Genomic DNA, 282,896 nt, shown 5'->3' on the forward strand with positions numbered 1-282,896 from the left:
CCAGCCTGGGAAGGGCTGACAGGATCCAGCATTTTGTCCTAGGGTCAGCAAAGGGCAGAGGTTTGAAATTAGGCATTGCTGGGTTCTCAGCGGGACCACTAAGGCGCCCTCCTCCCACTTTACAGAGAAAAGAGGAGGTGGCTGAAGAGAGGAAGACACGAGATTGGTTCTCTGCTCCTCCCTCTCTCTCCCTGCTTCTCCCCACACCCATCCTCTCCCCCTCAGCAGCCGTCTCCCCCACAGAGACTGGGAAGAGGGAGGGGGTGGAGTTGGGGACTGAAGGATCAGCAGCCCCACGGTGCCCTGCATCTGAAGGAAGCTCTGGCCAGGGGCAGCCGTGTTGGTTCATGCTCCCCCCCTCCCACTGCATGATGCTGGGGATTCTGGGGCTTTGGGCACTGCTTCCCACAGCTGTGCAAGGTAAGTGTCTACAGGGAGGAGCAGGGTCCTTCCACCTATCCATTAAAGGAGGGGGCACTTAAAGCAGCAGCCACCCCTTTGAAAGAGTGGTGATGGGGTGGGCAAGTGAAGGTGATGGGTACAGCTATGGGTCCCCTTGGTGGGGGGGTCAGATTCCAGGCCTCTGCTGACCCTGTTTCCTCCTGTGGCTTTACCAGGCTGGCCCTGGGATATAAAACATGTTTTGTCTCTCTTTGGCTGCTGTTTTTGCCCCTGCATTCACTCTCATCTTGAACCCTCCCCTCTCCTTACCCTGGGCCGCAGCACCCCCGGGCAGGCGGACCTGTGTGTTCTTTGAGGCCCCTGGAGTGCGGGGAAGCACCAAGAATCTGGGGAAGCTGCTAGACGCAGGACCAGGGCCCCCCAGGGTTATCCGCTGCCTCTACAGCCGCTGCTGCTTTGGGATCTGGAACCTGACCCAAGACCAGGCACAGGTGGAGATGCAAGGTGAATATGGCACAGCACATGGCAGGCGATAGCCAGTGGGGGAGAGAGGCACATCCTGGGTGGGTGGGGTGGGGGGTGGCAGCTGAGGAGAGGAGTAGAAAGGGAATGTGTGGAGGGAAAGAAAAGCCCGTAAGAAATGGAAGGGACGCCTCTGATAGAGAAGGGACTCCCTCCGTGTTCCCAGACCCCGTTATGCTCACTCGTACACTCTTTCTCTCTCTCTCTCGCCCCCTTTCTCTCCTCTTCTCCCAATCCCATGCCATTAGGATGCCGAGACAGTGATGAGCCAGGCTGTGAGTCCCCCCACTGTGACCCGAGCCCCCGAGCCCATCCTAGTCCCAGCTTTACTCTCTTCACCTGCTCCTGTGGCACTGACTTCTGCAATGCCAATTACAGCCATCTGCCTCGTCTGGGGAGCCCTGGGACACCTGGTTCCCAGGGTCCCAAGGCCATCCCAGGTAGCCACCCAGGATGCTGGAGCCAGGTGGGGGCTGGAACCCAGGTTAGAATGAGAGGTAGAACCAGGGCCAATTCTCACTCTACCCCCCCCCCCCCCGCCCACCGCAACCCCGTCCCAAGCTTCCCTCCTCCTGGCCTTGAGAAGTTGGTTGCCCTGGTGACTGGGAGATAAGGGGGCTTGTGACCAGGGTGGGGGCGGGTGGAGAAGCAACTTCTCTGAGGAGCGGGAGAGGAGCAGAGAACATGATTTGGGACAGGGCTCATCCAGCCCGCGTTCTTGCCTTAACGTCCAGGCGAGTCCATCTGGACAGCACTGGTGCTGCTGGGGCTGCTGCTTCTCCTGCTGCTGCTGAGCAACATCGTCCTGGGTATTCATCTGCCCCACCCCTCCCTTGTGACCCCAACACACTGTCCCAGTGCTCTGACCCCTCTCCAGGCTCCCCTGACCCCCATCACTTCCCACAAAGCCCCCTTCCCAGTCTCTATACCCGGGCACCCCGGCCCTAAGGCTCTTCTCTGCCTCAGCCCTGCTACAACGGAAGGCCTGCCCAGTGCACAGTGGGCCAGAGCCAGGGCCAGAGCCGGAGCCGGAACCACACTCAGGCAGGGACTGGAGTGCCGAGCTGCCCGAGCTGCCCGAGCTGTGCTTCTCCCAGGTGCCCGGGGAGGGTGGGCGGCGGGCTCCTCTGGGCGCTCTCGGAGGGTGTGCTGGGGAGGAAGCCTGGCTCTGCTCCTAGCTGGGGCCCACACCCAGCACCATGTCCTCACCAGGTAATCCGGGAAGGAGGTCACGCAGTGGTGTGGGCCGGCCGGCTGCAAGGCAAGCTGGTAGCCATCAAGGCCTTCCCCCTGAGGGCTGTGGCCCAGTTCCAAGCTGAGAGAGCATTGTACGGGCTGCCGGGCCTACGGCATGACCACATTGTCCGCTTGATCACCGCCAGCAGGGGCAGCCCTGGTCCCCTGCCCTGTGGGCCCCTGCTGGTACTGGAACTACACCCCAAGGTGAGTGCTGAGGAACGCATATGTGTGTGTTTGCCTGTGTGTGGGAAGGCGTCGGGGCGGGGTGCTGGATGGCAGCGAGGCCCTGTCCACGCTTATTCTTTTGCTTTATTCTTATTCTTTAGATTTCCTTTTCTGTAGAACATTAGAAGTGACTTGTATTGTTTTTACCTTTTATTATTATAAGCAGTACTTGCTAACGTTTTTGACTTACATTGACAAGAAAAGGGAGAAATCAAAACAATTCATATTCCCAACCTCAAGGAAAACCATTGTTAAAGAATTACCTCCAGGCATTCAACTAATGTTTATGAACTATATGTCACACTTCCTGTGCTAGGAAAAACACACCCAGTCCCTGCCTTTCCAGATTTTATAGAGTAGTAGGGAAGCAGAAATGGATCAAGCAAACACAAAAAGAAGTGTAAAATGTCAAGCGTGTTAAGTGCTGAAAGAAAAGGTACTACAAGAGGGACTTCCCTGGTGGCACAGTGGGTAAGACTCTGTGCTCCCAATGCAGGGGGCCTGGGTTCGATCCCTGGCCAGGGAACTAGATCCCGCATGCGTGCTGCAAATAAGAGTTTTCATGCCACAAGTAAGAAGTCCCGTGCTGCAGCTAAGGAGCCCGCGAGATGCAACTAAAGGAGCCCACCTGCCGCAACTAAGACCCGGTGCAACCAAATAAATAAGTAATAAAAAAAGAAAGAAAAGAAAAGGTACTATAAAAAAAGAATAAGGAGGATCATGAGCAAAAAGGATGAAGAGGAATCGGTAGGCAGGGGCCAGACCACACTGGCCTTGTGGGCCTGCTAAGGACGTGGGACTTTATCAGTACCTGTAGTTCCTTCACCTCTGAAATCTTGAATTCTGCAAAGTCCCTTCTTTGACCAATGTACCTCACTGCCTAGCTCAAAAATCACTGCTTTTTTAGTTTTGTTTGTTTGTTTACCTTTCCTGGCACACTGAAAGTGCTCAATAATGTTTGCAGAATGAGGGACTCTATTGCTCCTTTCCCTCCAATTCCCAGTTGCTCCCTGCCAGCTGCTCTCCTACCCAATGGCTCTCCCCATCCGCGCTCTGCTACAAGGTGACACCTCAGGCCAGGTGGTTCGCGAGGGTGCCCCACCTAACCCGCTCTGCCTCTTCTGTTTCTGTCTGCACCCCAAGTCCTGTGAGGCAGTATGAGTTAGCTAAAGGTGAGTGATGCTGGAGTCAGACTGCTGAGGGTCAAGCTCTGCTACTCTCTTGCCCAGGGATTTCCAGCAAGCTCCTCATCTGTAAAACAGGAGTTCCTACCTCCCAGGGTTGTAGTGAGGGCTACAGGAGGCCTGGCACACAGTAAGTGCTTGGGACAGTTGAACTAGAGCTACTGTTTTTCCTGTCAATCCAACTGATGCACGTGCTCACTCCTCCACTGCCTGCTGCCTTGCCCTGGGTGTGTCGGTGTGTAAGTCTGCTGGGAGGTGCAGGGGGATCAATTGATCTCTGTTCCCTGGGGTGGATCAGCCCCCTCCAGCTTTGTGTGTCCCTCTCTTCTCTCTGCTTCTCCCCAGGGCTCCCTGTGCCACTACTTGGCCCAGCACACCAGTGACTGGGGAAGTTCCCTGCGGATGGCACTGTCCCTGGCGCAGGGCCTGGCGTTTCTCCATGAGGAACGCTGGCAGGATGGTGGGTGAGCTGGGGGCAGGAAGCCATGGGAGTCAGGAGCCACACCGCTGTTTCTGATTTTCCCTTAGCTTGGAGGGGAAGGATTGGGTCAAAAAGAGAAAGCAAGAAGATCCGTGTCCCTTCAACCTGGCTTCTCCCACAGGCCAATATAAACCAGGTATCGCCCACCGGGATCTGAGCAGCCAGAATGTGCTCATTCGGGACGATGGGTCATGCGCCATTGGAGACCTGGGCCTCGCCTTGGTGCTCCCTGGCCTCGCCCAGCCCCCAACCTGGGCTCCTACTCAACCCCGAGGCCCAGCTGCCATCATGGAGGTCAGTACTCTGGAGGAGGGTGAGGCCCAGGATGCTGATGGTGGTGCTGCTGAAGACGTGACAACAGTGCGGCATCTCCTGTAGCGCGTGGGATGTTGCTGAGTCTAGTTGGGGGGTGTTTGCATGGACCACTGTGTGGTGAGGATTGCCGTGGTGATGACTGTTGGCCCTCCATGCCTTGGTGTCTAGGCTGGCACCCAGAGGTACATGGCACCGGAGCTCTTGGACAAGACTCTAGACCTACAGGACTGGGGCACGGCCCTCCGGCGAGCTGATGTGTACTCTCTGGCTCTGCTCCTGTGGGAGATCATGAGCCGCTGCCCAGATTTGAGACCCGGTAAGGATGGGTGTGACAGTGGCCTCACTCCCCCCATGCCCCACCCACCCATTCCAGACCCACCTACCTCCTGACCCAGGAGGCTCTTCCCTTCTCCCTCTGGGCCATTCCGCAAGAAGTCACCCCCTCGGGCTAGCTGACACCTAGCCCCATGTGCCTTTTCCCAGACAGCAGAACACCACCCTTCCAACTGGCCTATGAGGCAGAACTGGGTAGCACCCCTACCACCTGTGAGCTGTGGACCTTGGCAGTGGAGGAGAGAAGGCGCCCTCACATCCCATCCACCTGGTGCTGCTTTGCCACAGTAAGAGGCCACAGGCTGGTGGGCTGGGGACCTGGAGAGGCCTGGCATGGGCTTCAAGGACTTGTCCACCAGGACCAGCCTACCTACTCCTAGCCCCTCTCATCTCCCACCCTCCTGGCTCATGGTCAGCTGGAGCTGGGCAAACTTGCTCTGAACCTCAGTTCATCCCTTTCCACCGTAAGTCTCACACAGCCCATTTCTGAGACACACACCTGCCTCTTGCTCAGTCTTGCCTTGTCCATCCCTCTTCTCTCCATCATCATTTTGTCCTGTCCCTCAGTTCCTTCCTCCAGGAAGCCCTCCTTGGCTTTGCTTCTGCCCTGAGCTCTGCCCCCAAGATGGCTCCTCTCCTAGTACACTGGAGCCCAACATTTAATCCAATAATTCCTCATGCTGTCCTACACATCTGTGTTTCTGCCATGACCCAATAAAAGCCAGAACTAAGTATGAAGGGTTAAAACAGTGGCCTAATAGTGAAATTTCAGGGTTTCGGAGGAAAATTGTTTCCTAACAGGAAGCCCATTCCTCTGCTACCTGATCTGAAGTTTCCACTGCACAAGTGTCTGTTGGGTTAGATAACAAAGGCCCAGGCATTGTTTGCAGAAGACCCTGATTGCCTGAGAGGAAGGAGAGTAATTTCCCATCAGCAGGGTAGGCCATTAATTAACCTGAATTAGCTCCTCAGAGGAAAAGGTGGACTCTTTGGAGAGAACCTGTCTCATGGGGAACAAGATGCAAAGGGCTGGATTTCAGTGAAGGGGAGGAAGAAGGCTCCAGGAAGGACCAGAACAAGAGTGTTGAGAACAGGGCCGTGATAGATACCTTTTAACCCTGGGAACACTCATGGGGCCACTCAGGGTCCTGGGGTAAAGCCTGCCTCCTGGTCATTCTTCCCAGGACCCTGGCGGCCTGAGAGAGCTCCTGGAGGACTGCTGGGATGCAGACCCAGAAGCACGGCTGACAGCTGAGTGTGTACAGCAGCGCCTGGCTTCCCTGGCCCGTCCTCAGGAGGCCCACCCCTTCCCACAGGGCTGTCCACGTGGCTGCCCACCTCTCTGCCCAGAAGACCGTCTCTCCACTCCTCCGCCCTGCCATTCTCCCTCGTAGGCCTCAGCTGAGTGTCTGCCACTTCAGTGTTCAGCAAGGCCCTTGTTCCAGAAATCCTCAACCTGCCAGTACCAGTTCTCATGTGTAAATATGCAGTTCATGTAGAGTCGGTGCACACAGAAACATAAATACGGTGATCAGGTGCCTGTCTGCTCTGCCTCGCCATGGCCCTTCCTACTTGCCAAATGCTTGGATGGATCCTTCCGTGGGTATCCAATCCACTGCTTCTGACCAGTGACTGGTGTGTGGGGGGGGGTATGCACAGGAAAGAGATAAAGTCAGCTTCCCCGACTCTATGTCCTGGTCCTGAGGCCTTCCTCCCTTCCAGAAATCCTGCACTCCTCCTGTCTCTCTCCTTTTCCTTCTCTTTCATAAGCCTTTATTTGGTGGAATCTCATACTGGCACTGGGAAAAGGGTGAGAGAGATGAAATTGCTGCTCTGAAACTACTCCGAGACCCACAGCTCATTTTGTTGGCCACCCATACAGTGTCCTGGGGCAGTATCCTCTCCTGAGGCTTGAGTGGGGAGGCCTCACAGAGCACAGGATGCTTGAGATGTGTCTTGAAGACCAGGAGTTTTCCAGGAGTGTTGGAGCAGTAGGGCATTCCTGGCCCAGTGAGCTGTACTGTCATGTGGTGCAGTAAGAAACTGCAAGGAGGACTTCCCTGGTGGCACAGGGGTTAAGAATCCACCTGCCAATGCAGGGGATAGGGGTTCAATCCCTGGTCCGGGAAGATCCCACATGCAGCAGAGCAAGAAAGCCCGTGCGCCACAACTACTGAACCTGCACTCTGGAGCCTGCGAGCCACAACTATTTAGCCTGTGCACCACAGCTACCGAAGCCCATGCGCCTAGAGCCCGTGCTCTGCAACAAAGATAAACCACCGCACCGCAACGAACAGTAGTCCCTGCTCGCCCCAACCAGAGAAAGCCCACGCGCAGCAACAAAGACCCAATGCAGCCAAAAAAAAAAAAAAAAAAGATCTTAAGGGAATTGAGGGAATGCAGGAACAAAGCAAAAGCTGTCAAGAAACAATAGTTCAGGGATAAAACAGAGTCCTAATTCCTCCTCAAGGGGTATACACAACAATCTGACAAGTTCTGCAGGCTCCCACCAAGGTGGAGAATGGAATGATGATGTTCACCTTTTCTGACATTCATGACTTCAATCAACTAAAGCTTGGACTCTGTCACCCTTTGCCCCACTTCTATGCTGAATTTTCCTCTGCTCAAGCCCCTTCGTGAATATGCATGTTACCCTTAGCTTAAAAATTCCCCAATTTTGCTGTTCAGGGAAACACTGCTTTGGGACAGATTCCCAGTGTTCTCCTTACTTGCTACAAGCAATAAATCCTTCCTTCTTCTTCCTTCTTCTTTGGCTTGGTTGTGTCTTTTAGCTTGACACCTACCAAGAGGTGAACCCAGTTTTCAGGTAACAAGAGGTCATTCTCTCAACCACTACACTGTACTAAGTGAACTGTCCTATCTAGGGTCAATGTCTCCTCATGTAAACTTGAACCCCTCTTTTCCTGGTCACAGGAATTTGCTCCTTCAGTTATCCCTTCTTTCTCCAGCAAAAGCATTTTTTCTCTCTACTGGATTATTCCTATCAGTTTACAAACATGATTTAAACTCTCCCATCTTAAAAAGCCCTTCCCAGACTGCCCATCCTCCCTTTTTTTTGCCCATTCTCTTATGATTACTGCTCCATTCCTCTGCTTCTTGTTTACCAACACTCCTTGGACGAATTGCTTTTATTTACTGCCTCCACCTCTCACGTTTCGTTCTCTTCTCAATTCGTTGCAGGCAAAATTTCAGCCCTAGAATGTAATTAAAACCACTCTTAAAAAGTTCACTATTCTTGGGACTTCCCTGGTGGTGCAGTGGTTAAGAATCCACCTGCCAATGCAGGGGACACGGGTTTGATCCCTGGTCCAGGAAGACCCCACATGCCGCAGAGCAACTAAGCCCGCGAGCCACAACTACTGAGCCCGCATGCCGCAGCTACTGAAACCCACACACCTAGAGCCCGTGCTCCACAACAGGAGAAGCCACCGCAGTGAGAAGCCCGTGCACTGCAACGAAGAGTAGGCCCTGATTGCGGCAACTAGAGAAAGCCCACGCACAACAATGAAGACCCAACACAGCCAAAATAAATAAATAAATAAATAAATAAATTTATTTTAAAAAGTTCACTATTCATGCAAAATCCAATGGCCAGTTCTCTGTCTGCATCCTACATAATGTATCAGCAGCATCTGAACATTTGATAGCTCCCTCCTTGAATCTTTCCTTCACACTTCCCTCTGATTTTCCACTTCCTCACTGAAGAAGGGGAAAATCTGTATCCTTTCTTATCCTTTGCTCATTCCTCTTCTCTTGCCAGTTTCTAAATATTGGCAGGCCTGAGGCCACGGGCTGGGCCCTCTTTTCTACTCTGGCTACCCCTGCTCCCTGGCTGAGCTTATCTGGCTCCGTGAATTTTTAAAAACTTTTGTTTGTTAAAAATATTTATTTATTTATTATTGGCTGTGTCAGGTCTTAGTTGTGGCACACGGGCTCTTTGTTGCGGTGCGAGGGCTTCCCTCTAGTTGTGGCATGTGGGCTCCAGAGTGCTTGGGCTCAGTAGTTGTGGCACATGGGCTCTCTAGTTGTGGTGCACAGGTTCTGTAGTTGTGGTGCATGGGCTCCAGAGTGCATGGGCTCCAGAGCATGCAGGCTGTCTAGTTGTGGCGCATGGGCTCAGTAGTTGTGGCACGCGGGCTTAGTTGCCCCACAGCATGTGGGTTCTTAGTTCCCCGACCAGGGATTGGACCTATGTCCCCTGCATTGGAAGGTGGATTCTTAACCACCGGACCACCAGGGAAGTCCCCATCTGGATCCTTTATTTGTTTATTTATTTATTTTATTGGAGTTTATTTATTTTTATTGGAGTATAATTGCTTTACAATGTTGTGTTGGTTTCTGCTGTACAATGAAGTGAATCAGCTTTATGTATACCTATATCCCCTCCCTCTTGGACCTCCCTCCCACACCCCCCCGTCCCACCCATCTAGGTCATCACAGAGCACTGAGCTGAGCTTCCTGTGCTTTATAGCATGTTCCCGCTAGCTATTTTACGCATGGTAGTGTATATATGTCAATCCTAATCTCCTAATTTGTCCCACCCTCTCCTTTCCCCCCACCACCCGCCGCCGTGTCCACATGTCCGTTCTCTATGTCTGCGTCTCTATTCCTGCCCTGCAAATAGGTTCATCTGTACCATTTTTCTAGATTCCATATATATGCATTAATATACGACATTTGTTTTTCTCTTTCTGGCTTACTGGTTCCTTTAGATACCTTGATAACTCTCGATTTTTTTTCTCTTCAGACAAGACCTCTCCCTGAGCGCCAGACTGCCAAATCCAACTGCCTTCTTAACACTTCCGCTTGGATATCTGATAACCATCCTAAACTTAACTTTGTCCAAAAGTACTCACATCTGCTCCTCCCCCATCTTATTTCAGTAAATGACACAATTATTTCCTAGTTGCTCAATATTCTTGGGTTCATCCTTGATTTCTCTGTTTCTTCCACCTCTACCTCCAGTCCAAATCTGCTAAGCTCTACCTTAAAAAAAAAAAAAAAAACCTGGTAGGGGCTTCCCTGGTGGCGCAGTGGTTGAGAGTCCGCCTGCTGATGCAGGGGACACCGGTTCGTGCCCCGGTCTGGGAAGATCCACATGCCGCGGAGTGGCTGGGCCGTGAGCCATGGCCACTGAGCCTGCGTGTCCGGAGCCTGTGCTCCACAATGGGAGAGGCCACAGCAGTGAGAGGCCCGTGTACCGCAAAAAAAAAAAAAAAAAAAACAAACAACCTGGTAAATCAACTATACTTCGATTAAAAAAAAAATACACAGAGTTTGACCCCTCCTGATCATCTCTACAACTTCCATCCAAGCCACCACCATTCCTTCTCTGGAGTACAGTAGTAGCCTCCTAACTGGGTTCTCTGCTTCCACTTTAACCGTTTCTCCCTATTTTGTTCTTTCACCACACAGTAGCCAGAATAATAACAATAATTACTATTATTATTATTTTACCATTTTAACCATTTTTTTAAAATTAATTAATTTATTGATTTATTTTTGGCTGTGTTGGGTCTTCGTTTCTCTGCGAGGGCTTTCTCTAGTTGCAGCAAGCGGGGGCCACTCTTCATCGCGGTGCGCGGGCGTCTCACTATCGCGGCCTCTCTTGTTGCGGAGCACAGGCTCCAGACGCGCAGGCTCAGTAGTTGTGGCTCATGGGCCTAGTTGCTCCACGGCATGTGGGATCTTCCCAGACCAGGGCTCGAACCCGTGTCTCCTGCATTAGCAGGCAGATTCTCAACCACTGCGCCACCAGGGAAGCCCCATTTTAACCATTTTTAAGCATACAGTACAGTGACATTAAGTACATTCACACTGTTGTGCAACTGTGATCGTTGTCCTCCAGAACTTTTTCATCTTTCTAAACTTAAATTCTGTGCCTATTAAACAATAAATCTCCATTCCCCACTGCCTCCAGTCCCTGCTAATTACTTTCTGTCTCTATGAATTTGACTACTCTAGGTACTTCATATAAGTGGAATCATACAGCATTTGTCTTTCTGTGCCTGGCTTAATTCACTCAGCATAATATCTTCAAGGTTCATCCATAGTGTAGCATGTGTCAGACTCTCCTTCCTTTTTAGGGCTGAATACTATTCCATTGTATGCATATACCACATTTTGTTTATCCATTCATCTGTTGATAGACATTTGGCTTGTTTCCATCTTTGGGCTGTTATGAATAATGCTTCTATGAACATTGGTTTACAGAATGACTTTTTAAAAATGAAAATCAGATCATGTCATTCCTCTGCTCATAACCCTCCAGAGGCTTCCATTCACACTTAGAATAATATCTAAACTCTTTCCCATGACTTACAAGGATCTGTAAATACTGGCACCACAGCTCCTCCCCTTATTTCAATTAATTTTTCTACATAGTACACATCACTATCTGACATTTTATTATATATTTATTTATATTCTGCCTCTCCCACCAAGTTATTACCTCGATGAAGGCAAGGATTTTTTCTCTGTGTTTTCACTCTATCCCTAGTGCTTAGAACAGTACCTGGATAGCTTGAGAAATATTTGTTGAATGAATGAATGACAGAAGCATGGTAAATCATTAATGATTTAATGAATCAGAGAAATGAGCTTTACAAGCATTATTTAAATGCTTTTTAAATAATCTGCGTTTAGGGAATTCCCTGGCGGTCAAGTGGTTAGGACTCTGTGCTTCCACAGCAGGGGTCACGGGTTCGATCCCTGGTCAGGGAACTAAGATCCCACAAGCTGCTTGGCGTGGGGAAAAAAAAAAAAATCTGAGTTTAAATCTGAGGAAGAATTTCCCAACTAGCAGGTAGGTGAAGAGAGGTATGGAGGATATTGGCAGCCTCTGAGGGTCCTGAAGGGAGGTTAAAATCATCCTAGTCTAACAGTAAAAGTTCGTAATATTAAGAATCATGATAGTAATACATGGTAGCATATAGTAAGTACTTATTATGTGACAGACACACGATTATCTCATCACAACCCTATGAGGTAGGTACCATTGCCACTGTTTTACAAATGAGGGAATTGAGGTTAAATAACTTATTCAAGGTCACACAATAAGTGTCAAAGTCAGGATTTGAATCCAGGTCTCTCTAACTCCAGAACCACCTTGCTCTATTCCTCTTTGTCCATTCATTCATTCATGTAGTTATTTATTTAACAGTGTATTCATTTATACCATCCTATGTACCAGGCACTGTGTAAACTGTTAAGTGTTCTTACTTTCAAGAAGCTTACAGTCTAATGTAGGAAGCTAACATAAGTAATTACTGATTCATGTATAATTATAAACTGAGATAGGTGTGCTAAAGGAAAGACAAGATTCTACTAGAGGCTACAACAAAGGAGTTTTACCTGACTAGGGTGTCAAGGAGGCTTCCCTGAAGAAGTGATCCTGGAGCTGAGAGCTGATGAATGAGCAGGATTTAATTAGGCAAAGTGGAGAGAGATGGGGAGGGCATTCCAGGCTGCAGGAGCAGCAAGTGCAAAGGCCCTCCTGCAAATGGGACCAAGATCTTCTGGAGGGATGAAAGAAGCCTAGGGGCTGAAGAGCAGAAAGCCAGGGGTGAGTAGTATGAGAGGAGACCAGCAAGGTAGCAGGGCCAGACCACTGCAGACATTGCAGTAATAAGATTTTGAGTATTTTTTTGTTGGACAAGTTGGAGGAAACAGACACCCATATATTTCTGGTGAGAATGTTAATAAATATAACCTCTATGGAGGGTAATTCATCAATACCTATAAAAAAGTAAAAATATGTAAAATGACATATTTGTCAGGTTATATGTTGCAGCATTGTTTTTAACAGCAGAAGATTGAAAATAACACAAATATCTATTGACTGGTTAAATTGATTATGGTACATCATACAAAAGAATCAAATAGGGTTGTGAAAAAGACTGAAGACACACTGTGCTGACTGGTATGGAAACATCTCCAAGATATATTAAGTGGGGGGAAAAGTTGCAAATTAAACTCTGCATAGTTTGCTGTTTGTATACTTAAAAGAGGGGATATAAATTTATATCAGTATTTGCTTGATTGTAATGAAGAAACTGTGGAAGTATATATAAGAACCAAGTTATGTGGTTGTGTGGGCTATGTGGGTTGGGGGAGGCTGGGTAAAGAGAACAAGAGTGGGAGGGAGACTTTTCACTTTCTACCTCTTGGTCCTTTTTGGTTTTCAAAGCATGTGAACATATTACCTATTCAACAAAAGTGAATATGTACATGAAAAAATAATTTCCACCTTTGTCTTAAGGATAATGCAAAGCCATTGAAGAATCTTAAGCAGTAGGGTGATGTCACAGTTGGCTTTAGGAGACAATTTCTGAGGTGGGAGAATGAATTAGAAGAGGGCCGGAGTGGATGCTGACCGGACATTTAATAAGACACCACTTCATACCCACTAGCATGGCTGTACTAATCAAGACAGACAGCAACAAGTGCTGGTGCAGACGTGGGGTAATTGGAACACTTATACATTGCTGGTGGGGATGTAAAATGGTGTGGCTATTTTGGAAAGTAGTCTGGCAGTTCCTCAAAAAAGTTAAGCATACAGTTACCGTATTACCTAGCAAGTCCTCTCTTAAGTAAATACCCAACAGAATTGAAAACATATGGTGGTTGCACGCGTCCCCACGCACCCTCACAGTCAGTGGATGAGCCGGGGCAGCAAGGCAGCCTCCTTACAGCTCTGTGGAGGGCCTCGGGCCTCCCTACTGGAGCCGCTGGCAGGGGCCAGCCTTGCAGTGGTGTGTTCTAGGTCAATGGCTTCTAAGATTCCAGCTGGATTCACTGGACTAGGCGAATGGGGCATCCAATGGCAAAAAAATCTCATGAAGCATGGCTATCGGCTTGATATTTATGATGTGTTCCCTGATGCATGCAAAGAATTTCTCGATGCAGGTATACAGGTAGTGTCCTCCCCAGCAGATGTAGCCAAAAAAGCTGACGGAATTATTACAATGTTGCCCACCAGTATCAGTGCAATAGAAGCTTATTCCGGAGCAAATGGAATTCCAAAAAAAGTGAAGAAAGGCTCACTATTAATAGACTCCAGTACTATTGATCCTACAGTTTCGAAAGAATTGGCCAAAGATGTTGAGAAAATGGAAGCAATTTTCATGGATGCCCCTGTTTCTGGTGGTGTGGGAGCTGCTCAGTCTGGGAACCTAATGTTTATGGTGGGAGGAGTCACAGATGAATTTGCTGCTGCCCAAGAGTTGCTGGGGTACAAGGGCTCCAATGTGGTGCATTGTGGAGCCCTTGGGACTGGGCAGGCTGGGAGGATCGGCTACAACACACTGTTGGTATGGTATGATTGGAACTGCTGATGCTATGAATCTGGGAATCAGGTTGGGGCTTGGCCCAAAACCATTGGCTAAAATCCTATATGTGAGCTCAGGACAGCTTTGGTCAAGTGATACTTGTAATCCCCTACCTGGCATGATTGATGGAGTTCCCTTGCCTAATAACTATCAGGGTGGATTCAGAACAACACTCATGACTAAGGATCTGGGATTAGCACAAGACTCTGAGGTTAGCACGAAGAGCCCAATCCTTCTACAGCCCATCAGATCTACAGGATGAGGTATGTGAAGGGCTACTCAGAGAAAGCTGCTCATCTGTGTTCCAGTTTCTATGGAGGAGGAGACATTCTGAGTTTGCCCTTTGGCGGTGGACACTGTTGGAAACCAGAGTCTATTTTGGAACCTCCTTATAGCTTGCTCCACAAGTAAATGGGTCTGTCTGCTTTTGATTTTCTTGGTCACAGTAAACCCTGGGATTTTTCACCCATTTTTAACGGCTTATTCTTTTTTTTTTAATCTATTTAGCAAACACATAATACCTGAAAAATTCTGTTAGCTACTGATGGTCCCTGCTAACTAGCTGACTGAACTTTTTCAAAAATTTGATCCCTGAGCATCTTTAACTAAATAGTTGCATATTTCAATCAGGATATTATTTACTCCAATTTACAAATAAAACTACATTTTTTTTAACAGGATAAAACATATTTTAGGGGAATGAAAAGAAACTGGTGTGAAGAAAGGACTTATAGAAAGGGGAAGTATAGTGAATTACTACCTGTGTCCCTCCGAAAGTTTGTCCTTTTAACCAAGTGGTGGTATTCTTGCATTACTGAGGTTACTAATTTATTTTCTAGGAGTTGATAAAGCAAGAGAACGCCTTGCTGCATGTTATATAATTTGGACTCTGTTACATTTATCTTGGTGTGTCCCTCTTGTAACAACTCCCAATACTCAGCAAACTTGTTTTTTATATTTTTGTTTCCTTGTACATTCTTTTTTTTAAAAATAATTTTATTTACTTATTTATTTTTGGCTGTGTTGGTTTTTCGTTGCTGCGCGGGCTTTCTCTAGTTGTGGTGAGTGGGAGCTACTCTTCATTGCGGCGCCTGGGCTTCTCATTGAGGTGGCTTCTCTTGTTGCGGAGCATGGGCTCTAGGTGCACAGGCTTCAGTAGTTGTGGCTTGTGGGCTCAGTAGTTGTGGCTCGCGGGCTCTAGAGCGCAGGCTCAGTAGTTGTGGTGCACGGCCTTAGTTGCTCTGCCGCATGTGGGATCTTCCCGGACCAGGGCTTGACGCTGTGTCCCCTAGCATTGGCCGGTGGATTCTTAACCACTGCACCACCAGGGCAGTCCTCCTTGTACATTCTTACTACATGTTTTTTGACTTCAAAAGAATGACATCTTTAGAACTGTTTCAGAGCCAAGGATGATATGTGTTTTAGATAATTATTACATTATTCTAAATATAACCATATAATTTTGAATTCAACCACATTTCTATGCTGATAATAAAAAAAACATATGGTCATGCACAAATTTGTACATGAATGTTCATAGCAGTGATATATATAATAGGCAAAACATAAAAACAATTCAAATGTCCATCAGCTGATGAATGGATAAACTAAATGTGGTATACCCAAACAGTGGCATATTATTCAGTATTTCCTTCATAAAAAAAGAATGAACTACTGATTCATACTGCAACATGGATGAACCTTGAAATATTATGCAAAGTGAAAGAAGCCAGTCACGATAGGCCACGTGTTGTACAAGTTTCCGTTTGTATAAAATGTTTAAAATAGGAGAATTTATAAATTGATTAGTGGTTGCTAAGGGCTTGGGCGGAATGGGGGGGAGGTAGGGAGAGGAATGAGGTATTCACTACTAATGGGGTGTGGAATTATTTTAAGGGGGACAAAAAATGTTCTAAAATTAAATAATGGCAATGGTTGCACAAGCTCAGAATATGCTAAAAACTATTGAACTGTACCCTTTAAATGGGTGAATTGTATGGTATATGAACTATATTTCAATAAAGCTGCTTTAAAAAAGAAATAGTTTTAAATATTTAAATTCTAAGAGGCATCATGCTCATATAGACACATCAATAATTTCTTTCACTCAATGATCTTACAAGGAAGAAATAACTCAGATATAAATTGCATTAAAAACAAAAACAAAAAAAGTGCCAGTCCCAATTCATCTCAAATATTTAGCACAAACCTGATATAAAAATATATCAATATGTACTATGGTTATGTAAAACATAATATTGTATGTCAACTGTATTTCAATAAAATATATATAACAAAAAAATTTTAATTAAAAAATTAAAAATTGGGACTTCTGGGCTTCCCTGGTGGCGCAGTGGTTGAGAATCCGCCTGCCGATGCAGGGCCTGGTCTGGGAAGATCCCACATGCCGCGGAGCAGCTGGGCCCGTGAGCCATGGCCGCTGAGCCTGCGCGGCTGGAGCCTGTGCTCCGCAACGGGAGAGGCCACAGCAGTGAGAGGCCCGCACACTGCAAAAAAAAAAGAAAAAAAAAAAAGAAAATTGGGACTTCCCTGGTGGTCCAGTGGTTGACTCTGCGCTCTCAATGCAGAGGGCCTGGGTTTGTTCCTTGGTCAGGAAACTAGATCCCACATATCTCAACTACGAGTCTACATGCTGCAGCTAAGAGTTCACATGCCGCAACTAAAGATCCCACATGCTTCAGCGAAGATCCCACACGTTGCAACTAAGACCCAGCGCAGCCAAATAAATAAATAAATATCTAAAAAATTAAAAATCTATCAAAAATTTTAGTTCAAGATGACAAACTCAGTATAAAATTTATCTTCAAATTTTTTTGTAACTCACAAATTTGTTTTCATTATGGTTTAGTTCAAAGTATTTAATTTCCATCATGTGTTATACTTTGACCCAGAGTTATTTGCAAGACTGTTTTTTTTTTAATTTCCAAATGTATGTTTGTGTTGCCAAATGCACACAAGCTCATGTGCCCGACGCACAGTGAAGCCACACCAGAACTTTGGAGTTTGGAGCAGAGAAAGGTTTATTGCAGGACCGAGCAAGGAGAACCAGTGGTTTGTGCTCAAAAAACCCAAAATTTTTTTTTTTTTTTTTGCAGTACACGGGCCTCTCACTGCTGTGGCCTCTCCTGTTGTGGAGCACAGGCTCCGGACGCGCAGGCTCAGCGGCCATGGCTCACGGGCCCAGCCACTCCGCGGCATGTGGGATCTTCCCGGACCGGGGCACGAACCCGTGTCCCCTGCATCGGCAGGCGGACTCTCAACCACTGTGCCACCAGGGAAGCCCAAAAAACCCAAAGTTTTTGATGGTTTTCGGGGAAGAGTTTTTATAGGCAAAATTTGGGGTGAGGCCTGCAGGACATGTGACTTTCTTCTAATGGGTTGGTGGTGAGGTAACTGAGATGGTATTCCAGGAATCTTGTGCTCAGCTGGAATTTACCATCCTCCAACTGGGTGGAGGTCTTAGTTTTCACAGAATAACTCAGAAATATATTGTTATGTATATCCCTTTGTTACAGATGAGGGTTCTTGGCCTCCCTAATCAATAGAAATTGATCAGAGGTCAGACAAGAAATTCAGGCAAGCCTTTACTGGGGCCCCTGCTACAGCAGGGGGGAGCAAGAATGCACAACAGGTTCCCTCGCTGGCTCGCTCCCTGAGGGTTGGGTGGTGAGCTCGTTCCTTATAAGAGGTGAGGGTAGGGATGTGTCCAGGGGTTGGGCTGGAGGGGTGGCTTAGGTGTTTTGCCCACCCCTTAGGTGGTGGTGTGTGCAGGGAGCATGTGCAGTACCCTGCTTTTGCTGCGGGCTCTTCAAAAGTGGCAGTTGGGTTTTTGGTCTCTTTGTATCTTTTGTCCAGAATTTGCCCCAACTGTGCATGCACATTATGTTTAGTCCCGTACAGTCTCTTTGTATTTTGTTGCTCGAGGAGAGGTGTGTCCAGATGCAAAAACTGCAGCACTGCAGCAAAGGGTCCCAGGTCCCAGCCTGTCTCACCTTCAGGAGAAACCAGGGCCCTGCTTTATTGATGCACTATTGTTTTTTGACTGTTCATCCTTTGTTTCTGCATTCCCTCCCTTCCCTAATTAGTAACTGTTTGAATCTGCCTTTTGGAATTCAGGGAAGGTCTAGGAGGCTAAACCCTTTTTCCTACAAACTAGAAAAGGGGACAGACACGGAAAGGCTTTTGTACCCCTGAGGGCCCCACAGGGTCCTGCTCAGTTTCATTTGTATTTATATTTTATGTTGCGGTCAAAGAATACAGTATGTAATACACAATTCTCTGAAATTTGAATTATATTAGTTGAGACCAAGTTTTTAAAATGTTTTATGTATGCTTAAGAAGGATAAGTATTTTTAAATTTTGGGTGTATAGTTCTATATATATTCATTAAATCAAACTTGTTAATTGTGTTATTAAAAAAATAGAGGCCATTGCTGCAATCCAGTTGAGAGATGATGGTAGGCTGGGAGCAGAGAAGATAGAGAGAAGTGTAGAGATTCTAGATTTATTTGGGAAACAAAACGGACCCTTCCTGAAGTTGGAAGGAGATGCAGGGGAAAGGTGAAGGAAAGAGAGAGCCGTCAGGATGAACTTCTTGGTTTCTGGTTTATGCAATTTGACAGATGGTGGACCTATGCAATTGAGATAGAGAATCCTAAGAGAGATTAGAAATCTCTGTATTTTCCCCAAGAATGTGTTCTTATTTCCTGTGGGGACTAAGAGGGAGGCGGCAATACTGAGGCTTGGGGTGAGATTTAGCAGCTCTCCGCCTTTCCTTAAGTGCTCCATATATATATATATATATATATTTATTTATTTAGATATGTCTGTATACCGCTTATCACAGTATATTCACATTACAAGGTGTGGCACCCTCTGGACTAAGGGCTCAGAGGTCAAGGGGTGAGTTTCCCCTAGGCACTCAAGGACTTCGCCCAGAAACGGGCCCCGCCCTATCCTAGCCCCGCCCCCAGGAATTTCCGGCCCGTCCGCTCCTCTGTACCGCCGCGTCCCGAAGCGCCTGGCTCCGCCCCTACCGCCACCGCTGCCTTCTAGCCTAGAGTGATTGACGACCATGTTCTCCAATCGTAACGCCGAATGACCACATAGTACCAATCAGGCAGTAGCAGAGGCGGATGCTGAAGCTTAAGATGGGAGGGTGACCAGGAAGTGAGAGTGGAGGCTGAAAAGAGGAGTCCGCCCAAGCAGTGGTGAAGGGGTGACGGGACGCCTGGATTCCTCAGTTTCCTTCTTTTTTCATTCCTGGGTGAGGGGGTCCCTTCGCAGCTGGGAGCCAGGATCTCTATTTGCCTTTTTCAATGTGGGAGGGGGTATGTCTAGCTATGTAAGCGTTTGAGAATCTTTCCTGAGCCGCCTACCTCCTTTCGCCTCAAGGCAGGTCCTTCTCTTAGCCTGGGGTGGGGGTCCTGTCCCCCGTCACTCTTCTCCGGGAGCGGTTAAGTTGTTTAAGAGCCCTTCGCAGCTTATGGGTGGCTAAAGTCTTCCGGACTCGGTCTCGGAAAGGCGGATGAGTGATGGGGATAGCGAGATTCGCGGAGTTTGCCCCTCTCCGGAGGACTTAGAAACTTCCAACCACGGCCAGAGCTAGTGAAAGGTGGAGGGGCCCTGGGAGCTAGGTTCCTGTGGTTAGGGAACTAGGAATAGAATAGGTGTTGGGGGCGACGGAACGGGTGGAAAGAAACATTTCTTCTGTGGAGGTCGTGGTAGTTCTCTGAGAGGCTGTTGCGGAGCGGGAGGCGTTGGAGTTGAGCTTGGTCTCTAAAACCCCTGCCCATTTCTGGGCCGTCAGCTTCTTGCCTTCATTTGTTTCTTCTCAGGCTGGAGGAAATAGCTGATCATGTGGAATCCCAATGCTGGTAGGTGTTTGGGGGGGGGGTCTCTTTTCTTGCTCCAACCCCTTTTCAGAAGGGCCACAACAGAAGGTTTCTGTGTCAGTTTCTCCTCCACCTCTCCCCTAACCCGCAAAAGCAAAGTCCTTAGTCCGTAGCTGACCGATGCTGTCATCTTTCCCTAGAATTCACTGTCTCCCTTTCTCCCCCGCCCTGCCAGGGACGTTACCTTTTCTCTCTCTTATGTAAGTTTGTCTTCCCTACCCTCCATTTTCTTTCCTCACCTTTCCGTTGAGTGAGAAACGAAATCCTCTTCTTTTTGTTGTTGTTTGTTATCAGAGATTCTGGACAGTTCTAATCTTAATTGATTCTTTGCTTCTTCCACCAGGGCAGCCAGGGCCATATCCACACCCCCCTAACGTCGGGTACCCTGGAGGCTGCAATCCTGCCTATCCACCACCTGCCACCCCTACCTTTCCTCCAGGCCCCTTTCCCACTCCCCCAGGAGCACCCCAGGGGAATCCAGCCTTTCCCCCTGGTGGGCCCTGTCACCCTGTGCCACAACCAGGGTATCCAGGATGCCAACCCTCAGGACCCTACCCCCCTCCATACCCACCACCTGCCCCTGGCATGTGTCCTGTGAATCCATTGGCTCCTGGCATGGTAGGACCAGGAATGGTGATTGACAAGAAGATGCAAAAGAAAATGAGAAAAGCTCACAAAAAGAAGCAGAAACACCACAAACATGGCAAGGTCAGTGCCCTCTGGATCCTGGCTAGTAAGGGGTGCCCCCTCAGAGGGACTAGAGAGGCAGTGGGCGGGCAAGGAAGGAGGATTCGAAGTCTGAGGACGTGGGGCAGCGATTGTGTAAAGGATTCCCACTGGGAAGAATCTGATAATCTTGATAATCTTGAGAAGAATTATTAGGCTAATTAGGCCTTCTATCTGGGAGGGGCTAGGCTGAGCCTTAAAATGGATATCAGAATCAAAAGCCTTTCTAATTTGCCTTTCTCTTCCCTGAACTCCACCCCTCCACACCCCATGTTTGTTTTAGCAGGTTGGACACACCCACTGAGGTGGTCAAATGTCAAGTAATAGAGTCAGTCCTTTGACAAAGCAAAATCTTATATAATAATTAACAGATAATAATCTGGCCCTAGTTCCTGGAGTTTCTTTCTCTCCTTCAGTATTCTCAGGGTGTTGTGTTAATTACATGGGCCTTATTGTCCTACTGTCTGGCAGGAAAACAGGACAAGAGCAGTCAGTGACTCTCAGCCTCAAATAAAACCCTGAGTTTCATGCTCAGCCCCAACGCGAAGTATCCTGTATGCTCACTGCTGAAGGAAATCCTTGCTTTTGCTGTTTAAGGGACAGTCTGGTTCAAGACTCCTGACCTTCTTAGAAAGCAAAGGGCACTTGGGTGGAGATGTAGGGCACCAAAGAATGTCCCATGGAGTGATCAAAGTTCATCTGGGTCTGATGATATCTCCTTTCCCCTTTCCCCCTGCAGCATTCCAGAGGAGTGTTAATTAGCAAGGGTAAAAGTAGCTCTCAGGACAACTCTGGAAGTGTTGAACCAACCTCGATCTTGAGGAGGCCTTAATTTACATTTTTCTGCCTAGTATTTATTTGCCTTATGGCTTTGGGTGTTAATCCTAGTTCTGGATCTTTGGTAGAAGTCTGAGGAGAAGGAAAGGTGAGATTGAATGGAGACTCAAAAATGTTTTTTATGACAGTTGTTGATGGGAGTATGCATGTAAAGAACCTTGACTAGGACTCTCCCAGCTTTCTCTCCCGCCTTCCTCACTTTCTCCCAGTTGGGACTTAGGAAGAAGTAGAGACAGATGCACACACAGCTGCTGATTCTACTCACTTTTCTTAGACTCATAGCCACTAGGAATGTCCATGCAGCTAATCATTATTATAAGGTAGCAGCTGTTTCCCTGTACTATACTATGCTTGTGCCTATAATTTATTCCTTGCCTAGGCATTGGCTTAGGTAAAGAAAATTGGAAATTTGCTCCAAATGCAGTAAATTCTGTACAGTGATTTAGGATGGTTTCATCCATTCCTGTATGCTCACTGCTGAAGGAAATCCTTGCTTTTGCTGTTTAAGGGACAGTCTGGTTCAAGACTCCTGACCTTCTTAGAAAGTAAAGGGCACTTGGGTGGAGGTGTAGGGCACCAAAGAATGTCCCACGGAGTGATCAAAGTTCATTTGGATCTGATGGTATCTCCTTTCCCCTTTCCCCTTGCAGCATTCCTCCTCCTCCTCCTCCTCTTCCAGCAGTGACTCTGACTGAATACAGGGCCTGGACCCTTCCCTCAAGTCTCTCCAGTTCTGCTCTCCCATCAAGCTTCAGATGCCATCTTGTACTGGGGGAAATTAGCCCTTGTGTCCCTCCCTCCTCCACCCCTGCAATCTAAGCCTCACTCTGCTGTTCAACCCTAACTGGCTAGGGAAAATGGGAAAAGAATTGCCATGGGCTAGCAAAGGCCATCTTCCCACTGCTTGGATAGAACTTTTAGCTGGTGACTTTTGCAGGAGAACTATTTTTTGAAGATGGTGAGATTTGAGCTAAATGCTGCAGACAAGTCTAAGATCTGTAAAATGTGATTTTTTTACTTTCTTCTGTAATACTCATGATTGGGGAGATGCTGTGGAAATTTAATTATGGAAAGGAAAAAATGACCTGTACCTTTCTTGTAATTGTGGCATGCTTGGATGATTTAGTGGCAAATAAACATTTCCCAGCAGGCCTTTTATTGATTGCACTCACTGCAAGGCTGCTGGGAAGTGGAGTCCATTTGGCTGATAAGCTCTGACTGCCATTTTGGAAACTGATCTCTACTCCTTAGCTCAGTATGCTATCTCAGGTCCTCCTCTCACTCTCCAGCTCTCAGTCCAAATAAAGCTGTTTCTCCTGTTCACCTGTGCCATTACCGTGGTTGCGTCTAGCACATTCTACTACTTTCGCCTTCCACAGACCCTTTAAAGTGCATCAGTTTTATGGTAAGGAACCAGCGTCATCAGGAAGACAGCATACTGTCCTTATATGTCTCTAGTGGGAGGATCCTTCAGAATTGGTTCAGGCTTAGTGGAATGAATCTTTACTGTCTTCCATTTGATGAATGGATATAGGTCTTTAGCATAAGTTTTCATATCTGCTACCAAGGTTCTCAACCCTGGCTGCCCATCAGCTATCAGAGAGTGATTTAGGGCTTTGCCTGAAAGACTGTTGATAAGGATGGGGCCCAGCAAATCAGGATTTTTAAAACACTGGGTGATTCTGATGTACAGCTAGAACTGAGGGCCACTGATGTACCAAATGCCATACATGGTGTTACACATCGGGTTCTCAAAGGTCTGTTGAGTAGAGGAAAAAGACATCTAAGAGAACTAATTAATATAGATGCTATAAAATGCCAGAGAGATATAAACCTAGAAATAACTGGGAAGTGAAGGAGGAGTCAAAGATGACTTCACAGGAAAAGTGACATTTTACCTCTAGGGCCATGAGTGGAGAAACGTGAGTACACAAAAAAGTGAAAGAATAGAGCTACCAAGTGGATGGCCTAGAAGGGCTGGGAAAGGCACGTGCTTAGGTACAGGGTCTAAAGCTCCATAGCATGTTTGGGAATCACAGGTATTCCAATGGAACTAGATTAATTCCCTGGAAAAGTATTATTGAGGAAATACTGTGTTGCGGGTGTTGAGGTACAAAGATGAATAAGACAGTCCCTGCTCTTCATGGCCTGCAAGAGCTAAGGGAGCAGATAGATATGTGAATAGGTTATTATAATACAGTAAAAGGGACCACAACAGAGACAGGGATCAAGCAGTGGGAGAGCAAAGGAAGGAGTGACAGTGCCAGTGGGAAATGAGTGAGGTCCTGGCTGGGCCTCAGGATGTGTAGGAGGTTCCTAGTTGGTAAATAACATAAGCTAACACCAAGCATTTATCATGTGCCAGGCACTAAGTGCTGTACATTTATAACTTGTGTTAATCTTCCCAGCAACTCTGTGAGGTAGGTACTCTGCTTCCATTTTGTGGAAGAAGAAAACTTCAGTCAGGATTCGAACTCAGGCAGTGTGGCTCCTGTGTCTATGCTTTTAACCCAGTAGATTTCAGGCAGAAGAAGCAGTTTTGCAGAGGCACAGAGTTGTAAAAAGGCGTGGGATGAAATTTCAGGAATTCCTGAGCCTGAGATACCATACAGGAGCCTGAAAGCAGGAAATGAGGCTCTAGATGGGTCTAGAGGAAGGAGTGGACTTGAGAGATTTTACTGAGGTGGAAACCACAGGTCTTAGGGATTGAGTGTGGGGCTTGAACAGGGGAGTGTTTTTAGTTGGCTGGATTGCATCTACCACTTGTCCCTGGGGCGAGTTATATGAAATAAATGCTTAAAATAAATATATTAGAGCTAGCTTCTAATTTTATTAGGAAATCCAAGACCAAGGCCTGTTTTCCAGTGTCCTGGATTTGGGGGCCATTCTAATGTTTTTTTCCCAATCATACTCCGTTTTCATTTACTCATCAGCTCTTCCTTTTCGAGGACGAGAGGGAGATGTGGGCACAGGGGGATTGTGAGGTGAAAGAGAAATAGATGTTGACAAGCAAACCACAAATTAAGGAGAGAGAATGAGGAGGGGCTCAAGGGGGAAAACACAAAGAGAAACAAAGAAATTAGGGAGAAAATTCACTGACCTCCTTCCCCAGTTTTAACCATGGACAGCCCATTTTCCCTTCCTGGCTTTTCTAAGTCACATGCACAGCACCTTGCTGTTCTGCTATTGTTGTTTCTCAAAAGTCTATTAACTTTTTGAAAGCTAAAAGTAATACATGTACTTGGGGGAAAATTGTAACATTTTTAATAGGATGTTCAGTGAAAAGTAACGTTCTCTTCTCATCGCAGATTTCCAGCTTCCTCCCCAAAGGCAACCACGACTACCAAATTCTTTTGTAAACTTCCAGAGCTATTCTGAACATAGTTAAATATCCCTTCCCTTTCTATTTCTACCTTACATTGTTCCTATTGTCCCTACCCCAACTTTATGTCAAATGGGAGCGTAGTACAGGCCCTCTTTTGGACCTAACATTTTCCCGTTTAATTATCTATTTTGGAGTTGATTCCATATCAGTATGTGTATGTGTGTGTGTGTATGTGTATAACATTGTTTTAACAGCATTTCATTCAACCAATCTTTTATTGCTGGAATTTTAGAATGTTTTCAACTTTGCTATACACTTAACTGCTGTGGGGAGCGTTTTGGGACATACATCTTTGCCAGAGGTTGAAAAATTGGATGCTTACAGCTATATCTGGCCATGGACTTGTTTTTTTTTTTTTGAGGGACCACTCTCTGTGTTAATTATCAGACATTTTCAATAAAGTTTCAGATTTCAAGCTGGAAACTCTAGCAATAGTGGGCCCACATTTCTGAAGACAAATTCTGGCCCCTGAGCAGTGGTCATTCCTTATAGGTGGACCCTGTACTCTCCAGTCTTCTTATCATCCTTTCAGCTTCCTGTTGCCTTTCTTTTTCTTTTTTTTTTTTTTTTGCGGTACGAGAGCCTCTCACTGTTGTGGCCTCTCCGGTTACTACAGAGCACAGGCTCCGAACGCGCAGGCCCAGCGGCCCTGGCTCATGGGCCCAGCTGCTCCGCGGCATGTGGGATCTTCCTGGACCGGGGCACGAACCCATGTCCCCTGCATCAGCAGGAGGACTCTCAACCACTGCACCACCAAGGAAGCCCCCTTGTTGCCTTTCTTTAGGCCAGTTACATTACTTACCTGGCTCCCGAGAGCACTAGGTTGGTGTGCCCTGTTTTTGCATCAGTATAAGACTCTAAAGATGGTGGTTCTCACATGTTTTTATCTTATGCCCAATGTCCATGAGAGGATCTGGGATTCTGCCATTCTTTTCTTACTAGGAACTAAGTATAGTAAGATTTCCACACAATTAATTGAAAATGGGAAAGGATAGGAAACCCATTAGGTTTAGGTCTATTAATAAAATCCAAATTGACACTGTAGCTTTGGGGACTGTTAAGTCATGGGATGAGTCTTCAGTTTGCTGTCTTTTTGGAATCATTTCCCTGTATCAGATTGTTTTGTAGCTGTAGGCAAGTTCACTCACTTGACTAATTTGGTTCCACTTCTGAGAAGAATTTATTGATTCATAAAATTATCAAGTGTTGCTGTTGGATGCATCTTTTTCAAAGCTGGCTGCAACTGTTGACCAGTCCCAACAGAAGCCATGTTATTGTTGGTAGAGTTATGTTGTGTTATTTTATCAACTTTTAATTTGATCTTTGTTTTGCCCCCATTATTAGAGATGATTTCACAGATAGCCACTCACTTTCACCCCAGCTCTTAGAGCCCCTGGGGTGTAAATGACCTAACTGCAAAATCTTGAGGTTAATCTGACCTTCAGCCCAGGCCTCACAGTAAGCCTGCTGCTTGGTTTGCTTTTTCCTGGGTGTCCTAACATTTTCCTACCTCCTTTCCTCTCTGTCAGTATTTGCTCTGCCCCTTGCCTTTGCCAAATAACAGACTTCTTTTTATTTCTATCTCACATTGTTCCTAATGCCCACCCATCATTTGGAGGGTGGGAGGAAAGGCATTGGAGACCCCAAGCCTTATTTTCCTCTTCAGAAAGCTATCTCTTTTCAGATAACTCCACTGAATTGGGGTTGCCCAATAATACTTGACTAATATTAAAGCCAGAACTGACACCTGAAGAACTCAAACAAGGGTAAATAATAACCCTGTAGTAGCTGTGTCTTTCAATATCCTTCTTTCTATTTTGTTTTATTCCCTTCCAGGGCTCTTCTCTTTTTTTTTTTTTTTTTTGCGGTACGTGGGCCTCTCCCTGTTGTGGCCTCTCCCGTTGTGGAGCACAGGCTCCGGACGCGCAGGCCCAGCGGCCATGGCTCACGGGCCCAGCTGCTCTGCGGCATGTGGGATCTTCCCTAACTGGGGCACGAACCTGTGTCCCCTGCATCGGCAGGCGGACTCTCAACCACTGCGCCACCAGGGAAGCCCTCTTCTCTATTTTTTAAACAAAAGTTTTAATGCGGAAATTTACAGATACATACAGGAGTAGAGAAAGCAGTTTTTTTTTTTTTTTTTTTTTTTTTTTAGTTTCTGCTTTATAACAAAGTGAATCAGTCATACATATACATCTGTTCCCACATCCCTACCCTCTTGCATCTCCCTCCCTCCCACCCTCCCTATCCCACCCCTCCAGGCGGTCACAAAGCACCAGCTAATCTCCCTGTGCTATGCGGCTGCTTCCCACTATCTACCTTACGTGAGAAAGCAGTTTCATGAACTCCTATTTCCCATAATCTAGCTTCAATAATTATCAACACTTTGCCAATCTTGTTCCATTCCACATCATATTTTTTCCAATTTTTATTATGAAAATTATTATTATTTGGGGGGGCACACCACGGGGCTTACAGGATCTTAGTTCCCCTACCAGGGATTGAACCCAGGCCACGGCAGTGAAAGTGCACAGACCTAACCACTGGACTGCCAGGGAATTCCCTGAAAATTATTTTTTTAAAGTTTGAAGAACAGTACAATGATCACCCATAAACCTACCACCTACACTCAACAACTGTTAACATTTTACCAAGTTTGCTTCATTTATATACCTATGTGAACCATTTGAAAGTCTGTTTCGTGAATCATGACCCTTTACCCTTAAATATTTCATCATGTACCCCTTAAAACAGCATTTCTCCTGCATAACCACAATTCCATTATCACACTTAAGAAAACTAACAACACCTCCTAATATTTGCTAATATTCAGTTCATGTTTGAATTTCCTCAGTTGTCTCCAAAATGTCTTATATAGCTGTTTTTCTTCTTAAAAAAAAAAACAGGATCCAAACAAGATCCACACATTACATTTGATTATCATTCTTTTAAATTTCTCCTCTTTTCCCTCCCCTTCCTTTTCCTCCTCTCTTTCTTTTCGAAGAGAACAGCCTAGTTGTCTTGTAGAATGTCCTAGATTCTGGATTTGCTGATTATCTCCTTGATGTGTTTAACTTTTTCCTTTATCCCTTGTAAATTTCCTGTAAATTGCAAATCGGGTCTGAAGGCTTGATTATATTAAGATTAAACACTTGACAAGAATACTTAATAGATGATGCTATGTACTTATTGCATCTCACCAAGGTCTATGTCAAAGTTGTACTATTAGTGATGCAAAGTTTGATCAGGGTAAGGTGGTGACTATATGATCTTTCGATTTAAAATTTTCGGGTTTCTTTCTTTTTTTCAAAAATTTTCGGGTTTCTTTCTCTTTTTTTTCAAATAGTCCATGTGATATCTGGCACCAGGATAACATCCTGTTCCCTAACAAACTTTCCCTTAGAGTTTTGATGATTGATGGCACTTGCTTGAATCAATTATTTCATTTTGGGTTGGAGAATGAATGGTGATTTTCTAACTTTTCTATTTCTCTACATTGATTATATGGAACTCTTGAAAAAAGTTTTCCCTTATTGACTAGGGATGAACTACAGTTCTTACTAAAAGAAAGGGTAAATGCTTAAATATTTCCTTTTAATTACCAATTTTCAGAGTAAGTTGGTGTAAAAGTGACCTCCAATGTGGCAAATTAGCTTTTTTTCTCTTTCTGAGTATCACTATAGACTACTGGGTTTTCCCGGCTCTTGTCAGTCTCTCCTCACACATCTCATTTTCCCCTGTCTCCTTTATCCATGGCGACTGCCAGCTCTCTCCGCACTTACGCCTGGGCTTTCAAACCCGCCCGCTAGGGGACACTAGTTTCCTCCCTGCCCCCCCACGCTGCCGCTCTATCATGAACTTCGCCGTCTGCTACCAGTTGTCTCGCTGGTGCCAGCGCTGTCCACGGAGCCGCTCTAGGCTATTGGGAGGCCGTCCGTATTGCGTGGGGAGAGTTTGGACGACGCAGTCGCCTCGCCGGCCCCCGGGGCGGTTAGCGCTTCCGGGGTCGGAGGGTGCGCGGGGTTGAAAGCGGGCCGCTCCGCCCCGTCCCCCTCCCAGACCAGCAGAGGCAGCAGCCGGAGCAGCCGCAGCCTGCGCCCTCTCCCGCCCGCCCGCCCTCCGCCCGCCCGCCCGCCCTCCGCCGCCCTCCACCCGCCCCGGGGTCTCTTTCCCCCTTCCTCCTCCTCCTCCTCCACCCCCCCCTTCCTCCTCCGCCCGCCCGCGGGGCCCCCCTCGCCTTCCCGCCCGCCCCTATTGTTCCGCCCCCGGCCTCCCGCCCTTCCCCTTCCCGCCCGCTCCCCTTTTCCCCTCAGTCGCCTCGCGCCTGCAGGTAAGCTTCAAGATTCTCCCTCCGCCCGCGGCTATAGCTCTATTTCTATTCTTGCCATCTTTCTTAGCGGGCTCCGGTCCTCGTCACGAGCCCCGACCTCGCGTAGTCCCGCGTGAGCGCCTACCTCCTCACTCTGCTTGGCCGGCCATTCACGCGAGGCCCTGGCTCCGGCGAGGCCTAGTAGGCCTCGCGAAAGGCCTTCCCCCTCCCCCCTCCCCCCCCGCTTTTTCCCGGTGGCGGCTGCGCAGGAGTCAAGGAGGGCGCGCGCGCGGTAGGGGGGGCGGCGGTGGATTTGTTCGTTGAGGCGGGTGAGGGGAGGCGATGGCCGGCTTGCTGGCCGGGCGGGTGAGCGCGGCTCCCCGCGGGGGTCAGGCGCTGGCGCAGCCACACGAGGAGGCGCTACTAGTCCGGCTCCTCCCCCTGGATCGCAGCGCCCCCCCCCGACCGAACCGTTTATTTTTTTTTCCCGTCTTTTCTAGTGGAGGGATAGGGGGGTGCATTTTTTGAGTGGAAAATGCTTGGATGACCAAGGGGAGGGGGGCTGTGGAGTTAAAGAAGGGGTAGACGGGCTCCCAGTTACCGAGTTATGCAGGACGTTCTCTCGGGTAACGAATTTTGAAATTACAAAATGTTTGCCGCTGTAGACCCAGATCGAGCTATTTATAGGAGAAGGGGTAATGGACTGCAGGATTAACAGCTGGATTTCTGGGATTGGGTACACTGACGTTGACCTAGTCAGGAGAGAAATATGACAGGGATTTCTTGGATGATTTGGAGTTGGAAATGCACCTTTGTTCCTTACCTCAAGAAATGGCTTCAAATAGGTTTTCAATTTTCTTGCCCTTTCGAACTTGCATTTATTGTGGTATTTGTAACGTGCTTCTTATTATGTGAGTGGGGATAAGGAATTAAACTGCCAAATTTTTACCATGTCTTACTGAAAAAAGAAAGTTTTCCGCACAGATTTAACTCTGTCTCCCCGTTCCCCCTCCCCCCACCCCCAGCACTATTGTTTTTCCTTGAGTGAAAAGTGTTGAATTCTGGGATTTTGCCAGCAATTAATTATATTCTGGAAATGGGGGAATGAAGTGCTTTGGGGATGCCTCAGTCACCTCAGTCACTCACTTGAGGTAGCTATAGGGCAGCTTGCCATATACAGAATGGTTTGGCAGCCACTTAAACACTTTAAATACTTAGGATATGGGCTTTGTGTTAGAGCAAAGTTAAAACGGTGGCTGGTTTTGTGAAGGAGGAAGACTGGCTGTAGGAGAGAGATCACTGATGTTGTTTTGAAGGGATGGATACTAAAAATGTCACTGGAGAAATTTCACAACTTTGGGGAGAACCACTCTTAGGGCCTAAAGAGGTGTTGTAGGCTAAGGTATATCCAAAAACATTCTTTCTACACGTAATCAATTATTCTAAAGCAGAAATGTTAGGAACATTGCTTTAGAGGATACGTGGGGAAAGGGCCTCAGTAGGAAAGGCTTGTTACTGCTGTTGTTTAAAACAACTACACAATAAATTTTTAGCAGTACCAGTTTTAATTTTGATTGTTTCCTTTGGAAGAAAATTTAAGATTTATTAGATTTGAATGAAGACTTGAGTGGTAACAGAGGTTAATACAGAAGCAAGGAAAATTTTCAGATCTTGAGTGACTATCAAGTTAGGTTGGGAAAAGAGGACTCAGGCTGCACTTAATGTATTGAGTCATTTCCCAAAGGGGAATATGGAACCCAGCTTGCAATAGAAGGCATTTCAGATGCCTTTTTCAATGAGGTTTTTGATTTAAATCTTTTAAAAATTATTTGTTGGCATCTGTTGACATTCAAAATTTTAATGTGAGATGCTTCTCAATTTCTTTACCTAGAAATTGCTGCCAGTAAGAACGTTTACATGTGTCCTCTCAAGCTTTCAACCCAAGCTGCTTCCTAACAGGGAAGCAAAAGGTCGTTGCCCTCAGTGTGGTTGGTTAGTTTGAGGTTTGCCCTCATGATTTCCAGGTGTTTCTGTATTCTCTTGAAGCTTATTCTGCTGAAGGACAACTGGTGCACGTTCAGCAGTTCCCTTAGAACCATTGCCAATTGAAGGAATCTTTCACATCCTGAGAGTCAGCGGAAACCATACCGTTATTGAGAGCAGACTGGAAAGTTGCCTTCCATACTTTGTAACAGAACCTGAGCTGTTAATGCAGTTGTGCTGGATGTATATAAGCCTGCCAACTGATAGACTGTCATTTAAGGAAAAGAGTTCATTAGAAAACATTGATAATGGTCAAAGTAACATTGGGAAATGCTTCTCTTGTTTTCCTACTGTGATTTTCGTCATGTTTTCATTTCAGTTTTTGGCTTTCACCCCCACCAGTGACCAAAGACTTGACCACTCAACGTCCAGCTCCTCAGAACACTGCTCGACATGGACACCGGTGTGATTGAAGGTGGATTAAATGTCACTCTCACCATCCGGCTACTTATGCATGGAAAGGTATGCACCAGCTTGGGAAATTGGGTCATAGTAACTGCTAGGGGAGGGCCCAGGAAGAGAAGGCATGGATCTCGGAGCTCATCAGATTAGCACTGTGGGGTGTCTGGCTTTAGCACTCTTCTCTAGCGGAGTAGATGAGAGTGTAGTGGGAAAACGGACAGACTTTACTAGGAAGCGCCACTGAGCAGGAAAGGCTTAGCCAGAGGCTAGAGCCAAAGACTGTCTCATACCTGGATGATAAGATTTTTGTCCTGGATGTTGCCATAGCTTGTGATAGGTAGATTTCCCCTGCCCAAACAATTTTGGGGTAACTTTAAGGTGGGGTGATATATTTGGTATTTTAAAAAAGGATATTAAACAAAGATAGCATTTAATTACTCCATTATTTCTTCACAGTTCTTTGATAGCTTTGCTTATATTTTGAGCAAAGAAAATAAGCCTGTCCATTCCCTTTCCCAATAAATTTTAGTTTTTCCATTGCTTTGGACTGTTAAAAATTACTTCTTGTGATAAGAACGCTTCAAATTTCCTCATATTTGACACTAGTTTTCTCCATTGCAGGAAGTTGGCAGTATCATCGGGAAGGTAAGACATCACTTCAACTCTAATTACTATTTAGTCAGTCTGCATTTAAATAGCAGTTGGAAGTCACTCTTGACTTTTCTTTTTACAGAAAGGAGAATCAGTTAAGAAGATGCGTGAGGAGGTGAGTTATTGCGGTTGGGGGGTGTTAAAGCACTGTTAACTTGGGAAGTAAAAAACCTTTAAAACAAAAGCAAAAAAAAATTTAATGAGAGATTAGAAGGGGGAATTTTTTTTTTTTTTGGCCGTGCGGCATGTGGGATCTTAGTTCCCGGACCGGAGATCGAACCTGCGCCCGCTGCAGTGACAGCGCAGAGTCTTAACCACTGGACCGCCAGGGAAGTCCCAGAAGGGAGGAGATCTTTTTCTCTCTCTCTCTTTTTTTTTAGATTTATTTATTTTTGGCTGCGTTGGGTCTTCGTTGCGACGAGCGGGGGCCACTCTGTTGCGGTGCCCGGGCCGCTTATTGCGGTGGCTTCTCTTGTTGCGGAGCACAGGCTCCAGGCAGGTGGGCCCCAGCAGCTGTGACACGCGGGCTCAGCAGTTCTGGCTCACGGGCTCCAGAGCCGCAGGCCCAGTAGTTGTGGCACACGGGCTCAGCTGCTCCACGGCATGTGGGATCCACCTGGACCAGGGCTCGAACCTGTGTCCCGTGCATTGGCAGGAGGATTCTTAACTACTGCGCCACCAGGGAAGCCCGAGGGGGAGATCTTAATAGGAGAAGCTGGTATTTTTCTGGCGCAGTTATTTGTAATGACAAATAGTATGCTGGGAAATGTAATTTTAGGAAGTCTCAGTTCATTCAAGACTTAAAGCAGCTTCTGTAGTTCATGTTTGAGGACAAATATGGAGCGATATTTGAAGTGATGTCGATACTGCCTTGTGTCAGGATCATGTATACAGGCAGCTTCTTGCCTATCTTATTTAGGAGGGATTATATATTTGTGTGTGTGTGTGTGTATGCTCAGATCTTTTTGTCTCTTTAACCTTTTGGCTCTGTTTCCTATCCAGAGTGGTGCACGTATCAACATCTCAGAAGGGAATTGTCCTGAGAGGATTATCACTTTGGCTGGACCCACTAATGCCATCTTCAAAGCCTTTGCTATGATCATTGACAAACTGGAAGAGGTTTGTTGTTCCCTGCCCCTCATTCTTTATTTTTAAGTGCTTCTAGATAGTTTAATGATTTCTAAGGGCTTTTAAAATTCAAGGACAGACTAGATCATAAAACTCTGTAAATGGGTTCTTTGCTCCCATTCATCATCCCCCAAATTGGACCATTTGTAATTAAAAAGAGATGTCACTTTAATCGGTAGAAAAATACAGTTGACCCTTGAACAACATGAGTTTGAAGTGTGCAGGTCTACTTGTTCTTGATTTTTTTTTCAATAAATATGTACTACACAATATGTAATGTAGAGTACACAATCAGAGGTTGGTTGAATCTGTGGATGCAGAACTGTGAATAAGTTAAGTTATACATGGACTTCTGACTGGGGTGGGATGTCGGCACCCCCAACCCCCAACTGTAGTTTGAGTGCTCACTTTGGCAGCACATAAACTACAATTGGAATGAGACAGAGAAGATTGGCGTGGCCTCTGTGTAAGGATGACATGCAAATTTGTGAAGCATTCCCTATTTTCCAGTTACAAAATAAGTAATGGGAGGTTAACTTTGTATGGTGGCAAACAGTTACTACACTTACTGTGGTGATCGTCTTGTAATGTATTTAAATGTCAAATCACTATGTTGTACATCTGAAACCTAAATAGTGTATATTGACTATACTTGAATAAAAAACCCCCAGAAAAACCCCCAAATAGTTTGACTATTATCAGGGACTCTGTAAAAAATGTGTGAAAACCCAGCATCTTTTATTTCTTAACCAGCAGTTTTGAAGGTATGCCACCACTGTGTTGGTAATTATGTCCCCTAATTCATAGTTGAGTGGACTAAATTAACATGCTTTCGTTAGGAGCCCTTCTGAACACTAATATACTCCATAAGTACAGGTATCTCCCAACCCTGGATGCAGTTATATATTTTTTAAAAAATCAATCTGGTAACTGTGTCAGAGCTATACTTGGAGGGAGGGAATGCGTTTTATCAGTGATCAGAAGCAAAATATCAATACCAGAGATTTTTTTTTTTTTTTTTTTTTTTTAGCTGTACGCGGGCCTCTCACCGCTGTGGCCTCTCCCGTTGCGGAGCACAGGCTCCGGACACACAGGCTCCGCGGCCATGGCTCGCGGGCCCAGCCGCTCCGCGGCATGCGGGATCCTCCGGGATCGGGGCACGAACCCGTGTCCCCTGCATCGGCAGGCGGACTCTCAACCACTGCGCCACCAGGGAAGCCCAATACCAGAGATTTTTTAACTGAAGGAAGTGTTTTGTTTTTTTTAATAACTGGTTTCAACCTTATAATGCTGAACAACCATTGCCCTAGGTCCAGCTTCCTCCCACTTCTGCAGTAATAGTGCTAATCATGCAATTGACATTGCAGGCAGAGGAGAGCTTCGGGGCTGCTGCTTGATGCCTTAATGGTGCCTGAAATCTTACCCTTGCCAAGATCAGAAATGTTATCCTTTGATCTGCAAGACCCTGCAAATCCAGAGCTTGTAGCTTTAAAAAAATTCAGAAACTCTAAGGACTTCCCTGGTGGTCCAGTGGCTAAGACTCTGAGCTCCCAGCGCCTGGGGCCTGGGTTCAATCCCTGATCAGGGAACTAGATCCCACATGCTGCACCAAAGAGCCTGTGTGCCACAACTAAGACCCGGTGCAGCCAAATAAATATATATTTTTTTAATTCAGAGAATCTATTCATACTTTTAACAAATAAGAAACATGCTCTTGACTTTAGGGGCTTATGTTTGAGGAGTTGCCAGGTCTAGCTACTACATAGAGATTAGGCTAAAACCATTTAATCCTCAGAAGGCTAAACTTAACTAGTTTAAAGCCATGACTTTCAGATGCAGCATATTGTAACGGGAAAGACTATGGGCTTTGGAACCAATACAGCCCTTTAGTTTAAAACCTACAGCTTTTTAGATGTGATTGGGGTAGGTACTCAGCCTCAATTTCATTATCTGTACAATGGTAATATTACCAAGAAATTAAGACAAGGATAAATGGAAGTACAGTATTTAATCTTTATGTAGTTTTCTAAGAGAACAGAATTGGTTACTTGAATGTGGATTGCATTGTTTTATCTCTTAATATTTAATTTTGTCTTCAACATTGTTTTACTTTACTGAGAAAACTTTAATTTTCAAAGTAAGTTTTCTCTCTACCAAGAACACTTCCCCCGGTGTGAAGGAAAATATATTTAGGGCCAAACCTGAGGACGTTTGTAGGCCTTTTTATCTTTTCAGAAATAGGGTTTTGGGGGGAGGCAATATTTGAACCTTTGTTGATGCAGATTGTGACATAATATGTCCCTTGTAAGGTTCTTTCATAGCAGTTATGGGTTCCCAGGGATCTGTTTAAACTTTTATATTCTTCTGATGTTTTGACTAATCTCTTGTAGGACATCAGCAGCTCTATGACCAATAGCACAGCTGCCAGTAGACCCCCAGTCACCCTGAGGCTGGTGGTCCCTGCTAGTCAGTGTGGCTCTCTCATTGGGAAAGGTGGTTGCAAGATCAAGGAAATACGTGAGGTTGGTAACTTGTGCTCATTTTCTTTTTGAAATGTAAATTATTCTAAATCTGCATCTTCTGTTAGCCTTTACTATGTCTAGGGAAAGTTTGTGTTTATTGAGATGAAGATTTTTATTAAAGTAATAGTCCTAGAAGACTAATTTGATATATGTGTATATATATATATATATATTTTTTTATATTTCATATATTTTAACAACAATAAATCAGAAAAGTTAACCAGAATTTCCACCTATTGCATATGACCCATTGGCAACTTTTCCATGAGACTACATTATCTTTTTTTATGTTTAAAGAGCTTAAAATTTGATCGATAATAATATCAAATATTTTTCTTGGCCAGATCCCTGAAGAGCAAGGGGAAAACGAAGGTGTATTGGGATGTAGTTGTAATTCTCCCTTTTAAATTATGGAAGTTACATGAAATTATGGAAGCTTTTAATTATATCTGGGAGTTATTATTATTTTATGTGGAAGTTATTGAACTGGATGTTGGAATGAAATTTGAATGGCTCCTAAAGGAAAACTAATTGTAGTTTTTGGGAACCTTTTGTACATGCCATGTGAGCAGGGATTTTGATTTTGTTCATTGATGTATTCCAAGTACCTGGGGTGGTACCTGGCACATATAGCATGGGCTTGATATAAACATTTGTTAAATAAGAGAATGAAAGGTGGGTGATATTTGTGGGTATTTTGTTTGATGGCCTACAGAGCTATCATTAGCTGAGAGTAAACTGTCTAGAGGGACCTTTTTCTTGAGAGCAGGTTAAATTTAGGCTGTTATTCAGCCTTATTTTCAGCTTTCAGAGGCTAATTTATAACTGTGATTAAACAGTCTTTTCTGGAATAAGGGAAGAGTGAGAAGGGAGGATAAAAAGGGTAAAATAGGAGATGGGATAAGTGTCTACTGAGTTTTAGACTCTTTAAGATTTCTGCTGGGAGATACTGAAGAGTATGAGCTGTTTTCTCTGATTTTTAAATTTTTTTACCCCCAAAGAGTACAGGGGCTCAGGTCCAGGTGGCAGGGGATATGCTCCCCAACTCAACTGAGCGGGCCATCACTATTGCTGGCATTCCGCAGTCCATCATTGAGTGTGTGAAACAGATCTGCGTGGTCATGTTGGAGGTAAGCCCTCAGGCTCATGCTGAGAATGGGGGGAGGGTGATTTAGGGAGACAGACTGATCTATATTTAGTAAGACTAGAATTAGGTGAGGCTGTTAGAAGCCTCCAGTGGGGGTGGGGAAGAGGTTCCCTGAGTTCATATTTTCCTTCCCCCAGCTTTGACTTTTCTTATAGTCCAAGCAAAAATAGAAACTAAGCAGTGGTGATCATTTGGTTTACAGCGATTTTAGCAGAGTTGATAGGGGAAGATTCACTACTAGGAATGAGTGGACAAAAGATGTATCTGGTTTCCTGAGAAGCTAAGTTAAATTGCCTTTCAGATTACAGTATTTTCGCTACATGCAACTTTGATATATTCTTTAAATTAATTTCTGTGTTACGAGGCAGGATTATATTCAGAATGGTATATATATATTAAAAAAAATCCATAATGGTGTTTCTGAATGACTTATGAGGTTCTAGTGGATGCTGTTCAATTAACAAGAATAGCAAAATTAAGGGGAATTAAACCTTTTTAGAATTGTCATAGGGAGTTGGTCCCATATTGGTGAGAAAGGAAAGTAGAATTTTCAAGTAGAGTTTAGGAAAATATTGATTGAGCCTTTGAACTATTTATGGACAGTTCTGTATTATCCTAGGTGCAACATTTGGGAGCTTTATTTCCTATTTTGGCTTTATTTCCTATTCAGGCCAAAATGTAGGATCTTAATTACCAACTCAAGCGTACATATGTACATATACAGGTTTTTCATGTTAATTAGACTTATTTGAACACATGGAAATAATGCCTAAATTATTATAGGGGAATCTGCCTTGATGAGAATTAGTATGAGCTGTGTAGTCCACGGACCATCTTACTGCTTTAAAGGCAAATAACTGCAGATGATTTGAGATTAGATCTAGCCAGAGACAACGTTGGTAGGTGAGGGAATGGAAATAATACAGTTTTTAATTTAACTGACCTGTGTGAGCTTAAGCCACACAGCTGAAGCAGCTTTGAAACCTTATCTCTTTTTGTTTTTTTCCCCTCTGACTCTCTCCCAGTCCCCCCCGAAGGGCGTGACCATCCCGTACCGGCCCAAGCCGTCCAGTTCTCCAGTCATCTTTGCAGGTGGTCAGGTAAGAAATTTTTTATTGGTGGGTTAAGGTGAACAAGGATTATGTTTGAAATGTCAACTTTGCCAGCAGCACACCAGGCCACTCTGCATGCTTGCTGAAACCTGTACTCTGGCCATAATTTGACCTGCTTTCAGTTTTATTTATTTTTTGTACTGGAGAAAGCTATGAATGCTATCTTATTTAATTTTTAGCAGGCAATGGGAGTTTTGTAGGCACTCGGAAGAGGTAATTTACTTAGTAATTTAAGGTGGGTTGGGTTAGAAGAAAGGATTAAATTGCCTTGGTGTCACTACTTCTTTCCCTACCCCACCCCATCCCATGTTTTTTCATGTGTGGGGTGTTCTTTAGAGGTCTGAATAAAGGTAGCAAAGAGTTGGACCTCTGAAAGAGATTCTTGGATGGTGGTCTCAAATTGGGGGTCCTGAAATTGAGTGTCCTACAAACTTCCCCTTCTCCCCACCTCACCTCCCCTACTCCTACCCCTTCACTCCCAAACTCCAGTGTGTTGTCCCCGGGCTCTTAACCTCATAAACACTGGTTTGAACCCACATGGCATAACAAATCAGCTGGGGTAAGGGTTCAGTGTCTAAGAATAGAAGGGGGAGAGCATGTTGGGCTGTGTGGGGCTGTGACCTTTGGTGTTAGAGTAAGAACACCAAAGCACCCCTTTGGCCTCTCCTCCTTCACCCACCTAAACTCTGGATCCTTGGCACGTGGTTTATACTGAATTTAGATTTCTAAGACACAGGGCACTGATTAGCACCATGGTTTTATGCTTTTTGGTTAGTATTTGAGGAGTAGGTAGGTTAGTTTTTAAAATCTTGAGGTTCAGGCTGAAATAGTGACTTTCATTTTGGTAGCTGCCTAAACAAGTATAGTGCTCAAAGTGCCTTTTCCTACATGGGGCTGACCTGTTACACGCACAGATATTCAACTAGTTCCATCTTATATTTGAACTGGAGAAGCACTTAAAGTCCATCTCATTCATATTCTATTGAGTTGTCATAAAACTGAACAAGTTTTGGGGGACTTAGTTTGTCTTGTAGTTCTGGAAGCTTTCACAAGAAATTAATAATATCACAGTTTAGTACCTTGCTTTTAACACTAGCCTTGTACAAACTGGTTTGGTCAAAGGGATCTCCATGAGTCTGGATAGTTAGGCAGGATAAACAGGCCCAGAGTCAGTGTAGCAGGGAGGTTTAGTTCTAGGAGTTTTCCCTTCTACCCTGGAACTACAAGTTCCTACTCTTCTGGATTCTTCCACTCCCACTTGGGATTATCTAGAGTCCATGCTGCACAGCAGCAGTCCTCTCCATTTACAAGTCTTCCTTCATTTCCCTTTCGTTCCCTCCCCTTCCTACCCACCCCTTCTTACCTCTTTGCTTTCCTTCCCTCCCTCCCCTTTATTCAATTGACCACCCTCTAAAAACTTGCAGCTTCTTCTTCCATGAGTGGCCCTGTCTTGGATTATTCCTATGGGCCTTTTTAAATGGACCAGTTCATGCAGTGTCCACAGATGGACCTGTGTCTTTTGTTCCTCTGTGACAAAGTGGGCTCTGTAGGGGTTCAGTTTAATCGCACACTGACCAGGAGCTGGCATCAGCTCTGTTGCCCCACCCCTTCATTCTGACTGAAAATAGCCCAATTGTGCAGTGTGAAATCTGCCACCATAGGTAACTTTTTTTTTTAATTCACTGATTGCAGCTCGTTTCAAATTGTGTTGTGAGCTCCTTTTTAAAGGAAAAGAAAAAATTAAACAACTTTTTTTGTGTGAATTTCATGCTGGTGACAAGGTGCCGGATTGACAGCCCTGGAGACTGAAATCCTCTATTTATCCACAGGACAGGTACAGCACAGGCAGCGACAGTGCGAGCTTTCCCCACACCACCCCGTCCATGTGCCTCAACCCTGACCTGGAGGGACCACCTCTAGAGGTGAGAGGGGATGTTCAGTCTCCAAGGCTCACTCAATCCTTCCGCCTCAGCCGAGACTGCCAACACGCGGGGGGCCAGTGGCGCTGGTGATTTTTGTGCTGTGGACACCACCTGTCCACGGGGACCTGGACTGACCCCCCCCACCTCATTTCACACAGGCTGCGTAGCCCACCAGATGGTAACACCAACTCTCTTTTTTTTTCCTTTTTTTTTCTTTTTTTGTTCAACCCCTTTTCCCTGTCTCCTACTCCTCCTACCCCATTTTCACCTTCCCACCCCAACCTGGGTGCACTTTTGGGGGTACTGGCCGCTGTGATGTGAGAAGCCTCACATCCTGTGAACCAGCTGCTCCTTCCTTCCCCTCCCTTCCTGATTCTCCTTGTCCCCCACCCCATTGCCCTGAAGACCCAGCTCCCTTTTTGGGAGGTTATGGTGTTGGGGGAGGAGGGTGTAGTGGGAGCTGCAAGTGCCTTTTATGGAGGGGAGGTGGGAGAAGGCAGGACTTAGAACACAGTGGTTTTTTTGTGTGTGTGTGTTCCTATGGTCAGCTCCCTAGTGCTAGGGACCCAACTAGCTTCCAGTGCACTTAAGGTCTTTAGGCAGATGTAGAGAAAAATAAGATAGGAAAAGGGAAATGTTTCAAAACATGCCATGTAGGTTTGTGCAGATAAAAATCATGTCACCATGATGGGTAGAAGGGTTGGGGTGGCTGAGGAAAGACCATTTTCCTTCTAGGCTATCTTGTACACAGGGAGAAGGAAGGGGGCTCGGGCAGTCGAGGCATTGTTTAATCCCACTTCCCACGTTTTCATTAAGAAACAGATGTGTTATTTTGTCTTTGATTGCAGGGAACATGGCTCCCTTTATAGGCATCCTGGAATAAGCCATCATATTAGGGTTTAAAGAAGGCCAACAGGTCTGACTGTATTTGTGAGATACCATCTACTGCCTCAACCCCTGGCCTCCCTATTCTCTAGTTCAACTCTGGCTTCCTGGCTAGTTGAAATCTGTCTTTTTCCCCCCACTGGGTGGCTGTCCGTGACTGGTTTTTAATAGGAACTGTTTTCCTCCTTTTGTAGGCCTATACCATTCAAGGACAGTATGCCATTCCACAGCCAGATGTAAGTTTTGTTTTCACTTCTTGTTTTGAAAAGTTCCTTCTCCCATCCAAAATTGTCTCTTTTCTCCACGTAGGCAGAAGTGAGTTGGGTCTTAAACATTTGCAGTATTGTTTTCCTCACAAGGTGAACTCCATATTTTGGCCCTTAAATAATTAATCAGGACATAGTAGCACCTTGTTTTTGCCATTTAATCCCTGGAAATTATAATCTGGCAGATTATTAGATTCTACTTTCTCCCATGTTCCAGATTACTCTAAAAGAGAAATGTTCCACGGTATACTGTCATTTGTTATCCCAGGGCACAGTTTAAATTGACAGTGGGCTGTGCATCTCTGCATGGAGTCCTTTCCATGGCAGAGGATGGGGGTTGGGAGGTTGCCTTTGCCCTTGTGTATGCCTCAGTCTGAGGTGACAATTTAAAAAGCATCTGGAGGGGTGGGGAAAAGGGGCTTATTTACATATCTGGAGGGATAGGAAGCTGAATATTTGGGAATTCAACTCAGTAAAACCTTCTTTGTCACTAAAAACTGCAACTTAAAAAGTGCTGGTATTTAGACTTTAAGGGCATTTCTTTCTGCACTTATTCTCTATCCTTACTAACTCTTTCAGGTGCTGAGCTTTAGATTTGGGAAGTTAAGATTGGCTCTTGGTTAGTGATAGCCCCCAGGAGGGGAAGTAGACTTGAAGAGGGATGGTTTTACAACAGCCAGGACAGTTTATATAGATGAAGGAAAGTAGCTGTAGAAATCATGGGGTGGGGGTGCGCAAAACCCAGTTTGGTTTCACCTTAATCTCTCTCCTCCTCGTAGTTTCCCTGCCCCCTCTTCTCCTTCCCTCCTCCCAGTACTGACAGAACCCTGCATGGTGTGTTTTCCCTAGCACCACTGCACAGTTTGTTTTCCTAGCCTGTCTGTGCTTGTCCCTGGGGCAACTGTTGCAATGGCCGCAAACACCTTCATTAAATAGCCCACAGGGGGATGGTTGTCAGGCGGGTGCTGCTGCTTGTCTTTTCACACACCCCAAATGCGCTCATTCTCTTTGTACTGATACCCTTTCTATTTCTAACCCATACCTTCTTGTTGTGCCCATCCCCAGGATGGTGATACCAGCCCCATATCTTACCCTCTGTCATAGTTTGAGTAGTAGCCAACTTTGGGGATCAGGAGCTCTGCATTTTCAAATTTGAATGTGCTTGAACCCTGACTGTTTTGCTCTTCTAATGCCAGCCTCTTGTGTTTCCTCCCTGCAGTTGACCAAGCTGCACCAGTTGGCAATGCAACAGTCTCATTTTCCCATGACGCATGGCAACACCGGATTCAGTGGTATGGATACCTCAGTGTTTATTTCTGTAAGGTGTAGTACAAGACAGAGGCCAGCCCCAAGGTCTCAGTTTGACATCTGTTTAAAACAAACTTCATTACCCAGCATCCTGCTGGTTTAAACTTGCCTGTTTTCTATGGCTAAACCGAAGGAGGTAATGTGTTTGTTAACTTGGTTTTCATTTGGGGTGAGTTATTCTAAAAGAGAAAAAAGGCCCTGGAAGGTTTGGGGTGAGGTCTGGGGATGCTTGTCAGGCAAAGGGTAGGCTGATATTTCTTCTAACCCATCCTCACTGCTGCCCCTTTGATCTGATTGGCACCCCCTTTCTCTCCACCAGCTATTCATAGACCTGGGTAGAAACAATCCATTTGTGCCAAATTGTGTAGTGGTTTTTGTTTTTGTTTTTGTTTTGTTTTGTTTTTTTGGGCTTTTTTTTTTAATATATATATATATATAAGGAATAACTTGTCCGATAGGGTTAGGATGAGACCACCAAACTCATTTTCACTTGTATCTTAACAGGCATTGAATCCAGCTCTCCAGAGGTGAAAGGCTATTGGGGTAATGATTAAAAAAAAAATCTGTAGTATTCTACTGTTATATTAATAAACTGGTGGGAGTCTTGTTTCACTGCCCATGACATACCAGCAGAACATGCACATGGCAGAAAGGAGCTGAGAGAGCAAAGCGGGGGTGGGCCTGGTACCCCTGAGGGTCCCTTGATGGATCTGGCCTACCCCCTTCTAAAAATGCTGAGTTTTAGCAGCCACAGCTGAGAGCAAGACTAGACTTGTGAGTTAGCCAGCTGGTCTGGTCTAGTCCAGGTGTCAGATGGGTATGGGTTGTTTGCTGATAGGAGTTTTTTTTCTTTTTCTTTGGAAAACAAAACCCAGAACAAATTGAGCAAAAGACAGGGAATAAATCTGGAGAAATGAACTTCCCACACCTTACTGCCATCTCATTCTCACTGACGTTCAAGTGTAGGTTAGGGGTAAGGGTGTGTTAGGAGGGTGTTAATCTGATATAGGTATATTTAAAGCAACTCTGCATGTGTGCCAAAAGTCCATGGTACCCAATAACAGGCATGATATAGGCGCTGGTGATAGCATCAGGTGAGATAAAATTGGAACACAACAGCAGGAAATCCAACCAGAAAAGGGGAGAAGTGCAGAAGTACTTGTTTAGATTTTGGTCCTGAGAATTGAGGATACCACATTCCCTTGCCCCTTGCTTCCATCCCCTTACACCGTAATAGGCTGGGCTTTGCAGGAAATGGCATGAAATCAGCCTCTTCTGTGTGTACAGAGGAACCTTTCCAGCATTATTTCTACACCCCTCTCCCCCTCTTTCCTCCTTGGAGGCTTCCAAGTTAGTGATGAATCCCAACAGCCAATGCTGGGTTTCCAGTTCGTTTTCCTTCTGTTAGGTTAATGTACAAATCAGTGGGAGTTTGTATGCTGTGCATTGAACTTCTTTGCTCTCTTCTGTCTTTTAGCAGGTTTGGATGCATCTGCTCAGACTACTTCTCATGAACTCACCATTCCAAACGATGTAGGTGTATGGTTGGGTTGCATGGGATGAAAATAAGAGAATTGGTTTTAAAGAAAGAGGTCTTTTCAACGACATTGTGCCACTCTTAAGAAAATGGGGTTGTAGACACCAAATTAAATTCTTAAAACTATATAAAATCTCAAGTAAAAATTGATGGAGGAAATTGATGAGCCAGAAAGAACCTTTTTGTCTCAAATAGAAATTCCCATTTGCCTTTGTTTCTTGTAGAACCTGAAGCCTTATCCCTAACGCAGTGGTCCTTAGATGTTCTGTCTGTACTATCCAACATGGTAGTCACTAACCACGTGTAGCTGTTGAGAATAATAAAATAATAAATTCAGTTTCTCAGTCTTACTGGCCACACTTCATGTGTTTAGTTATCACGTTATTAGTGTCTACAGTATTGGACAGTGCAAATGTTGACCAATTTTTTACTTTTTCCCAAGGCAAAAGCGTTAGAAATTAGCCAGAATTCTTGTCACTATAGTGAAGTAGGAATCATGGCAGAATGAGTTAAGGCATCTTTTTTGCCAAAAACAGAATATACTTTTATCTTTATCCCTATCTCTGGTAAACTAGGTTTATCATCATGTTTGCTCTGCTTTATTTTGTCTTTGGAGTTAGTACTCTGAGGAAATGAGCTAATGCTCCTAGGAGTCATTCAGCTTAGAGTTGGCTCTGACCTGTAGTGATCAGACAGAAGAATAGGGCAAGAGTTGAGATATAATCTATAACTCAATTTTTAAAATCAGGAGTATATGAGTAGAATGTGTAGGATGCAGATAGTAGTTTCTGTTGTCATGTTTGTGGACCCAAGCTATAGAAGCCTGAGGAGTGGGGTGGAATTCTTGGACTTAACCATGCAACTCTTAATTTGGTATGCCTTGTTGTTTTTCTCCCTTAAGTTGATTGGCTGCATAATCGGGCGTCAAGGCGCCAAAATCAATGAGATCCGTCAGATGTCTGGGGCGCAGATCAAAATTGCGAACCCAGTGGAAGGATCTACTGATAGGCAGGTTACCATCACTGGATCTGCTGCCAGCATTAGCCTGGCTCAATATCTAATCAATGTCAGGTAAGGGTTCCCTATCTTTTGTGTTATTCATGCCAGCACAAGTAATGTGTGTGTTGGGGGAAGTTACACTGTAAAGTGTGGGATTCTTTGGGGGATGGAAATGGGAAGGGTAGAGATGGCAAAAGAAAAAGTTAAAAGTCTAGCTCTACTTTTCACCCATCCTTAGTGTAGCAGAAAAAGAAACCAGTTTGTAATAAGGTTGCATGGGGTTGGGAGACAGGGAATAGATTGTTTGCATTTGACTTCTTGATGATTTTGGGAGTGGAAGGTATGGAGCATGTCTTCACCAGTAGGACTGCTCTGGCTGGAGCACCAACTTAAAACCAGATGTGGGTCTTGCTGTAGATGTCATATAGACTAATAGTTCACTGATGGGGTTTAGGCTCCAAAGCACCCTTAACTGAAATAAGGATAATGAAGTTATGTGACAGCAAGACAGTTTCTTGGAGGCAGTCATTACCATTTATTCTGAAAACATCCATTTTTCTCAAGTTGCCAGTGTGTTCCGTTGTTCAGAGCTTGTGGAAAAGGAGAGGTACAGGTATTGGATGTTTCAGAAATGCTTAGTATTTTCCTTTCCCCCACAATCTCATCTCATCTCTTAATGACTTTCTGAGATTTTACTTTTTTTATCCAAACGTAGCTAATGTTAATACACACAGTTGTAGCAGGACTATTCACAGTCCAGTGGGCATCCTACAAGGCATTTATATTACTTGCTTTCTCAGCACATGTGCTTAAGTCATGTTCTTCATTGCTTACTAACATCTTAAACCAGTGTTAGCAAGCAGCTCATTCCCCAAGGGACTTAGCTACCCCTTTTATATAGACTTTTACCTAGTTGTTATTTACCTCTGTCACAGTTCTTTGGTCTCTGTTGTGCATAAAAATTTTACGGGTTCCTGAATCTAGTGCAAGGGAAAGGAATTCGTAAGTATGGGATCTATTTTTTGCCATGCTTATGCAGATCATGTATTTATTCCATGGTCTTTTATCCCCTGGTTAAGAATTTATCAGTTCCCCAGTAGTGGTTCTGACTTTTGCCTGTGTCTTTTCATGCCTTGAGGTATTTTCTAGTCTTTATGTAGAAAAGACTTTTCTGTGTCTAGATCTGCTTTCTTCAGCTACCAAGATGTCAAATTCTTACTGTTCAGACTGAAATGGTAGTTACTAGTTTTGCACGGAGGCTGTTTGCAAAGGTTTGTTTCCTTGTTTCTAATGGGGGTGGTGGGTTGTTAAGAGGCAAGAATCATGTTCTTGGAAGCTGGAAACTAAGCGATTTTTCTTCTGCTTGGGTAGACCTGCCCTGAATGTTGTCAGATAGTGCTTCCACGTAACCTGCTTGCCTGACCCCTGTACTAGGTCAGTGGCTAAGTTGTAAGGAAGCAGAACTTGGTTCACCTTTGTTTCCTGATTTTAGTCACTCTTTTCAAGATCATCCTTTTTAATGAAACTGTCCAAGCTATGGATTTGGGTCAAAACTTTTTAAAGCTTCATTTAACACCAAGCAAGGACTATGTGTGCACAAGATAACTCTTCACTTTCTCATATTGGCCCAGTTTGAATGCAGAAAGCAAACTGGTTTTATTATGAATACTAGGCAAGAAAGAGTTCTCTGTTTTCAGTAATGGACCCTGAGCATTTCTACTGATTTTGGCACCTTTTTTATGGATTGCAACTGTCCTTGGATTTAGGAAAACAGAATGGAGTCTTGAGAGGAGTCTCCCTGCCTTTGAAGAGTTAATCTTGAGCCGTAGGATGTCCAACAGACTTCAGCAAATGCCTGCAGTTCTGCCATAGGCACGTGCAGGCATTTGGGAGCTACAGGTCATCACTGTGATTTAGAGCTTATTTTAGGAGTAGCAGTGGTAGCTTTACTTTATTATACTGAACTTTTCAGCAGTGCTTGAAGTTTGTCTTCCAGTTTTCTGAGGTCTATATGAGAAGTACGGTCAGTTTAAAAACAAAGAGTCTTTTTCTCTCCCACCCCATCACCAGAAATGAGGCTTTATTTTATTTTATATATGCTTCTGTTCTCAGCATTTTTCATTGAAAATGCTACAATCTTTGAAGTTTGAAATGAGTGACCTACTTAGGCTCTTGTCCCTTTCCATCCTGATATATTTGGTTAGTTTGCTGTGGCGGTAGAAGCAAACTTTAATATCAGTTACAGAAAAAACAATTAAAAATTCTGTGCATTAGTATCCCAAAGCTGCTCAAGTGATTGGTGGGTGAAACATTTGTTCTTGTTTGGAGGTGCATGGGTACTCTTTCATTTTCTGCTTGAAATCATTCTTCTCTGCGTTCTGGGTTGGATCAGTGTGTCAGGTAATATGGAAGTGTGTGATTTTTCTCAGTCTGTCAGCTTTTTCTTCACCATAGCAGTTTTAAATAGCATTGTGGAATAGAATTTGGCAAAGTATACATTTTTAGAGGGTGGGACACAGAATAAAAGACAGCTTGTCACAAGTTGATATTAAGTCTTCCTAATTGGCAACCAGAGGCACTTACTGATAACTGAAGCGGATTTTGTCCTGTACTTTTCCCTTTTGTGGTCTTCCCTTCCACCCACCCTTTTTTTTTTTGTTCCTTTTTTTCCTCTGTTACAGTTTAGAAAACGCTAAACCCTCCTCCCAGGCAGCCTCCGTCACGATCCCTGATCACCTCAGCATCAACCTCTCTCAACCCTCCACCCCTTCTTCTTCTTCTTCCTCCTCCACCACCACCCCCTCGCTCGCCACAGCGGGGACCTCCGACGCACCCTCCAGCCTCCCCAACCCTCTTCCGACCGCCCCTTGTGTCTCCAGTCTGCTTGGCATGAAACCCATCCCTCTCCTGGCTCTAAATGTTGTGTCTGCTGCTAAGGGTGCCGGGGCTTCAGCTACCACCACCACCACCTCTGCCGTGCCATGTGTAACTAACAAACTGAAAAGCGAGAAACAGAGATTCTCTCCCTACTGATTGCATATATCTTGGGGCACCCCCTCAAGTATTTGTTTTTGTTTTTGTTTTTGTTTTCCCTTTGTTAACATTGGTGAGAACCAAACTATTGTGAGCTTGTGACCGTTTCCTTTTTACTGTTTTGGGGGATAACAGGGTGGGGGCAGGGGCAATGGTAAACTGTTTAGGTTTAGGCCGTTTCTGCTTGAGTGCCTGTTTCAGAGTCTGACTTGTTGAATTCTTTATCTAGAGCCACAGTTCTTGCTCTTCTTTCTCTTTCTGTTACTTTTTTGTAGCTTTATTCTGCCTTGCAATATAACAATGTTTTAGGCTCTGTGTTAATGAATAAAAGCTTCTCCATTAACCCTTTTTTTTTTTTTTCATGGTTATCAGCCAGCCTTCTTGGCCAGATTTGTGTTTCTAGCTGTAATAAAGTTGCCACAGTAAGAACCTTAGTTGACTGTGCTGTGAAGGAAAGAAGTTATTTCTTTACCCAGAATGGGGAGGCAAGTTGGGAAAAGTCTAATAAAGTTTGCCGGCTTCTGTCTGCATTCCTCTGAACTAGTATATTACCCCTCTCCCTCTGACGTTGGATAAATCTTGAACAACCAATGGGGTGACATTGCCTCAAATTTGGCAGGATTCTGTCCAGTTATCCTAAGTCAACCCTGATTAACTCAACCAGGTCCCTTTACCCTTCTATTCCCCGCCTACCTTTATCTCCCCACCAACCCCGTCATAATTAGAGGATTAAAGACGTAGATTTGGAAGGGACCTTTAAGATCAACTGTAACTCATTGATTCACTTTATCAGATTAAAGAAATAGATGCTCTGGGAGAATTTAAATTTGCAGATCACATGAGTGAGTAGTCAGGACTAGCAATTTATGCTTTACATTTACTCAGTCTTCTAAGATTGTGCTTGATCTCCCTGAAGCCTCATTCTTTTTCGTATCCCAAGATCTCTCTCCATAAAAGAGTAGAAATGCCGTAGGTAAAACGGTGGAAGGGCTCTGATAGTTTCCACTCAGCCTGAATGCGTATTGCCAGGGTAATGAAAGTATGATGCTCTTCCCAGGACTTAGAAAACCAGTGTGGAGATTTCTTTCCTGGTGACCTTTTCCCATGTCCCCTTTGGCTTACATTGCTTAAAAAACAAAACAACAACAAAAAACCTAATTATATTGCAGTATATTAACTTCTGGTCTCGTGGTCCCTCAATCTCATATTGGGGCTGTGAATTAGTGTTACATGGCCCAAGTCTGCATGAAGGACTAGGGGGGCAAATTTCATTGTCCAGATAGGGTTTTTCTTGTTGGTTGCTAGATGCTCCTTTATCATGTGGTCCAGCTTTCCTTAGTAAGCTCTTTTTATATCTTGCTGATACCATCTCCCCCAGAAACCTGGTTTTTATTTTATCTAGTTCTTGATTTTAGAAGGCCTCTTTACCTAATGAATACTCCCTAAAGGATTGCTTGGAAGGAAGTCAGATGTTTTAAGGGCTGACCAAAATCACCACATCCAAAGGTACTTCTTGGTGCTCGATTTTTTAGTAGCTTACAGCTCCCCCATGTGGTCCTCCTTTTCTGGAGTCCTTAACACAGTATTTATTTCTGGTTGGGTTTTCCCTTCTCCTTGCCCCCTCTCCCTGCCACCCCCAATTCCTGCCCAGGCTGTGTATAAATTCTGGACTATTCTTTTTGAGTTCTTTTTGGTGCCAGAGTGCCACCACCTTCTTACGTGAACTTAGTTTTTTTAGGTCCTAGATCTAAACTGTTGGCAGCAGCTCTTTTCCTCAACCTGCAGTTCCCACTAAACTCTTTGATTCAGGGTCTGTTGTTTACGTTGCTCTAAATCATCCCATTTTGAGGTTGGCAAGAATCTACCCCTTTTAAGAACTATTTTCCTTTAGGCTGAGGTCACAATAGCATTTCTGACTTGAAACTAAATGCAGTTTGTAGTTGAAGGACCTATTTCCTGCCCTTCCCCCACCCCCTCTGCCCCTGCCTTCCTGGCCAGTTTTTGGATTTGTGTTATTCTGGAAGAGATGCACATGCTGTCTTGACATGAATACCAGTAAATTTAAAATCCTTATGAAATAAAGTTATAAACTCAGGGGCTTCCCTGCTGGTCCAGTGGTTAAAACTCCATGCTCCCACTGCAGGGGTGTGGGTTCGATCCCTGGTCAGGGAAGTTCTGCATGCCAACGAGGTAACGGCCAAAAAAAAAACGTTATAAACTGAGACTGGGTCTTACACACTTAGTTCTGTTCAAAATGGGAGCTAAGTGCTGCTGGCTACCTAATATCAGTGAAGCAGGCTGATCGCCGAAAAACTAAAGACCTTTCCTTCAAAGCCCCAAATTGGATACCAGGACCCCGAATAGTCTATTTGAAACAGGCATTGTAGCCAGGTATATTTGGATGGCGAATTTGGCTTAACAGGACCACAAATTGGGGAGCTTCTGGAGTGAGCTAGGGAGTTGCTGAAAACAAATTGTTTTGACTTCCACTTAAAATCTTGAAAACTAGGCCTAAAAACTATAGGTTGGTTATAATTCTTGACCCATACTTAACACTTGCTGCTCCCTCTTTAACATGCCTTAGTGTTTAAAACTCAAGCATCTCTTAATAGTAATAGTCTTCACATTGATGGAGAAACCTGGGACTGTTCTATCAGTAGCTTGGGAGAAGCTAAAATAAGCTGGGCAGTAAAGAAACAGTTTCTGTATATTGTGATCCTCTAAGGCTTTAGTGTGTGTGTGTGTGTGTGTGTGTGTGTGTGTGGTGTATTTTCAGAGAATGCTTAACATCTCCCACAAAGATTCTATAGGGCACAGTTTGAGGGATACCCACAATTAATAACCAAGGTCCTCAGTTTCCTTTGGTTGTGAGGTAATTTGCCTCAGGAAGCTTGGATTGCAGGGGTTATAGGACCATGGTACTGATTAATCCAAAAAGTCTTTAAAATGTCTCCCTTGATAACTGAAGCAGATTACGTACTACTTCACATCTCATCAGCCAGGCTAAAAGTTTTGGAGGTGAGGTACTGCTGGGCACTCAGAAAACTAACTTCGAGTTTTTTTTGTGTGTGTGTTACAGGCTTTCCTCGGAGACGGGTGGCATGGGGAGCAGCTAGAACAATGCAGATTCATCCATAATCCCTTTCTGCTGTTCACCACCACCCATGATCCATCTGTGTAGTTTCTGAACAGTCAGCGATTCCAGGTTTTAAATAGTTTGTAAATTTTCAGTTTCTACACACTTTATCATCCACTCGTGATTTTTTAATTAAAGCGTTTTAATTCCTTTCTCTGTTCAGCTGTTAATGCTGAGATCCATATTTAGTTTTATAAGCTTTTCCCTGTTTTTTTTTTGGTTTTTTTTTTTGGTTTTTTTTTGGCTCATGAAATTTTTTTGTTTGTCATGGAAATGTAAGAGTGGAATATTAATACATTTCAGTTTAGTTCTGTAATGTCAGGAATTTTTCAAAAAAATTAAAAGATGGACTGGAGCTTTTTCTTTGTGAATAGAAACTGGATGCCACAGTGATTTCATGTGGGTTTTGTTCCTGGTGTCTTGCTGTTATTTTTGCACCTTTTATCCGTCAAAGGACAAGGACCCTGCTTGGGTTTTGAATGTAAGCCTTTATTCCAGTGAAGATATTTTCTTCTGTTTTACCGCTCCCATCTTTTTCTGTAGCCCTTGAGCCTGCACTGCAGAGTGACCTTAATAGCTAAGCAAGCTGGCTGTGCCCTTGGTCCAAAAGATGGGGAGGTTATATTTTCCTAAGATTTGTCTGCGAAGTGTAAGCAAGCACTTCAGCTGGGTGGGTGGGGAAGGATGCACATGCATACACATGGAAGCAGCTGAATGTGTGTCTCACTGGGATTCAGGTTGCTGGGAATGCCTATACTCTTGTCCAGACTTAAAACTGTAGTCTCCTGTTTTTAAAAAGAATGGGTGTTTTATAGGTCCTACTAGAATCCTTCATACAGACAGACCTGTTCCCATTTTTTGATGTAGATTTTACAAGGTTGGGGCTGTAAGTGATGTTCAGTTTGTTAGTGAGAAAAGCATAAAAGGAGGAAGTCACTCAGAGTCCTCAGATAACATCTGGAGCCCAAGCTCCTACTTAGCCATGCAGGCTACCCCATTCAGTCACCAAGAAAACCCTCAACAGCTTGCCTGCATGGAGTGGTTATATTTCAAGGTTTTTTCACAGGGGTTACAATATGACAGTCCCCACCCCAATCAGGCACCAAGATAAAAGCAGGGACTTAAAACAACACCCCAGTTCTTCAGCCTGAGCCATCACATGCTTTCACAATCTCCTGGCCTCCCCCTAGTCCCTAAGCCAGCGCTTGGGCAGAGAGATGGAGGGACAAAGAAATTACATTGCCACCTGAGAAACCTCAGAGGGGAGGACCCAGCCTTAGCCTCCCTCCTCCCAAGTGCAAAATGTGTAAACAGAGTAAACGGAAAACAAAAAAGTGCAGTCTAAATGGCTCCCTTTCCTGCTCCTCAGGGTTTGGGCAGAAAGAATAGAGAGGAAACTAGGCAAGTTTGGCTTTTCTGTTGCCTCACCCCTTGCTGAACGTATTGGAGTGAAGCAGGAAGGGGCCAGTTTGCCCTTACCCATATCTCTAGGGCAGTACTTGTCTTTCATTTCCACAGCTGCCAGTGTCCCTAGAGTTTATCAGGTGACTTGGTCAGGGGTCAATCTCCCTTGAGCCAGACTTAGGCTGGGATAGCCCTGTCTTTGTTGATTATGTGGCGCATATATATTACTTATATAAATATTTCTCTATGTACAAGGATAAGAGTGGCTTTCATGGAGGGAGGGAGGCTGGGGGCCGCAAGGCTTCACCACTGTTGGCATTTTCCAGTTCAGTGCTGTCACAGTCTGAGTCCTCAAAGTTGGAAGGGCCCTGTGAAGAAGAGCAGAAAGGCAGTGATGTGCGGCTTAGCATCTCTTGGCAAATAGATTCCTTCAGGATCCTTCACTGCGGTCTTTGTAGTTGCAGGTTTAGTGGTTTTACTGTCTCCAGATTTCAGTTGCTCAGGCCATTCTCCAAGGCACCAGACTCCTAGTTTCAGGATTCCTCCCTGGCTGCAATTTATAGGTATCGTGTACGCAACCTTGCTAGGTACTCTAGACCTCCCAAATTCTACCATGTGGATATTTGCTCTTTAGTACGGGAGGAAACAGCTTCAGATACAGAGTGACACAGGGGCGAAGTATACCTATCTTTCTGGCCTCTGCATCTGTCTCCCCAGCAGCTCTCAAATGACTGGACATCCGCTCCCTGTCCAATACCTGGTTGCGACTCACCTGCTCCCCTCTGAGTAGGTTGTGGTGTGGGATGGGCAAGGAGCTGGGTTCCCGGCCAGTAACCACCTCTGAGGAAGGTGGGTCCAGTGGGATTTCTGAGCCCTGGGAGCACATGTCATCAGACCGCTCATCTGGCCGCTCATCAGTGTTCGTACTGCCCACTTCAGGTGTGCCACTGGGGGAAGGCTCACTAGCTGTGCCTTCCTCCCCATCTGATGGATTCTCTGAGCTGAAGGTAGATAGCGACTGGCGCATGTTCAGGCCCTGAGACCACCTGTATGTTGGGCAGACCAGGATTGTAGCTTGACTACACCTTGCAGTTCAGAAAGCAAAGAATGCCGTTATCTCCTGATTCCATCACTCACCTCTGGCTTGAGGTCAGCTCTACTTCACTGTCCACCTCTCCTTCCTCTTCCTCTGATGAGATGCCACGTTTCTGCAGGAGAGATGAGCCGACTGTGGTCAAAGGGGGAAGAGGTCATCAAGGACCCAGGATAAGGAAACATGGTTATAAAGGGTTAAGTCGGGAATGGCTTAAAAGATCAAGAATGTAACATGGGAGGTAAATTAAGGACCTGCACCGCACCCCATGGAGAAGGAAAGAGGAAGAGCTCAGGAACCATTCCATACTTTACCTGACTTCGGGTGACGGCAGCCCTGTACAGCAGTGCAGCTGGGGTCAAGTGCTGGGACCCAGCCCGGCTTCCTCCTCCCCGTCCCGCCGTCCCTTCCCTTCCAGTTCCCAGCAGCCCTACACCGTCACCAGGCCCTACTGGTGGAGGTGGCTCCCCTTTGGCTCCCCCTGGTGAATCCGGGCTGGTGGAGCCGGGTGCTGAGCCCTCACTTGGCGGGGTGTCGCCCCGGGCTGGAGGTGGTGAGCCAGGGTCCCCAGCTCCCCCTGTAGCCCCCCGGCCCCGGGCTCCCAATGCTGCTGACAGCAGGTCGGGGGACGATGAAGACATCTTTCGGAGCAGGAGGTCATGGTGGAGCCCACGGAGGGCTGGAGGGCAGGCTTCCCAGGCTGAGGGTCCTCCTAGCCCCACTGGGCTTCCTGGTCCCCCAGGTTCATGGGGTGGCACAACTGCACGAAGCCCAGGCAGGTCCCCGCAGCTGCCCTTGGCGCTGGCCTTGCGGTGACGGGTCTTGCCACGGCGACTCCGTCCTGGTGAGGGGGGGCCCTTAGCACACCCAGGAAGCCCCACCCCACTCAGGGCTGCATCTAGCTTGGGTAGCAAAGACTCAGTCTTGAGGATATCTGGCCTGGTGGGAGAGGGAAAGTGCAAGTTGGAGATTAACAAATTTATCACATGAAAGCACTCCCTAACCTCAGGCAGTGCAAGGCACCTCTCTCCCATCTCAGTATCCGTCTTCCTGGCATCCTTGAGCCCTACTCCTGCCTCTCCAGCATCCCCCTTGCCATTCACAAGCGATGGCACTTGTAAACTCTGGTGCTACCTTTTGCTGTGGGGTGACAGCTTCTGTGGGACATTCCTCTTCTTGATGAGCTTCTCCATTGTGTTCCCGTGCAGGAGGCCTCGGGAAGGGTGTGACTTCAGCAGACCTGGGCACCTCCGCTCTAAAGCTTGCTCCCTCCTAAAGACAAAACACGTTAGCTGGGCGTGGGACCAGGAATGGGGGCAGAGGCTCAGTAGGATCTCCAGGTCAGGCACAGCTCCAGGAAGACGGGATTTGTGTATGAGGGTGTGTGTGATTACTTGAGTAGCTCCCGTTCCTTCAGCTCCAGCTGCAACATGAGGGCATTAAGTTCCATGTACAGGTTGTTGGCTCTCTCCAGCTTCCGCTCATAGTGTTCCCTGATGTCCAAGGCGTGTCTGAAACGGGCAGAAGGGTCCCCGAGGTGAGCTGGCTTCACCTGGTGCCATAATTTATCCCAGTCTCTGGGAACTGGTCTGCAGGCCCTGCTATTGGTGAAATCACCTTCCCAAAACACACACCTGAGCTCCTCCCGCCTCCGCATCACCAGCTCTTCTTCTAGGCGGTGCAGACAGGTCCCTTCTGACTTAATTTTTTCGAAATGCAGCTTTACCTCTTCACGCCACTCTGCCTGGGGGTGGAGAGAAAATTAGGGGTGAGACCTGTAGAAAGCCTTCGCAGGTACCTGCACTGCTGCAGACTGTGTGTGTTGGAGCAGACAGGAGTGGGACACAGGATCAACCAAGACCAGGTCTCAGTCCTTCAAGAGCTAATCTATCCATACCCAGCCACCCTTCTTCCCAGCCCCCCCTCAAAGGACACCATTATCCCTGCAAAGAGAGGGAGCTAAGGTATTCGTTTTCCTCCCCACAGCACACCTGGGACTTAAAGTAAGTCTCCTGGGGTGTGGAGAGTACGTCGGCTGAGGCGATGTCCAGATGCAGCAGGATCTGTCGGAATGATGGACGATTTCGTGGTTTGCTGTTCCTGGAGGGAATGGAGTCGTGGGAGAGAGAGGAATTTCAGGGAGGTCCAGAAAGGAACTAGAGCATCCTTTCCCAAAGGGTGTCCTGGAGAATCCAACTCTAGAATGTATTCTGTGACAAAATTCCCTGGTCAACTATCTAGGAAATGTTACAGGCCATCTGTTAGCATATCAAAGTCCTGCAGTAAGGAAACCTATTTAATCCTATTTTCCAACTTGCTTGCCAAAACAAACCTTTTTGAGTAACTGCATTAAAAGAAACACATTTGGGGAAATGCTTAGCCAAAGATTAGAAATCTCCCACCTTCCTCCATGGTCTAGGATCCAAACAAGGGTCCAGGGCCTCCCGCGTTCTAAGACAGTCTACTTGAGGCTCAGCCAATCATGCTCAGCGGCTGTGCTGGTCCTTCACAGGTGCTTCATAGCCACCCTCTATAGCAGATATTGTTGTCCCCATTTTGCAGATAAGGAGACAGGTTCAGAGGGAACACTGCTTGCCCAAGGTCACACACGGTTTGTGCACCCCTGCAGACTATATTGGTCAGCCCAGTTTCTCTCAGTTCTTTATCCTAGTCCCCTTGACACACACTCTGAATCCTGGGGTCTTTCTTGGAGAGCCATATTTGGGAGCTCTGTCCCCCTTTCCCTGTTCAGGATTCTGGGCCTGGATGCCCGGGTCCTGGGTGCTGGCTAACTGTCAGCCACCTCCCTTGCTTCCAGCTTGGCCAGGTGGTCCTTACCAGCACTGGCGAAGCAGGATTTTGAAGCCGTCTGGGCAGCTGGAGGGCACAGGCAGATGGAGACTATTGCTTCCCACACCCCAGATGATGGCTGAGGAATCTACGTCTTTGTAGGGGATCTCACCAGTCAGCAGTTCCCACAGCACCACACCAAAGGACCTAGGGATAAGAGGGGACGTCACTTGGGGGGTCTTCCTCCAGAGGCCCTGCAGGTTACCACGGGCTTGTCTCACTTCTCACTTGTACTCAGGACCTGGAAGAACCCCCCACCCCGCCAGCTCTCATGCTGGCTGCCTGCTATTCTCAGTCCTCAGCCTGGCCCTCACCAGATGTCGACCTTCTCAGACACAGGCTCGTTGCGGATCACTTCAGGGGCCATCCAGGCTACTGTTCCTGCAAAGGACATCTTGGTGCTCTTGTCACTCAGCTCCTTGGAAGTGCCAAAATCGGAGATCTTCACCACATCGTCGTACGTGATTAGCATGCTGGTAAAGAGTGTAGTCAGCTGGGGTCCGGGCCCCTCCACGCACCTCATCTAGCTGCAGCCAACTCTACCTTTCTGTTTTAAGTCATTTAGGACACCCAGAAACGGGGGGCTTACCACAGCCCTCTTGAGATAGGACTGTCACTTGGGAGGGGTTTCTGAGATGGCCACATGGACTTTAGGACAGGGTCTGAAAGCAGGGAGATGGTCACACTGACCTGGGTGGGGACACCTACAGGAGTCCGTGCACAGTAGCTTCTCCCTGCTTGCTTGCTTACTCACTTGGGGGACTTGAGGTCTCGGTGGATAATCTTGTGCAGGTGCAGGTAGTTCATGCCGCCGGCAATGCCCATGGACCAGTCAACCAGCAAGGAGGGGGTGACAGGGCGGCCAGCCCGCAGCACCTCATACAGCTGACCCTGAGCGCAGAACTCCATAAGGATGCAGTAGCAGGGAGCCTGGGTACACACGCCCCTGGGAGCCAAACACAGTGGCATGAAGGGCTCAGCCAGCCCAGCATCCACTTGGTTCACACCTGGCACCCTCATTCCCACCCACGCCATTCTGGCACCCACTTCAGGAAGGGTGCGGTAGATCCCTGCCCTCAAAAGAGTACCCCGGCCCCTGCCCCAGACCTTACTTGAAGGTGATGATGTTAGGGTGCTTCAGCTTTCGCAGGTGCTTGATGTCAGTCTCCTTCAGGTCCCGTACCTTCTTCACAGCCACCTCCTCCCCATGGAAGCGCCCCAGGAAGACGGCGCCCTGGGCCCCTGAGCCCACCCACTGCAGGTCCAGGATTTCCTCAAAGGGGACCTCCCAAAGGTCTGTGGACAGGAGGCACAGTGCCACAGGCTCAGAGAGCCACGCCTGGGGCCTTGGGGTGGTCAGGCTCAGGGAAAAGCATTGGGTTGGCTGAAATGACTCAAGGAGGGTGAGGCAGAAAAGTAGCTAAAATGGGCTGAGAAGATGAGGGGACAGGAAGGAAATGAAGGGGTGGTCTAAAAAGAAACTGGGGGGACTTCCCTGGTGTCACGGTGGTTAAGAATCTGCCTGCCAATGCAGGGGACACAGTTCAAGCCCTGGTCCGGGAAGATCCCACATGCCGCGGAGCAACTAAGCCCGTGTGCCACAACTACTGAAGCCCGCGCGCCTAGAGCCCCTGCTCCGCAATGAGAAGCCACCGCAGTGAGAAGCCCGCTCGCCGCAACTAGAGAAAGCCCGCGCACAGCAACGAAGACCCAACACAACCCAAAATAAATTAATTAATTAAAAAAAAAAAAACTGGGGAGTCAGTGGCTGATGGACAAATAAGGGGCTGGGCTCTGGGGAGAGAAAAGGATCATCAGGCGACTTAGGAGGGGCTGTCCAAACGGATCTCAGGCTCAGGGAGATGGGGAGAGGGTCTCCTCGCGGACACAGCCTACCTTCCTGCTGCTGCTTGTGCTCCGTGGAATAGGCCTTCCCAATCATGGTCCAGACAGGGCGCAGGCAGCCGAAGAGGCCTTCCAGGAAGCCGCTGCCACTCTGGCACTGTAGCCGCACCTCATCTGCTCGAACTCTGGACGCCCGACTCTCAGGGGACCCAGTGGCTCCCCCTGGGCCCCCAGCATCCTGCTCGTGCAGCTGCAGGACACTGTTGGCAAAAGGCTCAGGGGGCGGCTCTCCACCTGGGGAGGGGCTGGGCCCGCCCCCGCCCTGCCCCCCGAGCGGCACTACATCTCGGAGTACACACTGGGTAGGCGTCAGGTCCTTCTCGGGGCTGCAGTCGGATGTGTCTGGGTCCAGCTTGCGCATGGACGCCTCGGTTAGGGTGGACACGAAACCCCCAAAGGAAGGGGAGGGTGTGCGGGTCTCATGGAGGCAGGCCATGGCCTCTGGGCCCTGGCGTAGTGGTGAGCGGTGGGCCCTGTGGGAAAAAGGAGGACGGGCCGTCAGAGCCGCAGGTGCCCCAGCTCAGGAGGCTCGCCCTAGAGGCAGAGGCATGGGGTGGGGAGCTGAGCTCACAAGAGCCTCCTGGAAGTAACACTTGAACCTCACCCTCAGGTACCTATCCCCCTCCAAGCTCCCCCTGGGATCCATCTTGGGAAACATAAGCTTCCTCTCAAGCATCTATTAGTGACACAAGTCTTCCTTAGGTATACAGGCAACATACCTAAGTACCATTCTCAGGTAAATACAGGTAACTGCCCTGCTCAGGTACATACTGGTAAGGTACGTCCCAAACTCAAGTACAGTAATAGACTAGTTCCCTTCTCCCTGTAAGATTACTGTAATACACCTCTGGAGCACATATTTCTTTCACTTGAGGCTCACATGCACACGTGTCATATAAGGGTCCTTCGGATGTACACATTTTGAGTGTCAACCTTAGGCACACAACAGTAACACTCCTAAGCCTCCCTCACATGGAAGCGCACACAGGTGACACTGCTAGGACTCAGTGCCGCTCAGGCACTCTCACATGACATTCCTGGGCCTCACACTCATGTACTTGATACATGACTCTGCTGAGAGTCTTATCCTAAGGCATATTCAGGGCTCACATCTGCATCTCCCTCTCGGGTGCTCACACGTACACACCTGGGCCTCTCCGAGGTAAGTGACAGCTGTAACCAATGAGCTCCATTATCTGCCCAGCACAGATGAGGGAAAAAGGCAGAACCGTCCAAGGAGGATGCAGAAACTGTCAGGGCAAGCTGTAGCCTACTGCTTCATCCCCCTTAGTCCTCCCATCAGTCCCACTGCTCCCCCAGGGTTCAGTTAGAGAAGGCCCCGTCTCCTTTCCTCTTTCTCCATTGCCCTCTCCCCCACTCCCCAAACCAAGATCCAGCTTTCCAAACAAAAGAGATTTGTCCCAGTTCATAGCTGGGTGCTATCTATAAAGCAACCATTAAAAAATCTGAATCCTAGCTTTGCCTCTGTCACTTACTGGCTGCGTGATCTCAGGCAAGCTGTAGTTGAGCCTCCATTTCTCCAACTGTACTAAGAGATAAACTAGCTATTACTCAGGCACAGCGAATTCTTCAACCTATACCAATCTTGTCCGAAGCCTGACACCAGAAGTCATCTGGTCTCCCATTTCCCTCCACATCTAGTCAGTTACCAGATCATCCTGAGGTGTAGGGGTTCTTGAGGTCAGCAGTCCTCTCTAACTATTCACCATAGTAGGGTCCCTCCTTAACCACCTGCATCGGAGCCTCTGAATCATGACTGGAGAGGGGTGGCAGGAATCTACAATAAAAAGGGCTCACTGGGTGGGGATGCACCTCTGATTGTCTCAGCTCTTGTAACTGTTGATTTCCAGGCCTCTCAAAGACCTTTTCAGTGGCTGGGTGTGGGGTTTGCCTGGGTGAGTGTTTAACAAGCACCCCAGTTGATCCTTATTATGCCTGGCACATTCGAAAAGCCCTGACCCAGGGCCTTTCTAGTCTCTCTTCTCTAGTTCCATGTTACTGCCTTAATTCAGGCCTCATTAGCTGTGTCACCTGGCCCAGGACAACGGCCCCTTAAATGGTCTCCAAGTTCTTCTAAGGCTCCCCCCACCCCGTTCTCCACCTAGCCTTTAGAAGGACCTTTCTAAAGCACAAATTGGCCAGCACCCCTCTTCCTCAAACCCTCTAGTAGCCTCCACTGGGTCCTGCAGCCTCACCTCCATGCTCTTGGCCCCTCCCCAGCCTCGTCTCCCACTGCTGTTGGTACCCAGGCCATAATGGACAGAGCCAGTCACCAAGCTACATCAGGCGTTTGGGCCAGGGCACCTAATGAGAATGGCTAACACTTATGGAAAGCTTACCATGCATGTTAGCCTCTGTTATAGGTGCATTAGCTTATTAAATCCTAAAAACTCTAAGTTAGGCATCCTTACGCCCATTTGACAGAAGTAGCAGAGGTCTTAAATAACCTGCCCAAGGTGCTGTTAGCTAGGAAGAGGCTCAAGCTCCGTGCTCAGCCTGGAAGGCGCTTCGCAAGCCCCATCTATTGTTTTCCAAGTCTCACTTCATCCTGGAAGTCTTCTTCCCTGTCCCTGCTGCTCTGAGTTACTGTCCCTTCTGGGCTGGCACAGCCCCCTGTGCTTCCTCCATCATGGCTCCCATTATCCTGGAGACACAGTGCGGTCGAGCGGGCGTCCGGCTCCTCGGAGAGCCTGCACTCCTGAGAGTGACGATGTCGCACGGGATCCCAGGGCTTCGAACAGCACCCAGCGAGCAGGAAGGTGTCCAGTAAGGTGCAACCACTGCCCTACACACCCGAGGATCGTCCTATGGACCAGACGTACACTACGCGTGCATTAGCTCCCTCACTCCTCAGAACCACCCAGGGAAGGAGGTATTATCATTGGTCCCTTTATATTCTTGAGAAAACTGAGGCTCAGAAAGCTGAAATCCCAGCCTCCGAATCCCCAACATATCCCGCGAGATAACGGCGGCTTCAAGAGGTGAGATGCACATAGTAAGGCAAATGACAGGCCAAGCAACGTGCCAATCCGCCGGAGAACGTCCGCGGGAAGACCCGAGGGCCTTCGTCTGCGCCCCTCACGCTGGGCGTCCCTTCCGGACCACTGAGAACGAAGGCCGGGGCTCCCGGCGCTCCGCCGGGTGGGCCTGCAGGGAGGGCTGGCGGGACTGGGGCGCTCACGGCTGCTAGAAGCCAGAGTGAGGGCCGTTAGAAGCGGAGAGGAAGGGGTTACGGCCCCAGCGCCCCTCCCGCTTCCCGACCTCCTTCCCGGTCGTCACGTGGCTGGGGGCTGGGGGCGGGGGCCCGGCGGCAGGAGGAGGGGGTCCGGGCGGGGAAGGGGAGGGGACGCAGCGGGTTGGGGGAAGCGCTGGGCGCTGCGGCGTAACCATGACGACTGGGCCCGAGGCGGCGCGTGAAGTCACCGGGACAAGATTAGCCCGGAGTCACGTGAGCGGCGATCGCGGGGGTGGGGCCCCGCCCGGGCCCCGCCCCTGACCCGGGCTGGCCCACGTGCTGGTTGCGGGCTGGCAGGCGGGGACCTCGGACCCCACCGGCGGACCGCCTCTGCGTCCCCTCTTCCCCATGCCGACCCCCGTCCCCGCGTGCATTGGACGGAGAGCCGGTGGTGGTGAAGAGAGGGGACTTGGGTTGACTTTGGGGGTGCGGTGCCACAGAGAAAGCAGGAAATGGTGAGACAGGGAGACTGGACACGCGAAAGGGCGACAGGCACAGCCAGAGAAGGAGGGCCTACCTAGTTGAGAGAAAGACCGAACAGCGTGAAGCACAGGGAGAGACACTCCTAAGAAGGATGGACTGAAAAACTGATTTTGAAAAGCAGAGGACACTGAGTAAAAGGAGCTGAAAGGGGATTGAAAAACAGATCATCTGTGCCCTCCCCGATTCTTTTCCTATTTAGAAGCTGAGCTCTGAGTAGGCACAACACCTGGATTTTTAAAGGAATTTTTCAGCCTTCACCTGGTGTTTGGCAACCTGGAGCCTTAGGCATAGAGAGGGTGACACGCTCCGAGACACTTGCAGCCAAGCCTCCCTCCAGTTCCCCTGGCCTCCCCAGGGGCCCCTCCAGTATCCAGGGCCAGCAGCTGGGGAGAGGGAGAGAAGCCATTTCACCTGTCTTTTCGGGCAGCGGAAGTAGCTGAAGAAATAGGAGATGGGACTGAAGGAAAGGGAGGGAACCCAGCCATGCTCAGTCCACCCCTCCCTGTTCTCAGGCTAATGACAGCTCTTCCAGATTGACCTGAAGGAGTGTGTGTGTATTGGGTGTGTGTGTGTGGGGGGGTGGTGGAGCTGAGGACCCAGGGGATTATAGTAAACTGGAGATTCCTCTTTCCCAACACACGCTCTCTCTCTGTGTCCTTTATCTCTGACCTGCCAGCTGTGTCCCACTGCCCCCCCACCTGGGCCTTGGCGCCAGGGCTTTGTGGGGGGTGGGCATCATGGCTAGGAACCCCTGCCCCAGACATTTGGTCACCCTGGGGGAGGGATGTCTCCCTGGCCATCAATTATGCAGAGCATGGGGGAAGGGCAGGGATGTGACAGGAGGGGCTGGATATCTCTCTGTCAGTCATTCTGTCAACCATATTTACCAAAAGGTCACTATGCAGAACTCGGCTCCAGATTGGGTGAGGGGAGAGAGTGGTCCCTAAACTATGCATCTTCCAGGGGAAGCCGCTCTTTGGACACCCCAGAAAGCCCCAATTCAGTTTCAGCTACCAGGTTCTCTGTTTGCTGGTGGTTCCCTCCAGGCGGCTGTAGGGGTGGAGTGTGGGCAGGGAGTACCCCACACCCCTTTCATTCCTCCTCCCAGGTTCTCCTGCCTGAGATGCTGGAGGCCTGTGGCAAAGCAACCCTTTAAATCGTTTCTCACTCCCTCCTGTTCTAACAGCAGAATCTCAATGCCAAGCTGCTTGTCTGGCTGTCTTGGGGGCTCAGTTGAGAGGCCAGGCCATCTGTTTAAGTCTTGGGCTCTCACACTGAGCACTCGCCACTGTCTTGGACCCTATTTTGCACTCAGGAAAGGAAGGTTCCTTTCCCTTCTCTCTTGACTGGGGGTGGAGGGGATGTCTTCACACAGAAAGGAGACCCAAGACTTGGGAATGGTAGTTCCACCAATCCAGGCTTTGAGATCCTGAGAGAGTAAAGGACTCTAACCCCTCCTGGCCAAGGCTCCTGGCCACTCAGCTGCAGCTTGTTTTTGTTTTGCTTTTTACAGGATCTGTGGTCCTGGCCCCAGGGTTGTTCTCAGATGGAAAGAACTACAGCTTTTCTGTTGCGCCCTCATAGGGGGGAATGCCTTCCCCTGAGAGCCTGGGCAAAACTGGAGATCACCTCTAACTCCAGGCCCCCAGCCTCACACAGGTCCAGCCCTGAGACCCCTAGCCGCCACCGCCTCTTCCTGCAGTAGTGTGGGAAGTGAAGGGGCTGGGAGGGAGGGGGCAGTACTGTTTAGGAAAAAAGAACCAGCTTTGGATTTGGAGAGATCAGAACTAAAACCTCACATTACCGTGAATTAGTTCAAGGAACGTAATCCCTTCGAGACACCCAACCCTACCTTATGGGACGGTGAGGGTTAAGTAAGACGATGTGGGGAATGCCATGAGCACAGTGCCGGGGCTCTGGCTTTGTCTTTCTGGTTGGCTGGACACCAGGTCTTTCTCTGTGGATTCTGGAGAGGCCATCTCTTCTGTCTGACCAGAAGGGAGACCAGAACCTTCTACTTCCCCAGGAAAAATCTTGATTTCATGTCCCAGGGGAACCAAGTCACAATGGCAGTGGTGTGCTAGAGGCCCCCATCCTTCCTTTGCAAATCCTTATGTCCCACCTCCTCTGGACTGAGGGGGAAGGCCTAATTCCCTGTACCCCGTCCTCACCCCCTGGCCATCGTGGCCCAGGATCACCCCGCAGCCCTACCCGTTAAGGTTTGAGGGGAAGGCGAGGGTAGGAGCAAGGTATGATGGGTCACAGGGGTCCCTGAGACTTAGGACCTCAGGTGCACCTGGAAGAAGTTCAGCGGATTTTAACAAATTGTTCCTGAGCCGGATGTGCATTTAAAAACATCTGTAAGGATACAAACCAATGTGTAACGACTTCTAAGTAGGTGGAATTGTGGGTATTTTTATTAAGAAATTTAAAAATCTATTTTAAACTGAAAAAGAAGAAATGAAAATTACAGAGTGCCTATATCCATTCCTGTCACCTAGCCTTGGACAGTGAGCTAGGGAGGGAGGGTGGATGGCCTGAGAAGCAGAGAGGCTTGCTTGAGGTCCTGTCTCTGCTCTTGAGCAGCTGGGCGACCTGGAGTACGAGACTTCTTAACAAACCTCAGTTTCTTCATCTCTAAATGGGGACAGTGGTCACTAATTCACACAGTGGCAATGCAGGATATTATGTGGGTAATAACATAAGCTCTGGGTCAGATACACCTGGGTTCAAATCCTAAACTCTTTTGCCACATACTGATGTTTTGATTTTGAACAGATTACTTAACTTCTTTAAGTTTCAGTTTCCTCATCCCTAAAATAGAAATGATGATCATTCTACCTCTCAGTATCGTTATAAGCAGTATTGAGATAATCCAAATAAAGTTCCTGGCCTGGGACCTGGCACACAGGTACATTAGCACATGGAAAGCGCCTAACGAGCAGTAGTAGATTTTTATAAACGTGTGTCCCTTCCCTTCTTTCCATGGTCTCCCTCCGAAAAGCAAGAGGCAGCAGAGATGGTATAGGTGGAAAGGGAGCTGGATAAACACAAGGGATAAAAAGGAGAGTGAAGAAAGAAGGAACCAAAGGGAAAGGGCTCTATCCTGGAGGATCCTTCTTCTCCTCTGGAATAACGCGCCCCTGCAGCCTCGTCACCTTTCCCCAACACAGCTGCCCCTAGTTCTCCTGGGAGCAAAGGAAGCAGACAGACTAGTGTCTGTAGCCAGCCCATCGTGAAGCCCCCATGTCCCCTGCTGGCGTCATCTCCACACTATCCTTGTTCTGCCTCAACAGGGACTCCTGAAGGGGTTGATTCCCTAATCCCTTCTTTCTCCCAGACCAGCAGGGCTAGGTGGGACTGCACGTGATAAGCCACTGGGCAAGTCCAGGGTGGTGGGTAGTAGAATTTAGGGTCCTCTTCCTGGCAAAGCCAGAGTCGCACGTCACCTCAGGGGGAAGGACCCAGAAACAGCAGTCAGTTTTTAGAGGGGTTTTGCCATCCTTAGCTGTAAGGACAACCAGAAAGTCCTGAGCCACTTCCTTACGTAAACTTCCTGCCTCCCCTGCCCATACTTGGGTTGAATTAGGGGATGGATATTTAGTGGTTCGTTTTCACATGTGCTGGGGTTAGTGTATCACACCATTGGTCTTCCCAGCATTGCCTCAGTCCCCACAGTGAGTGAGTAGATGGGTGGCAGGCTGGAGAGGGCAGAAGTTTTTTCCACCCTTAAGTGTGAGATAGGAGGGAGCAGGCCCTAAAGCTCAGAGGAACTTCAGTGCCTGGATGGGAAGACGCAGGGCATACTCGGGCCCTTTCCTTCCTGAATCTCTCCTACTTGCCTTCCCTAGATATGACCCTCTGGCTGAAAAATCAGAGCTCCCAGAGCCACGGAGTCCATTCTGTGAGTTGGAAGGGAAATTGTGTTTAGAGGGAGGCACTGACTGTGGCTTGAGATGATTCTGTGTTGGGGAGAGGCCTCGTGTGCACCCCTTCCTGGGTGAGGGCTGCTGACCCACTCTCCTCTCAAGAGGGAGCAGGTAAAGGAGCTAAAAGGTGGGACTCTTCCCTCAATTCTAAGGGATACCCCACTATTTCCTTCCACTGTCTATAGAGCCTCTGACCCTTTCCCTTCCCTCCCCTTAGCCAAGGCCATGGTTATAGGAGTTTTAACTCTGTGGAAAGGATTCCTGCTTATTTTTAAGCCAAGGAGTCTGAGGAGTGTGTAGGGAAAAGGGAGGAGGTTCATGAAAGGCCTGGGCTGGGGAAATGGGTTAGGGGAGCCAGAGGCGATGGAGAGATTGAGGAGGGAGAAAACCACGTAAGAATGGGGGAGGGGAGGATGACCATCACCTGGGCATCCAGGAACAGGTGCTCTTGCCTATAATCCTCAGGTGCAGCCTGCTAAGTGTGTGTGTGTATGGGGGGAGGGGAGTGAGGGGCACATGAGGCCTTGTCCTTCCTTTCCTGCCCTGAGGGGGCCCAAACTCTTCCTCCTCCTTCCTTCTCCCCCATCCTGAGGGTGAGTGGGAGGAGAGGAGGATGTTCCCTTGCCCCCTGTCCTTTACGTCCGTCCCCCAATCGTGCCCCCACCCCCACCCCACACACTCCTTTCCAGCTCTGGAGGCCCTTCGCCTCCAAGCTGGGCCGCGGCGTCCCTCCGCTCGGTTCCCCTCCTTCCCATCCCCACAGGCGTCGGGTCCAGGTCCCCAGTTCCTCCATCCCCACGGTCTCAGCATCCCCGCGCCACCCTCCCCGCACCCCGCCACATCTACCTCCCGACCTTCCCTCGGCACCCGGACCCCAGGACCCAGACCCATCCCTGCCCCCGACCCTCCACAACTCGGCCCGGCTCTCACCTCGGGGGCTCCGCGGCCGCAGCACAAAAGGCGGCGCTGCTGCAGCTCGGCTCCGGATGCTGCTCCCGCCTCCTCCTCCTTCTCCTCCTCCTTCCCTCCTCCCCCCGCTGCCCTCGACCGGACCAGGGGCGCTGTCACAGGCGATGCTCGTGCGGTGTCCGGGTGCACGGGTGTCAGCCCCAGCTTTCTCCCCCCACCCCCCGACCCCAAGCCCCGTCCTCACTCGGCTTGAACTCCCGCTCCTTCCAAGGCCCCCGCCCCGGGCCCCCCGGGACGGACACGCCCTGAACGGGGGATGCTGCGCTGGAGCCGCGGCCTCTTAAAGGAGCCTGCTGCTGCCATCAGGCACGTTCCAGGCTCGTCCCTGGTCGTCCGGGCCCCGCACCTCCCTGCTGGCGGGGACCTGGAGCGATCCCACCCCCGGCCTTAAGCCGATTCCGTAGCAGCCCACTATGCTGGTCTTATAAGCTCCCTCCTATACCCTGAGACAGCAGCCCCTCAGGTGGGACCCCCACCCCCCAGCGCTCTAGCATCGTTCCCCCTGTCAAACGATCTTGCCTGTCTTCTTTCCTCTAATTGTCACAACTCCAGTTCCCCCCAGCTGGAATCCACTCAGCTCAATGCCCCGTCCCCCTCCAGTGTTCCTGGATGACCCCTTGTTATTATTCCAAGATTCCTCCGGACCGCCACCCCCGCACAGAGAAGCCCATCTCTTCCCTGATCCATTCCCAGAACACTCATTAGAGTCAGACATTTTTCGTGATCTCTTTCTCTCCAAGGTCACAAGATTTTCCCTACATCTTTCAGGCCAGTGGCTGTGAGACCTTGGCGAAAAGGGAATGGAGCTCTGGGACCCAAAAATACGCGTTCTGCTCCGCACACAGATTAGTCGATTAGTCTTAAGAGGCCAGAATCCTCTCTTGCTCTCTCTTTAGCTGAGAGACCCAAGACCCACGGCAAAGGGAATGAGACCACTATGTGCCTTAGTCCTACTAATCCTGTTGTACCACTATAGCCTGATTCTCAGGCACCAGAGGGGGGGTCTCCTGGCGTAGGGGAACCAGCTACAGAAAGGTGTAGGGCCATTCTAAAAAGGCTTTGGAAAAGCGGAAACCGACAGGCTGCAGGGCAGAATTAAGGGGAAGGGAGGTGAAGGACAACCTAGGAAAAAGAAGCAGGTTCTGTGAGACGAAGGCCCGAGAGCCAGGGGCTTAGGCCAAAGGCTGAGCGAGAACTGAGACTGAGATGGGCTAGGATTTACAACTGCCCCGGTGCCCTGAGGGGCAGAGGATAGTGCCCTCCCGCGTCCAGGCAGGGCCCACCCTCCCAGAGTGCACAGTCAGGAACCGACAGCAGCCTTGCACCTGGGCCAATCACAACCTTTTCTCAGAAAGAGGCGGGGTCAAGGGGGTTGACTCTTCCCTTGTCCCCGCCCCTCTAGGTGAAGTAACCAGTCGCAATCCTCCTAGAGCAAGCGAGCGCTGTCGGGAATAACCAATTACGCCGCGAAACTTTTCGTGCACGTTTGACCCTGCCCCTCCAGCTGCGACAAAGATGGCGCGCAAGCTCCTGGGTTCTGTAGTTTTCAAGGGACCCGAAGGCCCCCAGTCTCGAGTTCGCCCTTACCGCCCCGCCCCTAGACGCTTCCACTCTGCTAGTACGCATGCCCAGAGCCCCAGCCCTGAGGCTAGGAGACGCGGAAGGAAGGAGGCGGGGCGATATTAAAAACAAAAAACAAAAAACCACCCTCAGCTCGGGAAGCGACAGTGGATGAGTCCGCTCCTCCCAGAAGGCGGTGCTGCCTGCCTGGGCGAACCACGCGGAGGGTTGTGGGGCGGATAGCTCCCCTCCTGATGGAGACTCTTAGAGTCGGGTGGGCGGGGGACTCCATATCCCAGCATGCTCCGCGGCAGGCCCGACCGGCCGCGACTCGGGGCTTGGCCCCGGCCCTAGCTCGTCGGCGGTGTATTGGGGCGCGTGGAGGCTGCAGTCACGGTGGCGCCCGCGGAGACGGAGGAGGGAATGAGTGAAGAGGAGCAGGGCTCCGGCATTACCTCGGGCTGCGGGCTGCCCAGGTGAGCCGCCTAGTACCGACCCCTGCAGGGCGCATAACTTGGCACGGTGCGGAGGGAGTAGCGTCGCGGCCCCAGCATGCACCTGGCCTGAGGGTTGTTCCCGGCAAGCACTGGGGTAGTGGGCCGTGGTTCCCGGCATGCACCCCGGCAGTGGCCACAGCCTCCAGCTTTAGCTAGTACGGGGTTGGCCCGGTTCCCAGACTGCACTGGGGCGTTGGGCTTTATGCCCCCGACATTCAGTGCATTTGGTGGGTACTGGGGTCCTGGCCTGCACTGTGTCAGGGGACATGCACTTCCAAACTGCACTGGGGTACAGGATCCCTCGCCTTAACTAAGACAAGGAACAGTGCTTTCCCCGCTTGCCCTGGGGCAGTGGACCCTGCTTTCCCAGCCTGCACCTCTACTCCACACTGAACCCAGCCGGTGGCTGCCTAAGGTCCCCTGGACCCTATGTCCCCCATAGTGTGCCTGGGTCTGAAATGGCAGTGCTTGGCCAGGTGGGTGCAGAGAGGGGAGGTGTGATGAGGGTCTGTGCCCCTCCCCCCAGTATAGAGCAAATGCTGGCAGCCAACCCGGGCAAGACCCCGATCAGCCTTCTGCAGGAGTATGGGACCAGAATAGGGAAGACGCCCGTGTACGACCTTCTCAAAGCCGAGGGCCAAGCCCACCAGCCTAATTTCACCTTCCGGGTCACCGTTGGCGACACCAGCTGCACTGGTGAGGAAGGCTTGGGCAGCCTGGCTGGGGTGTGCATTCACAGGGCCCCATTGGCTTTACTGCTTGGAGTCTATTCACAGTCCTTTTCTCCAAGACCAGTGAGGGAAGGAGAGATTTCAGGGGAAAAATCCCTGACTGGATTAGGAGAACAGGTCTGTGAGGAGGTGGGTAGGGCTCGGGAGAATTAGAGGAGCAAGCCGCGCTGCCACAGTGGTCCGGCAGATGGTTGTCATCCTGGAGGAAGAAGTAAGAGGAGATACATCGAAATCTCAGTGCAGCATTTGGGGGAGTGGGTGCCCGCTGTGCTGGACTCTGTTCCAGGTTGCTTAATCAAATTCACACTTACCTTAAACCGTGGTCGAATCCAGTGATGTAGGTGGTAGTATCCTCATGTTGAATATGAGGAAACCGAGGCTCAGAGAGATTCAATGACTGGGGCAAAGTCACATGCCTCGTAGGTGGCAGAGCCAGGTTTTGACTCTAGAGCCTGCACTCTTTCTATTTTTCCAGCCAGCTCTATTTATTGAGAGGAAAGAAAGTGCTTCCCAGAGGAAAGTAAGGCAGAGAAAGAACCTCCAGACAAAGTGTCTGACCTCAGGAGGAGTTCTGCCCGGCATGGCTTGATTTGGGGAACTTGTGGAAAGATAAGGGCCCTTCATTCCAGCAGTTAGCGTTAACACTTCCAGTCTTGGGCAGGGGGAGGTTGGTGAGAGGGGGCTTGATTGACTCCTTCTGGCTGTGAGGAGAGAGGCTGTGGGATGCTGGTTTCTCTTCTGTCCTTCCAGTGACCTCCAGTATCGCCCACACCCCCTCTCTCAGGTCAGGGCCCCAGCAAGAAGGCAGCCAAGCACAAGGCAGCCGAGGTGGCCCTCAAACACCTCAAAGGGGGGAGCATGCTGGAGCCGGCCCTGGAGGACAGCAGGTGAGGGAGGAACAGCCAAGGCATCCTAGAGGCTCTGTCAGGAACCCAGGCCCCTGCACCAGCCCCTCTAACCCGTAGGCTTGGCCTCGTGACACTGAACCACGCTGACTTGACCTCTTCCTGAGAGCTTCCTCTGGAACCCGAGCAGGATGCTTCCAGGGCTCCTGCTATGAAGGATTCTGGGGGGCAATGGCCAGCCCCAGTGAGGGGTTATGGCTGTGGTTTGGGGCCCAGGTTGGGGCCTGGGGAGGGGGAGGGGTGGAGGCTGAGGCTGGAGGGAGCTGTTCCCCAACATACTTCCCCTCTCCGGCAAGATGGCATTCCCTCTTCCACACTCAGGTTGGTGTTTGTTGTTCCCATGGTTCTTGGGTAGGAAGAGACCCTCCTCCCACTTGAAGTCTTTTTGATCAAGTGTTTGGCAGCAAAAGATCTCAGGAGGAACTGGTGGTTGAGCTTCCCTGAGTTTTTGTCTCTAGTGGGAAGAGATTTTCTTAGGGGATGGGCAGGTCAGGAGGACCTGGGTCCCATACCCTTTATTCCCCACCCCCACCCCACGTGGGTGTGAATCAAAGGCCCCCTTCCCCTCGGGAAGTTCTTTTTCTCCCCTAGACTCTTCACTGCCTGAGGACGTGCCGGTTTTTACAGCAGCAGCTGCTACTCCTGTTCCATCTGCTGTCCCAGCCAGGTATCTTGTGTTTCCTGACTGCCTGAGGGGGGCGGGAAGGGGTCCTGGCTCCTGGCCCCTAGCCCTTGGACCCAGGCTGGTCAGGCATGAGGAAGTCTGAGTGTAAACAGAGGATGGAATAGTTGGGGACCAGAGTTTGAAGAATTTGCACCAGCTGGTAAGCTCTTGAGATGGGAGGTAACTTACAATTTTTCAGTAGCCACATGGTTGATGTTAAAGGTCTTGCAGGCCCCATTTTCTTCTGAGTTGGCCACGTGACGGCCTGTGTTTGAGTCCCATCAGGTGCTTCTGGGGACTGGATATACACCCCTCTCCACTATCTTGGCGAGGTGATGGTCAAGTGTTCCAGAAAATCGAAATGGGCCTGGGAGCTGGAGGAGACCTTGCTAGGGTGGGAGGGGCAAGAGAGCGGGCTTGACGTTTGGAGAGACAGCTGCCTGCCTGGCGGGGAGTAGGGAGGTGGCAGTGGGGGAAACCAGAGCAGGGCTTAGGACTCATGGGCAGCCGCCGAAGGAGCCAGCCCCCTCAGCTTTGGCCCTGGGCCCTTTTCCCTTCAGGAGCCCCCCCATGGAGGTGCAGCCCCCTGTCTCCCCTCAGCAGTCTGAGTGCAACCCCGTTGGTGCTTTGCAGGTGTGTCCCCATCCTCATTTCCCATGCATGCCTGTCTTCCCTTGTACCAGGGGTCATGGGGGGAAGCTGATGTGGGGCTGTCACCTTGTTCTGAGGGCTTCTCCCAGCCCTCCTTTATTCCTTCTTTCACTCCGAGTCTGAGGCTTCCAGGGTGGGAGGGGGAGAGGATGTGAGGACTCTTTTCTCACTGTTTTGTGCACCCTTGTTTCTCCCTTCCAAGGAGCTGGTGGTGCAGAAAGGCTGGCGGCTGCCTGAGTACACAGTGACCCAGGAGTCTGGGCCAGCCCACCGCAAAGAGTTTACCATGACCTGCCGGGTGGAGCGTTTCATTGAGATTGGTAACTGGGCGGAGGGGAGTTCCTGTAGCAGCTACTGTCCGTCCCCCAGCACCCCAGTCGCAGCCCCAGGCAGCTCCCAGCCTCTCTCTGCTTTCCTGGCGGAGACCCCCAGCTTGGCTCCTCCTCCTACCTTTTTCCTTGCACCCTGTCCTGCCCTCCTCTTTTGGCTGGCTAGGTTCTCAGATGCATGGCAGGTCCTGAGCTCCTCTTTTCAACTGACATCCCCTGAGTGGGTGGAAGCACTGGGTCTATTGGGAACCATAATCCAGCAACCCTCTCCCCCTTGCAGGCAGTGGCACTTCCAAAAAGCTGGCAAAGCGTAATGCAGCGGCCAAAATGCTGCTTCGAGTGCACACGGTGCCTCTGGACGCCCGGGAGGGGAATGAGGCTGAGCCTGATGATGACCACTTTTCCATTGTGAGTGCCTTGTGGGCCAGGCCCCGTGCTCCATCCTCCATGCCAGGGCAGGGCGCTGGGGACTCAGGTCTGTGACTTGGAAGTGAGCCTCTCTGGGTCCCAGGGCTGCTTCTGCCCTTTTTCCTACCAGACCCAGGGTTTCTTGGGCCCCCTCTCAGCCTCAGCTGTAGGCCTGCATGGTGAGTGCGTTGGGGGAGGGAGCTGGCCCAGGGCAGGGGCCCTGTAGGTTTCTGTTACTGGAATGAGGGAGGCTGCCTGGCCATCTGGTCCACGGTCTAATAGTTAGAGGTGGCCACACAGGGATTGACTGGGGAAGGCAATGGGAGGAAGCGTTCTTTGGGCTTTTCTCTCCTTGGACATAGGATGTCTGTTAAATGCTTGGGTCTCAGAGTCCCTGGCTGCATCCTTCTTCCTGTCCCCATCTTGTCAGGGTGTGGGCTCCCGTCTAGATGGACTTCGGAACCGGGGCCCAGGCTGCACCTGGGACTCTCTGCGAAATTCGGTGGGAGAGAAGATCCTGTCCCTCCGCAGCTGTTCCGCGGGCTCCTTGGGCGCTCTGGGCCCTGCTTGCTGCAGTGTCCTCAGTGAGCTCTCTGAGGAGCAGGCCTTCCATGTCAGCTACCTGGATATTGGTATGGCTACTGGGGGGCCGGGGGATGGTGGGACTGGACCAGAGCAAGTATGGATGGGAGTAAGGGTTCGGGAGGGCATGGCGATGACATGGACACCCCCTTCCCGGTGCTGCCTTCCTGCCTAGCACTGCCTCCCTCTTCTCTCTTGGTCTGCAGAGGAGTTGAGCCTCAGTGGGCTCTGCCAGTGCCTGGTGGAGCTGTCCACACAGCCGGCCACCGTGTGTCACGGCTCTGCAACTACCAGGGAGGCAGCCCGAGGCGAGGCTGCGCGCCGTGCCCTGCAGTACCTCAAGATCATGGCGGGCAGCAAATAAAGCCCCGGCTGGACTCGTGGACATTCGTCCTTTGCTCCCTGCTCTTCCTGCCCCCGGCCCATGCATCTGCCCAGCTCTGGTACCCCCTGGAGGTGCCACCTCTACCTCTGACACAGACTGCCTGCCTGCAGGCTGAGGAGGGCACAGGGCCAGGAACCAGGGGCCTCAGCTGGCCCAGGTTCTGTCCTCATGTAACTGGTAATGACGAAGGGGAATGACATCGGGGGCTCTCCAGTGAGAGCCTCAAATAAACGTGCTGCTTTTTGGATTCTTAAACCCTGCTCTGTTTCCCTGAGTAGTCGGTGGCAGAGGTTAGCACCAGGTCACTTCCCCTGGGGTGCCTCCCCACTTTGCTCCCCACAGGTCCCCGTGTTTGCCTTTCTGGTGGCAGGAGTTTGGGTGCACTGACCTCTGGGAACTCCATCGCCTGTCCCTGGAGAGCTTGGTTTGGCAGAGATGGGGGCTGTGGTTCTTGGGACTCCCTCCTGGCCCTCTGTCTCATACAGACAGACACGCACACTGATGCAGAAGCCAGACAGCTTTATTTGGGGGGGACACATGGCACTTTTGGGTGTGGGCCTTGCACGCAAACATCAAAGGATGGCATGTCACTTCTTCCCAAAGCGCCGAGGGGCAGTCAGGCTCCAGAATGGGGAGCTCAGCCCTTCGTTGCTCCAGGAGCCCCAGGTGTTTCTGCCAGACCTTAGGAGAGATCCATCCTCAGCTGTAGGCCCTTCCAGTGCCCCCCCGCCCCGCCTTCCCTGCTGCCCTCCCGCTCTTCTCACTCTGGCCCTTGCCTTGCCCATGTCCCTCTTAGACTTACCTCTGGGGCTGAAACAGGAAGGCTGGACTCCGGCTGGGTCTCTGCATGGCCTGGAGCAGGGAGCGCAAGAGTGCCCCGGGGGTCTGGGCATCCTCTGGTGGGCGGGCTCCACTGTCTTCCTCCTGTGGTACAGGGGCATCCGGGAAGGAAGATGGGCTAAGGCCTTGGGCATTTAGGTCACGAGGGGAAGGGAGTGGCTCCCGGGGGCAAGTTGTAGGAGGCTAAGAAGTCATTTTCTCAAATGTGAGGACCCAGTGACCCTGGCAGCCAGAGAGAGTACTTGAACCTGGAGTACAGTTCTCAAGCTGAGGTACAGGAAAATGGTGACAAGGCGGCGCGCATGCTGACTTACCGTGAAGCTCTGGTCTCCTTCATCCCGGCCCCCTGGTCCTTCAGCGCGGCCCCAGTCTGTTACTAACGGCAGCAGCACTGCTGCCCGTCTGGAGTCCATGCTGCCATCTGCCTGCCTTTGGCCACACCCGCCTCTTAATACCTGCTGTCCCCCTGTTCCTCACCCCCGACAGCAGCCTGAGGGGGAATCTAGAGCAGGCAGTGGAAATGCACGGCTCCATTAAGAGCTGTCTGGGACCCCCCCGCCCCCGCTTTCCTCTGGCCCCCGTGGGACTTCCTGCTCTCAGCCTCCAGCCCCAGCCCCTAAGCCTGGAGTTATAGACTTTATTAGATGCATAAATCCTGTCTCCAGAGCTCAAGAAGCATCATTAATTGCAGATGCTTTGTCAGAGCCAGGCCCTGGGGGACCTTCAAGAACTCCCAATCCCTCAACAGGTTGGAGAGCAACAACTGATCACCTCCTCTTTCCTAACTTGTAGAATAAAAGCACAGAGACAGTCCTGTCCGGCTAGGCATTATGTCCTGGGAAGGAAGGAGGGAGGAGCCAGGGTCAGAGTCAGCCAGGATGACCCAGTCTGGTGAGTGGAGAGGCTGCAGGAAGGGCCACGCAGCCCGTTCACGGCCATGTGTACGTGCCTGCTGGAGGGTCAAGGATGGAATCACTGCTCTGAGATTTGCCTGTGGATAGAAAAGTGAGACACAGGAGACTAAAAGGTCTCAGAGCCCCGGAGCGTGGAGAGTGCTTCCGATGTCTGTAGACAGACCCCCGCTTCACTCGCGCTGTCCAGGGCCTGCCGCACCTCAGCCCGGGGAGCAGCGCCCTGCAGCTGAAGCACTGCTGCCGCCCGGTGGTCACAGCTCTGCATCGCCAGGCCCGGCCATTTCCTCTTTCTGGAACAGTGTTGAAGGGTAGGGTGGCTGGAGGTCCTAAGGCCCTGACCCCGCCGAGTCCCAGAAAGGTGGGGGCAGGATACTGGGGTGTCCACCTCCCTCTAGTCACTCCAGCCTCTGCCTGGCTCTGGCTCTGACCTACTGGGGCAGGTGCCTAGAATGCCACCTTAGGAAAAATCAGTCACTGCCTCTCAGGAAGCGTTCCTTCAAAGTCATCTGGTACAGTTTCCCTTCTGATCCTAGAGTCCCTTCCTCAGCAGTCCCACCGGTGTGGTTCCTGATGCTGGAGAGGTGCTATGACATAAAGGGCCTGTGAATCAGACTTGGGCAAGATGCTTAGCTCTCTGTAAGAAGTTTCTTCACCTAAAACATGGCAACGTTAAAAGGAACCACTTCCTACGGTGAGCATTATTTGAGATACTTTTTGTAACCCACGCAGCACAGGACCTGGCATAGAGCAGGCTTCCTCACGATGTTAGCTGTGATTATCCTGGGTCCTGGGGAACTTGCCATCTCCTCAGACAGTCCAGACAGAATCATCCTTGCAAGGAGCTGGCTTTCATGCCCCTGTGGCCTCCACCAGGGGTCCTGGTTTCCCTCACTCTCAGAGAACACCTCTCATCGTTCATGTTACAAGCCTTTCCCATGTTTGAGGACACGTTTCATTCTTCCTTCCTTCTTTCTTTCGTCTTTCTTTGTTCAAGGGGAAGCATTCCCCCTTCTTTAAAGCGAGGCATCTAGAAACCAACTTATACTTAGGATAGGTAGATTACATCAGGTTTTGATACTCACTTCTATCAGTGCAGCCTAAGCTAGAGTGAACCTTTTTGTAAGCTTTGTCTCACCACTGGTCCCAAGCACAGGACGTGACATTCATCATCATTACATCTTGTAGTTTCACCACTTCTTAAATAGGAGCATCAAGTCCATGAGGAGATGGTTCTTCTGTGGGAAACGGATCCTGCGCCATATCGAGGTCCTTGTCCATTCTTATCTGACCAAGTTCAGAGGAACACGGTGTGAGGGTAGGTGGGGCGCTGCAGAGCGGTTCCAGGGTCAGAGCTGTTTTAATCCAGCTCTTGTACTTCGCTGTGTGCCTTGGGCAAGCGTCTCAAGTTAAACCTCGGGGCATCATCAGTATCATGCAGAAACTGCTCCTGTTATCAAGAGGTTTTGTGAACAGTAAATAACTTGATGAATGCAAAGCATCTAGCACTCCACCTAGCACATAGCAGGCACACAATAAATGTTTACCCTCTGTTATTTCTCTGATCGCCAGTTACAAGTGGATCTGAGCTGAGGCTGCATTCAGAAAGGGGCTGGTCTAGCTGCTTCCTGTGTCCTGGATGGAGGTGATGGGTCTCTCCTTTGGCTAGAAGTTGGAATGGGTTAATTCTTTTAACTTGGGAAACTGTCCTCCCTTCAGTCTCATCCCCACCTCCCAAACCTCTCAATCTTGGTTTTGGTATTTGGCTTTCAGCAACTTCCTTTACTGTTCTCTGGACTCCCACGTGCTCCTGACCACAGTGAAGACCACCACTGCCTTTCCCACTCCCCAGAGGAGACTGGAGCTCCCTGTCTGTGTCAGTTATACCAAACACCAGCCACAAACAGCATGTAAATCTCCTCTCTCCTATTGGAAACCCCTCAGAGGTACCTGGCTATCTCCTGGTCAAGTTCTTTAGCCTGGTCACCCTCCTCACTTGTGGTATTAAGGAATACACAGGTGCAAGAAATTAGTAGTGACTGCCCCACACCCCCCCACAGTTCCTGAGCACTACCTGTTTTTCTTGTAAACTATCTTGCCTATTTCTAAATAAACTCCACCTCTCATTTCCAGACTCCCCTCTTCCCCACACACATGAAACTCATAGAATCATAGAGCACTTCTCCTTCTGTCTGTGTCTAAGTGCACTCCCCAGGAAGGCTGGAAACTTCTTGAGGGTAGGGCTTATTATTTTTTAATTGTGGGGGTGGGGGACATAACACTGAAAGGTTAAGAGGCCACTTGCCTTCCACCACCCTCCGAGCCCCATCCACGCAAAGCACACAAATTCTCTAGTGAGGGCTCCCATGATGCCAAGGGCCCTTGTCCCTAAGGGCAGTGCACAGATCTGAGCCTTCTGTTGTGTTACGTAATTTATACAAACCACCCACCTCCCCTAGGCTGTGTCTTCCCCTGCAGAAAGAGGAGGGATAAGAATGCCAGCTGTTTCTGTCCTAAGAAATGGGAGAGTGAAGATCGCAGACATGAAAGCCCAATGAATTCCCAGAATGGACAATGGGACTTGTAGGTCAGAGTACTGAAACATCAGACAGAACAGTGCTTCTCTTGATAGTTTAATGTTATATTTGCAGCATAAATAAGGCACAATATATGTCAGGGCAAGGGAGGGGGAGAAGGTATGGCTGGGGATAACTGCTATGTGGCAAGGGGGAAGGAGGAGGGACGGTCAGGGAGAATAGAGCGAAGCCTCTGCCTCAGCCCCGTCCCAGGAGACTGTGAGAGCCTGCTCACAGGGATCATGCTGAAGTGCGTGGAGGGGAAAGGGAGAAGACAATTTCATAACAAAACAGCCTGTAGCACTGCATCCTCCCACCTGTCAAAAGTCCACCACTGGGGACTGGGGAAACCCAGACCCAGAGTCAAGTTCCTTGATGACATGGAGAGGTGTTGCTACATGTCAAGATATGCAGATGAACAGAGATAAAACCATAGGTACACACAGCTTTTCAACAGATACCATGTCAGGAGGCTGTAGCCTCCACTGTTGGGGCTGAAGGCTCATCTCCCTGCCTGAAAGGTGTGTGTTGGGGGTGGGGTGAGTGGGAGAACAGGACAGCCGGTCCTTCCTGTAACAAAGAACATGGAGTGACCAGTCTGCAAGGGAATATGGGACAACTCCTGTCCAGACCCACGCAGGACAGGTTTTAGGAGTAAGCAGAGGAAGACAAACCTAGATTCTGAGATGAGTGACATTGTTGTTGTTTTAATGGGAGTGGAGGGAGGGACTGGCGGAAATGGAAAAACATGCTAGTGCTAAGGCAGAGGATGGTACTTAAAATATCCTTGACACCCTGTAAGAATTTCCCAGCTTGCCCCTAAGGCAATGGTTCTCAAACTTTAGTGTGTGTTAGAATCACTCTGAGTGCTTGTTAGAGCCCATCCCCAGAGTTTCTGATTCAGTATGTCTGGGATGGGGCCTGAATGTGCATTTCTAACAAGTTCCCAGATGATGGTCCTGCTGGTCCTGGACTACATTCTGAGAACCACTGCCCTAAGGGAAAGTCAATGAAACTAGTGCTCAAAGCCATTTCTTGCAGCTAAATCCTCACTCACCAGTAGTTAATGCTGATGAGATAGCTCTGTGCTACCAGCCCCCATTAAAAAGAGAAACCCTAGCAGCTACAATACAAACCTGCATCTACAAAGGATGTAAGCTGCCTTAAGCTGCCCTACTCTCCCCAGCCTTTTCTCATTCCAGGGAAGAACTTTACCCCAAAGAGACACGAATGAACTGGTATGGAGGGTGGGAATGTTGGCTAGCAACCACCTACACTCATCCCCGCTGGGTCACCACCCTGGGATGGTGAGGATTTATGTCTGTGTGCACCTGCATGTGTGCAAACAGAAACAGAGATCAGTCTGTACTATGAAGGGAATGATTAGGGTTGTGGGAGGCTGAAGTAGGATGGGGGGCCTCTAATCTGCCTTAGGATCCTCACCTGTCCTGCTGTTCCCTCCGCCCCAGTCAAACAAAAGTCTAAAGAAAGCAGAAAGAGCATATCAACAAAGGCATATGTGATATAGCTAGGAGGACTGGATTCTAAACAGACTGGTTATGACATTAAAAAAAAAGTGTACATTTCCTTCCTGTGTATACAATGTACAATATTAATGAAAAATAATGATTTGGGGATGGGAAGGAAAGAAAAGGGAGCTTTGTGGGGAAGGGCTGTCTTAGGGCTAGCACCTTTAAAGGAGCCTCTCAGTGTGAGCAAACAGGGGGGACTTAGGAACCAGAGGAGGAATATTTTGGTGTCTGCTTGGTGGTTCAGGCTATAGATGGGGCGTGGTTAGGGTTAAGCACCCTGTCTACCAGGATGAGCGGTGCTGGAGGGCAGTAAGTCAGCAAAGGAACTGGAACAACAGAACAGGCACAGGGAAGGCAGCAAAATGAGGTTCAATTAGGCCATCTCCTCTTTTACTGCCACCGAGAGTGTATATAGTCCAGGACTTGGGGCCAAGGAGAGGAACAGAGGCCGAAGGAAGCCAGCTTTGGGTGTACGGCCAACAGGGAAAGATGAAGTAAAGGAGGCTGTACTCTTTCTAGTCCTTCTAATAGCGTGGGAGGCTCTCTCAGACTTTTCAACTCTAAGCAAGCTTTAAGACAATGGGGCATTAAGTCTGTGGACCAGAAGACCTGGTTCTGGCCCCTTTCTCTATGGCCTTGGGTCTCTAGCTGCTGTGTCCTTGGAGTGAAGTGGGAGGCCTGAGTCTTGTGTTCACTTAGAAGAGTCCTAAGGCATCCGCATTCCCAGTCCCTTTTAGAAAGTGTCTTCCCTTAGGCCCCTAGAAAGGCCATGTTCCTTAAAAAGAGCTAAGTGACACCCTCCATGATGTTCTGGTCCAAAGGAGTCTGGAGGGCAAGGGGCAGGGGAGAGTGGCCACACGGCTGGCTGCAGTAACAAGGTAAATGTCATTCCCCGTGACTGCAGGAGAGACTTCAGGGCAAGCAATCGCTCTGCCTTCTAAGTGAGACTAAGGACCAATTAAGGAGCTGTCTGGGGTCGGGGAGGTCCTGTCGTGTTCCTTCCTCATTTCACTGCTGCTTTACTACTAAGGTTCTGCCAATGCCTCTCGGTTAGGTCCCCAATGCTAACTTCCCACTGATGAAAATGAAATAAGGACTCAGGAGAATTAGACATGGGGATTAAGAAACGAAATAAGACCCTCTACATAAATTAGCCATCCTACACGGGGACAGACTGGCAGGACTCAAACTTCCTCCAAGGCCAAGCAGTGAGGCAGGGCATGTGTGCAGCGACAAACTGATTCTTAACTCGAAAAACACATGACTGAAGGGGGAAGAAAAACAGTCAAGGGTCTTACGAAGGCTCCTTAGGAGCCATAAACGCAGTCAAGCTTTAGGGCAAGGCTACAAGTGGGAAATAAAGATAATAAAAAATGAAGCACAACTAAGGCAGGAGAAAATCCCAGGGAGCAGCCATCTAAAGGAAAAGTCCTGAGCACAAGTTATGGCTGTGAAGTTTAAAGGCAAGTGGAGTCCCTGGAGGTGGTAACCTGCATCCTGACCATCTGCCGTGCCATTTGCTAGTCTGAGTCACCTCAGGGGCTGTTCCTGTTGGGTCCTGGGTGGAGGAGGATGAGAAAACCATGTTTTCTCTCCTTTCTCTTCACCAGGTGTGGCTTCTTCAACACCAGCTCTGAAAAGCAGGAGGGGAAATTAAAAACAAATGCAGTAGAACATGTCCTCTGACTGGCTCACCAATTTATCAGTCTGAGGAGATGGGAATCTTGTAGCTTAGAACATTTCCTCATTCCTCTATGATAGCCAATTTTGGAAGATTAAATAAGAAAGGAAGCTGGCAGTTACTCTGTATGCATGTATAAGACGGAGGTAGGAGAGAGAGAGAAAAGGACATTATTGGCTTGGGCAGATGGCAGAAAGTGGCTCTGGGACAATTGGAAGGGCTTCATACTGAAGGGCTATTAAAGCTGACCTATCTATCCACAGGCCTCTGGCTTTGGACTGCTTCCTATGGCCTTGGTAGAAATTGCATAGTTCAGAGCCAAAGGAAGATGAGGAGTCTGAATGGGGAAGAAAGAGGGACAAAAGGGATGAATTTCCCCCCTGCAACACAACTTTTCAAAGTAAGAATGGCTGAGAGCAACAGTCACCTATTTCCCAGGCAGGTCAGACTCTTCAACAAGCAGGGCTCTTCTGCTGACATCAGTGCTCCACCTCCCCTTCCCGTGCCTCCCCCCATCCTAACTTATACTCAAGAAAACCCACTCAGGACCTCGGCTATGATGCTTCAGGGTCCTGGGGCGTAGACTATGGAGAAGCCTTGCATCCAGGGGGCAGAGAGAAGAAAAGAGCTAAAGAAACGCTACAGAACCAGAGAGACCTAGTGGCTAGGCTCGGAGCCTAGTGAAAGAGAGCGAAGGTAGATCCAGTGAGGACCAGTTGTGAATATCAGACCCTCACTCAGAAAAGAAGACAGATGTGTGAGACTGAGAGATGGGGGGAGAGGGGAGGTGAGGGAGCACAAGAATCCCTTACATGACAGCTTCCAGAGGGCTGCATCAGAACTAATTATAGAAGAGAGCCAGAGGCAGGAATGCAGGCAGGGGGACGAAGAGGGAGAGGCAGGAGTGGAAAGATGACCAAAAGCAATATGTACGCTTTGGCTAGTAAACTCTTGTAAAACATAAAAGAATCAATCTAGTAACTTGATGGAACAAGCTTTAAACTACATTGTTCCTGCCTGTCCTGATGAGAACTGAAGGAGGATGGAGTGGGGGATGGGAAGGGAACCAGCCAGTCAGATCCTGGGCTCTTTCCCTTTTCACTACCAAGCAGTATCTAATAAGGCCACAAGATGAGGTTGCCAAGGCTTAGTGGGTGGTGGAAAAGACCCCACCACTAGACTGGGAAAACTCAAGACATAAAATGAGGTACCCAAATAGCTCTGGAAATAAATGAGAAAGGACTAGACCGTTTGAGGTTTCATTTCTCTGTTTTTGTTTTGGTGGCAAGTAGGGAGAAGGACTAAAGTTTATGGAAGAGCTGGGAAATACTGCTACTTCATACATCAAAGGTAACCTTACATTCTCCATAAGTGAATGCTTTAACTAGAATTTACGGAGGGGGAAAAAGGGATAAATAAGCAGCTACTGGGAGACAAAGTCCTGAGTCCATGGGGTGGCTAGGGATGGGTCAGCCATTGATATGCCATCAACTCTAGCCTCCCTCTATCTAGTAGGAAGTGGCATGCTGCTAAGAACGAAGAAGGTAAGAGCCATGGCTTGGTGGAAAGAGAGGGAGCTGAGAAACCAAAACCTAGAAGGACAAGGGTTAGTGTTAAAAGAGACAGGTACACGTGCATGGGCAGGGGTGATTGTTCGGACCATCGGGAAAGGCCTTTGGCTGTGGGTACATCAGAAACGTCCCCCTTGGGGTCTGATCTATGTGGCTCTGGGGCTTGGAGGCTCCTAGTACAGGCGTCAACGTAAATGACCATGTGAGAAAAGCCCCACATCTGACCATTACTCACAACACACAATTTCCCCCCCATATTGCCATGTCCAAGGCAGATGGGAGAGGATAAGATGACATCTCTCTTGGCTCTTGGGCGGGCGAGCTCTGGCTGGGGACCTCTCCACCAGGGGAGGCATCATCTGCCCGCAGACTGAGACTGTGGGGTCATGATCACATGCGACTGTATGGGCATGCTCAGTTCTGTCCTTTGGCTGGCCATCTGAGTGAGGACTGAGGTGGCCACAGCTTCAGCTGCAGAGCGAACGCTGAGGCCATTGCTCGGGGCTGTTGCTGAGCTGTGCTGAATCACAGGGGCTGGAGAACCCGTTGGCTCTGAGCTTTCCTTGGGGCTTTCTGCCAGGAAGGAGGGCAAAAAGCAGAGAGCAAGTGGTTAGAAAACAGAATGGGGAAATAGGCAGAACTACCTTTTGCCATAATTCTAAAGGAGCCCAAAGGAAAATGAAGCCCATGTTTTTAGGGGGGAAAACTTCCCAGAATCTTGGCTTCTAAGCCATAAATGGGCTAGGAAACTGGAAGTTGTGAGAAGAGAAGCAAGCTAGGCCAAAATTAACCCATCTATCCCCACAGAGCAAACCCCCAACATGTTAATTACACTGCCTGGCTTCTAGGTCTCTGCACAGTTCATTACCCCTATTGGGACACACTTCCTCTTATTCATGTCTTTAAAGGTGATTTAAAATAGATCTCTTTTTAGCTATCCTCTCTTGTTAACGCTCACAACATTGCAATCATTCTATTATTTTTAATATTCCTTTAGCATGTAGTTGCACCACAGGTAAACCTGATAAATATCAAGCTACAATCAAATGATGTTATGAATGACCAGTCCTTGGCCAAGGTTCAGTTAACACAACCAGCTACAAAGAGGTCTGTCAGACCCTCCTGACTATTAACTAGCTATAGGCATTAACGATTTAACACATTTACTTTGAGCTACACCACTCCACCTAAAGTGACAGTAACTTTTATTACTAAACACAAATGTCTGAGCTGCATACAAAGGTAACTGCATGTTGCTTAACAGTCACGGAGTTTCACTGAACATCAGACAGCCTCTCTGGCTATTTAAACAGAGATGCGTAGAATAAGGGCAAAATTTCAATAGTTGGTTGTATTTCTGACCTCCTGATAAATGCCTGAGTCTTCTTTCAGGATTCAAATACTACCTCCTCTGTGAAGCCTTCTTTGTTACGCTCAGGAAATTAGCTATTTCATCGTTGGTGCTTTCAGAGCATACATTCATTTATTCATCAAATATTTACTGAGTATTGCCCGTGTGCCAGGCATTAGGGTATATAAAGAATAGACAGGCTCCTTGTCCTCAGGAAGTTCCCAGTCTAGGGGCTCTTTGGGCTATCTGTGCTTACCTTACCCATGGGTTGACATGTTTATCTCCTCATAACCCTATGAGTCTCTCAGAGATAGGAGAGTGTCTCGTTTGTCTTATGTCAGGTAACTACCACTATGTCCATACCACACAGTAGGAACTAAATACATCTTTGCTGTAACAAATAAGTAATTTCAAAGACTGACTATCTGTCAGAGTTCTTGTAGGGACTGAATAGAAACCTTACTGTGTATAGACTTCATACTGATAAATACTCAGTCCTTGTCATCCTTAGCCCATCAAAAGGATTGAAATAGTTGATCACTAAACTTCTTGAAACACTTTCTTATCCTGGCTTACAGAACACCACACTCAGCTACTCAGCTGGTTTTCCTCCTACCTGCTTGGCTACTCATTCTCAGTCTCTCTTGTGGGTCCTTTCTCATCTCTCTGACCTCTAAATATTGGAGTACCCAGGGCTCAGTCCTGGAACTTCTCTTTTTCTACCTATGTGCTCTCTTTGACAATAACATTTCATCCAGTTTCATGGCTTTAAAAACTATCCATATTCTGCTGACTCCCAAAGTTGTACCTTCAGCCTTTCCTCTGAACTGCAGACCCATACAACCAGCTGCCTGCTTGACAGCTCCACCTGCAAGCCTAAGAGGCTTCCAAACCTGAGCTCCCGATATACCACCCAATCCATTTCTTCCTACACTTTCCCCTGTCTCAATCAATGGCAACTCCGTTCCTGCAGTCGCTCAGTCCAAAACCTTTGGTGCGATTTTTGATTTTCTTTTTCCTCACGTATACTGCCCCATCTGGCCGTCATCAAACCTTGTCACTCTAACTTCGAAATATATCCTGAATTAAATCCCTTCTCACCACTTGCACTACCGCCATCCAGTCCAAGGCTCCATCACCTCTCGCTCCTATGACTGTGATAGCCCCACTAAGTGGACTGCCTGCTTCTGCCCATGCATTCCTCACTCTCTAACAGAGTGACCCTGTTCGGAATAAGTCAGATCAGTCATGTCACTATTCTGCTGAAAACAACCCTCTAATGATCCCAAAGCAGAGTAAAAGCTAAGGTCCTCACTATGACCAATGAGGCCCTAAAGGAAAATGCTTCCATTACCTCCCCTACCTCATCTCCAAACAGTCTCCATTCTCCATCCTCTCCAATCCAGCCACACTAGCCTCCTTGGTTTTCCTAGAATGTGCCAGACACGCTCCCACTTTGGGTCTTTGCATCTGCTGTTCCTCCTGCTTGCAGTACTTTAATGCATGGCTATAGCTCCCTCACTTCCTGAAGCTCTTGTCAAAAGACACCTCATCTAAAATTTCAACCCTGCTGCTAACATTTCATATTCCTCTTTCTTGTTTTATTTTTGTCTTCCAAGCATTTATTCTTATCTAACATACTATATATATTGTACCTATTTATCTAGTTCATTGTCTGTCTCACCTACTAAAATATAAGCCCCTCACGGGCAGGGACTTTAATCTAATCTATTTGGTTCCCTATTATGTCCTCAGCATGTAAAACAGTGCCTGGCACAGAACAGGCTCAACCAATATCTGACTAATGAACGAATGTACCCTGAAGTACACATTAAAATTAAAATTTAAATAGAGATGTTTAAAATTGGTGATGTGGTTACTCTTTTTCTATGGGAACACATCTCTGAAATGATAAAGACATTAGTGGAAAAATAATTCAATATATCAAAATTTGATAGCCAACATTTCTATGAATTTATTTAATTTGTAAAGGAAAATGATTTATTAGTTTTTACTGTCCATAAGCAAATTATTCACAGTAATTTTAATTTCAGGATTGTGCTTATCCTGAGCATGACTCTGTGACCAGCTCTTCCTAGCACTATATTATTTGTGCTCACAGTTTACAAACTGAAACCAACATTAGCCCATCATTGGAAAGGTAAAATGTACCACCAAATCTCAATGCTTAACAAACCCCAATGTATCAGCTGCTGTTATATCCTCTTGAGGCCGAGACAGTGGCTTTGGAATAAGAAGAGCTGGATGTGCATCTTGGCTCTGCCACTTCACCAACTGTGCAACTTCAGGTAAGTGACTAATCTGAGTGCCGTTTTCTCGTGTATAAACACAGGTAATATCTATTTCATGAGAGGACTGGGAAGATGGTTGAGTGCCTCACACAAAGTAGGTACCCAATACATATTGCTACCCTTTTTCTCCAACTACAATAGATAATTAGGACAACTATATTGTTCTCAAAAAATTTTTTTGATAGGACTGGTTGTTCCACAAAGGCTGCTCAGTTGTCAATCTGGGCCCCCCAGAACATTCAGAATGGGGTTATAAAATTATAAAGAGTTGAGACACTCATTATGTGCAGTGTACTGACTGACTGATCTTGCTTAGGTTGTGAGCCACTCACCTAAATAGCCTTGGGTCTTTTTCTGTAGTGCTGTGACCGGGCAGTCTTTATGAGCTAACAGCAGCTGTTTCAATTGCGCCACCTCATTGCGTAGTAATGTGACTTCATTCTGAGGAGGAAGGGAAGAAAAGAATATGAAGAAAATTTATGCGCCCCTCTTGAACCCCCCGTAGCTATGCCCAAAGTGAGGACAGAATGCCGTCTGGATTTTCTCCCTCAAATCTGGGAAAGATCCAGCAAGGCTTTAAGACGGCCCAGGGCCAATACAGCCATGAATTCAATGACAGGAGCTGCTTACAGTGATAGAAGGCATTTTAAATAGAAAAATTACTCCTATTCAGGATCAATACGATTACACCAAAATTAATAATGCATATGTCCTTTGATTAAGAAAGCTAACTTCCAGGAATCTATTTAACAGAGCTATCGACTCAAGTGCATACAGTGTACACTGCAGCACTGCTGCTCTGGCAAAAAATTAGAAACATTCTAAATATCCATACCTTAGAACATAACGTACACTATAGAACGCTACAAACACGAGGCAGCTCCTCTGTATACATGGCTAGATCTCCAGGAGATGCTGTTTTATGTTACAACAGACAGTCCCTCCCTGACTCCCCCACAAAAGCTATAAATGAAAAAAATATTAGAAATACATACATGTCTGGTAGGTACACACCAAACTTATCTACAAGGAAGAGAATGAGACTGGGAAAGACATACTGAAGAGAGACTTTATTTTTAATCTGTACCTCTGTGTGTGTATATATATGACCTTTGTAATGGAATATTTTAATAAATAATCAGAAGAAGGGAAAATAATATTCAAGAAAATATCTGGGGACTTCCCTGGTGGTTCAGTGGTTAAGAATCCACCTGCCAATGCAGGGGACATGGGTTCAAGCCCTGGTCCGGGAAGATCCCACATGCCGCGTGGGAAGATCCCACATGCCGTGGAGCATCTAAGCCCGTGCGCTACAATTACTGAGCCCACACTCTAGAGCCCGCGAGCCACAACTACCGAGCCCGCATTCTGCAACTACTAAAGCCTGCGCGCCTAGAGCCCATGCTCTGCAACAAGAGAAGCCACCGCAATGAGAAGCCCGTGCACAAGCAAGAGTAGCTCCTGCTCGCCGCAACTAGAGAAAGCCTGCGTGCAGCAAAGAAGACCCAGCACAGCCAAAAATAAATAAATAAGAAAATATCTGTATTATAACCGTTCTATTTGTGTTTGCATGGTTTTTTCTTTCTTTTCTTAAGCTGCGTTACCTGGGCAAATACTTTCCCTTTGGGTGTTCCACTACCCCTGTCAGATTCTACTGATGACTTAAAAAGAGCACCCTGGGGTGCTTAATCTAATTCCCTTCATCCAAACTGGTCTATGGATGACTCATTCTAGTAGCAGATTTGGGAGTAGTGGTGAGTGTCCTTTCCAGTCCCCGGGGAAGAGGTTTCAACTCTGACTGTTAAGACATTCTTTCTGCATTCTCCCTGGCGTATGTTCTGGATCTGTCTTAATTTAAAGAATTATCATCTTCTAGTATATCATCCCACTTTTTCCTGATTCAATCTCACTTTCCAGATTCAACAATCCTCATAATCACCCAGGACACACTCACACTCAGCTGAATGTTCTGAGACGTGAGTTCCTCAGCCTTCTTCTCTAGGGAGGACACCCACAGCTTCCGCTTTTGACGGCAGCGCGAGGCTGCGGCCCGGTTGCGCTCCAGAAAGCGCTGCCGCCGCTCATCTGGATCTTCATCCACCGTGCGCCGACGCCGCCCTCCGGTACTAGGAGTGGGTTGGGCTGGTGAGACCTGTTGCCCAGAAGGAAGAGGAGTTACTTGAAGGGAATGTCAGTGCTTTCCAAACTAAACCTGACGTAAGCTCTGGCAAAGATCTGGTGAAAGTATGTACCAGTCTCTGTAACCACAGCAAGTCTCATTACTATGTCCCTTAGCTTCTCTTCTGTAGTATTTCCTCATTCTGTCTCCTGTTTTCTTTCAGTCTTCTCAGTTCCATACTCTGATTATTTCTGAGACAGACAGACAAAATGAAACTAGGATCACTCTTTGTTTCTTAACAGGAAATCTTGTAGGCAGGGAAATTATAATCAAGGGAGGTGTCAGGGGAAACTTTAGGGAGACTATGGAATAAAAAATTGGAGAATCACCTATCTGGTCAAGCAATATATACAAATAACTGTGTGCTACAAGTTTCAGAAAAGGAGAAAAGATTTTAGTATCAGTGAGATATGAGCTATCATGGAGATATATGAATTAGTATATTCTTTTTTTTTTGGGCCACACCGCACGGCTTGCAGGATCTCAATTCCCCGACCAGGGATTAAACCTGGGCCACAGCAGTGAAAGGCCAGAATCCTAACCACTAGGCCACCAGGGAACTCCCAATATATTCTTTTTATTTAAATCAGTTAATCATCCTCAGCAACCCCCCCACTTCCTGCCTTGTTTGTTCTGTTTGTTTTTAAAGAGAAAAACATTTTTTAATCCCTTTACAAATTGGCGATTTAAGACTGTCTTTTGTTTTTAAACTTCAGGCTGACGTCTCTTGTCTCCAAAGCACTTTTGAATCATCTTCCTTTTCTGTTAGCTGGTATGTATTCAAAGAAGATAGACCAATTTTATAATAACGGTCAAAATTAAAATATAGAAAGGTCAACCATCTGTATAAAAGAAACTATGTAATGTAAAACAACGCCAAAAATAAATTCTTCCTGAATCTGTTGCTATTAGAGAACATCTATATTGGTAGTTCCCAAATGCCAGAGCTCACATTAGTTGCACGAGAATAAGCATAAGCTTATAAGAAAACAGAATCTTATTCTACTTCAGGCCCTACTGAATCATGTTCTCCATTAACACAGATAATGAAGAGATCATTTTGTTTATTCAGATTAATATTCTCTCTCCTAAAAGAAAAAAAGTGGAGAGGAAATTTCAAACTTTTTTAATGAGCTACAGGCCTTGGGGTCATTGCTTCTCACTGTACTTAGGGAAGTTTACACAAATTCTCCTGTGATTTTCAATTTCCTCTTTGTCCTGAGCTCACTGGAGCACATGTAAAGACTGGCGCTTGAGGAGGATAATGGGGAAAAGGAAATGATAGGTTCCTATTCTCTCATAGGCAACTCAACAAGACATGCAGGGAATGGAGGTAAAAGAACAGACCAAGAGAAAGACAGGAAGAATAAGAAGGAAAGGAATTAGTGGTAACTAAAAAATAAGTCATGTCATTTCCTCAAGAGGGGAAGCAGCACAACTTGGGCAAGAGGACTACTGCTTTACCATTTCCAGAAGGGACTGGCATTAGAAGGGGTTTACAGGAGGGTGGGCAGGCTTAGCTTCCAACAAGAAAACTCAGATGAAAGCTTTTGTTGTTGGCCAAGCTTTAAGGCAGCATATGGTCATTAAATGTTAGGACATGTGGTGGTAACTGATAAAGCAGGTGGTGACATCAGGAAAAGGGGATGGGCAAAAGATGTAACTCTAGAAACTGATCTCAGGCTGTTGTCACTAACCAGTACAGACAATATGAAAACTGAGGCCTATTCAGTTTTCAAAGAAAATTAGTAAACTGAGGCCTCCTTGAAAAAAAGAGTTGGGCTTCTAAATGGGATCCCTCTGGCTTTTTTAAGACTTTAATTTCTCCTGATAAAAAGACATTCAATTGATAAGGAAAAAGTGTTTTTTGGGGATGTGTATTTGTTTACTGAGCCATCTTAATACTGTGACATCACATTTTATTAATATATTGTTTTTCTTTTTTTTTTGGCTGTGTTGGGTCTTCACTGTTATGTGCAGGCTTTCTTTAGTTGTGGCGAGCGGGGGCTAGTCTTCATTGTGGTGCGCAGGCTTCTCACTGCTGTGGCTTCTCTTGTTGCGGAGCGCGGGCTCTAGGCATGCGGGCTTCAGTAGTTGTGGCACGTGGGCCCTAGAGTGCGTGGGCTTCAGTGGTTGCGGCGCATGGGCTAAGTAGTTATGGCACGTGGGCTCTAGGCACACGTGCTTCCGTAGTCGTGGCGTGTGGGCTCAGTAGCTGTGGCTCGTGGGCTCTAGAGTGCAGGCTCAGTAGCTGTGGTACACAGGCTTAGTTGCTCTGCGGCACGTGGGATCTTCCCGGACTAGGGCTTGAACCCGTGTCCCCTGCATTGGCAGGTGGATTCTTAACCACTGCATCACCAGGGAAGTCCCTAATATATTGTTATTATCTGATTTTTGCTATAAATCTAATCAGGTAAGTTTTTTTAGGCGGGTGGGGGGTAAGACCTAAGATAGGAGAGACTAGGGGAAGCCTCCTTTGGTGTACAAAGTGGTTTGAAGTGAGGTCCTGTCGCATTTTAGAGGGTTCTGCAGATACAGCATTCACATATAGAAATAACCAAAGAGCAGAAAACAAAAACTGAGACCTCCTCTGTGACAGTCCTGCATTATCCAGTCTGTTTGCATTTAGTACAACCCAAGGATGGATAAAGAATAGTGCATTTTGCTACTTTCAAACTGTCAACAAGAACCAAAGTGCAGGTAGATGCCCAGAATGCTGAAATCCACTCTTCTTTAATTTTCTTGCTCCTTGAAAAAACAGATATGACTTATAGAGTAATGGTGACACAAACTGGTTCCCCCATCCAAGGGTCTAACTGACCTGTGGCTGGGCAGGGGATGGGGCGTCAGGGTGCTGGATGAGGATCTGGCTTTGCTCTGGACGGGCTGTCACCATGGTGCTGGCAGTCCCCACCACCATTCCACAGCCACCATTGATTGAGGAGACTTGGTGGGTTAGGGTAGCTTTTAGTCTCTGTAGGAAAAGATAAGAAAAAATAGCTTGTCAAGGGTGAGATTCTATCAAGGGTGAGAAGAGTGGGCTTAGATTTTATTACTGATGTTACAGACAACTAAAATTCCCACACTGATTTTCCCTTAACAGAGGGATTAAAAGAAAATGACAGGGAGAGAGAATGTGCACATGATCCCTAAAACACCTACTCTGTCCCCTCACTATCATCCTGGGCACAGTTGGAGGGCGGGGGTTGCTGAAGCTATAGAGTCCAGATGAAAGCTCTCTCCTGGAACCTGGCCAGGGGCTGGTTATTATGCAGTTATTCACCTCCTGGCCAGCTCTCCTGCCCACTCATCCACCCCTCCATCTGTCACCCTGGAACTGAAACAGCAAGAGTTCCATTCCAAACAATCTGTGCTGCTTCTTTTCACTGCCATGGTCTATGTACCAGGCTCTAAAGGTGGAAGAGAGGAGATGCAAGTCATGAATCAGGGTCTTTTCTTCTCCAGACCCCACAACTGGGTGGGTCTTTAGCTCTGCAAGCCCTGGAAGATACCACTTCTTTCAGAAGGGCCAGCATTGCCCCGGGCTGGGATGTACTCACCATCTTGGCTTCTGATGGCATAGGGTGGCCGGAGGGAGAAATGGAACCACTGCTGTTCACTGGTGGGCCAGGGATACCAGGAATGTTGGGCACCATAGACACAGGTCTGGCCAGCTGGATCCAGAGAAGGAAGAAAACCCAGAAGAGAACATAATGCTATTAGTGGGGCAACAGCTTCCCCAAATTAAGTGCTCTTGAGGTTGGCACATTTGGGCCTGTTCTGTGCAACCTGCCCACAGGGCATGCAGAAACAGCCTGGGAAATACCATCCCCCAGGGAGCACCACAGGACAGGGGATCTAATCCTTCAGTGCTATGACAACTTCTATGGGAAAGGCTGAGGCTGTATCTTGAGGAAAGTGGTGGGCAATTTGTGAGGTACTTAGTGCCAAGTGAAATCAACCAATCAGCAGGCTGGCAAAATCAATTCTTAGACCAGGAGCCAATTGTCCAGATGAGCCTTTGTCTAGTGTTCCATAGGGCTGGATTGGCAGAGGTTAGTGAAGAGTATGGGCAGGCTGCCATGTTCAATGACTACAGATCAGAGCCCACGTTTCCCTGGGGCTCATGTGTGTTTATGAGCATTCAGGTGGAAGGGAGGGGTTAATGTCTTGGTAGGGTTGGCTGCCCCAACTTCAGAGCTCACCGATATAACAGAAGGCATCTGTACCGGAGGCCCTGGCAGCACAGGCATGGTCTGTCCATTAGCAAGATGCATGACGAGAGGGAGGGAGCCAGTAGGAGACCTAGAGGAAATATGAAGTGAAATGCTCATAATACAGACCCTTTTGCCAATGATCCTCCTCCTATAATTACAGCAGGTTTCCCAGTCTTTTCTAGTAGTGTTGTAAAATCTTGGCACCCTCATGAAGGTGGATAAAGCAGGGAATGCTACTTACCTTACCTTATAGATGGAGAGAAATCGCAAGATCTTTACACCTTGCAAATTAAATGCACCACTGAATTCAAGTGGGTGGGAAGCTAATCCTATTAAGAGTTTAGAACAATTAAATAAACATCCCTACCACTGGCATGTATAAATTCTGTCTTGCCTTAGGCAAGGAATACTTCGGCCAAAGCTGCCATTTTGCAAAGCTGAATTATGTCATATGATAGCCAAATCTGAGTAAGTTCCTCCTGTTTCTTTCCACGTTTTGCTCTGCTCTGTCTAAGAAAGAAGCCATCCCTTTGTATTTTTCTTAGTGGGTCTAGAGAACAATAAACTTTTAGAGACTGAAGCCTGACAACAACCTCTTAACCACCATGGGTACCTGGGGACAGGATCTTAAGTCATCCCATTAGGAAATCTGTATGGGCCATGCTGGGAGTGAAGACAAAATTAGGAAGAGCAAAGACCAAGAATCCTAACTGGGACTGAGGGGAACAACCAGACTTAAAAAAGATGACTTGGGCTTCCCTGGTGGCGCAGTGGTTGAGAGTCCGCCTGCTGATGCAGGAGACACGGGTTCGTGCCCTGGTCCAGGAAGATCCCACATGCCGTGGAGCGGCTGGGCGCATGAGCCATGGCCGCTGAGCCTGCGCATCCAGAGCCTGTGCTCTGCAACGGGAGAGGCCACAACAGTGAGAGGCCCGCGTACCGCAAAAAAAAAAAAAGATGACTTAATGGGTTTCAGCGCCTCATTCAGTAGTGCCTCCATAAACATCCATATGACTGAGGCCAAGAACTAAATATATACTTCCCTGTGTGACCTCCACCACTATAATGAACTTCCTAAAGTTCTAAGGATTCTTCTTTTAGATCAAAGAAGTATTAAACCTCCAAATTAAGACAGTACACCCCCAAATAAATTCTTGCTTGTCTACTAAAAAGGTAAAGAAGATTCTGTTTATGGGGTGAAAAATTTATGTTGAGAGACAATCTCAGTGACTTGTTTTCCTTGAGTATTCAGAAACAGTCTCTATTTAATCAAATAATTTAACACAGAGGAAAGACATTCAGGCTTCACTGTTTCTCCCTGCTCTCTTTACTTACCCCAGTTGCCTGTTGGATGGTGGAGCCTGTGTGATGACGGAGGTTGGGGAAGGAAGGGTTGGGTGAAGTGGATCATAGCCCAAGTGGAGAGGCAGGGAGCCAGGGCGTACGATGGTAGGTGTGGGCGTAGAGATCACAACAGGCTTTGGGGCAACATCCTGGGGAGAAGACACCAACAGATCATAAAATGCTTTAAGGGACTGCTTATAGGGAAATACATAGCTGGTAAAATCTAGTATAAATTTATTGGAAAGAGTACTTGGACTACTCATGTAAATCTTGACCTGATTCCATCGTGATCATAGACCCATACCTCACTCACCCATTCAGTAGGAATGCTGAGTTAAGACCTTTTGGCTATCTCCCTTTCAGGGATGATGGCTATATGAGTGAGATGACAGTTGGCAGATCACTTGAAATTTCTGTAGAAGCACTAGAGTACCATATAAATTCTAAGGAGTGTTATAATTTTTTTTGGCAGGGGACCATGCCGTGCAGCATGTGGGATCTTAGTTCCCCAACCAGGGATCTGCAGTGGAAGCGTGGAGTCTTAAAACACTGGACCGCCCAGGAAGTCCCAGGAGTGTTATAATTTTTCATGATCTAGATACTCTCATTCTAAACTTGATGCTCAAGTGTCCACTGATCTCTAATGGGGAAAGACAGGTATAAGACTGGTGATAAGGCAACCCAACTGGTCTTAACCCAACGTCTCCTATAGACCCCTTAAAAAAAGGGCTACGGAAGTTTGAATAATGATCATATTGTGATAAAACAAACTGCTTCCCACTGTTAAGTTGTAAGGACCTTAGATTGCCAGTGGCTACAGTGGCCCTGAAAACATCTCTAAACAGCCTCTAGGACCTGGCTGCTGATGAAAAGAGGAAGAGGGGTACAGTTGTAATGTTTATGGAGAGGGTAGTTTTGAGATGTTAGCAAACCAGTTTTGGAGGGAGGTAAGATGAGGTACAGATGCTCTATCCACAGTGGATATTAAAATTAATAACCACTGGGGCTTCCCTGGCGGCGCAGTGGTTGAGAGTCCGCCTGCCGATGCAGGGGACACGGGTTCATATCCTGGTCTGGGAAGATCCCACATGCTGCGGAGCGGCTGGGCCCATGAGCCATGGCCACGGAGCCTGTGCTCCGCAACGGGAGACACCACAGCAGTGAGAGGCCCGTGTACCGCAAAAATAAATAAATAAATAAATAAAAATTAATAACCACTGGTAGCACAGTAGAGACTGGAAGGAGGTATGATGGGGCTTCTGAGGTTATGATGAAATTATCAAGGTGTTGGTTACATAAGCTGTAAACTTTGTGAAGATTCAGTAAGCTATATACTTACAATTTATGTGCTTTTCTGTATGTGTGTCATGTTTCAATAAATTTATAAAAAAGGGGCTTCCCTGGTGGCGCGGTGGTTGGGAGTCCGCCTGCCGATGCAGGGGGAACGGGTTCGTGCCCCGGTCCGGGAGGATCCCACATGCCGCGGAGTGGCTGGGCCCGTGAGCCATGGCCGCTGAGCCTGCGCGTCGGGAGCCTGTGCTCCGCGGCGGGGGAGGCCACGGCAGTGGGAGGCCCGCCTACCGCAAAAAAAAAAAAATTATAAAAAATACTTCACAAAAAGTTTCCTTTAAAAAAATAATAATCAGAATCCTGATAGATACTCCCTTTGAATCACTAGAAAACTTCCCTCTGGGAAGACTTTTTTTCTAAATTGTTTAATGTTCAGTTTGTGAATTATGTGATTTTTCTTTCCCACTTATCAATTGAAGTAGTACAACATACATCAAGTACGTTAATCTAAAGGATAAAATAAAACTAAATGACTTTTTATATATGTAACAAGTCTGTTGATGGACATTTGGACTGCTTCCAGTTTTTTGACTATTATGAATACAACTGCTATCAACTTTCTTATATACTTCTTTTGGTGGACATATGCACTAATTTCTCTTCCGTACAGACTTACAAATGGAGTTGCTGGGTCAGAGAATAGGTGTAATTTATACAAATCTTCTGAACAATTAACATTTATTTAAATATAATTGGGCTTCCCTGGTGGCGCAGTGGTTGAGAGTCTGCCTGCCGATGTAGGGGACACGGGTTTGTGCCCCAGTCCGGGAGGATCCCACATGCCACGGAGTGGCTGGGCCCGTGAGCCATGGCCGCTGAGCCTGTGCGTCCAGAGCCTGTGCTCCGCAATGGGAGGGGCCACAGCAGTGCGAGACCCGCGTACCGCAAAAAAAAATATATATATATATAATCAATCCTCCTGTATCACACAATATTTATACAACTAACACATCAAAACTTCATCTATCAATTAACGTTTGAGATGACTGTTGGTAGAGTTTTACCTTCTCCTTGAGTGGTGGGGAGCAGGGGCTAGAGGCAGGACTGTCAGGTGGGGATGAGTCTACCTCCACTGGCTCTTCTTCTTTGATTTTGATGTCTGGTGTAGAAGGCAGAGACATGTCAAGGGGCCCAGAAGCAGCCTGTTAAAAGAGAGAAATGAGCATAGTTCAACCTCATGATTCTCTTCAAGTTAAAGCTATATCTTCCCAGTTAAAAGATGAGGGAATATACTTCTAAGAAGTTCAGTCCTTGGTCAAAGCACCAAACTGAAAGTCAAAGAAATGTGGAGCCCAGGTTTTATGTACAACTCTGGCCAAATCCTTTAACTTCTCAGGGCTTCTGTTTCCCTCCTATAAAATGAAGTTATATCTGCCTCACCATGGGTGAACACTTATAAAAATTCCGAAAGGGAAAAAAAAAAAGCAACCTTAAAATGCTTATAAAGGCCCTGAAAGGAGAAAATAAAGAAAGATGTAATTTATCCATGTAAATACCATGACTATATTATTTTTCAGGAAAGTACGATTCCTGAATCCAGTGCCTTCCTATTCCCAACCAGCTCCATTGGCTACTAGAGAGCTGTGAACAATTTTTCTGCCGATCAGAATGACTAGGTTACCCAATTATGAACAGCAAACCAAATCAAATTGGCTATTAAAGTACTGTCAACAGGACAGGAAATATCTTTTCTGGGGAACTCTCCATGCTCAATGGCGTTCTCACCCCAAAATCTGGTGCTAGAGGCTAGAAGTTAGGAAGATGGGGTTTTGGGGTAACAAAGAAAGGAAAGGCTGATCATTTGATCAGTGAAAGAAATTAGAACTTGGTCCTAGGAGCAGGACTGGAGAAAACCAGAAGGGAAAGAGTACTTTTCTGGCAGTGGTGCAATCAACTCACAGAACTGTGGAGCCGTAAGTGGCTTTGAAGAGAACAATAAACCATCTGAGATGGCCCTGATACTGCGCCACAATAGGAGAGCTGGCACTGCAGTTCAGTTTCATGACAGAGTGGGTCTTTTGTTCTATTCTTCCCATATCCTAGGCTTCTTGGTGAAAGAGGAGCTTGTTTTTAATTTATCCCTTGCTATCTTAATCACTAGAAATATTGGTATTTGAGCAAACTGAAGATAATCTAGTGTCTACTACATGGTAATGTAGTGGTAATGGTTCTTTCTCTCCAATCTGATAAGGATGAGCAACAGCAAAGATGGTTTCATTTCTGCCCTCATTTTTTCTACACAGATGTCAGGTCCAGTTGGGCTAATTCTCAGATCCCTGAAGTCAGAGGGTGGTAGGAAGGAGAGGCCTCTAAGTAAATACAATCACAAGTTTAAAATCTGCTAGAGGAATCTCCTAGAAAAGCTGTGGTTCAGAAAAGTTTGGGGCTCATTAAACACTGCTGGAGACAATTTTCCACTGAGCCTGTGCTTCTCATCAGGTAGACGTGAAGACTATCCCTGACCCAGCAGGGAGAAACACTGAGAGATGCCCAATGAGTAGAGGCCTAACTGTTAATGGCTTCCTGTGTCAAGTGAGCTAAAATGGAAGTGGAAAAGACTTGGAGCCTTAAAAGGAGGTTAATTTTCTTGAATTTGCCTATAATGAGTTTGGTTTAAAATCCTTCCCATCCTGGTGGAAACAATTTGACTGATTTCTTTGTTTGGGGGGAGGGAGAAATGACAGGGGGGATGAGGTAAGGAAACTGTAAAATAAAATTATACCACATAGGTTGAAGCAACTGATTGATGAGAGACCTGAGTCTCTGAAGAAAAAGAATGACAAGCAGACTGTGGCTAGTTCTGCTGTTTGAAAGGAGAACTACAAATATATGTCACTGTTTCCCCACTTTCTTTTAGTTTGCGGGAGACAGCATGAAATGAAGATCACAGAAAAGCTATGGAACTTGGAAAGACCCCCAGTAATAAGAAAACTTCATTCTTGTAATTTAAGATGGATGAAAAAATCATGCACAAACTCTCTTGATTTACCTGCTATCTCCCTCTTAAGAGGGAAAGAGCTCCTCCTAGAAATTTTTTCTTATGTCTTGGCTTTCCTATATTCTCATGGGATTCCATGCCTCACTGTACCATGCAGTTATGGGAGGTACATGTGTTAATGTATATATGTTTTGAGATATACTGGAATTTTTTTCTGAATTATTATGGAACACAGACATGATTTTACATAGTGACTAATAACCCAGAATTCTAATTCTAAAGTAGAGTAAACTTTGATCTTCTCAATTTCCTTTTTTTCCAAAACCCCTTATTCCATGGGAATTATTTTTCTTTGACTCTGCTTCTTGAACTATTTCCTCTGATCTTCCACACTAAAGGATTCTCTAGGGATCTTGAATATAAAGGTTAAAATCAGAATCACAGCACCTCAGAATTCGAAGTGACTCCAATATTTTAATCCTCTCTACAATATCTATACTAAAGTGGCCTACATATAATTGAACACACTTTGTGATAGCTTCCTATCTTGGTCCTATTTCTACACCTGGGGCACAGAGAATATTAAGTTTAACCCCTCTATTACAGGAAAGCTCTTCAACTAGCAATGTTTGAAGACTGCAATTTTGTTCCAATAAAATTTCTTTTCCAAGCAAAATGTCCTCAGTTTCTTTAAATGTTCCCAAAGTGACCTAATTTCTAGTTCTTTCACCATCCTGGTTGGTCTCCTTTGAAAGGCTTTAAGAACATCCTTCCTTAAGCTTAATGTCTTGAATATTACTAGGGAGCTACTTAAAGGTAAGAGCGAGATACACTGAAACAAAGAAGAGTTGAAATTCAATAAATGTTTATTGATTGGCTGATTGAATAAAACAGTCCAGGTGACAAGTCTGATTAGCTCAGAAAAGAGTGGGATTTAGCAAAAAATATGTTATCTAACAAAATCTGAGTAATTTATAATCTTTTTTAACATCTTCAACATATTCAGAACAAAAATAATTAAAAAATAGATTACTGAACAATGCTCCACTGGAAGGGCAAGAAGACTGATTTTTGATGAAGATCCAACACTTGTGCTGATCCATCATCTGGACCACCTAAAGACCTGAATGGCTGACTAGGAACTGTGAGTACTATCTGGTTCTACAGAACCAAGCCCATAATTTTGTGCTTTAACCACTTAAGCAAATTAATTAATTATTAATTTGCTTAATTATTAATTATCCCAGGGCACAATGAAAGTTGCCTAGATCTGAACACTACCAGTTTTTCAGCAAAAGTCCCGTCTCTTGCCTTTTTTTCATCCTCATCTGCAGCTTTCTTGAATTCATGTTCAAAGGAGCTAGCTAGTTCATTGAAGAGCCCCACCTCTTCACAGTTCTTCAGGAATCTAGTCGGAGTAGGAGTTTGATCTGTAGACATGAAAAGAAAAGGAACCTCTGTTTTAGTTTTGACCTGAAATTAAAACTTGAGAGCACATAGAGAACACATTTTTATTCTTCTATTTGGAGTGAATCTTTGTGTTCAGGCAAATTTGCTTTAATGGAGCTCTAGTAAGTAAAGACTGGTGTTAGACCACCAGAGGGTGTCTGTGCTGTGCTGCCTCAAGGCCAGCAGAGGGAAGTCAGAACAATGTTTTTGTGTGACTATCTATGTAACCACCTTTCTCCCAGAGGCTGGTTTCAGCTCCCTTACCCCCAAACAAAACAAAACCGCCCACCCAGGTGGAGTCTGTGAAACCTCCAGATAGGAAAATCAAGTACAGTTAAGCTACATTTTCTCTTTACACTTACTCCCTGCTAGGTCTGAAGTGAGTAGGTATACACAGATGGACGTTAAAATTTGATGAGGAGAAGAAACTGAGGATCAGACGGTTGACTCTACTTGCTAAAACTACCAAGTAAGAAATGGTGCCTTGTCTTTCAGTTGTCACTGAGGTAGGGTCTATTACCTTCTGAAGGCATTCCAGGCAAATCTAGGGTCTGGGGAACAAGACAGCAAGATCATGAGCTAGAAAAGGAAACTGCAAACAATAGAGCTCATTTCATAGAGACCTGGGCCTGAGAGCAAATTCGAGAAACCAGGATATTTGGATTTAGATTTGCCACCCAAAATATCCTCTCAGAGGCTGCACAAATCTTTCCTCAGCATAGTGCCTCTGCCCTTGGGAAGAGGAAGTCTCTTGGTAAGCCATGGGAACTTTTTAAGCGACCTGAATTTTAGATTTGAGCTTCTCTCTCCCCACCCAGTTTTTCTAGTTTTTCTCTCTTAGGTCAGTTGAATCTTGTTCCCTGGTCCTAACTCTATTATGATAGTTTTCCTTGACATACTGATCACCTCAGGGATTCATGTCATACTCCAAACCACTAAATTGAATGATAGGGATAGAACAATGTTTAAATGATATTTTAAGGAGTGAGACCTGGGGCTAAAATCACTCCTTCTAGCATGATCAGCTGGGAATAGTCCAGTGGGATTTTCCATGGAAACAACATAATTTTTTTTAATTTAAACAAAACCTCTTCTGAATCAGAAGAGTATTTGGAAAAATTACCACTACCTCCCAAAATAGTTTTTAAAGGTTCTCTGGCAGCTTTGGTTGGTCAACGATAAAGCCACTTTCCCTCCATCTCTGGGTGAGTGGAGGTAATATTCCCTTATGCTTAGAGAGTACTTCAGTAAGGGCACATAAAAAAGTCACGACTCAAGTGGAACAGGATGGGGCAGCTAAGGGCATGGCTATGGCAGAAGAGGGCCTTTTGGATCTCTGGTCTGAGGCTCATATAAACTTTTCCCATTCATGAACAAACAGCCAAACAGCCAGAAAATGTATAAGAAAACCCTTAGCCTGCTCTGATGATTCCAAAGAAATCAACAGGTGTTTACTGAATACATTCTGTGTTTTGGTGCTATAAGCATACACTTGTGTGTATATTTGGGGGAGGGGGAGAGAGAGGAGTATAGGAATCTGGGCCAAATATAAGAAAAGTATAACCATATTGGCCCAGTATAAGAATCTAGGCCAATATGGTTTTGCTATAGAGAACTAAGAGTATGTTTTTTAGTTGAGGAAATCAATTTATATATATAGTATCACAGTATACAAAAAAATAGGTGCCATGTACAGTAGAGAATAAAATTGTTATAGAAACTAAAGACAAGTTAATGACAGCAGTTAGGAAAGGTTTCAAGAAGCGGGACTTGAGCTGGGTCTTTAAAGAACAGCTTCAGATGGTAGAGAAGAGAGATTAGGAAGATAAGAGGAATAAGTCAGGTGAAGGCACAGAGAGAGGCAGGGTATGGGCACCGATATATAGATGAGGAGAAAAAGGTATGTCTATGTCAACTTACACCCCATGTTAGGGATGTAAGTTGCATCTAAAGTTGGGTGGGGCGCATAGTGGAGGGGCCCCGCAGGCAGTGCTGAGTGCAGGCTCCGAGCAGAGGGGCTGGCGGAGTGCCTTGGGGTGCAGTGTGGGGCACCCGTGAGCCCAGGGCGAGGTGTCCAATGAACAGATGGTGCCCCCGGGAGCCTTGCCGACTGGCAGGACTACAGAATGGTACCCCTAAATGGAGAGAGATTACAGGGCTGATCAGAGAGGACGAGAAACAAGGAAGGCTTCTGAAGGAGAGCATCCTCCTATTCTTCCCCCACCTGAATCCCTGTTGCTATGAAGACCACCAATGGGACTGAGACCTGGTATGAGAGCCTGCACACTGTGTTGAAGGCTCTAAATGCCACTCTTCACAGCAACTTGCTCTGCCGGCTAGGGTCAGACAACCTGACTGAGGAGAGGCAGGCCAGCCTACCTGGCCGCGTGACAACTCCCACACATACATTCTCTTCATCATGTTCCTATTTGCTGCCACTGTGGGCACCCTCAGCCTGAGATACACCCGCTCCTGCAAAGTGGGTAAGTGCAGTGACCCCTATCATGTATACATCAAGAACCAGGTGTCTATGCTCTGATGCTAAGAGCCCGGGGGTGGCAGAAGATCAAGATTCCTGAGGATTATCTTGTGGGGCCCCCAGAACTCAGCTATGTGTTACATCAGGCCTCAGAGTCCTAGTCTGTAAGATCAACAAGAAACGGTGCGAAGGGAGGTCGTTACTGGGGTAGCAGGAGAGGATTTGGCAGAACTAGGCCTTGTGGATAAGGATTTTTTCCAGCAAAGATAGACTTTACAGACAGTGGGAGCCCTCTGAACAAATATAGAAAAGTAGCAGGAACTCCCTGGTGGTCCAGTGGTTAGGACTCTGCTCTCACTGCCAAGGGCCTGGGTTCAATCCCTGGTTGGGGAACTGAAATCCCACAAGCCGTGCAGTGTGGCAAAAAAAAAAAAAAAAAAAAAAAAAAATATATATATATATATATATATATATATATATATATAAGTGGCAACAGATGATGACAAATGAGTGTTCTAGTGGCTGGAGTGTTGGGGGCTAGGGGTTAGAGGAAGTTGTAGCAGAGGGAAATGAGACGGGGAAATGCCCTGAGGACACATTTTTCGATGTGTTATCTTCAGTGACCTGAGAAGCAGCAATGATTATCCCATAACACAGACAGGAAATCTAAGTTATATTACTTATTTATATTTTTTCACATTCTATGTTTTTCAGCCCATTTAACATTTGTGATTTTACCCCCTGTGAGGGAAGCAGAGCAAGTGCCATTCTGCCCATTTGGGCCAAAGCAGTGCCATGACTGGAACCCAGGTTCTCTGGTCTCCTTGCCTAGTGCTTTGCAAAACTCTGTGCTACCTAGGAGTGGATCTAGGCCTGAAACTTACATAATTCTGGGGGGGCCCTCCTTAAGAAAAATAATTTTAAAATATCTTTGCAAGTACTACAAAAACATATCACCATGTTAATACCTTGTTAGGGCCCCTACTAAGATCTTAAGGAGGAACCATGTGAGTACAGGGCCCTGACTGTTAAGCCTCATTAGCTCCATGGTTCCCTGTGCCCCTCCAGCCATGTCCCAGTGCCCTTCCCAGCCCCATCTCCAGTCCTGGGGACTTCACTACCTCTAAGGCAGCCTCTAACATTTTGAATGAATTCTGTGAGAAATTTTCTGATATCAAGTTGAAATCTACCTCTAGAAGATTATTATCACACCTAGAAGATTATCATATTAAAAGAGGCAGGTACCTGATTCAGTGGAAGGAGAACCAGCCCTGATTCTACTACCAGTGTAGTGTATAAACTGGCTAGACACTTAAAAATAAATAAATAAAATAAAATAAAGTTGGGTGGACACCATGGGGCTAGGTCATAGAAAGCCTGAAAACCCAAATATAAATAGCCTTAATGTAAGAGAAAACAGGAAGATAATGACAGATTTTGAGCAGAGAAGAATTTCAGGAAGTCTGGCTTTTCGACAGAATGAAAGGTGGATTAGAATGAGAGACGAGTCAAGGAGGCCAGCTAGGACACTATGGAGGAATTCAAGCACAGTGACAGTGGATGGCAGGAAGAACAGAAACGAACAGAACAGTCAGAATTTGAAGAAAGAATAAAACAACTCAAGATTTTGATAATACTGCTATCAGTGAATAACAAAGGAGAGGAATTGGTTTAGGGCAGGGGTCCCCAACCCTTAGGCCGTTACTGGTTCACAGCCTGTTCGGAGCTGGGCCGCACAGCAGGAGGTGAGTGGCAGGTGAGCGAACAAAGCTTCACCTGCTGCTCCCCATCGCTCCCATCACCCCCTGAACCCTCCCCCTACCCCCCCACTCCCACCCTGCCCGCGGTCCTAGGAAAAATCGTCTTCTGTGAAACAGGTTCCTGGTGCCAAAAAGGTTGGGGACCACTGGTTTAGGGGACAAGGAGTTCCCTAATTGACAGTCATTGACATGAAGATTTGAATGACAGAAAGACAGGCAAGTAAGTGTTCAATAAGGCGTTGAAATACATGTGAGATAACCAGGTCTTAATTTAGAGATACGAGAATCACTAGACTAGATAGGATAGCTGAAGTGTGCAATGGGGCGGACACTCCAAAACAGAATGCGAAGAATAACAGGAAAACATTTTATCTCCTTGGGATTGTCCTGTATCAATTTCTCTCCCCACTGCTGGAGGGCGGCATAGGCCTTTCCACGCATTTGGAATAACCTCTCCAACTTGATAACCTTGACCCAAATTTAACTCTTTCATAAACTTTTCCAATCAATTTCACTTAATAATAATTCTCTTAGTATTGATATTGTATTATTCACTTATACTTGACTGCAAATACTAAAAATTTTTTTCATATACACATGCTCTGACAATAAACTTAAGTATGTGTTGCCTACATATATGTTTACGTCCTCTCCACTCTTTCCAAGGACCTCCCCCAGGCTTTCTTAAGGATCATCAATGACAATGTCCCCCACTCGAGTCTTTTTCCAGGAATTACAATCCACAACCTCCAGCAAAGTGCCTGGTGGAAACAGTAGATACTCAACAAATACTTGCTGAATTAATAAGGAACAGGAGATCTGTAGTGCAAGCCCCTTTCTTCATGTACAGAAGTATGGTAGGAGGTCCTTTCTTTCCTTCTCTGTGTCTCAGGCAGCATTTTGGCTAGTAGTACTTAGAGAAATTGTGTCTTATCTGAGTTATTAACTGATATAATACAATAATCACCAACTAAATCCCCCATTGGTTAAACATTGGGGTAAGCTTGTTTTAACTCAGGCTAAATCAGAACCCCTCATGGTATCAAAAGAAAAAGCCCATTTTGGTTTGTCTGTTTGTCTAGCTGAAAATGGCACAACAGAACTGCTGCACGGTTTGAGAGGAGTTGCTGAGAATGCTCCCTTGAGAATGGCATAGGTAAGCAAAACAATATCCAAAAAAACCAGTGAGAGGTTCCAGGTCACCCAAATTGGCCTAGAAAAGTCCCACTGACTATGTGTCTTGTTTGTCCTCAATGGTGTCTGGGTTCATAAAGGGAAGTTGAATTTACAAACTGACAATCTGCCTACTGGGGGTGGGGGGAAGACAACACTGACACCCAGTGGAAGAGAAGTAGCCAGGCTAGGTCGGCTCTCTCGCTTTCTTTTGTTCACCCCTTCACTGTGGATAGGGAGAAATGTCAAAGGCACCTTTTGTCTGTAAATCTTCCAAAGTCCTAATAAAAAGAAGGCAAGGAGGGAATAGACTGAAAGAAAGCTAAAACAAAACCTCAACACACCCACCTCAAAAACCACAGAACCCAATCGTATTAAAAACTGAGAGTGGAGGACACAATAGAAACTTGGGAGCTTTTAGTGTTCCTTTTTCCTGATTAAATGCAGATCACATAAGGGCTCTTAATGGGAGAAGGGGAGTACAGCTCCCAGTACATCTGGTCCTTGGTATTAATCTTAACTGTCTGGTGATATCAAGGCACATGGCTTCTGGGGCAGCAAATACCTGCAATGATGACTGAGTCAGTTCGGGCTGGGCCAAATTTCAATGTCATCTCATGCTTGTGTTTATGAACTGCCAGGTGGTCCTCGTTTGTAAATCTCTGAAACGAAACAGAAACAGAGATGTGAAAAAAAAAATAATAAGCCATTCAGTGCCTTTTTAAAATGTCCTACCAAATATCCTTCAACAAGGTTGGTCTCTGGAAAGAGGGACTGGAGAAGGCATAGAAAGGGGGAAAAAATGGAAATGATGGAAAAGGAGAGGAGATGGATTAAAAAAGAGAAAATAGGGAAGGAGAAAACGAAGCACTAGAAATCTTGGAGGAGAGGGTAAGGGGAAGACCGGAGCACCAACTGCTCTGTAATATCAGGTCCAAACTAGAGAAATGGACAGATTGTTGGTGAAGTGGGATCCAGGAAGGAGGTTCCAAATGAAAAATACATTAAGGCAAACTCGTAGCAAACAAGGGGAAAATAATTTTTAATAAAAATAATAAAGAAAGGAGAAGGGAAAGGCTGGGTACTAGTTGGTCATCACAAAAATAGGAAATTCAGAATGAAGCTCTCCACAGTGGGGCTGAATTGGACTGTTTATGAGCGGGCTAACAGGGAGATAAATTATGCAGGATTAGGAGAACAATTTAACTTCCTGGCCCCCACAGTGCTGCAGCAGGCGTCTGCCCAGATCTTTGGCTCAGGGTTTTAATGAGCCAGGATGGAGCTGTAGAGGACAGAGGCCCAACGGCCAGCAGTAATGGCACACACCAGCCCCATTGGCCAAATGCTGTCTCCCTTAATCGGGCAGCCCGCCTGGGCTCCATCAGCCATAAAGGGGCCAGTGCAATGTTGTTGGCTATATAATGGTAGAATAAAAATGCAAGCAAAAAATTTTTGTTGGGTAGGGAGAAGCCTGTGGCCAGGATGAGGGAAGGGAAAAAGGAGATGGTACAGAGATTTTATTTATTTAAGAGTTTGGGTGAAAGGACAATGAAAATGTGAGGCTAGGTCTGCCTCAGTTTATGACTAAGTAAGACAGTGTTACTGGACAATAATTTATGCTCCCACCCCTTCTTCAGAAGGGGGAGGTGAAGGGAACAGATGAACAGCAGTAATTCAGAAGAGTGATACACTCAAAATTTCCTCTGAGGCTGGCTGGCTAGTTCCTTCATTAAAATATGCCTGCAACACAGTAACAGCTTGGATGCTGCAGTTTTCCACAGCTCTTTCACCAGCCAGGCTCCAAAACATGGTGCTATTTGTCTTTTTGTTTCTTTCTAAAAATAATGATTGGTTAGTCCTCTCTTTTCACTTTCCTCATTAGATAGATACACACTTCCCACCAAAACTATACCTTTAGCCATCTATCCATAGCTCTTCCTGACTGCAAACCAGACAGGAGCTGGCCCCATCCTAGCACCTATCCAGTCAAGAAAGCAACACTGAACTGTTTAAATTCCTTTATTTTATCTAAAAGTAGCTTTTCCCAAATTTGCTCTGAGCCCTATCATAACTAAAGCCAGCTTAAGACCTAAAATCCTTCCAGGCTAGGCCTATAGGCCTGAAGGGTGAAGGAAAGTTTCAATTAAAATATGAAGAATCGGGGCTTCCCTGGTGGCGCAGTGGTTGAGAGTCCGCCTGCCGATGCAGGGGACGCGGGTTCGTGCCCCTGTCCGGGAGGATCCCACATGCCGCGGAGCGGCTGGGCCCGTGAGCCATGGCCACTGGGCCTGCGCGTCCAGAGCCTGTGCTCCGCAACGGGAGAGGCCACAACAGTGAGAGGCCCGCGTAATGCAAAAAAAAAAAAATGAAGAATCAAGAAGTAAAACAGTCAAAAAAACACTGCCTTAGTGGTTTCCAATGGATCTAGGACAAAACCGAATAAAGTGTGGGGATATTTAGCCAAGAACTTTAGTTTTCTTTATCACTGGTGAACCGTAGATATCAACTTTGTCAGTCACAGATTTTTCCTAAGGAAAGAAGGGTGGGGGTGGGAAAGGAGGGGAACAGTCTGTTAACCATGGGTATATTTCTAGGTTAAACAAGTCACCATGGAGGGTCTGCGATTGCTGGGTATTCAGTAAAAGGAAATGATCAGAACTAGTCTAAAAAGGAGGAAAAACCATCATTTCACAAAGATAGGAAGAGTAGTGGATTAGACGGGTATACGTTTTCAAAATGTAATGGTAATAACAATCTTTTTTCAAAAATACGTTTATAGGTAACTTCAAGGAAATTTCCTGTAGGTAGCTTTAAAAAATTGGCACAATGTTCCAGAATACAGAAGAATGACTTTCAAGCAAAAAAGTCCTTTTCTACTATTGGAAATATAGCTTATCCAAAACTGCTTGGAGGAAGATTTTATTTTAGAATTAATTTAATTTAATTTATTTATTCATTTTTGTTGGTTGCGTTGGGTCTTTGTTGCTGCGTGTGGGCTTTCTCTCTAGTTGAGCGAGCGGGGGCTACTCTGTTGCGGTGCGCGGGCTTCTCATTGCAGTGGCTTCTCTTGTTGTGGAGCACGGGCTCTAGGAGCACGGGCTTCCGTAGTTGTGGCACGCCGGCTCAGTAGTTGTGGCGCACAGGCTTAGTTGCTCCACGGGCATGTGGGATCTTCCCTGACCAGGGCTCGAACCCATGTCCCCTGCACTGGCAGGTGAATACTTAACCACTGCGCCACCAAGGAAGTCCCTTGGAGAAAGATTTTAAACCTCCAAGTTTCGCTCTCGTTAGGATTGTTTAATATTTTATTTTAATTTAATTTTTTTTTTCGGTATGCAGGCCTCTCACTGTTGTGGCCTCTCCCGTTGCGGAGCCCAGGTTCTGGACACGCAGGCTCAGCGGCCATGGCTCACGGGCCCAGCCGCTCCGCGGCATGTGGGATCTTCCCGGACCGGGACACAAACCTGTGTCCCCTGCATCGGCAGGCGGACTCTCAACCACTGCGCCACCAGGGAAGCCCAGGATTGTTTAATATTTTAAAAGGCAACTCTGCTTCTTGTTACAACTTCTCTGCACAGTCCTAACTTGTTTGTCCTCTAGTTCTTGTTCCTCTCTGCTGCACACCCCCCACTTCCTTCCACACCACCCTATTCCCCTTTGAGCTCTTTATTTTTTCCAAATCAAAAGCTGGGATATGAAGAGGACTGAAGGTGGCTGAAGGGATCTCCCACCTATCAGCATCTCAGAGGGTTTTGATAACTGTGAACGTGGGTAGAAAAAAAAAATCACGTCTTTATTTTCACTAAACTCTAACTGAAATTTAGCATTTCTAATTCATAATAGAAATTGCACATATTTTCATATCACATTACAGTTATTATAGATATCTCAAAATAGCCTTTATACTCATCACTACTTCAAAATTATGATAGTCACTAGACCTACCACTAGAACTTACAGACAGCATTATGCTTAAAAAAAGCACGTTACATTATCAAATATTTTAAAAACATTTTTAATAACTATATATCAAAATAATTGCTTCCTTTGTAATCCTATGTCTTTTATTTTATTGATTTAAAAATATTATTCTGAGAAGGGGTTCATAGGCTTCACCAAACTGCCAGTGGGGGTTATGACACCACAAAAGTTAAGAATCCCTCCTGACTAAATCAGGTAGTATGCTTCAGAGGATGAGCCAAAAGGGCAGAATTTTAAGAAGCAGGGCACTGGCCTGGTTCTAGCTCCGGTCATCTCTCCCTGCTATTTCTAACACAATTCTTGTACGCCCAGAGTAGGAGGGAGAGAATAAAAGTTTACTGAAGTTTTTTTTTTTTTTTTTTTAATCAAAGTGAATGTCACTCTGGCTATGATTTTCATTGTTCCTTATATTCTCTCTCGTTTATTAAGAGTTAACTCAAGAATTCTCTAGATCAATCTTGAACCACATGCTTAGGAAACCATCCCTCTAAAAGCAATTTCTCAATTAAAACATCTAAAATTATTAAGTGATAAAAATTTGACCTTATTAAAAAATAGATTAGGGGCTCCCAAAAGGATTTCCTTTTTGAATTATTGCCCATTTAAAAATCTAGCTCTCCCATTTGTTAATACCCTTCGTGGGTCTTCCTTTGTTCTTTGCTCTTACCTATGACTAAGGTTTTGGCAAAGAGCCACTCAATTTAGGGAACATTCACTCTGGTTGTAGGGTAAATAATGATAATTATCAATAAATGTGTAGATATTCACCATCTCCAAGAAAACTGAGGGCTGATATTATTCAAAATGGGGGCTAAAGAATTTGAGTTACAGTGGATCAGGAAGGCATTTTATATGCCTTGGGAGAAGATTTGAATAGCAACACGATAAAGTTTAGAGTCTTATTTGCTCAAGTAAGTGAATCAGGACAGCTTCTTGGCATAAATGGGAGAGGGAAAGTATTATGTGCTAATTTGTACCCTATCTATAGACCAAGATGATTTAGATTTGCCCTATCCAATACGGTAGCCACTAGCCACATGCGGCTACTGAGCACTTGAAATGTGGCTAGTCTAAATTGAGATGTACTGTACTAAGTCAAAGACTTAGTACAAAAAAAGAAAAAGAGAATGTAAAATATCTCATTAATTTTATTTTGATTATATGTTGAAATGATAATATTTTGAATATACTGGGTTAAATAAAATATATTATTAGAATTAATGTCACTTGTTTATTTTTGATTTTTAATGTTGCTACTAAAAAATTTAAAATTAGATATGTAGCTTGCATTTTGTGATTTGCAATATATTTCTTTTGGACAGCTCCGACCTAGATAACACGCTCGAAGATCTAATGGGAATTTTAATCATGTGCCAAACTTGATTCTTTTTTTTTTTTTTTTTTGGCCGTGCCCATGTGGCTTGTGGGATCTTAGTTCCCCAACCAGGGATTGAACCCAGGCCTTCAGCAGTGAAAGTGTGGAGTCCTAACCACTGGATCGCCAGGGAATTCCCCAAACTTGATTTTTTCCCCACAAACACATTTTTTCTAAATACAGTTTATACTATATGGCAGTGGTTCTCAACAAGGGGCAACTCTGCCCCCGACATTTGGCAATGTTTGGAGAAATATTTGCTTGTCACAACCTGGGGGATGTTACTGAACTCTAGAGGGTTGAGGCCTGGGATGCTGATATATATCCTATAATGCACTGGCCAGCTCTCCAAAACAAAAAATTATCTGACCCAAAATGTCATTTGTGTCTCTGCTGAGAAACCCTGCTACAAGATAACAGGGGAAGAAAGAAACAAACAATCCAAAAAAAGGGCTGTTTTTTAGTTTCTCTTGCCAAACTGCCAACACATGTTTTTGGATCTGAAACTTGGAAGGGAAAAAACACAGGCAGAAAACTCCCAACCTCATTTCATAAAATGGCTGATGTACTACTGATCTGCAAATACTTAGGACAGGGAAATTAGGAAGATGGAGACAGAAGGTACTGTAATTGGGAGAAAAGACTAAATGGAATTCTCATGCACTGCCTTGTTAGTAGCAAGGAGATAACAGAAAAAGCAAATCAAAAAAATTTGGCTATTTCTGAATTTTACTCCCCAATGGAGGAAAAAAAAAATCAAGAAAGGAAATTTTCTTAGCTTAAGAAATGTTAAGAAGCATAAAATGGAATATCAGGACTATGAGGAAGTCAATCTGAAAAGTGGTATTAGTATTAGGATGGGCAGTGAAAGTAGTTTTGATAAAAAGTTTCCATTTCTAGGAAGTTTCATTCTCACCCATCCTCCTGTGATGAGAAACTGGAACCCGGGGACTTCCCTGGTGGTGCAGTGGTTAAGAGTCCGCCTGCCAATGCAGGGGACACAGGTTCGATCCTTGGTCAGGGAAGATCCCACATGCCGCGGAGCAACTAAGCCTGTGTGCCACAACTACTGAGCCTGTGCTCTAGAGCCCGCAAGTTGCAACTACTGAGCCGGTGCCCCACAACTACTGAAGTCCACGTGCCTAGAGCCCGTGCTCACAACAAGAGATGCCACCGCAATGAGAAGCACACACGCCGCAATGAAGAGTAGCCCCCGCTCGCCACAACCAGAGAGAAAAGTCTGCGCGCAGCAATGAAGACCCAACGCAGCCAAAATAAATAAATAAATAATAAATTAATTAATTAAAAAAAGAAAAGAAACTGGAATCCTACCTACTAGCAAACTGACAAAATAAGCAGAGCTAAGTAAAAAGTTAGGAATGGCTTGAAGAACAAGCATGGTGTGAACTGGAAATCAGGAATACATGCCAATGAATGAAGCCTTAATTTTTTTTTAAATTTATTAAATTTATTTATTTTTGGCTGCGCTGGGTCTTCGTTGCTGTGCACAGGCTTTCTCTAGTTGTGGCAAGCGGGGGCTACTCTTTTGTGCAGCGTGCGGGCTTCTCTCACTGTGGTGGCTTCTCTTGTTGCGGAGCACGGGCTCTAGGCGTGCGGGCTTCAGTAGTTGTGGCACGAGGGCTCAGTAGTTGTGGCTCATGGGCTCTAGAGTGCAGGCTCAGTAGTTGTGCTGCACAGGCTTAGTTGCTCTGCGGCATGTGTGATCTTCCCAGACCAGGGCTCGAACCCGTGTCCCTTGCATTGGCAGGTGGATTCTTAACCACTGCACCACCAGGGAAGTCCCTGAAGCCTTAAAGTTTTTAATTTTTAAAAAGTTGATGTATAATGTATACAAACTGTAAAAAATCTCAAGTGTACAGCTCAATGAATTTTTATATAAGTACATGTTGGTGTAATTACAACCCAGATCGAGAGATGAAACATTTCGGGCACCCTAGAAGGCCCCCTCATACCCCACTTTTCTTAAGCTTTTAAATGAAATAATTATATAAAACACTTAGTACCTGGCATACAGCATGTATTCAGTTAGTTCTCTCCTCTTTCCCTTTTTAAAACTCAAGGCAGACCGGTATTGTAGTAAAAATTAGTTTTTCTTTGTAGAGTAATTCTAAGTAAGTCCGTGCTTAGAGTTCTTTTCCTAATCCCGTGAAGACTAGTCTCCCAGAAGCTTTCTGAAGCAGCAACACTAAACAGAATTGAAGAGAAGGCTCAGGGCAAATGAGAGCTCAGGCCAAACTAAAGCTAAATGTTTTGTCCATTGACTCTGAGCCAAGCACAAGCATATATGGGCATCAGAAATGTAGTAGTTTCAAGTAAATCCTTGGTAAAGTTTTGTGACTAATGAAATTTCTGTGCAGTATGCACTCAACCCCTAGCCAAATTCATTCCTAAAATGTTGTTTTTGGCCACCACAGCTCCAGTTTCCATGTGGATTTGTCTCACATTTAAAAATGCTCTTATATCCTGACCTATGATTAATTCACATCCCTTTCCTTGTTTTAGAAGAGTAAGCCGGGGGAAGGAGACAAATCAGAACTCTTTAGTTATTAGGAAATGAGCCCTGAATGCCTAAACTATCAGGCGACTGAGTTTATATTTATGATAGTCTGAAAGTCACTTACACTGAAACCTAACTACTCTCTTCTCCAAAGTTTGTGGGTTTGGCAGCGCTGCATGGACAGAATAGCTTTCTTTTATTACAGTATCTACACTTGGGCATATTCTGATGAAAGAAAATAGTTTGAAAAAGCGGGAGAAAACTGAGAACTATAGGTAGAAAGCTATAGAATATAGTGATATTGGTGCTGAGTAGGGTGGCAAGAATAGCTGACCTTTCTTTGAACACTATTTAATCACTTCAGCTGATCACATATCCTGAAAGAAGAAACTGGGAGATCAGCAACAGTCTTAATAAGGCTTCTCACCCTCACTGCAGAGCTTCTATTCCCAATGCATCATTTATATTTGGGAAAGTGGGGAAAGGGAGAAGGGAAGGGACTAAATACACACACCTCAATCCAACATAACTTTCGTTTGTACCTTAGTCAATCTTAGGCTCCTGCTTTCTACTTCAAGATGCTGCTGTTTATGAAATGAGTCACACATCCTGCTTTGAATGCTTCATGGCTCTTGAATGAATCATTTCAAAGTACAGGATTGTTCAACAAATAAATACAACCACAGCAGCAGCAGCTCATAGGCTGCATGTGTGAGCAAGGTAATTTACAGAGGAAAAATAAGAACAGGAAACTTCTTCTCAAAATATTCCAAGAGAAAATGTTGTCAGGGGAATGAAGGAGTATAAACTAAAGGGAGGGGGAAAAACCCACCAAATTGTACCTAAGGTAAATTTCTTTGTCTGTGGATTGAGGAATTTTCTGCTTGGGGAAGGCTGTTTGAGTGTCTTAGAAGATTCTGGCAGCTGACTAAATTAGTCCATTGTAAAAAGAAGGAATTTTGAGAAGAGAGACATTATTTGATAGTTGGTCTAGCAGAGAAGCCATCTGATAGAATATATGCCCCTCAAGGGCAAGAATTCTCATATGTTTGCTCGTGGAAGTATTCCAAGCACTTAGAACAGTACCTGCACATAGTGGATGCTTAATAAACATTTGTTGAATAAATGCCAACTAGCAATATCTCATTAAAGGGCTACAAAGCATCCCCAACTTATAAAACTCTTATCCATGTGTACAATGGTAGGAGTATTTTCATCATCAACATTCAAAAGGAGAATTGATATTGTAAACACCAGCTCTTTCCTATGGAACTAAAGGCTGGGCCCAGTGAGGACCAAGAATACCCTAATGGGAGGAGATTAGAATAAGAAACAAGTAGAATTTCAAAAATTAAGACAACAGGAAAAGGGCAAAATGGCAGCAAAGGGGATTTAGATCATTGGGAAGAATTTCTTGACTCGGAGGGTGAAGGGGCTGAAATCAAAATCTCCCAAAGGAGATTTTAAAGGAATGTAAAATCTATTAGTTTTCTGGTCCTCTTGTATTTTTTGTAAATGATTTTTTTAAAGTAATTTAATATTTTATTTATTTATTTTTGGCTGCCTTGGGTCTTCGTTGCTGTGTGTGGGCTTTCTCTAGTTGTGGCGAGCGGGGGCTACTCTTCATGAGGTGTGCGGGCTTCTCATTGCAGTGGCTTCTCCTGTTGCAGAGCACGGGCTCTAGGCATGTGGGCTTCAGTAGTTGCAGCACACAAGCTCAGTAGTTGTGGCTTGTGGACTCTAGAGTGCTGGCTCAGAAGTTGTGGTGCATGGACTTAGTTGCTCCGCGGCATGTGGGATCTTCCCAGACCAGGGCTTGAACCCATGTCCCTTGCACTGGCAGGTGGATTCTTAGCCACTGCGCCACCAGGGAAGTCCATGGTCCTCTTGTATTTTTATAACTTTATTTTCTCCTATTCTTCCACTAACACTTTCTATCCAGGTCAGTCTCTACTGATCTGCAAAATCCACCTGTTTTCAATTTTGTGCCTCCACACAATCGCCCTATTCTCAGACATGCCTTCCTCTCTCCCCTCAGTTTATCCAAATACTACAACTTTCCAAGGCCCAGCTAAAATCCACTTGCTTTTTGAAAGCTTCTCTAATCTTCAGTAGTCTATCTTTCCTGAACTTGTATGGTACTCTAAACAATCTGCACCATATAATTTAGAATTCTAGTCTACATGGTATCACAGTTTTATCCTTTAAACTATAAACTACCAGAGGGTTAAAAACGTATCCTACACTTACTCCTTTTTTGTTTTTTTTTGGCCATGACACGTGGCTTTGGAATCTTAGTTCCCCAACCAGGGATTGAATCCAGCCCCAGCAGTAATACCGCCGAGTCCTAACCACTGGACCACCAAGGAGTTCCCCTACACTTATTCCTTACCTTCCCCACCAACCCCATGTTGGGGCTTAACCCCGTGGAGAGCACACAATAGGCACTCAATAAATTCCTTTTTTTTTTTTGGTACGCGGGCCTCTCACTGCTGTGGCCTCTCCCGCGGCAGAGCACAGGCTCCGGACGCGCAGGCCCAGCGGCCATGGCCCACGGGCCCAGCCGCTCCACGGCACGTGGGATCCTCCCGGACCGGGGCACGAACCCACGTCGCCTGCATCGGCAGGCGGACTCTCAACCACTGCACCACCACGGAAGCCCAATAAATTCCTTTTTAAGTGATTAGGTCAAGTTTTATATAGTGGTATGAGAAAAACTGTTGAAAAGCTTTATCACCTTTAGATTCTAAGACCTTTAACAGGGCACACTTTCAGAATGATCTGATCCCCTTCCATCTCCATTTCCAAAGTATATTTCATCATGCAAATAAGTGAGAATCAGTGTATCCTTCCCACTGTTTTGTTAGACACCAGATTCCCTTTATTACAGAAAGGCACTTAGGACACTTTCAGTACACTGGAGTTATATTGCTGTTGTATGAAAGGACACTGGTGCTATGTCTTGTGGGTCAATTTACTTTCTTTGGGTATCTGAGTCCATTACTGAACTTTATTACCAACTAAAATGCTCTGTGCAAAAAATGTCAATTCATCAACAGCAACCTTTTCCTTCTTCACTCCCCAAACCACTAGTGGTAATTTTAACCACATCCTTTTAAGCATTTTCTTTTAAGATCTCAATTACTTGAATTTTATTGGGCAGAATATCAGCATCCCACAGGAGTCAAGCCATGTCAAGAACTGGATTCCTTTGTTTACAAAGTTTACCCTGGAGAATCTGACAAGAGGAAAAGGTATATAACAATCAAATCAACAAACCAGTTGGGGGTTGGGGAGTGGAAAAATGATATTCAAACCCACAGTCAACACTGAATTGCTGGATCTTCACTGTTAGGATCTGGGATTAACATTAATGCATTATTCCATAACATACAGACCAATAATGCAACTACTCCTCTAAGTAGCAGAAGTTTTAAACACTCAGCCACACCCGATCACTCATTTTATTTTCGTTCCTGTTCCCTCCTCCTGTTTATGACAAATGTGAAAAATCATGAGCCCCATGGGTGGTATCTTTTGCCTAATAACTCACAGCAGAAAGGAAACAAGCTCCAAAGGTCATACAGGCCAACTCCAACCAGGGATTGGGCAGTGTAGAAAAGAGGGTGGCAAATATAATTTCTTGTCAGTTTAACTGAGGAAAATTAGGTATTTTAGTTTTATTTTATTTATGAATCTTGTTTATTATGGGATTGAGAAATATAATTTTACTTCAGGTTTCAATGTACTTAGAAAGTCCTGGTCATCTCAACTTCCATGGGATTCCCCAGTATCACAGGAAAGCAGTAAGTATAAATCTTTTCTCCTCCTCCTCTTGCTCTCTTTTTATTTTTTTATTGTGGTAAAATACACATAACATAAAATTTACCATATAAACCATTTTAAGTATACAGTTCAGTGGTATTAAATACATTCATATTGTTGGCAACCATCACCACCATCCATCCCCCATAACTCTTTTTCTTTTTTTCTTTTTGGCTGTGTTGGGTCTTCATTGCTACGTGCGGGCTTTCTCTAGTTGCGGCAAGCGGGGGCTACTCTTTGTTGCGGTGTGTGGACTTCTCACTGCAGTGGCTTCTCTTGTTGTGGAGCATGGGCTCTAGGTGCGTGGGCTTCAGTAGCTGTGGCACGTGGGCTCAGTAGTTGTGGCTTGCAGGCTCTAAAGCGTAGGCTCAGTAGCTGTGGCACACGCGCTTAGCTGCTGCGCGGCATATGGAATCTTGCCGGACCAGGGCTCGAACCCATGTCCCCTGCACTGTCAGGCAGATTCTCAACCACTGCACCACCAGGGAAGTCTCCAACTCTATTTTGTAGAACTGAAACTCTATACCCATTAAACAATAACTCCCCATTCTCCCCTTCCCCCATTCCCTGGCACCACCATTATACTTTCTGTCCTTATGATTCTGACTACTCTAAGCACCTCATACGAATGAAATCATACAGTATTTGTCTTTTTGTGACTTATTTCACTTAGCACATCTTCAAGGTTCCTCCACGTTGTAGCACATTGCAGAATTTCCTTCTTTTTAAGGCTGCATGATAGCCCACTGTATGTATATTCCACATTTTTTTGTTCATTTATCAGTAGATGGACACTTGGGTTGCTTTTGCATTTTAGATATTGTGAATAATGCTATGAATACAGTTGTACAAATATCTCTGCTTTCAGTTCTTTTGGGTATATACCCAGAAGTGGAATTGCTGGATCATACAGTAACCCTATTTTTAATTTTTTGAGGAACTGTCATACTGTTTTCCTCATTGGCTATACCATCTTACATTCCCAACAACAAGGCAGAAGAGTTCCAATTTCTCCATATTCTTGCCAACACTAGTTATTATCTGTTTTTTTTTTTAAGTAACCATTCTAATGGGTGTGAAGTAGTATATAATTGTAGTTCTGATTTGCATTTCCCTAATGATGAGTGATATTGAGCATTTTTTCATGTGCTGGTTGGCTACTTGTATATCTTCTTTGGAGAAATGTCTATTCAAAGTTTTCGCCTATTTTTTAAAATTATTTATTTATTTATTTATTTATTTATGGCTGTGTTGGGTCTGCGTTGCTGTGCATGAGCTTTCTTTAGTTGCATCGAGCAGGGGTTACTCTTCATTGCAGTGTTCAGGCTTCTCATTGCAGTGGCTTCTCTTGTAGAGCATGGGCTCTAGGCACGTGGGCTTCAGAGTTGTGGCATGTGGGCTCAGAAGTTGTGGCTCGTAGGCTCTAGAATGCAGGCTCAGTTGTTGTGGCGCACAGGCTTAGTTGCTCCGCAGCATGTGGGATCTTGCCGGACCAGGGCTCGAACCCATGTCCGCTGCATTGGCAGGCGGATTCTTAACCACTGCGCCACCTGGGAAGTCCCTCGCCTATTTTTTTATCAGGTTGTTTTTTTGTTGTTGCTGAGTTTTAGAAATTCTCTATACATTCTGGGTATTAATCCCTTATCCAATATATGACTTGCAAACATTTTCTCCCATTCTGTAGGTTGCCTTTTTACTCTGTGGACATTGTCTTTAAATGTACAAAAATGTTTTAATTTTAATAAAATCCAACCTATTTTTTCTCTTACTTGCTCCTCTGGTGTCATATCCAAGAAATCACTGTCAAATCCAATATCATGAAGCTTTTGTCCTATTTTTCTTCTAAGAGTCTTCTTTTTCTTCTAAGAGTCTTCTATGAGTCTTATACATAGTTGTTACATCTTCTTACTGCACTGAAACTTTTATTAATATATAATGTCCTTCTTTGTCTCTTGTAACCTATTTTGATCTAAAATCTATTTATTCTGGTATTATTAGAGCCACCACTGTGTTCTTTTGGATACTATTTGCACGGAGCATCTTTTTTCATCCATTCACTTTTTTTTTTTTTTTTTTTTGCGGTACATGGGCCTCTCACTGTTGTGGCCTCTCCCATTGCGGAGCACAGGCTCCAGATGTGCAGGCTCAGCAGCCATGGCTCACGGGCCTAGCCACTCTGTGGCATGTGTGATCTTCCAGGACCAGGGCACGAACCCATGTCCCCTGCTTCGGCAGACGGACTCTCAACCACTGCACCACCAGGGAAGCCCCATCCATTCACTTTTAAAATATATTTATTTATTTATTTATTGGCCGCACTGGGTCTTAGTTGCAGCACGTGGGATCTTTGTCGCGGCACACGGACTTCTTAGTTGCGGCATGTGAACTCTTAGTTGTGGACTTCTTAGTTGTGGCATGAGAACTCAGTTGTGGCATGCATGCAGCATCTAGTTCCCTGACCAGGGATTGAACCTGGGCCCCCTGCATTGGGAGCACAAAGTCTTACCCACTGGACCACGAGGGAAGTTCCCATCCATTCACTTTCAACCTGTTTGTGTCTTTGGGTCTCAAGTAAGTCTCTTGTAGACAGCATACAGTTGGATCATATAGGGTTTTCTGTTTTGTTTTGTTTTTATTAAAGTGTAGTTGATTTACAATATTGCATTAGTTTCTGGTGTACAGCAAAGTGATTCAGTTATACATATTTTTTCACATTATTTTCAATGATAGGTTATTACAAGATATTGAATATTGTTTCCTGTGTTATACAGTAAATCCTTATTGCTTATCTATTTTATATACAGTAGTGTGTATCTGTTAATCCCATACTCCTAATTTATCCCCCATTTCCTTTGGTGACCATAAGTTTGTTTTCTAGGTCTGTGAGTCTGTTTCTATTTTATAAAGATTCATTTGCATTATTTTTTAGATTCCACATATAAGTGATATCATATAATATTTGTCTTTCTCTGTCTGGCTTATTTCACTTGGCATGATGTTCTCTAGGTTCATCCATGTTGCTGCAAATGGCAATACTGCATTCTTTTTTGGATCATGTGTTTTTATCCATTCTGTCAATCTCTGTCTTTTGAGTGGAGAGTTTAATCCATTTACATTTGAAGTAATTACTAATAAGGAGGAACTTACTTCTGTCATTGTGCTATTTGTCTTCCATATGTCTTATAGCTTTGTTGCCCCTCATTTCTTGCATTACTGTCTTCTTCTGTGTTGATTTTTTGTAGTGAAAAGTCTAAAGTTCTTTCTCATTTCCTTTTGTGTATATTCTACAACTATTTTCTTTGTGATTACCATGGGGATTACAGTTAATATACTAAAGTTTTAATACGCTAATTTGAATTTATACCAGCTTAACTTCAGTAACATACCAAAACTCCGCTCCTTTACAGTTCTCTGCCTACCCCTTTCAGTTGCTGATGTCACAAAATTACAACTTTATACATTGCGGACCCCAAAACATAAATAATTTTTTTAAATGCATTAATCTCTTAAATTACATGAAAAACAATATTTGAAGTGACAAACCAAAGTTACAGTAATACTAGCTTTTACAATATAAATTTTTTTCCTTAAATGTATTACTGTCTTAAATCATGTAGGAAACAAAAAGTACAATTACAAGTCATTCATTCTTAAGAGTAATAATATTAGCTTTATAATTGCCCATGTATTTACTTTTGAGATTCTTATTTTTCCCCACAGCTTTGAGTTACTGTCTAGTATACTTTCATTTCACTTTTCAAGACTCCCTCAAGCATTTCTTGCAGGGCACGTCTAGCAGTCACGAACTCCCTCAGCTTTTACCTCTCTGGGAATGTCTTAATTTCTCTCTCACTTTTGAAGGGCAGTTTTGCTGGATATAGGATTCTTGGTTGTCAGTTTTTTTCTTTTAGCACTTTGTATATGTTTGGTCAACTGTTTTCTGGCCTCCAAAGTTTCTGATCAGAAGTCTACTTATAATCTTATTGATGATTCCTTGTATGTGATGATTCACTTCTCTCTTGCTGCTCTCAAGATTCTTTCTTTGCTTTTGGCCTTTGAAAGTGTGTTACAATGTGTTTTGGTGTGGGTCTCTGAGTTCTTCTTCCTTGGAGTTTGAGAGGTTTTTTTTTTAATTTGTTTTTTAAGTCTTTATTGAATTTGTTACAATATTGCTTCCGTTTTATGTTTTGGTTTTTTGGCCCTGAGGCATGTGGGATCTTAGCTCCCCGACCAGGGATCAAACCTGCACCCTCTGCATTGGAAGGCAAAGTCTTAATCACTGGAAGGCCAGGGAAGGCCCCAGGAGTATGAGCTTTTTGGATGTTTATAGGTACGTCTTTCACCAAATTTGGGAATTGTTCAGACATTATTTCCTCAATTTTTCTCTCTGCCCCTTCTTCTTTCTTTCTCTATTCCCTCCCTCCCTCTACTTCTGGAACTCCCACAATGCATATATTTGTCTGCCTGATGGTATCCCACAGGTCCCTTAGGCTTTGCTTGCTTCTTGTAAGTATTCACTTTCTGTTCTTCACACTTGATAATTTCCAAATGCCTATTTTCTTTTCTTTTTTTTTTTTTTGGCCTCACTGCACGGCTTGCGGGGTCTTACTTCCCCAACCAGGGATCAAACCCGGGCCCTGGCAGTGAAAGGATTGAGTCCTAACCACTGGACTGCCAGGGAATTCCCCAAACTCCTATTTTTGAGTTCACTGATTCTTTCTTCTGCCTGCTCAAATCTGCCTTTGAATCCCTCTAGTGAATTTTTCATTTCAGTAACTGAATTTTCAGCCCCAGAATTTCTTTTTAGGTTTTCTATCTCTTTATTGATATTTATGTTTGGTTCATACATTGTTTTCTTGACTTTCTCTACATCTTCCTTTAGTTCTTTGAGATTTAAGACAGGTGTTTTTAAGTGTTTGTCTAGCAAATCTGCCATGAGGTCTTTCTCAGGGACAGTTTATATATATATATATATTATTTTGCGGTACGTGGGCCTCCTCTCCCATTGTGGAACACAGGCTCCAGAGGCGCAGGCTCAGCGGCCATGGCTCACGGGCCCAGCTGCTCCACGGCATGTGGGACCTTCCCGGACCGGGGCACGAACCCGTGTCCCCTGCATCAGCAGGCGGACTCTCAACCACTGCACCACCAGGGAAGCCCGATTTTTTTTTTATCCTTTGAATGGGCCATACTTTGCTGTTGCTTTGTACGCCTTGTGGTTTTTTGTTGAACACCAGTCATTTCAATCTAATAAAACAGCAACTCTGGAAATCAGATTCTTTCCCCCTTCTGCAGAATTTGCTAATTTTTGATATTGTTTTTGTTTTTATGATTGTTGTAGGGTGTCTCTGTGCCAAGGATCAGCATGAGGTGTAAATTTAATGTCTTCTCAGGTCTTTTCTAACACTTTCCCTAGGCATGCACAGTCACTTCCTAACTTTCCCCATATATGTGGCTGTTTTTGAATGTCCTAGACTTTAATGTCTGGCTTCCAAAAGGGGAAAAAAAGTGAAAAATGAAGGGGGGAAAAGGGCACAGGCCCTTTAAATCCCCTAGAAGTCACTTCAGCCAGAGAGGGAGGGGCTTGTAACAATGTGAAGAGGTTCAACAAAGTGGCTACCTGTCTATACCTCTGTGATCAGAAGCAACAATCAGCACCCAGAGCATAGATCTCTGCTACTTAGAGGAAAGGACCTTTTTGACCATCCTAGCTCCCCCGAATGCTGTGTGCAAACTGCTCTAGGAACACATGCACAGATGCCTGGCACTGGCTGAGGGTGGGGGGATGGGTAGCTGCTACTGTGCTGAGTTGAAATTGACTGAAATGAACCACAATTTACCCTCCAATTCTTCCCCTAGAAGTTGCAAGCCTTCAACAGACTCCAAATTTCCAAAATAGTTACATCAGACAGATTCTGCCAGTGCAATTGTTGTCTATGTGGGGAAACAGATTCTTGATCCTTTCTACTCTGCCACCTTCCCAAAATCCCTCTCTCTCTCTTTTTGTTTTGATTGATTGATTGATTGATTGATTGATGGCTGCACTGGGTCTTCATTGCTGCATGCGGGCTTTCTCTAGTTGCGGCAAGCAGGGGCTACTCTTCGTTGTGGTGCACGGGCTTCTCGTTGCATTGGCTTCTCTTGTTGCAGGCACAGGCTCTAGGCCTGCAGGCTTCAGTAGTTGTGGCACGCAGGCTCAGCAGTTGTGGCTCACGGGCTCTACAGCGCAGGCTCAGTAGTTGTGGCACATGGGCTTAGCTGCTCTGCAGCATGTGGGATCTTCCCGGACCAGGGCTGGAAGCCGTGTCCCCTGCATTGGCAGGCGGACTCTCAACCACTGCGCCACCAGGGAAGTCCTCCCTCTCTCTCTCTTTTTTTTTTTGGCGGTACACGGGCCTCTCACTGCCGTGGCCTCTCCCGCTGCAGAGCACAGGCTCCGGATGCGCAGGCTCAGCGGCCGTGGCTCAAGGGCCCAGCCGCTCCACGGCATGTGGGATCCTCCTGGACCGGGGCACAAACCCGTGTCTCCTGCATCGGCAGGCAGACTCTCAACCACTGCGCCACCAGGGAAGCCCCCTTCTCTCTTTTTAATACTATTTTCATGTGACTTTTTTCAGTAATGCCATAAACTAAATTCTGTGTCCAGTGGCTTTAAAACTGGTAATCTGTATGGCTTATCAGGCCTCTCTGGTCCTGAAATGACTGTTGTCAATGCCTTGCATATTAGATTGCTTGGGGGAGGGTGGGGGGGGTGGGGGTGGGGAACAGAAATGGAAGAGGTTTGGGAAAGACACTATTAGTTTCTAAACCCAACCCTCATTCCCAACCCTTCTCCCTTGCTTGCCTCCCATTATAGAGGCTGAAAAGCCACATACTCATTTTTTCAGTTTCCCATGCAGCTAAGATTAAAGCCATCACACAGTTCAGGCCAATGAGACACAGAAATCCACTGGGGGTTGGGGCAGAAGACTGCACTTCTGAGATAGCATTTGCTTCCTTACAAAAGGGAAAGCTAGAAGAAGAAAATTCCTGGTGCTACTCCTTTTTTCTTCCTCATCCTCTGACAATGAGACTAAAAAGGTAAAATAGCTAAAAATGGCAGAACAGAGAGGTAGAAAGTCCTCAATAACCTTGCTTAATTGCTCAGTCTTAATTCTTAGACTTCTTGTGTTACAGGTGTTCATGAAGTTTTAAGCTACCGTTAGGTACTTGTAGCTGAAACCATTCCTAACCAATACATGATGGTTTTCAGGATATAGATTTTTCCTCATTTTCTATGTAAGGAACGTGGACATGGAATATGTAATAAAATATCTCATTCTATACCTTTAAGAATACTTATCAATTGGACCCTAATGTGGAATTCCATTTTCATTTTCACATAGTATACCAAATAAATTATTCTATCTCATAATCAATTTTTGCCTCAGGGCTCCTTAAAAACAATAGCTATATAGTGTCTGAGTTGGGAAGGACAAAACAGTAGGAGAGGTACCCTATCACGCTGCTCTTGAAACTGAAGGAGTTAAAGATCACTCTTCACTAAGGTATGGAGTTTCAGGCAGAAGGACATCTTTTCTCATTCCTGGCTGCCCCTCTCCCTCAGTACCTAATGGCCGGCTCTTTACTAAATGCCAGGGCACTCTTGGGAACTATGCTAAAGAATTAACGACAACAGATCCATTATCTTTCTTTAGCTGGTAGCTACTTACTTGGATGGATTAAATGCTCAACAAACTTTAAAGGACCAGTGCCTAGGAGCAGAGAAATCCCAGGGACAATTCAGCAGGGCTTGGTCCCCTGTCAGTTACATGGTTAATTGCTTTCTCCATAGCTCTTGGCTAACGGTAGGCCTTTTAGTATTCTACTTTCCAGATGTAGCCACTTAGTTGGGGTACCATTAAAGTTCCCAAAGGGACAACTTTAGTTCTTAACAAAGCAAGGAAACTTCTTTTTGGGTCAAAATGATTATCACACAGTCCTATTAAGTTCTTGTTGAAATTACAAACTTATATTTTTCAATCTCATCTCTCTTCCCAAATTCTTATTAGGATATAATGAGCCCTTGAAAAACATCAAGTACTTTTTTTGTTGTTGTTTGTTTGTTTTTTAAATTAATTAATTTATTTTTCAGCTGTGTTGGGTCTTCGTTGCTGCACATGGGCTTTCTCTAGTCGTGGCAAGTGGGGGCTACTCTTTGTTGTGGTGTGTGGGCTTCTAATTGAGGTGGCTTCTTTTTGCGGAACACGGGCTCTAGGCGTGTGGGTTTCAGGAGTTGCAGGATGTGGGTCCTACAGCACAAGTTCAGTAGTTGTGGCTCACGGGTTCTAGAGCTCAGGCTCAGCAGTTGTGGCACATGGGCTTAGCTGCTCCGTGGCATGTGGGATTTTCCTGGACCAGGGATTGAACCCACGTTCCCTGCACTGGCAGGCAGATTCTTAACCACTGCTCCACCGCGGAAGTCCCAAAGAACATCAAATACTTTTATCGTCTAATTTCCTACACAGTAAGCGATGTCATCCCTGGATCTCACATATGGGTGGGAAGGACAAACATGCATTGTGAACAGTGTGGACCATAACCTTTAAAGTTAGGAAAATCTACTACACTGTGTTTTTCTCTTGGACTGCTGAAAATTTCATTACGGAAAAAGAATATTCTAAACACTTCTTGATAATACAGGAGATTCTGAATGCTTTCAACAAACTGAGCAGAGCATATATGAGTCACAGTACAGAGCATACAATAACTAAAACCCTGCCTTGTAAGGGCGTATACAATTTACTACTGTAACAGTTAAGCCAAAAGAAAAATTAAAGCTGGGGAAGAGAGAGAGCGACGGAGAGAGAAAGACAGAGGGGAGAGGAGAAGGAGAGAGAGATCTCGGTCTCCAAAACTGAGTGCTTAGATTGTTGGGGCAAGCTTACAAGATTACACTCACTCACTCTAAAATAATTTCAAAATGCAGCAATACACTTTTGTTTTAAACAAGCTATCAAATCTTAAGTGCCCAGAGCCTTAGCAACCATAGAAGAGGTTACAGGCTGATAAAGAAATGGGCAAAGACAAGACTCAAATGGTTTGGCAGTCTCTAGAATAAACCAGAAGCTTATACAGGGTATACTGATTCTGCCTTGTCACCTTAATTTAATGCAGAAAAAACTTCTTACCCTGATTTGTTGACATATTCGGCTGATTTATCTTTGTGTCTAACTTGGAAAGTTCTGAAATAAAACCAGGCAAATGGCAAACTCATTAAATTTGGATGTTTGCTTTTTAGCCATTAGAGAGATATTTTAGAATGTTGGCCACTGAATAGAAGTCTATAATAAAAGAACACAGGCAGGCAGGGGAAAAGAATGGAATCTATGCTGCCTAACAGTAACACTTATCCACATGCTCCTTGACTTTCATAGTGATCTAATACAGCAACAACATCAAATACTGGGGAAACTGCCCCTGCTAACCTCTCCAGCCTCACCTCTTGCTGCTCTCCACCAAAATTTATGCTCCAGCAACATAAAGCTATCTGTAGTTTCTCTGAACACGCTATGCTGTTTCATTCTTTTGTATCTGCTGTTCTCTTATGTGTGGAATGTTCTTCACCTTCTCTGTCTGGCAAATTTCTATTTACCTTTCAAAGCCAGTTAAAGCATCATTTCCTCCATGAAACCTTCCCTGATGTCTAACAGACCTCTCAATACTTGCAAATACTTATATTATTACATTTATCATATTACAAGTAATTACATTTTTATGTGTCTGCTTCCCCTATGAGACAATGAATCTGTTGATATCTTATCCATCTTTCTGTCACAGTATCTAGCATGGTGTCTAGCACATTGCAAATATTCAAATATTTTTTTATTAAATTGAACCCACAAAAGCTAAAGAAGCTCTGAATGAATTGAGAAAATTATTCATGGACTAGTTTCTGGAAACGTGTCCCCAGGCTTACTCAAGTTTGGAGGTACCTGGAAAAATACACAATAGGAAATGCCTTGATTTTAATAATGGATCCTTTGTGTACACTAAGTCTCTCACTAGAGACATTTGTGAAAACCAATAGTCAATTTTTGATTGTGGTCTAAAATGATAACAAATTGATCCAGTTACATAGAACCCCCACTCCTCCACCTTCCCCCCATTATATCAGAATGGAGACAAACCAGCAGGTGGTAATGGGATCCTATTAACCGTCATATCACATTACAACAGGCCCATCTGTTAGGAGAAGAGAGAAGAGAAAGGATAAATATAAAAACCATCAAGCATACCGATGGGTGTCAGGGAAGATCTAAGTAGACTCTGGTACTCCTAGTCCCTACTTCTTGGTAACAACTCACTATAGCAAACTGCTAATTTCAACCATAGTGTGGTAGGACAATAACAGCTCCTATACTAGTTTGCTAGAGCTGACAAAGTACCACAAACCTGGGGTCTTAAACAACAGAAATTTATTGTCTCATAATTCTGGAGGCCAGAGTTTGAAATCAAGGTGTCAGCAGGGCTGGTTCCCTCTGAAGGATGTGAAGGAGAATCTGTCCCATGTTTCTCTCCTAGCTTCTGGTGGTTTGCCAGCAATCTTTGGTCTTCCTTGGCTTGTGGCAGCATAACTCCAATCTTTATTCCCTGGGTGTATGTCTGTGTCCTGTTTCCTCTTTTTATAAGGACACCAGTTATACTGGATTAGGGGCCTACCCTACTCCAGTATGACCTCATATCAACTAATTACGTCTATGATCCTATTTCCAAATAAGGTCACATTCTGAGGTACTTGGGACTAAGATTTCAACATGTAAATATAGGTGCACAATTCAACCCATAATAGTTCTCAAAGATATGCCCATGTTCTAATTCCTAGAACCTGTGAATGTTACCTTATATGATGACTAAATTAAGGGTTTTGAGATGAAGAGGTTATCCTAGACTATACAGTTGGACCCTCAATGCCATCACAAGTATCCTTATAAGAGAGAGGCAAAGAAGAAGGTGATGTGAAGGCAGAATCAGAGTTTGGAGTGATGTGGCCACAAGCCAAAAATTGTTGGAAGCCACCAGAAGCTGGAAGAGGTTAAGGAAAGGATTCTCCTGAGAGCCTCCAGAGGGAGCATAGCTCTGCATGCACCTTGATTTTGGACCTTCGGCCTCCTGAACTGTGAGCATAATGAATATGGTAGATATTAAACCAACTATCAATAATCACTTTAAATGTCAATAGTCTAAATACACCAATTAAAAGAGATGATCAGAGTGGATCAAAAAAAAAGACCCAACTATATGTTGTTTATAGGAAACACACTTTAAATATAAAGACATGTATAGATTAAAAGTAAGGGGATGCAGAAAGATATACCATGGTAACACTAATCAAAAGAAAGGGGAGGGCTTCCCTGGTGGCGCAGTGGTTGAGAGTCCGCCTGCTGATGCAGGGGACATGGGTTGGTGCCCCGGTCTGGGAGGATCCCACATGCCGCGGAGCGCCTGGGCCCATGAGCCATGGCTGCTGAGCCTGCGTGTTTGGAGCCTGTGCTCCGCAACGGGAGAGGCCACAGCAGTGAGAGGCCCATGTACCGCAAAAAAAAAAAAAAAAAAAAAAAAAAGAAAGGGGAGTAGCTATATTAATTTCAGACAGAGCAGTCTTCAGAGCAAGGAAAGTCATCAGGGATAAAGAAATATTACATAATGATAAAGGGATAAATACTCCAAAAAGACAAAAAAAATCCTTAATATACATGTGCCTAACAACAGAGTGTCAAAATACATGAGACCAAAACTGATAGAACTGCTAGGAGAAACAGATGAATCCACTATTATAGTTGGAGACTTTGACACTCCTCTATCAGAAATGGACAGATCCAGCAGGCAGAAAATCAGTAAGGACATAGTTGAACTCAACAGCACCATCAATCAACTGAATATAACTGACATCTATAGAATACTTCATCCAAGAATAGCAGATTACACATTCTTCTCAAGTTCACATGGAAGGAACATTCACTAAGACAGACCTCACTTGAGGCCATGTAACACACCTTAACAAATTTAAGAGAATGGAAATCATACAATGTCTGCTCTCAGATGACAATGGACATAAAAAAGAAAAGCAAATTAAAGCCAAAGTAAGCAGAAGAAAATTAATAATAAAAATTAGAACAGAAATCAATGAAATTAAAAACAGGAAATCAATAAAACCAAAATCTGATTCTTTGAAAAGATCAATAAAGTTGATAAACCTTTACATAAGCTAACTAAGGAAAGAAAGAAAGGGAGTTCTCTGGTGGTCCAGTGGTAAAGAATCCACTTTACAGTGCAGGGGACGTGGGTTCGATCCCTGGTCAGGGAACTAAGATCCCACATGTCGTGGGGCAACTAAGCCTGTGCACCGCAACTATTGAGCTCAGCGCCTCAACTAGAGAGCCTGCATGACGCAAACTACAGAGCCTGCGTGATGCAAACTACAGAGCCCATGCGCTCTGGAACCCGCATGCCATAACAGAGCCCACACGCTCTGGAGCCTATGCGCCACAACAAGAGAAGAGAAAACCCACACGCCACAACTAGAGAGAAGCCCACGCGCCACAACTAGAGAGAAGCCCGCGTGCTGCAGTGAAAGATCCTGCATGCCTCAACAAAGATCCTGCATGCTGCAACTAAGACCCAACGCAGCCAAAAGAAAAAAAAATTAAGTACAACCTAATGAAATCGGAACATGTTATGAGACTACAGGGTAGGGAGAAACCAGCTTTATAAGAATTGGGGAAGTCATGATAAAGGAAAATAAAGATAATATTAAAAAAAAAGAAAAGAGAGAAGATACAAATTATTAGTATCAGATATGAAAGAGGGACACCACTCCAGATTACATGGATGTTAAAAGGATAATAAAGGACGATTATGAACAACTCTATGCCCACAAACTTGATAACCTAGATGAAATGGGCCAATTCCTTAAAAGACACAATCTGCTAAAACTCACACAAGAAAAAATGGACAATATGAATAGGTCTATATCTATTAAATAAATTGACTCAATAATTAACAACCTTCCAAAACAGAAAGTACCAGGTCCAGATGGTCCACTGGTGAATTCTAGCAAACATTTAAGGAATAAATTATACCAATTCTCTACAATCTCCTCTAGAGGATAGAAGCAGAGAGAATACTTCCTAACTTATTCTGTGAGGCCAGCATTACTCTAATACCCAAACTAGAGAAAGACATTAGAAGAAAAGATGACTACAGACCATTCTCTGTCATGAACATGGATGCAAAAATCCTCAACAAAATATTAGTAAATCAAATCCAACAATGTATAAAAAGAATTATAAACCACAACCAAGTGGGATTTATCTCAAGTATGCAAGGCTTGTTCAACATTCAAAAATTAATTAATATAATCCATCACATCAGCAGGCTAAAGAAGGAAAATCACATGATCATATCAATAGGTAAAGAAAAAGCATCTGACAAAATCCTACACCGATTCATGATAAAAACTCTCAGCAAACTAAGAATATATGGGAACTTCATTAACTTGATAAAGAACACCTACAGAATACCTACAGTAAACATTATACTTAATGGTGAAAAACTCAAAGCTTTCCTGCTAAGATCAAGAACAAGGCAATGATGTCCCCCACTCTCACCACTCCTTTTCAGCACTGTACTGGGTATCCTAGCTAATGAAATAAGATAAGAAAAGGAAATAAAAGTCACAGAGATTGGGAAGGAAGAAAGAAAACTGTTCGCAGATGACATGATCATCTATGTAGAAAATCCAAAAGAAACAACAAAAAACTCCCAGAATAAACAATTATAGCAAAGTTGCAGGATACAAGGTTAATATACAAATGTCAACTGTTTTACTATATACCAGCAATAAGCAAGTGGAATTTGAAATTAAAAACATGATGCCATTTACATTAGTACCTCCGAAAATGAAATACTTAGGTGTAAATCTAACAAAATATGTAAAAGATCTACATGAGGAAAATTATAAAACTCTGATGAGAGAAATAAAAGAAGAACTAAATAAATGGGCATTTATTGTCAAGATGTCATTTCTTCCCAACTTGATCTATAGATTTAATGCAATCCCAATCAAAATCCCAGCAAGTTATTGTGGATGTTAACAAACTGATTCTAAAGTTTATATGGAGAGGCAAAAGACCCAGAATAGCTAACACAATACTGAAGAAGAACACTGTTGATAGACTGACACTACCTAACTCCAAGATATACTATAAAGCTATGGGTAATCAAGACGATGTAGTATTGGTGAAAGAACAGATTAAAAGATCAATGGGACAGAATAGAGAGTCCAGAAATAGACCCATATAAATACAGTCAACTGGTATTTAACAAAGGAACAAAGGCACACATTCTTCTCAAGTGCACATGGAATATTCTCCAGGACAGACCACACGTTAGGCCACAAAACAAGTCTTAATAAATTTAAGAATACTGAAATCATATCAAGCATCTTTTCTGACCACAGTGGTATGAAACTAGAAAACTGGAAAATTCACAAATATGTGGAAATGAGACATGCTACTGAACAACCAACGGGTTAAAATGAAGAACTTGAAAGAGAAATTAAAAAATACCTTGAGACAAATGAAAATGGAAATGTAAGATACCAAAACTTATGGGATGTAGCAAAATCAGTTCTAAGAGGGAAGCTAAGAAAAATAAATACCTACCTCAAGAAACAAGAAAAATCTCAAATGAACAACTTAACTTTCCAGTTCAAGGAACTAAAAGAGAAGAACAAACGAGGCCCTAGTTAGGAGAAGGAAAGAAATAACAAAGATCAGACCAGAAATAAATGAATTAGAGGGATGTCCTTGGTGGCGCAGTGGTTAAGAATCTGCCTGCCAATTCAGGGCATGCAGGTTCGAGCCCTGGTTCGGGAAGATCTCACATGCCACGGAGCAACTAAGCCCGTGCACTACAACTACTGAGCCTGTGCTCTAGAGCCCACGAGCCACAACTACTGAGCCCGCGTGCCTAGAGCCCGTGCACCGCAACGAAAAGTAGCCCCCACTTGCCACAACCAGAGAAAGCCCGTGTGCAGCAATGAAGACCCAACGCAGCCAAAAACAAATAAATAAATTTATATATATATATAAAAGAATTAGAGACTACAAAGACAATAGAAAAGATCAATGAAACCAAGAGCTGGTTCTTTGAAAAGATAAACAAAATTGACAAACCACCAAGAAATCACCAAGAAAGAGGACAAAAACAAAAAAAACAGGGCCTCCCTGGTGGCGCAGTGGTTGAGAGTCCGCCTGCCGATGCAGGGGATACGGGTTCGTGCCCCGGTCTGGGAGGATCCCATATGCCGCGGAGCGGCTGGGCCCGTGAGCCATGGCCGCTGGGCCTGCGCATCCGGAGCCTGTGCTCCGCAACGGGGGAGGCCACAACAGTGAGAGGCCCGCATACCGCAAAAAAAAACACAAAAAAACAAAAAAAACAAAAAAAACAAAAAAAAACAAAAAAAACAAGAAAAGCAAAAAAACCAAAACAAACAAACAAAAAAACCCCACAGGAATCACCAAGAAAAAGAGGACAAAAACAAAAAAAACAAGAAAAGCAAAAAAACAAAACAAACAAAAAACCACCACAGAAATGAAAGAGACATTCCAACTGGTACCTCAGAAATACAAAGTATCATAAGAGACTACTACAAACAATTGTAAGTCAACAAATTGGACAACTTAAAAGAAATGGATAAATTCCTAAAAACATACAACCTTCCAAGACTGAGTCATGAAGAAACAGAAAATATGAACAGACTGTTTACCAATAAGGAGACTGAATCAGTAATCAAAAACCTCCCAACAAACAAAAGTCCAGCACCAGATGGCTTCATTGGTGAATTCTACCAAACATTCAAAGAATTAATACCAATCCTCAAACTTCCAAAAAATAAAAGAGGAGGGAATACTTCCAAACTCATTTTACAAGGCCAGCATTACCTTGATACCAAAACCAGTCAAGGACACAAGAAAAGAAAATTATGGGCCAATATCCCTGATAAACTTAGATGCAAAAATCCTGAACAAAATAGTAACAGAATTCAACAATACTTTAAAAAGATCATATACCATGATCAAGTGGGGTTTATTCCAGGGATGCAAGGATAGTTCAACACCCAAATCATTCAATGTGATACACCACCTTTACCAAATGAAGGATAAAAAGCATTCGATCATCTCACTAGATGCAGAAAAAGCATTTGACAAAATTCAACAACCATTATGATAAAAATTCTCAACAAAGTGAGTATAGAGGGAACATACCTCAACATAATAAAGGTCATACATGGCAAGCCCACAGCTAACACCATACTGAACAATGAAAAGCTAAAAGCTTTTCCTCTAAGAGGAACAAGACAAGGATGCCCACTCTTGCCACTTTTATTCAACATAGTACTGCAAGTCCTAGCCAGAACAATTAGGCAAGAAAAAGAAATAAAAGGCACCCAAATTGAAAAGGAAGAAGCAAACCTGTCATTATTTGCAGATGATACATAGAAAACCCAAAGACCACCAAAAAATTCTTAGAACTAATAAGTGAATTCAGCAAAGTTTCAGGACACAAAATCTATACACAAAAAGTCTATTGCATTTCTATACACTAATAATGAACTATCATAAAGAGAAATTAAGAAAACAATTCCATTTATAATCACATCAAAAATAATAAAATACCTAGGAATAAATTTCACCACAAAAGTGAAAGATCTGTACACTGAAAACTCTAAGACACTGACAAAAGAAACTGAAGAAGACACAAATTAATGGAAAGATATTCATGCTCATGGACTAGAAGAATTAATATTGTTAAAATGCCCATACTACCCAAAGCAATATACAGGTTCAATCAGAAGATCTGAATAGATATTTTTCCAAAGAAGACATACAGATGGCCAAATGATACATGAAAAGATGTGGAACAACACTAATCTGTATCCATGGATACAGAGGGCCAGTCATATATGGAATCTTAAAACAAAACAAAAGCCCACCAAACTTACAGAGAACAAATTGGTGGTTACCAATGGTGGGGGGGGGTTAAGGGGGTCAAATGGGTGAAGGGGGTCAAAAGGTACAAACTTTCAGTTATAAAATAAATTAGTCATGGGGATGAAAGGTACAGCATGGTGACTACAGTCAATATATATTACATATTGGAAAGTTGCTAAGAATGTAAAAGTTCTCATCACAAGAAAAAAATTCTGGGAATTCCCTGGTGGTCCAGTGGCTAAGACTCCACGCTCCCTATGCAGGGGGCCCAGGTTTGATCCCTGGTCAGGGAACTGGATCCCACATACCACAACTAAAGATCCCACATGCGGCACATGTGGCAACTAAAGATCCTGCACGTTGCAACGAAGATTCCACACACGGCAACAAAGATCCCACGTGCCGCAACTAAAACCTGGCACAGCCAAATAAATAAATAAATAAATAAGAAAAAAAATTCTGTAATTATGTATGGTGATGGATGTTAACTAGATTTACTGTGGTGATCATTTTGCAGTACATATAAATATCAAATCATTATGCTGTACACCTGAAACTAATATAATATGTCAATTATACCTCTTTTTTTTTTTTAAAGGAGCAAAGGCAATATAGTGGAACAAAGATAATCTTTTTAACAAATAGTGCTGGGACAACTAGAAATCCATATGCAAAAAAGTGAATTTAGGGGCTTCCCTGGTGGCGCAGTGGTTGAGAGTCCGCCTGCCAATGCAGGGGACACGGGTTCGTGCCCCGGTCCGGGAAGATCCCACATGCCGCGGAGTGGCTGGGCCCGTGAGCCATGGCCGCTGAGCCTGCGCGTCCGGAGCCTGTGCTCCGCAACGGGAGAGGCCACAACAGTGAGAGGCCCGCATACCGCAAAAAAAAAAAAAAAAAAAAAAAAAAAACATGAAAAAAAAAAAGTGAATTTAGACACAGACTTTAAATCCTTTGCAAAAACTAACTCAAAATGGATCATAGACATAAATGTGAAACACAAAACTATAAAACTCCCAGAAGATAACACAGGAAAAGACCCAGGTAATCTTGGGTTTGACAATGACTTTAGAGACAACAACAAAGGCATAATCAATAAAAGAAATAATGGATAAGCTGGACTTCATTAAATAAAAACTTGTGTTCTGTGAAAGACAATGTCAAGTGAATGAGAAGGTAAGCCATAGCCTGGGAAAAAGTATTTGCAAAAGACACATTTGATAAAGGACTGCTATCCAAAATACATAAAGAACTCTTAAAACTCAACAATAAGGAAACAACCCAATTTAAAAATAGGCCAGGGCTTCCCTGGTGGCGCAGTGGTTGAGAGTCCGCCTGCCGACGCAGGGGACACGGGTTCGTGCCCCGGTCTGGGAAGATCCCACATGCCGCGGAGCGGCTGGGCCCGTGAGCCATGGCCACTGAGCCTGCGCATCCGGAGCCTGTGCTCTGCAACGGGAGAGGCCACAACAGTGAGAGGCCCGCATACCGCAAAAATAAAATTAAATTAAAAAATAAAATAAAAAATAGGCCAAAGACCTTAACAGACATCTCGCCAAAGATATACAGATAGCACAAAAACATATAAGAGATGCTGCACATCATATGTCATCAGGGAAATGCAAATTAAAACAACATACCACTACACATCTATTCTACTGGCCAAACTCTGGATCACTGATAACACCAAATGCTGACAAGGGTGTGAAGCAACAGGAACTTTAATTCATTGCCAGTGGGAATGAAAAAATGGTAGAGCCAATTTGGAAGACAACTTGGCAGTTTCTAACAAAAATAAACATATTCTTACCATACGATCTAGCAATCATGCAGTTTGATATTGATCCAAAGGAGCTGAAAATTTACGTTCACACAAAAACCTGCACATGGATTTTTATAGCAGCTTTATTCATAACTGCCAAAACTTGGAAGCAACCAAGATATCCTTCAGTAGGTAAATGGATAAATAAACTGTGGTATGTCCAGACAATGGAATACTATTCAGTGCTAAAAAGAAATGAGGTATCAAGCCATGGAAAGACATGAAGGAACCTTAAATGCATGTTAAGTGAAAAATGGCAATCTGAAAAAGGCTACATACTGTATGATTCCAACTATATGGCTTTCTGGAAAAGGCATAGCTATGGACATAGTAAAACGATCAGTGGTTGCTAGGAGTCGGGGGAGGGGTGGAAGGAAAGATGAATAGGTGGAGCACCGAGGATTTTTAGGGCAGTGAATATACTCTGTATGATAATATAACGATGACTGTATGTCAGTATACATTTGTCCAAACCCATCAAATGTACAGCACCAAGAGTGAACTCTAAGGTAAGCTGTGGACTTTGGGTGATTATGATGTATCACTGTAGGTTCATTAGTTGTAACAAATGTGCCACTCTGGTGGGGGATGTTGATAATGGGAAGTGCTATGTTTGTGTGGAGGCAGGGAGTACATGGGGAATCTCTGTACTGTCCTCTCAATTTTGCTGTGAACTTAAAACTGCTCTAAGAAAAGTCTTAAAATTTTTTTGGAAAACCACTAAGTAAAAGTAAATAGATTGCTGCCAGTTTATTCTCATAGAGTGCTCAGAAAAAGAGCCTGAAAAATTAAGCCTGAAGTAGAGTACTCATTGCTTATATTTCTGTAAGACAGAAAAGCATGGCATAGCAGAAAAGTCCAGCTTCTAAACAAGAACTGTAGTCTCTTTGACAGAGCTCCAATCCAATTATGCCCTAGCCACTGATTTTTCTATCACCACTTCCCCTTTGTTTCAGAGACAGCATCCATGACCTTCTGTTCATGTGGTGGAGGAAGAAATTGCTTCCCAGAAAGGCTTTTAGCCCACTGCATTTTACTAGATAAAGAGAAAACAAAAAGCCATTCCACTCTGACAAGCGGATTCCTGTCTACAGAGGAGCAAAATGCCTCCCTCAGGACTACAAGGTACAATATGTTCAAACCTTTAACCACCGCTCTGCCATGAGCTACTACATATGTGCACACAACCCTCTCTCCTCTGAGCAGTCACATGCATAAATGAAAGTACAAGCCTCCATAAGGCCCTGTCTGGCTGTAGCTTCAAATACATATAAGTAAAAGAATGCTGAAACAAAGCCTCCTCTTTTCACTTTTGCAATTATCTAGGTAAAAATTAAAAGGGAAGAAAAGGAAAGGCTGAAGAGGGAATAGCTAAATTGTTGAACCTAACACGGTACCTTATAGAACATATTTAGACACCTAGACCCCTGGAAATTTTAGAGTAATTACTTTTATTGTCCCCTCCAAATACAGTCTAAGTGGACTACAGTCTCTTCCTTAATCCTAAGAAATGCCTGAAACTGAAGTATAATAAGACGACAAATGTCTGAAGTTATGAACATTAACACAGTGAAAAAAAATTAATGCACACAGATTGCCACTGTGTAAAAAAAAAATGATGCTAACTGAAGTGATAGATGTCTGTAATAGTGTCTGCCCACTCTGGTATTATACAGCTATCTCCACCTACACACCACAACAGAGCTTTAAAATTACCTCAACAACTCTTTTCACTTGAGTCAAATAACTTATGGTAGTGAAAGATTTTTTTGTTTTTGTTGCTATTGTTGTTTTGGTTAGTAAGCTTGAGAAGAGAGACACAAAAATGAGGTAACTGAGGCTAGCATTAAAATGTAGGGCCTTTTTCATTTTTTAAAATAATCATCCATCCTATTAGGCTGTCACTGCCTACCTGATAACCTCTTAGGAGCCAAGCTTGTAGTTTCTGTTTGATAGGTTGCTGCCCTGAATCATCTTTTCTTTGTATTTACAGTTTTTCAGAAACTCCTGGCAGTACACACACACACACACACATACACACACGTACACATATACACACAACTAACTGACTTGTCAGAGGCATCCAACAAAATAAACAAATGAGATCTTTGGACATCCAGAGTAATCATTTTGATAGCTTGTGACCTTGCCCAATAAGGTATTCTTAGCTCTAAAGCCAAGAATTTGACTTCATGGTCAAAGGCAGGAAAGACAAGACTCGAGTCAGATACTTCCTACAGTTGAATGCAGAGTTACTTTCACATAGTCCACGGTTATATAATGAATCATTATTAGAATCAAGAAGGAAATGTATATTTTAAGCAACTTTCCAGTAAAGGATAAAGACATTCAGACAAACATACAAAGAATCCCTTTACTAAAAATGTCAACTATAAGACTCTCCAGGGACAGTAATGGAGGTCCCTCAAAAAACTAAAAATAGAACTACCATATGACCCAGCAATCCCACTACTGGGCATATACCCTGAGAAAACCATAATTCAAAAACAGTCATGTACCACAATGTTCACTGTGGCTCTATTTACAATAGCCAAGACATGGAAGCAACCTAAGTGTCCATCAACACATGAATGGATAAAGAAGATGTGGCACATATATACAACGGAATATTACTCAGCCATAAAAAGAAACGAAACTGAGTTATTTGTAGTGAGGTGGATGGACCTAGAGACTGTCATACAGAGTGAAGTAAGTCAGAAAGAAAGACAAATACCATATGCTAACATATATATATGGAATCTTAAAAAAAAAATGGTTCTGAAGAACCTAGGGGCAGGACAGGAATAAAGACGCAGACATAGAGAATGGACTTGAGGACAGGGGGAGGGGGGAGGGTAAGCTGGGACAAAGTGAGAGAGTGGCATGGACATATATACACTATCAAATGTAAAATAGATAGCTAGTGGGAAGCAGCCTCATAGCACAGGGAGATCAGCTCGGTGTTTTGTGTCCACCTAGAGAGGTGGGATAGGTAGGGTGGGAGGGAGACGCGAGAGGGAGGAGATATGCGGATGTATGTATATTTATAGCCGATTCACTTTGTTATACAGCAGAAACTAACACACCATTGTAAAGCAATTATACTCCAATAAAGATGTTAAATAAATAAATAAATAAGACTCTCCGGGGGGCTTCCCTGGTGGCGCAGTGGTTAAGAACCTGCCTGCCAATGCAGGGGACACAGGTTCGATCCCTGGTCCGGGAAGATCCCACATGCCGCGGAGCAACTAAGCCCGTGTGCCACAACTACTGAGCCTGCGCTCTAGAGCCCGCAAGCCACAACTACTGAGCCCGTGTGCTGCAATTACTGAAGCCCGCATGCCTAGAGCCCGTGCTCTGCCACAAGAGAAGCCACCACAATGAGAAGCCCGTGCACCACAACAAAGAGTAGCCCCCTCTGGCCGCAACTAGAGAAAGCCCACACGCAGCAACGAAGACCCAACGCAGCCAAAAACAAATTAATTAATTAATTTAAAAAAATACTCTCCGATCTCTTTTGATCCTTTATGTGTACTTCTACATGTTTTTATCACGTTATTTCACATAAATATTTCCATGTATCTACTTAGCCATATATTTCCACTTCCAGTCATAAATGAAATGTCCATCGCATCAACACACCACAGTTCGTAAGAGAAAAGGAAAGAGCAGATATATGAAAGTGCTATGAAGTCAAAGAAGGAAAGATTGTGAGATCTGAGTGGAGAAGAATTCTATTATTTAACAGTTAAGACCCTCCATGCAGTCATACCTCCAAAAAGTCAGAGAATAAACAAGTTATCAATCATTGGGCAGATCATGTATCTCACTACACTGGTAACATACTCCGAATCATACCCTAATTCCACCTTAGTCACATTTCCTCTTGTTAACAATCTGTATGGCAGCCACAATAACAAAAGCCCCACTGCTTCATGGCACTACATAAAGCAAGACACCCAGATACCATCCTGTGCATTTGGGAGCTTACAGGCATAAAACTAAGATGAGGAAGAAGGGAGTATGAGTGAGGAAGAAGGGAATATGAGTCAGGAACCAATGACCCAGTCTAGAATTCAAAAAGATGACACCACAGCGTTTCTTTGGGCCTATTAGTGGAGAATGCTGAAGCTATGATTTTTAGGTCATGGTTTTCTAGCTCTGTCTACATTTCTGGTTGGTCAAGAATTAGTTTTCCTTCCCATCTTAAAATCATGCCCCTACTACTAAACAGTGGTTGTTTACCTCACAAACAGTTAGATACATCTCAGCAGCATTCCCAGGTACATAAAAAACATTATAGATTAATAAGGCTGAGGCAGTTGCAGAGATGGCTCTTTGTTTTAGTAAGAATTCTTATCTTTTTGTACAGGCAGAGCTCAGCTGTCGATCCAGCTCTCTCTGGTATGGCAGCCAGATGACTACCTACATCAGTAACACACTATAGCTAGGACTTACTTAAATGATTGCATTTGGACCAGTGCAGAAAACCACTACTTATTCTTTTTTTTTTCCCCGTGCTAGATGTGCATACTTACATGTGTATGGAGAAGAATAAGGAAGCAATTTATCCTAGTAGAAGTGCTGGCCTGAAGTGTGCCTGGGTTTGTATTACAGCTCCATCACAAAGTATTGTATGACCTTGTACAAGTTATTTAACCTCTCTGATCCTTAGTTTTCTCATTTGTAAAATGGAGATACTATTATACCCTCCCTCGGGATTTCTAGGGTTAAAGAAAATAATATCTGTAAACTATTTCTGCACAGTATTTAAGAGCTCAGTTAGCTTTAGTTATTGTTGCTGTTGCTGCTGTTATTATTATTAGACACTGATACAGTTAAACAACTTTCTTTGTTTTTGTTCTCTCCCATTCCCCCCATATGATCCCCATATAATTTTCCTATACATTATATAAAAACAACATTTCCTCTAAGTTGTAGATGTATGTATGCACACATAAGATGTTGGCCTGCACTAACTGCTGTTAACCCTGAACATTATGCTATAGAGCCTAACCTAGGCTAGTGTTCATTTTTACCATAGAGTCAATTCAGTTCAACAAGGAAATTAAATTAGTGCTGAGGCCAAGACTGGAAGATTCTCATATGTAGCCAAATCTAAAAGGTAAAGAGTCAGTATCTCTATGAAAAGAGATCTTACCCAATACCAGGGAGTTAACATTCTAAGTAGATGGGAAACTTGAATCCCAGAACTAAAGAAATCAGGTCACTCCCTTTCCCCCATATTTTATCAATCTAAAATTTCCATGGGAATTCCCTAGTGGTCCAGTGGTTAGGACTCCACCCTTTCACTGCCACGGGCGAGGGTTCAATCCCTGGTTGGGGAACTAACATCCCATAAGCCGCGCCGCACGGCCAAAAAATAGTAATAATAAGTAAAATAAAATAAAATAAAATTTCCAAACCAGGACAAGGAGGAAATGTCTCTTTCTACCCAAAGAGAATTAAGTTGTTTCTAGTGTTTACTGGTGCCCTTCTTAATTTATACTTCTCGGGAATTCCCTGGTGGTCCAGTGGTTAGGACTTGGCGCTTTCACTGCAGGGGCCAAGGTTCAATCCCTGGTCAGGGAACTAAGATTCCATAAGCCGTGCAGAGTGGCCAAAAAAAAAAAAAAAGATTTATACTTCTCAACTAGCGTCTAGCAGAAGGAAGTTGAGATACCCCAAACAAACCTAACGAGTAAGTCTGTTTATCTTTGACATCCTCATAAGTCGTCATGTCTCTTTTGCTTAGGGGCCATCTACCTAAGCCAGTTCTCATCTACTAACCCCTAAACCCAAATAAAAACTTCTATTCCTTTATGTAGCCAATATTATATCTGTGGTTAAACTAATTGATACTAAAGTGTGAATGATAGCTCCCATACTTTTCTAATAACATTAACTTATATGAATCTTTAATTAATGTAGAAGTATATTATTTAAATGTACTTCTACATTTAAACAGAAGTAAATAAATCAGTTTATTTACACGGATTTTTTCAATCACATATAAGGCTGCCAATGGGAGAGGAGGAGACTTTATTGTACTCGACTTCAACAAAGGAAAAGGGATCACAGGCTTTACTTCCTCTCACCTTGCCCAGCCCTAATACCTTGACTCCCCAGAAACAGCCCATTCAGTGTTCATCCTGTCCTTGTTCCCAATACCTAGAACCAGTAAAACTGTCTCCAAGCAAGCCAAATCCTTTAACATCAGAGAGACTCCCAGTAGAAAAAAAAGGCTGGCCACATAAATCTCCCTAGATTTGATTCTTGTACTTTTAGAGAGACCTCAGAGCTGTGACCTCACATCTTAATTTTCTCTCCCCCATTCTCCAACTGTTCCCAATCACATGGTTATCTGCTCATGACTTTAAAAAAAATTAAAGAAATGCATGATTCTAACTATATGACATTCTGGAAAAGGCAAAACTATGAAGATAGTAAAAAGATCTGTGGTTACCAGGGGCTGAGATGGGGTGGGGGATGAATAGGTGGGACAACTGGGGATCTTTAGGGCAGTGAAACTATTCTGTATGACATGGTAATGGAGGATACATGTTATACATTTGTCAAAACGCATAGAATGTACAACACAGAGTGAACCCTTATGTAAACTATGGACTTTAGTTAATAATAATGTACAATATCAGTTGTAACAAATCTACCACACTAATACAAGATGTGGCAGGCTGGAGGTACAACAAGGTGGGGGGTAGATGGGAACTCTTGGACTTTCAATTCTGTAAATATAAAACTGCTCTAAAAAAATAAAGTCTATTAATCTTTTTTAATTAGAGGAAACACTGGTTAATAATCCCCACCAGGTCCAAAGGCTAATAAGAGCCAAGATAAGCAGTACAAGAGGAAAGCAAAAAGTAAAAAATTAAGACTATAAGGCTTGATCTCAAACTGGAGAGGACAATAACTAAAGACAAGGAAAGAGACTTGAGAAAATGAGAGAAAGAGAACTCTCGCAGCATTTTTAGAGTGACTAGTGTGCAAAACACTAAAGCAAATGTTTTCTCCCTCAGAGAAAGAGAAGAGAAGCCAAGCTCATACGGGGCACTGAGATACTCAGCAGAAAAATCACCACCATTAAGCCTCTGGCATACTTACGAGTGTCACCCTGATGCCTCTCCCTGTGGCTAAGAAATCAGAGCTTGTCATTGTAACCAAGTCTGCAAACTGTGCTGGTGCCAATCTGTATAGTAGATTGAGGTATTTTTCAGAAAAATCAAGGGGTAATTGCCCAGTATCGAAAGAAGATCTGACCCTTGAGAGGAGAAAAGAGGCGTTCCTTTTGCCATTGGATGATCCTCTCTGGAATAACATAAATGGCTCTTAGAGAGATTATACATCTGATAAGCAGAGCTGCAACTCTGATGGCCAATTTGCTGAATGCCGAACAGAGCACTCAGCTTTCTACAATGACTCAAAGGACAAGGTAAAGCTGTAGATTTATTCTGCTGACTTTCCTTGCAGAGCTACTCAAGTTTTTCAAAGGCAAAAAGGAAGAACTCTTTCCTTCCAACCCAGGGAATTGCAAATTCCACCTGGGATCTAAAGACAGAACTATGTTTGCTCCAAATCTGACATCATCGATGTGAACAAGAAGATTTAAAAGCTGGAATGATGGCTGGCAATTTTAGTCTTTAGAGCAGAAGCTGGTTCAGCTCTTCAATCTGCCAGCAGAATCAGCAGCCACACGGGGCACATGGTGTGCCAGACTGGGAATGGGCTAATTTCACAAAATTCATTCTCATTCTCTCTGTACTTTCACATGACAATTGCAAATAGTCCAGATTCTTACCAAATCGCAATCTTAGGTAGCATATTTCACTGCACAAAGAAATTTCAAAGTAAAAACACAAAGGCACCATTACAAAAAGATAAATCCCAAAGCTTCCATCTTTTCTCCATGATGCTTTCTTTCCTCCTTGAAATCCTTTCCTTAACCTGTTCATTTTATGAGAAGACTTAAAAAGCAAAATCTGTCTACAATAAACTATAAATAGCAGCATTTCTGCCTCACAATTTGTATGTCACTTCTTCAAGATGAGATTTTGAAAAAGAAAAGCTTTCTATACATCCTAACTCGAATGTAACAGCCACATGCTATGATTTATAGGACAGTCCCTCTGTGGTTAAATAGATTCAACCGTCAACAGACAAAAGAAAAACTAGGCTTGAGAGTTAAAAGATACCCAATTTGTTTAAAACCTTTTTTTTATGTTATCTTACGATAAACAAAGACTAAAAAACACTAACATTTCGAGGGAGTCAGTTTTATTTTTATTTTTAAAAACATGCATTACTGTACTGAGCAAGTACCCTGGAATAGGTACTGGAGGAAGGGGATTAATAATAACAAAATATAGCTCAGAAAATTATAAGCAGGCTAAACCAGAATAGTATTTTTCCCCAAAAACAAAATACCCCTTTTTAGAAAAATGAAGGAAAAGAGGACAAAAAAAGTTTTGCTCTATAAATAATGCTATCAAACAATTATATGTCTTAAATTTTTAGACATAACCCAAAGTCTAAAATATAGCTAACTGAAATTTAGCTAAGTACTTGCAACTGTAACCCTTTTAAAGGGATTTACCGTTTAGTTATAAAGACAATTAAGACTGAAACCTGGCTCTGACCAAACTCCAGCTGAAGGTGCTTTTCTTGTATTATAAAGTCCAATTTAAAAGGGGCATTTTGTTTTATTTAAGTCACTAGCTTATGGTTAAAAAACTTAAGTTTGCCCCGTTACATCCTTTGAGCAGAACATTTAAGTTCTCTTTCTTCTCCTACGAAAGAGCATCCAGAGAGCATCTCTTGCACCTTGTTCATAATGCACAATTTATCGGCATTTCGTTTCCTTTCTAAATGGCCGGGAGGGAAGAAGAGCTCCATAGCCACTGTGTGTGGTTAGTAATGGCGCTTTTACTTGTCATTGTACAAAGCCTGTTAAATATTTACAATACAGCAATATCTAGTCCTAAACACCCAGTTGTGAGTTTGAATTTTTTTAGAAATAAATCTATGACAAGTTTTCCCCAGCAAAACGCCAGAAGACTCTCCTAACAGCTTCAAGAGACCCAGCGGGTCCAGAGGAGCAGTTATAGGCCATCTGGTGATTACTTATTATTATTTATATAGCAGTGTAGATGTACACACAGATGTGTTATGAATCCACATACAGAGTAGGCCTTAACAAGGGCTTCAGACAAAACGCAACTGCTGAGCAAGTCAATCTGCATTAAAGAAACATGCTAACCAGACAGAAGGAGCACAGTGGCTGTGCTTCAAATTTGCCGCATTAGCTGGAAGAGTTTTTAATAAAAGAACGAAGAATTCTATATAATGATGACAATATCTTGTAAGTTAACAACCTAGTTATATGTACATGGTTTTGCAGGGGTGGCAAAAGAGGGATTAATGAAGGACAGGCTCTCATATCCAGAAGGCGGTTTATAAACTCAGCAGTTTGTAAAAGAAGGGACTAGGAAAGAGGCCCTTCTCCTGACTTAGGATGAACTGAGATACAAAGACAGAGGATTTTTTTTCTACCAGGAATGTTCTGAGAACAGTTTCTGGGCTCCCATACCAAATATTAAGTCATATCCAAGGAAAACAAGAGTGAGTAACTGAAAATTTTCACCTTAATTTCTTGGGTATAGCTCCAATTAGGTTCATAACAGCCTTTTTTTTTTTGGCAGACTGGAGCTGGGATGCTTTTAATCTACTATGCTCTTAGTAACATAATAATAAATATAACACAAAAAACTAAAATAATCAACCACTTGTTTCTAAGAGTAAATGTCAAGAGTGCCAGATCTGACATTAAAAAAACTTGGGTTTAATTCCTTGCTCTTAACATGTCTACATTTTTCATCCCAGTCCCAGTTTTTTTCTTTACTATGCATAACAGTGGTCTACTGCTATTACAAGATTACATAAAACTGCAGCATACTTAAAGTGGACTGAAAGTTATTTCAAAATCAACATATTATTACAAAAAACAAGGTTAGCATTTGGCCTAATTGTGTATAAGGCAGTGTATTTTCAGCTGCCTGACAGCATGCAGGCACTCTTACCAGATGGGAACTGGATTAATTATTGAATGAAATATGAATTATTAAATAAAATTTTGAATTATATTTTTTTATTTTGCGGTACGCAGGCCTCTCACTGTTGTGGCCTCTCCCGTTGCGGAGCACAGGCTCTGGACGCGCAGGCTCAGTGGCCATAGCTCATGGGCCCAGCCGCTCCGTGGCATGTGGGATCTTCCCAGACCAGGGCACGAACCCGTGTCCCCTGCATCGGCAGGCAGACTCTCATCCACTGCGCCACCAGGGAAGCCCCAAAATTTGAATTTTTAAAAAACTCTTGGCAGGGGGTGAGAAAGAAAGGCTTATTTGTTTGCCTGAAATTGTTTTCACCTGTCGAAGCATGTAAAGCTAGCACAAGTCACAGTACGTATCACCACACGTGGTGTTTATGTACCAGAGCCATTTTTTCCTATGTTATTCTCCAATTCAAGATGCTCCCCTAACATAAAGAATTAGTAATCAGCACCAGCCATTCTTCCTTGCTTTTCTTTTGTGCCAATGCCAGTTAATAGGAAAACTTGCCAAAGGGACAGAACTGACAATCCAGAGTCCCACAGTACCAGTAGAGCCTATTTCACGGGAGGGCTGGGATAACAGGAATAATCTCTATAGATCTGTGTTACATAGGCAATAAAATATACACCTTTGCAGCATGCCAGCATTTAACCAATCATAGAAGCTATTTGTTGCCTCATATATTACAAAGCAATAGAGATTTAAGGGATAATGTTCATGGAGGCAGAGGATACGAAGCAATAAACAGCACTGGAGGTTGGTTAAATGCCAAGTGAAGCCAGGACTACAGCACCATAAACATTATTCCTATTATATGACAAGATAAGGATGTAAAGAAGCTGCCCTCCATCCCACCACAACTAGGGCTCTACTGCTACCCTGGCCTTCGGAAGGGAAAGCAGGCTCCGGAGGTCTATGAACTAGTTATACGTGTTGTGTCTCAGAAAGATATGAACAGAACCTCAACCTGTACCTAAATGTTCTCTGGGAGAAGAAAAGATCTGGTAGTAGATATCCTCGGTGGGGGTGGGGTGGGATAGAATAACAGCACCTCAGCATCACAATGGGTAGAGAAACAGTCAAAGGATTTTTCCTTAAAAGGACAGAGTCATACACAGTGGTTATGACAGAAACCCTTCTCAAAAATGGCTAATAATAGGATGATACTATCCATGAATAGTATCTTCTCAGAGGAAATGTGTTCCTGTTCTTAAGGAAATAGACATTCTAAGTAATAAGCTTATACAACCAGCTTCTGCTCAAAGACTTGATGGTGGTAACCAGAAGGACTACTTAAATCTGCATAATTCATACTGCAAACCAGCATCATGGGCCTGAAAGGGAGGTATAGGAATATGGAAATTGTTGACTCCTGGTAATAAAAATTGGACAAGGAATTCCCTGGCAGTCCAGTGGTTAGGACTTCGAGCTTCCACTGCAGGGGGCACGGGTTCGATCCCTGGCTGGGGAACTAAGATCCCACAAGTAGTGCGGTGCGGCCAAAAAAAAAAAAAAAAAAGGTACAAATTTCCAATAAAACATTTTAAGGGAATTCCCTGCTGGTCCAGTGGTTAGGACTCCATGCTGTCACTGCTGAGGGCCCGGGTTCAATCCCTGGTCACGGAACTAAAATCCCACAAGCCTGGAGGCATGGCAAAAAAAAAAAAAAGGACAAAAAGCATCCAAAAGGTAAGTTATCGAACTGTATCCACATGAAGTAACATCTCAAATTGAAGATTACTGACACACAGTGATATTTCCTGCATCCACATGCAACAGAACTTTATAATCCACCTTCAAGTAAAAGTGCCCCCCAAAGCATTAAAAACTTACAAGACTTCCTAGATTCAGCACCAAACTGTATTTCTAATATTTTAATAACACAGAGGCAAAGCTATTTTATAGTTACTTTTTTTAAATAGATGCTGTCTTATAAACATTTCTAAAACCCATACAACTCAAATTCAACCAGCCCTTTACCACAGGGTATCTGGGGCTCTGCTGCCTTAACAACACTAACCCATTCTCCAGAGGCAGCTCTATTAACTATTCCTGCTACCACATTCTGTAAAGAAATATTAGCAGGAATATTTTTCCCTGAGTTCCTCTTCATGAGGGTGATGAGGCCTCAAGAGAAACCGAGACTCAACAGGAGAATAGGAATAAGTTAGCTCAAAAAACTCTATCACCTGTCTTTTCAGATAAGAATGCAAAGAATACAAACTTCAGCAGCCATCTTTTTTTAAAAAGTACATGTAGCATATTTAGAACTCAGCTGTGTCACATCAGACTTACTGTTGGGAAGTGGATCATGAACAGAATCCAAAAATAACAGCCATTAAAGACCTAGCAACCAAAACATGTTTACGTATCCATTGAAAGCCCGGTGGTTTTGATTATATGGTGGAGAGCATAATCCACTGGTCTATTTTAGGTGAATTTTCCTTTCACCTCCCCTTAATATTAAGGCATAAGATGATTTCTGAATTTAAGGGTACACACAGTAAAATCTGGGCAGAAAACAGATATTTAAATAATACAAGATTCCTACAACTTTTGTTGGTTGTTTTTTTTATGGATCAGTCTCTTGAATTATAATTTGCTTTCATTCCTTCTTCCTCTAACTGGTAGAAGCCACTGATTTTTGAGACTTCTATGGCTGCTGAGTTCTAAACATGCCTTGCAAAAATGATCATGGTCCTTATTACCCCTCCTGGGACTTACATAGCCTTTTTATTATTCTACCATTTCTGGAGTAATCAATGAATCAGTGACAACTGATTATAAATAGGCTTGAAGGCCTCAAAGTGGCTCCAGAATGAAACCATTTTCAAGGTAATAAGGAAGCTGGGACGACAGGCCAAGGGTAGTTCACTTTACCAAATTTATCTTCTCTGTCAGATTTTCACTATTTCATATAACATAAAGCAATCATAGTAAATCTTATAGAGATCCCACTCTAGAGTTATTTGTTACTAGATATTGGGAGAAACCTGAAAGGAGGCTAAATATAACTAAAGAACTACAATCTCAGGACTTCCTTGATAGTGCAGTGGATAAGACTCCGTGTTCCCAATGCAGGGGGCCTGGGTTTGAACCCTGGTCAGGGAACTAGATCCCACATGCATGCCACAACTAAGAGTTCGCATGCCACAAGTAAGGAGCCCACCTGCAGCAACTAAGACCCAGTGCAACCAAATAAATAAGTAAGCAAGTAAATAAATATTAAAAGAAGTATAATCTCACCTGACCATAAAGTTTTGACAGGCAAAGCAGGTAAAAGGATGAATCATGCTACCTCAAAGCTTTAAGTTGTAGCTTTTTATCCTTTTTTCTATGAAACAGGTAACTTGAATCCAAAAGAAGGTAGCAATCTCCCTCAGTTCCACACTCACTGAGGGAAAAAAAAGCCTCAGGATCTATGCCAGAGGTTATAATGAATCCTAATGACCAAAATACCAACAAACAATTCAGAAATGGGAGGGAAAAGTAGGGGAAGGAAAAGGCTTATGGTAAACAGAACCCGACAATACAAGAAGGACCCAAAGTAAAAATCCCTGTTTTCCTACCTCTAGTCCAAAATAATGCAAAACAAAAACAAAGAAACAAACACAAAGCCCTTCTGGGATCTCACAAATCTCAGTGAAAACTACTTTTTTCTGATGAGACAGCCTGAAGAAACCCTATTGATATATTTTCTTTCTCAGAAAGCTTAAGAGATGCTTTTCCTATGTATTCCTTTATTTTTACCATCCATTTTTATTTATTTAAGTCCTTGTCTGGGTAGTCTTAAGCATACAATACATAAGAGGGGCACTGAGCAGCTTAAACAATAAGTGAAGAAAAATAAATCTTTTCACCAAAAGTCCAGATTTTTTAAAGTAAGTGAGATAAGTAAAAAGGGTACCGGGTAACTATTATGGAAGTCACAGTAAGTACTATAATCAACAAATTCACACACAAATTTGGAGGAATCAGATTCAGGTATGTACTCCCATAAAGCTGTCTGAAAAGTGAAACAAATTTACTCTATTTTCCCAAGTGGCTTCTATTGTAAAAATATATATACACACATACACACACACACACACACACACACACACACACACACATAAACCACATGAGGAAAACATGCAGTCAACAAACAATACAGTTGAAAACTTTGACAAGGAAGGAAATAAACCCTACAATGCTAAATACTTCAGAATACATTGGCTTTTTTAGTCTTTTATGAAATTTTCAGCATTTACTGGAATTTGGAGTCATCCTTCTGCCCATTCCTTGTCACCAACCCTATTTGTCTCTCAAATTCCAATTCTTAGGAATCTCTGGAGCTCAAATCTCTTCTTTTTATACTTCTCTAAGTATTTACAATGTTTAATAGAACTAGTCTGCAATCTCACATACTACCAGTAAGTGTCACTGGACAGTCACATGACATATTCCTAACTGAAAAGAAATTCAACCCTTTAGGCTCCATAAAATCAACTCTTGAAAGCAAATAAAACTCTCTTGAATAAAACTTTCTTTGTATTCCTTTCTTCATCCTTTGTGGAACATGGCAGAATGGGAGGATCTAGGAATAAGTGTTAAGAAGGTACAAAATGAAAAAAAAAAAAAAGGCAGTTTCAACAAAATTATTTAAAAAGTACATGATGAAAAATATTTGACACAATGTATACGCATACAAACAATAACATGGCAGCTAACACACAGAACAAGGCATTTAATGGTGTCAGACAGGGAAAATGGCTGAGAAAACTTGTAGCTGATACATTGCTGTGAGATCTCGGATTCTATGTTGGATTTGTCCTTCCTAGACAGGTATTTGCCTTAGCTGCTAACAATGATTTTCTTGATCAACAGTCAAAAGAAACTTTTTATTTCTTATTTAAAAAATCCAAAATAGACTCTGGCAAATTGAGGTTCACAGTGAATGGGTGCATTTTCAGCTTCCTACCCAAATATGCTGAGCAGACTTTTACATCCATGAAGGTTGAAGAAAAGATATTTCTAAACTTGCTTTGTATTTAAATAAATAGCTTTAGAAAGGAGGCGAGAGCAACATGTATTCCTCAACACTGTGTGTTGCGAAACAAACACCAGTAGAATAACAATATGAAAGAGAGCAAGGCAGATTTCATTACGGTAGAGTGCCTACATTTCCTCATAACTTGGATTTACACACTACAAATCCTCTGATCTGATTACCTCCAGTGATCACGTAAAACACTGGCTTTAAACTCTTTGCCTTAGTGATAAAACAGCCACTTTGATTCACAACAAGACATTCACAATAAAGTATATTGTAAACGTACCTGTCCACAGCCCGGGGCATTGCACACAAACGGTCTGTCGTCTCCCATATTTCATATAGCAGAGCGGAGCTGAGGAGGGGGAGGTAGGGGGAAAAGTTATGTTAAATACGTTGGAGTTAAAAAAAAAAAAGTGCTTCAAAAATATCAAGCCTAGAAACAGGTGTTCCAAGAATGCCGTCTATCAAAGCTGTAAACACGGGCTACTTTGGGGAGACCCATTAGACAGGTGGCATATGATCTACTGTGCCTCAGTTGAAACTTTTAATTAGAAAAATTTAAACCTAAAGAGTCAAGGAATTTCAAGCCTTTTACTAGATTTTTCCCTCTTTCTGCTACAGTATATAACACACTTCTCCAGTCTGCTGAATTACAACCAGTGCAGTTCCCTATGTCAATAAATTCACTGAACGCTCGATGCGGAAGCCATATTTCTGAACTAGAGAAGACCAAAATTTGTCATTTAATTAATTAAGGGATTATAGGAGGGGTGCTCCATTTTACAGGGCCATAATCTGGCTCCCTGGTGTATAAACAATGAGACTGTTGGCAAGGACCGTTTATCCCAGGTTATTGCCAAAGAAAACAAAGCACCCATCCTATTGGGCTACATGGGAAATGATTTTCATTAATAAAAAAATAAAAATAAAACCCTTCTCTCCCCAAAGGGAGCCTCCTTCTCCCCCCACCAATCGTCGGTGGCAAATGGAGAAATATCGGTGCCCTTCCCCCCTGATTCTATTTATGGCTAGGTTTTTAAAAGCAGCAATAAAACAAATGTCGACTCTTTGGGGGTTTACTGGGTGAATATGTTCCGGCTGTTTGTGCTGCTCTCGGCCAGAGTTCTTGGGCTGCTCTGTTGCAGCCAACAGATGTGTGCTGCTGCAGGGGATAAAAGAAATGGCACTAAAAGGCATCACCATCCATCCTCTCCGTTTCTCTTTAGAATTTAACAGGGTTTATACTGTTGTTGTTTTTCAATTATTGAAGCTAAACTTTTGGAATGTTGATCAAAATTCTTTGTTAAAGAACAATAACTCCAAATGAATATGTTGGGGAAATTTCTCATATCCCAACTAGGAATAAAAATAGAGGTGGAGATGGATAAGGATTAGAAATGCAAATCATAGTAAAAATATTCCTAAAAGATATAGAGTATTTTGAAAGAGTGAAAGAGAAAAAAGGGGAGGGTCACAAAAATAGTCTTTATAAAATAAACTCCTAAAGGACATTTTCAAACATCCTTCTACAAGAGAGAAAGCTGTATGAAAGAATACGAACAAGGGAAGATGGAAGAGGAAGAACTACAATTTGAATATGTGTAGAAACGACTTCAGAACTATAACCAAATTTCGAATTTTCATCTTGGAGATAAACCAAAATGTCAGGTTAACCTCAGTCAGATCTACGTCAAAATAAATATTAAAGTGCTAGACCAAATCTGGCAATCAGAAAACCATGCCTAAAACTCAGAGGGCAGTGGTAACATCTCTCCTACTCTCTTAAGCCTCACTCTAGGGTTGGAAACCCGTATTTCTGGTAGTTTGATCAGTAATTCCACAACTAATCGCTGTTTAAAATTGTGGGGTGCCCCATAAAATACAAAGGGCTTCTTAGCAATCCTTCATTGTGATAGGAACAGGGTCTGACTATGAAGGAAACTGGTGCTGCAGCACCGCTGTCATGGAAGAGAGCCTGTATGTACACAGGTGTACACAGATTTATATCACATTTAGCCAGGATAAATTGCTTCAATAAATTCTGTTCCTGGGAGAGGCCAGCTCAAGTTGATGATTGGTACTGGGAAAATGAGAGCTTTATTCTTCACACAGCCCCAGGACAAGGAGGTCTTCTGGTTTGTTTGCTCATTTGTTTTAAATACACGTCCTAGAACTACAACACAGTGCAAAAAATAAATACAAATATACAACAGTAAATAAATGCAAAGACCAATGTCATTATGGCTGAAAACTCAGAACATTTCTGGAAAGTAACTGATCTCTGGAAAAATTCCTAACAACTGCTGTGCTGGAGATAATTTTACTTCCTAGTCCCAGAACCTGCTTTCCTAATAAAATCACTAAATGAGAATTTTATTTCAACAAGATCTTCTAACCTATCTTCAATCAGGAAGTAAACTACAAGGGATAGAGCAGATATAACATAAGCAGGCAGGATTCCTTATTTTTACCTTAGTTATGTTTTTTGAGGCTAAGTTTTCTCAGTTTTCCACTGATTTAGAGGAGGAAAAGGGTCTTGGCTGAGAAGTGGGGCAGCACTGGTATAGGAAGTGATTAAATAAATTCTGGAATGGTTGTCCTCAAACCACAGAATTCAAAATTTAACTTGGTTTTGCACAATCACATCACAATTTATGGCTTCCAAATTTTATTTCACTGCATCCTTACTAGGAAATAGAGATGAAAAATCAAGACTTTCTAAAAGCAGAAAAAAGGCAAAAATAAGTTTTGGGGAAGAGAATTAAAATGTAACAGAAGCAAGCATTTTCATGGCTCTTAAATATTCAAATCTGACGGTCACTAACTAGGATTTCCTGCTTCCTTCCGATTTTGCTGGCTTTTGTTTTGCCATTTTCACTAAAGAGAGATCACAATGGGAGGAAGAAGGCCCTCTTTCTTAAATACCTACAATTATTCTTTTTTTTTTTTTTTTTTTTTTTTATTTTTTTTTCTTTTTGCGGTATGCGGGCCTCTCACTGTTGTGGCCTCTCCCGTTGCGGAGCACAGGCTCCGGACGCGCAGGCCCAGCGGCCATGGCTCACGGGCCCAGCCGCTCCGCGGCATATGGGATCCTCCCAGACCGGGGCACGAACCCGTATCCCCTGCATCGGCAGGCGGACTCTCAACCACTGCGCCACCAGGGAGGCCCCTCTACAATTATTCTTTTATTTTTGGCCCCAACCGCGTGGCACGTGGGATCTTAGTTCCCCACCGGGATCGAACCCACGCCCCTTGCATTGGAAGCGTGGAATCAACCACTGGACCACCACGGAAGTCCCCCTACAATTATTCTTCAATCATTCCCTCAATCTCTTGCTCCTTTTCATTTCCATCATTCTTGCTTTTAACTTTAAAGTCATGTCTTTTTAAAAAAATGAAATATTTAACAATAATGATCTGTCTCCCCACTTAAAAAGAATTTCCAGTTAACATCCTTCAAAAATTTTTCATTCCCAGTCTGCTGTATCAATTGTTACATATAAAGAATGCCATTGCTTATTTCTATTTGATACTTAAAACTAACCTCTGATAATGAGAGGTCAAACTGATGCCTCCTCAAAAACAAATAGCAACACATTTCTGTGGTATAAAGACTGAGACAAAAGGTGAAATCTTGAATAATGATACTGCCATTCACTAGAATTTAACTCACAGCTCATTTGTAACTGTACTGCTTGACAGGTAGATCACGTGTCCAGGCACGGCACTCAAGTCTGTCATCTGTTTCTCAATCTATTCTTCAGGATGAAACTCAAGCATTCTTTAGAACTAAGCAATAAATGACAGGGGATACACATATTTAGAGACATTTCCAAAAGAAAGTGAAATGCTCTCAGTGGTGATCTTAGAACAGGAAAACAAAGATGCATAAAAAGGCTGTCCTAGGGGCCAAGGAAAACGCTCATGTGCTCAGAATGCATGAATGATAAAAATTGGTATTCACCTAAAAGAGAGAACGTTATCTGAATGCTGGCAGAAAAGTGAAGAAAATCCAAGGTTTACAGAATGATTTTAATAATTGGGGTAATTTCATATAATCTTTTTTTTTTTTTTTTTTTTTTCGGTACGCGGGCCTCTCACTGTTGTGGTCTCTCCCGTTGCGGAGCACAGGCTCCGGACGCACAGGCTCAGTGGCCATGGCTCACGCGCCCAGCCGCTCCGCGGCATGTGGGATCTTCCCGGACTGGGGCACGAACCCGTGTCCCCTGCATCGGCAGGCGGACTCTCAACCACTGCGCCACCAGGGAAGCCCCATAGAATCTTTCTTAAACTGTTTTGTCAGAGCCAGAAGTATATCCTAAAATGGTCAAGGTGCAAATAAGAAAACTGATTCTCTGATTCTGTGTGTATACATATGTATATCTATCTTTTTTTTTTTTTTAATGGAATGAGGATGGAGTCTGCCACTGAGGTCTACAAAAAGTCAGTTCTCTGGACCTGGCTGTAATACAATTATTTCTTTAGTAACCAACTGATGTTATTAAGATGACCCAACTTAAGGTAAGGAATAAAAGCCATGTATCAACATAAACACACCCAAGGGCCTGTTTGCAGGTTCCTAATAACAAAAAGCAGATATTGCTAAGTATAAAAAAATGAGAAGGGCATATACACCATAAATATCAAAGATTCATGAAAATCTAGAAGGGGTTCAAACTAGCTATCATTTATTCATTCAAAAGCATTACTAAGGAACTACTAAGTGCCAGGCAAAGCGGACACAAAAATAAAGACAATAGTCTTTTGCAAAAAAAGAATCTTTCTCTCATCTGTGTCAAAGAAAACCAGAGCTGGACAGTAGTTAAAGCAGTAAAAAACGGATTTTATTCAGGACTATTGCAATAGTGGCTAAGAGATCTCAGTATATAAACCAGGCTCAGTTTCGAATACACCATGGGCGAGTGGGAATTAACAGCCAAGGACCAGGGTGGAGTTCAGTGACTAGAAAATTACTAAGAGGAAACATAAGGGGTAAAGGGGATTCTGGTTAAACTAACCGAACAAGATTCTTGCTGAAGACAGGCCAGGGTGATGAGACATCACCTGAGGAATGGTAGAGGATGAAGAACCTAATCAGATATGAGAGAGAACAGATACTGAGGGTGGGGGGGGCTCTTGCTAAACTGACTTAGCAGGGTTCTTGCTGAAATTCAGTTTTACAAGAAAGTACACAGATAAGCCTAAAAGAAGGTTCAGCAGCCTGACTAAAGTTTGGTCGGGCAAAGAATCCTTGTCATCTGGCATGAAAGATGCCAAGTAAGTGGTAAGAATGATGGCTTAGTTTACAAGTTCAATTAGTCATAGGTTGATCAGTATACGTATTAGATCCCTTACTATTTCTCCTATTCTTTTTTTTTTTTTTTTTTTTGCGGTACGCGGGCCTCTCACTGCTGTGGCCTCTCCCGTTGCGGAGCACAGGCTCCAGACGCGCAGGCTCAGAGGCCATGGCTCACGGGCCTAGCCGCTCCGCGGCATGTGGGATCTTCCCGGACCGGGGCACGAATCCATGTCCCTTGCATCGGCAGGCGGATTCTCAACCACTGTGCCACCTGGGAAGCCCTTCTCCTATTCTTTATGGTCATTTATCAAATTATTTTACTAGCAATTCCAGAGTATATTCGAGCACAAAAAAGATGGTTAAGTCTTGGTAAAAGATCTGACAAGGAAGACGTATGAAACTAATAACTACAATTTACCTTTGGGATCAAAAAGTAAATTTAATCATTTAAAAAATCCATTAATTCAGGGACTTCCCTGTTGGTCCAGTGGTTAAGAATCTGCCTTCCAAGGCAGGGGAAGTGGGTTTGATCCCTGGTCAGGGAAATAAGATCCCACAGCCCGCGGGGCAACTAAGCCTGTGTACCGCAACTACTGTGCTCACACGCCTCAACTAAAGAGCCCATGTGCTGCAAACTACAGAGCCCATGCACTCTGGAGCCCATACGCAACAACTACTGAACCCGTGTGCCACAACCAGAGAGCCTGCACACCACAACGAAGAGCCCGCAAGCCGCAACTAAGACCTGACGCAGCCAAAAATAAATATACTTTTTAAATTCATTAATTCACTGAACACTTTATTCAGTGCCTACCATATCTAGGCCACCAAATTCAACAGTGAATGAGACACACAAGATTATCTGCCCTCATAGTGCTTCCTTACAGTCTACAAAGAAGAGACAAACACAAAGAAGTTAATAAACAAAATCATTTTAGATTAATAGCAGATAATTGCTATGAAAGAAATGAAATGGTGATGTGTTAGTAACTAGAAGTGGACTACTTTAGCTTCATGAATAAAAAGGAAATGGCTGTATTATCTGTGACCAAAAGGGGAATGGGGAAGAATATAGAGATCCAGTTAAAAACTTCTGGAAGCCTTTCCTTTCAAAATACAGTTGATGTTCAATAAATATTTACTGATTTAATCTGAAGTAGATATTCAAGTATACTTTGCTGAAATTTTACACTTACCTTTCCAAGTTTTGCAGAAAGCTGCTGGGTCCACAAAACAACCACTATGCAGGTATTTACGCATTTAAAGCTATATGTATTTAAAACATATTTTAAATACATCTTTACAACTACTTTGTGCCTAAGGTATTTTATGTGACTACACCCAACCAATTCTATGCTTTTCCTATCATACAAATAACACAAAAGCAGCTCTACAGTTTTTGGTTAGACTGTTAAAAATGGGGAGGGGGGAGGTGTTTGTCAAGTTAATTGACACTTAACTGACCCTTGAAAACAAAACCTAGACCAGAGCTTTTAAGGTATACTTTCAAGTATAAAAGAATGCTTGCTAGTCAAGGATGCAGCAGAGAGGGCACCTTAATATGGGACTTGTGGGAGTACATATATGGACAATCTTTTTGGAAAGCAATCTGGCAATGTTTATATTAAGTGTCTTAAAACGTTTTACACCCTTTGAACAAATCATTCTTCTTTCAGGACTTTATTCTGAGGCTAAAACCAGAAACATGGACCATTTATATATGGAAATGTTCATCAGAGTCATAACAAAAAAAGAAAAGGAATTAAATGTTTAAAAAGAATGGATAAATATAAATTAAGATATTGTCTTACAATAGATATATTTAAGTTGTTAATAATAATGTTTCTGAAAGCTATTTAACAACATGAGAAAACGTTATACATTAAGTGGGCAAAAAAAGCAGGATACAAGGGGCTTCCCTGGTGGCGCAGTGGTTGAGAGTCTGCCTGCTGATGCAGGGGACACGGGTTCATGCCCCGGTCCAGGAAGATCCCACATGCCGCGGAGCGGCTAGGCCCGTGAGCCACGGCTGCTGAGCCTACACATCCGGAGCCTGTGCTCCGCAACGGGAAAGACCACAACAGTGAGAGGTCCATGTACCGCAAAAAAAAAAGCAGGATACAAAATTGCATATGCACCATAATTCCAAATCTATAAAAAAGCAAACAAAATAATAAGCATAGAACAAGATGAGGGAATTAACGTCAAAAGTTAATAATGGTTATCTCTGGATAATGGTATTACAGATGATTTTATTTCCCTCTTTCTACCTTCAGTATTTTCCAAAGTCTTTACAATGATCACAGACTGCTTTTTTTTTTTTTTTTTGGCCTCTCACTGTCATGGCCTCTCCCGTTGCAGAGCACAGGCTCCGGACGCGCAGGCTCAGCGGCCATGGCTCACGGGCCCAGCCGCTCCGCGGCACGTGGGATCTTCTCGGACCAGGGCACGAACCCATGTCCCCTGCATCGGCAGGCGGACTCTCAACCACTGCGCCACCAGGGAAGCCCACAGATTGCTTTTAATAAATAAAAAACTTTATAATATAATTTAATAATAAAAAGAATACTGATCTGCATGACTTAGTTTAAAAAAAAGGCCCATATCTGCTAGACTATTCCTTTTTTTTTTTTTAAGATTTTTTTTTTTTTTTTTTGATGTGGACCATTCTTAAAATCTTCACTGAATTTGTTACAATATTGCTTTTGTTTTATGTTTTGGTCTTTTGGCTGCGAGGCATGTGGGATCTTAGCTTCCCAAGCAGGGATTGAACCTGCACCCCCCGCATTGGAAGGTGAAGTCTTAACCACTGGACCACCAGGGAAGTCCCTCTGCTAGACTACTCTAAAGCACTAAACAGTATAGTATTTAAAAATTATACAAAGTTGTTCACTCTCTACTACAAAGCAACAGAACCACAGAACCAACTGACAAAGTTCAAAATGAACTACCAAAAAAATCTTTCTAAAAATGTAAACTAACAGCATCAAATAGAAATAGACATGGCGGAAACTTAGATCGATACACAGGGTAAATTAAGCATTTCAAGGTAATTCCTTATTAGTTACCCTCAAGGACCCATTTTCAGAATCCACGAAAGCTGCCTAACAACATGCAGTACTTATATTGAACACTTAGAAATTGCCCCAACTGTCCAACACAAAGGGAATAAAGAGAGTTGAAACCAAGCTTAGCAAGTACTGAATGCCTTTCAGTGAGCTACAAATACGCTAAAAAATTTAGACCGGCACCCAAACAGAGCTCTACAGGCCCCATTCCCCCATGATATTAAAAAGAAAAAGATTATATACAAACAGTTCTCTTCCAAAACCATAACTTTGGATACCAGCTTTCAGACTCTTAGATAATTTAGCTGCTGCTAAGCAAAGAGTACAAACACTGAAGCTCTTCACCATAGCAGCCTCAACATTTTATTCTCCATAAGATACTCTGTGCTCCTGTGACTTGCATTACATCTAGAACACTGACTTTAGGAAAAGATTCCAATAAACCTATGAACAGTGAGACTATAATGAAGGTACGTTAACCCCAGAAAACAAAGAAGACTCATGGGGCTTCCCTGGTGGCGCAGTGGTTGAGAGTCCGCCTGCCGATGCAGGGGACATGGGTTCGTGCCCTGGTCCGGGAAGATCCCACATGCCGCGGAGCGGCTGGGCCCGTGAGCCATGGCCACTGAGCCTTTGCGTCCGGAGCCTGTGCTCCGCAACGGGAGAGGCCATGACAGTGAGAGGCCCGCGTACCAAAAAAAAAAAAAAAAAAAAAAAAAAATTTGTGGGCTTCCCTGGTGGCGCAGTGGTTGAGAGTCCGCCTGCCGATGCAGGGGACACGGGTTCGTGCCCCAGTCCGGGAAGATCCCACATGCCGCGGAGCGGCTAAGCCCGTGAGCCATGGCCGCTGAGCCTGCGCGTCCGGAGCCTGTGCTCCGCGCAACGGGAGAGGCCCGCGTACCGCAAAAAAAAAAAAGTATATTTTATTATAATAATTTTAAAACTCATAATCCAGTTATAGTATACATCAAGGATTGGTAAACTCCAGCCCATGGGCCAAATCAAGCCTGCCACTTGTTTTGTATTTTTTTTTTTTTTCGATATGCGGGCCTCTCACTGTTGTGGCCTCTCCCGTTGCGGAGCACAGGCTCCGGACGCGCAGGCTCAGCGGCCATGGCTCACGGGCCCAGCCGCTCCGCGGCATGTGGGATCTTGCCGGACCGGGGCACGAACCCCTGTCCCCTGCATCGGCAGGCGGACTCTCAACCACTGCGCCACCAGGGAAGCCCCTGCCACTTTTTTTTTTATGGCCCACAAGCTAAGAATGTTTTTTACATTTTTAAATGGTTGAAAAAAATCAAAGAAAATTTTGTGACATGTGAAAACTATATGAAATTCAAATTTTAGTGTCCATAAATAAAGTTTTATGGGAACACAGCCATGCTTATTCTTTGCATGTTGTCTCTAGCTAGCTACTTCTTTTTTTTTTTTTTTTTTTTTTTTGCGGTACGCGGGCCTCTCACTGTTGTGGCCTCTCCCGTTGCGGAGCACAGGCTCCGGACGCGCAAGCTCAGCGGCCATGGCTCACGGGCCTAGCCGCTCCGCGGCATGTGGGATCTTCCCGGATCGGGGCACGAACCCATGTCCCCTGCATCTGCAGGTGGACTCTCAACCACTGCGCCACCAGGGAAGCCCTGGCTAGCTACTTCTGTGCTACAGTGCTGGAGTTGTAGTTACAACAAGAGACCTCATGCCTGCAAAGCACATATTTACCATCTGGCCTTAGTTTGCCAACTCCTGGTATTTATGATAACTATTATTAATTAAAATACAAGGTTAAGATATCCCAATTATGACAAATGTCAGAGTGATTGTTAATTAAGGACTTTTACTATGTGACTATTCAAGTACTAATTTCTTTTTATCTGACTTCTCGAAATTTAGAAATTAGGTTTTCTTTTTTTTTTTAGAAATTAGGTTTTCTTAAAACATGATTAATTAATCTACCTCTATAGTTCTCAATCTTTAACATATTCATCTAGGCTCCATGTAAAAATACAGATTCCCAGGCCACCTGGATTCTCTTGGCTTTGGGGCCCAAGAATCTACACTTTAAAAAACACCCTTGGTGGGCTTCCCTGGTGGCCCAGTGGTTGGGAGTCCGCCTGCTGATGCAGGGGACGCGGGTTCGTGCCCCGGTCCAGGAGGATCCCGCATGCCACGGAGCAGCTAGGCCCGTGAGCCATGGCCGCTGGGCCGGCGCGTCCGGGGCCTGTGCTCCGCAATGGGAGGGGCCACGACGGTGAGAGGCCCGCGTACAGCAAAGAAAAAAAACAAAACAAAAACACCCTTGGTAATTCTGATGCAAATGGTCAGTAACCCACCCTTTGAGAAGCACTAAAATGGTTGGATATTCCTCCCATATGGTAAACAACTGTATTTTTCAAGTTTGGCACCATAAGACATCAGTTCTCAAAGTGGGCTCCAGGGATCCCTACAGATCCTTGAGACCCTTTCAGAGGGTTCATGGGTGTTCAGATCATACAAGGGTAAAAGATATATTTAAGAGGCAACATAGGCCCATTCATTTTAATGTAACAGAATATTAAAAGTTCACAGATGTGGTATCAGATTCTACACAATAGCTAACCTTTAAGAAACTATCACTTTTCAGATTTTGATGTAGTATCAAAGAAGAAAGATTATCTACAATTATCTGAAAAGAATCTTTCCTTTTCCTATTACATATCTGTGTAAGCACAGGTTTTCTTCGTATATTTCAACCAAAACAACATACTGTAACAGACTGAATGCAGAAGCAGATATGAGAATACAGCTGTTTTTTATTAGCCAGATATTTGATGTTCTTCCCCCAATTTTTTTAAAACTATAGATACAGTTATCTATGTTGTTATTTTAAAATAAGCAAATAAGCAGATAATATTTTAAAATTTTCTCCAATTTAATTTCTAATATACTAAATATTAATATATATAACCATGATAAAAGCAAAAGCTCTTTGGAGTTCTCAATAATTTTTAAGACTATAGAGGGGTGGGTACTGAGACTAAAAGCAGTTTGAGACTCACAGTTTGAGAAATAAACAGTAGAGTGCCCTGAATTGATCAAAGAGAAAGTTAAAATTAATTTCTGGATTTCAGGCTCAGGCATGCAGGGACAGGTTTCAAAGAAAGGAGCCGGCTTAAATAGACCAAATAGTTTTGCAGCAAATGACTGAAAACAGATGGGAGTGAGAATTAGGTTGAATCATAAGTTAGGCAACACATGGCCAAAGCTTAGAACCTATATGGAAACAGCTTCATACAGGCAACTACTAGACTAGAACTTTCTCTCCAGGCTTTTGGAGGATTCAAGGAACTATTCTGAGCTATTCTCAGAAAGGCTAATAAAGCAAAAACAAAGAAGCAACAACTTGCTAAAGTGACATCAGGAAGCTGAGTTAGAAATAACTAGAGAACATTATACCTATCTATGTTTGGCCTCAATATGATTTTAGAAGTAAAAAAATTCCTGGAAACTGGTAGGCTGTCAAAAATCTAGTGTTGTGTTTTGGTTTTTTGTTTACTCATTTTCAGATGAAGTGAAACAGCAAAGCAATAGCAATCAACCCCAAAACACTGATCTTTAAGGATAAATTTTAAACCTTCATGGACTTAATTTAAATAGGCTGCAAACAACAACAAACCTGATAGACTTTAACATTAAACCCCAGTATGAGTTTGGTCCCAGATAGGAAACAGCTACAATATCCCACAACAATAATCATGGAGACGCTTAGAAATTCTCAAGAAAAAAATCTATTTTCTAAGACTGTCCACATACTGGCAACACAGCGACCTATCTGGGGTATTCCAATGTTCACTGACTTTCAAAAGTCCCTAGCATAGATATGTAAAATATTAGCAAACTACTGCTTGACCAAAGCTTAAAAAAAAAAATTTAATGGTGTTACGAAAGACATGTTAGTACCAGAAATATCAGAAAACCCATGTTAAATAAAACTAGGATGGTGTTACTCAAGTTTGATAAAGCTTAAATAAACATCACTGGCCAGAAACTTAGTGCCAACACAAATCATTTACAGCAATCGTATGTTATATTCAATTAGTCATCCTGTTTTTATAATAAAGTCAGGCACATTCCTATTTCAAAAAGAATGGTTATGCTCTATTTTTTACTTTTCTACTACATGGTAAATTTTAAGCCCCAAATAAAATGTGGCCAATTTAGCACATAAATCTCCTCTGTCCGCAATGTCAGAAAGAAGCACTATATCAGATAAGAAGATATTAGTAAGTAATTCCACTCAAAGAAAACAAGTTGGGTTTTGTGAGAAGGTGAGGAGATGGCAGAACAAAACTATTCCCATGAAGGCCCCAGCCACAAGCTCACAAAGTAACTTTTCAAGCTAAATCTTGGCTCTTGTTAGACTTTCACAAATTGATATTTATTAAGGATAAATGCAGTATTGAATTAGAGAAACTTTTTGCACAGTCAGGTTTCAAATATATGAGAACATTCAGGATTAAACTCACCAAAAGATGAAAGGAAGCTAACAAAGTCATGAGTTTGTAATGAGTTCTGTTCTCCTTCATGACACTACTGTTGTAGCTCACCTTTGGTTTAGTTGGGAATCTTTCCTAGATGTCTGCTTACAAAGTTTTAAAAACTAGGTAGTAAATTTGTCTTTTCATAAAACCTTTCCTGGGCTTCCCTGGTGGCACAGTGGTTAAGAATCCGCCTGCCAATGCAGAGGACATGGGTTTGAGCCCTGGTCTGGGAAGATCCCACATGCCGCAAAGCAACTAAGTCCATGCGCCACAACTACCGAGCCTGCACTCTAGAGCCCGCGAGCCACGACTACTGAGCCTGTGTGCCACAACTACTGAAGCTCATGTGCCTAGAGCCCGTGCTCTGCAACAAGAGAAGCCACTGCAATGAGAAGCCTGCACATCGCAATAAAGAGTAGCCCCCGCTCGCTGCAACTAGAGAAAGCCTGCACGCAGCAACGAAGACCCAACACAGCCAAAAATAAATAAATTTATATATTTAAAAAACCTTTCCTGAATTTTAACATTCATCCTTCCTCTCCAAGGAAGCCATGCAGTATATGTTTACTTTCAAAACTGAATTGAATTTTGCTTCACTGTATACAGGCAGTGAGAAAATTATTCAGATTTCTTTTTTTTCAACGTTTCTCAACAAAAGGACAAACAAGAGAAGGAAAGGAAACAAAATACTATGACTTAACAGAAAGAAAAAAACCAACCACATTCTTTCAACACAGTGTCCACCAGGGAAATTCTGAAGAGAAAATGTCATGATAAAATATTTTAAGACATAAAATGACCCCAATGCAAAATATTTGTTGTTGTTCATTTGTTTTGTGTTTAGCTCAAAGGAATTATTATTTCTTGTCATTTATGTTCCTTACTTTTTGTTTATCCATTCCCACTGGCTCAGTAGAACCATTTCAATTTCATTTCCTTTACATTCTATTTTTCTTCCTGATTTTTCAATAGTAAGTTCCTTGATCTGAGCCTCTACTTACGAATGTTTAGACTGGAAAGGACCTTGAGGGGTCATCAAGTCCATCCTTCTGCTTTCCAGGAGAATTCATAACTACAATCTCAGATGGATGAGAATGTGTCAAAAGAAAATGGACAAACATTTCCATTCACAATTTGCAATTTTCTAAAAATGAAAGTAAAAATTAAAACCTCAAAAGAGGAAGGTGCTTTAAAACTGCATTTATCAGCTAAAATTGCTCAAACATAATTCAACTATCAGGCTAAAATTAACACACATGCAAGTTGTTGGCTGCCAACATAAAGTCTTTATTTAGTCCCTAGAGATGTCTTCTGATGTTTTATCTTATTTGTAAGCACCATTTTACCTTAAGCACATAGCATGACAAACTTAGATCACCACACCAATAAACTATAATTATAAATAGCAATAATATATATATATATATATATATATATATCATGTGTGTATATATATATATGTATGTATGTATATATATATATATATTTTTTAATGGGTGCTGCAGGTTTTTACTTCGAACATAAAATGAAAAGTTAGGTCTAAACTGGAGATGTCAATGTTTGGGGGAAGCTACAATACAACTGTTTTATGGGCAATAGTTTAATTCTTTGATATATAACTTAAAATGTTCAGGGAATGATGTTTCTTCCTAAAGGAGTTTCCAAAACAGAATTTCATCTGATGACAAAAAACATACAACTATGAGGAAACACTGTTAAATCATTCTAGAATATTTTTTTTTTTTTTTTTTTTTTTTTTTAAAGAAAGAAGGACCAGGGCTTCCCTGGTGGCACAGTGGTTGGGAGTCCGCCTGCCGGTGCAGGGGACACGGGTTCGTGCCCCGGTCCGGTTAGATCCCACATGCCGCGGAGCGGCTGGGCCCGTGAGCCATGGCCGCTGGGCCTGCGCGTCCGGAGCCCGTGCTCCGCAGCGGGAGAGGCCACAGCAGTGAGAGGCCCGCGTACCGCAAAAAAAAAAAAAAAAAAAAAGAAAGCAGGACCAGAGGTCTTGGAAATGGGGAAAAAATAATACTTAGAAAAAACGGGGGCCAGGGAAGGTAGAGTCCAGACACTATATTCTGATGAAATGTTGTTTCCCAGGAAGATTATAAAATGAATTATTAAATAAATGGCTTATGAACCACTGGCAAGTAATGCAGTGATCTATAAACACTAGCATAGGGCTTCCCTGGTGGCGCAGTGGTTGAGAGTCCGCCTGCCGATGCAGGGGACACGGGTTCGTGCCCCGGTCTGGGAAGATCCCACATGCCGCGGACCGGCTGGGCCCGTGAGCCATGGCCGCTGAGCCTGCGTGTCCGGAGGCTGTGCTCCGCAACGGGAGAGGCCCCAACAGTGAGAGGCCCGCGTACCGCAAAAAAAAAAAAAAAAGCTAAATAGTAACTCATGTCTAACTTCACTTTCTTCATATGAAATATAGGTTAGGTAATAAAACAGTAGGTGGATTCATAACTGAATTTTACCCAAAAGGTTCATTAATGGATTAATATCAACCTAATGATAGTGTGCTGATATTACATAGCATTGTTCCACCCTTATATATTTTTACCAGTGACCTAAAACAAAAACATAAGTGTCATGTTTATCAAATTTAACTATCAACGACAGAAAGATATGAGGAATGGTTAAGAGGCTAAATAACAAGCAGATGTAAACTGGTATATATAGAATGGATAAACAACAAGGTCCTACTGTATAGCACAGGGAAATATATTCAATATCTTGTGATAAGGGACTTCCCTGGTGGTCCAGTGGTTAAGACTCCATGCTCCCAAAGCAGGGGGCCCGGGTTTGATCCCTGGTCAGGGAACTAGATCCTACATGCCGCAACTAAAGATCCTGCACGCCGCAACGAAGACCCAGCGCAGCCAAGTAAATAAATATATTTTTTAAAATCCTGTGATAAACCATAATGGAAAAGGATATGAAAAAGAATGTACATATATGTATAACTGAGTTACTTTGCTGTACAGCAGTAATTAACACATTGTAATTCAACTATACTTCAATAAAAAATAAATTTAAAATAAAAGGCTAAATAACATTATCAAGCTAAAACACTAAACCAAAACTAACAAGACGACAATTACAGGGATAAACACAAATTCCTCAATTAAAATTAAAAAATTAATTATATAAATTAATGTGATCTTAGGCTTTAAGAACAGAGGTATTGAGTGCAGTGAAAAAAGAGGCCCTACTCTCCCCTGTACTTTGTATTGATCAGATTATATCTGAAATGTTATATTCAGATCTAGATAAGAAACCCTAAAAACTCAGGCAACTAAGTTGATAAGGAGACTGAACTTTATTTAAAATGTCACTTAAAGAATGGTTGAAAGAACGTGGGATATTTACCCCAGTAAGAGAAGCCTTAACAGAACATAACTGTCATCAAATATTTGAAGGGATACCATGCTGACAAGGAATTAGGTTTATTTATTGTAGCTTCAGATGGCAGGAGTAAAGAGTTTCACAATGTAAAGAATGTTCTAAAAAGCAGAGCTGCAATAAAGGAACAGGGTATCTATGAAGTAGGGACCTCTTCCTTACAGCATTCAGAAGTGAAAAGACCACCCACCAGACATTCCAAAATGATGCATTTTCACATTTCATGAATATATCAATACTTGATCCTAAAATAAGCCTATTAGGGGAAGGCAACATTCAAAATGAGAAGCTTAAAAATTGTTTTATTTGACATTTTCTAGAGATGGAAGACTTTTTTCATGAACTCTAAAAAAGAAATAATGCTTTTTCTTTTTTAATGAATGCTGCGTTTGTTTTTCTCAAAGAAACAACATATGCACCTTAACTTTAGTACCTTTATCAAGGGATAAGAAGCAACTGTATGCCAGCCTGACAACTAGTTTCAAGAAGAGAGCTGTTTTTATTAGACATTTACATGGCAATGCTATTTGCTCCACCTAAAACTTCCTTCCAAAAAGGCTCCTCCTCATCAGACGTGGAGAGGAGGCTGCTGTAACACTGACTCCTTCCTACTGCAGCCTAGAAAAACTCACTCTTGACATGTACAAAACAATAACTTGTGAGAACTTCAGAGCAGCTGTGTTCAGGCAGAGCCAGGGACTTAGAGCAGCAGCTTGAGAGTAGGTTGAAAAAACAAATTTCATTTTGGGTTGGAAGTGGGGAGAGGAAAGATAAAGGAGATATACAATAACGGTCTCTATTAACATTTAAAAGCCATGGTAAACAAAAATGCTTAAAAGTTACAACACTGAAACTATCACAGGATGTAACCTTTGATCCACAAGTTTAAAATGAGCAGTGTTTATCATTCTCTAGATTTCTGCTAGGTGTTAACACTGAGATAGTGCCCAAGTCAAAGCCATCGCAAATTCTAGGATGGAAGAATAAAACAAGGAACTTTGCTCTCTCTTTGGATATTTTTTTGTGCTGCTGCCAGGCAAACTGTGAAAATGTCTGAATATCCAATAGCAATGCTCTCCATGTGAAATACTGGAACCCAATTAAGTAATTAATGCTAAAAGGTCAGTAATTAATTGGTCTCAATGTGCTGTAGGGGTAACCTCCTGGCCAGGAGGACAAATGGCTGCTGAAAACCAAAGGTTAATACAAAGTAACATACTCTGGTTTCTCCTCATGTAACACCTTTACCGGTATATTTCAGATGTTATTTTGCTTCCAAAAGTAAGAGGAGAAGAAAAGGAATGTAAAAGACAAATCTACGCAATAGCAAAGAAGTCATTAATTAATTGGCTGTATTAGCTCATTATTAAATAATACACAACTATCAAACAAAGGGCAAAGACTTGTCCCTTTTTTGTACAGAATTAAGAACTGGTAAGACTACTTAGTATAGCTGCCAAACTTTTCTTTAGCTTCCTTTCTCACAGACGTGTTACATTTCGCAATAGTCTCCACTTACCTTAAAGTATCCTCCATGTTTAAGTACAAATTGTGTTTGATTTCCCCAACCCTTGCCCGCAAGATATCAATATTATGACATATCTTTAGCTTCTGAATCGGAACACAAAGGAAGAAACTGAAAAATTTTCACTTTCCTGAAATACGTGCCCATTTTATTTACACCATTTAAAAAAACGTAAGCTAACTAAAACTAACTGCAACCATTCATTTAGTAACTCTTCAAGAATACGAGTGGTAAGAAACACATTTAACAAAACAAACCAGTTTAGTACATTTTTCTATGCTTAGCATACCTATAAAGATCTATGTCTCTGCAAGAATTACTTATACTACTGAAAAGTTTTTAAACGCAGGAATCAAGTGAGCTTGTGGAGAAAACTCTGCACACCCCTACAAACCTACACTTACTACGACACAACCCTCAAAGATACTAAAACGCCCTCTGATAAGTAGAAAACAAACTTTTAAAGTTAGGAAAGCAGCAACGCGGGAATATGGGGAGGAGGTGCCCTGGGTAGTAAACACCCCAGTCACAGAACATAACAGGCAATTCAGAGCAACGTATAACTCCCGATGGAGCTCCAACTTGGCCGCTTAAGTCCCAAGCCCCCATTCCTGAGCTGAGGAAGAGATGAAGTGCAGAACAGGAAGAGAGGGAGAAAGGAAATCTGAGCAGAAGTGATGAAAGTGTTCTATTTTTCTCCTTCTCTACCCCTATCCCAACTTTCTTGCAGGCTGGTCACCGGACTGGGTGCCATATCCACCAAAAGCCCTAAATCCATTTCCCAGGCTTCTTCTGACACCTAGGCTAAACACCTGTATATATCAGCCATCTCCTAACCAAACACCTCCCCTGACCCTTCTGGATTCCCCCATACCCCTCCCAAAGTGATACCTCTTGGCCACTAAGCCCATCCCTATGAAGTCTTCCTAAACTCATTCACTTAATTTTCTCCATATCCATACTTTCTCTCTGATATCATGTCCCTGGGACTCTTTTTTATAATTCAATCGAAATGCCATGCTCTCGCTTCCACTTACTCCTCCCTATCTTCCCAGCAAAACCAAATGCCATGTTTTCACCTACTCATCCCCACCTCCTGCCTATTACCCCTGACTCTTCCAATGCCAAGCCTCTAACCCCACTCTTTGAAGAAGCTCTGGGTCTTCAACCAGTTTAGTACCCCTACCCTTTCTCCATTCCACCCTATTCCAGGCTCCACTAGACTTCCATTCCCTCAGGATTCAACTCCCCTCTCCTTGCCACGCCCTGTGCCCCCCGGGGCTACTTACCCCAAGTTCTCCCCACACTTCAGGCCTCTGGCCCCGCCTTCCCCCCAAAGGAAGGAGGCGGGAGGAAGGAGAGAAGAGGGGCGGCACTCCGCAAGGTAAAGGTGACCTCCCATTAGTGCTCGTCGCCGCCAATCGTAACTTCCTTCTCTCTTATTGGTCGGCGTTGGTCCATGCCCCACCCTCTTCCTCAGACAGGGCCCAGCCACCGCCTCAGCGCCCCCGTCCAACACACACTGGGAGGGGAGACCCCGGCCTGGGACACTGGGACTGGCCAGAGTTGACGGGGAGACTCCCGTCAGATCATGGACTAGTTAATGTTATCTGGACTCACCCGCTGGTAGCTCCGTCGCCTCCCGCCCGCCCGCGCTCGGTCCCACAATCTGTCTCCAGCTCCTTCTTTCCCCCCTAAGCGGAGCAGATACTTTTCTCTCGTCCGGCCAGGCGCGCTCACTTCTCGCGAGATATGGAGAGGAATTGGAGGAAGGGCGAGATCCGCAGGGCCTGAGTCGGAAAGGGGCCGAGGGGCGGGGCTCCGGAAAAAGAAGGGGCTGGACCTTCGGTGGGCAGGGCTAAGGAGGGAGGCTGTAAGAGTTCCTAATCGCTGGTTGCACGTGTTCGGCTGCCGAGTTTAAGGGGAAAAAAAAAGAAAAAGAAGGAAAGGGACTCCTTACAGGTGCCTGTAGTAATAGAGATCCAAACGGTTCTCATACTAGAGAATTAGATTATCTCAAAGTAGCGCACGTTAAAAGCGAGACAAGGTTGTACCTCAGTAAAACTTTTTTAAAAAAGAGCGGGGCGGGGGGGTGGGGTGGCTTCCCTGGTGGTGCAGTGTTTGCGAGTCCGCCTGCCGATGCAGGGGACGCGGGTTCGTGCCCTGGTCCGGGAAGATCCCACGTGCCGCGGAGCGGCTGGGCCCGTGAGCCATGGCCGCTGAGCCTGCGCGTCCGGAGCCTGTGCTCCGCAACGGAAGAGGCCACAACAGTGAGAGGCCCGTGTACCGCAAAAAAAAAAAAAATGTTATTGTAATTATAAGGAGAGTTGACTCAAAATATTACCTATGGAATTGCTTTTCTCTCAGGTAACTTCCTTTTGCAGCTTTATATTACTCTGCTTTCTGAACTTCCTGCCTAGGATCTCATCTATCCTCATAGCCTCTGAAAGGTAGAAAGAATCCAGGTTATTTCTCCCCAGGTAACAAAGGTGAAACAGAAACATACAATCACTTATGTTCTTGTGAAGTGAATTGAGAAAAGTTGAGAGAAGTCTTGGCTTTCAATCTACTCTCCCCTAAAACAGTTCCTACTTAAAAAAATACAATGATAGAAACAGACCTCAGTGTATGTGGGAGATTTGTATACAACAGAGGTGGCATTACAAATCAGAGAAGTGATTCCACACATTGTGTTAGACCAATTGACTATTACTCTATACATGCAAAATAATTACTATAATAGACAATGTTCATAGGTCTCACTATGTTCCAGGCACCATTCTAAGTGTATTACATGCATTAATTCATTTTTCCCCAAATGTATATCTCCAATCCATATCTCTCCCCTGAACTGCAGACATATCTCCAGCTGCCTACTTAACAGATCCATCTGGATGTCTGACTGGTATTTCAAACTTACCATGTCCAAAACAAATTCTTCCTTTCTCACCCACATGTGCCCCTTCCCTAATCTTCCCTATCTTAGTAAAAGTTACCTTCATAGTTCCAGCTGTATTTTTTTTATCGTGATATAATTCACATGCCATGAAATTCACCTTTTTTTTTTTTTTTTTTTTTATGTCTGCACCGCACGGCTTGTGGGATCTCAGTTCCCTGACCAGGGATTGAACCTGGGCTATGGCAGTGAAAGCGCTGAGTCCTAACCACTAGACCACTAGGGAACTCCCCAAATTCATCTTTTTAAAGTGTACATGTAAATCAACTATACTTCAATAATAAATAAAATAGAAATAAAGTGTACAATTCAGTGATTTTTAGTATATTCACAAAGTTATGCAACTATCACCAATATCTAATTCCAGAACGTTTTCATCACCCCCCAAAGAAACCCCATATTCACTAGCAGTCACTCCCAATCTACCCCCACCAAACCCTGGCAACCACAAGTCTACTTTCTGTTTTTGTTGTTTTTTTTGCACGGGCCTCTCACTGTTGTGGCCTCTCCCGTTGCGGAGCACAGGCTCCAGACACGCAGGCTCAGCGGCCATGGCTCACGGGCCCAGCCGCTCCGTGGCATGTGGGACCTTCCCGGACCGGGGCACGAACCCATGTCCCCTGCATCGGCAGGCAGACTCTCAACGACTGCACCGCCAGGGAAGCCCTACTTTATGTTTTTGTGGATTTGCCTATTATAGATATTTTATATAAGTGGAATAATATATGTGGCCTTTTGTGGCTTCTTTCACTTACCATAATGTTCAAGGTTCATTCTTGTTGTAACATGTATCAATCAGTAATTTATTCCTTTCATGGCTGAATAATATTCTATTGAATGAATATACCAATTTTTGTTTATCCATTCATCAGTTGTTGGACATTTGGGTTATTCCCACTTTTGAGCTGTTATGAGTAATGTGACTCTGAACATCCATTTACAAGTTTTTGTTTTTTTTTTTTAATTAATTTTTATTGGAGTATGGTTGCTTTACAATGTTGTGTTAGCCTCTACTGCACAACAAAAAGAATGAGCCATACGCATACAGATATCCCCTCCCATTTAGGTTACCACAGCACATTAGGTAGAGTTCCCTGTGCTATACAGTATGTTCCCATGGGTTGTCTATTTTATACATAGTATCAATAATGTATATGTATCAATCCGAGTCTCTCAATTCCTCCCATCCCACCCCTTTCCCCCTTGGTATCCATACATTTGTTCTCTATGTCTGTGTCTATTTCTTTTTTTTAATATAAATTTATTTTATTTTATTTATTTTTGGCTGCATTGGGTCTTCGTTGCTGTACGTGGGCCTTCTCCAGTTGCGGCAAGTGGGGGCCACTCTTCGTTGCCATGCATGGGCTTCTCACTGCAGTGGCTTCTCTTGTTGAGGAGCACGGGCTCTAGGTGCGCGGGCTTCAGTAGTTGTGGCACGCGGGCTCAGTATTTGTTGGCTCGTGGGTTCTAGAGCACAGGCTCAGCAGTTGTGGTGCATGGGCTCAGTTGCTCCGCGGCATGTGGGATCCTCCCGGACCAGGGATCAAACCCGTGTCCCCTGCATTGGCAGGCGGATTCTTAACCACTGCACCACCAGGGAAGCCCTGTGTCTCTATTTCTGCTTTGCTATATATCTATACCATTTTTCTAGGTTCCACATATATGCATTATTATACGATATTTGCTTTTCTCTTTCTGACTTACTTCACTCTGTATGACACTCTCTAGGTCCATCCATGTCTCTACAAATGACCCAATTTCATTCCTTTTTATGGCTGAGTAATATTCCATTGTATATATGTACCACATCTTTATCCATTCCTCTGTTGGTGGACATTTAGGTTGCTTCCGTGTCCTGGCTAATGTAAATAGTGCTGCTATGAACATTGGGGTGCATGTGTTTTTTTCAATTATGGTTTTCTCTGGGTATATGCCCAGCAGTGGGATTTCTGGGTCATATGGTAGTTCTATTTTTAGTTTTCTAAGGAACCTCCATACTGTTTTCCATAGTGGCTGAATCAATTTACATTCCAACCTACAAGTTTTTACATAGACATTGTTTTCAATTCTCATGATATATACTGAGGAATGGACTTGCTGAGTCATATGGTAAATCTACATTTAACTTTTTGAGAAACTGCCAAACTGTTTTCTGAAGCAGTTGCATTATTTTACTCTTACCAGCAATATATGAAGGTCCCAATTTCTCCACATCCTCACACCAACACTTTTATTACCCATCTTTCTGATTCTAGCCATCCTAGTGGATGTGAAATGGTATCTCATTGTAGTTTTGATTTACATTTCCCTGATGCCTAGTAATGTTGAACATTGCTTCAGTGGCCATTTATATGTCTTCTTTGGAGAAATGTTTATTCAAATCCTTTACAGATTTTATAATTGGGTTATTTGTTTATAACGGTCTAGTTTGCATGAATACCAACTTAATTTCAATAGCATACAAAAGCTTTGCTCTTACATAGCTTTATTTCCTTTCTCCTTTGTGCTGTTGTAATAATTTCTATATTTTCATTGATATTCTCTATTTGTGCTGTTATTGTCATACAAATTACATCTATCCACATTGGATGGAGGTAGGAGATAGATAGGGCCCAGGCTGAACAGCTGCAACTGGTTCCCCTAGGCTGAGCAGCTGTAGCTGGTCTCCTGCTGATGCTTCAAGTTGGGATAACAGTGGGAGTACTGGGCCCTGATTGGGTGCATTCTTGTAGATTTCCTGGCCCAACACATGCTCAGAGAAGGCCCTCAGCCTAGGGGAAGGACAAAAGGAGGGGGAAGATACCAGATGGAATCCATCTTGGCTGAGAGATGGGCACGCACACCAGGACCAAATATGGAGATGATTGGCCAGAGACAACCCAACCCAGAAAACTGCCCCCATATAAGCAATCTAAGCTGCCCCTATGATGCATAATTCACTCCAAGTCCACCCATGTGTTTTTCCACATGTACTATGCTTCTAATAAACACTTTTATCTTTTCTACAATCTTGGTCTCTTTGCTGAATTCTTTCTTAAAAGAAGGCAAGAACTAAGGTCCTTCTTCCAGCTTTTCACCACTGGAGTCAGTATGACCATCAGAATAGACTTATGATGATTGTTTTACACAATTATCTTTCAAATACTATAGGAGAGAAAGAGTTACAAACAAAAATTATATTTATACCACCTTTTACATTATAGTTACCTATGTAGTTACCTTTATTGGTACTCTTTATTTCTTCATGTGGATTAGAGTTACTGTCTAGTGACGTTTCACTTCAGTCTAAAGGACTCCCTTTAGTATTTCTTGTAGGACAGGCATGCTAGTGATGAATTCTCATTTTTGTTTATTTGGGTATGTCAATTTCTCATTCAATTTTTTGAAGGATAGCTTTGCTGGCTATAAAATTTTTGTTTGACAGTCTTTTTCTTCTAGTATTTTGAATGTCCCCCTACTACCTCTGGCTTCCATGGTTTCTGATGAGAAATTGTATTGAGGATCCCTTGTATGTGGTAAGTCACTCCTCTCCTGATGCTTTCAAGATTCACTCCTTTTTATTTTTTAATATTTATTTATTTACTTACTTACTTTGGCCACGCCAGGTCTTAGTTGAGGCACACGGGATCTTTAGTGGTGGTATGCAGGATCTTTTACTTGCGGCATGCAGGCTCATAGTTGTGGCATGCGAGCTTCTTCATTGCGGCATGCAGACTTCTTAGTTGTGGCATGCGGACTTCTTAGTTTCAGCATGCAAACTCTTAGTTGTGGCATGCATGCGGAATCTAGTTCCCTGACTAGGGATTGAACCTGGGCTGACTGCATTTGGAGCATGGAGTCTTACCCACTGGACCACCAGGGAAGTCCCTTAAGATTCACTCTTAGGGACTTCTCTGGTGGTCCAGTGGTTAAGAATCGGCCTTCCAATACAGGGGATGCTGTATTGATGTTCAACCCCTGTTTGGGGAACTAAGATCCCACATGCTGTGGGGCAACTAAGCCCACGTGTTCTAGAGCCTCAGCACCACAACTAGAGAGCCCGCATGCCACAACTACTGAGCCCACACACCACAATGAAAAGATCCCACATGCCGCAACTAAGACCTGATGCAGCCAAATAAATAAATATTTTTTAAAGGATTCACTCTTAATTTTTGTCTTTTGACAATGTGGTTATGACATGTGTAAGTATGGATCTCTTTGAACTTCTCCTTCTTGGAGTCTGTTGAATTCTTGGATTTGTAGATTAAGATTTTTCATCAAATTTGGGAAGTTTTTGGTCATTTCTTCAAATATTTTTTCTGTAACTTTCCTCTTCTCTCCTCCTGTGATACACTTGTTAGCATATCACGGGTCATTTTTCTTCATTCTCTTTTCTTATTCCTCAGATTGAATCATTTCAATTGACCTGACTTCAAATTCACTGTTTCTCTCTTCTGTTTGCTCAAATCTGCTGTTGAGCCCTTCCAGTGAATTTTTCATTTTCGTTATTGCATTTTTAAATACCAGAATTTCTATTTGGCTCTTTAAAAAATAATTTCTATGTTTTCATTGATATTCTCTATTTGGTCAGACATTCTCTTTCATTTAGTTCTATACACATGGTTTCTTTTTGTTCTTTGAATATATACATATATATATGTATATATATATACATATATATATATATTTTGGTACGCGGGCCTCTCACTGCTGTGGCCTCTCCCGTTGTGGAGCACAGGCTCCGGACGCGCAGGCTCAGCGGCCATGGCTCACAGGCCCAGCCGCTCCACAGCACGTGCGATCTTCCCGGACCGGGGCACAAACCTGTGTCCCCTGCATCAGCAGGCGGACTCTCAACCACTGCGCCACCAGGGAAGCCCTGAATATATTTTATTTATCTATTTTTAATTGAGGTAACATTGGTTTATAACATTATATAAGTTTCATGTGTACAACATTATATTTTGACTTCTTTATACACTACAGCGTGCTCACCACCAAAAGTTTAGTTTCCAACTATCACCATAGAGTTGACCCCCTTTACCCGTTTTTTTTTTTTTTTTTTTTTTTTTTTTTGCTGTATGCGGGCCTCTCACTGTTGTGGCCTGTCCCGTTGCGGAGCACAGGCTCCGGATGCGCAGGCTCAGCGGCCATGGCTCACGGGCCCAGCCGCTCCGCGGCTTGTGGGATCTTCCCGGACCGGGGCACGAACCCGTGTCCCCTGCATCAGTAGGCGGACTCTCAACCACTGCGCCACCAGGGAAGCCCCCCTTTACCCGTTTTGCCCTCCCTCCCCCCCACCCCCACCTCTATTAACCACTACTCTGTTCTCTGTATCTATATGTTTGTTTTTGTTTGGTTTGTTCGTTTATTTTTGTTTTGTTTTGTTCTTTATAGTCCACATGAGTGAAATCGTATGGTATTTGTCTTTCACCATCTGTCTTATTTTACTTAGCATAATACCCTCAAGGTTCATTCATGTTGTTGCATTTGTCAGATTTCATCTTTTTTTAAGGCTGAGTAGTGTTCTGCTGTGTGTGTGTGTGTGTGTGTGTGTGTGTATCACATGTTCTTTATCTGTTTTTTGAATATATTTAAAACGGCTTATTGAAAGCCTTTGTCTAATAAGTCCATTATCTGATCTTTCTCAAAGATAGTTTCTACTGACTACTTTTTTTATTTGTATGATCTGTATTTTCTTGTTTCTTTGAATATCTCATAATTTTATGTTGAAAACTGGACATTTAAAATAGTATAATGTGTCAACGATAAAAATCAGATTCTCCCCCTCACCCGAGGTCTCATTTGATGCTGTTTCATGTTGTTGTTGGTGTTTATTTGGTGGCTTTTCTGAAATAACTCTACAAATTCTGTATTCTTTGTCATGTATCCTCTGAGATCTCTGCAGAGTTAGCCTAGCAGTCAGGTAATTAGCTGACAGATTTTCTTAAATGCCTGGAACCAATATGTCTTTACCAAGGGACTCCGAATTCATATTGGGGTATGTCTTCAACACTCAGCCAGGCAGTTCACAACTCTGCCTTAGGCTTCACTTCCTGCTTATGCAGAGCCTCAAGTTTAGTCAATGGTGAGAGTTTAAGTGCTTCTAAGTTCTTCCCTGACCATGCACCCAGCCTTAGGAATGTGCATGGCCTTCTAGATTCCCAGGAACATGTCAGAACATTCCAAAGCCCCAGTGGACATTGTAATCCCCAGATTTTCCTTTTATATTTTTTGGTCAGCCTATTTTTTTTTACCCCAACTGCTGTCTACAACCACAGCAGCTGCAATGTTGAAAAATTGCCTCTCATTATTTTAAACAAATGCTTCCAGGGAAAAGGCTGTTTGCATGAGGCAAGCTCTGAGTCAGATCAAATAAAAATAGCCTGGAGTGGATCTTCTAGGGGACCACCAGATAGGTCAAATAATGACAATTCTCTGAAGATGAGGCTTTAAAGGAGCTCCAACTGCATTCTGCCCCATCCATGGGCCTAAAGGGCTGCTGGTTTTCACCGTGATTGCAGGATTTTGGTTTTCAAGGTTACCATGGAGTTGGAGAGAGGGGAAGATGGGAATAGGACAAATTAAAATGCCACATAATTCACTGTTCTTACTGAGATTCAGCCATTTTTCTTGCATAAACACTCCCTTTGTTGTTGCAAACCTTTGGTTAATTTCCAACGCTTTAAAAAAGCTGATCCTGCCAATTGTGCCAGTGTTCTCATTGCTTTTATGGAAGAGTAGATTTTTGGAGGTTCTTAATCCACCATTTTTGCTGATGTCATTTCTTCCAATTGTTTTTCAGCCAAATCCTTTAGAGTCATCCTTGATGACTGCCTCAAACATCCTATATCAGATAATCCTGTAGAGGCAGAAAATCCTCTACTTTCAAAATATATCCAGGATCCCACCACCTTCTTCTGTCTTCTCACTCATTGTTTTCCAACAACACCACCTCCTCACTTTTTCTTAGACTGCCAAGCATGAGCCTGCATTTTTCTACCAGGTATGCACATTCCCTTACTTCCTTCAAATCATTGCTCAAATGACATCTCCTCAGAAATGCTCCCTGACCACTCTACACCTCATACCCCATCACTCTATCCTCCTCATCTTGCTTCATTTTTTCTTAGCACTTACCTGACACATTATATTATGTTTAATAATATTTATTGTTTGCTCCCATTAGGATGTAAGCTCATGAAGTTAGAGGCTTCGTTACTGAGTTTATTGTTGTATCTTTAGTGCCTAGAACAGTACCTGGCTCACGTTGGCAATCAATAAATTCTGGTTGAAAATATGTCATTATCTTTCATTTGCTCCTCCAGATCCACTCTCCCCCTTCTTCCCAGTCTCTAGTATGGACATCAGTGGACTCCTGTGCACTCTGGCTTCAGCTCATGCAGAACCCCAGTACGAGTTTGGAGAAGGAAGGACAGCGAAGTCAGAGTATTTATTCTACAGGCTCTTCCCTGCAAAATTGCCTCAGATTTACCCTATCCCTAGATCTAAGATCACCATGTTTCCAATAACCACTACCTACCGTACTCCTCCCTTTTGGCCTCAGTGTTATAACAGCTTCTTTGCTCTTACTACCCTCAGGATATTGTAATACCCCTTAAGGTTCCCCTTTACCTACCCATATCTCTGTAAATAAACCCATCTCATATCATCCTAATTTAAGATGTTTCTTTGGGTCCCTGCCTCATATAGATGAATAATCCTAAGAACAACTCTATGAAGTAGACATTATTACCATCCCCATTTTACGGATGAGAACTCTGAGGCCCAAAAAGATTAAGAAACTTGTCCAAGATTACATAGCTAGTAGGTAACAGAGCCAGAATTTACTTTAGAAAAAAATGTGGAAGTATATTTTTATGACAACATGATAGGGAAGGAATCCTAAACAAAACTAAAAAAGCATACCCAGAAAAGAGAAGACTAAAAAAACTTAAATTCTCTATATCAAAATATACCATAAACAAAGTGAAGAGATAAATCACCGACTAGAAGATATTTGCACTCCACACAAAGGATTAGCATATAGAACATGTAAAGAACTCCTAGAAATTAATTTTTTAAAAAGCATAAACAGGGGCTTCCCTGGTGGCGCAGTGGTTAAAAATCCACCTGCCAACACAGGGGACACGGGTTCAAGCCCTGGTCCGTGAAGATCCCACATGCCAGGGAGCGACTAAGCCCGTGCGCCACAACTACTGAGCCTGTGCTCTAGAGCCCCCGAGCCACAACTACTGAAGCCCGCCCGCCCAGAGCCTGTGCTCCGCAACAAGAGAAGCCACCACAATGAAAAGCCTGCGCACCACAACAAAGAGTAGCCCCTGCTCTCAGCAACTAGAGAAAACCCGCGTGCAGCAGCGAAGACCCAATAAATGAATAAATAAATAAATTTGTTTTAAAAAAAGCATAAACAACACAGTAGAAAAATAGGCTGGGCAAAGGATAAGAAGGTGGTCACTCCAATTGTAGCTGCAGTAGGAGATGTAGTTTCATTGCCTGAGCAAATTAATATGTGCCCTGGTACGTACTATGCAGCTACTGATCTGGCAAATACCTTTTTCTCTATCCCTGTCAACAGGGCCTGCCAGAAGCTCTTTGCTTTAAGCTGGCAAGGCCAGCGATACACCTTCACTATGCTACCTCAGGGGTATATCAACTCTCCAGCCCTATGTAATAATTTAGTTTGCAGGGATCTTTTTTTTTTAATTATTTATTTTAGGCTGCGTTGGGTCTTCGTTTTTGCGCGCAGGCTTTCTCTAGTTGTGGGAGCAGGGGCTACTATTTGTTGCGGTGTGCGGGCTTTTCATTGCAGTGGTTTCTCTTGTTGCGGAGCACGGGCTCTAGGCATGAGGGCTTCAGTAGTTGTGGCTCACGGGCTCTAGAGCGCAGGCTCAGTAGTTGTGGCGCCCGGGCTTTGTTGCTTTGCGGAATGTGGGATCTTCCTGGACCAGGGCTCGAACCTGTGTCCCCTGCATTGGCAGGCGGATTCTTAACCACTGTGCCACCAGGGAAGTCCCAGTTTGCAGGGATCTTGATTGTCATCCGTTTCCATAAGATACCACACTGGTTCACTACATCAGTGACATGAGGCTTATTTGGCCTAGTGAGCAGGAGGTAGCAACTACACTAGACCAATTGGTAAGACATTTGCATGCCAGAGGATAGGAAATAAATCTGACAATTCAGGGGTCTTCTACTTCAGTGAAATTTCTAGGGGTCCAGTGGTGTGGGGCATATCAAGATATCCCTGCCAAGGTGAAGGATAAATTGTTGCATCTGGCCCCTCCTACAACAAACAAATAGGCACAGTGCCTAGTGGGCCTCTTTGAATTTTGGAGGCAACATATTCCTCCTTTGGGTGTGTTCCATTGGCCCATTTACTAAATGACTCAGAAAGCTGCTAGTTTGGAGGGGGGCGAGAGAAGGCTCTGCAACAGGTCTTGTGCAAGCTGCACTCCTACTTGGCCACGTGATCCAGCAGATCCAATGGTGCTTAAAGTGTCAGTGGCAGATATGCTCTTTGGAGCTTTTGGCAGGCTTCTGTTGGTGAATTGTGGCATAGGACCTTAGAATTTTGGAGGAAAGCCCTGCAGATTACTACTCTCCTTTTGAGAAACAGCTCTTGGTCTGCAACTGGGCCTTACTAGAGACTGAATCCTTAACAGTGAGCAACGAAGTTACCATGCAACCTCAGCTGCCCATCATCATGAACTGGGTGTTATCTGGCCCACTAAGTCATAAAGTTGTTTGTGCACAGCAGTACTCTATCATCAAACAGAAGTAGTATATATGAACGAGATCGGGCTTGAGCAGGCCCCGAAGGCACAGTGAGTTATGTGAAGATGTGGCCCAAATGCCCATGATCCCCACTCCTGCTACACTGCTGTTTCTCTCCCAGCCTGAACCTATGGCTTCATGCAGAGTACCCTGTGATCACTTGACAAAGGAAGAGACTTGGGCCTCATTTACAGATAGTTCTGCGTGATGTGCAGGTACCACGCTGCAGTAGACAGTTGCAGTACTACAGCCCCTTTCTGGGACATTCCTGAAGGACACTGGTGAAGGGAAATCCTCCCAGTGGGCAGAACTCCAAGCAGTGCATCTGGTTGTTCACTTTGCTTGGAAGGAGAAATGGCCAGGCATGTGATTATATACTAATTTATGGGCTGTGGTTAATGGTTTCGCTGGATGGTCAGGGACTCAGAAGGAACATGAGTGGAAAATTGGGGACAAGGAAATTTGGGGAAGAAGTATGTATACAGGGAATTCCTTGGTGGTCCAGTGGTTAGGACTCAGCGCTTTCACTGCCGTGGGCCCAAGTTTGATCCTTGGTCGGGAACTAAAGATCCTGAAAGCTGTGTGGCTTAAAAAATTAAAAAAGAAAAAAAAAGAAGTATGTATACAGACTTCTCTGGATGGGCAGAAAAAGTGAAAATATTTGTGTACCTTGTGAAGGCTCACCAAAGGATGACCTCAGCAGAGAAAGATTTTAATAATTCTGTGGATACCAGACAGCCTCTTTCCTCAGCTCCTCCTGTAATCACTCAATGGGCTTGTGAACAAAGTGGCCATGGTGGCAGGGATGGAGGTTATGCATGGGTTCAGCAACACGGACTTCCATTCACCAAAGCCAACCTGACTACAGCCACTGCAGAGAGCTCACTGTGGCACCATTCCTGAGGGTGATCAGCCAGATACCTGGTGGCTGGTTGATTACACTGGACCACTTTCATCATGGAAGGGGCAGCATTTTGTTCTTACTGGAATAGACACTTAACTCTGGTTATGAACTTTCCTTCCCTGCCCACGATGCTTCTGCCCAAACTATCATTCATGGATTTACAGAATGCCTAATCCACTGTCATGGGATTCCACACATTATTGCTTCTGATCAAGGAACTCATTTCACAGCAAAAGAAGTGCAGCAGTGGGCTCATGTTCATGGAATTCACTGGTCTTACCATGTTCCCTACCATCTGGAAGCAGCTGGTTTGACAGAACAGTTGAATGACTTTTGGAAACCCACTTATAGTCTGCTAGGTGGCAATATCTGATTATTTTTACTAATGTATAAGTACAATTGATTTTTGCATGTTGATCTTGTATCCTATAACCTTGCTAAACTCTTAAGTCTAGTGACTTTTTGGTAGATTCCATAGGATTTTCTATATAAGTAACATGTTACCTATGCAGAAGGACAGTTTACTTCTTCCTTTCTAAAATATATGCTTTTCTTTCTTTATGCACTGACTAGAATCTTGAATACAATGTTGAATATAAGTGGTGAGAGCAGACATCTCTATAATTCTCAGTGCATTTCTATGTTTCAAATGATTCACACTTAAAAATTTGTAATTCAGGGCTTCCCTGGTGGCGCAGTGGTTGAGAGTCCGCCTGCCGATGCAGGGGATGCGGGTTCGTGCCCCGGTCCTGGAGGATCCCACATGCCGTGGAGCGGCTGGGCCTGTGAGCCATGGCCGCTGAGCCTGCGCATCCGGAGCCTGTGCTCTGCAACGGGAGAGGCCACAACAGTGAGAGGCCCTCGTACCGCAAAAAAAAAAAAAAAAAAAAAAAAAAAAAAATTTGTAATTCATGTCAAAATTAAAGGAGAAATGCAAGAAAAGTACAGATAGGGACTTCCCTGGCAGTCCAGTGGTTAAGACTCTGCGCTTCCACTGCAGAGGGTGCTGGTTCAATCCCTGGTTGGGAAACGAAGATCCCGCAAGCTGTGCAGTGCGGCCAAAAATTAAAAAATAAAAAAAGAAGAAGAGTACAAATAACTTTTTTCCCCCTGAACAATTTACAAAAGGAAAACCATTTACCATCAGCTCTGAATACTTTAGGGTATGATTCCTACCGAGTAGAGCATTCTCCTACACAACCACGAGAGAGCCATCAGAATCAGGAAATTGATATTTGATACACTACTACCATATAACCCACATACCCTGTTCAAGTTTTGCCAGTTGTCCAAAACATATCCCTCAGTGCAAAAGGATCCAGCTGAGGGTCACATATTGCATTTAGTTGTCATATTGCTTTATTCTCCCTCAGTATGGAACGTGTCTTTGTCTTGGTCTTTTTTTGATTTTCATGACCTTGACATTTTTGAAGATTACAGGCCAGTTTTTTGTAGAATGTTCCTCAATCAGGTATGCCTGATATTTCCTCATGATTCGACTCAGATTATGCATTTTGTCAGGAATTACTATGGAAGTGATGCTGTTCTAATTGCACTCTATCAGCCTGTATATTATTTTGATTTGTCCCATTAATGGTAATGCTAGTAACGTTCATCCCTTGATTATGGTGATGTCTTCCAGGTTTCTCCACTGTAAGATTATTCTTTTTCCTTTTGTAATTAATGAGTATTTTGTGGGAAAGTACTTTGAGAATATGGAAATATCCTACTCCTCATCAAATTTTCACCCATTTGGTTTAGTATTCATTGATGTTTTGTGGCTTAATTATTACCGATGGCTTCTAAATGGCATTTTCTAATCCCATTATTCCTTCTACATTAATTAGTTGTCTTTTACTGAGAAAACCTTTTTCTTCTTCCCACTTATTTATTTAAAATTTAAAATTTTATTTATTTATTTTTGGCTGCATTGGGTCTTCGTTGCTGCGTTCAGGGTTTCTCTAGTTGTGGTGAGCGGGGGCTACTCTTCGTTGCAGTGCGTGGGCTTCTCATTGTGGTGGCTTCTCTTGTTGCCGAGCACAGGCTCTAGGCACACGGGCTTCAGTAGTTGTGGCTCACGGGCTCAGTAGTTGTGGCTCGTGGGCTCTAGAGCGCAGGCTCAGTAGTTGTGACGCACGGGCTTAGTTGCTCCGCAGCATGTGGGATCTTCCTGGACCAGGGCTCAAACCTGTGTCCCCTGCATTGGCAGGCAGATTCTTAACCACTGAGCCACCAGGGAAGCCTCCCACTTATTTATTAATTATTACAATCAGAATGACTCATAGATTCCTGTTTTATTCAGTGGATTATAATCTTTTATTGTTATTATTTAGTTTGATGTTCAAATTGTCACAGATTTGGCCAATGGGAGCCCCTTCAAGCTCTTTTTTTGTTTTTTTAATTGGAGTATAGTTGGTTTAAAGCTGTCTTTTATATCCTTTTAAAATGATGTCTCCATCAGTTTTTGGAAGTATAATTGACTTACAATATTATATTAGAGGTGTGCAACAGTGATTTGATATTTTTATATATTACAAAATGATCACCATGATAAGTCTGCTTACCTCTGTCACCATACAGAGTTATTACAGTATTATTGACTGTATTGCCTATGCTGTACACTACATCCGTGACTTATTTTATAATTGACATATCCCCATCATTATTTGAGCATTCCACACTTTGTCCTGGCACAACCATATATTTCAGGTTCATCTTGTACTTTCCCCTCCCCAGCCCCTGAATCAGCCCTTTTCCCATGAAGCAATGGTTCTTTTTTTTTTTTTTTTTGCTGTACGCGGGGCTCTCACTGCTGTGGCCTCTCCCGTTGCGGAGCACAGGCTCCGGACACACAGGCTCCGCGGCCATGGCTCGCGGGCCCAGCCGCTCCGCGGCATGTGGGATCTTCCGGGATCGGGGCAGGAACCCGTGTCCCCTGCATCGGCAGGCGGACTCTCAACCACTGCGCCACCAGGGAAGCCCAGCAATGGTTCTTTTCATTGGAGAGTTGCTATTTAGAAACCATAGATCAATGCTATGGGGTGTCACTATTCCCAGGTCCTCTCAGTGAACCGAAGTAGGGGGAAAGTGTGTTTGTGTGTATATATATCTATATATTATAGATATAGATATATACATTTTACCCTGATACCTCTAATTCTAACCTAATGTTACAGGGTTCATTCTGATTTTCTTGTTTTCCACATTTGAGACCCTTATCTGGCAGAAGAAACCTGGCTCCCTTTATCTTCAATATATTTATTTATCTGACCAATCCCATTTGTGTATAGCCAGTCTTCTGCTGCTGTTGCTTCCCATCATTCCTCCTACCACGGATGCTTGCTTGAGCTCCAACACCCCATGCCAGGCTCCCAAAATGGATTCCACACATGGAATCAGAACCCTCTTTACCCTCCTCAGGCTCTAACATACCACAATGGTACAGGCCACTGCTGCTGCTCATCTAACTGGACTCCTACATTCCCCACATAATGCCTTTTAGACTGAATTATTCAGGAAGGAAGGAAGAAGAAAGGAAGGAAAGTAAGAAGATAGGCAGGCTTATAATAATAATAATTATTTTTTTTTTGCGGTACATGGACCTCTCACTGTTGTGGCTTCTCCCATTGTGGAGCACAGGCTCCGGACACGCAGGCTCAGCGGCCGTGGCTCACGGGCCCAGCCGCTCCGCGGCATGTGGGATCTTCCCGGACCAGGGCACGAACCCGTGTCCCCTGCATCGGCAGGTGGACTCTCAACCACTGTGCCACCAGGGAAGCCCCCATGATATTTTTAATGATTTACATAGCTATACCCCAAAGAACCATGTTTAAGGTAATTAGATATACAAATTTCAGAGACAAAATAGAATAGTTGGATCCAAGAGAGCTACCAGAGACTCAGTATTACTCTTTCATCTTTGACTAAGCTCTGAAGTTCAGGCTTCTAGATGGAGAATATGCCTCAGACACTTATAGATAAGCCACGCCCTGCAGCTTTTGTTATACTGAGTCAGTTTTAAGATTTAAGAGTTATCTTAGATGGGAGATGCCAGATCTGGACCTATAATGGATGATAAATATTTCACACTGATTCAGGAAGGCAGCAGTGCAAAAGAGCATGAGCTCTGAAGCCAGACATCCTGGGTTCCAATCTGCCCTATCCTATTTACCAATAGCGGGACCTTGCAAAAACTGCTCAGCCTGTTTAGGCCTCAATATCTTCATCTCTAAAATGGAGATTCTACTTCATAGGGTTGTTTAAGCAGATTAAGCAATACCCTTAAAACAGTGTCTGGCACTAGAGGTGGATTTGCCTTGAAACTAAAGACATTTAAGTTTTAGGGAATCTCACTTGCGCAGGCTACCTCCAAGGCCCTGTACTTAATTTTATATTTGTAATTTTTTTTCTTTTTCTTAAAGAGAATCCCCAAATTGTATAAACTTCAGGCCTTACCCAACTGGGTCTGCTCCTGTCTGGCACATAGTAAGTACTTGGTAAATGTAAGTTTTTATCAGTTACATCTAATATCAAGAGTGGTCCTTTATGGTGTTTTTGTTTTCAGTTTTGTGTGTGTTTATTTTTATTTTTGTTTTTGCTTTTAAGTTGCCCCACCTTGTAGAAAAACAAACTAGAAGATAAGCCATAATGTAGGCTATTTCGTCATTCATTCATCCACTAAAAAATATTTATTGAGTGGCTACTATGTCAAAGGTGCTCACAGTCTTGTGGCCAAGACCAACATATACATAAATAATTACAATATGAATAGTAAGTGCTATAAGTATATATACAGACACAAAGAGGAAGGCACAAAACTTAGGCTTTTGACTGAAATGTTTTAGTGGATAAATATGAGATTTGGAGGGTGGAGGATTATTCAGTTGGAAGAAACAACATATCCAAAGGCCTTAATTCCTTCATTGAATGAATATTTATCAAGGATCTGCATTATGGCAGGTACTATTCTGATGCTGAGGATACAGCAATAAATGAGTCAGGCAAGAGCTAGGCTTTCATAGAGCTTACACTCTAGTAGTAGGGGCACTAAATAGGGTAATGCAATAGAGTGTTACACAGTGTATTAGTGTGTGTCCATTCTAAACTGAATGGTAAAAGAAGGCCTTTCTGAGGATGAAACATTTGAGGAGAGGCTTGAGTGACAAGAAGGAGTCAGACATGAGAAGATGGGGGGCAGGGAAGGGCACTCAAATGCAAGAACTGCTAGTAGCAAAGGACCTAGAATAGCCAAAACAATTTTGAAAAAGAAAACAAAGTTAGAGGACTCACACAACCTGATTTCAAGACTTACTATAGAGTTACAGTAATCAAGATAGTGTGGTTTTGGTGTAAGGATAGACATTTATATCAGTGGAAGAGAAAAAAGAATCTAGAAATAAGCCTAACTGCATATGGTCAATTGAATTTTAACAAAGGTGCCAAGTTAATTCAATGGAGAAAAGACAGTCTTTTCAAAAAGTAGTGCTGAAACAATTAGGCATCTGTGTGTAAAAACAGAACTACAACTCATACCTTGCACCACATAAAAAAAGTCAGCTTGAAATGGATGATAGACCTAAATATAAAACCCAAAACTATAAAACTTCCATAAGAAAATATAAGTGAAAGTCTTCATAATTTGGAGTTAAGCAGAGATTTCTTAGCTAGGACACACAAAACACAAACCATAAAAACAAATTGATAAATTTGGACTTATCAAAATAAAAAACTTGTCTTCAAAAGATCCTGTTTAAAAAATGAAAAAAACAGCCATGGCCTGGGAGAAAATGTAGGAAAAACACATACCTGATAAAGGATTGGTATCCAGATTACAAAAAGAACTCTCACAACTCAGAAGAAAACAAACAACCTAATTTAAAAAATGGGCAAAATGTTTGAACAGGCATTTCACCAAATAAATATATAAAAAGATGCTGAACATCACTAGACCTTATGAAATGCAAATTAAACTACAGTGCCATATCATCACATACCCACTAGAATGGCTAAACTTAAAAACAGATAATACAAAGTGTTGGGGAGGATGAGGACAACTGGAACTCTCATACACTGCTGACAGCAGTGTAAACTCATATACCCCCTTTGGAAAACAATTGGCAGTTTCTTATAAAGTTACCCATACACTGACCACATAACCCAGAAATCCCACTCCTGGGTATTTACCCAAGAGAAATAAAAACATATGCCCACACAAAGACTTCTACATGAATGCTTGTGGCAGCTTTATTGGAATAGCTCAAAACTGGAAATTACCTAAATGTCTATCAACTGGTGAATAGACATATAAATTAGAGTATACATCTACATAATGAAATACTACTCAGCAGTCAAAAAGGAATAATACATGCAACAAGATGGATGAATCTCAAAAGCATTATGTGAAGTGAAAGCAGACAGACACAAAACCTTACATATTGCATGATACCATTTAGTGGCATTCTGGAAAAGACAAAACTACAGGGACAAGAATCAAATCAGTGGTTGCTAGGGGCCGTGGTGATGGTGGAGGAGGGGACTGACTACAAAGGGGCAAAAGAAAACTTGTTTGGGGTCATAGAAATGTGCTATATCTCAATTGCAATGATTATATTACTATATACATTGCCAAAATTCAACATATTGTACATTTAAAAATGGTGAACCTTACTGTATGCAAATTATTCCTCAATAAGCCCGAATTAAAAAATCACCACTGGTAACAAGTGTGGTTTTAACATGTGTCCACAAATTCTACACTTGATCTTAGCCTATAGGATGAGAAGTGATTATCTGCAAATCCTTTGACACTCCTCACTTCAAAAGGTGGAGCCTAATTCCACTCCCCTTTAGTGTAGGCTGGACTGACTTAGTGACACACTGCTAATAAACAGAGTATGGCAGAAGTGATGGTGTGTGACTTCTGAGAATAGGCCATAAAAGGCATTGCAGCTTTCTCCTTGTTCTCTCTCGGATCACTCACTTTGGGGGAAGTCAGGTACCACATTGTAAGGACCTTCACTAGCTTTATGGAGAGGCCCACATGATAAGACCTCTTGGCAACAACCGTTTGGGTGAGACATCTTGGAATTGGATCCCTGAGCCCCAATCTGTGTGTCAACAGGGGCTGCAGCCCCAGCCAACATCTTGTCTGCAATCTTATGAGAAATCCTGAGCCAAAACCAACTAGGTAAGCCAGTCCTGAATTCCTGACTCACAGAAACTGTCAGATAATAAATATTTGTTGTTTTAAGCCAGTAAGTCTGGGGTAATTTGTTACACAATTATAGATAGCTAACATATTGAGAAGAGAGGAGTAATCTGAGGTGAAGTTGGAGAGGTAGGTAGAGATCAGATCTTGTAAAGACCTAACAGGCATTGTGAGGACTTCAGATTTGATTCTAAGTCTAATGGTAAGCCATTGGTGGTTTCATTCAGAAGAAAAACAAGCACAATTTCATTTTCAGTAATCATTTCACTATGGAGTGGTCAAGAGTGGATGCAGGGAGACCAGTTAGGAGGCCATTTTAGCAGTACAGGTAAGAGATGATGGTGGCTGAGACTAGGGTGGTGACAGTGGAGATGGACGTATAGAGTGAAGGAAGTAGAGGAAACAAGGATGAGCCTACAGTTTTTTTGTTTGAATAGTTGAAATGAGGATAACTGTAAAAGGGACATATTGGGAGAAGTGATGGATGAAATCAAGGCCTGAAGGAGTGTATAAGCACAATGTGTTTGAGAAAATGCAAAGAGGTCAGTATGGTTGGAGTTTATGGTGATTGGATAGGAAGAGAGAGTGGTGAGAAAGTAGGCTAAAAAGACAGGCATGAAAGAAAGACCCTGTTTATCACCATAAAATGTCTGACTTTATCCAGTTAGTCTGGGAGCCACTAAAAGATTTTTTAAGTAAGAGAATGATTGATCAAATTCACATTTTAGAAAGATAACTAGCAGCAGCAATACAGACTTTGGATAGAAGATGAGAGATACTGGAAACCAGAAGACATTTTGAGTAACTTTCTGATTGTTAGGAGGCAGCATAGTACAGTAGAAAGAACATACAGGGCTTTGGAGTCAGATGGACCCAAGTTCAAATCTTGGCATAGCAAGTTACCATCTATTATGGGTTGTATTGTGTCCCCCTCCAACTTCAGATGTTGAAGTCCTAACCCCCCAGTACCTCATAGGTGACCTTATTTGGAAATATTGCAGATATAATTAGTTAAGATGTAATTAGTTAAGATAAGGTCACACTGGAGTATGGTAGGTTAATCCAATATGCCTGGTATCCTTATAAAAAGGGGAAATTTGGTCATAGACATGCACACAGGGACAATGCCATCTGAATATGAAGGCATAGATCTACAAGTCAAAGAATGCCAAAAAGTACCAGCAAGCCACTAGAAGCTAGGGGAAAGGCATGGGACAGATTCTGCCTCATAGCCCTCAGAAGGAACAAACTCTGCTGACACTTTGATCTTGGACTTTTAGCTTTCAGAACTGTGAGATAATAAATTCCTGTTAAGCCACTCAATTGGTGGTACTTTGTTATGGCAGCCCTAGTAAAGGAATAAATCTGTGTGACTTGGACAAATTGATTTATCTTGCTAATCCCTAGTATCCTAATCTGTAAAATGGGGATAATTGTGTCTACCTAATAAGGTGGTCACGAGGATGAAATGAAATGGCATTTGCAAAACACCTGGCACTGCAAAATATTATTTTACATTTGTGAGACACTAATGCTACAAGGAAAATGGGACATTTTTGAACATTTTTGGAAAGACTGACTACAACTTTAAGGGTCATGTGCAATACAACTTAAAGGAATAGGATGGACAAAATGATCTTGGAATACTTATTTCCTGTTGGATTCCTTAGAGAGGAGCCCTGGGATTGTCTTGCAATCTGTGAAAATGCAGCTTCTTTTGGGATAGAACACTAACTAGTACAAGAACCAAAAGCACTCTCCAAGGCAGGAAGGTTGAGGCTAACGAACATCCTGTGGTGTGGTAAAGTTGGGAAGGGAAGGAGGTGAACAAAGCTAGAGAAGAATGGGCCAGATACCTTAGGCCTCCAGGTTTCCCAGCACACTTCCTTAGGTAAAAGATTTAGGCTGGGGGTTGTCCTCTCCTCAGCTCCATGTGGGAAACCCAACAGAGGCCTCTCACCGGTCTCTGGAACGCCTAGTCTTTTCAAGCAGGGAGTCCATTGCCAAAGCAAACAATCCCAGCTCTACGATTGTGCTCTGGCTGGGGTAGGGGAGAACAAAGCTCCCTTTCTTTGCTTCCCCAACTCTATGGCTCCAGCCAAAGGCACTGTTTACACAGTCTTCCCTGGTGAAGAATTTGTTCCTTTTCTCTCTAGGTTACAGCTGGAAAAGATTGACTCCCTCCTTGCCTTTTCCTTTTTCCCAGACCCCTGGACAAGAAAAGTGTCCAATACCTGAAGCCTCCCAGCCTCAGAAAAGATGTCCGCACACTTAGGAGTAACTCCAGGCCCTTTTGTGATGTGACAGAGACCCTCAGTTTTAGTGGCAGAAAGCCTGTCTGGCTGGGAAAGGGAGGCTGGCTGTAGCTATCAGGAGCCTCGCTTGTCTCCATTCCAACTCTGTTTATTCCTCCCTCTCTCACTCCCCAGGGATTCCGAGGCTTTCCCAGGTCCATATCTAGGAGTGAATCAAATAATCAAAATCCAGGGCAGATTTGGGTTTCTTCTTTAAAAGGATGAAAACAATGTTTTCTAGTGGGAAATGTTTTCTGTAGTCTTTAGTTCACTAACTCCAGCAGCACATATGTTTCCCTCCAGCCCCAAAAACAAAAGCAAGAAGGAGAAAAGGAAGCCCCAGAGTGGTGGAGTCTAATTTTAGCACTGGCAGAGAGTCCCAGTGTTAAGTTACTCCTGGTAAATTATAACTAAGAAGCAGAAGAGATAGAGACAACTTACAAGGTCTAGGTCTCCAGCAAGAAGTTTTAAAATCGACTTTCATTTATTTCCATGACATCTCCAGGAGGCACATCTCAAGGAAATGTGCCTCTCATTTCACACAAGGGAAGGAAACTGAAGCACAAGAATTAACCAAAAGTGACTTGAACCCAGGATTCTGGGACTTTCAATTTGGTCAACTCCATAAGCCAAGTTGCTTTCTGAAAATTTTATGGGTCTTTGCCTTGTACAAATTTTCCCTGAGCTAAATCCCCACTGGCTATCCTCCTATTGTTAAGGGAGTTATGGGCTAGGTGTTTATTACCCTTTGCAGCTATGTTTTGGAAACTTAAAGTCCTTGCTCCAGCTGTTGGGAGATGTGGATGGAAAGGCCTTAGGGGTGCAAAGGGGATGCAAGTCTGTTAGGCTCAGGTATCACCCCTACACATACACAAACACCATCACCCCCCCACCTCACCCTGCCACCAACCACCCTCCCCAGTGAGACATGCAGAGTTGGTTTCTGAAAAAGCAGCTACACAGTTCCTGGAAGGCTCTAATCCACAATGGTTAAAAATATCCATCTTGGGGCCAGAGCTGAGCCAACTAAGCTGACCCTACCCAGAAACCCAGGAAATTACCCAGCAGTGGGTAAAATGAACACAAGGGTAGGCAAATGCTACCTATCCGCCAGATAAAAACAGGGGTGATAATTATAAGAAAAACAGATCCATCTCCTTCACTGAGAGATCTAAAAAACTGTCCAGATTTGTCTTTCCCTCTCCTTCAATGATATCCTGGCCCCCACACCTTGTGGTGTGGTATAATGCAAGGAGCTCTGGGCACGGGTTTCTATTCTGTTCTATCTAGAACTAAGTCATGATTCTTGAACAGGAGTCTTAGTTTTCTCATTTGTTAAAACGAGAAAAAAATATCTACTCCACACAAATGAAATAGCTATAGTAAAAATAGCTATAGGCATACAGTTTTTGTTTAAAGGCCTTTCCTGGACTTCCCTGGCGGTCCAGTGGTTAAGACTCCCCGCTTCCACCTCAGGGGGCACGGGTTCGATCCCTGGTTGGGGAACTAAGATCCTGCATGCCACACAGCCTTGCCAGAAAATTAAATAAATAAATAAAACAAAGGTCTTTCCTTACTTAGCCTTCCTGAGCTAGGTTAGAGTCAACACAGTTAGGAGGCAGAGCGTCAGATAAGTCAACTTTAGAGTCGCCTTTCAGTGCAAGATTCAGATGAAACTTCACTCCTTTTGCAGACTGGAAGATTGCACCTGTGTTAGCTTTCTATTGCTACATAACAAACTATACGAACTTAGTGGTTTAAAACAAATTCCATTTATTATCTTACTGTTCTGTAGATCATAAAATCCACACAGGCTTGACTCCATTTTCTGTTTAGGGTCTCCCAAATCCAAAGTCAAGGAAGGTGTTGACTGGTCTGGGCTCTTATCTAGAGGAAGAACCCACTTCTAAGCTTATTCAGGCTGTTGGCAGAATTCAGTTCCTTCCAGTTGTGGGACTGAGGTCGCATTTCCTTGCTGGCTCTTGGTTAGGGGGTCAATTTCAGCTCTTAGAGGCCACTTTCCAATCATTGCATACGGTCCCCTCCAACTTCAAAGCCAGTAATAGTGCATCGAATCTTTTCTTCAAATGTCTCTGATTTTTCCTTCTGCCACCAGTCTGAGAAAGCTCTTTGCTTTTAAGGGCCCATGTGATTAGATCAGGCCCATGCAGATAATCTCCCTATCGTAGTCAACTGTGCCATATATAACATAACCACAGGTGCAATAGCTCATCAAATGCACAGATTAGGGATTAGAGCATAACAGTTTTAGGGGATCATTTAAGAAATTCTGCCTGCCACAGCACTTATTCAAAAGGTGAAAGGAAATGATCTCTTTTAGGGTGTGTGGGGGGGAGCAAAGAAGGAAGTGGGAATAGACTATCGCTAACTAACAGTTTATACCAATAAGAGAAGCCAAGCGTTTGCGATGAAAGAGTCCTGACCCCATCCCTGGTATTCTATCCATTATATCTTCTGCCACCTCTTGAGTGGCTACTTTGGTCACAATGTCCTAACATAGTGCCCTGAGGTAAATGGTCAATAATAAAGACATGTTAAGGAATGCTTGGGGACTAAAAAAACAATCTTCCCATGTTTTAGTTTTTCCTCATTAAACGGTGTGAACACAAAGCTGTCCAAGAGTGTGTCCTAAGAATACATGTTGGAAAATGCATATTTTCAGATATGGCTCAACTAAGTCAAAATTTCATTGCTCAAAACTTGTAGGACCAGGATAATATTCCCTGTACTCCTCTTCCATTTTCTATTTCAGAATTCAACATGAATATTCCTTCACCTGATTTCTCTTCAATGGAGGTAAGACACAGAGCAGCCTCTATGTTCCTGGGCACCAACTTAAGCTAAAGCACCAGGGCTGTTCCTGAGCAGCTTTTTCATCCTGATGACCTAAGAAGGCCTCAAACTAATAAATCCATCCTGAAAGGGAGGCTGGAACAGGGTTCCTCATTACTGCTGTTTAGCATGTAGATGATTTTCAAAGGACATGATTTTCTTCTGATTAGGATGACTAATTGAAGAAACTGAGGAGTAAGAAGAGGGAACCAACTATATGGGAAGAGAACCTTAAAAAGAGTGGATATATGTACATTAGTATAACTGATTCACTTTGCTGTACGCCTGCAACTAACGCAACATTGTAAATCAACTATACTCCAATAAAAATTAAAAAAAAAAATTAGAGGGAACAAAGACTCTCTGCCTTCAGCATCCCTGGGTCTTTTCCTCCAGATGCTTTATGGCCAGACTTGCCAACCATAAAAGAGGGAGAAACTGTGTATAAAATACCTGTAATAGGCTCTGAGCTTCATGGAGAATGGAAAGCAAATTATAATCAATATACATTGAACTTTCATGGCACCATCCTTTCCAAATACCCAAGGTATCTCTGTGTGCATGCACATAATTCCTGGGATGAGAATTATTATCCCTATTTAATAGATGGGCAGAAACTGAGGTCCTAGAGTTATTGGTTAGTGATCTGACCACCATCACAATAGCCAGGAGTAGAAGAGAGATTAAACTAACATCTCCTAATTTCAAATCATGTGATCTTTTTGAAACTACAAGGACAAATAGAAAGCTTTCATTCCATGTTATCAAAATTGGAAAGACCTTCAGAAAATTTGCTCTTGGACCCTCTCTACTAAAACATAGCACTCCTCTACCCCAAGTTGCTGGCAACTTGGGTTGCCAATAAATATCTCTTGGGACCTGAAACTAAGAGGATCCAGGTTGCCTTGACTCCTGAAGAAATTTGCTTCCAAGCTTCTTGCAGCACCATCTCATCATTCGCCTCAGAGAGAACAAGAACACGTGGGACACCAGGTGTACTCTCTCCAAGCACCTGAGTTGTTAAGGAGTCAGCTAGATTCAACCCCAAAGAAAGGGCCAAGGAGAAAAATAAAACGCAGATGACTCTGATCTGATGACTTGGTAAGCGGACTGGCAAGAGCGGCTCCTACCAGAGGTTCAAACTTAAATGAACAAAACAAAGGGCTATTCCTCATCCCCAAATATGTAGGTATCTTCCACCTACTCGTGTCTGGAGGAGCTGTTCTTGTGAGGTCCACCTAGAGCCCCAAAGTCCAGCATATAGTTATTTGGGAATAGTATAGCAATCTAGAAGCAAATTGTGGATAAAACCCCATTCAACCCTTGATCACAATAGCAAAAGGGCAAGGGTGAATGATTTGGGGTGACCTGCTTCCTGAGCATCAGTTTACTCTGAGGTGAAGTCTCTGCCCTGGACTTTAATTTTAGTCACTAACTGAACCAAAAGAAAATCTGTTGTGGTAATCTACATTATCATGAAAGGACTTTAATTTATACCTGACTTCAAGCATATATGTAAGATAAGGCTTATTTAAAGTTTAGCTTTTAGAAAATAATAATCCTTTAGTTTATACTAACCCCACTGTCCAAAGTCCCTCTTGAGGCATTTTTAAGGGAAAAGGTTTATCTTTGTTTATTCTCCTCTTTCTTGCTTGCTTGGGAAAACAATGGTCACCAGCAACACCGGAAGAGTCCCACAAGACCAACAGGGTGGCAGTCTTACACCCTGGGCTACAAGACATGACCCTTGCTCCAGCTCCAGCTCTGCTAGTAAATGTTCCCAGGAGAATCCTTTAATCTCTCAGAGTCTGTCCCCTTGCTTGTGAAGTGAGGTGGTTGGTTCAGATGATTAAAAATTTAACCAAGATACCTGTGTCATGCTACATACTTCTAGGGGTACAAGATGAATATGACATAGTCCCTGCCTCAAGAAGCTAAAAATCTAACTTGGAAGATAAGGCACACATATACGCACACATGTATACATAAACCCACAATTTATCATACACAGTAAGCATCATAAAGGATGCAACATGCTCTACAACCCTTTATATGGGTTAATGCTCACTTGACTGAAAGTGGATGGAAACCAGATGAAAGCTTCATGGAAGAAGAGGTAGCATTTAAGCTGTCTTTCAGGATAACAGGGAGTTTGAAAAAGAGGAAAGTGACCGAAGATTCAGGGAAAGAAAGCAGAGATGGACAAAGGGCAAGGCCTGTAGATATGTAAGGACAATAAAGCAGGGAAAGTATTTGAAAAATGACAAATAGTCCACTTTGGGTAGAGTGTTTGGGAATAATAAAAAATAAAGCTGAGAAAGTTGAGTCAGGCTGTTTTCGAACTGGTAAATGGCAAAACTAGTCCTATGCTTAAGGAGGATTAACCTGACAGTGGTTGGCAGAAGTAAATGCTAGAGGGTGGAGATGGGAGGCAGAAGGCCAATTAAGAGGTTATTGCAATAGACCAGGTGGGTGGCAGTGAGGACCTCAGCCAGGAAAGTGGCAGTGGAAACGGAGAGCCCATTAGTCAAAATTTTACACCAGCACTGTAAGTTGCTACTGACCCAGTTCTCCAAGGTAACATGCCATCCCAGGTGAAAATTATTAAAAAGGAGCACTAGTTTAAATAAAGCTTTCCCAACATAAGAGGATGAAGAATAAGTGAGCCCAGACCCATGATGAGCTTAGAACCATCACCAACCTCCAGGCCTTATACTTTCACCAAGGCATTCAGCCAATTATGGAAAAAAATATACACAGGAGACTCAAGAAACATCTTTTTAATACAGTATCTATTTGTCTTCCTTCTGTCAAACCCTGAGCCAACCCCTTTCCCCAGGCTGCCTGAGGAGGTACAGGAAAAGGAACATACAGGGCAGACAAGACACGGGAGAAAGAACTATGGGAGGTGGAAACGGCTCCTTCACATGGCGAAGAGGATGAGAAAGGCCACCATCAGGCAAAAGAGTCCCATGGCTTCCGAGAGGGCAAAGCCCAGAATGGCGTAGGAGAATAGCTGTTGCTTCAGAGAAGGGTTCCTGGGAGAAGGGGAGGAGAAAAGACTGAATTTCTAGTCCGCACAAAGAAGGACAAACATTAAAGGTGGACTCAGGGAGAATCCATCTCAAGCTAATATCTTATGTAATGAGATGACAACATCATGCCCCAATTCTTGCTCTGATACACCAAGGGCTCTACAGAGATGAATAAGGGGAGTGGACAATCCAAAATTCTGTAACATAGTACACCAAGGGCTCTACAGAGATGAAAGGGGAGTGGACAATCCAAAATTCTGTAATATAGCCCAGGTACAAACATTACTGCCTCTACTGGATCACCCACATCTTCCTCATAACTTAGACTCCTGGGTCTGGACACAACTATCCAGGGCTCAACCAGAATGGTAGAGGTATCTGGAGTGGCAGGGCCTATCAGACCAGTGTTTCCAAACTGTAAGCAGCAGAACCCCAAAATACGAAATGCATAAATCTAAAGTGTAATTGTAAAAAAAGTGGGGGATTTGAAAGTCTTGTTTGATTGGTTTCCCCTTCATTCTCTAAGACAGTCTCTGGGGTATAGCCTCAGAACCCTAGGGCTTTATGTAACACAATTAGAAAAACACTGTTCTTGTGGACAATGGAGCCAGAGGGACAAATAACTTGCCTCATTTCAAAATAGTCAAAAGATTTTGGGCTATAAATGGTCTGTGAGGTTTAGATGATATGATTTAAAAATGGCATAAAGGACTCCCAACTTTGAAAGTCAGTATATAATTTCTATTTCCCTTACTCTGTCACCTCTGGAAGCCTTGATGGATAAGCTAAAGCAACACCAGCTTTTAACAGAATTGTGGACATAGAAGTTTCTTATTTCATACAAATCCTAAAAAATAACCTTATTTCCCCAAGGACATTAAGAGAACTTGCAGATCTCTAGAGGATTAATTTAGTTCTAACAGTGAGTTGCCCAGAGTTGGTGGGGACCAAATAGTCCCAAGTCTCAGGGAGCCATGGGGCTGGATGCAGAGGCAGTTTTCCCAGGAGTGATGGGGGAATTCCCAGGGATGGGGACAAATGGCAGTGAAGCCACTATGCTGACTGAAGCTCTAGACTGGGGGGAGGGTGGGGGAACGGGATGGGGATGATACTTTTTCTGTAAAGGGCCAGACAGCAAATATTTTAGGCTTTGTGGGTCACATATGGTCTCTGTTACCTTTTTTATTTTCATGACCCTTTAAAAATGTAAAACCCTTCTTAGCTCAGCTATACAAAACCAGACTGTGGCCCAGATACTGACATCCTGCCTTAGTTTGCTGACTCCTACTCTAAACCAAAGCTGTCCAATAGAACTTTCCAAAATGGTAGCCACTAGTCACATGTGGCTACTGAGCTACATTAAAAGTTACAAAATTTAAGTCTGTGTACTTTTAGTTAACTAAAATTTACATTCAAATAGCAAAAGGTGGCTAGTGGCTACTGTATAGGATAGTGCAGTTCTAGAACCCCGTCTCTGCCCAGACCTTTGGAAACATATCAGAGAGCCAACGGTGGGCCCATCTTACCTGGCATAACCAATGATGAGGCTCCCAAACACAGTCCCAATTCCAGCCCCAGAGCCAGCCACCCCTACTGTGGCAGCCCCAGCTCCAATGAACTTGGCGGCTGTGTCAATGTCCCTTGAAATGGCACTGGTTTGGAAACTGCGGCTAGGAATAAGTGAGGTGGTCAGGGCACGTGGGGCTGCCAAGCTGCTGTGGCTCTGTGAAGAAGTAGGTAGAAAGTTTTTAGGAAACCCTTTTTTCGCTTTGGAAACTTCTGTATCATTTAAGCCCTTTATGCTATCAAATCCCACTGCTTCTCCCCCATATAGAAAATCTTTTAACTCCCTGGAAAACTCCCTAAAATGCTGCCAAGCAGAACTTTTAAAAGCAAGAGGTGGATGTCAAATACCTTCAAGATTCAGGTATGGTCTAGAAATGTAAGACTGAAGCCCTAGGCTGTTCCTGATGCCTTGAGGAGATCATCTTCCTGGGACTAAATGCTCCAAACTCAAGTCAGTACACTAAGTCAAGTAATGGCAGTTATCAGCAGCACACATGGACATTCGCTGCCAGTGGCAGAAGCTGGAACATTAGGGTACCATATATGGAGTCCTCAGCACTCCCCCTACTGGTTCTGTCAGGTAACCCTCTCCACCCAACCCCCACCCCTCCCCCTCCCCCACAGGCCCAATTCCACTTATAACAAACCTCATCTGTCAGTGTCTCTGGTCGCTTCAGCACCACTGCAGACAGTGATCGGTTCAATAGTGGAGAGGTTCTCCTGATCTAGTGGGAATAACACAAGGCCAAGAAAGTCAAGGAAGGCTGTAGAGAGGAGTTTTAGAACAACCCCCAATTGTTACTCAGATGCCCCATTCATTTGCTAGAACTTAACTCAGAATCTCAAAAGAGAATCTGGAATTATTCTTTTACTTTTAAGCAAATTCTAGATTCAAGAACGGCACCATTTCTCTTGCTTCCTAGGCTTCTCCACTGATTTAAGGGAAGAAAGTCTACTTCCTTTTGGAAGTAATTACCTACCCTTGCTATTCCCTTTTACAGGCCTTGAAAACGGGAAGAAATTTAAGCCTCAGAAGCATTTACTTCGCTCAGCAAGAAATCTATACATACACTGGTAATGGCCAGCCCATTAGAAGGAAGCCAATGACTGGAACATCTTTCCCTGAACACACCCTTCTGGAAAATAGGCGCAAAAATCCATGCTGAAAATTTACCCCATCCTGGTAGCCTTTTCTGACTAACTCCAAGCCAGTGTCTTCAAAGCAGACAACATGGTGGTTAACAGCCAGGACTCTAGTCAAATATAACTAGATTCAAATCTTATCTCTATATCAGTTGTGTGATCTTAGGACAAGTCACTTAAATCTTTCTAAGTCTGTTTTCTCATCTATCAAATGGGAATAACATATCTCAGGCTTGATCTGAGGAGTAAATAAGATTATGTAGGGCTTCCCTGGTGGCGCAGTGGTTGAGAGTCTGCCTGACAATGCAGGGGACACGGGTTCGTGCCCTGATCTGGGAAGATCCCACATGCCGCGGAGCGGCTGGGCCCGTGAGCCATGGCCGCTGAGCCTGCGCGTCCGGGGCCTGTGCTCCGCAACGGGAGAGGCCACAGCAGTGAGAGGCCCGCGTATCGAGAAAAAAAAAAAGAGAAAGAAAAAAGATTATGTATACAAACTGGTAAACTCGGTGCCAGGCACAGTAAGTGCTCAATAAATAATACCTACTAACAGCATCACTCCTTTTCACTTACGAGTGAATGAACCAATTGCCTCCATTATCTAATAATTTGTAATTTCTTCCATGCTGTTGCTTCTGAGTCAAATATTTTCCCAATGTGTATTTTAGCTTCCCACCCAAATTTAAGCTTCCAGAAGGAACTCCTAGCTATGGCTCTCTGACACTCAGGACAAGATCCTGTACACAGTGCATACTCAGTCCAACTTAGGCAATTTAACTCATGTTTACCATTTCTGGTGGGGTTCCAGTTTACAAGAACACAGAGTTTCAGTCTAACAATAACCTGATCTTAGCCTAGGTTCTCATTTATACTCTTCTTCTAATATAGTTGGATGAGAAGAATTAACTGGCCTTCATGGGACACGAGGTGGGGAATGCCTGGGAAGCATTCATTCTCTCCTGTCAGGCTAGCACAGCAAAGGGCCCAGCTGTGAAGAACAAGGTCTGAGAAGGAAAAGACAAGATGCCTCTCCTTAAAAACTTTCCTGGAAAAGGCAGGTACTCACCAAGGAGGAGGTGGAGATGAACTTGGTGCAAGTGTACATTTTCAGGGGCTGAAGGGCTGTGGCAGGAGAGCTGCAATTACAGAAGGAGCATTGTCAATACTGTCTGTCCTTGCTTACCAAAGGACATCCTTATTAGCAGAAAAGGTGCTCTGGAAAATTTAAATGGCCCAGAGAGCAGTGACTGACCTCAAATCTCAGCAGAGATGGAATTAGAACCCTGAAGTCAGGATTTCCTCCACACAGCTTCTAAGATTTCCTTATAATCAAGTGACTTCTCCTGGTCTGAACAAGAAGCCCCTTGGTCCCAGCTTTAAGACCTGTTATCCCAGACTTCCCTGGTGGCACAGTGGTTAAGAATTCTCCTGCCGATGCAGGGGACACGGGTTCGAGCCCTGGTCCGGGAAGATCCCACATGCCGAAGAGCAACTAAGCCCATGCGCTAAGCAACTAAGCCCTACTGAGCTTATGCGCTAGAGCCTGCGAGCCACAACCACTGAGCCCATGTGCCACAACTACTGAAGCCCGCGCACCTAGAGCCCATGCTCCGCAACAGAGAAGCCACTGCAATGAGAAGCCCGCGCACCACAACAAAGTGTAGCACCCGCTCGCCACAACTAGACAAAGCCTGCGCGCCCCGCGAGGACCCAATGCAGCCAAAAATAAATTAATTAAAAGAAAGAGAGAGAGGAAAAAAAGACCTGTTATCCCTTTCCATAGCCTCATGTTGGGGTTGTCAGATGAATTTCCCCAGCATCTTTTGCCTAAGTTTCCCTCAGTCTCTTACTCAAAAGAAACTCTTCTCAAGGCTTCATTGCTTGGGCCTAAAAATGTTGCCCTTTAAAGACTCTTGGGGGGAATTCCCTGACGGTCCAGTAGTCAGGACTCTGAGCTTCCACCGCAGGGGGCACGGGTTCAACCGCTAGTCAAGGAACTAAGATCCCGCATGCCATGAGCTGTGGCCAAAAAAAAGAAAACTTAAAAAATGCACACTCTTGGGTCCCACCTTAGACTTTCCAGGTCAAGATCTCTGGGAATAAGGCCCAAGTACCCTCTATTTCAATGAAGCTTCTCAAATGATTCTTAGGTACATAGCATGTTCTTAAAACCAGTCTTGAAACGATGGTAGTGATACAGCCAGGACTTGAACTCTTCTCACTCTTAATGCTTTCTAATATGCTACAGGTTGAAACACTCAGTGATTACTTAGGCCTGTTAAATGACACTTCCTTGAATGAGCTGGACTAATACTTTCCCAGATTACACTTCTGAATGCAGAATCTTAGTTACTTTTAGATTAATGGATGTCTTCAACTCTTGTCCTGTCTAGAACTCTGATTTCTGCCCATACCCTAAACTCCAACCCAACTGTGCTGCCAGACTATTCAGGTTTTCTTGGGTCAAAAATCCAAAATTTCTTTAAAGCTTTAAAAAAGGGAGGACTGGGCTTCCGTGGTGGCGCAGTGGTTGAGAGTCCGCCTGCCGATGCAGGGGACACAGGTTCGTGCCCCGGTCCGGGAAGATCCCACATGCCGCGGAGCGGCTGGGCCCGTGAGCCAATGGCCACTGAGCCTGCGCGTCCGGAGCCTGTGATCCGCAGCGGGAGAGGCCACAGCAGCGAGAGGCCCGCGTACCGCAAAAGAAAAAAAAATAAAAAGGGGGGGGGGGGCTGTTTTTTTCCCAAGGCAACAAAACCTTAATATCATCATTTGTAAAATGCAGTTCTTAGGCGGATTAAATGAAATAATATATGGAAAGTGCCTGATGTGGCACTGACGGGAGCCTGCATGAAGTGGCGACCCATCCGCTGGCCACCTAACCTTGGCCGAGTTTGCACTTGTTAACCAATATCACCTTGGGCAACAGCGCTACCCAGATTCATGGGTTTCTTCCTCAGTGTAGATGGGCCAAGGAGTTACAGGGCTGCTACTTAACCGTCCCCTTTCCTAACCTTCTTTTCCTCTCGAGGGCCGAGTCCGGGGACTCTCGGTAAACCCTTGACAGGAAAGCTGGCCGGCTGGCCCCACCCCTTTTTTAGGCCTCCTGCCTCTAACGGAAAACCTCAGTGTCAGCCCACAACTTGTGCTTTTCCCAACTTCACCGCAGTGGAAGGAAAAGAACGGCGCTGAGAGACAATCAGTGGTTCCAAAGAAACCGGCCTCTTTTCTGCTATAGCTCTCCCAGGCCACAGTCTGAACGGAGGGGATGTTTTGGCTGTTCTGTTCATTTCTACCACTTTCAAAGTTTACTTTTTAAATCGAGAGGTGCTGACTAGAGGGGGTGGTGTCTTGAGACGATCCACAATCTCCATTGTTCGGCACCTGAAGTCCTGGGGCCAAAAGTCTGGAGGTTTCAGAATAAGAAAGGCACGAATCAGGATGTGAAGAGAAAGCAGAGATAGGAGGGGAGAGTTTGGGGGTTGGGACAGCTCTGAAAGGGCAAGAGAATGAGAAAAGAGCGTTTGTAAAGGATGAGCCGGGACAGGTGAAATAAGCACCCCGGCATTTGACTTTCGCCAGGTCCAAGGCACGCTCCCCCAACCCACGAGACATCCAAGATGGCGCCAGGCCCGCGCGGTTGGAGGTCACAGGCACGCGGAAGGGGCAGCCCTAAAGCACGGGGATACGAAGGGTAAGGGAGGGCGTGAGGACCCGGGTGGGAGCATGCAAGGTAAGGCTCTCAGAGCATTGGCGCGAGGTGGGGCGCCCCGCGCGCGTGCGCGGCGCAAGGCGGGAGCGAGGGCCCAAGGCCTTACCTGCTCCCAGGGCCGAGAAGACAAGAGAGAGGCGGGGAGAGGGCGGGAATAGCGAAAGGAAGGCTGTGCTCATGCGCGGCCCGGACCAACGAGTCGCTCTGCCAAGGATAGAGTGGTTGCAAAGTTGAGGGTCGGCCCAGGCGCCACAGCGCCGCCTGCCAGCTCTGTGGCGACATTCGGCCAGTCATTCCACCTGGCGTTTGAGAGGAGAAACTGCAGGCGGAGCCGACCGTGTCGTAGAAATGAGGGCACTCCGCAGTGTAAGCCGATCCGTAACGTGGCCTGCGGTTTGCTCTGCACGGTATTTGGGATCTTGGATTTGCTTCCCTTTTTCAAGCATGCGCAGTCACATTAACAAAACAAAACAAAACACAAACAAATAAACAAAACTACCCAGAATTTCAGTGTTAAATAGCATGCAATCAAGATTGGGGTTTAGTGTCCAAAATACATCAGGAGGAAAATGAAGTCACGGGATTCCTGCCTTATGTTGCCGCGGACCCTGGCTTTATGGATGGGAAACCCGTTCAACGGGCGAATAGTCAGCAAAATGCCCCAGCTGCCTCTAGTGGCTTCGCCTTTATTTCCCTCTCCTTCTTTCTTATTCTAGTGATCAGCTAGGAGAAAACCAGCATCAGCGAACCAGAAGATACGGGCTAAAGATGATTAGGACTCAAGTGCCCTGACCCTAAGCCTTCTTTCCTGAGTCATGAGACAGTCAAGGAATAATGGGCATCAGTGACCTGAGGTGAGGTTGTGAGATCACGCCAAGCATGCCCGTGCCTCCGCCCTGGTTTTATTTACACGAGTTGAGATAAGCAGCCCCCCCCCCCCAAGGAGGTGCTCTTATGGAGGCCCCTCGGCTTCTCCCTCGTGTCCTTTTGCTCGTCCTTTCCCCAATGGGAGGAAATAGGGGGCTTCCTGGCCCTCACCTCTTATTCTTGGCTGCTTTATCTCCCACATAGGGTCTGACCGGCCCCTTTGGACAGAGGTCGGTACCCACGTACCCTCATGTCCAAACCTCGGCCGTCCAGACATCGTATTTGAACGCAGCACAAAAAAGACGGGGAAAGCTCACCAAACCCCCATAAAAAATAAAAAATAAAAAGAAGGCTGTGGCTGTAAATAAAGCCAAATCCGCCACCCTCTGAGGGGCCGTTTGTCCTCCCCTCCTTGGCCCCGTCCTTCCCGCCGCCCCCTCCCGGCTCCCGGGCCCCGCGGCGCCCCGGCCCCGAGCTCCTCCATTTAATCGGATTTGGGAGAAGGGGAGGATAAATCACGGCAGCAGCTTTACGGTCCCGGAGGAGAGGCGAGCTGCAGCCAGGCACACCCCGGCCGGCGATAAAAACCGCCGCTGAAAGCCCACGGAGCAATTTCCCGGGACCCCGAGCGACGCCATTACAGGAATGTAATTTTGCCCGGATGAGGCCCCGAGTTTAATTATCCTCGCGGAGGAATTTCAATGCGGCCAATCCATCTTGCAGGCGGGCGGCAGAGGGATTTATATGGGCCTGTTATTTCACACCGATCCTCCATCTGCATTTTTATGGCCCTGAACTCCTGAAAGGGAGGGGAAGGAGTGGGGAGAAATCGGAGAAGCGGGCGAGGAGAGACGGGTGGGAGACTGCCCGCCTTTCCTAAATCCACGATCCCAGGCCGATGAGGATTCTCACTGGTTCCTCTGAAATGCCCAGATCTCCCTCCAGTTCCAGTTGTTGACTTGGGGTGGGGTTGGGGGTAGGGGAGGAATGGAGCTGGGATCCTTGGGAATCAATCAACAGGTATTTATTTACCAAGTACCAAGCGGTGCCAGGCACAGGGTAAGATGCTCAGACGAGAACGGGAAGACAGACTAGCAAGAATATCTCCTCAAGTCCCCAGACACCCCCACCCCGCCCACACTGAATTCCTTTTAGCTCTCGGCTTCATATCCTCCGAGGCAAAAAGTCCACAGTTCTTAAGAGGCACCACCACCAACCGGTTGTTGCAGCTGTTTATTGCTACAATTTAGACCACGCTCAGATATCGCTAACAATCCAAAGGAGAATTGGAGAAGGGGCCCGTGGCACAGTCGGCAATGTTTATTTCTCCCTTACCTCCCTGCAGTGGTGGGCTCTGGATTCACATACCTGGTTTCCCAAATCGCTGTGTGACCTTGGGCAAACGGTTTAATCCCTCTATATCGACCTTCTTTTATGTAAGTTGGGAATAATTATAGTGCCTACTCTGCAGCAAATATTGGGATAATATACGTGAAGCTTTTAGCAAGGGGCTTGGAACTCAGTAAGAGTTCAATAAATGCTAGTAATAGCACTAATAATACTAGTTGTTTCGTTGGTAGTAGTAGTAGTAGTAGTGTTACAGTCGGGAACATTGCAGCTCAAGTCTGCTCTGCTCCCTAGAGACTTTATTGCAAGCTTCTTGCAATGATGGCTCCTGAAAGAGCTATCACTTACTGAACTTTTTTACCTACGTAAATCACACAAAAGAAGTTACTTGACAGGTTACCGGGTGGAGATCTGTGGGGAGGGCTGAGAATCCTGGGGACGATTGCTACCAGGTTCGAAAATAGAAATTCAATCGGTAGGCATGAGACTACAAAAAGTGGTTGGAGGTATGTGTGGAGGGGTGGATTTGAAGACAACAAAATATGATCCAAGAGAGCATTAGCTAAAGGTCTAGGGATCTTCTTAACTAAGGGCTTGGGAAAGGGTCCTTCCTTCACTTCACTGAGGGAAAACTGGGGTCCAGGAAGGAAAGGGTGTGGAGCCAGAACTATCCTTTCCAAACAATCCCTTTCTTTTCCTACCAGACCATGTAACAAGGTTGGCCTGATTGGCCAGTTTTTCTAATGATTGTTAGTGGCAGATTCTGACTGGGTAGCAGCCTCCCTGCAAGGTGATGAAGAAATGAGATTGATCTTTTCTTTCTTAGGATTGGTTAACAACCCTGGGCGGGGGGGGGGTGGGGGGGAGCAGAGACTCATCTTAATTGACTGGATAGGCTAGGAGGGAGGTCCAGCACCTCTCATGTAGAAATTCTGAGAGTTCTTTTCCACAAAGGTCACCAAGAAAGAGTCTTGACTGGCTTATGCATGTTTGTCTTTGGACTGGAAACACAATAGCTTAGAGAAGAAAAATCAAGAGAATCATGCAGGCATGCTACAGTTCAATTTGAAAACCAAACAGAGAGGGATTCACAGAGAAACAGAAGAGTGATAAAAAGAGGGAGACTAGGACACAGAGAAACGAAAGAAAAAAATCGCCAGAGAGAAGAGGAAGGATTTGAATAATTTGTTTTTCATTCCTGATGGTTTAAGAGGAGGCTACTTTGTGACGCATTTTGCTAGATGCACATGTTGCCAGATGCACGGAAAGAACAGCTGTCTTGGCACGGAAAGAACAGCTGTTTTGGAGGCAGGAGACTAGGAATCTGGTCCCAGCCCTGCTACGAACTAGCTCAGTAACTATGCAAGTTACTTCATCTCTCAAAGTTTCAGTATCCTCATTTGGAAAAATGAGGGGGAGAAGTAGGTGATCCCTAAGGTTCCATCCAATATTAACTTTCTAGCATTCTCTTTCTGACAAATAGTCCGTTTTGTACAAGTTGAAGCGGTAACTTTGCACTGCCAATAAGGACTATTCTTGGGTCCTGTGCTCCTCTATTTATCTGTACTTGTTAATTTCAAGCTTCTGGGGCTGGTGGGCACTGACTGAAGGATTTTTCTACTTTCTCTTGCTAAATCAGTTCCCTAGGACAGCATGACAGTGAGCCATCAGTAAGCCTCCCTACTCCTGGAGAAAGAAAACAGTAGATGGAGGAAGAAAAAGGGTCATTAGTATCCAGGATTGCAAGAGAGGGATCAGTGGGAGGGTTGGTGACAGAAGGATGGCCAAACAAGTTTTTGCTGGGAAGAACCTGGACAAAACAGAAAATAAAAGTCATTGTGATATGTTGTGAAGAGCTAAGGACAGCAAGTTAGAGATCTGAATCTAGATTTGGGACTGTTCTTTTTTTTGAAAAACTTTATTATTTTTGGCTGCGTTGGGTCACTTGCTGCGCACGTGCTTCTCTAGTTGTGGTGAGCAGGGGCTACTCTTCGTTGTAGTGTGCGGGCTTCTCACTGCAGTGGCTTCTCTTGTTGAGGAGCATGGGCTCTAGGCGCACGGGCTTCAGTAGTTGTAGCTCGCCGGCTGTAGAGCGCAGGCCCAGTAGTTGTGGTGCGCGGGCTTAGTTGCTCCATGGCATGTGGGATCTTCCCAGATCAGGGCTCGAACCCGTGTCCCCTACATTGGCAGGCGGATTCTTAACCATTGCGCTACCAGGGAAGTCCCTAGATTTGGGATTATTCTTAATTCATTATGTGACTGAAAAAAATCACTTCACCTCTCCGGACTTCAGTTTTCTCAACTGCAACTTGTAGGAAAACACTAGATGATTACTGAATTCTCTTTCAGCTTTAAATATAAATGACATAGATCTATTCTTCCTTGTTTGCCCTTGTCTCCTGTGACTTCAAGTAATCAACCAGTATTAACTGAGCATCTACTGTACTATGTGTGAGGTATTGTACTACATATTGTGAAAGGGAATAAAAAAGGAGAAAGGACAATCCCTTGTCTTTTTTTTTTTTTTTGCAGTACGCAGGCCTCGGGCCTCTCACTGTTGTGGCCTCTCCCGTTGCGGAGCACAGGCTCCGGACGCGCAGGCTCAGCGGCCATGGCTCACGGGCCCAGCTGCTCCGTGGCATGTGGGATCTTCCAGGACCAGGGCACGAACCCGTGTCTCCTGCATCGGCAGGCGGACTCTCAACCACTGCACCACCAGGGAAGCCCAATCCCTTGTCTTTATAAATTTATAATCAGTAGGAAAGACATATATATATATATATATATATATATAACTATAATATGCAGCAAGATTTAATAGGTGATATAGGTTATAGGAGTTGAGGAAGCAGTATGACTTCCAGTTAGAATGATCCAGGGGGCACCATGATTAAAAAGTAGGTTTTTTCCTTCTGTTAAAAAAAAATTGCATTCTTTTATGAATCACATAAAGGAATGCAATTAATGCATATCATTTATTCAACAGATATTTTTGGAGATCCTACTATGTGCCAGGCGCTGTTCTGGGTGCTGGAAACACAGATGTGGATAAAATAAGACAAAATCCTTGCCTCCTCAGAGCTGACATTTTATATAAATTATGAAGCATAATAATAAAATGGACATCCATTAAACAACCCCCAGTTTAAGAAAAGAAAAAAATTACTAATACCACTGAGGGGGGACTTCCCTGGTTGTCCAGTGGTTAAGAATCCGCCTTCCAATGCAGGGTATGAGGGTTCGACCCCTGGTCAGGGAACTAAGATCCCACACGACGCAGGACAACTAAGCCTGCGGCGCACTCAAGAGCGCAGGCCACAACTAGAGAGAAGCCTGCGAGCCACAGCGACGAACCCGCCTGCAGCAAATAAGACCCGACGCAGCCAAAAAAAAAAAAAAAAAAAACCCACCGAGGGGCCCCGCATGCATCTCTCCTATAGTAATCCTTGAATTTTATGTTTATCATTTCAAGATTTTTCCTCAGATTTTTACCATATTGCTTATTTTGGTCTTTTTTTCCTACCATTCTAAAAGTGATATAATATTGTTTGTATACTTCTTTACTTGCTCATTTCACTCAACATTATGTTGCTAAAATTCATTCAAGCTTATGTAGGAAGCTATAGTTTACTCATTTTCATTGATGTATTATAGCCCACCAATTTGTTGATTAATTCCCCTGTTAATGAGTATTTAGGATTGTTTCCAGCTTTTTACCATTACAAACAATGCTGCTCAGAGCATTTCTCCTGGTATACATAGGCAAGAGTTTCTTCAGGGTACATATATATGAATTGCTGGGTTGTAGCATATGAATTTTTCAACTTTTCTGGATAATGGCAAATTGTTTTCCAATATAAGAGTTTATAAGAGTTTTGGTTGCTACCCTATCCTTACCAGCTTTGGTATTTAGTCAATCTGTTGGATGTAAAATGGTGGTTTGAATTTATATTTAATTATATTTGCCTGATTATTTGCAGGGTTGAGCATCTTTTTATATATTTATTGGCCACTCATGCTTCTTTTTCTGTGAAGTGCCTATGCATGTATGTCTTTTGCCCATTATCCTATTGGGTTATTTGTCATGTCCCTATGGATTTTAAGGAATTAACAAATATATATAGCCTAGTCTTGATTCTTTGTCAGTGGCAGCTATCTACTTCCAGTTTTTAGAGGGGTTGGGATTTTAGTAGAGGCTTAAAGGATGGATGATTTCAGTTCCAGCTCAGACTCTTCAATTAGTTGGATTAATTAATTCTTAATTAATTCATCAAATATTTATTGAATGTCTAGCCAGACATCATGCTAGACTCTGAGAATACAAACATATCCCACATTTGCTCACCGCTTAACCACTTCCAAGATCTAGCTGGGTCCAAGTCACTGACATCTCCTGCTGGACCACTACAATGGCCTCCTAGCTGTTCTACTTATTCCAGTTTAGTCTTGCCAAGGTCTGCTCTCCACCCAATAAGTAGCTAAAGTGATCTTTTAAAATGTAGATCAGATCATGTAACTTAAAGCCTCCCAATGGTTTTCCAGTTCTCATAGAAAAAAATTCCAGGGTTCAGCTACATGAGGCTCCTGTTGGTCCCCAGTCACACCAAACTTGTTCCCACTCAGGACCTTTGCTGTTTCCTCTGCCTGGATCAGTCTTCTCCCAGATCATGCTCACTCTCTCATTTCATCTAGGTCTCATCTCAAATATCACCTCCTTAGAGAAGCCTTTCCTGACCACCTGATCTAAATAGCCACCACTTTCCCTTCTTTATCTCATTATCCTCCTTCATTTTTCTTTTTAACACTATCATAGCTTTATTGGTATTTCTTGTTGCTTTTTTCCCCACTAGAAGATAAGCTCCACTAGTGCAGAGACCTTGTCACCACTGTATCCTCAGCATTCAGAAAAGCACCTGGCACATAATAGGCTCTCAATAGAAATTTTGTGAATGATTGAACAGTGAATCAGATAGAGTCCTTGCCCTTAAAAGGCAAATAATTTCAACACAATGCAATAGCGTTATAAGATGGGTAAGCACTGGTTGCTGTGGGAATGAATAGGAAAGGCATGTATCCCAGTCCTGAGAACTAGTAGTCAAGGAAGGCTTCCAGGAAGAGGTGACATTTACAAGAAAGTTAAAGGACCTGTATAGGAAGGGAATGGAAGGATGTTCCATAGAGAAGGAGCAGTAAGTACAAAGCTTGAAGAGAGGGATAAAGTGGTCTCTTCCACAAAGGGCAAGTAATTCACTGCTGTCAGAATGAACAGTTGTGGGTGCAGCAGGGTGCAGAGACTGGTGGTTAGTGGCTAGATCCTGAAGGATCTTGAGCATCAAACTAAGGAGTTTGGATTTTATCCAGAAAGCAACCAGGAGCCATTTAACCAGGAGAATGAGAAGCTCAGATTTGCACTTTTTTTTTTTTTTTTTTCCCCAGCAGGGGATGTGCTGGGAAATTAGTTTGAACTCTCCAAAGGCTTTCACAAACGCAGGGGTCAGACTCTGGGTCACGAACATTCTTACTAGTTTTACTTATTTATTTTTTAATATCAGATTTGCATTTTAGAAAGATCACTGTAGGTCTAGTGTGGAGAATGGATGAGAGGGGGGTAGGATTGGGGGTATGGAGCACCATAAGGGGCTGTCGTCAGAATCCAGGTGGGAGATGGTGGTGGCCTGAGCGCTGAGGTGATGGCGGTGATGGGGAGAAGTAGCAGAGCTCAAGAGGTTTAGAAGGAAGAACCAGTGGGCCTCAGTGATTGTTGTGGGGGATGAAGGAGAAGAGAGCGGTGAAGATGGTGCTCAGTTCTCTGGCCTGGGTCACTGAGTGGTGCTGTTCCCTGGTTGGAAAAGGGTCAGAGGATTAGAGTGAGATGAGCAGCCCCACCCCTAATATTCGTGGGGCCCAGGGCAAGATAAAAAAATAGAGCCTACATACCAGATGTCTAAATATGTACAAGTTACAAATCAAAGCTAACGAACTGTTACATAAAACGTGTTCTACCCTGTTATCTTGACAAATATATCAATATCAGCTGGGAGATTTATATTTAGAATCCTGGGACTCTTCCAGCCCCCAGTCTGACCGTCAGATTCTCTTGCCATTCCTGGCTCTGTCCCACTACCTGAGGGGCCTCACACCAAAGAGCGTGCTTGGGGCAGCCTCACATTTAAACTCCACACCAACAGGGCTGATGGTGTGCTCTCTGGCAGCTCCTTCTGTACTTTCAGGAAATCGGACCCCAGGAAGAGGTCCTGGAAGTGGGCTTGGCGCTGCTTGGCAGCACCTTCTGGCAACTGGAGCATGGTCTAGGAGCGGGGAGGCATGAGCTCTAGGTAGGCACATCCCCTTGGCCTTGAGTTATCCTCCCTCTGCAGAAGGAAGAGGCCCTCTAAAACAGGTGCCCAGGGTAGAGGTCCCTCTTGCTAGGTTTAAGGACATGGACTCTGAAATCAGATAGACTGGGTTCAAATCCCTATTCTGATATTTATTTACTCTTCTTTGAACCTGGGCAAACTCTCTGAGCCTGTTTGCTTTCTTGTAAAACGGCAATAATAATATCTACCTCATAGGGTTATTGTGAGAATTAAATAAGCTAATATGCGCAAAGCACCTGCTATTTATTTTTATTTTATTTTTATTATTATTTTTAAAATTTATTCTTGGCTGCATTGGATCTTTGTTGCTGTGCGTGGGCTTTCTCTAGTTGTGGTGAGCAGGGGCTACTCTTCGTTGCAGTGCACGGGCTTCTCAATGCAGTGGCTTCTCTTGTTGCGGAGCGCCGGCTCTAGGCACGTGGGCTTCAGTAGTTGTGGCTTGGGGGCTCTAGAGCACAGGCTCCGTTGCCCTGTGGCATCTTCCCGGACCAGGGCTCGAACCTGTGTCCCCTGCATTGGCAGGTGGATTCTTAACCACTGGGCCACCAGGGAAGTCCAAGCACCTGGTATTTAATAACCGCTGCTCAGTTTACATTGTTTTTCTTCCCACTCACCACCATGTTTCCCTCAAAGTAACCATGGAGGCTGGGGAAAAATATGAAGTTTGTTTCAGGTAAATTCTTCTGGGAGGAGTGGGTCCAGGAAAAATGAGTTTATAAAGGAAACAGTAATAATCTAGGCAGCAGTAATCCCAGCGCAGGCTGGGGCCATATGGGAGAAAGAGGGAGAGTAAATTGTCTTGTATGCAGATGAATGAGAAATGGTAATAGCGTAATTGCTTTTACAATCTGTTTGTTTTGCTGAGGGTAGCAGCTGGTTACTGTTTTGATTCTTGGTTTTCAGGTTAAGATAGGGGAAGAAGGTGTGAATAATCTAAAAGAATAGAAAATCCAAACATAATTTCTTGGGGACCAGGAACATGGTCAAAGAAACACATGGTTGCAAACACAGATGGATTCTGTCTTGCAAACACAGAGACTGACCCTGTTATTAAGCTGATCTTGTATTGTTGCTTAACATGTATAGATTCTTACCACACGCTGTCACTCTTGCTACTCCTGCAACTGGAATGCCCTTTCTCTCCTTCTCAGCCATTCCAAATTCTACTCTTTATTTCAGGCTCACTCCTTCCATGGTAAGCATCCTTGCCCACAATGCTCCCTAGTTCTTCTGAGCTCTTCCTAGTCTATATCACCTAGAACTTATTCATGGTCTTAACATGTTTACTGTCTCATATTGTTCTCTTATCCTTTAAAAATTTTTAAAAATTTATTTATTTATTTTTGGCTGCATTGGGTCTTCGTTGCTGCTCACGGGCTTTCTCTAGTTGTGGTGAGCGGGGGCTATTCTTCATTGCAGTGCACGGGCTTCTCATTGCGGTGGCTTCTCCTATTGCGGAGCACGGTCTCTAGGCGTGCAGGCTTCAGTAGTTGTGGCACGTGGGCTCAGTAGTTGTGGCTCGCAGGCTCTAGAGTGCAGGCTCAGTAGTTGTGGCGCACGGGCTTAGTTGCTTCGTGACATGTGGGATCTTCCTGGAGCAGGGCTGGAACCCGTGTCCCCTCCACTGGCAGGCGGATTCTTAACCATTGCTCCACCAGGGAAGCCCCATCCTTTTTAAATTAAAAAAAAAATTCATTTATCTATTTTTTTTGGTGGAGCAGCATGTGGGATCTTAGTTCCTTGACCAGGGATCAAACCTGCGCCCCCTACAGTGAAAGCATGGAGGCTTAACCACTGGACCACCAGCGAAGTCCTGTTCTCTTATCCTTTTATGTATGCAAGTCTTGTCTCCCCAGTGAGAGTTTAAGCTTATTAAGGGAAGGAACTACATTTCTATTTCTCTTCCATTTCCCATAGTGTCTATGTATCCATTTAATATACATTTACTGAGTTCCCAAGTGCTTGAACTGGGGTTCAGGTACTGGGGATACAAAAATGAAATATATATATATATATATCTCCTCTTCACTAGTGGAGCTAGTAATGGACTCCTGGTTTGATAACTGCCTACAGAAGTGTTGAGCATATTAATGGTTCCTCAATAGAGGTTTGATGGATTGATGAACTATGCTGCTTTTTAACTAGGCATTCAATGAATGAATGAATGAATGAATGAATGAAATAACTAGATGACAATCCCCTGATGCAGCTGTTCCAGGTGTACTCCTACTATATGAACCTAGTTCTAGCAGACCTAAAGGTGTGAGACTTGTTTGAGGGGAGAAATGATCTTTAGAGTCATCAAAACAGAGGGCCTACTGTCTTTTCAAGGCAGTGTTCACTCCTTCCCTTAAGGCCTAGTGATTAAACCACACAACATTTTACGGGCATTGGTGAATACCTTTTGCCAATTTGTGTCATTCGGGTTGTGAGTTATGAGAACTGTGTCCATTTATCATGGTAAAAAACAGCTATTATTGAATACTTATTATGTGCTGGATGTTTTGCTAATTTCTTTACATGAATTATCTAAATCCTAACAACAACCCTACGAAGTTGGTATGATTATTGTCCCACTTTACAGAAGAGGAAACTCAGGCACAGCTAGGAAGCAGGAAAGACAGGACTTGAATCCAGGAAGTCTGATTCCACACTGTGCTGTCTACACAATGAATTGGGAGAGTGGAGAGCTGAGTTCTTGAGCCAGCCCTGCTATTTGCTTGCTGTGTGACCTGCAGAAATCCTCTCAACTCTCTGGTCCTCAGCCCCTTCTGATCACCAGTCTTAAAGCCTCTTCTTTTGAATTCAAGTCCTCTGGTCTTTCCACCACCCTCAATTGCCTAAATCTGGTGGTAATCCCCTGAATCTCATCTTTCATCTCCTTGTATCTCCTCTGATGCAATAGTATCAGAGGCAGCTTGTGATACTGTGTCATTCATAAGAGGAGTATCCTTTTTGAGAAGTTATATATGAAGACCTTAATGGCTTTGTGAATGTCTTGGCTGATGGGGAGTATGGAGAGATCTGCAGAAGGACCCCTGAACCCAACTTCTTCCTGTGACTCCATCCCTCAACTCCTAGTTAAATAAAAATATTTCCCAGTATACAGGATGCTTGTTATCATGGGTCCATTCAGAGCACATAGCCAAAGCCAGGCACTGATCAAAAGGCAGATTCATTTCTGAGTGTGGAGCTTGATCAACACAGGCAAGAGACTGAGACCAGGTAACATGAAAGGGCAGGCATGAGTGGATTTGAAAGTTCGACTTCTCTGAGGAGCCTCCACGCAGAAACCGAAGCTGCCCAAATCCTCCATTTTGTCCCTTCATAGATGGGATTTTTCTTCTCTTGTATTCAGACAAGGGATGATAATTATCTGAACAAGTGTGCATGGTTGGCTGGCAATAGTCAGTGTTTTAAATTGGTATGCTTAAATAAAAATTGCTGGTCTTCCCTGGTGGCACAGTGGTTGAGAGTCCGCCTGCCGATGCAGGGGACACGGGTTCATGCCCTGGTCCAGGAAGATCCCACATGCCGCGGAGCGGCTGGGCCCGTGAGCCATGGCCGCTGAGCCTGCGCGTCCAGAGCCTGTGCTCCGCAACGGGGGAGGCCACAGCAGTGAGAGGCCCGCGTACCGCAAAAAAAAATAATAATAATAAATAATTGCTGTACCCCTGTACAGGGTTTGCTGTACCCCTCATGTTATTTGACTCAGCTCGCTCTCCTTAGTCTCCCTTGTCTGTGTATCAAGGGTAGCTGTGTGTTCTGTTCTCCCCAGGGCAGCCTCTGGCTGGGGTGCCTGCTAGTGTCCTTTCCTAGAGCTTCTTTAATACCAGGCAACCTGGCAGGATGACCTTTATGACCCTGTCCTCACACCTTCCCCAGCCTCAAATTTCCTCTTGTCATTTTCCATACTCATTTGCATGGTTCTCCTGAAGGCATGTTTTTCAACCTTCTTCTCCAGCCCTGCATAAAATTCTACAGAGACCAGGGAGAAAAATCTACTAAAGAGCTCTCTCTCTGTCTCTCTCTCACACGCACACACAAACAAACAGAGTGGCAGGCAGACTTCTCTTCTGACCTTACCATGCCCCCAAATATCAAATCAAGATTACTCCCAGACTTCCCTGGTGGCGCAGTCGTTAAGAATCCGCCTGCCAATGCAGGGGACACGGGTTCGAGCCCTGGTCCAGGAAGATCCCATATGCCGCAGGGCAACTAAGCCTGTGTGCTGCAACTACTGAGCCTGTGCTCTAGAGCCCACGAGCCACAACTACTGAGCCCACGTGCCACAACTACTGAAGCCTGCCCGCCCAGATCCCGTGCTCCACAAGAGAAGCCACCGCAATGAGAAGCCCGCGTACCGCAACGAAGAGTAGTCCCTACTCACTGCAACTAGAGAGAGCCCGCAGGCAGCAACGAAGACCCAACTCAGCCAAAAACAAACAAACAAATAAGGAAAGAAATTGAGTTATTTGTAGTGAGGCGGTTGGCTGTCATACAGAGTGAAGTAAGTCAGAAAGAGAAAAACAGATACCGTATGCTAATGGTATGTATGGAATTTAGAAAATTGGTACTGATGAACCTAGTGGCAGGGCAGAAATAAAGATGCAGACGTTGAGAACAGACTTGAGGACATGGGGTGGGGGAAGGGGAAACTGGGACGCAGTGAGAGCGTAGCACTGACATATATACGACCAAATAGATAGCTAGTGGGAAGATGCTGCATAGCACAGGGAGATCAGCTCCGTGCTTTGTGACAACCTAGATGGGTGGGATAGGGAGGGTAGGAAGGAGGCTCAAGAGGGAGGGGATATGGTGATATATGTATGCATATAGCTGATTCACTTTGTTGTACAGCAGAAACTAACACAACATTATAAAGCAATTACACTCCAATAAAGATGTATTAAAAAAAAAGAGAAAAGGATGTCTTGGTACCTGCCTTTCTGGGAACCCCGAGTTTTGGGGGAGGGGGATCTTTGGGTCAGACGGGGTGAACCAGAGGAGGGAACAGTTAAACTTTGTTTACAAACTAACATAACAAACAATGACAAACGAATTCACTGCAGGGACACCCACAGCTTCAGATGGAGAACAGACCTGGGAAAGGAGTGATGGCACAAGGGCAGAATTGAGAAAATTTGAGAAAGCTTCTTGGAGGGAGCGGTGTGTGGCCAGGTGGGCTGGGAACGGTAGCTGAGGGTAACGCACAGCCCAGCTGCCTTTCCCGGGATCTCCTCCTCGCGAGCTGGGTGACTTGCTCTCTGGGCAGGACTGGCTCTCCGCGTCCCTCCACCACCGGACCCCGCCGGCTCTCGCCTCCTCCCTTGCCATCCCCGGGCCCTTTCTTCCACATCCACTCCTCCTAGCTCCCCCTCGATAATCTCCTGACATCTCTTCAAATCCAATTATCGAATTAATTGACGTGCTAACTGAGAGGCAAACAGAAAGGGGCGGCAAACACCGGGCGGCTCAGGTTTATCCTCCGGCCTCCACAGGCCTCGGCCGGGCGAGATTTACTGGGCCTCGAACACGGCGACAGTTCAAAGCTTTGATTAATCATGTTTTTCTCCCGGCCCCATAATTTAGTTGCTCTTTTTCCCTCCCAGACTCTTTTTTTTTTATCAGTGTAAACAGAGACGGAGTCCTCATCAGCTTCAATTACAAATATTAAGCCCCCGGACAGCAATTTGACAGAGAGAGGCCAGCCCCCACTCCGTCCCGCCCCCCTAAATCATCCCCGAATTAACATCACAATCGGCGGCTGGCGCGCGTTCAGATTTAAATGGTGGCATATTGTTCGCGGATGGTCTAGTTCAGACCAGCGGGTTCGCAGCTCCAGGCGGCAGCCCCCGCCTCTTACTCCGCCGCTCCCCTCCTGCCTCCGGGGTGTTTGTGACTCAGGAACCACGGGAGGCTCCGGCGCCCTGTCTCCAGCAGCGGAGGCTGCAGGCGGGGGTGCGCCGGCGTGTGGGGCAAGCCGGCTGGTGAGAGGGGTAGGGTGTGGGGTGGTGCGAGTCAGGCACAGGGAGAGGAGCTACAGACGTGGGGTGGCGGGGAGAAGGGCAGAGGCTGGTGAGTTTGGCTTGTGGGGGAGAAGGGGGTTTATGCACATGAGATGCAAATGAGGCGCGGAAGCTGCGGGTTTGGGGATGCCACGATATAGCCCCTATATGGCCGCCTTGACCCTTCGCAGCGTCTGCAGGGCACCCTTGGGTCGTGGTGGAGTGGCCAGGAGGTAGGGAAATCTCTTGCTCTTTGAGGCTTGCTGTATGAAAGAAGTTGGGGCAAGATTTCTCCGTTTCCTGAGCATGTTAGAGAAAATTGGTCTTAAACTACAGCCGGGAGGCTTGAAGATAGGCCTCAGAAAGGACTTCCTTAGTGGGAAGACCAAGCGTGAGGCTGGAACACCTCCTGGAGATTTTTTGGATTAGAAGACCTTCGAAGCAGCCAGATTTCTCTGAAGGCGTTTTGGGGAAACGATATGATAACTATTTGGCTCTGTACCACTGTGGAGAAGAAAAGAGAGAGTCATTTCCCTGACCCCATTAATCCTTTAAGAATGAAGGAGCTCAGGAAGAAAAATGACAATTCAAGAGTGTAGGTTTCCAGATACTTTCATATCCACCTGTCTCTCCGATCTTGCCCGCATCGATCTCCAAGACCTCATTTCCGCCTAGCAACATCACAACCAATCAAGATGCAATTAGGCTTGGCAGCTCGGCTCATCCTTAACTAGGATTGGCTGCTCACAGTATGCGCATCCCAAGTTTTCATTGGCTGACGGCCACCTGTATGGAAATGAGAATTACAAGGGACTCAGCCTCTTCTCTGCGACGTGGACCTGTGGCTTAATGCACTGAAACTTGCAAGCTCAGAGCCGCAACTCCTGGGCTTCTTCCCCCAGAGAGATATCTCAGACTTTTCCGTCGGCGCCTCTGCCTGAGGCCTAGTCTGAAAGAAATTCGACGAAATAACGCATAAAATAAGGCGAATTTGTATGCTTTTTGCGTCTGCTTTGCCTTCTCTCGGTTCAGTGTCAAGATTTTGCCCCTTGCGCCCAATGCCACGACAGTTCTTGCCCCTTTCTCTCTTCCACGTCCATCCAAGGGGCGGCTTCTCTCCGTGTGGAGTCCCTCAGTCCCTGTCTCCTGTTGCCTTAAATCCTTCCTTTGGGCTCAGCTCCTCCAAATTCCCAATTGCCCCCTTCCTCCCATTCAGGATCCAGGCATCTCACACAACGATCTAAAGCCCAGTTTAGGAGGGAGTTAGAGGGGTGGAGTACTACCCCCCCCCAAAAAAAACAACCCTCCATCCTCGCTCCCCATCCATTTTCTCCGAGGGAGCCGAGTTTGACAGCGAATTCATTGCGAGAGGGGAGGGTGATTTATTCTTCAAATATACCGACAAGTGCGGGCATGATGGAGCCCATTAAAATGTTGGGAGATTGTTTTTATGATTGAAGTCTGTATTACTCCAACCATAAAGAAAGAGAGCAAGGAGTCATTAGCATTTTCATGATGGTGTATTTCTGCTTGTCTCTGCGCCATCACTCATCTTTACTGCCCGTCCCTTTGCTCTCGCTCTGCTACAACGAGGAGAGACTGCAGCCTGAGTTAGGGTTGGGGGTGGGGGAAGGTGGGGGCCAGAGATCCCCCGCCGCTCTGCCCTTCACGCCAAATCCTCACCCTCCCTGGGACGAAGATCATGGGGTGAGAGGCTGAACGCAGACGATGATGTGCCTCAGCTTTCTCCTGCCACAGGCGCCTCCTGCCCCCTGACTGCCCCTGCAGGGGGTCCCATCCAAATGGTGCTTGGAGATCTGGGCAGATCTGGTTTGGGAAAGGGGGAGTACCCCTTCCTTTCTTTGGCTCTTCCCTTCCTGGCCTACACACCATTTAGAGCTTTCCAGGGTTATCCACATAGGGATAAAGTCAGGAATTCCTGGCTGAGTGCCCTGGGCTGGAGACATCAGAGTAGGAGAGGACAGAGGGAGGAGACCCTAAGTCCCTGGGTTTAGAGGCTGTGTTGGGAGGAAGTTGGGAGCCTGGACCTTTGGCCTCTGTCTCTGCTACTCCCTCTATAGAGTTTAAGCCTCCTGTGACCACCCCAATTCCCCCACTCCTGCTCTCCTAATTCCTTAAGTCCTTGATTCTTTCTACCCAATCATTTATAAGACTCTCCAGTACTCCAAGGAACAATTTCATAACCTCCACGAAAATAATGGAGCTCAAAATAATCATTGCCAAAGTAGGAGTTCAGAGAAAATTGGTTATGGGTGAAACAGTGTCTCTAGGTGCCCAAGGATTGTTAGAATCACCTGTCCTGACCCTTGGCTTTGGATAAGTCTTTTAACATAAAGAAACATTCATTCTAGGTTCGACACAACCTGCCTGCATATCCTGTTGACCCAAATTGTGTGGTGGTGCTTGAATGAGAGTTGGTTGGGATAAAGGCTAGTTAAAGGGTGGTGGGAAAATGGAAGTGTTAGCTCACAACACATTAACAGTGATAATAACAATTAGTGGACCACTTTCCTGTTGGTCCAGTGCTTTCTCATGGATGTCTCACAACAACCTGAAAGGTAGGTTTTATGACTGCCATTTCACAGATGAGGAAACCAAGGATCAGGTGACTGTGTGTGGGGTACTCAAGATCACTTAGCTAGTGAACAGGAGAATCAAGATCTGAACCCTGGGCTGTCTTCATTAACTGATACTGCCTGAGAAGGTGTTCAAGGTCTCTAAAGTGGAAGCCAAGATGACTGATTGCTCCATATACGTCATCTGAGTTCATAAGAAGGTGGAGAAGACATTCTAGTAAGTGTTAAATATTTTGGGAGAAATCTTAGTAGGAATATTCTTCCCTCGGCCACCACAGCTGGGTAGTTGGGTAGTAGTTAGCATTGCTGGGATTAACCCTTCTCTCATTCAGGGAACATTTATTGAGCACCTAGTATGTGTCATCTTCTGACTGACCACACCCTCCCCTTTCACAGGCCTCCTCCCCCTTTTGAGATGGGTATCTAATAGGGCTCTGGGGTCCTGGGCAGAGGTAGAGCCCCAGGCAGCTGGGCAGAGATGGAGCAAAGGGGGGTGTGGACGTGAGAGCCCCCCTACAACCTGCACAGTGCCCAGAGGCGGCTGCAGCAGCGGCCCCAGATTTACAGCTGTCCTGGCTCTGATGCCATAAAAGCAAACGATCCTTCTCTGTACTAATTTCTGTGTAATTAGATCTCTCCTGGCATGGAAAGTGGGGAGTGGGGGTGGCCAGAAGGGGAGGGGTGCCAAGGACTCTTCACAGAGGTGGGAAGAGGGACTGTGGGACACACATGGCTTCATGTGGCACAGGAATGGGCTCAAGGATCTGCATGCACTGTGACAAAGATGGAAAATGCAATCATGCACACGTGGAAGGCAAGGAGGCAGATGAGTCCTGATGTGACAACACCCTTGTGCCCAGGATAGGGACCAAGCTGGGATCCTGCACAAAGATCCTGAAGCTGGAAGAATAACTCCTGGCTAGTCTGTGTACACACAGGAGGAACTGAAATCCTCGGAGGAGCTGCACACAGACTCCCCCACACGCAGCTAGATACTAAAATCTCACAGAGAGGCCTGAACAGTAAAAAATTTGTGCAGACCCATCACATTTACAAAACAATATACACACACATTTACCTGCACGAAAGCAGATACACACTTCTCTTAAATGCAAAACTTATAGCATCTGCATTAAATAGGAACTCAACAAATGTCTGTTTCCTCCTCCACCCCCATCCACTGCTTGCCCACCTATTAGAGGCAGAAAACTAAAAGATGAAAAAAGCCTTTTCTTAAAAAACGAGATTCTCTTTAAGATAGTTGAAGATGGATCCTATTAAGCCAAGAAAGAAAGAAAAAAAGAATTAGAGGAATGTGGGGATGGTTAAGAGGGAACAATCCTGGAATCTTCCCTTTCCTCGGGAAGAACAAAGTCTCAAACCGGAAAAGCATATAGCTGTTATTATTACTACTCCCCCATCGCACCCCATGGTGACAAACAATGGCCATGGGTATGGCAGTAATGTCATTTGGAACAACACTTCTACCGAGCTAAGTATTCATTATGCACTGCAGTGTATTTGTGGAGGGACCTCAAAGGACCTCTTATCCAATCTCCCTCTGCAGCCCAGATTTCTTTCACAGTAAGCCTGCCAGGGCATCAGCCAGCTTCTGCTTCAATACTTCTGCTGAAAAGGAGCTCTTTACTTCATAAGCAGTTTGCCCCTGTCACTGGACTGCTGTAATGGTTAGACTGTTCTGTGGTAGAATTGAAATCCGTCTTCTTTTAAATTTCAGAATACACTCTTTCTAACTGCCTGTTATTTCGAGTTATTCTAATGTTTTAAGACGAGTTCAATCAAAGCGTTAATCATCCCCCATCACAGCAATAACAATTAGATACCCATTGGAAAATCAGGAGATTCTGATCTCCACAGATGACTGTCATGTACTTATCTTAAGCCCTTGTTCTAATGGGTAATTCCTGATTAACCTGAGTAATGAAAATGTATCACAATAAAGAAAGATTTGTCATGCCTTGTTATCCCTTCATAAGGCCGTCCTTCTAGATACCTGCCATAACATCAGGATATTTCTATCCCAATAAAACATGATAATGATGTGCTTGGCTAATAAAAAGGAAAAAAGACGTATTAAAAATATGTTTAAAATGATTTGCATGAGTGATGTAAATATAAACCACCACCATCATCATTGTCAACATCATCCTCAGTTTATTTGCCTTTTGAAATCCCTGCCCGACCTTGGGGGTCGAGGTAAAGGAAGAGAGAGGCAGAAAATTAAATGCTTCCCATTGCCAGGCACTGTGCTAAACACTCACAACAACCCTGTAAGATAGGTATTCTTATGACCTTACAGGTGAGGGACTTGGGCTCAAAGAAGTTAAGTAACTTGCCTGAGGTCAGACTGCTAGTACAGGGGATCAGGATTTTAACCCAGGTAAGTCTGCTTCCAAAGCCCACACTTACCCTCCTAAACTCGGACAGGTTAATTTTACTTTGATGCAAGCAGAGCCTCACTGAGTGGATTTATACACAGACATGACGTTGGTGAGGAGTAAGTGGGGCTCAAAGACCTCACCCTTCCCAGTCTTGACTCCCTGCAGGGGAGCCAGGGGTTCAGAGCCTGAATATTATGGCCTTTGTGCCCGGTCACATTACTGTCATCACCCAGGGGTGCCCATATATAATTATGGGTGGTGTTACAGGTACCGTCACTGCTGTACAGTGACACGCTCACAAAACTCACTGTCACATTTAACCCATGCTGGGACTCAACATAGACTGGTTGTTCCTTCCCTTCTCCCAGTCGGTGGAGTGTGCAGCCAGCAGGGGTCGCCAGCACACCAGGAATTACCACTTGCTGGGCCAGTCTCCTTCTGCCCTAACAGGACAGAATATTCCTCCTCCTCTGCTCTTCTCCTAAAATCTCTCTCTGGTCCCTCCCCTGTCCTGCTTTCCCTTTCTAGCCCCCCCTTCCCTTCCCCAGGCCCTGTAGCTTCATATCCGCGAGCTGGATAGTTGCCCCTTATGTAGCACCTAAACTGACCAATCCCAGCCTAGACCAGGGACCAGGGATTCAGGCTGTCATCCTGCTTTAGTGATGCAAGGGAGCTGGTAAGGAGCGTGGAGTGCCCAACCTTCTGGTTCACCCTTGGACAATTAAGCTTCTTCCTCCTCTCAGTGCCTTCCCAGCACCCTGTCATGACCATTCTTTTATTGTCCCAATGTTCGTGTAAGGATATGTCGCAAACATCCTCAGACTCCCAGGGTCCTTTAGCTCCCTCATCTTGGGAGAACCTAAGAATGAAGGAGGAGGCAAATCTCTGGTGGAGTGGGTGATCTGTGGCCTGTGGTTTTGGATGAGAAGCCACGATTTGGGGCGTACAGCGGAGGGACCCATGTACCCTGGCTCACAACAGAAAGAAGGGCCAGGTGTCTGCTCCCTGCAGGAAAGCTGTGGCTGCCTTCTGGGAGTGACATCTCTCTGCTCTTTTCTGCCTCTCCCCTCCCCTGGTGTAGCAGCAGCGCCCCAGCTTTTCCATGCCCCCTTCTCTCTGCAGCCTCCTCCCCGCAACTTCTGGAGCCCAGTGATTGGCGGCTGCCTGCTGCAGGGCCGACTGGGTTTACGGTTTTGCGGCAGCTGGGGAGAAAGCGAGGCCAGAGACAGAAAATGGAAACCAACCAAGAAATTGGGAATGATGAAAGAGTAAAAGAGAGGGAGACCGAGACAGAGGCAGAAGGACTTCGAGAATAACAGATACCCCAAATCAACATGATGAGAGGGACTAAAGCAGAGATGGACCCAAAGAAAATTATAGAGATGCTGATAAAAGAGAGAAAAAAATGTAAGAAGGATGGGGTGAAAAGGAAAAGAAAAGCAGACAGGAAAACATTTGGATAAGTCCTGAGAGTAGGGATGTGCAGGGCTTTCCAGGGGGACAGGAATTGCTGGTAATATGTAGAGGGTGGGATAGATTTCTAGGGACTCCCAGAAATTCTGATACAGAAGAGGCCAGAGGATCTTGCAGTTCTCCTCACACCTGTGCTCCCATTCATCCATTTTAGCGTTTTCCATGTTCACACCCTCCTGGAATTTTAGAGGTTATTACAAAAATGTCCTCCTTAAGAATGATCCATGATCTAGTGTGGAATGATCTTGTCCCATTTTCCATGAAATGAATGGGAAAACTGAGGTCTGGGATTTGGGAGGGATTTTAACATTAGAGCTACATTTTTTTTTGTTGTTTTAAGATTTTTTTGATGTGGACCATTTTTTAAAAAATCTTTATTGAATTTGTTACAATATTGCTTCTGTTTTATGTTTTGGTTTTTTGGCCACGAGGCATGTGGGATCTTAGCTCCCCAAACAGGGATCAAACCTGTACCCCCTGCACTGGAAGGCGAAGTCTTAACCACTGGACTGCCAGGGAAGTCCCTAGAGCTACACTTTGTTGCACATGAATTAACTTGCAAGGTTGTTGGCTCTCTGTCATGGCACCTTGATTGGCGCATACCACATTTACCTTATGTTATAGTAATTTCTCTGTATATCCTTTTTGCTAATATATAAGTAGACTGTAATAGCAAGGTATGTGTCTGCCCTTCTTTGTGGCGCCCATAGTGCCTTGTTCTTGTTTATTGAGTGAACCAATGAATGGCCCCTAGAGATGTATAAGCAGAGGTTGGATGAATATCAACGAGGGGTGGAGTCCAGGGAATTGCTGCACTGAATGAGAAGTTGGAGATATATCTCTAAGCACCTTTTTGGTTTTGAGGTTCTATCAGCCCATATATAAGAACCTGAGTTTACTGTTTCTTTTCCCAGTTCTCCAGATATGCAGGGGTAAGACAGACACAAAGTGGGAAACCCCAAATTCCAAAGTAACTACTGCGGGTGGAGCTCTGTACAAGACATTTTACACATCTGATCTCATATAATCATCACATTAACTGTTCCAGTTAGGTGTTATCTACATTTCACAGATGAGGGCTCAGAGAGGTGAGGTGTTTTGCTCCAAGTCACATGGTTAGAAACCATGACAAATTAAGTCTAGAGATCTCTAAAGCCTGATGATTGCCACAACACTGTGTTTCTACCAGTTTGAGAGATTTCCAGGGTTTCAGAAAGGCAAAGAAGGAGTTGAGAAATGGGGAAAACAGGGAGAAGACATGGCTTCTAAATTTAGGGTTGGGAGAGAGATTTGGAACTCTAAGCTGGGAAAAAAATCCACTTTTATGAGAGTTAGAACAGGACATTTCTGCTCTTACCTGATTATCATACCTGATTATCAACAGACCTGGAGAAAGAGGGACAGGGACAGAGAAACCCAGAGGTCGGGTATTGAGCACTGGAATCTCTTACCATACGTTCTGGCCTGGCGTTGGGAGCTTGAGACATACCGGTGCCTACAGAATGCAGTCTTGGGAATTCCAGGCATTTCTTTCTGCTAGGAGGGTTGTTGGGAGTCTAGGGATGTCCAGGTTGTGGGTGTCCTATTCAGTGTTAGTGCTGTGCAGTAGAAATTCTTTTTTTTTTTTTAAATAGAAGAATGTCTTTTTATTTATTTATTTTGGCTGTTTCGGGTCTTTTTAAACTTAAAAAATTTTTTAAAAATTTTTATTGGGCTATAGGGGATGGGTTGGGAAATATCTCTGTACATTATGCCCTACTAGGGAAATGTCCATTCTAATTTTCCTGGGATAGCTTTCCGAGCTTTTTCTTTTTCTTGGAGCTGTTGCTCTTGCTGGCAGCAGCCTCTTCAGGTCCACTGCTGAGAGGCTCCTCCTTGGAAGAGAATTTCCTCTCTTTCTTGGGGACCCTCTTGTTTCCTGACTCTTCAGGGTCACAATCTGCTTCCTCTTTGGGGAAAGATTTCTTCCTCTTGGTAAGACTTCCACTGCCAGCTGTCTCTTCAAGATCACTACTAACCAGCTCCTCCTTGGGAAAAGATTTCTTTTTTGGGGGGTTTGGAGGAGACATGGGTCTTCCATTCCATTCCCCTGAGGAGCCTCCTGGGGCTTTTGCTTTTGCTTCTTTTTGGGTCTTGCACTTGTCTCCTCACATTCCTCCGGGGTCCTAATGCTGTTTTCTGAAGACGCCAGGGCAATCACAGCCAGGCTTTTCTTTTCCTTCTTCAAGCGTTTCTTCTCCTGTTTCTCCAGCTTCCTAGTAATCTCAGCAGCCACTTCGTCTGCCTGAACCATTGCCTCCTTCATGACATCCAGATTCTTTCGTGGAATCTCTCCAGTCTCAAAGGACAGCCGCTCCTCAACTTGTTCTCGAAGCTTCTCCCCAAATACACTGGTAGGTACCTCAGAGAAACAATCAATTTGTGAGGCAATACTGCATTTGTTTGCCAGGTATCAGGAGATGCGGCCTTTGTTCTTGGCAGCTGCTCAGCCAATGAAGGTAGAGTGGAAAATGAGTCCATATTTTGGGGTGTTACCCCTTGTCTTCAGGGCTCTGGAAAGTTGGTCCCTGTGCTGGGCCCATTGAATCACTCAGACACCAGGACTGGCCATCACTGCGTCGGGTCTTAATTGCGGCATGCGGGATCTTTTTTGTTGCAGTGCACGGGCTTCTCTCTAGTTGTGGCGTGAGGGCTCCGGAGCTCATGGGCTTTCTAGTTGAGGCGCTCAGGCTCAGTAGTTGTGGTGCGTGGGCTTAGTTGCCTTGCAGCATGCGGGATTTTCGTTCCCCGACCAGGGATCGAACCTGCGTCCACTGCATTAGAAGGCGGATTCTTTACCACTGGACCACCATGGAAGTCCCTGTGCAGTAGAAATTTAATATGGGTCACATACATAAAGACTCCTAGTAGCCACATTTAAAAAAGTAAAAAAGAACTAGGTGAAACTAACTTTAATAATATATTTTATTTAACCCAATGTATCCAAAATATTATATCCCTTCAACATGCAATCAATATAACATTGTTTTAAATTCATTTTTTTAGTGTTAAATCTGAAATTTGTTATGCAGTTTGCCGTTGACAGATCTCAATCTGTACTAGCCACATTTCTAGTGTTTAGTAGTGGAGAATTCCCTGGTGGTCCAGTGGTTAGGACTCTGCACTTCCACTGCAGAGGACATGTGTTCGATCCCTGGTCAGGGAACTAAGATCCCGAATGCCACGTGGCCAAAAAAAAAAAAAAATCAAGTGCTCAGTAGTGGCATGTGGCTGGGGGCCACCATAGTGGAGTGCAGGCTTAGAGCGTGCCTCGAGCCTGGTTGGTCACAGGCAGCAGGATCTTTGATGTTAGATCCAGACATCTTGGTTCCCACCCTTGATTCTTCTGACACCTTGACATAGGAGTCCTTGTTCTTCTATGAGTATGGAGACATATTCCCAAATCCCACGGGTCAGAAGAATTGCTTATCTATTGCAGGGTATCTATTGCAGGCTCTGTGAAATCCAGCTGCACAATAACTTCCACCTGCAACACTCTCCTTAAGCGCCTCTTGCTGAGCTGCCAGTGACCTCCTGGCTGCTAAACCAGCCGTTTCCAGGGATACTTTCCCTGGCTTCTCTGCTACACCTGCCGCTGCTGGGCTTTCTCCTTGACTCATCTGTCCCCAGTTGCTTCCTATCTCTCTGATCGATCCTTCTATCTTCTCCGTAACTCAGCACACTCCATCCTTCCCTTCCATGTTGATGGTCTCCTGGGTGCTGCCCTTGGTCCTCTTACCTCTTACTCTACGTGCAGGGAGACCTGGGTAATCTACCTTCACTTGTATCACCTTTATTTACAAGGATCTTAAGTCTCTATCTCCAGCTCTAAACCCTCCTGAGCTCCGGACTTAAATATCTATCCAATTGTCTACTGGAGTTCTCTCCTTTGAACGATCCCAAAGCCATTGGGAATTCAACAAGACAAAACGGCACGAATCATCTTTTCCCTCAGTGTATGATTTCTCCATTTGTATTATTAATTTGGTGAACGGCATCACTGGTTATCTGGTCACTGAAACCAGAAACCTGGGATCAACAGGACTCCTTCTGTTCAATTCCCAAATCTGATTATCAAGTCCCATTAATTCTGCATCCTGAAGAATTCTGCTTCTTTTCCTCTTGACACTACTTAAGTTCAGTGCTCACTGTTTTTGGGGGGGGGGCTTGCCATGCGGTTTGCAGGATCTTAGTTCTCTGACCAGGGATTGAACCCGGGCCAGGGAAAGTGCCAAGTCCTAACCATTGGACTGCCAGAGAATTCCCTAGTTCAGTGCTCACTGTCCTGGCCTGGGTTATTACAGTGGGTTCCTAACTGGTTTCTTTGGGCTTTCATGATCCGGCAATAGAGTGTAAGCTCCTTGAGGGCAGGCATTCCTATCTGTTCATGCAGATTCCCAGTGCCTAGGACAGCACCTGGCACATAGTGGGCATTCAGTGAGTATTTGTTGAGGAAATGTATGAGTAAAGGTCTGTTATCCGTCATTCCAGCCTCACTTCCCACATCGTGTCTGATCCTCACTTGGCAGCCCTGAGTGTTGAGATTTCTGAGTGACTTAGGTCTTTGCCGTCTTGTCCCGACTGCCTGTACACTCTGGGCTCCCAGTACACACTGTTTAAGACAGCCCCCATATCATCACCCAAGGGAAGCTTTGTCTTCCGAGTCTTGGTTAATTAAGTACCTGTTCTCTGTGGTCCCACAGCATACCGTGCGTATCTCTAAAGTAGCGCTTACCTTGTTTTCTTCTATTTGTTGGTTTATGTTGACTGTGAGCTCTTTGAGGGCAGGGTTTTTGACTGTTCCATCTCTAGTCCCAGCAACTGACCCATAAAGAACACTCCATAAAGTTTTTTTGAATGAATGCATGAAATCTCTTTTTTTCCTGTAAAGATTTTATTTTTTAATTTTTTAAAATGTAGAGTATTTTGCTCATTTTTTCTTTTTTTAAATTAGTTTTCATTGCAGTATAGTTGCTTGCATGGAATCTCTGTACCCCAACTGACATCACATCTTGTTCTTTCAGGCCACACAGGGCACTTCAAAGGTACTGGTAATGTTTTTAAAGCTGGTTAGTAAGTCCAATAATGTGCACTTTATTATTCTTTATCCCTTGTATATGGACATATATATCTTCTTTTGTATGTATGGAGTATTTTATTAAAATAACTAAAAAAATTATTTTTGGAGGACTGGCCCTATGTGCCAGTTTCTGTACTGGACTTCAGGGACAAGAGATGTACAAACACAGAACCTTCCCTCAAGCTGCTTATAGTCGAGAGAGAAGAAAAACTTGTGAACATGATATAGTGAGTTTTGGGGGGTTTTTTTTGCGGTACGCGGGCCTCTCACTGCTGTGGCCTCTCCCGTTGCGGAGCACAGGCTCCGGACGCGCAGGCTCAGCGGCCATGGCTCACGGGCCCAGCCGCTCCGCGGCATGTGGGATCTTCCCGGACCGGGGCATGAACCCGTGTCCCCTGCATCGGCAGGCGGACTCTCAACCACTGCGCCACCAGGGAAGCCCGATACAGTGAGTTTTTACAAAGTGCTATGTGTAGTATCACAGAGGATAATGGAGGAAATCACGAAAGGCTTCACGGAGGAGCTATCTTTTGAGCTGAGGCGAAAGCATGTGTTCAGAGGCATGCAAGAGCAGTGCCTATTTCTATGGAGTGGTTGTGTAAAACTAGACTCCAGGGTTCCTTAGGGTAGGATGGGAAATGGAAAGGCAAGTTGGTGAAGACCCCGACGGGCACACTGAACGATCTGCACATCGCATTCCTGTAGGTAATAGGCAGCCATTGTGGTTCTGTAAGTGGGGAGTGATGTTTGGATTCATTCATCTCTCACCGAATACTGACACCTGAGTTCCTATCTGCTGCTACCTGGTCTGAGCCCATTCAGGTCCATCACTTTCTGCAAGAATACTGGGAAGCAGAGGGAGAGAGACGATCCCTTACAGGAGGGATGCAGTAGGAAGGCTGAGTTGCCAAATACCGCATGGTGAGTAGGAGAAAGGACTCCAACTGGAACCCAGCTGTCTTCCCTCCCTGCCCATGCAGTCAGTTACTCTCCCCTGAACTCCCCGTGTTGGGGCCATGCACTGGACCCTGGGGTAGACAAATCGTAAGTGACAAAGAGAAACGGCTCTACATTTCTGGGGAACTCCTAGTCTGAGGTGCCAACTGCACACCTGAAGACATACGAAGGGCAGAAAGGAGGGATTGGAAACTCTAGATACCCAGGTTAAGGGGTCCAGTGAGGGACTGGGGGACTTTGTGGAGGAGGGGAGTGTGGAACAGGTTTGGGAAAGTGAGGCAGAACTGGGCTGGGGGGAAAGGAAAGAGGTGAAAATGACCCATGCAGTTTTGGAGGTGGGAAAGAACAAAACTTACGCTGCAGTCGTCGTAAGTGCTTTTAGTCTGGCAGTGTCTGTGTCAATGGCCTTGTGCAGCTACCCGTGTGGCTCCTGCCGGTGTGTGTGCAGCTTTGCAGGGGATGTGGGATGGCAGTAAAGGCCCTGGGTCCCTCTTTCTGTCGCCCTTCCTCCTCTTCTGCACTAGTGGGGGCACCCTTCTAGAAGCAGGATGTCTGGGTTCCAGATTCTTCCCTCCCCAACCTCCCCCAGACATAAATCACACACGATTTCATTCAATGCACCTCCTGCTGGGGATGTTGGCTCATAATTCCTCTCTGATTAACCCCCGCTACCCCGGCAAGTTTACAGGCCAAGAGAGGGAGGGGATAAGGGGGAGGGAAAAAGGAGGGATGGGGGGCATCCCAGGCCGGTGATGGATGCCTCTGTCAGCCCGGCTCGTATTTATTAATAGTCTTAATACGGGAAGCAATAAAGGAAGAGAGGGATTCTATTAATTAAATCATTGTTATAATTAACTTTCATTAAAGTAGGATCAATAAAGAGGAGTTGAGATGGAGAGAGGAGAGATCCATTATCTCTAATTTCCTTGGAAGGGATTCAGGGAACGAGATGGGGTTGCTAGGAGACAGCAACGTGAGGGAAGAAGGAAGGATGTAAGATGTCACCCAGGTGGGGCTGGAAGGGGGGTGGGCAGGAGGGTTTCAGGTGGATGGAGAGAGGGGACGGTGGGGGTGGCCCACCCACAGGCCCTGCAGGGAATGGGGGTGGCTGATAAGGGAGCTATTGGGATGGAAGCCAGGGGGCTGTAGGCACGGTTAATGCCCGACATTGCTGAGAGTCTCGGTGAGCACGTGGGTCCTTAATGCATGCTTTGTGATGCTGTGTGTGTGTGTCTGCCTAGTCTGTGAAGCTGGCTAGGGTGGATGAATGTGTTTTTGTGATTGTGGAGTCTGCGTGTACATATGGGTGTGTGAGGATGGCAACAGAGGGAGAGAGGCAGGGCTGGGAGGAATTCAAATAATCTCTAGAGGTAGGAGGTTTAGGACATTTCTTACGAAGCGGATACTCAAAGGTGTGCCCTCTTCATAGGAGTAATGTCTGTCCTTTGGCTCAAAGTACAGTGAAGGCTGCTTTGGAGAGTGAAGGTCTCAGTGGTGGAAACCTCCCCCCACTCCCAAGGCACTCACCTTGGCCCATCCAAGGTCCCTCACTGCCCCACCCCTGGGACTAAACCCTTCCCTCTCCTTCAGTTTGCTCCCTCCCACACTGCAGTGTGCCCCAAGCCAGACCCCACCTGAGACAAAGTTTCCTCCCTCCTCTCTTCCCACTGGTGGCCAGCACACCGGGGTGGGGGGCAAGATGGGAAAATACCGACAGCCTCCTCCCCAAGGCAGCGGTGGGGGTGGGGGGGGTCTCTTCCTCCCTCCCTCCCTCTTCCCTCCACTAAGGTCTAACAGCCAGAGGTCTTGACCTTCTCTGATCCAGCCACACCTCATGATAAGAACACATTTTATTAGAATAGTTATACATATCATATAAATATATTTGTCCAGCTACAGGTAGGGAGAGGGATATGGGGGAGGGAAGCTCTTATTGCTGAGGGGGCACCTGGAGAGGGAGGGAGGGCTGGCAAGTGGGGACACCTGGGACCATTTGTTCTCCCATCCCTCACAGAAGGCACAAACGCATCATTTCTTTCCATGTGAGGACCCTGGGGGGTGGTGGTAGGGAGGGACAGGAGATAGAGTACAGAAAACCTCAAAAATACAAAAGAAACATCCAAACTGAATATCTAATGGTATAGAAAAGGCTGGGCTGGGGTATGGAAGGCAGTGGGGCAAAAGAAGGAGGAACCAGGGAAGTTCAGAACTCGTAGAGACCTAAAGAGGTCATGATGTCAATCCAGGCCCCAGGGAAAACTCAGGTAAACAAACTCAGACCCCAAACAAGAGAGGGTGGGGTGCCCCAGGAGTTGGCTTCGGGGCATCAGAGAGTGTGAGTGTGTGAGTGTGTGTGTGTGTATGTGGTGGTGGTGTAGTGGCTGGTGGGAGTGACAGAAGCAACCAGGGCCAGGAGGGGGTGATTTGATTCCCCCTGGAGAAGGCCTCCTCCATCCGGGTTCCTCCAAAACCACTTTCAGGGAGTAAATTCAGCCACTGCTTCCAAGAAGGAACCCCTTCCTGGACAGAAGAGCCAGGTAGGAGAGGATGAAGTTGGAGAGCTTGGGATGAAATCACACAGGAGCGGGTCTCAGGCAACAGAATATCATGGAGCCGAGTGTGTTGGAAAAGAGGCATGAAACCTAAGTGTACGTCTGTGCATGAGTGTGTGCATGTGTGTAAGTGTGTATTTGTGTGTGTACTGGGGGTGCGGGGGTGGGGTCATTCAAAGGTGAAGGGGTCCTGGGTGCTGAAAAAGAAGTGTCCATCCACGTGGTCCTCCAGGGCGTCCTTATCGCTCTCGGCTGGGAAGCTCTCCTTACAAATAGGACACTCCTTCCATGGGGGGGTGGTAGGGCCCCCAGTGCTGGCCTCTGACAAGGGACCCACCGCAAAGCCACTAAAGAGAGACAGAGGAGAAAGGAGAAGGTCAGTGTGCTCCACTGCCTTCTTAGCTTTTGGACCTCAGGGAGAGGGACCCACACATGTGGGCTCCCAGATGACCCTGTTCCTAACGCAGCAACCTGGCAGTTCTCTCTGCTAGCCTCTCATAGTATCCTTCTCCCCGCAATACTGGAAGCCTTCGTTTCCCAGCTCCCCATGCCCTCTTTTCTTTAGTCCCTGCTGGTTTCTCTAGTACAGAGCCCATCCCCCAACCTCCTGCTCTCCTGCCTCCATCTCCGTCTGCTGCCTAATGAGGCTGAAAACGAGTCTGACATCGTCCTTCATCTTCCTGCTCCAGCCTGGAAGGACGACAGCATCACCCACTCCCTGCCCTGAGCCCATCTCACATCCGGGCAAAGCGGGGGCGGGATGGTAAGATCTCTCTTCCCCCCCGCCTGCCCCTCTGGAACTGTGGAAGAAAAGGGGAGGTAGAGGGGCAATCCGATACTTGAATTCCCCGCCCAAAGGGTCCCCCAGGGAAGTCAGGGAAGACGGATAGCATCTAAGGGGTGACCAGATGGATGCTGGACCCCAGTCTTCTTTCTGTTCCTGTCTCAAGGGGCCTTGGTCACCTCTCTTCAATTCCTGAGAGAGCCTAGGTACTTGCCTGGTGGTTGGGGAAGGGGTAGGGGCAGGAGAGAGGGGATGCTGGGCAATCTGGGCTCCACGGAAGATGGTGCTGCTAGAACAACACAGAAGCCAGTTAAAGGCAGGGCCTCTGAGTGCGCACGTGCACTGATAGGCACCAGTGATTTGGAGTGGTGGGTCATTTTCTGTGTCAATACAACTGTATCTCCTTTTCTTGGTTGGGGCCAAGAAGAGGGAGGTTGGGGGAAGGGCATGAGGACTGTTCACCTGGATGCCCTATCCACGGGCATCCTCCCACCTCCCTCCTGTCCTCCCCCTTTGGCACTCACCCGGCCATGTCATAGAAGGCATTGCCCAGTTCCGGAAGCAGCAGGTTGGCCTCCTCACCACCACTCTGCACAGCTGCCATCAGGACTGATTTCTCATCTTCAGCCTCCTGGGCACCAAAGGGATAGGGTTGAGTTTGGGGGTAGTGTCCCCAGACAGGGGAGCAGCACACTGGGACAGGTAAGGGAAGTCTAGGCCGGGACTGTTAACAGAGAGTTGTAGTAAGAGTGGAGCAGGAGAAGTGGGTTTTTTTTTTTTTTGCGGTATGCGGGCCTCTCACTGTTGTGGCCTCTCCCGTTGCGGAGCACAGGCCCCGGACGCGCAGGCTCAGCGGCCATGGCTCATGGGCCCAGCCGCTCCGCGGCATGTGGGATCTTCCCGGACCGGGGCACGAACCAGTGTCCCCTGCATCGGCAGGCGGACTCTCAACCACTGTGCCACCAGGGAAGCCCAGGAGAAGTGTTTTGATGAGGGCTGGTGCACAGGAAGAGAACGGGTGTGGGGACGAGCGGCTGGCAGCATTGAGGCTACTGGGTCAGACTGGTGTCCACTTGGTGGCCCTGAAGAGAGCCTGTGCCTGCCTGCTCTCCCCCAAGAGAAAAGAGAGCCCTGTATGGCTAAGACTCCCTGCTCTGGAGGCTGGGCCACTTGGGGTTGGTCCTACCTCTTAGCCCTGCCCCTGCCCCATCTCCCCTCTGTGCTCACAGAGTCAGAGCTACTGTCCTCAGCTGGTCCTGAGAGGTGGGGAGCGATGGGAGCCGGCTGGCTGATGACAACTAGGGGAGAAGCCTCTCGTGGCCCTGTGGCAGGGGAGGAGCCCAGGTCTCCACGCTCACACAGACCATAGGGCGGGAGCCTCATGTCTTCTGGAGACTCATCCTCTGAGTCTGTCAGAGCCGCTGGGCAGCCTGCAGGTGAGGGAGTGGGCGGAGAAGAAAGAAGGAAGCATTGTTAGAGGGTCGGATCAGCTCTGGCTTCTCTGGATGAAGTATACAGTTAAGCTAATCAGGGGCCAGGGTCTGGGAAGGAAAAAGGCAAAACACAGAGGGCAGAGGCAGCTCCCAGAGGGGTCACGTGGAGCTTTCCCAACACAGGGAGGGAGAGCGGGGAAGAGGTGTCCCAAGACTGGGGGTGTACAGACGCAGCCCTGTAGTGGCCTCCTCATCCTCTGTGGCAGGGTCCTCATTCCACTTCTCGTCTGCCACCTTCTCCAGGCGGGCCTCCAGCTTTCTCATGTACTCTAGCAGTTCCTGGAGGTGGGGAGGAAAGACGTGTGAGAGGCTGGGAAGATGCGAACCGTGCAGCCCTGCACGGCCTTCCCTTGCGTCCAGCATGAACTCTGAGCACCTCAGGATTAGACGCTTTTGCCAAAGGTGGGGGGCAGTTTAAGGCAGATCCTCCCCCCACAGCCCACAGCCCTCTTTCACCCCTTCCTCCCCCAGCAACCCTCCCCTGTCCTGCCAAGGCAGCTAATAAGAGGAGCCATGGTCCCATTTTTAGCCTCGGGGGCCCTCTTCACAGATGCCAGTTTCTAAGCCAAGAGGTGACAAGAAGATACAAAGTTTCCAGCCCTCAAGTCCCCCGCTGGGGCCTCCAGGGGGCTGGGTTATGGATTCTCACCTGCTTCTCCTCCTGGAGCTGCTCCTTTTCCTTCTGGAGCACGCGCAGGGCCGACCGCAGCTCCACCAGCTCCCGCCTACTCTCTGACAACTGCACCTGAGCAGAAAGGGTCAGAAGGAATCTGGAGCCTAGAAGGTACCTCCCAGAACCTGGGCTCTGACCTGGACGCAACAATCTAGAACCACGACTCTCCGTGCCTTCGCTCCTCTCTTGCCCTGACACACAGGAGGCCCCGACACTCTTCTTCCACGAGTCCCTTGTCTTGGCCGCAGGAGCCTCAGCTGAGTCCTAGTCTCTGTCTCCCAAGTGGGGACCTGGATGACTGCCTCTGGGCTGGGGTGCAGAGGGCTTGGTCATAGCAGGGGGCACTCTAGAATTCTCCTAAGTCATCCCTACTGGGCCCAGAATGTGTGCCGAGAGCAGAAAGGGACATGGCATGCTTCAAACCAACGAGGGCTGGGGGGCATGCAAGTGGGATGCTGCCCAACAGAGAAGTGAGTGCCTAGAACTTCTGAGCCCACAGCCAAGACAGAGGGAAGCAGCACTGATGCCTCAGAAGGCCCGGGCCCAGGCCTCTCAGGTGGCCGGGCGCCTCACCAGGCTAGAGTCCTTTTCCTGGGCCAGTTCAGTCTTGAACACTTGGTTCTGGGTCTTCTCCTCCTGTACTGCCTTTTCCAGTCGAAGTATCTCTGCACTCAGCTTTAGGATCTTGTCCTTCTCGGCCTGGGAGACGCCGAAAAGGAAAACGGGAGCGTAAAGGAAATGGGATGCCACTGGCAACAGCACCATTCCTCACTGTGTCTCTTCTTTATTTAACTGAGTATTTTGGAGTGATTTCCCCTTCTTGCCTTCCTCATCCCCTGTACCCCCGAATGGAGGAAGGTCCCTGACAGCATGGCACCTTGCTAATCAGGGATGGGTATCACGGCAGGGCCGGTGCCTAGGACGGTAAATGTTTCTGAATCAACATGGTAACCAAGACAGCTGCTACAGAGATCAGGATCTAGACACTCTGCTCAGGGAGGGGCCACACCTGGACAGCGACTGTACCTCCCTCACAGCTTCTGCCCACCCATAAGTCCTCTAAGGTTCTCACCCCCGTCTCTCTCCTCCCAGGGGATCTGACCACACAGAGGGTGCGGGCAGTAGCAGCCAGGGGCATGTAGATCCCCCCATCCCTCTACCTCCACACTCTGCAGCAGCCCCGCCCGCTCCTTGCTCCACTGGCTTTTTTCCTCCTTCAAGTGCAGACTGAGCTCAGCCAGCCTGCCGTTGACTCCAGCCACTTCCAGGCGGCTGCGGTGCAGCTCTGCTATGGTGCGGTCCCTGGCTCCCGCTGCGCTGGCCAGCTCCTCCCCCAGAAGGGCGGCTTTCTGCTGGCTTGAGGCTGCAAGCTCCTGGGCCCCTCGAAGCTGCTCCTTCAGGGGCTCCAGCTCAGCCTCAGGAGAAAGGAGGAGATGGAATCAGGGCTCCCAGTGAGTCATTTGTGAGCCCGGAAGGTAACTAGGCTCCCTCCACTCCCCCACCACATCAGGACTCAGGACTGGGTTGTTTAATCTTGAGCCATGTCTTTCTCCCCTACTTGTCTACAACCAGCCCTGGAACATTTTCCACTCCCTGTTGCCTAGGGGCTTCACTCACCACCCGCTGCTGGGCCTGGCCGAGGGTGTCCTTCATCTGGGCCATCTTGTCCTTCAGTCGCTGGGCCTGAGCACTCTGCTCCTCCTGCCGGCCCCTGGCCTCCTGCAGCTCCAAATTCAAGCGACAGTTCTCCTGCTGTGCCACCTGGAGCTCAGCCTGAGGGCAGTAGAGAGCAGGTAAGGAAAGGGGATACATATTTGGGGTGGCCATGGAGGTGGGCCTCTGTGATGAGAGAAGCCAAGGTTCCACTCCTCAGATTTAACACAAACTCAGGCATTCAACCCTGGCCAGCCCTTTCTGGGTTCTCAGTGAAAAGCGTCTCAATCCTGAGCAACCCGTCTCCAGTGGCACAGCCTGGGGTCTTCCCCTGCCCCATGTCTGCTTCCCCGCTCTTCCTTTTCGATCAAAACTCAATCTGGGGCCTCCCTGGTGGCGCAGTGGTTGAGAGTCCGCCTGCCGATGCAGGGGATACGGGTTCGTGCCCCGGTCTGGGAGGATCCCATATGCCGCGGAGCGGCTGGGCCCGTGAGCCATGGCCGCTGGGCCTGCGCATCCGGAGCCTGTGCTCCGCAACGGGAGAGGCCACAACAGTGAGAGGCCCGCATACCGCAAAAAGAAAACAAAACAAAACAAAACAAAAAACAAACAAACAAAAAAAAACAAACAAAAAAAACCTCAATCTGGATGTCCTGCAGGCCTCTCACACTCGGCATAATCTACCTCCCACTCCACCCCCGTACTTGCCACTCTTGTTTGTCCATGGCACTACTTCTCAAGTCACTTGGGCTGGATACCTCAGTGCCACACGTGGTTCTGTTCTCTCCCTAGTGGCCCACAGGATGGACGCTTCTCCATCCTCCATCTTGTTCACAGCCATTTTCTCTTTTTCTACTGTTACCACGACCACATTAGCTCAGGCTCTGGTCATTTCTTGCTTGGACTACTGAATAATCTCACAACTAGCTCATTTTCCACAAGGCAATCAGATTAATAATCTTTTTTTCTTTTTTCCCCCTGGCCGCGCCACGTGGCTTGTGGGATTTTAGTTCCCTGACCAGGGAGTGAACCCAGGCCCTCAGCAGTGAAAGTGCAGGGTCCTAACCACTGGACTGCACTGGACCAGAATTCCCAGATTAATCTTCTTTAAGAACATTCTTTAAGTATGTGTCCCCCACTTGAAAATCATCAATGCCTCTCACTGCTTACAGAATAAAGACTAAACTCAAGAACCTCTACAATCTGACCTAGGCCTTACCTCAAACTCTTTACCCACACATTCAACTGCTCTGAGTGTCCTGGACTCTAAGCCTTTGCTCATGTTTTTTTGGGGTTTTTTTAGAATTTATTTTTTATTTATGTATTTATTTATTTATGGCTGCATTGGGTCTTCATTGCTGCGCGTGAGCTTTCTCTACTTGCAGTGAGCGGGGGCTACTCTTCCTTGTGGTGCGCAGGCTTCTCCTTGCGGTGGCTTCTCTCGTTACAGAGCACGGGCTCTAGGCGCTCGGGCTTCAGTAGCTGTGGCGCGAGGGCTCAGTAGTTGTGGCTTGCGGGCTCTAGAGCGCAGGCTCAGTAATTGTGGCACACGGGCTGAGGTGCTCCGTGGCACATGGGATCCTCCCGGACCAGGTCTCGAACCTGTGTCCCCTGCATTGGCAGGCGGATTCTTAACCACTGAGCCACCAGGGAAGCCCCTCATGTGTTTCTCTGTTCCTAGAATGGCCTCCCTCTCATCTCTGTCCACTCAAATTCTACCTACTCTTCACTGCTGAACAAATGGTTTTCAGACCATCTCCCATAGAAGCCTAGGGTTCTGATGAAGCCATTTAGAAGCTGAAATATTTGATTTCAACTTCTTCCAAATTATGAAAAATTATGTTGAAAAATAATGCACAAACTCACAAGTTAGCACACTGGAGATCATCAAGCACTGATATGTGCTTCCAGGTTAATTCATTTTTGTGCAAAGCTCAGAATAAAGTTTCAATTGTATTTTCTATTGACGTGGAGAGCAAACTGAGATCTCAAGGTAGAAGCTTAAAAATTATCATTTGCACCTGCTTGTGCGTGAGACTCAAGGTGTTCTCAATACTGTACAACCACGACACAATACAGAAACATATTAGCTGCTGAGGCTGACAAAACAGTCATCCATAACCTCCAATTTCCAAGTCTGGTATCCATCAAAATTATCTAATTGCTTTCATTGCTTTATAAGTAAATGTTATGCATTTGAATTTATAAAAGTAAATTTATAGTAAAGCACTGGATGGATAATTGAGAAAGCAAACCAACTCTGAGCCCTTACCTCGCTTTGCTCCTTGTCTGCCTGCACTTCCTTCAGCTGCCCAAGGAGCTTCTCTTGTTCCCGAGTCAGGGCCTTCACCGTGTCTCTAACCCTGTGAGTGGTGGATGCAATGTCAGAAGACCGACTGGTCACCAGAGAAGGAACAAAGACTCAGACTTCTGTCTTGAGCCCTTCTGTTGGGGCTCCTCTAGCCCAGACCTCCACTTCTCTCTGGGATGCCCAAATCCCCAAACCAAGATGATCCAGTTCTAAGCCCCAAGTACCCAAGATTCCTAGTTTTAGAGCACAATATAGAAATAAACAGTTGTTCTTTTCTCTTTATGTATCACTTTAAGGGAAGTTCTGCTGATGGCTTCCCAGTTGTTTGCACTGAATCAAGAGACCAGAATTCAGTCTTTTCTAGACAAGGGGCAGTCATTATTGATGATAAACTTTTGATCTAGAAGTCGGCAGATGTTATTTGTAAAGGGCCTGACAGTAAATATTTTAGGCTCTGCAGGCCATGTGGACTTCTGTGGCAACCTCTCAACGCTGCCACTGCAGTGTGGAAGCAGCCATGGACAATATGTAAATGAATGAGTATGGCTGTTCCAGTAAAATTTTATTTATGAACACTGGAATTTGAATTTCATATGATTTTCACATGTCACAAAATATTACTCTTCTTTTGTTTTTCAACCACTAAAAATTGTCAAAACCATTCTTACCTTGTGGGCTGTACAAAACCACGTGCGTGGCAGGCTAGATTTGGCATGTGGGTCACAGTTTGCTGACCCCTGGTCTACACAGTCCCTGATCTTTTCCAGATGCTCGGTTTGATCCCAATTTTTCTATTCCATGATTTAGAACCTAGACATTTAGTATCTCTCTAGGGCAAGGCTAACATACCCTGGACTGAAGAAGCCTTAGTGATCAACTCACTTTTTACTCTGGGTCTTGATAGCATGCCTCTTTCCTTTAAAGAGTTTTTCTAAAAATACTGAATCTACCAGTACTGAATGAAAGAAACTTAATTATGTCATTTGATGAAAGAAGTGTTTCTCCTGGTGAAAATCTGAAGGACAGGCATGGGAGGTGGTCAATATTCGTGCCATTTGGTAGAAAGAATAGTTGTCTGGCAGAAGAAAGAAATTTATTCTATGTGGCTCCAGAGGTCTAAACCAGGACCAAGGAATGAAAGTTATAGGAGGGTAAATACAACACAACAGATACAAAAATGACAGCTGTCTGATATTGAAAGAGGCTGCCTTCTGAGGTAGGATCTTCCCTCACATACCCTCTTAAATACTTTACATTCCTCCCAATGCTAAGATTCTATGATTTGTACCTTTTTTTCAGGGCAGACATCCCATAACATTTCTGGGATTTCCTAATAGTGAGAACAGAGTCTAATCTTATGCTTTGCTGAGGTAAAATCTGAAATCCATCCTCTCTTATCTTGCCTGGACCGTCCTATCCATTCTCTTCTTCCAAATCCTCCACTCCTAGCTCCTGCTTTGCCTTTGCTGCACAATAAATGGTAATAATGATTATTTCCGAAGGTGAGGAATACAGAATAGGTTAGGTAAGATGGAAGCGAGCTTGGCAGAAAAATTACACCCAGTAATTGGAATATTCTGAGTGAGGTTGAGAAGAGAAAGAGAAACCATGTGAGATGGAGAGCAGGTCTTGCCTACCTGACATGGGAGGCTGGGGTTCGAGGGTCACGGGAAGCAAAGGGAAGTAATGGGGGTAGAGGGGTCTCCTCACCTGTCCAGCTCCACCTCTTTTGTCAGCACCTTCTCACTGATAGTCTGGATGTCATCTTCCAGCTCCAGGATGCGGGCCATGTGGTCTCCCTGTTGCCGGCTCAGGACATCCCTCTCTTCCGTGAGCTCCCCATGGGACCGGGAAAGTCCCTGGAATTAAGGTTCCCCAAGAAGAAGAGGGAAGCTGAGATTCATCTCTCAAAGAGTGCAGTAAAGGCTTAGGAGAATTCCTAAGTTTGACTATCCACCCTTCTACCCGGTCACCTTCCTTGAAGAAGAAACCTTCCCGGTGAAGACGGCCACCTCCACCCTAACTCAGCACTCCTGTGTTCAGAGAACTGAGTCTCACTACAAATTTGGGACGTGTCTCCCATCATATCCAGTTTAACAGTACTTGTGACCCCCTAAACCTATATCTTAGATGCCAGCACCATCTTAACAGCCCACTGATGTCTCCCCTTTACTGTCTTCACTGGGTTCAGATTTTGGACCCCAGGTGAGCAGGCAGCCCCCTCCCCGCAGCAGCCCTGTTCCCACCTTGTACTGCTCCTCCAGCGCCACGTGCTCCTGCCTGGTGGATGCCAGAGCCGTCTCGAGCTCCTGTACTCGTCTCCTGAGCTCTGTCACCTGCCCCTCCAGCTGCAGCTTCAGCTGCATCAGGTCATTCCTCTCTTGCTGGCTCTCATCCAGCTGGTTCTACAGGGGACGGGATGAGAAGGGGAGTCTGCCTGTGAAGCGCCCATTCCAAGGTCCCATCCCCACCGCTCTGCAGATGCATGTCAGGGCTGGGAAGTTACATCAGTACAGGCTATAAAGAGGTGAGTCAGGGGAGGCCTGGTGTGCTACTGAACCCTGCCCACCACCCATCAGACACACCAGCTCCCGGCACGCTGAACTGCCCACCCCTCTCATCTTTTCCCCGCTGAGGCCTGGTCCCTCCTTTGCCCAGCAATTGCAGGAACCCCTTGTCTGGCAGAAGTCTTTCTCAATCCACACAGACAAAGGGGATGGTTTCCCTAATTTTACCCTATCTGTTCTGGAGTCAGACAGATGTGGGTTTAAATCTCCAGTACAATTTTTACTAGCTAGGTGACTTTGAACAAGTTACTTAACTTCTCTGAGTCTCTCTCTTCATATGTAATGTGATCCCTTAGCCTGGGTTGTTTTAAGGTTTAAATGAGAACAATGAATGTAAAAACAGAACACGGGTAGGAGATCACCCACCTCTGACTTATGTAAGATATAAACATCTTCCTATTCTTGTATTGATTCCATATGTTTAGAGGGTTCCATAGGGCAGGAGTTTGTGTAAATCACAAACTACTCATTCCCACCTGCTGAGCTTTCCTCAGGCCTGTCCTCTTGTCTGGGGAATGTACTTCCTCCCCACCTAGTCCTGTCCTCCACCTTCCTTCAGGAAGTCTTTCTTGCTAACGTCTGCCTCCACTCCCTAATTCTTCTCTATTTGGTCCAACAGAAAAATAATACAAGCTACATAAATAATTTAAAATTTTCTAGTAGACACTTAAGAAAATTAGTAAGAAGCAGATGGAATTCATTTATCTAACCCAGTCAATCCAAAATGTTATCAATTCAATATGTAATCAACATAAACAATTACTGAGATCTTTTACATTCTTTGTGTGTGTTTGTGTGTGTGTGTGTGTGTGTTTTGGCTGTGCCACGCAGCTTGTGTGAACCCAGGTCCTTGGCAGTGAGAGTGTGGAGTCCTAACCAGTACACTGCCAGGGAGTTCCCTACATTCTTTTTTTAAATACTAAGTCTTCAAATCCGGTGTGTATTTTATCCATACAGAACACCTCAATTTTAGACCACTCACATTTCAAGTGCTTAAGAGCCACATGTGGGTAGTGGGGGCACAGGTCTGGGGCCCTACTGATCTGCTCTCACTCCTCACTTGCCCTGGAAGTGGGTCTCATCCTCCCCTTCCTTGCAGTGTTCCTTCCCCGCGTGGCCTCCCTCTACCCTTTGCATCTTCCTCTAGTGCCTAGGGAAGGCTCCTGGAGAAGGAAGGATCAAAAAATTCTTAGGAAATATTGAGTGACTTTGGCCTGTGGGTGGCTTGCTTTCCTACCCTATGTGTTCGTGTCTGTCTGTGTCAGATTGAGACTTTCCTGTAGGCAAGGCTTTGTATAACTCCCAGCGAGGTCTGCAGTTGAAGCTACAGCAAGGGGAGGGTGAAGCGGGAAGGGGCCCCTTGCAATGCTATCCTCCGGCGCCCTCGCCCAGGAGCAGCTCTGTTGCTCTGCTCTCACCTGCAGCACAGTTGCCTTGGGAACAACCAGCAGGATGTCAGAGCCGCCGTCAGTCTCCTCCAGGGTCACCAGTTCATCCATGGGCCGTGGCTCTCGGAACTGGAAAGGGGGGCTCTGCCCACACACCCGGCCCTGGCGGTTCACATACCGGAACTGGTAGAGCTGGGCTCCGGGTTTGGGCAGGTAGCTGGCTGTGGGAAGAAGTACAGACCCAGGACCCCAATATGATCCCAGGCCCTCAAGTGCTCAGCAGGTTCCCCTTCCCCTTGATGTGTCTTATTATCCATTGTCTTTGGCCCCAGCCCGTTGTTACCTGTTCTATAGACTGTTTTCTCTCCTCTCCACCTCCCACAGGCTATTTCTGATCCCTGGGATACTCTTCTCCCTCCTTTCTGCCTGGCCTTCTCTTTCCTCTCTTTCCCAAACCTACCCTCCTTAATAATAATAACAAAAACAACAACAATGCTAGTTACCATTTTTTTTTTTTTTTTTTTTTGCAGTTCGCGGGCCTCTCACTGTTGTGGCCTCTCTCATTGCGGAGCACAGGCTCCGGACGCGCAGGCTCAGAGGCCATGGCTCACGGGCCCAGCTGCTCCGCGGCATGTGGGATCTTCCTGCACCAGGGCACGAACCCATGTCCCCTGCATCGGCAGGAGGACTCTCAACCACTGTGCCACCAGGGAAGCCCACTAGTGACCATTTTTTGAGTACCCATTACGTACCAGGCACTTTGCTAACAGCTTTATCTGTATCATTTAAAATGTTCATATTGTCCCTGTAAGCCAGGCATCCCCTTTTACTGTTAAGATAACAGACACAGAGAGGGTAAGTAATTTGCCCCAGGTCAAACAGCTTGTAAGTAATTAGAGCTGAGATTTGAACCTGGGTCTTTCAAAATCTAATGACCATCTTCTTGTTAATATATGAAGCCACTTTTCCCTCTTCCCTAACCCCTAGTCCCACAAGAAGAGTTCCTCCTTTTTTGGTAAGAGGCAGGACTAGCGGCCCTTTTACAGTTCCTTTCTTGTCTGAATCCCTGATTCTTTGAAAATCCCATGGTTCTGTATCTGCTGAGGCCACTACCCTCTTCCAAACCTCCATCCCCTTGACTCCTCCCTCCCGGTTTTCCCTCTTCCCTTGTACCTTGGAACTGGACACTGGCATGGATGGGGGAACCATCAGTTGCACTTTCAGGCACCGAAGACCACACAAACGTGTGGTAATCCCGGACACAGGCAGCCTCCACCTGTCAAAGCCCACGGTGGAAGAGGGGTATAGTGATGCACCTACCAGCTCCGGAAGGTGGAAAAGGCTGAGGGATCGAACCGGGGGTGGGTAGGATGGTGTTGCAGTGGCAAGGATGCTGAGAGGCAGGGGAAGTGGGGGGATGCTAGTGTGTCAGGGGAGAGCAAGGCTAAGATGGGGAGATGGGCTTTGCTTACACACATGGCCTTGTCATCTGTGACATCTTTCTCCCTTCCTCTCTATCATCATGAGGTTGAGAATTCAGAAAGCAAATCATTCCCCTTATTCCAGACAACCCATGGCCCGTAAGCCTGAGCCAAAAGGGGGTCCAGGGATACCTTGAAGATGCCAATCCAGTCGCTGGCGCTGGGCACAGTGCCTGGGGGGAGCGTGTAGTGACACTCCACCTTGGTGTTGGGGACGTAGGTCCGGGCTACATTCAGAAAGTTGACTCCACCCCGGGATGGTGCCCGGCTTAGCGATGATTCTTCCATTCTGGCCCTGAGATGGCTGCCCTCCTATGAAACGAAGATTGAATATCCTGAAGTCTCTCCCCCTCCGCCTCTCTGCCCCCCAACTCTGTCCCCACCCACAGCCCCTGCTCCTGGAGACGGAGGCGTATCTGGTTTCCAGCCCCTGAGGGTTACAGGACCCTTTAAAGGTATCAGTCTTAGTCTCTAGGGCATAGGTCTGGCCTTCTGGGTCAGTACCCATCCCGGCTCACACTGTACCCTCTGAGTCACAGACTCTCCCTAGAGGTAAGAGCTCTCTAATTTCTGCTCCCTTTTCACAGCCCCACTGACCAAGCCTCAGTCTCCCAGGCTCGGCCTCCTGTAGTCCCTCCTTTTCCATCTCTTAATAGCCTTGACCATTCCAAATTCTTCAGCCTCCATCTCCCCACCCCATCCCCTACATATTCTGGCTCTTGAATTCAACATCCAACTGAGGCGGGGGGCCCCTTCATTCTGAGCAGGCCTCCTTGCCCACTCCAGCTATACCCAGGAATGACTTAGGACACCTGAAAACAGCAACTCTCTCTGAAAGTAACGAGTGAGTCTTTGGAGCTGGAATATGGCTGGGGGTACGAAGAGACCAATCTTCAAGCCCCTGAACTCTCACCCTCTCTCCCCGTCTCTCAGCTGTCTTCCGCCACGAGCAAAAAAAAAAAAAAAAGCCCGCACTCTCATCCAAGAGACAAAGCGAAAGGGGCGATAAAAGGAAAGATAGGTTCTGTTCCTCACTCATTCCTCCAGGAAGTCAAGAATTCTGGAGGCGGCTGCTTCAAAGGGTGGAGTGAAACACTCAGCAGGAACGTGGTGCTGCGGGGAGATGGAATGTGGGGGCCTGGAGCCAGGAAAGCCCCACCCTCGGGTAGGGACAGCCTGGAAGTAAGGGGCCCTGGGAAGGGAAATGTACACATAATGTTGAGAGAAGGAGAAATGGTTCAAAAAGAACCTCATATTCTTCTCTTCAGGTCTTGCCAGGAGCAGGGATAGAAACCTACTGGTTTGACGGTTCGTTAATCCATCGCTAGTATTCCCCCCCACCATTTTCTCTGCTTCCCTTAGCCTCAATTCTAAGTGCCTGAACCCTTCCATCTGCTTGGATTGGTAGTTGGAGGCATGCTATAGGATGGGATTAAGACGAAGTGTTCCAAGTTAGGTGGGGAGAGTTCAATGGAAAATATGAGGCTAGGGTGAGGAAAGATAACAACAGTCAAGGGAACTCCTAAGCCCAGGGCTGTGAGATGGCCCATCTCATCTCCAGCCCACTGAGCTTTGTCCTGTGTCAGTCACAGTAATGCACGTCCAATCAACCATGGCCACTAGTCATGTGCACGCCCCCAAACATCACAAACCCACACGAGGCTGAAGCCAGGTGGGTAGGGACTTTAAAAGAGGACAGAAAATCAGTAAAGAAGGGAAGGTGGGTCAGCTCTACCAAAAGGAGCTACTTCTCCCTCCAAAATAGAGACTGAATTGACGACAAGAAGTTTCTCTGAATTTTCATCTCTCTGAAAAATCCCTAGTTAAAACTAGTCCATGTTTTTTTTCCAAATACAATTCTTCTGGCTTTCTAAGAGGGGGTGAACTGTCCTCACAGACATTGTCCTGGGGACCCCAACTATTCCCCACAAACAAAATTCAAAAAAGCTGGAAATATCCCCCAGGCCTGAATGAGAGCTCTGGGCAACTAAGGTGTATATGTGTAGCCAGATTCAGGTGTTTGCATGGGGCGGGGAGGGGGGTGTCCCCATCCCCCCCCACGCTGTAGGGCTCTAGAGTTCTTTGACACTCTACACCTTGGAAGCTTCCCCCCCGCCAAGGGATTCAGCGTGGTAAAGGCCTTTGGGTTGGTGGCGGGGCGCGGGAGCTGGCGGTTTGGGGGATTAGGGGTAAGGGAAGGTTTGTGGGGTCAAGTCTTGCCGGGCCGAGAACGAGCAGACTTAAGCCTCCCTCACAACTCCCTTAGGTCTATCAAGCTTTATAGAGAAGGACTGAGAGGGAGGCGAGAACAGTCAGGGGGCAGCCCCTGATCAGGGCCCCCTTGAGACCAAGAACTCCCGAAACAGCGGGGTGGCTTCTCCAGTACGGAAAGTGTTAACACCCAAACGCTCCTGCTTCCCCCTTCTACGGTTCCCTTAGATTATCCTTTCACAGACTGGGAAGTGGGGGGATCCCCCATAAGATCGCCCCCAAATTAGGCCAAGTTTCTTACCCCACAGACGGATCAGCTGTCCCCTCACCTTTCACCAACAACAAAAACAGCACTCGGCTCCGAGAGGGGGAGGGAGAGGGGTGGGCGCGAGGGCTTCTGGGGTTTGTGGTTCCTCCGCGCGTTTTTTGCCAGTGAGCTTGAGCATATCTGGGACTACATGTGCCAGGAGGCTGTGCGCAAGGAGGGCGGAGTAGAGGGCGGCCGTAATAGCGGCGTCACCGCCGCATCCTGGGAGGCGTAGTTCTCACTTCCGCGGCAGCAAATGAGGGTGTGGCCAACAAAGGACTTCACGGCCCAAGATTCCTTGCGAGGGGGCAGGCTAGATGAGTGGCGACTGCTGGTTGGTACCGTGCGTGGTTGGGGGGTGGGGAGGAGTTACGGCTCTAACGCCCTCACGGTAATACTTCAGAGAGGGGCGAACGAGTTTGGGTACGGACTCCAGTTTACTTTTAACACCAACCTGCGAGGTAGGCAGTTTTGTTATCCACCCTTTACAGATGAAAAAACTAAAGCCCAGAACGGTTACGGAACCGGTCTAAAGTATCAAAGCTATGAGATGGTAGGATTGCACGACTCCAAGTGCTCTCGCCCCTACATCACAGCTACGTACCATTTAGGGGATAGGAAACTGTATAAGAGCTGTGGTAGCAGGTTCTCCTTTGCTTCAACCTCAGGGACAGCCCCTGTAAAAACTGTTGTGTGCACCGCTGACCGTTTTTTTCCAACTTGGAGGTTTCACTGCCAGGGGCCTGCCGGTACTCACAGTCCTGGCCTGGGCATCCCTGGAATGGCCTCTAGGTCCAGGAGGAGGATCCATTGTCTGACGTGGTGGTGTGGGGAGAGGAGGGGGGAAGCTGAAGTGAGAAGAATCAAGTTGAAAAGGGAACCTGGCATAATTCAGGACGGGTCACAATTCAGAAACAAGACACTTGTGGGGCTAGTTTGCCCAAGCTTCTTAACTGGTTTAAATTAATTAGGATAACAATCCATGTGCTTTTGTTTAGAAGAGGTGAAAGATTCACATTCCTCCCACACACACCCCCCCCCCAGTCACATTAAAGACTTGGGCATCCTGCTCCCCCTACCTGCTCTGGACCCTCCAAGTAGTCTGAGGCATTCAAAATGATCTCTCTTTCTGTCTCCGTATTAGGGATTACAGTCTGAAGATTGATTTGATCTTCCTGGGTGCCTGCTTTAATTCTCTGCTGTGTTGTTTCGGAGCCTCTGCCTTTTCCAAGTTTTGGGGTAGTATTTTGCTTTTATGACTGAATAGGGTGGCTGGTGCCTGCCCTTGGGTGCCTTTTATCTGAAGATCTCCAAGCACTTAACAGTAAGTCACTGGGCTTCACAAACATTAAGGTGACATGTCTGTGTCATTAGTCAGGATTTATGAGTTACGGAACAAGCTGGTGGTTGCAGAGATGGCTCAAGGTCCTGGGGGTGGGTTCAGAGTGAGGCCTGTTCAGGGACCCAAGTCTCAGTTGTTCTTGGTTTTTGTCTTCCACCCAGAATAAAGGCTTGGGCATCCGCTCCCCCTACTCAGTCTCAGCTGGAGCTAAAAATAATAACAACTTCCATTTACTGGGTGTTTACCATGTGTTTAAACTATGCTAAGGATTTTTCCATTTAATACAACAGTCTTATATAGTAGGCCTTATTATCAACCCCATTTTACATATGATGAAAATTGAGGCACAGACAATTAAGAGAGTTACCTGGGGTCATCCAACTAGTAAGTGGTAGAATCAGGATTCAAGCACAGCTAGTCAGTACACCATATTACCACCCCAGAAACTCCTGTTATGGAATACTAACACCCTTTGTCCTAAGGAACAGTGCTGTTATTCAGGGGACAGGTGTTCACTGAACATTTATGTGCAAGGTGATGTTAAACAGATTAATTCAGCAAATAGATGTGTCAGGTACTATGCTAGGTATTCAATAGATTTTGTTGAAAGAATGAGTATACAGTATAGATATTTGAGGGAGGGATTGGATAGTTTAACAGGACAGGGTCTGGGAAGGATAAGCTTATGCCAGGCTGAAGCAAAGATGCAGCGGTGGGAATGTGTAAAATTTACTGGAGCCTAGAAAGTCATATAAGAACAGCACATCAATCTCAACTTTTTTTCCCCAAACTCAGATTATTGATAATGACTGCCTGAAATGTTGTGTTGAGGAGGATTCTGAGGAAAGAGTGCTAGGACTAATCAGTAATGTCTGTCATGTACTCCAGATGGAAGATGACCGTTGTATTAGATTGACCTATTGTTTGAAATTATTTACTTTCTCCTCTGCCCATTGCCATGTAACTTGCAGTGTCTCCTGTGGAAGGAGTATATGTCTCATTTCATTGATTTTGGACTCGATCATTTTTCGTGTTTTGGCCAATGGGTTGTGAACAGATGTGACTCATGTCATGTCTGGGCATGTGAACTTACACTTTCTTGTTTCTCTCTGCCACTAAAATGGGCATATTCCACATGAGGGTTCTCCTTCTGCCTGTGTCCCCGAATGAGAAGTGCTGCCCATGATCTGCATATATGTAAGTCAGAGATCAATCTTTGTTGCCGCAAGCCACTGAGATTTTGGAATTGGTTGTTCTGGCAGCAAAGCTGACTAATAGCCATACCTGGGTAATGGTATAAAGTTTGAAAGATAAATGGTATCAAGTGTGAAAGCTAAGTTTAAGCCAGGGTGTGAAGAATCTTGAATGCCAGGTGAAGCAGGGCCTGCTATGTGTTTATCAGAATCTCTTTCCTTCTTTTTCTTGGACACACAGCTGGACCACATTTTTCAGTTTCCCTCTAAGTGATGCAGTTCCATGCCTGGCCCGTGAAACCTCCCAAGGGAGATCCTTCATGTTCTTTCCTTTTTGGCTTGATGCATAGGACCTTAAGTACAGTGGACTTGAAGGCTAAATGTTAAAGATCGTGGGGCCACAGGTTGGAAGGAACCTAACTCCCTGAATCACTACTTGGCAGAGAACTGCCTGCTAATCAAGAACGTGTGTTTTGGACTTCACTTGACCAAAAAGTCAATTTCTATTTTGTTAAATCACTAAAATTTGGGGCTTTATGTTTTATAGTAGCCAGTGTGTTCCATCAGGTTAAAAGATTTGGACTTGATTCCCATTAGGAGTAGGAAGTTAGTCACTGAGAATTTTTTAACAAGGAGAGTAATGTTGTGAAGACTGGTGGAAATGACAGCTGTAGGGATTAAAGAATCCTTCTGGGACTTCCCTGGTGGCTCAGTGGTTAAGAATCCATGCTCCCAATGCAGGGGGCCCGGGTTCGGTCCCTGGTCAGGGAACTAGATCCCATATGCATGCTGCAACTAAGAGTTTGCATGCCACAACTATGGAGCCTGCGTGCCACAACTAAGGAGCCCGCCTGCCACAACTAAGGAGCCAGCAAGCTGCAACTAAGGAGCCCACGAGCCACAACCAAGACCCAGCACAACCAAATAAATAAATAAATATTAAAAAAAAAAAAGAATCCTTCTGAGTGAGGTTGTGAGATCTTGGGACTGTTGCTGTTTTCAGAATACAGGCTGACTCCTGATGGGGCTGGGGGAAGAGTGACATGATCTTTGGAAAGCTTTCTAGAGGCTGTGGAAGAAGGTGCTACAAAATGAATCCTATCTTCCTGAAGTTTAAAATCTCTTTTATCTTTTGTAAAAGCCCTAGCTCTGGTATTGCTTCATCTAGCCCAATGCCTGATACATAATAAATTTTGAATGGAAGGTGGTCTTGGACTCTTGGAATGTTTTGAGGAGTTACCACTAATTGAGTGACTACTGTTTGAGAGGGCCCTTTCCCCCACTGAATCATCACAATAACCCTGCAAGATGCTATCAAATTTTACAGATGAAGAATCTGAAACTCTAAGAGTAACTTGCCCAAGATTTCTCAGAACAATCTTATTCTGAAATCCATACCTTTTCCAATGTAACAAGATGCTTTCACAGAAAATCATAATGGCTAGTATTTGCTGAGTGCCTGCCATGTGCCAGGCACTCTGCTGGGTGCTTTACAAACATACAGAAGCAGCTGGTGCATCAGACATTGTAGGCTGTTACTAGTGTATCCAAACTGTGTACTCTGTGGGAAGTAGGTGTCTTAGTCTGCTTAGTCTGCTGCTTAGTTTGCTCAGGCTGCCATAATAAAATACCATAGAATGAGTGGCACAAACAACAGGAATTTATTTCTCATATTTCTGAAGGCTGGAAAGTCCAAGATCATGGTGCTGGCCGATTTGGCTCCTGGTGAGGACTGTCTTCCGGGCTTGTAGACAGCTGAGTTCTCACCGTGTCCTCACATGGAAGAGAATGAGAAAAGACAAGCTCTCTGATTTCTTCTTATAAGGGCACTAATCCCATCAGGAGGGCCCCACCCTCATGACCTCATCTAACCCTAATTACCTCCCAAAGGCCCCATCCCCAACTACTATCACATTGCTGTTTAGGGTTTCAATATATGAATTTTGAGTGAACACATTCAGTCTATACCAGTAGGAAAAACATTAACATTATTTTAGGGCAAAGTTGGATTCTTTCGGATTTCTCTTTGGGGTCCCTAACCCATTTTCTTTTGTCCTCTTAGTTCTTTGGCTTTATTTCTTCAGGCTAGGTGGAAGGGTGGTATAGTATAGGGTTCTCAATAATACTCAGGTCCTGGAGCTCTTCCTTCACTCCATGGACTCACAGACCCACTCTAATCTCAAAGTGTTCAGATCACCGTAGTCCTTCCTTTATTAGTGACGAGAAGATGTGGCTCTGAGAACTCATCCATCTATTTATTCTCATTCACTTATAGTTATTTATTCAACAGATTTTAAACAAGCATTATGTGTCAACTGCTGGAATAACAGCCAATGACAACGTAACTTTCTGGTTTCAAAGGCCTTTTAACCTTCTTGGACTGATTTGATCCTCACAACCAGTACTATGAAGTGGCTTGTATTATTATTGACACTATGTAATTTTTATTAATGAAGGAACCAAGGCTCAGAAATACTAAATAACTTGACCAGAGTCACAGAACTAGTATGATATTCAAATCAAGAATTTCTGGGACTTCCCTGGTGGTCCAGCAGTTAAGTCCCCACACTTCCAATGCAGGGGGTGCGGGTTTGATCCCTGGTTGGGGAGCTATGATCCCACATGCTGTGCCATACAGCCAATAAAATAAAATAAAAAATAAACCTAAAAAGCGGTCTTGTCTTTAAAAAAAAAAAAAAGAATTTCTGAATCCTGGGAATTCCCTGGTGGTCCAGTGATTAGGGTCCTGTGCTTCCACTACAAGGGGCATGGATTCCATCCCTGGTCAGGGAACCAAGATCCTGCATACCGGGCAGCGAGGCCAAAAGAAAAAAAAAAAGAATTTCTGAATCCCAAGTGCTTCCCTCTGCCCTCTACATCTGTTACAGTCCAAATTCTATGGTGCCTTAAGCCTGGTTTCTTGCCATTTTGGCCTCATTACCTTGATTAGTATATTAGAGTAGATATAACAGCTGCAACAGACAACCCCCAGATCTCAGCATCTTAACATGATAAACACTTATGTATCACATAGTCTAATGTGAATATTTGTAGTCAAGTAACTTGGGAATCTGGATCTGTTCATGCTGTGGATCTGCCATCTTAACCACGTGGCCTCGGGTTGCCCAGGTGGCATCCTGCCAGCAGATGGGGAAGAGCAAGCATGTGGAGAAGCCATAACCACTACTTTTTTTCATATAAATTTTTATTTATTTATTTATGGCTGCGTTGGGTCTTTGTTGCTGCGCGCAGGCTTTCTCTAGTTGCAGCGAGCAGGGGCTACTCTTTGTTGCGGTGAGAAGGGCTTCTCATTGTGGTGGCTTCTCTTGTTGCGGAGCACGGGCTCTAGTCACGTGGGCTTCAGTAATTGTGGCTCACTGGCTCTAGAGCGCAGGCTCAGTAGTTGTGGCGCACAGGCTCAGTTGCTCAGCGGCATGTGGGATCTTCCCGGACCAGGGCTCAAACCTGTGTCCCCTGCATTGGCAGGCGGGTTCTTAACCACTGCGCTACCAGGGTAGTCCCCATAACCATTGTTAACCTCCTCAGTCCAGAAGTAACACATCACTCCTGCTTATATCCCACTGGTGATAACCAGTTATATGGCCTCACCTCACTGCAAAGGGGTTGGAGATCGAATTTAGCCATGTGCCAATTCCACTTTCCATCAGCGTGGGGTTGAGTCAACATTCTAGATTTGATAGAGTTGTCCTGGGAGAAAAGATACCTCTGGAAAGACCTTCAAATGTTGGTGGAGCCTCAAGCCCCCAAGTGACTGGTGATAGAAGTGGTCTTTTCCCCTCAATAGAGTGTTATTCCTATAGTTCTTTGTATTTTTATATTCTACTGAAAAGTTTGAAAATTTTCACATTATTACAAAATAAAGCTGTGTTATAGTCATAAATTTAGTCGTTGATTTTATGCACTTGACAGTTCTATCACCTTTCTAGCAGTTTCAAAATACTTCTCCCTGGGAAATTGTGTGGGTGGGCACGTCCCCTAAGCTTCGCAGGCCTCCCCAGTGCCATGAGAATAGAGAGGGTAACCCTGGAGCCTGGGAAAGCAGTAAGGAAGCAGCTCAGTCATCTTGCTGAGAGCTGCTTCTCATCTGCTAGAGAGAATGGAGTCAAGTGGGTAGGCTCAAGAGTTCTTTAGGAGGTAGCATGGGCAGGTTTTGGGAGTGAAGGAGAGGGAGGCAAGTCATTTTGATGCCTATGGATGTGTGACTCTAAAAAAGTTAGCTTTTAGCTTAAAAGAATTGTCACTTAAATCAATGAGTGCAACAGACTCCCTAGTTCTCTCCTGAACCCAGGGAGAAGGAAGAGTCATGGCTGATCCCAGGTTCTTGGCTTGGTGGATGGGAGTTCCTCCTTGAGATGGGGACCTTAGTGGAAGGAGCAGGTGTGGGGCTGAGGCTGGGTGGAGGAAGTTGTTCTGCTTCTGGACATACATGGTCTGAAATACTTCCCAGCCTCCAGAAAGCCATTCCTTGTACTGTGGAGCTAGGCCTTCCTGGCCATCTTTCTGTTGCTCCAGACTTGCTCTTAAAGGAGAAGATTCAGAAATTCAGGCATTGGGAGAAACAGAGGAGCCAATCATAGATAAAATAAAGAGTGTGTGGGTATGTGTGTGTGTGTGTTTGTGTATAAATACCATTAGCAGCGGGTTGGGATTACAAAGACAATAGATGTTCATCTGCACTCACTGTGCATAACATTTGCATGTTAATTAGTGCACATAAAAATGCATTGAAAAAGACCCCCCCAGGTCTCAGCCCCTCTTCTAATTGAGGAATCATCCTCCTCTTTTCTGGTTGCACCGCCAAACCCCTAATTCCTGTTGTGTAAGTTTGGGCTCTTCATACTTGAAAAAACTGGTTGGCCTCCCTCCTGCCATTTCAGGGCAACTTCCCTTTGTGCCTGGGTCAGAGTTATGGGGGAGGGAGCAGCTGTTGAGGGGCCAGGATGGGGGCAGAGACTGGCTTAGTCTGGTCTCAGGGGGTGTCCTTGTCTGTATCTATCTGGGTCCCTCTTTCTGTCTCTTTCCACTCACAGATTGTGTGGCATTTTGGAGGGTGGAGTGCCTGGGCACCCAGCCCACTACATTCCGCCCCAATCTGGCCCTGGGCACGAGCCACATGGTGCTGGCCATCAGCCTGGCCTCTTGCCCATCCATTATAGCCTCAGCTGCCAGACTGACACAGGTATCAAAAGGAAATTCTACTAGGCCCTGACCTCCCCCAATTCTGTTCCTGGGGCCAAAGTGAAGGAGAGTCAGATGGAGAGAGCACACTCTTGGGTGGGGAACCAATCCCAACACCCACCCCCCATGGTGGAAGAGGGTGTCTAGGCCTTGGGGAGGACTGCTGAGGCGCTAGGCTGCAGTCCATGGAGGACCACCTTAGTGTGTGTATGGGCTGGGGGTAGTGTTGGGAGGAGACAGTATCAGTTGCTGTGGTGTGAAGGAAGACTCCCTACTAGGCCCTAGGAGATGTTTCCCCTCTTCTCTCTGTGTCTGTGCAAATCATGTGAACTTGTGCCTGTTTCCTACTTGTGGGCTTATCCCCTGGTGGGGCCGTGCACAGAGCTCTGATGCTGTGGGGAGGGGCCTTTAGCTCTGCCCAGGCAGCGCAGAGGTGAACCTGCAGTGAATATTGCATGTCAGGATATATGAATCTGTCCCATGCGGGAATGACATCTGTGAGAGTGCTGTTAGGGTACAGGAGAAGTACACGTATGGCTGAGGCATGGGGCCTTTTAGTCCCCTGGTATGGACCAACTGCATCTGCTCTATGGGGCACATGAGTACCATATACACGGACCCTGGTTGTAGAAGACATGCACCCTCATTCCTGAAAGCAGCGGCCTGGTCCGGGTGTAGACTGTATCTGGGTGTGGGCAGCGAGGGATGGTCTTGGTGGGTGGTATGTCCCTGGGGAGTGCTGGTCATGCCTTGCCTTTACACCTGTGTGAATTGTATGTTCAAATATGTGAATCCCCCAGAGAGATGTTGGGTGGTGAGGGGGTGGGAAGCCTGAAAAAGATGGGAGAATTTATGAGCTGCTTTTGTCGGGAGACAGTTGTAATGAAGAAAATTCAATTTTCTGCAGCTCGAAGAGTCAATATGTTAAATCTTGGAGAAGCTGTGGAGTGACAGCGGAATGGCAAAGTCAATGGGACGTGTGTGGGGGGAAGCCGTCTATCTGTGTCTGCGGTGAGGCTGCCTCCTCTCTGTACCCTTGAACTACAGCTGGGGACAGGATGGAACCAGATACCTGAGTTCCTGAAACTGCCCCTCTCTCCCTTCCTCCTTCAACTCGGTGGCCATCGTCTCTTGCCTCCTGCTTATAGGGAGAAAACTGCTCTTTCCCAGGCCCAATCCGATCCTAGCACTTCCCCAGGAAGTCCTTCCTGTAGTCTAACCAGCACTCCCTCTTGCTGCAGTTACTAGTTTCAGAGTGACTGTTTATAGCCCAAAGTGATTAGTAGGAAAATTCTCTTTTCTTTCTAACTTTTCATCCCCACTCTCCCCTCAGCTACTCCATGACTGGCCTCCTGTTTCCCAGCAAGTTTCAATTTTTCCTAACCAGTCTTTACCCCCTCCTTTCCAGACTTCTGTTCTAGGAGGCAGGAGCGTGGAGGGGTGGGTGTTGGGGAGAGGAGAGGGAGGCTGGGGATTCCTCTGTGAGCCACAGTGTCACCAGGAGCTGTGATTAGCTGAGCTGCTGGCTGTGTAATTAGTGTGTGCCCGCGTCCCAGGGGTCTGGTGTGTTAACAGCGGGTCCCTGTGGTGAGTAACGAGATCGTGCCCATGGCTGGTTGCACACGCTAATTAATTAGTGCTCCTCTGGTGTTGAGGAATGAGGAGGATCTGGGGGAGGTGATGGTGGGGGTGTCTCAAAGCCCAAGAGCCCAGCTCTTCAGAGCCCAGAGGTCACCTAATGTTCTGCGGGAATGGGGGCATCAGGCTGGTGTGCAGAGTTAGGGGTCAGAGACTTGGGAGCCCTAGCTGAAGAGAGGGAGTGTGGGGCACTGGGATCTTGGTGGTGGGTGTCCTGGGCTGGGCTGGTGGAGGTGGATGGAGGGGAGGACAGCCCCCTCAGCTTAGGGAGCTCTCCAGCCTCAGGGCCTGTCTTAGAGCATCCTTTCTCCAGGTGGCCCAAAGAGGAAGGGAGTGGAACAGGGAGGAGGCATTCCAGACCCTTCCAGCCTCATTCCTGTCCCCTCTACCCTCCCTCACCTCACTAAGCCCAGCTTCTCAATCAGCCATTTCACACTTATTACACACTCACTGTGTGCACAGAGCTCCAAAAGCCTCTCTCACTGTTCTCACCGTAATAACCACTGCCTTCCCCCTTGCCGCCCTTGCAGATAGAGACCCAAACTCCTCAGCTCCTGGGTCTATCTTAAGAGCCCAGCAGCCTCTTCTGAAGCCTGGGATGTGGAACCTAGATATCTGGGAGAAATATCATGGAAAACCCGAAGAAACGGGGAGGGGAGAAGGTTGGGAGAGAGCCTCACAATTTCCCAGAACAGTGTGGTCACGTACAGCAGCAAGAAGGATTAAGGTGAGAGAGGAAGAACTTCCAGTGAGCAGGCAGCTCTACTCGTTTCCTGAGGCAGAAATCCTCCGCCGATACAGGAAGGGATCAGAAGGAAAAGGGACCCATAGAAGGAGATCCTCTCCCCTTGAGCGGTGGGATTCAGCAAGGCGGGGCGGGAGTGGGGAAGGGGAGTCAAAACAGAGAAAACGGGCAGAAAAGAAGACGAGACTGCGGCAGGGAATCTTTGGCTTCCGTGTGGAGGCGCGAGTCCCATTCCTGCACACGGTAATTGCTAAATTACCCGCCATCTGCTCGGCTCTCAGACATAAATTATCTGCGAGGGGAAAAGACGCAGAGGCTGCGCACTTTCCTTTCTCTCCCCCAAACCCAGCTAGGAGCAGAGGGGGTGCTCTTCCCTCCAGCCCGAGTGGAGGCGAGGGTGGTGAGACCACCTGATGGGGGAACAGTCACCCTTTGCCTCTGCCCTCTCCCGAGAGGGAGTGGCTTTGGGGTGACCGAGGTCCCAGCGCTGCCCAGAGTCCTTTCGGACTTGGGGCGGGGCGAGCTGTGGGCTGGCCTGGCCGGGCCTCGCGAGGCCACTTAGGAGGGGGCGGGGCGCGCCTTAGTGGGCGGGGCTTCTCTCAGGTGTGACCGAGTTTCCTCGGCAGGTTTTTCCCTGGTCACCCTCTACCTCCCCCACCTCCCGCCCACCGCTTTGCTTGTGGGGAGAAGTCGCTTCAGCTCTCGTTTACGCTTGTCCTGTCTGCCAGAAGGAAGAGAGGGAGGAGGGCAGGCAGAGGGCTTGAGGAGAGAGGAAAGGGGGGCAAACCTTCCTTTCATTCTGCTCTGAACCTCGCCCTTCCCCTCTAGAGTCTGAAGAATGGCAGAGATGTGAAAGCAGATGTAGGGGCAATGACTTGAAATGGGGCAAAATGGTAGAATGCAGCAGGTTGGAGAGATGGAGGTAATGGGAAAGCAGAGCCCGCTGGGAGATGGGTAAGAGAAGCAGGTGGTCAGGCTGGGGAGGTGAGCCAGGAGGGGAGGGGAGCAGAGTGGGAGGTGGGCAGAATGAGGGGGTCAGAGAGATGGGGGTGGGACGGGGTGGGGAGGTGGAGTGATGGAGCAGGTGGAGGAGGATGGAGTGGTAGAGAGATGGGGTGGGGTGGGGAGGTGGAAGAACGAGGATGGGGCGATGCCAGATGGAAACTCAGAGATGGTCAGGGTGGTGAGTCTTCTAGAAGGAGAGATGGAGGAGGACCATGGTGGGGATGACAGACAGGAGTTCAGGAAGCAGGTCAGGCTCTGGAAGGAATGTAGGGAGCAAAGGCTGTGGCAGAGAAAGCAAGGGCGTTTGTGGGTCCTTGGAGGGTCCCAGGAAGGTGAGGGTAAGACCCCCAGAGCCACTTCCCACTCTGAGGCAGAGGCGCGACTCTGGAGGGAGTTGAGGAGGCCACTTAAGAAGCTGGGGTGGGTGTGCCCATGGGAGTGGGGGTGTGTTGGGCAACTTCCCAGCTCCGAGAGCAGAAGCTAGTGGGGTTTCTTCCGAGCGATTGTTTAGTATTCATGGGGCGACGCAATCTCTCCCACATCTGCTTAGCACAGCAAGTCCTGTCATATAACTGTCTCCCGCACTGTCTGTCCATAAAGAATGTCTCGGAATTGGTGTAATTCAGAGAAATTAATGACGACTTTCCTCGGGACTGCTCCCTGGGGGATGATTAACACTTCATCGTCCATCTGATGCGCGGGGCCCATCGCTCCATTGCGAACATTTGGGCCGTGGCCAGCCGCATTAAAGGTTATTACGGAAAACGCGACCTGCAAACGGGCGAGAGGCATGATGGACCAGGAGGGGCGGGGGCGGGGGAGTCGGATGGAGCCGGCCAAGTCCGAGATCAGGTTTTCCGAGGTGCGCGCACTGGGGGTCTGAGGCTGAGGGAGACTGGGTTTCTGTTTCAAGGACTGCAGGACTGGGAGGGTGTTGGGGAGACGCTCACCACGGGGGACTGGGGAAGGAGAGGAGGTGGCTTTCCACGGTGGACACGTTGCTGATGGAGGCTTTCCCTGTCTTTTAATCCTCACAGGATTATTGGGTAAATTTTATTTAACCCCATCTTACAGGTGATGAAACTGAGGCTCAGAGAGGTTATGTAAGGTGTCCTAAGTAACACAGTTTATTAAGAGGCAAAGGTAGGATTTGAACTCGGGTCCTTGATTCCTGGGCTCTTGCTCTTTCCACCACACCACTGGGCAGAAGGTCTCACTCTTTTATGTGTCCGGCTTAGCTTCAGGCACGTAGGTGTGTGTGTGTGTGTGACAGATAGGTGCTCCAAAATGTTTGTTGTGTCAATGAATGAATGAGCTTTGCAGGTTCCACTTCCATGGTGTGGGCAAGAGTCCCAGAGACTCTGGAGGCAGGAAATGGAACACAGCAAAGGAGTTTCAGTTTGGGTCAGGAAACTGGAAATAGGTTTCCTGTGTATTTCCATGCTCGCCCCCCACCCCCGGGGCATTCTAGACCTCTAGAATCTAGAGGGCTGGGCTCTTCATCCTTAGTCAGAAGAAAGGAGTAGAGACACATGTATGTATGTATAGATGTGTGTTTGATGAATGTAGGAGTGTGTGTAAGTTTGTGTGTATATGCTTGCCTGTAAATGTATGAGTCTATGAGCATGTGTCTTTGTGTTGCATACGTGTGAGAATGTTTGTGATGTTTGGTTGTGGATATGTGTGTATTTTGAAGGTATGTGTCTACGGGTATGTATGAGTGTGTGCCTCAGTGTGTGTGTATCTGCGTGTGTGCAGGTGAGTGTGTATGATGTGTGTGGTGCCCCGGGGGGAGCCTCACAGCTGAAGATGTCTTTCATTTGCCCAGATCTCTAGCATGTTCCAGGATGTGGTGTGTGGTGGGGCTGAGGTGAAAGGCCAGGAGAGGAAGGCTGTTTCTGCTTGGGGCGTGAGGGATTGAGTAGCCTTATCATTGGGTGCCTCTGCCCCGCCAGGCATGCGTCAGGGTCCCGGTTCTGAGGCTGGGTGAAGACTGGGCCCTGAGGTCTTCACTCAGGGCTTGTATTGGATGTGCTCAGAGGCCCTCCTCTGACCAGTGGATGGAGCCCAGACAGTGGAGGAGTGAGGCCTACTCTGCACCTCTTCCCCCACCAGGTTTTAGGAATGTCTTCTAAACAGGCTGCAATTCCTAGCTCTAGGCTCTACCCATTCCGCCTTAGGGTGGTAGAGTCCCTGAAAGTCTTTGTGTGAAGCCTTCTGACTCTGGGGGAACCATAACCACAGTGAAAACTCCTCTCTCTAGTCAGCACTACCCAGACAGGTCCGAAATAAATGTCCTTGTCTCTTGGAGACATACAAGCTGAGGCTTTCAGACCCCTTGTGCTGGGAAGTTCTTGCTGAGTCTAACCTCAAGTCCTCTTGCTGCACCCTGTGCCCAGTAAGCCCAGGCCGAGTTTGTGAACTTGGAACCTAGCACCTCCTGCCCCTTGGCATGGAAACAGTTTCCTCTGAATAGGGGAGTGGGTCTGGAGTTTAGGGACACTGAGAGAATGGGGGGCTAAAGCCTGGCGGATCACAGATGGGTCAGACCATTCTTGGGGAGGAGGGCAATGATCAACAGGACAATTTCAGAGACGGGAGTTCAGAGACTGTGGGCTCCAACTCTCATTTTACAGACAGAGCCTCAAAGGTGGGAATACTCACTCAGTGTCCCCTGCTCCATGGTGGCCGCCTCTGGAAAACCCAGGCCCCTGACTCCTGGTCTAGGAATCCTTCTTGTGTCCCATTTGGAGAACCCTAGACTCTGCTTCTATTCTCTTGGTTTTAAGGGGGTGGGGAGAGAGGGAGGAATACTTCAGCTAATTGGGGGGCTGTCTCCCTTCTTCTTGCTGAAGCCTCCAGCGACTCCTTCCCAGCCTTCCCAGCCTTCCCAGCTGGCCTTTGAGGCCTCTTACCCACCAACACCTGTTCCTTCAATTTCCCATCCCCCTCGCAGGACCCCGCCATCTGCTGTCTTAGATGCACCTGGGCAGCCGTCCCAGCATTTGGTCCTCCCCTGCCCTCTCCTAGCCTCATGGTCTATCCCCAGTCTGAACCATTTCCTCTCTTCCTGCAGACTAGCCTCTCGACCCTTTGCAATATCACCCCATACTCTCCTTCTCTGGGAAATCTTCCTTGATTAATCCTCCTGTTTCTGGATCCCAAACGTTCTCTTTCTAAACCACTGCCAGGGTAGCTGCAAGTCTCTCCTCATTCTTTTGTCTCCTCTTTCCAGCTGTGTACTCTGTCCCTGTTTCCCACTCCCACCTCTGAATGGAAGGTGCTTCTGTAGGCAGGGCTGTTTTCTCCTCCCTCCCAGGACTCCTCTCCACACACCAGGAAGGTCAGGACTGCTGTGGAGAATTGACTGAACCCTGCCCTGTTTTCTGTGTTCTGAGAATGTCAGAGATAATGGTGTCCAACTGGGTCTCCTCCCAAGGAGAGAGGTGGCAGTGCAGAATAAACACCTTCCCGGTGTTTATTCTGGGTTAGACCTCGCCCCCAGCTCCTGTTCCTCTTCCTATTCTTGGTTGCCTCTGACCCAGCTAACAGGCCCCTCTAGACTACTGCCCTAGTAACCCTGGGATCCTGGGCCTGGTGTGGGGAGTGACAGGCAGCTCCACTATGATGCCACAGGATTGGCATCCTGCCTGGGGAGGAGGGGGTGGGATGAGTGGAGGTCTGGGTGGAGGAGGGGGTCCTGGCGCTGGTGAGGCATCAGCTCTAGCTCTGGACCAATCGGTGTATTGGCCGCCACCTTGTGGCAGGCACTGAGAACTGCAGGGATGGGGGCCTAGTGCTAAGAGTGGGACCTCCTGGCAAGAGAGCTGGGAAGGCCGGTAGGGGTGTGCACTGTGAGGGTAGCAGGCCTCACAATTCCTAATTGACATTGGTGGTTTCTTCAGGGAGCTTTTGAATTCTTAATTGACAGGGGAATAGAAACCTGGGAGGAAAGCCAAGTGGCAAGGACACTTCTACATGGAGAGAGATAATTGAAACTCTGTCCTCAAGTCTCAAACCTACTATTCAAATTCTCCCTCTCCAAAAGAGTCCTAAAAGGGAAACAGCCTGAAACGAAAGCAGGAGGGGTTGAGGTTGGACCTGCAGAAGAACTTCCTAATAAATCCCAAAGTATATTTGGATGTCACTGCTTCTGATAGTTGTACAGCTTTTTCAAAGCCACCCCACCCCCCATACCCAGTAAATTGCCCACCTTCTCCAGCTTCTCTGATATCATCATGCTCAGCTCATTGGGCCTATTCAGAAAAGCCCAAGTTCCTTAGCCTCCCCTACCCCAGCCTGTGCTGTGGCTGTGACCAAGATGCTAACCTGGGAAGTCCCTTCTGTGGTCTAACTCCACAGGTCTAACTATAGTCCTTCCTATAGCACTGGAAATGGAGAGAACCACCATTCAGCTAGCAGATCTGCAGAGGGGAAGGTGGCCAGAGAGGAACCTGTGAGGAAGGCTCTGAGGGAGGGCAGTGCTGCCTCAGTTTCTCCTTCATTCTCTGCTCCACTGCCCTACTGGATCCTTGGAAGAGAAAGGGGATGGGACAGAGTTGTCCACTTCATGGGAGAACTCTCTCTGCTTGGACCTCAGGATTCACAGGTGCTGGGGGAAGGCGAACCCCTGAGTTCCAATCATGGCCCTCGTTATTCTCTTCTGTAGAGCAGGTATTGTGGGGAGGGAAGATGGGGGCAGGGTTTTGTCTTCATCAGCCTGAGTCTTTCTGGTTTCACCTAGGGTCCCTGTGAAGGCTTCTTCTTCCCCTGCACCCAAATCCAGGTTCCTCAGAAGCCCTCACAATGATCCCTCCTCCTCCACCCCCGAGTCCAGCCCCCTTCCTTGGCAGGCTGAGAGTCAGTGAATCCTCCCCACCATCTTCCCTCTGCTCCCGGTGGCACTGCTTGGAGATCTTGGCCAGGAGCTCTGGCTCTGCAGGCTCCGAGTCGGGGCTATGCCCCGGCACCCTCCCTCTGAGGTGCCATTCCTCCCCTGCCTCATTTGCTGCCGCTGACCTTACTGAGTTAAATTAAAAAGCAATGTTCTGTGTGCGGCTCCAGCCCCGTGGAGCTTGACTCAGGGAAGACGAACACAATTACCGGCCCCTCCATCTCCCTCTCGTCTGGCTGCCTTATAATTTTTTCCCCCGCTGCCTGGTATGCAACATTTATGTTTTTAATAACACCAGAATGGTTTTGACCTTGGGAATTCATAGCAGAATGGGCACCATGAGAGGCCCCAACGTGATTGGCATTTGTCTCAGTACTTTGCAGGGAGGAGGCTCTGGCTGGTGTCTCCTCAATACTGGGGAGGGTGTGGATGCTGCATCCGAGGGTCTAGGGGGACATCTCAAAAGCCAGAGTGGACAAAGAGGCACATGGGGAGGGGGAAAGACAGGGGGAGGGTTTTGTCTTTTCAGATCTCCCCTGGAGGATGAAAGTTGGAATAAGGTGTTTGAGAGGCTGGGATATTTTTCTCCTCTTGTTTTATAGGGAAGGAGTCCTGGATGGGGGAATGGCGTGGAGTACACATGTGGGGGGCTATGCAGAAGGCATGGAGTGTGGCGCCCCTGTATGCACGTACTCACACGAGTTTGGAGTTTGCATGCGTTTCCCGCCCCCCCAGGCTCCATCCCTCTTCACTCACTCTCACCTTTGTCAGCTCTTTAGCCCCAAGGAGAGTAGAAGGAGTGAGGACCGGCCAGAAGACTGGGGTCATACTCTAAGTAGAACTTCCCCGCTGAGTGTAAAGGGAATAGGACAGAGCCCTCACCTGGCTTGCAACTAGGTTTTCTTCCTTGTCCCTCCCACCTTTCCTTCTCTCTCTTTTCCGTGCTCGCCTCCCCAGGTGACTCAGCTTTTGAGGTTAAAGGAGGGCTAGTGGCAAGAAAGGTTTGGACAAGGAGGAGGCCGGTCAGCAGAGGATGGGAGAGGCAAGGAGCAGTGAAGGGCCTGGGAGAGAGGATTGCTGGGAAGAGAGAGTGGAAGGCCCTGAGTGGCCCCTCTCCTCCATCTGAACAGGGCACTGGTAGGAGGGACCAAGGTTACAACCGGGAAAGTGCATCTCTGTCTCAGCTTTGAGGAGCCTCTGCAGATACGGTGAAAATCGCAAATTATAAATGAAGAGAAATTCCTCTTGCAGTTCAGGAAGTAGGAAGAGAAGGGTGGAGGGGTGTGTGCGCCTAAGGATGAGGGGGTGCAACGCTGTGCTCTGTGGTTAACAGTCCCATGTGCACCAGTTATATATGTAAACATGAGGAAGAGTGTAGCTTTGACATTGATTTTTTTTTTTTTTGGCCGCATCTGTGTGGCTTGCGGGATCTTAGTTCCCCAACCAGGGATTGAACCCAGGCCCACGGCAATGAAAGTGTTGAGTCCCAACCACTGGACCGCCAGGGGATTTCTGACATTGATTTTTTTTAAAACCAAAGGTTGTAAGCTGGTTTTCCATTGGGGCCTGTAAAGTATGCTTTTCTTTCAGGAAAGGCAACCAGCATAATGGGAAGACCCCTGTATTGAGAATCAAGAAAACTTGGGTTCTAGGTCTGGCTTCAGTTATCAGCTGGGACCCTATGAAACGTCCCTTCTTTGAGCTTGGGTGTCATTTGCTGTACAACCGTGATGGAAAAGCCACAGGGCCCTTCTGTGCCAGCAGACCCAGTGCTGGGAGGCCAGAAAATGGAAGGGGTCTGGGGTGGTTGGTAGGTGATGGCCTTTCAGGGGCCTGAGAACCAGAGGAGAGATGCTGGTGGAGAGGGATGCCAGAGGGATTTCCTGAATTCGGAAATTCATGGGTTCTTGCTGGAGCAAGACTCCCCCAGCCTGGGCTGTCCAGCCCCATCTCAGCACACAGGGCCAAGGTCTGGCTCTGCAGGGAGCGCCATGCTCTGCCGCCCTCCTGTGGCCGCCGAGCCCTTTGCAGGTCGCCGCTGAGAAGGTTCCACCTAAGTCAGCAGAGCTACGTCCCTCGCCCCCTGGTGGAAATTGAGTATATTACAAGAAGCGATCTTGGGTTGTTCAACAGCATTTTCCCCCTCAACCAGCTTCCTAGTTTCTGGAGGCCTTCATGACTTCCTTAAAGCTGGGAAGGTCTTCCTGACATTCGACCCTCCATACCATTGCCTGACATGTTAAGTTTTTCTTTTGGGGATGTGCGGTGGAGACAAGGGGCTGAGACCAAGATATTGACCAGAGAGGGCGATTTCTCTTCCTCCTTGGGTTCCACCTACAACCCCAGTTTCCTAGGATCGTCGGGAGTTCTCAAAGAAAGATATCAGGGTCTAGTGACATTCCTGGAGAAAATGGGTCTGGAGCAGACCAGGCATTATGCGTCTGGGCTTCCTCAAATTTGAACCTGAGCTCAGTCATCAGCAGGGAGATGGATTGGCGGGAACCAGGAAGCAGGAGACAGGGATGATGGAGGGAGATGGCATATTTGACAGATGCTGACAGGGCTCGTTATTTGCTAGCTCTGGAATCCCCTCCCACCCACCAGGCTGCCCTTGGCCCTCCCCTTCTAGTACTCAGCGCTCCTTAGTGACTGACTATCTTTGGGGAGAAACCTCGTGGGCCAGGCTGCACTGGGGAGGGAGAGGAGGCGGGAGGAACACCAGGTAGATGATGGGATGGAGTGGTTGGAATGACTGGGATTTGGAACTGGGGTCCGATGATCCCTGGGGTGCTTGGAAGGCTTCGCAGGGGAAATTGTCAAGGGGGCAGTTGCTGGGGGTGAGTGAGGAGAGGGAATGGGGAGGCATATTTAAGGGAATTGAGCTGCACAGATTTAGGTGCTAATTTTGAGAGAACTGGTGAAATATGAGTCAGTAATTTTATTGGGAGCTTCCTATGCACAAGGAAGGGTTATAGGAGCTACGTGGGGGGATGAAAGAGGGGCAGTCATCTCTCTCTTCTCCCTGGACTTGTTGCTTCACGTGTGCCTGTCTGAGGGGTGCAAGGAGCTGCTAGGCTATTCTCGACCCGGGATGATGCTGAGACAAAGCCCCTGGGCGCGTTTCTGTTCTTCACCCGCCCGACACCTGCCCCCCTTGGACAAAGCACCTCCAGGCGACCTCCCACTTCTCCTCATTCCTTTTCTCTTAAAATGCGCAAGACATGTGGATACCTGAGTGAGAGAAGGGGCCCTCGGGTCCCCTCCCAGGATTTCCAGTGGCTCCCAGTAGACGAACTGGGGCGGGGGAGGGGTGAGCCACACAACCCTGAGCGGCAGGGTAGCGGGCAGGGAGGGGCAGGCGCTTGGAGTCGTGGAGAATGTTGGGCGAGGAGGAGAAGGCTGCAGTCGGAGCCAGCGCTGCATCCTAATCAGCGCTGCGGAGGCTGCGCCGCGCGGCCGTCAATCTTCCACACAAAGGGCCGCCCGCCCCCGTCCCCTCGAAGCCCTCCGCGGCAGCCCACCCATGACTGCGGGGCAGGGCGGAGAGGCAAAGAAGAGGGAGACAGACACATAGACAGGGACAGAAAGGCCCAGTAACTTCAAGCCAATATCGACACTGTGGGACCAACATGGCAGAGTCGGTCACAGCACCCTGGAGATTAAAAGAGATCGAGACACAGAGGGAACGGAGACAGACACTGGCAGAGTGGAAACGAAGAGACAGGAGAGAGACCCAGAGACGAGAGAGCAAAGAGAGAGGAGCATCCGGAGAGCAGAGAGAAAAACGGCAGACAGACACAAAAACAGAGACACCCAGAGGCCAGAGACAGCAGAGACAGACAGGGACTCAGAGACAGACAGGGACCCAGAGACAGGAATTGGACCCAAGCCACGGGGAAACCGAAAGTCATGGACCCAGAGCCAAAGGCAGATCCACCTGGGGCCAGGGCGAAGAGAGAGGGAGATAGAGAAGGGAAGAGAAGAGATGGGAGACAGAGGAGGGGGTGGGGAGGCAGTGAGAAGGGGCAGGTCGAGGTTGCAGAGGATGGGATGGAGACCCTGAGTCTGGGGCTCTGCTGGCTTCTCAGAACCTGGGACTCTGTTGGGAGGAGAGGCTGTTTGTGTGTGTGTGTATGTGTGTGTGTGCAGGAACACAGCCATTAAGAGCTCTAGTCAAAACGCCAGAATCATCTGGTGCTGAACTAGACTTCCACACACCCTCCCTCTGCAGTGACTGCTCTGGGCAATTGAGGTGCAGCATGGAGGAGAGAACAGAAAAAAGATGGAAGTTAGAGAAAGACTGAGATTGAAAAAGGAATGGCAGAGCCTCAGTAGAGATCAGGGGAGAGAAACTGATATTGAAAAAGGGAGTAGAGAAATTGACAGAAGATAGGGACAGACAGAGGTGGAGAAAGAAATATGACGGAGGCGTGTGTAGATGAAAGACACGGAGGGGGAGGGAGCCTCTAACTGCAGGAGGGAGAGGGGCACAGAGAGAGACTTGGCTGTTGAGAAGAAGGCAGACTAAGGCGGGGGGAGGGGGCGGGTAGCAGGCAGGGCACCTGTCTCTCCAAAGAGGTTGGGTTGGGATGAAACAACTCTGCGGGTGAGTTGGGGAGGCAGTGAACGAGTGGATTTTTGGGGTGACCTTGTCTTTTTATATATATATATACACAAAGAACCTATTCCAATGCATGCCATCTTCTTCAAAGTAACACTTTCAGCTGCTGCTACTGCAGTTACCTGGTCATTCCTGGCATTCCTCTTTGGGGATCACCTTTAGAGCCTGCTGTACAGCTCTGAGCATTCTCACCAGAGGCAAATTTTTATTCTTTAGGGTGAATCTAATTTTTGAAAAGAGCCAAATTTTCTCCAAGGGTGCAGAATGAGGTAGCACCCAGTTGGGAAGCCACACTGGGAAGCAGTATTTCCAGTTAAGAACAGGTGAATGTGGGAAGACCCAGTGGAAGGTATGTCCTCCAAAGTGGCTCTCAAAGGTCATTCTGAAGGAGATACTTGCAGGATGTGACAGAAGGAGACTTTCCTGATGGCTTCTTGAGGACCAGTTTCATTTTTCTGTCTGTTAAAACCAGGTAACAGTACTCCCAGGAACATTCCAGCCTGGCACTGAAGCCTGACATTGGCCTGAAATATTTGGTTAAGTGGTCCTGCCCTTGGGGAGCTTACAGTCCCTCTCCCTGCCAACTTAATAGTCAAAGTAACCTGGTGACACACACCACTGCACAGATCAACAAGTGCAAACGACCAGGGCAGATTCAGAGTCAATTAGTTCATCAGGGAAGGCTGCCTGGAGGAGGAGAATTATATGTAGGCTGTGGAGGGAGAAACCCAACTAGGCGTGGAAAGGAGTAGGAAAAGAGGAAGAACACCTCTCTGATGGTTCTGGAGCAGGAGCAAACCATCACCCAGTCAGGGGATAGCTTTGCTGGCCTGGAATAAAAAGTTGGGGTGGGGAACCAGCATGAAGGGGAATTGAGAGGGGCACATTCTGAAGGTGGGGCTGGGTGATCTGAATTTGCTGTGAGAGGCATTGGGGCCCACTGGATGGTACACTGACGTGTCAGGCAGTGACACATTCACGCACAACTGTCTGGAGAAGTGTGTACCCAAGTTTGCATGTCTTCTGTGTGTGTGTGTGGGGGGGGAGCGTGATCCAGTTGGCTTTCTGCCCTAGGCTCTCGTCTTTCCATCTGCATGTGTGACTGGCAAGTTGCCGTGCCTGAGAGCGTTTGTTCATTTGTGTGTTTCCATGTAGTCTATGTGTGAATGACATCTCGGTTGTTTTGTGTGTTTTATTTGGCTACATGCAGTGGAGGGCAGTGTATGTGCGCGGGATCGTGTGCGTGTGTGTGTGTGCGCGCGCGTGTCTACGGGAGAAATGGGGCCGGCAGGGAGCCCTGGCTGCCCAAGCATCACCGTCTGTCTCTCTCCCTCCACTGGCTCCATCTGCCCTCGCTGAGGTCGTGACAAGGAGGCAAACAGCAAAATGCTACGCCCAGAGCGACGAGAAACATTGGAAGCCAAGCGAGACTCCCCCTGCGGAGGAGAAACCGGCTTGAACAGCCAGGACAGACCGACAGACACACAGTCCCCGCGCACAGGCCTCTCCGCGGTCGCGCTCCCGGTAGCAGGTGCACTCACACGCACACGTACTCAGTCACACGCAGGCCTGCCACGCACAGGACACACACACTCGCTCGTGACCTCCCTCTCCCCACCCCTCCGCCGAGCCCTGCCTTCCATCCCCTCCAAACACCTGCCTGCCTGCCGGGGTTTGGGGCCATGGCGCTGGGGACGCTCGCTCGGACCTCGGAGCCAATCACCCGATGTTTAATTGCTCCTTTGGCTGTGTAAGGGTGTGTGTTTGTGCGCACCCCCTCCTTCACTCCTTCCCCAGTCCCGCCACCTCCTACCCCCCCTTCCGGCCCGCCGCAGTTTCCGAAATCTCACGGCGGCTGAGAATTCATTAGCGGGGGGCGGATGTAAACGCAGCGCGGTGGAACGTTTTAATTAGGCCTGAACAATAAACAAGCTAAACGAGGCGCGCAGGGCTCCCTGGCGGGCCCTCAGCCTCCTCCGCGCGGCGCGGACTCATTACAGCTGCAGCCAATTTCATGCCAGCGCCGAGCACGGGCTGGGCCAGGCAGGGGTGGGCAGGGAGTGCGGGCGCGCTCGGGGTCCACAGGGCGCGGAGCGGGGGCGGCCGGCTGGGCCGATGCCCGCCCCGCCGGGGTCGCGGCTCCCCCATTTCTTCACCATTCATCTGCCTTTCTCAGTGTCCTTGAGATGAAGTTCCCTTCCCCCACCAGACGGCCAGAGTGAGCTTCTGGCTTTTTTTTTTTTCGGGTCTCTCTCTTCCTCGCTTCTCCGTCCTTCCCTCCCACTCTCCCTCACTGCGGCTGACTTCCCCCTCTCCGCGCTCTGCCTCTAACCCTCGGGTCGTCTTTTTGTTCCAGTCTCCGTGTTTCTTCCACAGGGTCCCTCCCTCCCTCCCCCGATTCACACTTTCCCTTGAACTTTATCTTTCTCCCCCTGCCGCCGCCATCGATCTCTCGTTCGCCTCGTAGACGGCGTAGCCCGCTTCCTCCGCGCCGTTGTCCTTCAGCTCTGTCTACACGCGCCTTGGCCTCCTCCTCCACGTTCTCTTTCCTCTCTCGCGCGCTCCGCCCCCGGCGGCCGCAGCCTCCCAGCCCCCGACCGGGCCCTCTGTTTCTGCCCGGGGTTCTTTCTCTGACCTGTCTACCCCTAGGTTTCAGGTGTGGTCCCTGGGCTTTGCCTCCACCCCATCCTGATTCGGGCTCTTCTGGTCTGAGCCAGAGTTTGAGTTTGGTCTGTTCTTTTCTCTGCCTTCCTTTTGTGAAGCTGCAGGCATGGATTGCTGGCTCCCAGTCTCTGCCAGGACTTGCCTGGTTGTGGGTGGCAGTTGTTAAGCAGTGGGTCTTGGGCTAAGTTTGAATCCCAGCCCTAGTTCCTCACCGTGTAGCTTTTTAACCTGGGCTTACTCACCTGTAAAATGTGGGAAATAATCTTAGGTGCGATTAGCACTGCGAATATAGATGTAACACACTTGGCACATAGAATGCACTCAATAAATATTAGACCATTATTATTCTTCACCCTTCCTCAATTTGCTCCCCCCGTCTCCTTAGCCTGGAGTTAAAAAATGTTTCGAGGAGAGAAGGACCAAAGTAATAGACTTTATAGGCCCCAAACCAATTGAATATCAGGAATTTTATATGGTTCAACCTAACAAATGCTATAAGCTCTGAACCCTGAGTGTGGACAAGAAGGGAGGATGGGGATTGTATTGAACCGCAGAACATAGGAAACCACGTGGACTGGTGCACTGGACTGAGCAGATTCAAACCCAGGGAGTGTGGGGCATGCCTAGAGTCCAAGCTGTGTCAGTCCTGCAGCGACTGCTCTCTGTAGATGCAGGCATGGGACTGGATCTGCTGGGAGGCTGCAGTGTGTCTAGGACTCCAGTTTCCCCAGTACTCCAACCACAGACAGGAACTAGACTCCTAGAGCCTCGGATCCACATCTTCCTCTCCCCTCCATGCGGGTCACACAAGCGCGCACGCGCGCGCGCGCACACACACACACACAATCACACACATACACACAATCACACACATCACACACATCCAAAGGTGCCCTGGAATTCTAAAGGAAAGCGGTGCCGCGCTGGAGAGCAATTTCTTCCAGCTGCCTGGACACTAAACCTTACAGGGTCAAGTGTGGGCTCAGAATTCTACCCCTGCTTGGGTTTCTTTCTCACTTCCCTCCTCTCTGCTAGGGAGCAGAATCAGTGAGTCACACACTCTGCCAGAGTAGAGTGAGGGGAGATCCAGAGGGAGGAGAGTGGGGCCTGCGTTGGGAGAGCTCCTAGGCTGAGGGTAAGATGAGGCTAATAGCCAAGACCTAGAGGCACTCTGGGCACTCCCCCATCAAATGCTTGTGAGTTGAGTTGGTCAAAAGCAACTGGGCCAACAACATGACTGTCAACAGTCATGCCAACATGACTCTGATGACAGGAGACTGGGAATGACTGAAGGAGGGAAGGTGGAGGAAGACGAGGAGGTCTAGAAGACGTCCTAGAAGACAAGGAAAATGGCACTCATTAAGTTAGCTTGGAGCAGGAAAATTGAGAAGAGAGGGACAGAGTCTGAGCACTCAGTGAGTGCATTATCTTGGGGTAGGGAATGTGAACCTTGGAGGCAGATGAGGAAGAAACGGGCAGATTGGAATGTAGACGCGCCTGTGTTCTCCTTTGGGGAATGTGTGCTGGGGAGGCAGGGGGATGGAGGAGGCAGGGTTTGGGAGGGCAGCATCGCTGGAGGGAGGGGCTTGGGCTTCGAGCTGAGATGTCCCAGAGGACCATCCCTCCAGGGATGGGATGGGATGGGGTGGCCGTGGTGGTGATGCTGTAGAGCAGCAATATGTGTCCCACGTTGTAGCTCCACAGTGACCCTGGGCTGGGTGGACGAAATGCTGGGAAGCCAGGCTGACTTCCCTGGCCTTGCTGTGGCCTCTTACAGTGTGAGGATAAATGAGGCTGGATTTCATGGGCTAGTGAGACGCGGCTGGGTGGAGACAGCTGCTCAGACTGTGAAATGTGGGGAAGAGGCCTCCTGGGGTCAGTAGACAGAAAGAGGGAGAGGGAGGTGGGAATGGGGAGCGTAATGGGAAGACCGAAGGCTTTGAGACCTTTATCCTGGCTACTCACCCCTTTCATGGATTGGGTTATGCATTTTAAAGCTAAAAATCTTCAATCAATTACCTGGTTTAGCCTTCCATCTTCAGAGGTTAAGATATTACTTCCCCATTTCACAGATGAGGCCTAGACAAGTTGACTAACAGGGGTCTCCTGAGCAGAAGATGCTGAAAAAGGCACCAGGAGGCAGGTCTTTTGCCCTCTGGGGATTAGTCTCTCCTTGACAGAACTAGACCCTGAGCCTGGCTACTTCCCAAGAAACAGAACCAGCAGGAGTTGGCACCATACACACAGCTCGATTCCGTGCTCTGCCACTTACCAGCTCTGTGAACCAAAGCAAGTTACTCAACGTCTCTGTGCCTTAATTTCATTATCTATAAAATAGCGATACCAGTACCTGCTTCTGTGGCTTGTGATTGAGGATAAAATGAGATTTATGCAAAAGAACTGTGTACGGTTGTAAAGATTTATAAATCTAAAGGTATTCGGCATTTTAAATCATCCTCATCCTCATCTTTGCTATCTTCCCGGCTTATTCTCTCCATACCTGCTGGACAGTTCAGCCTCTTGCCTCACAAGTCCTTTGTACCTTCTAGCTTCTAATCCGGGCATTTCCTCCTCTCTGATATTGCTCTATACTCTCAATCTTTACTTCTACTCTCCTTTCCATAGGCCTCTCAGTACTTGAAGGATCTGGCTACACTCTTATTAGCTTACATGCATTTTTTTTTTTTTCTGCCTGGATCTCCTGTCTTGTGTGTCTCTCTTCTCACATTCCAGAGGTCAGGGCCCTGTCTTCTCCTCTCTTTGGACCCTTTCCCTTCCCCAGGACTGGGTTCACAGGGTGAGTTCAAAGGAAGGACACTGAGAGGTACAGAGAGGTTGAGATAAAACAGAAGAGGGAGGGCTTGGGGGACGGGACACCAGGCTAGGCACCTGCATGTGGGGCTCTTACCTATGGGCTGTGTACTCCTTCTGCAGCATGTTTGCCATGACCCTGGAGGGAAACAGTCATCTCCCTCCTGGAGCTTAGGGTTAGGGGGAAATTACTTTCCTCATGTTTAGAGAGACTGTATTTTGCCCCATGATGTGGGACACATCATCTGGAGGTCAATCCCACATGAAAAGAAATGGCAGTCAAGAGTGGGTTTTCCTTTTCCTCTTTGGGGTATGTACTTGTGTGTATGTGTTCCTGTGTGTGCATGTGCTTCTCTTCTTATTTGTTCTAGCATTTACCAACCCTAACTCTAAAGAAATACTTTTCAAAGTGTACTTTAAATTTCTTTTGCAGAAATGAAGCCCCTCTCTTTAGTGGAGATATTTTCTAAAGTTCAATGTCTTTCATAAAAGATGTGTGTATGTGGGGGAGGAAGAGGGTAAAGGGTAGAACTTGGAGAAGAAATGTAATTACCCAGCTCCTGGCTTTAATTACACATAAGCCCTGGACACTCTGAACTTTATTAAACTACTAAGTGTCCATGGGAGTGGGATGGACCTGGTGGGTTCTGTTCCCTTGTCTTCTCTGCAGGGTTTCTCTGGAGGGTTTCTTCTCCACCCTCCCTCCCCATCCCAGCCTTTGGCTACACCCCGTTTCACCCAGCTACAGGTGGCACTATAAATCAGCTCTCCCAGAAATGAGGCTATCACCTGTCCAGTCCAGGTGTCTCACTGACTGTCTTTATCTTTCCAAGATCTTCTGGTTCCTTCTCTCCAAACCCACATGCTCTCCCCAACACTCCTTTTTTGGATAGCCCATCTGTCTGTTTTGGAGGGAGGGGCTCTTTCTGCAGGGAGCCCCCTCCCTTCCTAAGTGGCTTTACTAATTACAAACAGAGAAAGCCTGGTTTGTGAGGTTAGTCTGTCCCCACCTCCCTGGCTTGGAGGGAGCCAGGAGCTGGGGGATTTAAAGTGCAATTTCCTGTACCTTTTTCATTTCCTGCTGGGGGTTGTGGAGAGCAATAAGCAAGGTGGGTGGCAAGGACCAGACGGATTCTGCAGGTGGGGGATGGGCTGGGGGAAGCGTCCTTCCATACATTCTTCTGCCATCTCTCCTTTTCCGGGTCTCAAGGTGAATTCTTTGGGGATGCGGAACTTGATAAATCAGTGCCTGGCACTCCTTACAATCCCCCCTTACCTCCCTAAGGTAAAGAAACTGAGTAGAGAGGAGTGGGAGATGATCCAGGTGCTGCAATTATTAGCATAATAGGATACTATATATAGGACAGGAAGGAATCTTAGAAAATCTTACAAATCAGTTGGATCCCCTCAGGTAAGAGATGGGGAAAATGAGATCTTTGGAGAGGAGATGTTATCTGTCCAAGGTCACATATTTAGTGGTGGACTGGTGTGGCTGGGATTTACCTGACCCTCTGGGCTTGGAGTTCAGTGCTCTTTCCTCAGTCAGGGTGGGCTGTGGGTCGGTGATTAGTCTGTGTGCATGCCTGTGTGTGCGTGCGCTTGGGGGATGCGATGGAAGAAGGAGTAGGGGGTTACGGGGAGGTGTCTGGATAGCTAGGGGTCCAGGTCCTGAAATATTCACCCTTTGGTAGGTCTTGCAGAAGAGCATAGCAAAGTCCAACCTTGGGGAAGGTTTCTGGGAGTTGGTCCAGGAAACAGACTTGTGAATAAAAAGGAGAGAAGGAGGCACGTGACCCTTGGAAATGATTAGCCCCACAGCTCTTCTTACCATCTCTGCAGTAGAGATGGATGGGGTGGGGGAGGGGGGCACGGCACAGGACAAAGGAGCCAATTATTGAGTGAGTGGATTAATTGATTAATTGTCCAGAAGCTTCCAGTGATCCCCCAACAATGACATCCCCTCCTCCCGACCCCAGTCAGGCATGGCCTCGGTTGGCCCGGATTATTAATTAGGGCTTGAAGTCATTTAACGATGATTTCATTATCGACGTGCTGTCGGTCTCAGGCTCAGCCTGGTTGCCAGGGCGACTCTGATCGATTGCCTTCCGGTCTCCTCCAAGTCAGCCTGCTCCTGCCTCTCCGGAGCCTGGCTGTTGGTGAGCGCTCCCTAGCGATCCCCTCTAGTATTACAGAGCTCCCCAGTTGCAGCTTTGCTTGATCCAGCCAAGAAACAGATCTAGAGCTGCCTCGCAGCGTCCATCAGCTGGCCTGGAACCTGGGCTGCCCAACCTTGGTCCCTATACCAGAAGTACTGACCTACCTAGCCGTTGACAGGGACCCTGGGTATTGGGTCTTCCTTTTCCCTGGTTCGTGGTGTACCTCCTTTCCCGTCCTCTGGTGGCCATCCACCCATACCCCTTTGAGATGGCTGTAGGAAGAGGTAGGTGACCTCAGTTATTGTCCTGTGGCCTCTGAATTTACCTCTGGGAGGCCCAAACCCACTGCATTAAGATTCTTCCTGCTGCTAAAGAGACTCTTTGGGCTCTAGCTATAATCAGACATCTGGCTTCTGGGACCTTCAAATGCAGCTGGTGGAGAAAGAGGTGGGGAGAACAAGTCCCCTTCAGACTGCATGAGTTGTTGCCCTGAAAGGAGCTGGGGGAGCTAGTCTTTGCAGAGCTCAGCTCAAGAAAGCCTGGGGAAGGAAGGCAGGGTCCAGCTTGCCATGCTAAGTCTTAGGTCTTCAGAAACTTGGCTGGTTGCTCGATCACTGGTCCCTTAAAACCTAGATTCACGCAAGTACACTGGCCTCAGGATCGCTATTCTATGCCTCAGTTTCTCCTTTTTGTGGGTTTCATGTTTCATGTGTATATTCGTGGGGGCCTTTCATAGTGGAGAGTTGCTTGAAGGCATTGATCATGATTACTCAGAATGTGTCTAAATTGTTGACCCACAGTTAATGGACAGTCACTAGTATCTTATTTCACTTATCCTTTGCATGCTGCTTATTTAGCTCTCAAAGGCAGACATCTTCCCAGTCCTTCCCTCTCCTCTCTCTTCTCCAAGTGATCCCTAAGCAGAGTGTGTCCCCAACACTTCCTCTAGGACTTGCCCGCCTTGCTTGCCCACCTGCCTCTATTCCTCTCTCTCCTCTGCCCTGCTCCACCTCACACTGTTCCTGCCAGGCTCCATTAACTCTGCAAAATTTCGGGCCAAGCTTCAGGCCTCTTTTGGTTGCAGCATTTTAGGGGAGGAAGTAAGGGAAGCGGGCTGGGTTTTCATATTCACGTAGGGGTCTCTGGGATCCCCCGGCGGGCACTGGGAGAGAGCCTGGGGGCAGCTATGGCAGCAGCTTCAACCTATCAGCTTTCTGGGCACATCCACCACCGAGCAGCACCTGAGAGGGGAACCGCTCAGCAGTGAGCCGAGTGAGATTGAAGAGGATCATAAAGAAAATATATATCCTCCTCCCCGGCCTCGCTCCCTCCTCCTGCTCTGCACTTGCCTCCTGCTCTCTCTTTGTCTCGCTCCCTCCCCTCTCCTAACCGCATCCCTGTTTTCTTTGTTTCTTCTTTGCCTCCTTTACCTTCATCTCTGTCAGGCAGATCTGTCTGTCCGGGTCTATCTGTCTGTCTCTCTGACTCCCGATATTTTTTGGTCTGAGTCTTTCTAGGACTCTGTCTGCCATCAGCTCCTCTCTTTCCCTCTCTCCCTCCTCCCTTCCCTCCCTCTCTCTGAGGGTCTCTCAGACCATCACATCTTTATGAGTTTCACCGTGTGTGCCTTTTAGTCTCTCCATCCCCACCTCCTCCCATCTGTCTCCTTTTGCTGCCTCCCCCATCACTGTTCCCATCTCTTGCCTGCCCTTCCAACTCTCTCTTTTGCTTCTCTTATCTGTGTCTCTTTCGGCCTCTTCCCCGTCTCTGGCTCCTACCCCTGCCCGCCTCTCATCTTCCCTCCTCCCACCCCTCAAGGTTCAGCTACTTCATGTGAAATCACCTGGATGGGCTCCAACTGTCAGGTCCCCCCATTCTGTACCCCCTCCACCAAGGGAGATTTATGGCCCCAACTCTGCATCCTCTGCATTCCCCCCAGCCCTGGGCCAGTTCTTTTCATTACCTGGTGATTATCTGGGGGCCCTGGCATTTCCCCCAGCCTCCACCCTCTACCCAGCAGGCAGTGGATAGCACGGGGAGAAAGGGGAAGGGATTGCTCTTGGGACCAGATGCAAGGACGTGGAGACCCTCCCCCTGCACCCGCCCTTCTTTCCCTCCAGCAGATGCACATCTGGGAAAATCCCAGCTTGAGGCAGGGGAAGACAGCCTAGGACTGTTGGAACAGACATAAATCAAGCGCGCAGATGCCCCTCCCCTACTGTTCTATCATTACAGACATCCTTCCAATTCCTGCCTGTCTCCTTTGCCTCTAGGAATTTTGGTTCTGTACCCTTGGCTGGGGCCACTCATCCAGTATCCAGCATAGTGCCTGGAACAAAGGAGGCGCTCAATTAATGCTCTATGCCCTACGGAGATGCGTTAGGGCAGGGTCAATGACTTTTCGGTTTTCCTCAGTTGGAGGTTCTTTCTGAGATCTGGAGCAATTCTTTCTACTCCAATGTCAATATCTGTTTTAATATAGTTAGTATAGACTCCAACTCTTCAGGGTCCTGCCTTGACCCTCTCCTCCCCTTCCTCCCATCTCCACCCCAGTCTTTACTGCACCTAACTTAGGGTTTAGAGGAATAGCAGCACTATCAAGTAAAGGCAGGGACACCCCTTTTTCTTGAGACTGACGGCTTCTTGGGCTGACCACTTGTCCATCCAGCCCTCAGTTCCTAAGTTGCCTTACCTTCTCCACTGCTGCCAGTTCACAGACTTGCCTCTGTTTGAAGATTAACATTTTGGGAAGGAGCAGGCACCTTCCTCTGGTCACTATTTCAGAGTCTTGGAAGCCCTACTTTTTGAAGGTCTCGAGCAGGAAGCTCTCTAGGCAGGGACTGTAGCCTTCGTTATTTCCTCTAGCACAATACTCAGTGCATATTCACTTAGAAGATGCTGTGAAGCTGAATGACTGTCTCAGTCTTCACCTTGTGGTGAAGCTTAAACCAGTTTTCTTTTATTAATTATTTTATCTCTGGAGTGATGGGAAATGTGGGTGAGGGCGGCTCAGCTGGGTGGTGAGGGTAGAGCGACCTGGTAGGAGGATTCTGGAACAGGCTGGTGGGGGTTTTGCTTCTATCCTTGTTTAAAGGACTCTTTTTTTTGAAGATGTTGGGGGTAGGAGTTTATTAATTAATTTATTTATTTTTGCGTGTTGGGTCTTCGTTTCTGTGCAAGGGCTTACTCTAGTTGTGGCAAGCGGGGGCCACTCTTCGTTGCGGCACGCGGGCCTCTCACTATCGCGGCCTCTCTTTTTGCGGAGCACAGGCTCCAGACGCGCAGGCTCAGTAGTTGTGGCTCATGGGCCAAGTTGCTCCGCGGCATGTGGGATCCTCCCAGACCGGGGCTCGAACCTGTGTCCCCTGCGTTAGCAGGCAGATTCTCAGCCACTGCGCCACCAGGGAAGCCCTAAAGGGCTCTTGAGTGGAGGTCCTTTAACTGAATCTGGGACTGGCCCCCAAATCTCCACGTGTAGGGCTCCACCACCTCCCCAGAGCCTCCTCGAACCCTCCCTCATACCCAGGACCCTGGAAAGCGTGTTTACTTATCAATTCATAGCCTCCTGCTCAGTCTCCAACCAAGCTCCATTTAAACCCTCATTCCACCTCCTCACCCATACAGGGCCCCGCTTGGCTTCCATTGCCCACCTCCAGCTCCTGCTGGATTCCAGGCTAAACCACGGCTTTCACACTTTCCCACCCCTTCCCAAAGCCCCCCTCCCCGGGTGCCCTGAACTTCTTCCCCCGAGCTGCTTGGCCAAGTCCCTTCCTTACCTCTCCCTATTTTTTCTCCTCAGGTCTTTCTCCTCTGAGGTAGAAAAAGACCATCAGTAAGTGGTTTCTTGTGGTTATAGACTTGGTAAGAAAATAGACAGGGCCAGAGAGGAAGAAGGCTGCACCCGGAGAGCTGCTACCTATAGAAGTCCTGTGGGGTTTGAGCAGAGGGTACTCCACAGTGCCAGGGCAGGACTTTGGGTTGGAGAGTGCAGACGAGACCTCGTGAGCGTGGTGGATGTGGTGGGGCGGGTAGGTTTGCTGGAGCTAGAGTGATTTGGAGGCCTACAGTACATTCTCCTGCAAACCAGAAAAGTCCTCAGCAGAGTGGGTCCTAGAAAAATATGAGTTAGGGGAGGTTATTCCTTGGCCCTTCTTCTCCAGAGTCCTTCCCTCTTCTGCCATGCCCTCCGTCCTGGCCTTTCCTTTCTGGACTGGTGTGGGGCTTGCTTTATTCATCTTTCTTTCCCACACGGCCTAGCACGTAGTGTGCTTAGACATGACCTTTGAACGAACGAAGGTTCTTCCTCCTGGGTCTGCTGTCTCCTTCATGTTTGACACCCTTTCTCACTTGAGGTTCTGAAAGTATCTGTCTCTAATCTTCTTAGGGAGGACATTGATGTGGACGCTGCAGAACATTAGTCCAGCTTGATAAGGCAGTCCACACTAATGAGAGAGGTTTGGAGGGGCTTCTTGCTGGATGCTCAAGGAGCTAGATATGTATTTTTACATATGCTGAAGGTAGTCTCCTTGCCTTTCTCATCTATTTTTTAAAAACTGAGGTGGGGACTATAGGCTAGGTTGGATTGTGGGAGGAAAGATTACCAAATTCCACTGGGGGTTTGGCTGCCTAGTGGTCTTTATTTATTTATTTAAAAAATTTATTTTATTTATGGCTGCGTTGGGTCTTTGTTGCTACGCACTGGCTTTTCTCTGGTTGTGGTGAGTGGGGGCTACTCTTCATTGAGGTGCATGGGCTTCTCTTGTTGTGGAGCATGGGCTCAGTTGCTCCGCAGCATGTGGGATCTTCCCGGGCCAGGGATCAAACCCATGTCCCCTGCATTGGCAGGAGGATTCTGAACCACTGCGCCACCAGGGAAGCCCCACCTACTTGTCTTTAAACATTGTACGAAGGCTTGTCTGAGGTCCCAAGTATATTATAAATGATCCAGTGCTAAAGAAACATTGAAACTTGATGGCTCTGTTCTCTCTCTTGGAATTTGTGAATTTTATGTACATGATAGGCATATTTATTGATTGATAAAGCATTGGAGGAGAAGCCTGAAGTAGGACTGACTTCTTGGGTCTCCAAGAGGCAGTTTGCTGCTATCACAAAACATGTTTGCAACTCTGATTTCTAAGGCACTTGGAGTCTTAAACTGTTCTCCTTAGCCCGCACCCCCATACACTTTGGTTAATACCCCAACTCCAGGAGCCCAGACAACACTTATCCATGCATGACACCTTTTTATTGATTGTATGTGGCAAGTGTTTATTTCTAAGTTGTCTTCTATTGCCCTCCAGCAGCTCTTAGGCAGCTTCCCTCTGTTACCAATTGACATGTGATGTATGCTTCCAGAAGGCAGACTCATTTTAACTTTAGTTTAAGCAAAATCATGTGGAAAGTTTAATTTCCTTTAAAAAGTATATTCCAAATTAATAAAAATTATTTTTGGATTCTATTCTATTCTATTTGTCCTTTTTTCCCCCCTCTTATTATCACAGAAATCACAAGG

At 45.9% G+C, this 282,896-nt stretch overlaps 9 protein-coding genes and 2 pseudogenes across 66 annotated transcripts; 6 read left to right on the forward strand and 5 right to left on the reverse strand.

The window, feature by feature from the left end:
- Positions 1–356: 356 nt before the first annotated feature.
- On the forward strand, positions 357–6,616 carry AMHR2 (anti-Mullerian hormone receptor type 2; the record flags this gene model as incomplete). 3 transcript variants are annotated; one of them, XM_082635981.1, is made up of 11 exons in its annotated part: positions 357–420; positions 724–906; positions 1,173–1,364; positions 1,659–1,733; positions 1,891–2,021; positions 2,137–2,367; positions 3,918–4,032; positions 4,175–4,347; positions 4,537–4,684; positions 4,852–4,988; positions 5,886–6,616. In XM_082635981.1, the coding sequence occupies 11 exons, from the start codon at positions 369–371 to the stop codon at positions 6,093–6,095; spliced, it is 1,647 nt and encodes a 548-aa protein (XP_082492107.1). The 3 variants fall into 3 exon arrangements, with proteins under 3 accessions (XP_082492107.1, XP_082492105.1, XP_082492106.1); XM_082635979.1 differs by lacking the exon at positions 5,886–6,616 and having other exon boundaries at positions 372–420; positions 4,856–4,992; XM_082635980.1 differs by lacking the exons at positions 4,537–4,684; positions 4,852–4,988 and having other exon boundaries at positions 372–420.
- A 6,766-nt stretch (positions 6,617–13,382) lies between these two features.
- LOC309811952 (3-hydroxyisobutyrate dehydrogenase, mitochondrial-like) lies at positions 13,383–14,385 on the forward strand (annotated as a pseudogene). Its single transcript has one exon. The product of its transcript is annotated as a 3-hydroxyisobutyrate dehydrogenase, mitochondrial-like (transcript).
- Positions 14,386–19,216: 4,831 nt separating this feature from the next.
- On the forward strand, positions 19,217–22,852 carry PRR13 (proline rich 13). Of its 2 annotated transcripts, none has more exons than XM_082637007.1 (4): positions 19,217–19,338; positions 19,910–19,948; positions 20,310–20,674; positions 22,180–22,852. In XM_082637007.1, exons 2-4 carry the CDS (start codon positions 19,930–19,932, stop codon positions 22,222–22,224), a joined length of 429 nt encoding a protein of 142 aa, XP_082493133.1. In that variant the 5' UTR covers positions 19,217–19,338; positions 19,910–19,929; the 3' UTR covers positions 22,225–22,852. The 2 variants fall into 2 exon arrangements, with proteins under 2 accessions (XP_082493133.1, XP_082493134.1); XM_082637008.1 differs by having other exon boundaries at positions 19,239–19,290.
- Positions 22,853–28,957: 6,105 nt separating this feature from the next.
- PCBP2 (poly(rC) binding protein 2) lies at positions 28,958–99,613 on the forward strand. Of its 34 annotated transcripts, none has more exons than XM_082637024.1 (15): positions 28,961–29,244; positions 31,586–31,728; positions 32,290–32,313; positions 32,402–32,434; positions 33,322–33,438; positions 35,838–35,969; positions 36,971–37,098; positions 38,129–38,216; positions 40,058–40,150; positions 41,230–41,271; positions 42,521–42,593; positions 43,114–43,152; positions 44,087–44,142; positions 45,048–45,217; positions 47,827–48,612. In XM_082637024.1, exons 2-15 carry the CDS (start codon positions 31,660–31,662, stop codon positions 48,176–48,178), a joined length of 1,416 nt encoding a protein of 471 aa, XP_082493150.1. In that variant the 5' UTR covers positions 28,961–29,244; positions 31,586–31,659; the 3' UTR covers positions 48,179–48,612. The 34 variants fall into 34 exon arrangements, with proteins under 34 accessions (XP_082493163.1, XP_082493153.1, XP_082493157.1 ...); XM_082637052.1 differs by having other exon boundaries at positions 44,090–44,142; XM_082637046.1 differs by having other exon boundaries at positions 31,609–31,728.
- On the reverse strand, positions 52,340–67,238 carry MAP3K12 (mitogen-activated protein kinase kinase kinase 12). Of its 2 annotated transcripts, XM_082637010.1 has the most exons (16): positions 64,517–64,537; positions 60,237–60,364; positions 58,866–59,039; positions 58,558–58,766; positions 57,774–57,957; positions 57,416–57,607; positions 56,976–57,134; positions 56,650–56,808; positions 55,803–55,911; positions 55,446–55,555; positions 55,206–55,322; positions 54,946–55,083; positions 54,126–54,750; positions 53,856–53,926; positions 53,491–53,764; positions 52,340–53,086 (listed from the first exon to the last, which is right to left on the reverse strand). In XM_082637010.1, exons 2-16 carry the CDS (start codon positions 60,242–60,244, stop codon positions 52,988–52,990), a joined length of 2,628 nt encoding a protein of 875 aa, XP_082493136.1. In that variant the 5' UTR covers positions 60,245–60,364; positions 64,517–64,537; the 3' UTR covers positions 52,340–52,987. The 2 variants fall into 2 exon arrangements, with proteins under 2 accessions (XP_082493136.1, XP_082493135.1); XM_082637009.1 differs by lacking the exons at positions 52,340–53,086; positions 60,237–60,364; positions 64,517–64,537 and adding an exon at positions 67,165–67,238 and having other exon boundaries at positions 53,124–53,764; positions 58,558–59,039.
- Positions 68,983–74,170, forward strand: TARBP2 (TARBP2 subunit of RISC loading complex). 4 transcript variants are annotated; one of them, XM_082636423.1, is made up of 9 exons: positions 68,983–69,239; positions 69,792–69,956; positions 70,776–70,878; positions 71,471–71,563; positions 72,121–72,193; positions 72,414–72,531; positions 72,821–72,948; positions 73,379–73,580; positions 73,737–74,170. In XM_082636423.1, the coding sequence occupies exons 2-9, from the start codon at positions 69,797–69,799 to the stop codon at positions 73,892–73,894; spliced, it is 1,035 nt and encodes a 344-aa protein (XP_082492549.1). In that variant the 5' UTR covers positions 68,983–69,239; positions 69,792–69,796; the 3' UTR covers positions 73,895–74,170. The 4 variants fall into 4 exon arrangements, with proteins under 4 accessions (XP_082492549.1, XP_082492548.1, XP_082492551.1 ...); XM_082636422.1 differs by having other exon boundaries at positions 68,986–69,239; positions 69,787–69,956; XM_082636425.1 differs by lacking the exons at positions 68,983–69,239; positions 70,776–70,878 and having other exon boundaries at positions 69,934–69,956.
- Positions 74,450–75,306, reverse strand: NPFF (neuropeptide FF-amide peptide precursor). The gene is made up of 3 exons (XM_082637061.1): positions 75,070–75,306; positions 74,718–74,839; positions 74,450–74,596 (listed from the first exon to the last, which is right to left on the reverse strand). Exons 1-3 carry the CDS (start codon positions 75,166–75,168, stop codon positions 74,503–74,505), a joined length of 315 nt encoding a protein of 104 aa, XP_082493187.1. The 5' UTR covers positions 75,169–75,306; the 3' UTR covers positions 74,450–74,502.
- LOC309812821 (cyclic AMP-dependent transcription factor ATF-7) lies at positions 78,287–170,836 on the reverse strand. 12 transcript variants are annotated; one of them, XM_082637011.1, is made up of 12 exons: positions 170,723–170,836; positions 151,575–151,643; positions 106,144–106,240; positions 100,029–100,147; positions 96,784–96,921; positions 94,421–94,578; positions 93,074–93,173; positions 92,429–92,542; positions 91,690–91,842; positions 88,644–88,841; positions 87,022–87,130; positions 78,287–83,599 (listed from the first exon to the last, which is right to left on the reverse strand). In XM_082637011.1, the coding sequence occupies exons 2-12, from the start codon at positions 151,620–151,622 to the stop codon at positions 83,382–83,384; spliced, it is 1,452 nt and encodes a 483-aa protein (XP_082493137.1). In that variant the 5' UTR covers positions 151,623–151,643; positions 170,723–170,836; the 3' UTR covers positions 78,287–83,381. The 12 variants fall into 12 exon arrangements, with proteins under 12 accessions (XP_082493137.1, XP_082493141.1, XP_082493144.1 ...); XM_082637015.1 differs by lacking the exon at positions 170,723–170,836 and adding an exon at positions 170,392–170,538; XM_082637018.1 differs by lacking the exon at positions 170,723–170,836 and adding an exon at positions 170,289–170,310.
- On the forward strand, positions 102,164–102,705 carry LOC309812233 (potassium voltage-gated channel subfamily E member 3-like; annotated as a pseudogene). Its single transcript has one exon. The product of its transcript is annotated as a potassium voltage-gated channel subfamily E member 3-like (transcript).
- Positions 170,837–197,861: 27,025 nt separating the features above from the next.
- ATP5MC2 (ATP synthase membrane subunit c locus 2) lies at positions 197,862–204,693 on the reverse strand. Of its 4 annotated transcripts, XM_082634524.1 has the most exons (6): positions 204,656–204,672; positions 202,090–202,265; positions 201,904–201,973; positions 200,345–200,422; positions 199,658–199,854; positions 197,862–198,134 (listed from the first exon to the last, which is right to left on the reverse strand). In XM_082634524.1, exons 3-6 carry the CDS (start codon positions 201,940–201,942, stop codon positions 198,020–198,022), a joined length of 429 nt encoding a protein of 142 aa, XP_082490650.1. In that variant the 5' UTR covers positions 201,943–201,973; positions 202,090–202,265; positions 204,656–204,672; the 3' UTR covers positions 197,862–198,019. The 4 variants fall into 4 exon arrangements, with proteins under 4 accessions (XP_082490650.1, XP_082490651.1, XP_082490648.1 ...); XM_082634525.1 differs by lacking the exon at positions 202,090–202,265 and having other exon boundaries at positions 204,656–204,693; XM_082634522.1 differs by lacking the exons at positions 202,090–202,265; positions 204,656–204,672 and adding an exon at positions 204,150–204,244.
- Positions 204,694–233,531: 28,838 nt separating this feature from the next.
- Positions 233,532–249,209, reverse strand: CALCOCO1 (calcium binding and coiled-coil domain 1). Of its 2 annotated transcripts, XM_082634526.1 has the most exons (15): positions 249,111–249,209; positions 246,731–246,910; positions 246,291–246,393; positions 245,148–245,338; positions 243,409–243,567; positions 242,873–243,021; positions 241,124–241,214; positions 238,816–238,971; positions 238,359–238,613; positions 237,772–237,897; positions 237,175–237,270; positions 236,696–236,804; positions 236,260–236,462; positions 235,557–235,663; positions 233,532–234,595 (listed from the first exon to the last, which is right to left on the reverse strand). In XM_082634526.1, the coding sequence occupies exons 2-15, from the start codon at positions 246,884–246,886 to the stop codon at positions 234,418–234,420; spliced, it is 2,079 nt and encodes a 692-aa protein (XP_082490652.1). In that variant the 5' UTR covers positions 246,887–246,910; positions 249,111–249,209; the 3' UTR covers positions 233,532–234,417. The 2 variants fall into 2 exon arrangements, with proteins under 2 accessions (XP_082490652.1, XP_082490653.1); XM_082634527.1 differs by lacking the exon at positions 238,359–238,613.
- Positions 249,210–282,896: the final 33,687 nt, after the last annotated feature.

This window comes from Mesoplodon mirus (genome assembly GCF_964341445.2).
Source record: "Mesoplodon mirus genome assembly, chromosome: 11".
NCBI lineage: Eukaryota > Metazoa > Chordata > Mammalia > Artiodactyla > Ziphiidae > Mesoplodon > Mesoplodon mirus.

What these genes read in the sequence shown, in the direction of transcription:
- TARBP2 (XM_082636422.1), top strand. Translation starts at nt 69,187, where the DNA reads ATGAGTGAAGAGGAGCAGGGCTCCGGCATTACCTCGGGCTGCGGGCTG. An exon ending in TGGCGACACCAGCTGCACTG is followed by an intron (nt 69,957 to 70,775) that starts GTGAGGAAGGCT and finishes CCCCTCTCTCAG; the next exon opens with GTCAGGGCCCCAGCAAGAAG. An exon ending in ATGATGACCACTTTTCCATT is followed by an intron (nt 72,949 to 73,378) that starts GTGAGTGCCTTG and finishes CCATCTTGTCAG; the next exon opens with GGTGTGGGCTCCCGTCTAGA.
- CALCOCO1 (XM_082634526.1), bottom strand. Translation starts at nt 246,886, where the DNA reads ATGGAAGAATCATCGCTAAGCCGGGCACCATCCCGGGGTGGAGTCAAC. An exon ending in GGCTGCTGCAGAGTGTGGAG is followed by an intron (nt 237,898 to 238,358) that starts GTAGAGGGATGG and finishes GGCGTCTCCCAG; the next exon opens with GCCGAGAAGGACAAGATCCT. An exon ending in GCCTTCTATGACATGGCCGG is followed by an intron (nt 234,596 to 235,556) that starts GTGAGTGCCAAA and finishes GTCTCTCTTTAG; the next exon opens with TGGCTTTGCGGTGGGTCCCT.
- MAP3K12 (XM_082637009.1), bottom strand. Translation starts at nt 59,002, where the DNA reads ATGGCCTGCCTCCATGAGACCCGCACACCCTCCCCTTCCTTTGGGGGT. An exon ending in ATCCTGCTTCGCCAGTGCTG is followed by an intron (nt 55,912 to 56,649) that starts GTAAGGACCACC and finishes CATTCCCTCCAG; the next exon opens with GAACAGCAAACCACGAAATC. An exon ending in CGGAGGCGGGAGGAGCTCAG is followed by an intron (nt 55,323 to 55,445) that starts GTGTGTGTTTTG and finishes TGCCCGTTTCAG; the next exon opens with ACACGCCTTGGACATCAGGG.
- PCBP2 (XM_082637024.1), top strand. Translation starts at nt 31,660, where the DNA reads ATGGACACCGGTGTGATTGAAGGTGGATTAAATGTCACTCTCACCATC. An exon ending in TTGGCAGTATCATCGGGAAG is followed by an intron (nt 32,314 to 32,401) that starts GTAAGACATCAC and finishes TTCTTTTTACAG; the next exon opens with AAAGGAGAATCAGTTAAGAA. An exon ending in TCATCTTTGCAGGTGGTCAG is followed by an intron (nt 38,217 to 40,057) that starts GTAAGAAATTTT and finishes ATTTATCCACAG; the next exon opens with GACAGGTACAGCACAGGCAG.
- ATP5MC2 (XM_082634522.1), bottom strand. Translation starts at nt 204,211, where the DNA reads ATGGAGATTGTGGATCGTCTCAAGACACCACCCCCTCTAGTCAGCACC. An exon ending in AGCACCTCTCGATTTAAAAA is followed by an intron (nt 201,974 to 204,149) that starts GTAAACTTTGAA and finishes CTGTAATTGCAG; the next exon opens with CTCTCCTGCCACAGCCCTTC. An exon ending in CAGAGACACTGACAGATGAG is followed by an intron (nt 199,855 to 200,344) that starts GTTTGTTATAAG and finishes ACTTCTTCACAG; the next exon opens with AGCCACAGCAGCTTGGCAGC.
- LOC309812821 (XM_082637011.1), bottom strand. Translation starts at nt 151,622, where the DNA reads ATGGGAGACGACAGACCGTTTGTGTGCAATGCCCCGGGCTGTGGACAG. An exon ending in AGATGCCTTCTGTTATATCG is followed by an intron (nt 92,543 to 93,073) that starts GTGAGCTCTGAA and finishes CTCTGGATCCAG; the next exon opens with CTGGCCAGACCTGTGTCTAT. An exon ending in CATCCCCTGCCCAGCCACAG is followed by an intron (nt 88,842 to 91,689) that starts GTCAGTTAGACC and finishes TCTGGGCAACAG; the next exon opens with GTCTCACCAGCCCAACCCAC.
- NPFF (XM_082637061.1), bottom strand. Translation starts at nt 75,168, where the DNA reads ATGGACTCCAGACGGGCAGCAGTGCTGCTGCCGTTAGTAACAGACTGG. An exon ending in AAGGAGACCAGAGCTTCACG is followed by an intron (nt 74,840 to 75,069) that starts GTAAGTCAGCAT and finishes CCTGTACCACAG; the next exon opens with GAGGAAGACAGTGGAGCCCG. An exon ending in TTCCTGTTTCAGCCCCAGAG is followed by an intron (nt 74,597 to 74,717) that starts GTAAGTCTAAGA and finishes ATCTCTCCTAAG; the next exon opens with GTCTGGCAGAAACACCTGGG.
- PRR13 (XM_082637007.1), top strand. An exon ending in AACACCACAAACATGGCAAG is followed by an intron (nt 20,675 to 22,179) that starts GTCAGTGCCCTC and finishes TTCCCCTTGCAG; the next exon opens with CATTCCTCCTCCTCCTCCTC.